Genomic DNA, 208,544 nt, shown 5'->3' with positions numbered 1-208,544 from the left:
GTTAATAACACGGGAGAAAGGATGGATATTTGTTCAGTCAACAGAGCTCTTACCTGTGATTCTGCCTGGAGAGCCATCCGTGGTCGTGACCTTGGAGGCTCTGTGGCATACATAAGAATAATTACTGCATCATGAGTCATAATCATGGAAATTTCAGTGACCTTTGGGTTTAGAGGAGTTCCTGTCGTGGCGCAGCAGAAACGAATCACAAGGTTGCAGGTTTGATCCCTGGCCTCGCTCAGTGGGTTAAGGATCCAGCATTGCCCTGAGCTGTGGTGTAGGTCAAAGATCCACAGGCTGGGATCCTGTGTGGCTGTGGCTGTGGCTGTGGTGTAGGCCAGCATCTGTAGCTCTGATTTGACCCCTAGCCTGGGAACCTCCATATATTGTGGGTGTGCCCCTAAAAAGCAAAAATAAGATAAAATAAATAAAATAAAATAAAAGGGGTTTAGATTAATAAATCATGGCATGTCTATAGGATGAAATGCTATACCGCCATTAGAATTGATGCTGAGAACATCTTTTGGCATAAACGGGTACTCATGATGTATTACTAGGGGGGACAGCATGTGTAGTATGGTCCCAATTTTATGTATCAGGAAAAAGAGTATCTTATCCCCCTATTGTCCTATTAAAAGGAAAGGCCCATGAACTTCTGAAAACCTTACTAGGTTGGGATACGTCCATTTGGGAGGCCAAGCTGGGGTGAGCCAAGTTGCTCCATATAACATGGGACTGAAAATCAGGTTTCCTGAGCCCAGAGATGGCAGGGGAATAAGCAGGGAAACAGCCATACACCCGGGACTATGGACCACCTTGCCGCAAATCTTCATCAGAATGATTTAACTCCCAAAACACTTGCTGTGAGATTTCTTATTTAGGAAAGGGGGAGAAAAAAGTGAACTTTATCCAGTTCTGCCAGGAAAGAGGAAGGACATAAAAAGGACCACTAAGCGGCCACAGGAGTCAGAGGCATGTGGGCAGGAGTGCCAGGAGTTGGCAAGCAGAGTTCATGAGCAGGTTTGGGGCTTTCCCTACCACGAATTGCTGGAATCCTAGTACCTTTACAGAGTGAGGACACCCACGCTGACATTTGTAAACAGAAAGATAACAGCACAGACACACATGTTTATGTTTACAGAGCCCACGGTTGCAGCCAGCCAGGCCTGAACTTCCCGGCAGAGCTTCTCAAGAAATCAGGGCGCTGCCCAGGCCTTTTGTCAGCTTTAAACAGATGAGGTGAGTTATGTTGGAGTCATAGGGCCAGGCTCTCAGTAGGTGACAATGACTGTTGTTTCTTGCTCCTTAATATGGGACCTGGTTCCTCACTAACGGTGAATCAATATATTGGGAGTTGGTAGGTGTTTGTAGCTAATTCTGTGTCCCCAGACTCCCGCTTTAAAGAATAAAGTCAGGAGGTCCTGCTATGGCTCAGTGATAACAAATCCGACTAACATCCATGAAGGCAGGGGCTCAATCCCTGGCCTCATTCAGTGGGTTAAGGATCCGGCGTTGGGGTGAGCTGTGGTGTAGATGGCAGACATGGCCCGGATCTGGCGTTGCTGTGGCTCTGGTGTAGGCCAGAAGCTGCAGCTCCGATTTGAACCCTAAGCCTGGGAACTTCCATATATTGCCAATGCAGCCCTAAAAAGACAAAAAGAAAAAGAAAAAAAAAAAAACTGGGCCCCACACCCCAGTTTCTTAGACCATCTTACAGATTCTCTTTTATCTGAGAATCCTACAAAGACCCCTGCCCCCTGCAGTTTCCAAGACTGGCCTTGCAAATCACAGAGAAGGGAGCTAAGCTCACTTTACTTTATTTATTTATTTATTCATTTATTTTATTCATTCATTTTATTTATTTATTTAGCTTTTTAGGGCCGCACCCGTAGCGTATGGAGGTTCCCGGGCTAGGGGTCGAATTGGAGCTACAGCTGCTGGCCTACTCCACAGGTATAGCCACACAGGATCCCAGCCACATCTGCAAACTACACCACAGCTCACAGCAACGCCGGATCCTCAACCCACTGAGCAAGGCCAGGGATTGGACCCACCACCTCATGGTTCCTAGTTGGATTCATTTCCACTGCACTACAGCAAGAACTCCCTAAGCTCACTTTAAAGTGCAGTTATGTTTGAAAAGAGATTCAAATGCACACACTGCACACCAGAGTCATCCCAGGAATCATTCAGGAGAAAAAGGGGAGAGTGACACGGAAATCTGTCATGATGGTGTTTCCATGGAGCAGAGCATTAAGGACCTCTCGGTCAGATGAGAGGTTTAACTTTTCATGACCTGATGTTCTGTTGATGAAGGAGGAGCCGATGTCATCCTTAGAGCACAGGTGATACCCACACTCCTGAATTTGACCACTGGGTGGGTGGCAGTCCACTCAGCTGAGATGGGTGAGACATGAAGGAGCAGGTAGGGATTTGAGGTTGAAGAAGAGAAGACAAGTTTGGCGTGTCTGCGGGAGCTGACAGGGACATGGTCTAAAGCAGCTTTGCTGACACGCAGGCAGCATTTGGCCTGAGCCATTCGTTCCCAACTGAGAGGGCAGCCAGTGGCCCCAGAACGCCTCTCTCAGTGGCTAACCCTTACCGAGGGCACATCAGAGACACCCTGACTCCTGCCACCCCAGCTCCACTTTCCACATGAGAGATTGGCTCCTTTGGATTCCTTGCCTGCGTTATTTTATTTTACTTTATTGTTTTATTTTATTTTGCCACACCCATGGCATGCGGAAGTTCATGGGCCAGGGATCCAACCTGCATCCTCATGGATCCTAGCCGGGTGTTCCTGCTGAGCCACAACGGGACCTCCTTTTTAAAATTTTTTTGTCATTTAATGAGTTAAAATCTTTGACATATGCATATGTAATCTTTAGATGAGAGATGCTGGTTTTGTGCTGGTTTTGGTTTTGGTTCTTTTGAAAAACGATCGCTAACAAAGGGCACAGGAAAGACCACTGCCTGTCAGGAATGGGAAGACTTGCCTTGGTCCCTGCAGCACAATCCCCACCCCCACCCCAGCCCTATCCTTACCACCCCCAACAGGAGGTGTCCAGCCTGGTCTACATGTCTCCAGGGACTGGGTTGAGAGTCCCTCCCAGAGGCCACTCCAATTCTTTGCATAGAGGACCACAGCTGTGCTGATTTTTAAAAATAGGACAAAACAAAAACAGATCCAGAACTGAAAAAGCCCCACAATCTTCCCTCCCATCCACAGCTAACAGAGAATGACTGCTTGGGCCCAAAGAATCACCTACAAACAAGGCCTGCATCCCTGGGCTCCCTGCAAAGGCACGGGGAGACTGATATGGCTGGGCCGTGAGGGCAGGAGAAGGGACAGCATGGCCCAGAAGGTGCTACCACCAGTCAGAGCAGAGGTGACACCACTGGGCTCATGTTGCCTTAGAACAGACCTGCAACTGAGGCCATGTTTCCTAGCATCCTCCTGACTTTGGGACCTAAGTAAATGGGGCCTAAATAAAGCCCACATTGTTCTAGACACAAAGATTTTCTCCTGAGGGCCCAGGTTAGCACAGTGGAACCCCATGAATGTTCTACACGTGCGCGTGCGCGCGCACACACACACACACACACACACACACACCCTGGCTCCACTCCTGCTGAGGCTGTCCTGCCTTAGCAGTGGACATCCTCATTTGTCAGAGATGGACGGCCTCCTGGCTTTGGCTTCAGGTCTGCTCCAGGCCCCTCCCTTGGACTCAGGCCCTCACTCTGAGGCCTCGGGCCTGAGCCTCTGTTCTCTTTACCAGCAGTGGGACCAGGTGGGGTCCAACCCCTCCCAGGACCACTCTAGCCTCCCCCTACCCACAACCATCCAAACATCATTATTGTTTTCAGGGCACGCCATGTCCTACAAGGCCTGGTTCCAGGCCCTTTCTTCTTCCCAGTCCAAGCTCCTCTAATCCCATTCTCCCCACAGATCATCCGTCTTGGAGCCCTGGAAGGCAGGCAGTGGCCCTCTGCCAGCCGCCCTCACGGTCTCTGCAGATAGACTGGCCCCCTTGGCAGGTGGGAGCCACTCTGCTTCCGCTGGGGGCTCCAGGAGCAACTTCTCCGGCTGCGCTGGTTTCTAGCAGGATCCACACTCCAGGCATGAGACAGCCCCTCTTCCTCCGCCACCAACCCCCACCCCCGCCACAACTCAGAGAGGAAACAGACCTTGAACTCCAAATACCTGCTGAAGCTCCCCACAGGCCTCAAAACCTTGTTCCTAAAAGGACAAGGAAGTGGGTCTTTTTATTTCAGCCTGGCTGGCAGCTTGAGCTGTTTTCATGCAACCCAGGCAGCTCAGCCTGGTGGGGACTGGTAGCTATGGATAAAATCTCAGTGACTGTATAAACAGTCATTTGGCGGGGGGTGGGATGTGAGGTTGCCTACCAAGTAATCTAGACCTCTGTTAAAATGCTTTACCTACCTCATCTCACTTAATCCTTGAAAAAAATCCCATGTTGGTAGTGTTTTTTATCCTGATTTTACAAAAGACTTAAAGAGGTTAAGCAACTCACCGAAGGCCACAAAGCTAGTGAGTAGTCGGTAGGTGGGCAGTCGATACCACCTTTCAAGTTTACCAAGCGCTCTCATCCACATGAACTCAACTACTCCCAGAAAATTTGTGAAATAAAATTGTGGAGTTCCCGTCATGGCTCAGTGGTTAACAAATCCAACTAGGAACCATGAGGTTGCAGGTTTGATCCCTGGCCTCGCTCAGTCAGTTAAGGATCTGGCGTTGCTGTGAGCTGTGGTGTAGGTCACAGATGCAGCTGAGATCTGGCATTGCTGTGGGGAAGAGGCCAGGCAGGCAGATCCCAACCCAGTGTGCCTTCTCCAAGAGGGCCATCAACCCAGCAACCGGACAGTGAGCCACCTGGACCGAAGGTTCCATCACAGGTCTGCCTCCCCGGCTCTGCAGCTCCCTCCCTGGCAACCTTGGGGCAGCCCTGAATCTTTAGTGCATGTTCTTATCTGTACACAAGAATGCCATCCAAACCACTCCTCCATCGCTGGAGGCAAAGGCAGGCTGCGGGGCCACCTTGCTCAGCCTCCCTGTGGAAGCTGTGCTGTTGTGGGCCACAGGCTACTGAAGGAGCTGTCACCCACCTCCTTCCACAGCAGCACCCCTCTTGGCCCAGAACCAGCCTGCACATCCCAGGTACTCAGGCCACCCTCACCATACACCAGCCCCAGGCACACCCAGCCACTCTTACAATGTCAGCCTACCTCCCCGGGAAGTGTTTAAAAGTCTTTTGGAGTTCCCGTCGTGGAGCAGTGGTTAACGAATCTGACTAAGAACCATGAGGTTGCAGGTTCGATCCCTGCCCTTGCTCAGTGGGTTAAGGATCCGGCGTTGCCATGAGCTGTAGTGTAGGTCACAGATGCAGCTTGGATCCTGTGTTGTGGCTGCAGTGTAGGCCAGCATCTGTAGCTCCAATTAGACCCCTAGCCTGGGAACCTCCATGTGCCGCAGGTGCGGCCCTAAAAAGGCCAAAAAAAAAAAAAAAAGACAAAATCTTCTAGAAATTCCAATAACAAAATATTGGGGTTCTCATAAGCCGCCGTCAAGCAAACACACCCCATAACTAAAACGTCCATCCACAGAAGTATCGCAGGGATTGGTAGCCTTCCCAGGGTTCACCCCCTTAATCAGGACCCTGGTTCCACATGGTTTCAGTGGGATGGACAAGCACAGGGGCCTGAGGACGTCCCCTCAATGGCTTTGCCACCCACGCCATCCTCATCAGAGTGAGGCTCAAGGTGGTCCATTGTGGGGTCTCACCTCCCTCTGCTTCATGTGATGGGGACGCTGTGACAGAAGAGCAGACAGGGGAAACCAGATCCTGCTGGCACCACTAAAATCACTCAATCAAGCCCTGAAACTCACCCCACCTCGGGACTTTCCAGGTTCAGGAGACAAAATCCTCCCCTCATTGTTTAGGCCAGTTTGAAATGGGTTTTCTGTTACCTGTGACTAAATATAATCCCCATTCTAGAGCAAGCTCTATTCGCTCCTGGCAGTCCTGCTGTGGACTGTGAAAATAAACTAGGGATGGGTTTGCGCCCACGGAGAAGTATTTCTGCGATACGGTGAGTAGAACTAATTGTAGAATATTATGTAAAACACAAGTGTTTTGTGTGCAAAAGATATCTCAATGTGCACGTACATTTCCGGGTGGGTACTTAATAGCGGGTGTCTCTGGGGAAAAGGATACGCGCATTTTACTATACACACTATGCTTGGATCGCTTTTACTTATACATTTAAAAAAGAGATTAGTTTAAAAGTCGTTTGAGGTGATAAAACTACAGTCCGAGGTGCTAATTTAGTTTGGCAGTTATTAAACCATGCTTTGGAAGCCCCTGCTGAAGCAGAAGATGCAGAGCACAGGAAGAAAGCAGAGCGATGAAATGATTCCCTCAGAATCTTTTAAGGCTTACAACTTCCTCCTTCTCCAAAAGCTGGACTCTCTAAAATGGGTAGGGTTCACCAGAACAGTATCCACTTACTAACTTCCTCCCCCAGAGTTATACCACGGTCAATGTTCTATAGTGCCAGGGTCAAGTTTCCCCCAGGCACCCTGGAGCCCCCAAAAGCATTTTGATCATGTGAGGAGGAAAAGACAGGTCTTGCTGAGTTTACAAGGAACTAAAAAGGCCCTAAAGGTGCGTAATTCTCCAGATTTTTGGAGAGTGCCCAGATGAAGAAGGAAGCTTCAGGAGGCACTGTCTGCCCTGGAAGGCTGGCAGCATTCTCTTGGATGACAGACAAGCATGTGGAAGCACCTCTACCAAGATCCATCAATGGGGACAGTGTGGGGGCAGACATCCTACAGACCATGGCCAGGCACCTCACATGACTTAGAGCTAGAAAGGCCCACCTGTGAAGGTTATGCAGCCACCGTACTCACCTGGTACAGCGCAGGGTGTTGGACCACGCAGTGACAGAGCTGAGCTCCTGACACCTGGGCAAGATGCCCTGGGTGCTGGGACCACTGCAATAGCTCCCTGGCCTTTCTTGGTTGCCTCAGCAGCCACCTCCAAGGTTGCTGGCCAAGAGGCAACCAGGTAGTCTCTGCTGAGACTGAGTCTCTCCTTCCTCTGCTGGCTTCTGACGCAGCCTCCTTTTTTGGGGAGCTCTCCCCCTCCCCAGGGTCCCTAAGATTGCAGTGGCTCACACTCACACACATGCCCATTACTGCCCCAGTGGCAGCCCCTGCATAGTATCCCCTGGAGGGAAGGCTGTGTCCAATTCCTCACCGCTCAGCAGAGAAAATCCTCCAAAGGCTTGCTGGTGGGTGGCAGCTCTGGCCACGCAGGGAAATGAACTTGCCACCCAGAGCCAGGGCCTCCGGTGCAGGGTAGGGCTAAGCATGGGGATGATGTCTTGTTCTCCCAAAGCCCCCCCACTCCTCAAACCAAACCAGGAACCCAAATCCGGGTATAGAAGCACAGATCCATACCCTCTGGTTTTCTCCAGATGCGTGTCAACCTGCCAAGGCCCAGTAACTGGATAATCTTTAGGAAACTGATATTTCTCAGCCTTGCTCTGGGTGCTGGTTTTGCTCAGCAGGAGTCAAGAGATTCAGAAATAAGGCTGGCAGGAACCAAACCACCTCATTTAATTGCCAAGTGCAGGTTCTGGGGCGAGGTTCCCAGTGTTTCAACCCAGCTCCTCTAAATCCTCAACCAGTAACTCACCTTTCTCTGAGTCTCTTGTTTGGGAATGAAAATGCCTTCCTCAGAGCTGTTCTGGTGACTGAATCAGTTTTTAACTGGTGAGTACTCCAAGTTCCTGGAACATACTTCCTATGTTCCAGGAAGTTCTGGATCCATTCATTTTTATTTTTATTCATGTGGGGAAGCCCAGCACAGTCTTACGCATCAGCACAGATGGCTTCCCTGCCCTGGGGGCACGGGAGCCCCTGGAGCCAGGCGAGCGCAGGCAGGTGCAGCTGGAGGTGGGATGAGGATGGGCAGGAGAGGGTCAGAGCCCTGGGAGCTGAGGCCCAGAATAGACGACTTTGAGGACAAGGTGGTCAGCAGCTGCAGAGGCAAGAGAGGCCCTGAGGCTAGTGACTGAAGCAAGCGACTTTCAGTCAAGTGAGAATAACAGGTAGTGGCGGGAGGGGGACAGTGAGCCCAGACTAGCAGCTGCCTGGAAAGGAAGGCAGGAAGGCAAGAGGGCCAAGGCGAGTTTTCTGGGAGGGGGATAAGGAGGGAGGGGGTGAGAAGGAGAGCAGGTGGGGAAAATAACATTGCAGCAAAGTCCTGGGCCAGGGGGGCGGGAGGAAGGTCACAGAAGGATAAGGAAAGACCTTGAAACTTTATTTATGTATGTATGTATTCCTTTTTAGGGCTGCATGTGCCCGGGCTAGGGATCAAATAGGAGCTGCGGCTGCCAGCCTACACCACAGTCACAGCAACACCAAATCTGAGCCGTGTCTGCGAACTACACCACAGCTCATGGCAATGCCAGATCCTTAACCCACTGAGGGATTAAGGCCAGGGACTGAACCTACATTCTCATGGATACTAGTCAGGTTCACCACCTGCTGAGCCACAACAGGAACTCCTGACCCTGAAACTGTAAAGAAAGGGTATGTGGGGGGGCCAGGAGCAGAGGTACAGAGGCATGGGCTGGCCTCTATCTCAGTCTAAGAGGTCAGGGAGTGGCTGGGGACTCAGGGGAGGCCGAGTGGGCTACACGGTGGCTGTACGCAGAGCCCAGTTCCCTGGGCATCCTTACCCTGCCTTTCTTTTTTATCTTCATCCAGCTCAGTCTGATGGCTGAAAGTGGTCAGAAAGCTTTGTAATCTTACTGAAAAACAAATCCAATTCTGAAAGAGTCAGAGGTAGACTTCATCCTGAACTGGGCTATGACCTGTGAAGACACTTGCATAGGGTCCAACCACCAGGTCCACTTGAATCGATGGGACAGCAAGAGCTATGCAAGAGCTGTTGGTGCCCACACATTGGCAGTGGAGGCCTGGGCCCCCTGACTCCCCCAAGGCAGGCTGGGTCAGATCTGTACCTAGCGAGGTGGACACTGCCACTGACCCCCCTCCACAGGTAGGCCAACAGGTACAGGACACGTGGCTCGTGTAACAGCTGGTCCTAGATTCCAACCCAGTGTCCCCAAGCTCTTCTGCCTGGATCTTACTGCCTGGGCTGATACAGTTATATCCTAAAATAATGTTTCCTTCAGGCCAATGGAGTCAAAGTTCTAGCTCGTGCTTCCAGCTGGGCATAACTAAGCCATACGCTAGCTTGTTCCAGTTGTACCCTCCATACAAAGCATCATTGAAAGTGGCATACAGAACCTAAAAAAAAAAAAAAAAAACACTCGAAATTTATTTCAGATTGTGCCAACCACTGTCCTGCCTAGTCACACTTGATCCTGCTGGTTCCCTCGCCAGCTGAGTTTACCACGGAGATGCTTAATGCCCTCTTGACGTGACCCAAAACAAAACCAATCAGAACAACAGCATTAATATAAAGATATATTCCCACAAAAGAGTTTGGCAGTCAAAGAAAAGCATCACACTTCCTAAAAAACAAGCATTCTTCTTCCCTTAGTCTACAAAGAAAATTGTAAAAAACAAAACAAAGCCAACATCATCAACAAACACCCACCAGTATACACCACACTAGCATGTACACTTCGGCAAGGAAGTAAAGGGAGCACTCCATCCCCGAACGACGAGGACAGGACTGGTACAGGACCCAGAGAAGCATTAAGAGTGTAGCCCCGCCAAAGATGCACAAATGTCCCAGCTACCCCCAGGGGGCTTATTCAGTACACGAGACAGACTTCATTTCCAAGAGCAAGCCCCCAATAGCCCTGACTGGAAGGGTGGACACGGTGACCAAGATACCCCATCAGAGGGTGGAGGGTCACCACAAAAATCAGCAACAAAATGTCCGAGCCTCTGCACAGCTGCAGGCTGGGGTCTATGGCTCGGCCCAGCGGCCTTGGCCCGAGGGAGAGGCGAATGCCAAGCTGGCCAGCCGGCCCTTAGCACATGGCCTGGAGAGGAGCCCTGGCCAAAGGTTTCCGGCTGGCCGTCTCTGGGGGGGCTCCCTGGCTCTGCAGTGGGGAGGGCCAGGGTTCAAGTTCCGGGTAACAGTTTCAGTAGCACCAAGACCAGAAGACAGTGAGGCCAAGTGAGGGGGGCGTGGGGGTTATGTGGGCTGGGGGTGCGCAGATGTGCAGCTGGGTGACTAGGCATGAAAAGGAGAAGCTGGTGGGGTTGATTCATGAAACACTCAAGGGAACTGAAAGGGGTGATTTCAGTCCCAGACACCATGTAAGGCTGTTGAGAGAAGAATGCCAGAGGAAATGAAGACGTGGTATGGGAACATTCTTACTCTATAAATAAACTATTTACACACTTTAGGAAAAGAAGAGCTGACTCTCAGAGGAGAGCCGTGCCCACTGCCCCCTCCTGCCATCAGGGCATAATGCTATTGAGGCTGGAGGCAGTTCCTGACCCTGGGGGCTGGGAGGGTGGTGGACAAGGCACTCCTGCGGCACCAGCCCACGCACTGGCTCAGGCTTATTTCACTTGGACATGGCTGAGGATCCTGCCAACACTCCGACTTGTGCAGACACTGCGGGCCCCGCTGGTACTCAGAGGTCCACATAAGGTGCAGCTGGCTTCCAGGCCAGCACCAATGACACATGAGTGGTGAGGAGGCCAGGATGCAACCACCAGAGCCATCTGTCCCTCAGGTCACCTCCCCCACTGAAAGACATGTCCTCTGACTCCAGGCAGACCCCTGCGGGGGTCTTGGCCACAAATCTGTGCAGGTGTGAGGGGGTCCCTTGGTCTTCAGCGCCAGCAAGCAGAAAACAGAGAGGTCACATCAAGTGGGTGCTGAAGATGGGGTGCTGGGTGCGTCTGTTTCCCTCTGGACATAAAGTTGATGGCAGTGAAGGGCTGCGGCCTCCACGCGTGGCTCAGCTCTGCTCGTCCACCTCTGGCTCCTCAGAAGTGGTGACCTGCCTTCACCGCTTCAATGTCAGAGATCAGGGTTCTTGCCAGGAAGATGCCAAATATCTGAAAACAAAGCCGCAGAGGCAGCTGCTGTCAGCATCAGGGCCCAAAGGGCAAGGTGGAGCCTGGAAAGCCCACCGCCCCCCGCCCCCCCATGCCTGCCCACAGGGGCAGAGGATGCAGAGAGCAGCAACCGGGCACACGGCAAAATGAGACCAACCCACAGTTAAAACAAATGACCCCCTGCAGCTACCAGGCTGGGTCCCTAGAGCCTAGAAGGTGCAGTCAGCAGGCACCACAGACGCAAAGTGGACATTCGGCCTGGCCTCCAACGCGACCATGTATGTCACACACCACAGGCCCAGACATGCTTCATACCCAAGGTGAAACCAAAAATGACAGGGTCACCCTGACTGGTTCGGATTCCCAAAATAACAAATTCTGAATGTTTCCTGTAAACCTGGATTCCGTAATAAAAACAAGATTCCCCAATCTGGGCTATGCTGATGTCTGAAGCTTACATCCCTGACCTCGGTGACCGAGATAATCATGTGGGAAAACTGATGTTTTTCTACCCGGAGCAGACTCCTGTGAACTTGGTGACCTTAGGAATTTTCCTCCCCACCCCTAAATTCTTGTTGTGGTGGGTATTTGATGAGCCACTCCTTCTGTCTCTCAGCCTTCCTTTGAGATCAAACAGCTGCGTTTGCTGAGTGAAGGAGGAAAAAGTGTGTGAACAGCTGGTGACCCCAGGCCCACCTTGGTCACCCCTTCAATGGGGGGGGGGGAGGAGTCAGAGCCAAGCATTTGCTAAATGGTGGGTTTTCTGCAAGCAGCAGCCTCAGCTGCCCCTGAGGCTGCTGGCTTCTCCTCCACGCCTTGGGCACACTGAAAAAGCTCCTGGTTTCTCTGATTCACTAAATTCTTTTTTTTTTTTTTTTTTTTGGTCACACCCACAGCATGCAGAAGTTCCCAGGCCAGGGATCAAGCCTGCGGCACAGCAGTGACGACACCAGATCCTTAACCTGCGAAGCCACCAGGGAACTCCTCTGATTCACTGAATTCTTGACTTTCTCCTACCAGTTCTTCTCCCTGCAGACACTAGGCTACTCACTCTGGGGCCTCCCACACCCTCAGCCGCCAGCATCTTTCCACACATGAAATCTGTCTCAAGGGAACAGGTAAAGCCACAAGGGGAGAGGAAGCCACAAAGGGCAGTGGGAACAAACCTGCAGCAGTGAGATGGCGATGAAGACACCGGCCACAATGTAGATGTTCCGGGGGAGCCAGCCCTCCAGCGCCTGGATGCAGCCTTTTGTGAAGATGGACTCGTCCCATTTGCTCTTCAGCTGCAGAAAAAGAGGACAGTGGCTTGAGTCCCCAACAGAAGGGCTGAACCCACCCTGGTTCCCCAGGGCTCCCCCCAGGGACAGGGTAAATCTCCAGGGCAATGAGGGACCTGAGAGGCAGGGGGCAAGGGTAGACAGACACAGGGAACTCTTCAGGAGAAACACTTCTACTGCAGTTCCCATCGTGGCTCAGTGAAAACAAATCTGACTAGGATCCATGAGGATGCAGGTTCGATCCCCGGCTTTGCTCAGTGGCTTAAGGATCTGGTGTTGCCGTGAGCTGTGGTGTAGGTCACAGACGCAGCTTGGATCCTGAGTTGCTGTGGCTGTGGTGTAGGCCAGCAGCTGCAGCTCCGATCAGACCCCTAGCCTGGGAACCTCCATGTGCTGCCAGTGCGGCCCTAAAAAGACAGGAAAAAAAATAAAGAAACACATCTATTGTCTCTGTCTCTGTTCCTCCCTGGGCAGTTTGCTTTTTTTTTTTTTTTTTTTTAATTGTCTTTTTAGGGCTGCACCCTTGGCATATAGAATTCTCAGGCTAGGAGTCAAATCAAGCTGTAGCCGTGGGCCTACACCACAGCCACAGCAACATCAGATCCGAGCCACATCTATGACCTACATCACAGCTCACAGCAACACCAGATCCTTAACCCACTGAGGGAGGCCAGGGATTGAACCTCATGAATACTAGTTAGGTTCATTACCTCTGAGCCACAGCGGGAACTCCCAGTTTGCATTTTATAACCTGCCTAACTAAAGGATTCCTGGCTATGACCTTTAACCCATCTGTTAGGCCCACCACAGATTTCAAGGTCAACATGTTCAACATACATCCACAGTCCACATCTGGAAAGGGGAGGGGGCTGGGAGGCTTGGAGAAAGAAGGTGTGCCTTAAAGGGAGAAACTGGGAGAAGAGGGTTCAAAGTCTTCTGAGCCAGAAGGCAGGGGCAGTGGCTTCTCAGAGTGCGTCCCTGCAGCCCAGGTGAGCCAGGCTCCGGAGCCAGAGCCAGCAGGATCAGTCACAGGCCAACAGGCTCTTTCCAATGCCGACCCCCAGTGGAGGCTCCGTAAGCACACAGCAATGTGGCCACAGCACCCATGGCGCACCCTCCCCCTCCACCCTGGCCAATGGCAATCAGCCCCACCTATGAAACATGGATGGAACACTCTTCATTAGGGACCGAACTGTGTCCCCCTAAAATTCTTTTAAGCTGAAATCCTAACCCCCAGTCCCTCAGAATGTAACTTGGGGACAGAGTGTTTAAAGAGGTAAATAAATTAAAATGATGTCACTGGGGGGAGCCCTAACCCAATATGACTGGTGTCCTCATGAGAAGAAGAGATTAGGACACCAACAGACACAGAGGGAAACCTGCAGGACTCAGGCAGGAGAAGGCACCCTTTACAAGCCAAGGAGAGAGGCCCTCAGGAGGGACCAACCCTGCAGACACCTTGCTTTCAGACTTCCAGCCTCCAGAACTGGGAGAAAATAAATCTGTTATTTCAACCACACAGTCTGGGTACCTTGTTATGACAGCCTTAGCAACTAACACAAGTGGCAATACAGTTCCTGACTGGAGAAGCCAATGCTGACTCAGGCCCTTCCCTGGGAAGGTAAGGTCTCTGCAGAGGGAGCTGAGGTTTTCCAAACTGGAGGGTCACATCCTTAGTGTCTTTTGCCAACAGGAAGGGGGTCTGCAGATTCCCCGAGATCTCTCCTACAGAACAGCTGTCATTCGCACCACCAGAGGCCACCAGAGCAAGACTGGGTAGGGACTCGCCTCTTTTCACATCCAAGAGCACACTCCTTGTGGCCTAAAGAAGCCCTTAGAGTGCTGAGCCGCGCTCCTGCCCTGAGCCCTTCTCCCTCCCTGTCGTCACCACTGCCTCCATAGGCAGCTTGACCAAGTCTGTAGCTCCTGTAGCTCCGTCCTGAACCCCTAAATAACAGACACCTCCTGGGACCCCAAAGGAGCCTCTTAAACATCATCTTTGTTCCCCCAAATTTCTAACCTCTTTCCACTAACATAACGACTGCTAGATTTTGTCATTGTGGTTCACAGGGATTGAAATCACACCCATCACTGTTCCCATGAGTGTTGCCACCAGCTCAGGAAGGGCATGTGTGTGGCCATGTGCTCCCAGCTTAGACGGCACCTCTGAGCTTAGTGTCCCCTAGCCTCCCCACTCCAAGTGGCACTTGGGCTACATCAGGAAGCTGGACCTTATGGAATAAGCCTGAAGAATTCAAAGTCAATAGGGCACTCACCTGAGTCCTGACATCATAGCCACACTGTGTGTTCACAACTTTTTGCTGTAAGAAAAGCAGAAAAGATTAGTCATTTTTGTGTTCTTGAGAAGCTGGGTGGTAAAAGGCTTTAAAGAAGTCACAACCAAACACCAGCAAACACCCGTACCAATTCCATTACAGCCCATGCCCTTTCATTATGCTGCCAACTAACCTGTCATACTAGGATAGGGGTTGGCAAACTTTTTATAGGCTAGAGAGTCAGTATTTCAAACTTACTGTGTAACTACTTTTCAATTCTGCTATTGTGGCATGAATGCAGCCACTGACAATATGCACAGGAATGGGCACAGGTGCGTTTCAATAACGCTTTATTTATGGACACTGAAAGCTGAATTTCGTATGATTTTCACATGTCACAAAATACGATCCTTTTTTTATTTTCAACCACTTAAAAATGACTGAAACCATTCTTGGCTCGCAGGTCATCCAAAAACAGATGGCAGGCCAGATTTGGTTCAGGGGTCACAATCTCCTAATCCCTGTGCTAGAAAGGAAAAGCTACACTTCCTAAAGATCTCACAGTCACAGTGGCGATGTCCGATGCTGGCCGTGCAAACTCCAGAGACACAAGCCTCTCCCAGGCTGCGGAACCTGCCCACGTCATGGAGATGACACTACGCCTACCCAGAGCCCCCTGGCCCAGCACCAGGCTGTGTGACAGCACTGACAGCCTAAAGGGCTCCCTTCTTCTCAGGCTTGGTTCAGGCAATATTTAGTGCTCCTTCAAGGGCATCTAAGAGCTTAAGAACCCAAGGCTGCATTCTGTGGATTGGGGATGAAAACAAGTGAGGAAGAAAGAACAGAAAAGAATTCTGGGAGTTCCCACTGTGGAGCAATCAATGGCAGCGTCTTGGGAGTGCTAGGAGGTAGGTTCCATCCCAGCCCAGCCCAGCGCAGTGGGTTAAGGATCCAGCATTGGCGCAGCTGCAGCTTAGGTTGCAACTTTGTCTTGGATCTGATCCCTGGCCTGGGAACTCCATTTGCCACAGAGCAGCCAAAAAGTTGAAAAAATAAAAAACTCTGCACCACCCCCAGGAGTGATATACCCACTGCCCTGGGCTTCTGAGGACTGGGCATGTTCAGAAAAAGGAAACCGGGGCTCATTACATTCACAGCATCTTGTCCAGGCCCCCTGAGTGACAGCCCCTCACAGGAGGGGTAATACTGTTTTCTCCTGCTTCCTAGAGCCAGGGTGGGCCATGCAAACACCTTCCTGGAATGCTTACATATAGGATACCAGAGTTTCAGGAGCCCTGGGGCGAGTCGATGGGAGCCAGGCACTTGTTCCACCTACAAAAGAGAAGCAGCTAGATCCCTCAGGGAGGCAAGAACCCTTGTGCTCAGGCATCAACTCACCGCGGGGTCTGGCACACAGCAGGAGAAGGGCACCCCACACTTCTCGCGGCTGTAGCTGGCACCACTGCAGTTGAAATAGACGTTGAGGTCCCAGTCTTCAGGGCCATATGCCCCGCAGCACTGGTTCTGCAAATCACAAAGCAAGAAATGGGGTTCTAAGGGGGGCTGTGGTCGCCCGATATAGGGTGTGAGCTTCAGGGACACGGGGTTAAGTGCATCTCCATTGAGAAATCGAGGCCTACCTCACAGACCTCCCAGCACAGAGACATGAGCAAGGTGACCCAGGTGACCCTTTAGGAAGGAAATTGCATCCAGGCCCTGTCTGGGCCCAACACATGGGGCTGGCTCAACAGCGCCCCCTGGCCTCAGCTCCACTCCCTCCTGACCCTGGAACTTTCCCTTCGTCCCCAACTGCCCAGCACCCAGCCCAGAGTGGGCTTCTCACTCTTCTGAGGTGGTCCTTCTACTGCCCTCCAAGAGAACACCTCCCTGTGGGCAGTGCACCCTCTTCCCCAGGAAAGGTCCAAGCTGGCCCCAGGCACCTTTTGTGCCTCTTTACAGAGAACAGCAGCTGACCGTCTACTCTCAAGGAAAGCATCATGAATGGGGTGAATGGGAACGCAAAGCTCTGCCACTGACCCCTGACCCCTGACCCCGGGCCTCCATCCTTCCTCCCCACCCGCAAGGTCTGATGAAGCAGCAAATAAAACACTCATTTGTCTAAAATATCGTAAAACCAAACATAGTGAAAGCATCACCGTGACGTCAATGGTGTCCCAATCCAAGAGCAGATATTTTTGCACTTGTCCTTATAGCTGACACAGTTACAGTTAGAATCACAAGCCCACAACCAGGATTTCTGCATCGCTCTTCATTTCTAAGGTAAATCCCATCTCCCCTGCCCACCTCACCCACCCCCACGGTCCCCAGGGGCTCTAAGGACCACCTAATATTTCACCATGAGGAAGCTCCACCACTCACCCAATACCTCTGGGGAAAGGCATTTTCAAAAGGAAGGGAAGGCAAGGGGGAAAACTACAATGTCTTTAAGGCCAGTACAGGAAGGAAACACCCTGGTATCCCTGACATCAGCAAGATCAAGGCCAAGTGGAAATGAAAAGAGAACTGCAGCTTTGAACGAGGTACATTGAGGGAAGGACATCAGAAGAGGGTGGGATGGTGGCCTTTCACAGGTCATACAGGTCATTGCTAATAACACATGATCTCTGGTCACATAACGGGTTTTGCTAGACCTACCATATATAAATAAAGGTAAACAAGTCTTGGTTAACATGGACAATGGATGATAGGTTTTTGCCTTTTGTTTCTGTGTTGTCTTTTTAAGGCCACACCCATGGCATATGGAAGTTCCCGGGCTCGGGGTCGAATCAGAGCTGTAGCTACCGTCCTATGTCACAGCCACAGCAACACCAGATCAGAGCTGCATCTGCAACCTACACTGCAGCTCAAGGCAACACTGGATCCTTTAACCCATTGAGCAAGGCCAGGGATCAAACGCACATCCTAATGGATACTAGTCAGGTTCTTAACCTACTGAGCCACAATGGGAACTCCCATATTATTTTTAATGCTCTCTAATTTATTTCCTTTTCAGAATCAAGGGGCTCCATATAAAAAGTTCCTGCAAAAGCTATGTTTTCTGACAGATCAAACAACAGCCTCGTTTGTATAGGTCGGCACAGTAGGGAGTGAGTTCCTCCTGGCAGGGGAACAAGGGGGACGGCTGCAGTCCCAGCTTCCAGGTGAAGCCACACACGAGGGGGATGGAGACCAGATGGAAAAAAAAGGCCCCAGGCTGGGAATGCTTAGACAAACACCGGGAACATATTCCAGGGAGGTTGTGTTCCTCTCCATCTGAAGAAGCTGCCTCCAGGCAGCTCTGCCCTCTCAAAGAGGAAGGGGAAAAGGTCTCAGGGAGGAAGGGGACAGGAGACAGGAATAGCCTCAGACAGGGAGGGAGTCACCGGCCCAGGGGACTGCAGCTGCCCGCATGGGGCTGGAGAGATCCGGGCCCTGCGGGGGGAGGGTGGCTGTGGGCTCAGGAGGGCGGCCAGCCTCCCCAAAGCAAACAAGGTAGGGTACCCTGACAGCAGGCCTGGCACCTCCCATGGCCCCCCAGCAGAGCCGAGGAGGGAGAGCCTGTGTTAGCCATCCGGCCCCCGAGCTGTACACACAGACTGCAGCCCAGAGAGCTGAGCACTATCAGGGAGAAGCCAGGCGGTGCTTACAGCTTTCTGAAGGGAGTCGATGAGATTCTGCAGGTCTATGTCATCCCGGTAGGATCGGATGTTGCTCTCGAAGAATTCCCGGAACCGGTCCCTTACCCAGTCCTGGAAGAGGAAGGCCAGCACGGCCACAGCCAGCTCCAGAAAGAAGATGAGCACAATGGCACTGCAGAACTGCAGGGGGACAAGCACAGGAGCCAAGGTCACCACACCTCCAACCTCCCAGCCAGATGGGCACTCTCCTCTGACCCAGGACCACCGCCTGCCACAAAGGGCCCGAGAGACCCATGCGAGGGTCCAGGGAATCCCACGTTATTAGCTGTCCAGAGTTAGGGTGCTATGGACAGCTCCACTCCATGTCATTTATAAAATAGAGATGGGGGAGTTCCCGTCGTGGCGCAGTGGTTAACGAATCCGACTAGGAACCAAGAGGTTGCGGGTTTGGTCCCTGCCCTTGTTCGGTGGGTTAACGATCCGGCGTTGCCGTGAGCTGTGGTGTAGGTTGCAGACGCAGCACGGATCCCAAGTTGCTGTGGCTCTGGCGGAGGCTGGTGGCTACAGCTCCGATTCGACCCCTAGCCTGGGAACCTCCACATGCCGTGGGAGCGGCCCAAAGAAATAGCAAAAAGACAAAAAAATAAATAAATAAAATAAAATAAAATGGAGATGGTCCTCCCCACCCATGTCACTGCAGTGCTGGCAGAAAGTAAGAGGAGTTGAAGTATTAAGAAGGCTCCAAGACAATGTCGGCCACCTCCTATGAAGGAGGCTGCCGTACTCCAACAAGGAAACCCCATCATGGGAACAAATGCTATCCCACCCCACAGGGCCATCGGTTCTTTGAGGGCAGAGACTGTGCCCGAGCCACACTCTCTGACCAATCTCCTGGCGCACCCAGCCCAGCTGCTAGCAATCTCACCTGTCACCTCCACTTTAGGGAAAAGGAAACTGGGGCTCACTCAGGTAGGTAGCTGACTTAAGGTCACACAGCCCAGGCAGGACATCTGAGATCCCTGGCAGGGCTCTTTACAACTCTGGAGTTGTTGATATTATCAGTACCTACTCCATATATGCAGATAGGATAGTCAACTGCAGAGAAAACTCTGCAGAAGAAACACAGCTGGAATTCTGTAAAGGCCACTGCAGCTACAGGTCCCCTCCTGCCGAGGAGGGGTTCCAGCTTGTAGAGTTTTGTTATCACAGGCATCATCCCTGGCCACACAGCACATTGGGCAGCTGCCACAACCAGCAACATCCCAAAGTAAGACATGTGTGCACGTGCACACACACGCCCCCCCCCACCACTGCCACACACGAGGGGCTCTGCAACGTAATCGCCATTCTCGTAGTAGCAAGATAACCAAACATAATAACTTTAAGAGAAAAAAAAACCCACGAGTTTTGCTTTTTAAATTAAGCCCAAAAAAGAGAAAGCTTGATCTAATAAATCCAACAAATAATATATTGCAAAACACGATTATGCGTTTTTTCCCCACCAGGTGCTGTTTAATTTTAACTGAATGCATTTCAAAATGAATGTGTATCTAAATATAAAACTATTCAAAGTTCTGCCAGGAAATTAAGGATTCTGCACTGCATACCCAACAGATTCCCTGGAGCCTAGAGGAGGGAAAAGATTTCCTAACATTCCGGACAATGTCCTTTGATCTTAGCCAGGAAGGGCAAAGGTGAGTAGCAAACAAACAACTCCTTTAGAATGTCTGTGGGTAGATAAAAGGCAAGGGAGTGGGAGGGGAGCAGGCCCGGCAAGCAGTCAACTCCACCTACTAGGAGCTGAAAACCAGAGGGCCCAGCTTCTCTCAGGAAGCAGCTAGTTCATCTTATCTTTTCCTGAGATCTTACCTTTTGGTGGGCAGCAGGGTACAAAGGGTGGCCCACCACTGCCAGATCCTGGGGGAGGCTCATCAGAGCTGCTACCCCCTCTAGGTAAGGGCTAAGCCTGCCCAGCAGAGCCTACCCCCCACCTCCGGACCTCCTCCCACCCCCACACCTGGGGCCACTCACAAAGTTGAGCAGGCAGATGTTCTCCCGCAGGGCCCCCACGCAGCCAGCAAAGCCCAGTGTGAACATCACCACGCCCACCATCAGGACCAGCACCACAGGGTCAATCCCATGCATCCGGGTCACTTTGGTGAGGTCGGACAGCACCCCCTGAAAAAGGCAGAAAAAGCGGGGTTATATAAGCCTCGAAGAGAGTCAAGGGTGTGGGTAGGGAAAGCAGTTGTGTGGGGAACTAAATGAGGACAGGGACCTGCCTTCCAAGGCTCAATCTTCTCAGTAAAAGCCAGGTCAGAGCATGGCCCCACTGCCCGGCAGAACTTTGCCCACCTCAGCACCCCCTGCTGCCCTCCCACTCCTGGTCTCCATCTACGCTGTGAGTTCCTCCCAGACAGAACCCATACTTCTTTTGTAGCCTGCAGGGTACCTACGCCAGGCCTGGGATGGGAGGGGGCCCTGTGGCCTGTGGTCAAGACACCCCAGGGCCCTGGCCTCTGGCAGCTGACTTAGCATCCAATTCATGGAGAACCCCACTATCCTGAGATGAAAAACAACTTCATTATGAACACAGTTGTGAAATATGCATCCACCAAGGACAGATGAAGGTAGCACTGTCCATTACCTTTTTGTGATAATGGAGATTTTGTATATCTGCACTATTCCAAATGGTAGCCACTGGTCACATGTGCTACTGGGCCCTCGAAATATGGCCTAGTGGAACCAAAGAACCAAATTTTAATTTGTTTTTCATTTAAACTATTTATATATAATTAGTCACGTCTGGCTAATGGCAACCAAATGGCTCAGATAGAGAAGTTCTAGGATTCAAAAGAGGAAGGAGAAAAGAGCAGCCAAACCAGGCACCCAGCTGGAATTAGGCAGCCAGAATAGCCAAGCATGGGGCTAGCTCAGGATAGTCAGGCTCAGCAGCAACTGAGCTGCTGTTCCGAGGTGATCACACGGTGGCGCAGTAAGTCATGGTTTGCATCAACTTCACAGTCACTGGGGCAAAGTGAAATAGCTCAGCATGCTCTTAAAGGGGCCCAAGCTCAAAGGTGGACCTTATCCAGTTCTGAAGACCATGGCAAGAAAGCCCACAGACCTAAGCACTCCTGCCTCCTTCTCCTGGAAGCAAAAAGAGGTTCAAGAGGAGGCTTTAGCTCCCACTGTTTCCTGCCTGGCCTCGCCACCTCCCCAGCACCCACACACCCACAGAGCAGAAGGGGGCTCTACAGCTCCACCCTGCCCACATCTGATCTAGTCCCCTCCTTGGAGTTCCAACTGCCCCTTGCCCTTCTGGACAGTAAGAGAACCCGATCTCCCTTCCTCTTCTCTCTTCTACAGGGTGGGCAAAGAGCTCACAGGTGCTTTAGCTTTAGACCTGTCCCTACCCCACAGGGCACCCAGGGGCACATGCCTGATTTGGGAGTCCTTTCTGTGAGAACAAAAGATTCAGGTATCAACACAACTGTGCTCAGGGACCTGCTGGCTCCCAGAGGCACAGACAGGGTCCATTCCAGAAGGTAGCCCCAGGCCTGCCCTGGATACAGCTGCAAACAAGCCCCAGGGTGACTTGGAGCTTCTGGGAACAGGAGAGGGCACTCCACACCCACAGGGTTCAAAATCCCAACCAGCCTAGCTTTGGCTTCTAGCAATGACCCAACCACAGGGAAGCAGAGCCAGCCACAAGACCCCAGTAACTTCCAAAAGAAAGCTCTGTATAAAGATTAATGAGTGTAAATCATTATCTCGCACAAGAGATGCTTTGTCAGGGAGGAGTATGGAGGGAGGGACAGTTAAAGCTGAAGGAGCCTGGTTTGGACGGCTTGATGCTCAGGGTCCTGGTGACAGTCACACCTACCTTTTCGCTCCATGCCCATAGTCCAACTCCGAGGAAGACAACTCCAGCCAACTGAGCAGGGGCAGGGGGAAATGTGAGAGAAAGAGAGAGAGAAATAAAGTTAGGTGGGAAACCAGCTCCACAAAAGGGTCCTCACTGCTAGGAGGGGGAGGTTTCTGGCTCATGTCTCTGCTGCTTGGAGCAAGAGCAGGGCAGCCCAATGGCCCCTGCACATGGCAGGGACTCTACACCTGAACAAAGGGATGGTGAGGCTCTTCAGATAACCCACACCTACCTTCCCTGACAAACTCCTTCAACCCCAGTGGGCCCCACGCTCCAGAGAACAGAGACAAAGACCTTGGAGCAGTCTGTCTTGGAGAGACAGAGACATCAGAACAATACGTTTCTTCCCCTTTCTGCAAGGCCCCCACGCCCTTTTTTCTTTTTTTTTTTTTTTCTTTTGTCGTTATGTCTTTTTTAGGACTGAACCCACAGCATATGGAGGTTCCCAGGCTAGGGGTCTAATCGGAGCTGTAGCCACCAGCCTATGCCACAGCCACAGCAACATGGGATCTGAGCCGCGTCTGCAACCTACACCACAGCTCACGGCAACGCCAGATCTTTAACCCACAGAGCGAGGCCAGGGATCGAACTAGAGTCCTCATGTATGCTAGTCAGCTTTGTTAACCACTGAGCCATGACAGGAACTCCCCCACTACTTATTTTGATGCACTACCTGGTGTGCAAGAAGACATGGCCCCTTGTGACGATGGTGGCCCCAGGTGCCTTCATGGGCTCCCAGGGCAGGTGAGGCTCTGAGAGGGCAGGGTGCCCCTGAGGCCTCCAGCCCTGAAGACAGACTCCAAGCACAGACAAGCAACTGCCCAGGCCATTTTGTAGGAGTGGCCCTTACACTCCGCCAGGTGTACGGCTGTGCTTGAAGAAACACTCCATTATGTCACTGAATTAATTAAAGGAGGCCTGCCCTGAGCCACGTGTTCACCCCAGAATAGTAGTGTCTCCCAAACCCTGACCTCCCACCCACAGGAATCCACAGCAGCTAAGCTGCCTCCCATGCACCATGACAAAAAGGGCCCCCCAGATCCACCTCACAGGTTCTTATACCAGAGAGGATTTTTCCAGAGAAAGCATACACCTTGTGGTCTCTGCCAATTAAGCAGCCCTCTATTTTTGTGCTTAACTTCTTTTTAACTGCTGGCATTTCGCTACCATGTATCAGTACCTCAAGATAAACAACAGGGCTGGGTGCCTCTGTGACGGCAGCTCTCCCAGTGTCTTCTCCAGCATCAGGTCACCCCTGCCTACTGTAGTCACTGTGAGCCCCAGGAGGCTGGCAGGAGAGGAAAGCCCTTCAGAGAAAGCCCCAGGCGTTTCCACCTTCCTCTGGATCAAAGGCCGCTCTCAGAAAATGTACACATGGTCCAATATTTTGGAGGGAATTTCAGAGGCTTCACAGAATCTTTACCACTGGTTCCCCCGGCAGTCTGTGGACCCTGCGTGAAAAAAGCCTTGCCAAGACCTGATCCCCCAACCCCCTTGACAAAGCAGAACATGGGCTGGGGGGCAAGACCGAACCTCTGAAGCCGAGTCCCACAGAACCACGTTCCCCATCCAGTTGATGATTAATCTTTCTACCTAGCTTGATCCCTGTTCCCTTCAAGACTGAGGAATATCAAAGAAAGCGGGGTGGGGGGGAGCTGAAGCCAAGCAGGACCCTGTGGGACCTTCCGGGGTGAAATCGAGCAGGACCCTGTGGGGCTCCTGGGCACCAGCCTTTCTGGGTCCTACGTTTCTTACTTTTAGAGAATAAACTTTAGCCTGCAAGACCTTCCCAGCATTCCAAAAGGCAGGTTCAAACAGTTGCTAATCAGGGAAGGGGGTGGGACTCAGAGACAAAGGAGGAACAGTCAAGAAACAATAGCACAGCCTTTGGGCAAGGGCCTGGTTCCTCTTCAAGGAATATATATGTACATAACACTATCTTTGAGTTCTCCTGCAGAACTAAGGAACCCAACAAATGAAAACCAAGAATGAAAGCTTATATCTTACCCTGATCCTTATCTGTGGTCCTACTTTCTACTCCTAAACTATAAAACCACTTCCTAATCTCTTCCAGGGGAGGGCATGGTCTTTAGGGCACTAGCCTCCGTTCCCTGGTAAAGCAGTAAAGCTATATTTTTCTCCTTTGCCCCAAACTCTGTCTCCACGTTTCTAGTCGGTACTGGTGGACAGAGGACGAGTTTCAGCAACACAGGTACAAGCCCCCTGGCACCTGCTGCTGCTTCTTGCTGCCCCCCACCTCCCCATCCCCAACCCCAGTTCCAAAGAGCAGACTCAAGCAGTTAATGATTAGAACTGAATCTAAGGACTCCTGGTGCCTCCAGAAGGGATATAGATAACAATCTGGTGCTATCTTTGAGCTGTTCTGAGAAACTAAGACCCCACCTAGTGCAGGATGGTGATGAGGTGCTGACCACAAGAAGTATGTAGGCCCCAGACTGGTTGGAACCAGAAGATGGATGATTCAGATTCCCGAAACATCATCCTATTACCTCACCACTAACCAATCAGAACAAAGTCCACGAGCTGATAGGATACCATGCAACCCTCACCCCTAGCATTGTCTTTAAAAACCCTTGCCTGAAAACCAAGGAGTTTGGGTCTTTTGAGAATGAGCTGCTTGCTCTCCTTCTCAGGGGCCATGCAATAAACCCTGTACTTTCCTTCACCACAACCTGGTAGATTGGCTTTGCTGCAAGTTGGGCAAGCGGACCAAGTTTGGTTCAGTCATCATAACAACCACTGAGGGAGAAGGCTCCGGTCCCCCAAGTCTCTGTTTAGTTCATTCATTTTACTCACTCATTCATCTGATGGACACTGAGTAAGTACCAGGCACCAACTTAAAAGCACTGGAGACAGCACTGTGCCAGGCAGCCAGGGATCCCTCTGCTGCTAGAACTCAGGCTCTATGGAGCCTGCCCTCCCCTAAGTCCTCTAGGTGAGCATATAGCTCACACGGCTGACTCACAAATCCCCACCTCCGTCATAGCTGCTCGCCAGTCAAACACTTCAATGCCTCCTTGACTTGCACCTAATCCAGCTAACAACATGCAATCTGCTGCACATGGCCCTGATGGGGCCGTGTCCTCCCAACGTGCAAACAGCTCCTCCCCAACTCTTCCCCTTCTCACCAAACGGCACCACCGACCATCTATTCACTTGTTTAAGACGGAAAACCTAGCTTGACTGCTCTTTCCTTCCGATGCCCCATTCAATCTACCAGGACCCTCTGTTAGTCCATCCTTCAAAATATATCATGTACACTCTCTGTTCCTACCTGTCTATGCTTCACCCCTGCACAGGCTTTCCCACCGTCTCCTCACAGGCCCCCAAGCAACAGAACAATCCTTTAAAGATATAGAGCAGATCACTCCTCTCCTCAAAATTCTCCAATGACTTCCTTCTATACTTCAAATAAAAATCATAAAAATTGAAGTCCTGGCCATGGCCCACATCTCCAATGCCATCTCCTACCTGGCTCCTCGGCCCCAATCCTACTGTCCACGCTGCCCTGGCACTGCTACCATCTTGTGAACTCAGCAAACCCATCCCCAGAGCCCTGCCATGATTCCCTCAGTCTAGAATGTTCTTCCTCCATATTCCTTCCTGGCTTCCTCCCTCATTTCACTCACATCTTTTCAAATTTCACTCCCTTTGCCATCCTCTGCAGACTGCTCCCCATCCATCACTCCTGACCACCCTCCCTGCTTCATCATCTTTCTGGCACTTATCCTTAGACCACATGAGCTGTTTGTCTGTCTACTGTGTCTCCTCCCCCACCTAAGCCCTCTGAGGGGAGAGATGTTTTCTGTCTGGTTCGGGGTTGTAGCCCAAGAACTTGGAGGAGGACTTGGCTGTAGCAAATATAGAGCAGGTACGAGTGAGTGAGTGAGTGAGTGAGTGAGTGAGTCACCAGGGCTCCAAGACCAGGGTGGACCTTGCCTGCGGTCCTTCCCACTCTCCTCCCAGGCCTACCGCAATCCAAGTGCATTCAGAGCCAATGAGGGCCAAGCAAAAGTCTAGCCTGGCCCAGGTCCATGGTCGAGCTCCATACAGGGACAGTGGGATCACAGGGCCTGCAGGCTGTCCATCCCTATTCCCCATCCAGGGTCCCCAACAAGCACTCCAGCCCCTGCCTAACCACTTTCCATGACAGCCCACCCACCACCTGGTGCCACGTGGGACAGTGAGGGATCTGCCCCTCGCTGAACATAGTCAGCTTGAGATAACCGCTCCCCACTACTGCTGCCCAGTTCTCCTCTCACCAGAACGGGGCTCTAAGAATAAGAGCTTGTGTTTTTTTCCATTCTGTTTTAAAGGAAGAACTAAAGTTAACTTGTACCAGAAAGACAGGAACTAGTTGGGGGGGGGGTGTCACATGCCAAATCACAGGTTCAATGAACACTGGCCCAGGGCAGGAACTTCAGGGACCAACAGTTGTTTCAAAGAGGAGGAGACAGAGGGAGGACCAGACAGGGGAAGTGACCTGTCTGGGAGCTCACACAACAGCCCCTTGAATGAGCCAGGATGTTGGCCAGCTTTGCCTGGCTCCCCATAGAACTCCCTTTCCTGAACCTCCCTGGGACAGATGGTCTGTGGAGATGGGCTGTCCTCCTGCCTGCCAATCATCTGGGAGTGTCAGTTCAGGTGGCGTCCAGCCTCAGAGCAACATCTTTTGTCTCTCTTCTATGACCTAATTAAAGTCCCTCCCAAAGAGGGAGTTTCCGCTGTGTCACTATGGGATTGGCGGCATCTCTGCAGCGCCAGGACGCAAGTTCGATCCCTGGCCCGGCAGAGTGGGATCAGGTGTTGTTGCAGCTATGGTATAGGTCGCAAATGTGCTGGGATCTGCTCCCTGGCCCAGGAACTCCATACGCCACAGGGTGGCCAACAAAAGAAAAAGAAAAACTAAAACAAAAAGTCCCTCCCAGAGAATGGAGCCCAACTCCTGCCAAACCCAAAGGGAGGCCAGCCTTGGACTATTAGGTACGTACACTGCAGTGGTCATCATAGCAAATAGTACCACTCTTTCTTGGGTGCCAGGTACTGCATTAAACCCAACACACCTAAAGAGGCCCTCCACAACCCTTAACACTAGTAGTTTCCCCCATTTTTTCAATGGGAAACGATCAGGTGCAGAACAATCTAGTTATCTGCCCAAAGTCACATAGCTAGCTGGTGACAGAGTTAAGCAAAACTGTGGGTCTATGACTGTCCCACAGCGCAGCCACCCAAGCCAGAAAGAGCGAGCACCAGCCTGATCCTGCACCTCAAGAGACGGTCGCAGCACCTGGGGGCACAGAGGTCTGCAGAAGGGGCTCCTGGGCTGTGCCAACAACCCACACAGTCAGGTGGGGAGGTTCCCTCTACGCCTGATCAGGGCAGGTGGCCATGAAAGTGAGTTTGCTTCAGGGATCACTGTGAAGATTCAATAATGACCTTTCCACCTCAAGCAAAGGTCCCTGTTAAAGGTGAGCGGTGTCTTCAAGACGCTCTGGGCTGATCCAGCCCTGTCTTATTCAGGAAGCCATATGGAGTCCACTCATTGCATGGACAAGCCTTTACCTGGCAGGTTCCAGTCACAACACAAGTGTAGATACCTGGCCAGGCCCTGCTGGACTGGAGGAGGATTCCAGTGCCAAGTGGGTCAAAAGCAGCCTCTGAGAAGAACCCACAATCTAACAGCCTTGGCTCCTTGTAAGATTTCATTGCAGTGTGTGTAAAAAAGCACTTAGGCAATTCTTGCAGGCCCCAGAGACCTTTAATCTAGAGGGCCTGCAAACCACCAGCAGCAACAAAACGCTTTCAGGCCCTGCCCTGTGGGTGCCTGGTTCCTGCAGACTCCCGTGGCTGAGCAGGCGGACATTCACAGAGCCCCTGCCTCTGGGCCACTTAAGGGAGCCTCAGAAAAAAGAAAAAAAAAAAAAAAGGAAGGAAATCCAAGATTGAGCCACTGAAACCTGAGGGAGTTCAGGGCAGCACTGAACAAAGAGCATGGGTCAGCCAGTCCTGGTTCAGGCTCCACCCTGCAACTTCCTGGTGACAGGACTTGTTGAAAGTCCAGAAATTTCTCTGAGCCTGCTTACCTCTGCAAAATGAGGGGTGACACTTCTTGGATCGTAGGAGGGCTGTAAGGATTCAGAGAAGTATCACAAGTGATATGCTTACCCTAGGGCACTGAGGAGGCAGAGCAGAGGCCAGGAGGGGACCTCAAGAAGCCGTCGGCACTTGCTGGACTGAAGATATGCTGTGCCCCACCGCCCAATGACCCCCAGCACCTGTCTTTGTCCTGAGACAAGGTCCTCTTTTCCAGAGGCATCCGTTGTATTGGGCTTCCAGAGACAAGAGTAAAGCAGAGTTTAGGGAAATAGGTGTCTCCTGGAGGCCTTTCAAGTGAGGTAGGGAAAGGGTGACAGAAAGACAACAGGGCAAGGGGTGGAAGAAGCTAGAACAGTCTCAGCTCTGTTCCTAACTTACCCTGTGGCTTTGAGCAAACCATCCCTCTCTTGGATTTCAGTTTACCAACTTGCAAAATTGAGCAGTTGGAGACCAATGACCTCCAAGGGCCCCTGCTTCTTCCACTGTGCATCATAAATCACGCCACATGGAAACCCAGTGGTCATGGCTCTCTCTCCAGAACAGGAAAGCCTGACTCCAGGCCTGGTGAGTCTGGGGAACACCAGAGGTGCACACAGACACTTGAAAGGACACCAGAGGGCACAGACCCTAGATCCCACCTGGCCCTGAGAGACAGTGCGCTGACGGGGAGTCCCAGGGCATCTGTAGGGATCAGGAGGCCTTGCCCCTCCAGACTGTGTCCACTCTGAACCCTAAAGAGAGCATCGAAGCAATGCCCTTTTCAAAACAGTCCCACATTTTTTTCTTTTTTAGGGTTGCCCTGTGGCATGTGTAAGTTCCAGGCTAAGAGTAGAATCCAAGCGACAGATGCTGGCCTACTCACAGCCACAGCAATGCTGAATCCCAGCTGCATCTGCGACCTACACCACAGCTCACAGCAATGCCAGATCCTTAACCCACTGAGCGAGGCCAGGGAACCCACATCCTCATGGATACTAATTGGGTTCTTAATCCGCTGAGCCACAACGGGAACACCCACAAAAGAGTCCCACATTTTAAAAAGCCTAAAACGAGCCTCTTCTCAGCGGGAGTTTGTAAGGTCTGGTAGCCGGAAGGGATGCTGGAGTCCAACTTCTTCCTCCCAGAGGAAAAGAGGCCCAGGGCAGGATGGTGCCTTGCTCAGGGTCATACAGCTATCACACACCAGCTTTTCCTCCTGGCGGAAGGGTGGTTCTGAGAACCAGAAGCACACGGGCCCTTCCCCCACAGCCAGTGAACCCAAGCAAGACCCCCACCCCCCTCCCACCACGAGGAGGGGCAAGGCCTACCCACAGGGCTCTGGGGCAGCTTCCACAGGCAGCTCTGTGTTCCCAGATAACAGCGGGCCCACACCCACCAGGCCCTGCCCAGGAATTTAAGTCAGGCCTAAAAAAAAAAAAAAAAGGATGGAGGAGGGGCAGGCAGCACCCCAGGCAATGGAAAGAAGGAACCCCTACCCCAGTCCCTGCCATCGCCGCACAGTAGTGATTAACAGTGGGCAGAAAATAAGATACTAAGCCAGGGGTCGACAGTTCTGTAAGCCAGATAGTATTTTTTCAGTTTTGAGTGCCTGAAGGTCTCTGTTTCAAAGACTCAACTCTGCTGTTACAGCAGGAAAGCAGCCACAGATAATATGTAAATGCGTAGGGCTATGTTCCAATAAAGCTGTATGTGCAGAAACAGGCAGAAAGCCAGGTTTGGCCTGTGAGCCATAGTCTGCCAAGTCCCACACTAAACTATCACACTAAAACCATCTGGACATAGACAGGATTTCCTTTAGCTTGTCCAACGTGAACCCCAGGACAACCCTATAATTCAGGTCTCCAACCCTAGTAATGTTTTTATATTATTTCTACAGGTCTTAATAGCTTAAAACCACAAATAACTCAAATGACACATTCCCACAATGGAATGCCCCACAACAATGAGAATGAACAATCCACAGCTACAAACCACAGTATGAATAAACCTCCCATGTATGAATAAACTTCACACATAATATTTAACAAAAAGATGTCAGTCTCAAAGACTTAATACTGTGAAGGAAGTGTTGGTGGATTGAGTATCATGTCCCTCCAAAATTCATATGCTTAAATCCTAATCCCCAGTGTGATGGCATTTGGAGGTGGGGCCTTTAAGAGGTAATAAGCAGGAAGTCATGAAGGTGCAGCGGACATGATTAGCATCCTTATAAAAAAAGTCTCTGCCATGCCAGAACACAGCAAAAAGGCAGCCATGTGCAAGCCAGGAAGAGACTTCATCAGAACCTGGCTGTGCTGGCACCCCTCCAACTTCCAGAAATGGGAGAAAATGCATTTCTGTTGTTTATGCCAAATAGCCTATGGTATCTCGTTATGGCAGCCCAAGCTGACCAGGATAGGCAGAAAAATTATATCCAGCATCCAGTCCAAAGTTACTAGATAGGCAAGAAAGAAAGCAAAAACATGATCTCTAACAAGGAAAAATAATCAGTAAATAGAAAAAGGCGCAGGGGTGTTCCTGTCGTGGCTCAGTGGAAATGAATCTGACTGGTATCCCTGAGGACATAGGTTCAATCCCTGACCTTGCTCAGTGGGTTAAGGATTGGGTGTGAGCTGTGGTGTAGGCCAGTGGCTACAGCTCCAATTCAATCTCTAGCCTGGGAATCTCCATATGCCATGGGTATGGCCCTAAAAAAGACAAAAAAAAAAGGGGGGGGGGGAGAAAGAAAAAGACACAGGAATGACAAGAGAAAGAGAAGATATAATTAGCAAAGACTTTAAAACAGATATTGTAAATATGCTCAAGGATTTAAAGGAAAATATAAACATAATGAGGAGAGAAATAGAAAAAAGTTCTAATTGAAATTATTAGAAATAGAAAATACAACTTTAAAAATGAAGAATTCACTAGACAGGTTTAACCACCAATTAGACACTATGGAAGAAAAGATGAGTGAACTTGAAAAAAAAGTAATAGGAACTATGTAAACTAAATGATAGAGGGGGGTAAAAAAATTTAAAAATAACTGAATAGAGAGAGCCTCAGTAACCTATGGAACATCAAGTAGTCAGCAGGTAGGGGGAGGGTATATATTTGAAAAAAATGATTGAATTATTCACAAATTTGATGAAAACTACAAACCCACAAATCCAAAAAGCACAATGAACTTCAAAGGGAATAAATACAAAGAAAACACAGCCACAAGTATCATAATAGAATTGCTGAAACCCAGTAATAAAGAGAAACTCCAGAATTAAGCCGGAGAAGGAAAGAAAAGATACATTACATAAAGAGTATGAATATATAAGACATTTAACCAAATGAAATGAAAATATACCAGAAATGTGTGGGATGCTGAAAACATAGAGCATCAAATACAGGCAGACCTTGGAGATACCTGGGTTTGGTTCCAGAACACTGCAATAAATCAAGTCACACTAATTTGGGGGGTTCCTAGTGCATATAAAGACTATACTTACACTATACTATACTAGACTATAGTGAGGTCCTAAAAAGACAAAAAAAAATTTTTTTTAATTTTTGAATAAAGGTTGGGGGGCGGGGGAGGAACAAAAACAAGATGGGGAACAGAGCACTCCCCCACAGGAAACAAATCACCCCAGCAGACTGGGCCATGCTGACTGTTCACTGGCCAAGTAAGCAGAGTTATACATTCCACCAGTCCTTAGACCTGACACCACCCTGTGGGTGTATAATCATCTTATGTCCTAGGCAATAATCACAATGCACCTACTGCCCGTCCTCACCAATCCCTCCTGGTGGTCCCATCCTCAAAGGTGCCTGAGCCCCTGTGGTGCAGGTGAGGAGTCGGCACCACAGGCAATTTCTAGTTCTAGTGGAGTCTCTGATTAAGTAATCCTTCCCCTGCCTTGGCAAGTGGAATGTGGACACATATACACACCTATGTGCCAAAAGATAAAACAGAGTATTTCCTATGAATTGGGGCAGTACTTCTGGAGAATGTGATTACAAAAACGTCAGGCCAAGGATTTCCCGTCGTGACTCAGCCGTTAACCAGCTAGACTAGCATCCATGAGGACGCAGGTTTGATCTTTGGCCTCACTGAGCAGGTTAAGGATCTGGTGTTGCTGTGAGCTGTGGTGTAGGTTGCAGATGAGGCTCGGATCCCATGTTGCTGTTGCTGTGGCTGTGGCGTAGGCCGGTGGCTACAGCTCTGATTCGACCCCTAGCCTAGGAACCTCCATATGCCATGGGTGTGGCCCTATAAAGGGAAAAAAAAAAAGGAAAAAACGTCAGGCCAGTCCAAAGAATGGACATTGCCTTCTGACCCATTTAATCTCACTCCTTGGAAATCTATCCCAGCAAATAATTTCTCTCCCTCCCCCAAAGCAAAGTATCTGTATTACAACATCTATTTACTGTACCCTTATCTAAGAAGTAGAAAAATTGGAAACAATCTAAATGTCCAATACGGGAATTTCCAACACTACAATCGGGAAGACTATGTGGCAACCTGGAATGTTCTACACTAGGTGATCTGATATGAAAACAGAGACTTCAAGATGACAAGGATACATGCTCTCACAAAGATGCAAAACCTGTGTGACTGTGGACAGGAGAAGGAGGGAGGGAACGCAGTAATGCTGGGGTGCCCCATGCAGTCTTCTAGAACTTCCACACAATTACAAAAGTTTACTAAATAAAATTGGAAGAGAAAAACGTACTGCTTCTCTGCAGTGAAAGCAAAACTACATGACACACGTTATTAAAATACCAGACTTTTCCTTTTTGATCACACTAATTACCAAGAGAAGGAAAGGAAGCAGAGAAACCATCTGCATTCAGACTTAGGGATCAGGCCTTGGGGTCTAATATCACACAGGCAAAGTTCAGCTCAAATAAGGGCAATGCTCGAGTGTTAGAAGGATCCAGGGTCAACAGCCCACTGTAGGGCCACCAGTAAAGATGGTGAAAATGGGGGCAAGAGCAGAGAGCTGACCATTAGGTCCTTGACCCATCAGACTGGCTTTGCCTCTCTTAGAAGAGTGATCACATGTCCCCCCTGGTAGGGGACAGTCCTGGGGCACATCTGTTATCCCAGCAAAATTCTTATACCCTCTCTTTCATTCTGAAAAGTTTCTCTACTTGGACCATAAATTACATGCTCACCCTACGCATGGGAGGCATCTGTTATTCTGAAGGAAGGGGTCGCATGCCATGCTGGGCACAGAGCACAAATGTCTGTTTTTCAGCCAGAAACAGGCTGAACATTAGGCTCAGCAGCGAATCTCTGTGTTTTACAAGCAGGGAAGCTGTGGCTCAGCCCTGTCTGAGTCACTGAGAAGGCCCATGGCAGGGGGCCGTCTGCAAAACAGGCTGATCACTGTGCCTACGAGCCAACTCGGTTCCTCACTTTTAATCCTTCCCTGAAATAGATCCAGGCAAGGGCTTTATAGGAACCTTTGCAGATTAAACTCAGTGTTGTGGTGGGAAGCAACTCTGAAGCTGCAGGCATCACAGGAATCCCTCCCTGGAGAAGATTCACCCAGCAAACCAGAGAGGCTCAGATTCTCTGTGGAACCAGGTGAGGTGAGAATGAACAAAGACAAAGGCTCTACACCTCTCCCAGCCTCCCTTCCCCTACAAGTCAAAGTGAGAGTTTTTAAAAATGTTAATCCTGGAGTTCCCGTCGTGGCGCAGTGGTTAACGAATCCGACTAGGAACCATGAGGTTGCGGGTTCGATCCTTGCCCTTGCTCAGTGGGTTAACGATCCGGCGTTGCTGTGAGCTGTGGTGTAGGTCGCAGATGCGGCTCGGATCCCGCGTTGCTGTGGCTCTGGCGTAGGCCGGTGGCTACAGCTCCGATTCGACCCCTAGCCTGGGAACCTCCATATGCCATAGGAGCGGCCCGAGAAATAGCAAAAAGATAAAAATAAAAAAAAAAGAAAAGAAAAAAAATGTTAATCCTGGTAAAGTACACATAATATAAAACTTACCATCTTAACCACTTTTAAGCATATTGCTCAGTGGCGTTAGGCACAGCCACAGTATTGTGAAAGCATCACCACCATCCACAGAACTCTTTCCATCTTGCAAAACTGACACTCTGTCCCCATTAAACTGTAGCTTCCCACTTTCCCCTCCCCCAATCCCTGGTACTTACCATTCTGCCTTCTATCTCTGAACCTTACTGTAGGTGCTTCATTTAAATGGAATCATACAGTATTTGTCCTTCTGTGTTTGGCTGATTACACTCAGCATAACATCCTCAAGGTTCACCAATGTTGTAATATTTGCAGGAATTTCCCTAAATCTTTTTTTTCTTAAATTTAGGGCCGCAACTGTGGCATATGTAAGTTCCCAGGCTAGGGGTCGAATCAGAGCTGCAGCTGGTGATCTACACCACAGCCATAGCAAAGCCAGATTTCAGCCACATCTGTGACCCACACTGCCCCTCACGGAAATGCCGGGTCCTTTAAACCCACTGAGTGAGGCTGGGGATCAAACCTGCAACCTGATGGATGGATATTAGTTGGGCTCCTAAGCACTGAGCCACAGTGGGAACTCCCAATTTCCCTTATTTTAAAGGCTGAATAATATTCCATTGCATGCGGAGATCACACTTTGTTTATCCCTTCATGCTTTGGTACCCAGCAGGGTTGCTCCCACCCCTTGGCTATTGTGAATAATGCTGCTATGAACAGGGTATGCAAATATTAATATGCCTGCAAGATCCTATCTTCAATTCTTCTAGTTATGTGCCCAGAAACAGAATTACTGCATCTTATGGAAGTTCTATTTTTTTTACTTTTTGAGGAACCACCATACTTCTCCCCATAGCAGCTGCACCATTTTACATTCTCACCAACAATGCACAAGGATTTCAATTTCCCCACATCCCCACCCACATTTGTTATTTTTTGGTTTTTAATAATACTCATTCTAATGGGTGAGAAGTGGTATCCCATTGAGGTTTTGATTTGCATTTCCCTGACTCAAAGTGAGATTTTTGCCCCAGAAACAGGTCTTAACACAACCAAGGAATGATTATATAATTCTAAAAAAAAAAAAAAGAAAAAAGATAACAAGTGCTAATTTCCTCAAAATGCACGTTGGCAGCATTTCCCTGCAATCTCTGTGATAAGAACCCCATGAAGCCCAGCCCCACACTCTCAGGAAAATACACAGTTCAGAACAGACACAAACATCACAGGCATCCATGATTCTCATCCCAAGCAAATATTAAAGGTCCCTTGGAAAAAAATCTCAGCCCTGAAGTCAGAAGGATACAGCTTAAAAAAAAAAAAAAAAAAAAGAGTGCTACAGGTATTCTCTATAAAGAATGTTAATGTGAAAATAAGTCTGGATGAGAAAAACTGCTAAATAAAACCTCCACTTGTTCCAACACCTAGAATTGGCCAGAGTCAACAGTTTGCTTCTGTGTATTCAAACCTGCCTGCAGGGGTCTACAGATATATCTATAAATAGATATATCTATCTATAACATAGATATAACATTATGTCTATGTCTTAATACTTCTGTTCCACTGCTCACTGTTAATGTATCAAAACCAAACAAATACAGGGAGTTCCCATGGTGGCTCAGCGGTAACAAATCCGACTAGTATCCCTGGCCCTGCTCAGTGGGTTAAGGATCCAGTGTTGCGTGAGCTGTGGTATAGGTCACAGAAGTAGCTCAGATCCCGCGTTGCTGTGGCTGTGGCGTAGGCCGGCGGCCATAGCTCCGATTCGACCCCTAGCCTGGGAACTTCCATATGCTGTGGGTACAGCCCTAAAAAGACAAAAAAAAAGTAAAAAATAAAGCCAAACAAATATTAAAAACTATCTGTGCAAAATAATCTATCTGTGCTTTGCTTCAAAATAATCCAAGGTCAGGGGAGATGCAAATTAAATAAGATGGGCTGAGTTGGTAATTTTTGAAGCTAGGTGATGGGTACATGGGGGGGGGGGTGAGGGGTTCATTATATTATTCTATTTTTATATTTTCTCTATTTGAAAAAGAAAACCTGGAGTTCCCATTGTGGCTCAGTGGATTAAGAACCCGACTAGTATTCATGAGGATGTGGATTTAATCCCTGGCCTTTCTCAGTGGGTTAAAGGATCTGGTGTTGCAGCAAGCTGCAGCATAGGTGGCAGATGAGGCTCGGATCCTTCATTGCTGTGGCTGTGGTGTAGGCCAGCGCCTGTGGCTCTGATTTGGCTCCTAGCCCAGGAACTTCCACATGCTGCCACTCGGCCCTAAAAAAGACCAAAGATAAAGAAAGAAAGAAAAAGAAAAAAGAAAACTTCTCTGAGGAGATAAGGTCTTGGCATATCATTGCATACATTTTCAGCAACCTTACGAGGCAGGGAGCAAGCAGATGAGAGCAGTGTTTCGCACAGCAAACACGGAGGCTTATCAAGGTGGCTCAGCTCTGGCGAGAGTCCAGACTAGCACCCAGATGGCCCCCACTGCACCATGCACCTCCCTGAGGGCTCTGTGTCCCAAGTCTTGGGCCTCACTCCACATTCCCAGCTCATGTGCACATGAAGACAGCAAATCACTGCCAAGAACCCAGCAGGGAGGGGCAGGGCAGCACCCCTCCATCCCCGCCCGGCTACCCCATTTTCCCAACCAAGCTCTCATGCCTCGTTTTCCTGATTGTTCCTTTTTGTCCCTTCCTGTTCCGCCCCAGTACACACTAACTGAAAAATGATTAACTCTCGGCTACACACATTGTCAATTCTGCAAAACTCTGGTAATACTGCAGCCCCCTTCCATCATCACCAAGCAGACTTGCTACAATTCTGGATTCATGTACTCTGCTATTTGAATTTGCTGCTGCAAACATATTATATCGGGCAAGTTAGTAAAGTTTCCTGAGAGCAAAGAATCTGTGCTGAAGAGGCTCTAAAGAAATGGAGATTACCAGGACCCTCAGCTACAGGAGCAGCAGGAGTTTCTCACTTCAGCTGCAAAAATCAGGAGAGTGAGAGGTTAGGGTACAAGGCTGAGCAAGCACAGCTGGCCAGCTGTTGAGGAGTAGGACAGCTGGGTGGACAAGTGTGTAAAGTGCAAAACTGCCTGCCTACGCCAGGTGGCCCTCAACTGTGTAGCTACCTGGGAATGGGGACTCTGGGTGGGGCCACAGGGCTCTTCCCCAGGCAGGGAGCCATGCAGGCCTGGGAAGCCACACATCTCAGATTTGGGGCAGCCAAAGTCCTTCCATTAGGATGAGCCCACAGGAACCATCTCAAATGTCCAGCACTGCCCTACTTAAGGGGCAGTGATGAGGTTGCTGGTGGGCACCGGAAAAATCCTGGGGTTAAAGTCAAGCCACTGAATCACACCCTCTTTCTCCAGAACAGAACTCCTGCCCCCGCCCCCCAAACCTGAGACATATCATCAGGAGGAGATGCTAGAAAAACAAGAGTGAAAAGCTAAGAAGTCTTGGTAAGTCTGTCACTCTGTCAAGAGTTCCAGTTCAAATAGGAAATACCAAAATTCACAGTAGAGGTAAACGTGGCATCATGACCACTCATCCAGTCCCTCCTCCTCCATCTGCCCCCATCCAGACACCGGCTGAGGTCCCATACACAAGAAACGATGCTTGTATTAAATGAAGGTTTTAAAAGCCTCCATGCACAGTCATGTCGCCTTGCCCTCCTGCACAGAATCAATGTCTGCCTCTCCCTGGACCAATCCCGCTGACATGCTCTGATATCTCCCTTAACCCCTTGACCAATCTCCAGCCAGCACCCAGTTTCACTGCTCTTCTATAAGGCAAGAGTCCTTGAAAAAACTGTCACAAGTCACTTCCCCACATCCTATTGGCTCCAGCCAATTCCAGGTGGGTCTCCAGCAGCTCTGGTCATGACAACCTCCACTTGTCAAAGCCGATGCCAACTTTCTGTCTTCATCCCATTTCGCATACACACCAGAGGCAGAGCTGACTGCTCCTCTCTATGTGAAGGGCTTGCTCAACAAAAAATCTCCTGGTCTTCCTTTTACCTTCCTTCAGGCCACCCTTTGGAGTGGGCTGTCCTCCTCAACCCCACCTCTAGCATGCCCACCTTAATATTCAGACCCCTTCTCTCTCAAGACACTCCCCTTTGATAATCTCGCCTGGTCTATCCCTTCCTCTGATGGTGGCCCCTTTCATCTTCAGGATGGCCACTGGTACAAGAAACAGACATTTCCGTGTGGCTGGCTAAGAGACCATTCAATCCCTTCTGCCCCAAATCCCATCTCAGAACCACCATCCATCCCTTCACTCTGCAAATACATTCTAAAGTCAGATCACAGCCACCCACTGGTGGCTCAGTGGGTTAAGGTTCTGGCGCTGTTTCTGCTGTGGCTCTGGTGGCTGCTGTGGAGCAGGTTCAATCCCTGGCCAGGGAACTTGTGCATGCCATGGATGTGGCAAAAAAACAAAAACAAAAACAAAAACACCTCGCAAAGCTAAAATCAGATCACACCATCCAATTTATAACCATCAAGAGTTACTAAAAGAAGCAGAAAGTAATGCCAGCACTTACCGAACCAGTGTACAGTCCTACACAACAGGGCTTCTTTGTGCCTGTATCCTCACTTATGTCCCCTCTGCTCAGTAGTCATTCAGCTTCAGCCACATAGCCTTCCTTTTGTCTCTTACACATGCCAAGCTCATTCCTGCCTCAGGACCTTTGCACATGCTGCTCTCCAGACCTGGAGCTTTCTTCCCAAGGCCCCGCTGGCTGTGTCTTCACCAGTACCCAGGTCTCAGCCCACTAGCCACCTCCTTGGAATGTGCTTCCCTGATCACCCTGGCAGCTTCTCCCTCCCCACTTTGAGGGTCAGGAGGCTAATAGCCCTTCTGGGTGAACACCAGCACCGTAGGCAGGGTTTTACCCTTACCTCCCAGAGTCCAGGACAGGCCTGGCCTACAATCCAGTGCACCCAAAGGACCCAGCTGCTGATGTCTCACTGGGGCATTCCTGGGGTGTGGGTGAAGGGAGACAGACATGCACCTGGTCCAGAGCCCCAAGCCTTCCTGAACACCCAAGGCTGGGGTGGGCCCTTTAATCTGGTCTTCAATCACCTTGGCCCTCCCTAATACAGGACTTAACATCTATTTTACAATTTAACAAAGTTTATTTTTTTGTTTGGTCATGCCTGGGGCATGTGAAAGCTCTGACACCAGGGATCGAACTTGCACCACAGCTGTAACCAGAGTCACAGCAGGGACAGTGTGAGATCCTTAACCCACTGAGCCACCAAAGAACTCCTAAACATCTGTTTTATAATTTACTTGTTACTGGTTCCATGAGGGCAGGACCCTGACCACCAACTCCTCTGGAACCTCACAGGGGCTTGGTAAATCAAAAGTATGTGAAGAACTGTCATTTACTAAACAAAGAACTGAGCCCGGGAACATGACCGCTCTCATTCACTCACCCAGAAGACGATGTTGTAGCTGAAAAGGAGGTACTTGTACCAGCAGCTGACCTCGGCGTTAGAGTATCTATAATAGTGCATCTTCTGAGAAGCAGGATCTGTGGAGAGAGGGAGGGGATGAGACAGCAGGTTCAGTTTCAAAACACTCCCCAAAACCTACACTCTAAGAATAAAGAGCAAAGGCAAGATACATACATAAGCTCCAAAAGTCCCCAAATTGTCTCCTATGTTCTTTTCCCAGTCCAGACAGAGATTTACTATCAATGCCAACTACAGGTTAGACAAAAATCAGGTGAAGTCAGGAGTTCCCACTACGGCGCAACAGGATCGGAAGCATCTTGAGAGCACCGGGATGAAAGTTCTATCCCGGGCCTAGTACAGTGGGTTAAGGATCTGGCGTTGCCACAGCTGCAGCTCAGATCGGATCCCTGGCCTGGGAACTCCATGTGCTGTGGCGTAGCCAAAAAAGAAAAGAAAAATAAAATCAGGTGAAGTCAACTATAAACAACCAAGAGTGAAAAGGAGAAATTTTAAAAGAATGCAGAAAAGTCTTAAATATTAGGGCTTCAGCTGAGAACCTTCCCAAACATTTATTTCATTACTTCTCTATTAGGGACTGATTTCCCCACTTCATGATGGAGGAAACCAGGGTTCAGAAAGGTCGTGTGTCTCGCCCAAGGACAAGACAAAAACAACAGCGCCCAGGATCTGAACCAAGGAGGGGAAGGGTCCCAAAAGTTCACATTTTTTTCCAGGCATCACTACCTGGGGCAGAGCAGCCAGGAGCTGAGGGAACCAAACGAAGAAAAGAGAGCTTGACCACTGAGAGCCGAGTTTGAGAAGAAGGGATCAAAAGGCAGGTCTGTATATGATCTCACGCTCACCAGTCAGGAAGAGCCATATTTGTTCATCTAACATTTTCCGAGACAACTTCCCAAGCTCAGCCCTCAAGAGGTAAGGAAGGCAGAACACCCTGGCCAGGGGCAGAGAGATCCGTGAACCCATAGCAGCCAGTCTTCAGCTCACTCTCCTTCCCTGGCCTAACCTCCTACCCACCAGGACCACGTTGCTTTCACCCCCTGGGGCTGCACTAAAGCTTAATTATAGAACATTGAACTGCACAGGGTGAAGGGTAGGGCTGCTCTTTGTTATCTGTGTCCATCCCCCAAAGCCCACAAAAAAGGAGGGGAATGAAGTCTGAGGGCCTGGCCCACCCTTACCACGTTCCTTTTAGAACCCCAAAGGTAATTCAGGGGGACCCTAACTCCTCCTCCACCCCCTGCTGCCAAACAGTGCCTGAATGATGGGGAAGGAGGGGAGGTGCCTCAAACTGACTCTGGGGGTGGCGAATGCTCACCCCAGCCCCCTATTTACCCGCCTCTCCCCAGGGTGAGGAGAAGAACAAGAAGTAACCCAGGGCCTAAGGCTAAAACAAACAAGGCTCCTCTAGCTGTGGGGAGACAACCCAGCCACAACTGCCAGTAAGAGACCAGCTTCCACGCCTTGCTGGGGAGCAGCCACTGCAAAATCCCTTCCTGTGGGGTGGCCTGGCCACTGGTCTGCAATGTTCTGAGAAAGTGCTGCCAAGCAGGCACAGGAAAACCACATCCCCCTAGAAATGGGTGCTCTGAGTGCTCCAGCATCCTTCCCACAGAACAGAACCAACAGGCAGAGCCTGGACACCACCATCCGCTGGTCTCCCTCCCTCCAAGAGGGAGTGAAGAGTAGTTAAGGTCCTGCTGGGGGTGCCCGGCTTGCCTGGCCTCAAACCAGCAGCCTCCATCCCACCAGCACAACAGCACTTCCAAGAGACTCCCCTCTAGGAGCGTGTGTAAACACACTCCCAGGTAACACGGGTCAATACGGGATACAAGGATGCACAGGACGCCTGGGCCCCCAGGGTGGCTGCAGGGAGAGGAACAGGAGCTCTCAGGCAGAGACTTCTTCCTTCAGCAACAGGCCCTAACCCTAAACAAGCATCTGCCTCTTGGGGCCTCAGCATTCGCAACTAAAATGGGGCCTTAGTGACAACCCACAACAGGGAATGACCAAAAAGAAACACTTGAATCATCCATGTGTGTGGCACACTCAGATATGTCCCCTGACACCCCTGCCACACACACCCAGAGCACGCACATGGCACTGCACCATTTTTGCTGGACCCAAACAAGCTTATGAGGTGTTGGGGTGGGATGTCTCAATGATACTTATTTCCCCATACCAACCTAAAGAAGAGGAAACTGGTGAAGGGAAACAATTCAGTCTTTCTTCACCCACTCGTTTATTCCTCCATGTAGGAACAGAAGGCACTTAACTAACTCAGGTGGGGAAAGAGACTCCACCCCACACTTCACATAAGAAGCAGGGAAGAAAGGCTGCCTCTCACTCCTGACCTGCTCGCTTGATTCTGGGACCATGGTGGAAAAGCAGGTCCTAAACCTCAACATCGCCAGAAGATCCAGGTCTCCGCTAGGCAAGTCCCAGAATTTAAATGGAAGGAAGTAATGGTTAGACCTGTTTGGAACCCAGGCTAAGCCACATCCTCCCACACAGGGCCTTGGGTTGGGGGAGGCGGGGTGGATGAAGCCAGTGCTGAGCATCTGAAGTCTGGCTCGGCAGCGTCAGAACCTCAGTGAGGGAGAAGACTGATGAGTGCTCCCAGCCACCAACCAGAGGTGTTACCCGCATTTACAAAGAACCCCAGATGAAGATGGGTGGTGCTGAAACTAGAACCAGATATGATCCAAAGGTCAGCCAAAATGACTCCAGGGTGACTGTGGTCCCTGACTTCTCATCTTATTTGCTAACCCAAGTCATGTCAGAGGAAGGCGGAACTTAGCTCTCTACCAACTAATGAAGTCAATTAACACCAAGACCATTTGTCCTAAAAACATATACAAACTAAGAACTTTGTTTCCTAACAGATGGATAAACTTTGCACAGATACTAATGGCCACCATACCTGAGAAGAATCTCCAAAAGCTATTTTTTTTTGTTTTTTGCATACAAAACAACTATCAAAAAAAAAAAATTTTTTTTTGGCCGCCCCTTCAGCATATGGAAGTTCGAAGGATCGAATCAAAGCTGCAGCTGAGACCTGAGCCACAGGCTGAAACCTATGCCACGGCTGCAGCAATGCCAGCTCCTTAACCCACTATGCCAGGCTGAAGACGGAACCTGTACCTCAGCAGTGCCCGGAGCCACCCTAGAGACAATGCCAGATCCTTGACCCACTGTACCACAGTAGGAACGCCTATCAAAAAATTAAATTCCAAATCCTCAACTGTCTCAACTCCCAAACATATTAAAATAGAATAAAACATACATGACAAAAAGGAGGCATGTGTTTGTCAAACTTCTCAATGCAAGGGGGAAAGTCAGACTCATTTAAGTGTTGAGATAGCTGGTAAGCAATCTGAGACGAACTGAATAATACACTGAAGCCAATCTAAATATTAAAGGCTACATGTACACACACACACACACACAAACAGGGTATTTGAGGCCTACATCAATCTTCCTTTCTTTTGAGCAAACAGGAAAAGACAATCCAGAGTACAAAAACATAAATAAAACAAAAAGTTTTAAAATTCTCATATTTAAAAATAACATTAGGGAGTTCCCACGTGGCACAGCAGGTTTAGGATCTGGCATTGTCATTGCAATGGCTCAGGTCACTGTTGTGGCACAGGTTCGATCCCTGGCATGGAAACTTCCACATGCCGCAGGGACAGCCAAAAAAGGGGAACTAAAATTAAGAAAGGAAACACAAATGATAAGCTACCTGCAACTGCAGTGATTATGGAAAAGGGTAAATACTATATACAACATATAACAATTCATACTTAATAAAACAAAAGACAGGAGTTCCCCTTGTGGCTTGGCAGTTAACAAACCCGACTAATATCCATGAGGATGCGGGTTCAATCCTGGGCCTCGCTCAGAGGGTTAAGGATCTGGCGTTGCCATGAGCTGTAGTGTAGGTTACAGACGCGGCTCGGATCCCACATTACCGTGGCTGTGGGGTAGGTCAGCAGCTGTAGCGCTGATTCAACCCCTAGCCTGGGAACTTCCATATGCCACAAGTCCAGCCCTAAAAAAGCAAAAAATAAAAATAAAAAAATAAAACAAAAGACTATAGTTTTAGAGTTTTAAGCAAATGGACAAAGGATATGGGTATTATACTGAAATAGAAGAACAATATAATTGATAGAAAAGTAATCAAAGTGACTGGAAATAAAACTTGAAAACAATCCACAAGTAGTAGTTTTTTTATTTTTTAATCCAACAAAATCACCATCGCTATTGCTGGCAAGAGAGTAGTAAGCTGTTAGTACCCTTTGGTAAACAATAGACATTCAAAAAAAAAAAAATCAGATCCCCCAAACAAACGAACTCATGACTCAGAATTTGCTCCAGAAAGAAACCAAGAGAAGAAAAAGAACATGCATTAAGTATGAAATCTAAACATCCTGGCTTGTAATTATGAAACAGCTTGCAAGCATGTGATTAAAGGTCAAAATGGAAGATAAAAGCATGAAAATGGTTATGTGGGGTAGTAGACTTATAAGCGATTTTCTAAAAATGGTTCCATTGTCCCCCGTACCATTACCACATTTGTACTAAAAATGTAAACTGAGGCCACTGCTGATGGAGAATGCTGGCCCCCACTGTAATGACATTTGCAGACACTGTAAACAGGGCTTGTCTGCCTTGGGATTATATTAGCCTGTAAGATGGCTTCCTCCTCCCTCTCCAGCTTTTTTAAGTTAAAAAAAAGTATCACAGGAGTTCCCGTTGTGGCTCAGTGGTAATGAACCTAACTAGTATCTTGAGGACGGGGGTTTGATCCCTGGTCCTGCTCAGTGGGTTAAGGATCCGGTGTTGTCTTGGTATAGGTCGCAGACCTGGCTCGGATCCCCCTGGCTTTGGCTGTGGTGTAGGCTGGCAGCTCTAGCTCTGATTTGACCCCTAGCCTGGGAACTTCCATATGCCGCAGATGCGTTCTCCCCCACTCCCCCCCCGCCCGAAAAAAGGTAGTACATGTTCAACTGTAAAATACCTGGACGATTCAGACCTGTGCAAAGGGAACCAGCAATGAGAAACCATTAACAACGGCTTTCAAATTTTTTACTGTGGCCCACAGCAAGAAGCATTTAACAAATCAGTCCAGTGCACACAAACGCACAGGCACATCTGAATTTCATGTAACAATACTTCACCTTATCACATGCCATGCGATCTAGATTTGCTGTTGTCTTTTTTTCTCTAAATTATCCCTGTGTATAATCTAAGAATCAATGACTATCAAAGCTGTATTGAGAAAAACAGCAGATCCTAGGCCCTAAAGCCAGACTGTTCCCTTTCAAGGGGCACTCTCAACTTCTAGCTGCTCTTGATGTTTACACCCAAATATCTCTGAGAAATTTCTTTATCTTTTTTATTTCTTCTTTTTTTTTTTTTGGTCTTTTTGTCATTTCTAGGGCTGCTCCTGAGGCATATGGAGGTTCCCAGGCTAGGGGTCCAATTGGAGCTATAGCCATTGGCCCACACCACAGCCACAGCAACTCAGAATCCGAGCCATGTCGGCGACCTACACCACAGCTCACAGCAATGCCCGATCCTCAACCCACTGAGCAAGGCCAGGGGTTGAACCCGCAACCTCATGGTTCCTAGTTGGATTCGTTAACCACTGAGCCAAAACGGGAACTCCAATCTTTATCTGTTTTTGGAGCCACACCCACAGCATATGGAGGTTCCCAGGCTAGAGGTCCAATCGGAGCTACAGCTGCCGGCATACACCACAGCCACACCAACATCAGATCTGAGCTGCATCTGTGACCTACACCATAGCTCATGGCAACACCAGATCCTTAACCCACTGAGCGAGGCCAGGGATGGAACCTGCTACCTCATGGTTCCTAGTTGGATTTGTTTCCAATGTGCCACGATGGGAACTCCACTGAGAAATTTCTTTACATAATATGCTTATATTACTACTCCCTGGTTCTGCAGTGTTAGGTGTTACCTCTTCACTTCCTGACCTGGAAGGCAAGGACATAATTCTTTTTAGTCCTGCACAAACCACCTCTCCCCCCAAACTACCCCCTCACACTCCTTTTCCCCTATCTCCGTCCCCAGGTAAAACTGAGGCATTGGCTGGAGTAATTTTCAGGGCTTACATTAAGGACCACGTGAGCTATCAGAGTGAGGCGCGTATTACTTTTCTTTTCCTATACAGCTTTTTGTTCTCTGGAGTTGATAATTCTTTTCCTGTTTAATTTTCTACAAATTTATTAATATTCAACCTCAAATTCAATACCAGTTTTCCAAATCTCCTCTCAATAAGTTCTTTCAACGTCAGACATTCTATTTCTAGTTCTTCTTCCAGAAGAAACCTCTCCTGGAACCTTCTGAACTGCTTTCATCTGGACTGGTGCCCAGAAGTCCCTTCGCCTGGTTTGGAATATAGCCTACGAGAAAGCCAGTCTTTGTTCACCTTTGTGGAGAATATCTTCAGGGCAAAAGGAAAGTTTTTCAGATCCTGTACGTCTGAAAATATCTTTATTTTACCTTCATCCTCAAATAAAAGTCTGGCTGAGTATAGAATTCTACTATACTCCCATTGTGTGAGTTTCCATTGTGGCTCAGTGGAAGTGAACCTGACTAGTATCCATGAGGATGCAGGTTCAATCCCGGGCCTCGATCAATGGGTTAAAGATCCAGTGTTGCCATGAGCTGTGGTGTAGGTCACAGAGGCAGCTCGGATCTGGCGTTGCTGTGGCTGTGGCCTAGGCCAATTCGACCTCCAGCCTGGGAACTTCCATATGCCACAGATGCGGCCATAAAAAGCAAAAAAAAAAAAAAAAAAAAGAATTCTAGGTTAGGATTCAATCCCACCACGTATGATGAAGGCGTTGCTCTACCATCTTCCAGATTCCAGGGTACTGAGCATAAAGAAGGCTGAAACCACTCAGACTCCTGATCTTTGTATTTCACTTGTTTCTTTCTCTCCGTAAACTTGTAGGATGACCCCCTTCTCCCCAGCACACTGAGTGACCTTTCAGGGTACTGGTCTATCTTGGCTCAACATTTTGATGAGTCAGTCCATCAAATACAGAAACCTATCTTCTTCTAGGAAATGATTTTCTTGATGATTTTCCCACCCTCATTTTTCTGTTCTTTCTGCAACTCCTACTAATGGATAACCTTGGTTGATTCTTTAAATTTCTTACATCTTCTGCTCCATTATCCACCTCTTCATCTCTCTTATAACTTTAAAGACGCCTATAACTTTAGCGTTCCAATTATTCTAATATTCTAGTAATTCTGATATTTTTGCTCTGCCCTTACTCTTTTTAATTTTTTTTTTTTTTGGTCTTTTTAGAGCCACACCCACAGCATATGGGAGTTTCCAGGCTAGGGGCTGAATCAGAGCTGCAGCTGTGAGCCTACGCCACAGCCACAGAAACACCAGATCCTTAACCCACTGAGCGAGACCGGGAACCAAATCTGCATCTTCTTGGATACTAGTTAGGTTCTTAACCTGCTGAGCCACAACAGGAACTCCCTCTTTTAAACTTTCAATGTTTTGTTTTCTAAATGTTCTTTTTGTACAGAATCCTATTCAGATTTCATAGATATAATATTCTTATTTCTGAGAAAAAGGTTTAATATTCTCTCTAAATAGAGTATTTCTTTCAGAGTTCCCGTTGTGGCTCAGTGGAAACACATCTGACTAGTATCCATGAGGATGCAGATTTGATCCCTGGCCATGCCCAGTAGGATAAGGATTTGGTATTGCCGTGAGCTGTAGTGTAGGTCACATATGCAGCTAGGATCCTGAGTTGCTATGGCTGTGGTGTAGGCCAGCAGCTGCAACTCCAATTTGACTCCTAGCCTGGGAACCGTCATATGCCGTGGGTGCGGCCCTCAAAAGACAAATAATAATAATAACAAAGTAGAGTATTTCTTTCAAGCTGCCTTTCTCCCCATTTGTTTCGCTTTCTTCCATGTTAGGCACTGTCTTCAGATACTAGCAATCCTTGGTGATCCTCATGACTAAGAGTAAATGCCTAAAGACTGACTGGGAGCACTGAGTCCTTGGGCAGGTGACTTTCAGTGTGGGGTGATCTGGCTGGGCCATCTGCTAGGAAATTCCCGTTGTCAGCATCTTGAGTTCTTTCCTCTTAGACCATTCAGGTTCCCCGGTGAGGTATCTTTTAATCGCCTGCCTGGAAGGTAAAGTGTTTGGTTTGTCTAGAAGCCAAGTGGGATAGAAGGCTGGGGGATGAAGATGGTCTTCATAGGAACCTCCAAGAATACCTGGAGTCTCCCAGGCCCTTGGTTTTTCCTTCAGCAGTAGGAATCTCCATCGTCCAGCTAAAGAGGAAAGGCAGTCACCAAGCACCACAAAGGAAAAGGCTCTAACGACATCAACTGCTTTCAAGCAATTTTTATGGAAGTTTCTGGACCAGGGTTGACTCTGAGCCACAATACCAGATCCTTAACCCTCTGTGCCACAGTGGGAGCTCCCTCAAACAATTCTGATATTTGGCTATCTCTGGTGCTTCTCCCTCCCAACACTCCCCTCAAATAATAATATGGAATGACACCAACTCCTACATTTTAAACTAGGTCACTCACCCATCTATTCTTGGTATGCAAATCTTTTCTTGCTATTGTTCCTTTCCTATTCTCCCTGTCCTCACAGGTTGATTCCTTTTTAAAATTCCCTTTATCTGAACTTCTGTGGGGTTTTAGGATAAAGTAAAACTAGGTGTGTCCACTCAATTCGCCATTTTTACAGATCTCTAGGAAGACTTTAAAATTTTTTTAGTTGCTACTTTTTATTGAGCAAAGTGAAAAAAATACAAAGTATATTTTATAACCACAAAAAAGAAAGGACAAATGAGATTTTGCAGATGTAATTGAGATGACTAATCAATTTACCTCAAAAAAGGGAAGCTATCTGAGTGGGTCCAATGTTAATTACATGAGCCCTTAAAAGCAGAACTTTCTCCCAGGTGAAGGCAGAAGTAGTCAGAGATGCCAAGCATGAGAAGGATATAATGCACTGTTGCTGGATCTGAGATAGAGGACCAAATGCAAAGACCAGAGAGGGCTCCAGGAGTTAAGGGTGGCCCTGGCTGACAGTTAGTAAGGAAACAGAACCTCAGTCCTCCAACAGCAAGGAAGTGGACTCTGCCCCAGAACCTCCAGAAAGGAAAGCAGCCCTGCCAACCCCTTGATTTGGGCCTCGTGAAATCCCTAAGCAAAGAACCCAGTTGAATTATGCTGTATCTGGACAACATCATCCACCCATATCCTGAGCTCGAACCCAGGTTATCCTGCTGGCTCATCTCCCTCTCGTTCTCCAGACTCAACTATTCACTGAGACTCAACCTTTCTGCCTGGGCTTTGAGGCCCCCAGTATTGGTACCTGACCACAGGCCCATCCCAGAGAAGGGCAATCATATTTCCAATGGAGTTGGGGCCCTGCTATTCCTCCAACTGGCACACCTTAGGCCCTGGACTTTCCAGGTAACCAGAGCCCACTGGGTACTGGCCAAAGGAACAGGTAGGCCCAAGGGGGAAGAAGTATAGGAGGGGACAGGTGACTATCAAGGGAAAAGGGTTCCAGTATGAGAGATGATCGCAAAGGCAGGCTAGAGCTGCCTCACTGCCCACAGGAATCTCACACAGAGGAAGGATGTTGTGCCTCAGCCCCAGGGCACTGCCACCCTGAGAGCAGGAGGAGGAGCTCAGGTCCCTGGGTTCCCCACCCAGGTGGGACTCACCCTGAGAGTCAGAAGAGTCCAAGTCCCACTCTAACTCATACACCTTAGGACCACCCCCCATGCTCAGGGTCTGCCAGAAGTGGCAAAATTGGATGTGGTGGCAGCAGCCACTCAGGAGAATCCAGAAGTTTGGCTTTTCACTAAGGGAAAATACTACAGAGCCACCCAGGGGTGAGGGTGGGCCACCGCCCCTTATTACAGGGTCACAAGCACGGGCCCAGCCACACAGGTAAGGGAAGGGAGGTTCCCAGAGTTCAGAGACCCTCAGGCCTTTGATGTGGGACCTGGGATGGCCTCCACATGGAGGCCCAGGAGAGCCTAGATGCCAGCACTGAGCCCCACCAGGCTTTCCACCGGGCCTGGGATTCTAAGTGCTTGGCTTCCTGTATGAAACTCTGTTCTTCGCAAACACAGCATTATGAGCTTCCACCACCAAAACCCACAACCCCAAACCTGCTGAGTTTGAGGAGCACCAAGGGGCCTCTTGCTAATCCTGCAAGGAGACATTTGTCTATCTTGGGGCTGTTATCAGGCAAGAAGCCAAGGGAGGGAAGGATGTGGGTCAGAGGCGGGAAGCAGGGAGGCGAGGACTCAGTGGGACAAATGCTGGCCAGAAATGGAGGTCACCTAATCCAGTGATTTTCAAACTTACTATTTTTATTACTTTTTAAGCTACAGGAGCCTTTGTTCAAAGAGACTCTGACCCAGAAACCCAGCATGGAGATGGGCAGAACAGGTCACATGTCTCTCAGGTGGTGGAGGGGAAGGGGGGGGGGGTCCATGAGAGGCACATTTGAAAATGACAGGCTTAAGCTGGCTGATCCCAAATTCCACAGAATAAGAGAATCACTCAAGGCGTTTTTCCCAAACTGCACACAGAGACTCATTCAAAAGAACTGTGGCAGACCTGAAATACACATTTTTAAGGGCTTTCCTTCACAGCAGTCAGTTCAAAGCCACTCCCCCTCTCTCCCCCCACCACCTTCAGGCCAAATCTGGAAAAATTTGAGCATCAAAATAAATAATACAAACACATTTTAACTCACTGAATAAAGAATCCATGAATCCAGTCCATTCTAATATATATATATATATATATATATATATATATATATATATATGGCTACATAAACAGATGGGGGAGAAGGGAAAGTTCTTTACAGAAGAATGATAAATGTAGAATTAATGGAATTAATTCATCAACAACCATGACAGAAATAACTGATTCTGTCAAGAATCATCAGAGGGTTCTTAGTCTGCTCTAGTTGTTAGAACAAAATACCAGACTGGAAAAATACCAGAGACTGTGCAGCTTATAAAGAAAAGAAAAGAAATTGATTGCTCACAGTTCTAGAGTCTGGGAAGCCCAAGATCAAGGCACCACGTACCACATGGTCGAGAGAGGGCATCATCCTGGTTCAAAGCTGGCACCTTTTTGCTATGTCTTCACATGGTAGAAGCAGTAAGGGAGCTCTGGGGAGTCTCTGGTAAAGGCACTAATCCTATTCTTGAGGGCTGCACCTCCATGACCTACGCACCCCCCATCTCCTAACATCAGCAAATCAGGCACTAGGATTTCAATATATGAATGGGGAGGGGAGAACCAAAAATATTCAGACTAAAACAGATTCTAAAACTAGTTGAAAGTTTGATGAGAAAGAGCATGTTTACATAGTCTCAAAGCATCTTCCCATAGGACTTTTATTCATTACAAAGAACATAGCAGTACCACAGCAGTGGAGAAACCCAGCAGACACCACCTTAAAACCAAGTGATCACCATGGTCATTACCACTTACGAGTCAAGTCAAGATCCATTCTTCCTAAGGGACACCTTAGGACTGAGGTGTCCACTGAGGACATCTCCTTCTGTGGGATTCCACGTGTCACCTGAATTTTACCATGATAAAGATCAAAAAACAAACAAACAAGAGTTCTCTTGCGTCTCTGCAGGTTAAGGATCCAGAGTTGGTATCACAGCAGCAGCGTGGGTCACTGCTGTGGCATGAGTTGGATCCCTCCCTGGTGCAGGAACTTGAAACTGTCATGAATGCGACCAAAAAAAAAAAAAAAAAAAAGGAAGAAAGAAAGAAAAGCCAAAAACAAACAAAACAAATTAAGGGAGATTCCACAAAATAACTCGCTTCAAGCCAAAATGTAGAATTTGTGGCCATTTTCCTTTTAAAAAAAAAAGGAAAAGAAAACATTTGGGCAACAAATAAACCTAGAGATCTTGAACACGATTCATTAGGCAGCCCATTCGGCACCAGGGTGGTGCCTGTCCAGCCAGGTGAGGCAGAGCCTAGTCACCCACAGCTACACCCCCAACTTCTCAAAAGGCTGGGAGAAGGAGGCCAGGCTCCATCCCAGCTTCCCAGCTGCCTTCCCTCTGTGGCTGAACACTAAGCCACCTGCTCCCATGAAGATGAGAAGCCATGGTGCAGATAACAACAGGCCTGTTTCTGAAAACCTAAGTGCACAGGAAATGTCTACACCCAAAAGCCCAGTGCACACAAGATGGGGAAATCTTGGGCCAGTTTACAGCGACATTGCCAATGTGGACAAGAACCCACAAGGCCTACATGCTGGGCCCTCTGTCCACTCTCAAGGTTCCCATGAAGGGCCTGAGGCAAGGCCACCGCATAACTAGAGTCAAGTGCACAGCAATCATCAGAGCACTAACTCACCCTGAGAGTCCCTGAGGGGAAAGGCTTTCGTTGTGGGAAACAAACACCTCACGACTTGTTTCTACTTGTCCCAGCACCTGCTGCGTGGGAGGCACCCAGAATGGGGCTGTGGAAACCATGAACTTGAGTGAGACCCGTGCCTGACACTGGGGCGTCAGGTCAGGCTTCCTTCTGCTAAAGGCAGCCAGGCAGGTACGGGAAGTCAGGATGGGGCCCAGGAAGGCAGGAAGGAAGGAGGAGGCGGGAGGCTGGAGAGAAAACATTCCGCTGAGCAGCGGGTTTAACCTCTACAACCCAACATGGTAGCAACAGTCTCAACAGTGTGTCCCCAGCTCTGATCGGGGCACCATGGTTGGCACCAAGATACCACCAGTGTGGCTGCCCTTGCTAGGCTGACACAGTTGCAGTAGGGGCTGCTCCTAACAGCCACAGATGTCCTGAGGGACGACTGCATCTGCTCTTGAGGGAGAAATAAATACTGCTCCAATAACTGAGTCCTGGGCAGCCCTTACGGGCTCCAGGCTGGTGTGAGGATGTGACCCACGTGTCTAATGTAGGGAGGAAATGTTCCTTTTGCAGGGGTTGCCCAACTCCCAGCCTGCTCTTCCCCTAATACAAAGCAACTGTATAGAACTTAGAAGTATACACATTTACTCCTTTTCCTCCATTTCTCCATGCCTGAAAGTCATAAAATAAAGACCGTGACTCGAAAATCTTTGTATCCAAAATTACACAGCTTACTACACTCTACTAGGTTTTAAGACAACCCACTTCACTTCAAGGAAAGTGTTGGGAAGCACTCCCTAATCCTTCCCAGGGCGGGCAGGGCTCTCCAGGCCAGGGCAGAGCCTGGCTCCTGGCCTCCTCTAGCCGACTGCCCCCCGCCCCCCCCCCCCCCCCCGGCAGGGGTGGGGTGGGAAGGGCTCACACAGAAAGAAGAAAACAACTCCCCCGAAAAGCTAATAGAAAAGTGAAGCCTGCTGGAGAAAAACAAATAAAACAAAGTCCACTGAAAATGGAAAGAGACAAAGAATAAAGGTGGGGGGGAGGGAGAAGTAGATTTTTTAAAAATGCAAATCAACAGTGGGACTCTGCTGAAAAAAAAGCTGAGAAGCATCTGCAAAAAGACAGATTAGCAGCTTAGTCCCTAAAACAGCCCCAGAAGGCCAGAGACACCCCCCAACCCTGGGGGCCCCAAACTCATCTCCCCCCCAAGCCCCCTCCACCCCCACCAGAAAGCAGGGGGAGGGCAGGTGATCCTATCAAAATCAGCAGAGTCATCTCAAACATTCTTCAACTAAAAAAATTAGAAAAAATAAATTTACAGTCCCTTTTCTGGACTATTTATTTGAACTTCACATACACTAAAGCATCTTTATATAGAATGCTTTGTGTTTCTACAAAAAAACAGACAACATTTACAACCTGATTCTGATTCTGTCACCCAACTGGGACAGACGGACAGGGCGGTATGAGTGGCACCAGATGGCCGGGGGAGGCTGGGCGCCCCTTTTCACAAAGGAGGGCTCCAATTACTCCCTTGCTCGGTGCCCCAAGGTTGACCTCACCAGCAGGCTTGGGGGAGGCGCCCGCAGCTGCTTCCATAGTCCCCAGACCCACCTCCCAGATACCCCCAGCGCCCAGGGCTACCTGGGCGAACTGACCACCCGAGAAGTAGCCAGAGCCACCAGATCCCTTTAAAGTCAGCAAGTTTAAGGAGGGCAAGAGGACGAAGAGGGCAAAACCACAACACAGACTGAAGAAGGTGGAGAGCTGGGGGGCAGGGCCGGGAGGGGAGACATTGCAGCCAGAGGTTTTCAAACTTGAAAGTGCATGCAAATCACCTGGGAACCTTGTTAAATGCAGATTCTGCTTCAGCCACAGTGAGGTTATGTCTGCATCAGTACAAGCTCCAGGTGTTGCCATCACTGCCCAGCAGCAGACCTGCCACCAGTACTCTGAACAGTGAGGGTCTAAGAGGCCCAAGAAAAAAGTGAGGGAAAGGACCTTTCAGATAGGTCACGGGGAAAGCCCATCCATCTTAATTGTGTGTCCACTGACAGGGACGCAAGCAGCTTTCCTGGAGGAATGTTTTGATTGTGGAGTTTGCTCAATATTTTACTGGATCCCACTGACCAGTAAACACCTGGATCCTTACAGGTTGTTTTTATTCCCATTTCACAGCTGTGGAAGCTACTCCAACCAAGTGTTTATCGAAGCTGGGCTCCTTGCTCCTTGGGCATCTTCCAAGACCACAGGCCTCCTGTGACGCAGGGTAGAAACACACAGCCCAGAGCTGTGACACAGAGGCAGATCCAGGCCCAGCAAGACAATGGGAGGAAAGCCCAGGGGCACAGGAGGCAGATAAAGGACCAGAAATCCATTTTGCCTCTGGGAATTTTTTTTTTTTTTTGTCTTTTTGCCATTTCTTGGGCCACTCCCAAGGCAAATGGAGGTTCCCAGGCTAGAGGTCCAATCAGAGCTATAGCCGGGGGCCTACACCAGAGCCACAGCAACGTGGGATCCGAGCCGCGTCTGCAACCTACACCACAGCTCACGGCAGCACCGGATTCTTAACCCACTGAGCAAGGCCAGGGATGGAACCCGCAACCTCATGGCTCCTAGTTGGATTCATTAACCACTGAGCCACGATGGGAACTTCTGCCTCTGGGAATTTTTAATAAAATATAAAGACAAAACGTAAACCCCAGCCCCTCCCAGGAGGAGCAAAGTACAGGAGGGTATCTCCAGGGTATCCTGTCAAAGGGTTTTGTGTTTTAGAGCCTGGCCTCACTTTGATGGGAGGTAAAATAAAAAGATTTATCCCCCCCACCCTACTCCACCCCACCCCTGCCCCCAGGTTTACCAGAGAGGGAATGTGGCATTTCTAAGAAAAGGTTAATGCCATTGTCTGAGGCAGGACTATTTATCAGTGGGCTCCTGGTGCCACACTCAGCTCCCCAGGAGTGGTGGTGGTGTTTTGGGGCTGGGGGGGTGGGGTTCCTCTGACAATTACAGACCCTAACACCACCACCAACCCTTGCAGAACCTAAGGAAGAAATACCTTGGGAGGTTATAGCTGGGAACTATATCTAGTCACTGATGATGGAGCATGATAGAGGATAATGTGAGAAAAAGAATGTATATATGTACGTGTGACTGGGTCACTGCTGTACAGTAGAAAATTGACAGCACACTGTAAACCAACTATAACGGAAAAAATAAAAATCATTAAAAAAAAAAAGAAAGAAAGAAATACCTTGGGAAGAGATGCCCTCCATTAACCCTGTCTGATGACATTTCCTCCGAAAAAGTATCCTGAATTGGCAACGGGCTCGGTATAGTGACCAAGCATTTTGGACTTGGATTCATAGAACTCAGAGTTCCCTCAAGCATCCAAAGTTCCTCTGAGCAACCCTTTCATTTTCCAAAGACCTACACCCATGAAAATGAATCGTCAAGGTCACCTGGAGGGCCAGTGGCACAGCTAGGACCCAAGCCCAGCCTTCTACTTGCCTGAGCTCCTCCAGAGCACCGTGCTGCCCCAATCATGACCTTTCCTACCCTCATCTGGGCCCAACTACCCTAAAAGCTGCATCTGTGTTTCAACGCACATAACAGCGAACTTAGCTCCTTTTGCTGAGTCTTGTACAACACTTGCTAAAATAAGGGAACTCCAAGAGGCAACCTTGTCCAGGGCTGAGACACGCTTCCGAATTTGAAAGGGTTGGCTGCTAAAGGTCAAGGCTGATCTCAAGATGGATGGGTTCTGAAAGGATAAAATAAAATGCTAAACACAAACAAAAAAGTAGTGAGAGCTCCTGAGTTCTCATAACAAACAACCTTATTTCAGAGGCAGGGGGACTATCATGTCATAGACTCCAGCTACAGTTTAAAAAGCTAGAGATGTATGAGTTGGGGTGGACACATTTCTAGGAAGAGATGCCAGAGAGTAACCCTCAGCTCCGCCTGTGACCTCACACAGGGTGAAATCAGACCCCCAGGAGGAAGCTCATTTTGCTCAACAAAACCTGGGGAAGAGGAGAAACCTTCAGATACAAAGAGGCAGGAGGTGGCTCCCTTCAGTTGGAGAGAAATTCCCACAACCATACAGAGACAAAAAAACAACCTGTTTTCTCAACTACCCCTGCCACTAAATGCTAAGAGCTCTTCCTCCTCGGGAGAAGGACCAGGATGTGACGATGACACTTTGTACTTGGGAGTGGATTTTTCTGCCAAAGAGGCTGATGCTCCCCAAAGGGATCCATGAACTCACCACCCCCACCCCATCCCCCGCCCGGGCATACACTCCCTCAGTGGCACAAATAGCGAGCCCTATCTCACTGTACAAGTCAGCATCACTGTGATCCAAAAAGATAGGAAGATCCTCTTTAAACAAAAAGAAATCTCAGCGCCACCAGGGAGCTGGGGGTACAGCTGGGGGAAGTGCTGGGTCCAGCCAGCAGTCTGCGTGCCATCAGCTCAGCAGGGAAGATTCATGTCATGAGGGCTTCCGCCAGTGCTGTGAGCCCACTGCCTGCTGCCTGCTGCCTGCCCAGCCTGCCGCCGCCTGCCTGAGCTTCAAGAGCCCGGAGATGGCAGAACAAAGAAAAATGGCTGTGGCTCAGGCAGTGGGGGAGGCTGCAGGCCGGCCTGCCAGCAAGCAGGCTTTTCTGCAGCTGAGGGCTCCAGTGAGGCACGGGGGGGGGGGGGGGGGGGGGGGGGCCACAAGGCTGGGCTCTCAGGTACAAAGGGAAGTGGGAGCCTGCTAGAATGAAAACCACCCAGGCACATGCCTGGTCCCCACCCAAGGGCACAGCTGGCCCTGGAGAGATCAGCTCAGGGCAGAAGCCAGAGGCAATGGGCAGGTGGCTGATAAGGCAGCAAATGGGCACTCCTGCTTCTTGCCCAGCTGCTCAGAGCTCTTACCCAGGGAGGGTTCCAGGCACAGCACAAGAACTTGCGGGGGGGGGGGGGGATCCTGACAGAAGTACCCACAAAGGGCAGGGTCTCTCCAGATTTCCAGGGATGGGGAGCACTGGTAGAGGGCAAGGTCAGGGATAGGCAGCTTACTCAACATCAGAGAACTCGAGGAGAAGAGCTCTAGAGTGGCTAAGCTCTGTCCACCAAAGGACTTCTATTAAGCATAATAGGCTCTCACTGCCAGCAACAATAGCAGCACTGGCCACCCCCTCCCCTTTTCCCTTCCCCCCCAAATAATCCACAATGGGAGGCAGCAGGAAACCAGGGCAGAGCCTGTGAATAGCTCCACTGTCAGTCTGCAGGCCCCACCTCCTCTGCCCCACAGGTCAGTCCAAGCTGCCACCCGGTCACAATAGAAACTTCTGTGCCTCAAAGCTCCAAGCCTCAACAGCAGGGCTGTGGCCATGGGAAGCTCTGGACTTCTCACAGGGGCAGCGTGTAAGGGCAATGGTGGGAGAGACAGGGCAGAGACACAGGTCTCAAACTCACCAGGTCAGGGTCATGCCAGGTACCTTTCTGTTTGGGGGACTATCTGCCAGCCAGCCTTAAAATCTCCCTGCTTCTTACCCTGCTGTGCCCAGGCATGGGGGGGGGGGGTTGTGCAGAGCCACATAGGGGAAGATTACAGTCATCTCAGGGGCACATGGACCACAAGGATGGGGAAACAGAGCACTCCCAGGAGGATCCCAGTAGATGGCTCCAATGTAAGCCCTCTCACATAACCTCCCTCGCTCCCTCCCCAAAGCCACCCCAGGAAGAGAACCTCATCTGCCCTCACCCTCTGCTTCTCCTCTGCAAGGAAACTGCCTGCTCAAATCAGAAAAACCCATCTATTATTTACATCAGGTGCCTTCTACACAAGCTTTTAAAATCACAAGGTGGCAGTCAGGCCCAGAGCAGCCTGAAGCAGCACCAAGCCAGGCAGGGCTGCTAGGCGGGCAGGAGATGGGGGATCCCGGAGTTGTGGAAGGTCCAGTGAGGCCTGGACAGGAGGACCGACCCTCACACCAACCCCCAAATCCCCACGAGAACCTGTTCTTCTAAAAGTTGATTCCCAGCTCCTTGCTTATTTCTCAGCCAAGACTCAGCCTCACACCCAGCCCAAGTCCTATAAACGCCTTGGGCTGCTCAAACCCATGTATGAGAAGCCTTGCTCCCCACCTTCCCAGACCCTGTCTGGCTCTGGTTGCCTCTTCACACTCTTATATCACACTTTTGGGTGCACAGGCTACATGGCCCACAAGGCACAGCCAAGGGCTGCAAACACCAGGTGCTCTAAAAACAGGCTGACCTGAGCTGAAACAGAATGCAGTGGGAACCAGCACCACAGTCCCTCCAGCTTTAGGCTCCAAATGCAGAAACACAAGATCCCTCCAAAAGAAAACCTGAAAGGAATTCCCTGGTGGCTCAGTGGGTTAAGGGTCCGGCATTGTCATTGCTGTGGCATGGGTTCTATCCCTGGCCCCGAAACGTCCTCATGCCGTGGCTGTGGCAATAATAATAATGATAACCTTGGAAATTTCATTCTCCCACCGTGTGTGTTTTCCGGTGGAGTACCTCATGCCTGGATCCCCTGTCTAGCCATCTCTATGACAGATGTACAAACAAGGTGTTCCTGCAGCTTAGCTTGTAGGAACCAAACACAGAAAGCAACCTCCACGCCCACCCATGGGGGTGCCGACAAAATAAACCATGGTTGACCACACAGAGGAATAACATGCCACTGTTTTTAAAAAGAATGGCCTAAACTGTGTGTGCTGAAATGGAACAATCCCAAGATAAACTTTGGGGTAAAAACCAGTTAAGTGCAGAACAGTGTAAGTGGTGTTCAGCACCAGGATAAACAAGAGGAGGCCAGAGACGCTTCACTAGGCACCCGACAGCTGGTGATGGTGACAGAGCCTCAGGGGAGCAGAACTGAAAGGTCAGGAATGGAAATATGATTTTCACTCTATATCTTTATGGCTTTTTCATTATTTATTTTTTAATGAAAAAAAAAAGCTAAAACTTGATATTTAAAATTCCTAAAATTTGTGGCACAAAAAATTTGGCCTGTAGCTCTCTGCAGGCAGTTTCTGGTATCTCCCTAGAATAAGGAGAAGGGGGGAAGAGGGGGGAAAGGAATGCCAGCCTCCTCTGTAAGGACAGACTCACCAACTCAGAGGGCTCCCTGCTCACAACTCCTCCCCAAGTCCCCAAATAGGAAGCTTTCCTAGGAAGACCAAGAGCAGATTCTGATCAAGGCAGAGGGGAAATCCAAAGTTATTCCACAGGGAGGTCCACTCCGTCCCAGGTTTTGTGGTGGGCGGGGCGAGGGAGGAGGTCGCTGAGCTGCAGGCATCCCAGGCCTTAGCAGGGATCCTTCCCAGGGCCAGTCATCAGTGAGACTCAGGGTCCTAGTGTTATAAGCCCATCCCAATTTTAGCAGCTGAAGAAAGCTATTTCAACAGATTTCTAGGCCTGGCCCAACTCCAAGGACAGGCTAAAAACAGTTTCTTCAAAATCCCAGCTCTAAACTCCAATCCCTTAACCATTAAGCGCCCTGTACCTTTCAGGAAATGCAAGCTGCAGAATGGAGCTGTGAGGAGGGTTTGTACATTTATTCCTTCCTACAGGGATACACACACATGTTGTTCAAAAGCCTACTCTAACTCACACATAGAGAAATACTCTGCACTCTGAAGCGCTGATGTATTTCCTCCAAGTGATTTACCCCCTAAGGAACAATAAACCATCACAGTCTCTCTCAGGCTTCTGGGAGGTATGACACATGCCTATTAGAACCAGCACTGGGCAGAACCACTTGGGGGGCAGGAAGGGGTTCCGGAATGGAGTGCTCTCTACCTAGCAGAGCTTCCCCCCTGCCACCCCCCAACAAAAATCTCCTAATGAACTCAAGTTCACAGACTGCCCAGGCCACAGAGAAAGGCGGCTGAAAAGAGAAAAGGTGTAAATCTGGCTCCCCTATGCTCTAAGAGGCTTTTTTTTTTTTTTTTTTGCTTTTTAGGGCCACACTTGCGGCAAATGGAAGTTCCCAGACTAGAGGCCGAATCGGAGCTGCAGCTGCCGGCCTACATCACCAACCACAGCAACGACAGATCAGAGCCACGTCTGCAACCTATACCTCAGTTCATGGCAACACTGGATCCTTAATCCACTGAGTGAGGTCAGGGATTGAACCTGTGTCCTCATAGATACGAGTCAGGTGTGTAACGCTCTGAGCCACAATGGGAACTCCATCCAAAAGAATTTCTGATGAGTGCTCAACGTTCAACAAGTAGCCCCAAATTAACGAGCATAAATGAGACTTCATAACAAGTAGAATCACTCAGGCACAGGGAGCCCTCACACCTCAGCTGCTAGGCATAAGTTCCTGGCCCCTCAGTGGGCCCTCAGCAGCTCTGGCCCAGAATCCTACAACCCTCCATCAGACCAAGGCAGGCCTCTCTCTGACCACATTTCTGCAGCGCCCCCATTCCCAAAAAGGCACTGATCCTCAGCACACCGAATTCTGCAGCACCCCAGCTGGCACCTGCCCCCGCCCCCACACTCCACCCCTGCCACAATCTGTCTTCCCAGAGAGAGAGCTTCAGGACTCCCCTAGCCCAGAGGGGCCCTGCCCTGCCCACCCCACCCCTGTACCTGGCACACAGGCTCCTCACTCTTCCCGCTCCCTGGGGAAGGAATACCTCACTGCCACCACCCCAGCTCTTTGGTTGACAAGCCCCTGGTCTGTGTTTATATCATTAGTTGTATTTCACAGGAAGCAGCCAGGACAACAGGAGACAATGACAGTGGAGGAAGGGTGGAGGTACAGAATCACTGTTCCCCTGTAGGGGTGGAAGCCAGTCTTCAGGAAGTGGAGAAGGCCCCCACTGGACCGGACCGGAGGCAACCAGCAGGTTTTCCTCACATAGCCTTTTTTTTTTTTTTTTTTTTTCCCCTCCACAACAGTGGGTGGGCCTAGTTCCTAAAAAGATGGCTGTTGAGACAGGAGCACTCCTAAGAGTAGCAGACACACCCAAAAGAGTGATCTGTGCAGGGTGTGACCAAGAGGAGAAGAGGGGCAGAGAAAACCAGGAGGATGGGAAGGCCTCAGACAGGAAAAAAGAAAGAAGAAAGTAGGAGTGGCTCCATTAAGGAGGCCTCTGGAGCCACAGTCCCAGGCTGGGGGGGGGGGGGGCGGGGGGATGTTTTCACTGCACCTCCCATGGCCCAGCTCAGGCAGAGTAGACAGTCCAGTCCCCACGCCTGTGGGAGAGGGAGAGATCCATAAAGTTGTCAGACTGGTTTGCCCAGGAAGAGGAGAGCAGGAAACACAAGGCACAGAGGCCGAGGAAAGAGGGTTAAGCAGGGAGTCCAGAGTCAAATGGCCATGGTCTGGCTCCCCAAAGATCTGGCAATGGGAGCCAGCACTGGGGCTTGGAGGTAACCGAGACCCTGGGTCCAGGCTGTTTCCTGGGTGCAGAGAGTGGTCCAGCGGCCAAGAGTGAGGGAGCCAGGGGCCAAGGAGCCAGTAGATGTGGATAAGAAAAGGACTAGGGTTTCTGGAAACAAGGGAGTGATGCCCACAAGGAGGGGCACCACTCCTGAGGGATGAGGGCGAGTGGGGATGAGCTCAGGCCAGTGGAAGAACCGTGGGGAAGACTGAACATACCAGCCTCATACCCTGACAAAGACGCCCTTTTCAACCAAACTAGTCAGGCTTCTCTGAGCCCTCTGCTCGCTCAAGCCCAAATCTGGGCTTCCACCTCCGTCCTTGCAGAGTCCAGTTTTAGCAAGAATCCAGCTAAGGCAGTTTAGCCAGGATCCCCCACCCTCCACAGCGGATCGATCACCTTCCATGTCTGACTGAATTCCTCACCCTCCTAGTGCAGCATCCCCCAAGATATCCCATCACTCTAGCTTGCCTTCAGCAAGAATTTTTTAGGTCAGTTAGTAAAAAATTACCCTACCCTCTTATAAATTTTCCATCCATCCACCTCCCTCCCACCCCCCGCCCCCCGCCCCCAGGCTATAAATTCCCACTTTTCCTTGTAGTATTTGGGGTTGAGCCCAATCTCTCTTCCCTACTGCAAAACCCTACTGTGCAGTCCTTACACCTATCACAACAGTCCTGAATACTGTCCTGCCTACTGTCTTCACAAGGGTCAGAATTTTTTAATTTTTTTTTTTTTTTTTGCTTTTTAGGGCCGTACCCACAGCATATGTAAGTTCCCAGGCCAGAGGTCAATCAGAGCTACAGCCACCAGCCCACAGCACAGCCACAGCAACTCTGGATGTGAGCCAAGTCTGCAACCTACACCACAGCTCATGGCAATGCCGGATCCTTAACCCACTGAGCAAGGCCAGGGATCAAACCCCACATCTTCATAGTTACTAGTCCGGTTTGTTAACCATTGAGCTATGACAGGAACTCCCTCAAAGCCTCTTTTTTCTTAATGCTCTCTGGGCCCGGCAGAGAAGATGGGCACATGCAGGTAGACAGGGAAAACCCAGAGAAGGGGCTCATCAAACCTCTCCTTGGGGTCGCCCTCTGCCCATTCCCATGTCCCGATCTGTCCCCAAACCTTACCCAGGCACAAATGCCAGGCCTCAACTCTCCCAAATTCTAGGCAACACAGAGTCAGAGGCAGCACCAGGAGTGCACCTCTGACCCAGGATCCCCCTGTGACCCAGGATCCCGAGGCCCTGCCATGGCTCTCAGCCACGCAGCACAAGCTGATAGAGCCCAAGAAGGGAGAAGCCTGTCCCTCTAGTTCAAGGACACCAGGGCTCCTGGATCTTCTCCCCAGCTTCTGGGCGAGGGAGCCAGAACAGACCTCCAGAAGGAAGCCTGCTGGGTCAGCTTTAGATTACCAGGCCTGCAGCCTCCTAAAAGAAAACCACAGCCCAGCCCAGCCCCACCCAACCCCAACAGGCCCAAGAATGGAGGAAGTGGGGTTCCCAGAAACCTGCGGCTGGTGAGCACTTCACTGAGAGGCGTCAGCGTGATGGCAGCAGTTCCAAACCAGAGTATCAGCCTAACTCAGGGGCTGCTTCTCAAACTTGAAGTGTGCACTATGCTTCACAGTAACACACAGGACAGGAAGGGCAGATTCTTCTCACTTTACAGATGAGAAAAATAAGTCCAGGAAGGGAAGAAAAAAAAAAAAATCAAATACTTGTCCAGGGCACTCATCTACAAAGTAGATGCAACTCGAAAGCTGGCCTCCCCACCTTCCACTCTACATGCTGGACAACATTATTCATCATTACATTTAATAGGCAGGGGCACTCAATACTTCCCACCAGGCAGGCCCCGTGCTGTTCCAACACAGCCACTTGCCCTGTCTGAACAACAACAAAATGCTGTCTGTTAAGGAAGAAAACAGATGTTGAGACATTATGAATACCCCCACTGCTGCAATGAAGATGAACCAGGAATGCTGGCATTCACCTAGACCAAAGATTCTCAAAACACTAAACTACAGTCCCCTGGGGACTCTGATGAATGGCCAAGAGCTGGACCACTTCTGTAGACCCCCCCCCCATCCCCTCTCCCTCTATTCCAGGTGGGAAAACAGAAGCCCTGAGAAAGGAGGAAACATGCCGAAGGACAGCAAGAGTTAACCACGAGTGGAAGACCTGAAGTCTCACCACCTCCACCAGTGTTTCCTGGCCCTCCTGGAAGTCACCAAGGACCAAGCAGGTGACAAAGCACAGAAGCAACAAGGTCCATAGTGTATAGCCAGCTCTTTGACACCCTGCAAGGGTGGCCCGACTGGAAAAATGCAATTAACAGAGGGGTTCTACCCAATTCGCAGGCCAGCGAACCATCCCAGCCCCATGCTCAAGCCTGTTTTCCATGTGACTCCCATCCTTTAGTAACCGCACACCTGATGTTTACACACCTCTAGCTTTACAAGCTCAGCCCCAGAGTCTCGTAAGGGGAACGACACGGCCTATAGGGGTGCCTCCAAGAAAGGAGGCTGCTCCCACCACCACGTGGGGAAGTCCAAGAAGTCCAAGGGCTGATGTGTGGGGGCAGAGAGGGCAAACAGGAGCCTGCTTCCTTCTCATGGGCATTAATACCCCTCTTTCAAGGCCCCTGGGGGCCCAGTAGCAGGAAACAAGAGATCATCGACCCAGTTCACAGCCCCTAACACCACGGTAGGAGCTAAACAAATACTTAATAAGAAGCCCTAGCCTGGGATTCACCACTAGTCCTTGGGCACACAAACAGATGAATGAATAAATGAATGAGCAAGAGGAACTCAAATAACTTGTCCAGGGCCAGAGGAGCAAGCGGCTTCTGCAGACCACGTAGACCATGCATTTTTGCTCACCATACCTCTTGCCCTTCAAATGTGGCACCCCGATTCATCTTTAACCTAAATGGCATTTCTTTGACTAATTCATGATGAATGTTCCTGACGACAAAGAAACATACAACACTTGGTTGGACCCAGACCTTGGGAAGAAGTCACAGAGAAGGCACAGTGGTGGGCAGGTGGCAGGCATTCACCAAATGTTTCCAGTCCTTTTTCGCTCCCCAGCCTGCAGGGAAGTGTGGCCATGCGACTGCTTCAGCCGTTGAAAGGCCACTTCTGGGTGGAAGCTTTAAGAGCCAGGGTGAGATTCATCATGCTCTCTGTCCCTCTGCCCAAGTGACCAGGAATGTTCCAGTTACTCATCATGGATCCCACAATAAGAACAATATAAAGCAGATACGCAATGGATGTGGTGTGAGCAAGAAGCAGTCCTTTGTTGCTTTAAGCCTCTCAGATTTGAGGATTGTTATCACAGCAAACCCTGATCTATCTAGGCAGATACAATGATCTATCTAGGCAATGATTCACTCTCCAATCTCCTACACATGGCAGCACTGATCTTCCCATTCCTTGGCCTTAGCGAGACAAAAGCTATATTGCAAGTCAACCAGCAGGGCTTCAGAGGCACCTGCTATGTGCCCAAACAGATAAGACGCTTTCAGAAGCAGAAAATGTAAGGGCACCTGCCCTGAAGGATTTACTAGTTCCTCTGGGCCAGGCCTGTTCAGAGTATTAACCAACTTGAATCATTTCTGAGAGGAAAGCATATCTAATTAGGAAAACTGGTTCTCATTCAGACCTTAAGCAAGTTACTCTGTGACCTCTGCAGGCCACCGTTTCATAGTCTGTAAAATGGGACCTTAACATCATCTACCATACTGTGTGGTTCTGAGGATTAAATGAGTGAATACAAGCAAAGCCTCTTGGAGAGTACTGGGTGTAAGTCTTGACAAATAGTTAAGTCTCAATAAACCCACTCTTACTGCACATTTAAACCTTCCATGTAATTGCAGTAAGCTTGTCCCTTATAAACTCCTCTAGATTTTAAACCCAGCACTTTCCCAAGACTGGCACAATGGCACTTTGTAGGCACTGCCAAACTGTATTGTACTTCAGTGGAAGTTAAGTAACAAGTCAAATCTCTGAGCACATGGTAACCTAGAGTAAGGCCTCAGGAAATGCTTCTACAACCCAGAGCTTCCAGAACTCCCTGTTCCCTGGCCTCCATGGGAAATTCACTACTACCAGGACCTGCAGGGTGAGGTTCCCTCCCCTCCCACACAGGGCATGAGCTTTGTCCTCCTATTCCCAAACACAGGAAGGGAGGCGCCCTCACCTGTTCTCAGAGATCTGCTCACTGCCCAGCTGGTAAAGGGGGTTAGTTCCCCGGGTAGCCAAGCCTTCTGCAGCCCTTTCCTCTTCATGCCCTTTCTTCCTGGAGGCAGCCACAAACCTCCAGACACACCATGAGCTTCAACTCCTGTTTGCCTGAATAATGTTGCTAAGCTGAGGTCAAGCTTGTATTAATAAACACTACAGAGCACTGCTACATGTCCATCCTGGGATCTAAGACCACAAAGACCTGACAGCCAATCAGGGAGCCATGAGTCTGGAACAGTGCTTGCAACAGCATCTGGAAGCCCCCAGACTCTCAGCCATGCTTTGTTGAACGAACTGAAGACCATGTTTGGTGGTCCAAGCAGTGGATTTGAGAGATGTACGGATGGAGAGATCAAGAAATTTTCCAACAGAAGAGGGGTGCAACAAAGGATAGCGCAATAAGAGGGGAGGGGAAATCGCCTGGTAGCCTGGGCTTCCAAGGCCTGTCTCCCAGATATTATGGATCCTCGTGATGGGATAAAGCTTGGGGACAGCTGAGAGGAGCCAGAAGGGCATATGGGGCCATTATGGAGGAATATGGGCTTCATTCTGAGGGTGCCAGGGCCTAGGAGGATCCCTGGAAAACAAGGGTGCTTGGGCCTTCCACAGGGCTAGCTGAATGTAGAGGGGATGTAGGGGTGCTGGGGTGCTCTGCCCGCCTAGGCCCCAGGATTCCTTTCAAAAACAGGGAAGGGTAACCCAGGCACTCCGCAGGCACTAACTTCCCCTACCTGGAGGTCAAGGGGAAGGGGAAAGTCTACTTTTGAAGATTTGGCAAGCTCCACCCACTCCTATCAGCCCAAGGACAACCCACATCTCTGAAAGGAGGAGGACTCCTACAGAGCAAACCCCAGAGAGCACACCTGCAGAGTCGCCAACCCAATGCCCTATACTCATGGCCCAGAAAGACTTTGTCACCCTAGACAACAGTACGGGGGACAGTCATCAAGCTGGTCACACGGCCGAACTCATCACCGGTCTGCAGCCAGTCGCCAGGCCAGCACCGATCCAACCACTTCCCGGCGACTCCCCACAGCACTGACTGCTTCCTAGCCGGAGACCAACTTCGTGTCTCCCAGATGTGTCCCACTCCAAGTCCCTAAACACACACACACAAACACAAACCCAACCCACCTGCACCACCATCACTCCCCGACAAGAAGCAGCGGCCCGGGACGAGCCAACTCTGGAGCCACAGACCCAACTCGACTGAAGCTCTAGTTACGTCAGGAGACGGGCTTTGCTCCCAAGCACAATCCCAAACGACCAACACGGAGAAGGTGAATCACCACCTACTCAATCTCTGGCCGCCCTGAATCTGTGCAGGGTAGAGTGAGACACACCACCGGGGTGGGCGACTTGGAGCACACTCAAGGCGGGGCGGGGGAGGGGACCTCCCTCCCCGGTCCGCGCCACCCTCTCTACCCCGGCTCGAGCTCCGGGCGGCCGAGGGTCCGTGCCGGAGCCAAAAGGAGTGCTCGTCCCAGGGCTCGAAGCTGGGGAGAGGGGCAGAACCCTTAACGGCGGCGGTCCGGCCCCTCCCTCCCGGGTCGCTTCTACCCCCGCCCAGCCCCAGAGCGCACCCGACTGGGGAGGCGGACAGAGCAAAGGCGAAGGAACCTCGAGCGCCAGCCGAGTCTCCTGCTGCTGCTTTCACTCTGCCGGGCGTCGGAGTTCGGCTCAACGGGGTCCGGGCCAAGGCCTCCAGCCCCTCGCGGGCAATCTGGGCAGACAAAGCCAGCGCCGCCCGCCGGGCCGCCCCGGGGAAGGGGCGAGGAATCCGGAGGGAACGAGCCCGGACCTGGCGATCAATCCTAGTCCCCAGAGGGCGCTCGGGGGTGTCGGCCTCAGACAATGGGGGGGCAAGGCCCGATGCTCCAGCAGGGGCTCGGCGTTGTACTTACCCAGGCGCAGCGGCAGCGTCGGCAGCGGCAGCGGCGGCGCGGCCGGGCTCGGCCAAGGAAGTTATAGCAAGTTAGGCGGCGCGGGGCGGGAGGGCGAGACTCAGGCCATCCGAGCGCGGGGGCGGGGCGCAGAGGGGCGTGGCCGGGGGCGCGGCGCCCGGCGGCGTCCCAGAAAGGGGCGCCACTTCCCTGCGCCGCCGGCGCGGCCCCGCCCTTCGCCGCCCCGCCCCCGCCGATCGTCCCGCCCCCCGCCCCGCCCGGCCTTCCAGCCCCCCGCCTCAGCAGAGCCTACGGGCCTAGTCCCCGACCCGCCCCTTTGTCCCGCTTTGGGCGGGGCCGGAGGCGGGGGCAGCCCGGCTCCGCGCTAACCCAGTGGGTACGCCGCGCGGGCAGAGCGCTTACACTCACCCAATGTTGGGGGCTGAGGTGATAGGCGGAGGCGCGCGGAGGCCACACCAGCCTTGTCTCTGACCCTGGCGGAACTCCAGCCTGGGAGAAGCTCGAATTGTGGGGGCCGAAGGGAAGCACACCTTGAGGCTACGGGGTTGACTGGGTAGAGAGGTGAGCTCAGGGTTAGAAAAATGGCTGAACTGAAAATACTGGAAGCGCTCCTGCCGGGCCTCAGAGACTGGCGGTGGGGGTAGGCTTTAAGACAAAGGTAGTAAATTAACATTTATTTTTGTGCAAACCTGGCCGTAAAGACTGGCTCCTTGTAGTCTTTATGCTAAAAATACCACGCTTTCTTCGGACAGCCGGCCTAGGTTTATCCCTCACCTTCTTAAGGAGATGGCTGAGAGAATTCTTGAGAGGGAAGCGTGGAGGACTGCAGGTACAGCCTGTGGTGGAGGTATTCACACTGCTGGCTGGGCTCTGGGGTCTCAACCCAACTATCTAAAAAATGAGGCCCAGGCACACCACGCTGATCCTTAAACACATTCAGGTGGATGTGATTTGTTCTGCTGAACAGCAAGAAGCTCTGGTCTGTTAAAACTGGGCCAAGAGACTAGTTGCACCACATTGTAGTAAAAGCAACCAAAAGGTTAAGTCCAATGTAAGGAGGAGATCGTGAAAAGCAACTGTTCAGTCCATTCCCAGTTTTGGGTTGGTTTTGGTTGTTTGTTTTAAATTAAGGGGGATGCAGCCTGCCTGTGACACCCCAGGCAGCTCAGAGACCTTGGGGAACCTACCCACCCATTTGTCCTTGAGCAGAAAGAGAATGTTTGATTGAATGCCTGATCTGTGCCAGGCCCTCTTTTGATGCTGGGGATACAGCAGTAAACAAGACAACTAAGGCCTCTTGCTCTATAAAGCAGATTTTTGGTGGAGAAGACAAGTACTTGCAAGTTAAAGTAAATGCTGGGACAAAAACAAGGGACTGGAATAGAGAACAAGAGTTACTTTAGGTGACGACAGCAGGGAGAGTGTCTTTTGAGGAGGTGATGTTGAAAATGAAGTCAAAAGAATGAGGAGATATCCTTGGGAAGAGCCAGGCAGAGACATTCCAAGTCAAGAACAGTTTGTGCCTAGGCCTTGAGAAAGGTAAGCTGTGCATATGTCAAGGAGCTGAAAGAAAACCAGTGTGTCCAGAGTTGCAAGCCTGGGAAATAGGACCAGGATGAAGTGGGGAGATGGGCAGGGGCCAGGCCATGCAAGACTGTATCTAGGAATAGAGACTTTTTTTTAATGGCCACACCTACGGCTTATGGAAGTTCCTGGGCCAGGGATTGAATCCCAGCTACAGCTGCGACCTACGCAGCAGCTGTGGCACTGCTGAATTCTCAACCCTCTGCCCTCTGCCTCTGCATCAAACCGGTGCCTCCCACAGTGACCCAAGCCACTGCAATCAGATTCCTTTTTTTTGGTCTTTTTATGGCCACACATGCAGCATATGGAGATTCCCTGACTGGGGTCGAATGGGAGCTGTAGCTGCCAGCCTACACCACAGTCACAGCAATGCCAGATCTGAGCCACGTCTGCAACCTACACTACAGCTCACAGCAATGCCAGATCCTTAACCCACTGAGCGAGGTCAGAATCAAATCTTCGTCCTCATGGATACTAGTCAGATTCGTTTCCGCTGAGCCAGGACAACAGGAACTCCCTGCAGTCAGATTCTTAACCCACTGTGCCACAGCGGGAACTCCTAGGAATGGAGACCTTTTAATTAAACCATTGAATGGTTTTATGCAGAGGACTAACGTGTTCTGATTTTCTGCTGTGTAAAGCATAAATTGGGTGGGTGGCAGGCAAAAATAACAGCAAGGGGACAATTAGACTGCTGTGGCAGCCCCAGCTAAAGCTAATGGTAGCTTGGACGGGTGGCCAATGAATGGTGGCCACACTAAAATGAGTGGTTGAGAGATGCTATTTTGAACATGGACACTGAGAGGATAGATGTGGGGGGAGGGAATGGAAAAACCAAAGATAATTTTCACGTTTCTGGCTAGAGTTAGAGGGTGAACAGTGCCTCATATACTGGATGGAGTAGCCTGGAGGAGAGAGACTACAGCCCCAGGAGGCACATCAAGAATTCTGTTTTAGTCATGTTGTGTTTGAGATGCCCATAAGAAATCCAACTTGATTGTCCAGTCACAAGAAGCTCACCCAGGCTGAAGGTAGGGATTTGGGAAGCATCATTTTAAAGATGGTAAACGCCTTGGGATCTGAAGGGTAGGAGATAGATGCAGAATAGGAAAGGGTTCAAAGAGGGACCTAGAGGAGTCAGAGGAGCCAAGCAGAGAAGAAGACTGAAAAAGAGAAGCTGATTGCCATGAGCTGTGGTGTGTAGGTCACAGACGTGGCTCAGGTCTGGCATTGCTGTGGTTGTACCGTAGGCTGGGGGCTACAGCTCCAATTTGACCCCTAGCCTGGGATCCTCCATATGCCACAGGTGTGGCCCTAAAAAGTCAAAGTAAAAAAGAAAAAGAGAAGCTGAGGAGGCGAAGAAAGAACCTTGTGAGCGTTATATCTCAGAGACTGAGAAAGCAGTGTTTCCAGATCACTTACGAGGAAAGGGAAGATCCTTTGACTCTGACAACATGAAGGTCATTGGCACACATAATAAAGGCAGTGATCCTGGAGTAGTGGGGTGGGAGCCAGACCACAATAGAACTGTCGTATTTAGACAACTTGTCCAACAAGGAACAGAACTGGGAGGAGTCTAGAGAGCGTTGTGGACTCATAGGCTTTGGCAGAGATGGCTGATGACCCTAATAGCCATTCTCCCCCATTTCCTTTATCATAGAATTTCCAGGTCTAGCTGGCCACATGGCTTCCCTGAATAAAAGCAAGTTTCTAGGACTCCCTCTTTTCTCAACATGGTCACATGACTCAGCTCCAGCCAGCAGGAGGTAAGTACAATTCGGGAGAACTAGCCTTAAAGGGAGGTGCTTTGCTCAACCATGGGTCTCTCCTGTTCCTTACAATGTGTGACTGTGTAGCTAGAGCTCAAACAATTGTATTCAACTTTGAAATATAAGCCATGTGTTGAAGATGTTAGGGCAACAAGTTGGAATAAATTTGGGTTCCTGATGTTTACATAGCCACCACACCTGCTATGGACCACCCACCTCTTGAAATTTCCATCTTGTTTAACCCTCTGTTTTCCAGTGACACACCTAATTTTAACTTTTGTTAGGATACAGAGGGTTTTGTTAACATACCAAGGTTAACTAGAGCAGGTTTGCAGAATGACAGGAGTGATGCAGGAGAGATGGCAGAAGCGATGATTCTGAAGGTGAAAGGAGATGGGCCTCCGCAGGAAGGAGAGGACACCTCTGGTAGAGGGATGGCTCCACCATTATTAAGAAGGGAGTGTGGGAGTTCCCGTCTTGGCGCAGTGGTTAACGAATCCGACTAGGAACCATGTGGTTGCGGGTTCGGTCCCTGCCCTTGCTCAGTGGGTTAACGATCCGGCGTTGCCGTGAGCTGTGGTGTAGGTTGCAGACGCGGCTTGGATCCCGTGTTGCTGTGGCTCTGGCGTAGGCTGGTGGCTACAGCTCCGATTCAACCCCTAGCCTGGGAACCTTCATATGCCACGGGAGCGGCCCAAGAAATAGTAACAACAACAAAAAAAAAAAAAAAAAAAAGAAGGGAGTGTGGAGTTCCCTTCATGGCTCAGTGGTTAATGAATCCGACTAAGAACCATGAGGTTGCGGGTTCAACCCCTGGCCTCCCTCAGTGGGTCGAGGATCCAGTGTTGCCTTGAGCTGTGGTGTAGGTCACAGACACGGCTTGGATCTAGCATTGCTGTGGCTCTGGCGTAGCCCAAAGGCTACAGCTCTGATTAGACCTCTGGCCTGGGAACCTCCATATGCCGAGGGAGTGGCCCTAGAAAAGCCAAAAAGCCAAAAAAAAAAAAAAAGTAGTGTGCAGTAGGTCCCTTGTGGTGCAGCAAGTTCAGGATCTGATGTTGTCACTGCAGTGGTTTGAGTCGCCACTGTGGCTTGGGTTCAGTCCTGGCCCAGGAACTTTCACGTGCCATAGGCAAGAGGGAAAAAAAAGAAAGAAAAAAGGTGTGAAGGCTGAGAACACGTTTCCAGTGAAGGTTAGGGACAGAAAGACGATCATCCGCATCCACACCTGATGATTTCTGCTTAATACTGCATATGAAGGAGGTCGTGAGCTTAAACAAGGAGAAGAGGGTAAAGCCAATATTGTGGACTGTGGTGCTGGAGGTTCCTCCTGTCTGAGTGGCTGCAGGGAGACAGCTGCTTTCTGAGCAGTTGGCCACACTGCTGCAGGGTGTGAAGAGGGTGAGGGAAATGCCCACAAAGCCTGCCCTCCACCCCTTCCCCACCAGGCCTCCCTAAATAGCTACTTATGACACTGCCATTCCCAGCTGCCCTCTGAGACCACCAAGCTTTACCTGACCCATTTTTACAGTCATATGGGCTGGCTTCTGAGAGCATAAGGGATAATCAAAGCATAGCAGGCCCATTTTCTCTTCCTTTCTTACAAAGTAAAAAAAAAAAAGTTCCCATCGTGGCTCGGGGTAGCAAACCCAACTAGCATCCATGAGGATGTGGGTTTGATCCCTGACTCTGCTCAGTGGGTTAAGGATCTGGTGCTGAGGTGAGCTGTGGTGTAGGTCACAGATGTGGCTTGGATCTCACATTGCTGTGGCTTCGGTGTAGGCTGGTAGCTACAGCTCCAATTTGACCTCTAGCCTGGGAACCTCCATATGAGGTGGGTGCAGCCCTAAAAAGACAAAAATAACATAAAATAAAATGAAAAGAATTGCACTGGTGATCAGTTTGAAATGTATAGAAATAACAAATCACTATGTTGTGCATTAGAAACTGACATAGTGTTGTAGGCCAATTATATACTTCAAAAACAACAAACTCATGGAAAAAGAGATCAGATTTGTTGTTGTCAGAAGTAGGGGGTGGAGAGGGAGAACGGATGAAAGGGATCAGAAGGTATAGGAGTTCCCATCGTGACCTAGCAGGAATGAAGCTAGCATCCATGGGGACTCAGGTTCAATCCCTGGCCTCGCTCAGTGGGTTGATGATCTGGCGTTGCCATGAGCTGTAGTGTAGGTTGCAAACACGGCTTTGATCCCACATTGCTGTGGCTGTGGTATAGGCCAGCAGCTACAGCTCTGGTTCGACCCTAGCCTGGGAACCTCCATATTCTGTAGGTGCAGCCCTAAAAAGACAAAAAAATAATAATAATAATAAATAAATAAAGAAGGTACAAACTTCCAGGTATAAGATAAAGAAGCATGCAGTATATAATTTACAGCATGATTAAGTAACCCTGCTGTATGTTATGTGTGAAAGTTGTTCAGAATAGATCCTAAGAGTTCTCATCACAAGGAAAAAAAATTTTTCTTCTATTTTTACATCTATATGAGTTGACAGATGTTCACTAAACTTATTGTGGTAATTATTTCATGATTATGTAAGTCAAATCATTATGCTGTATACCTTTAACTTATGTAGTGTTGTATGTTAGTTACATCTTAGTAAAACTGTAAGAAAAGTACAACATAGCCTAAAAAACAAAATAAATTAAAGAGTTGAGATATGGACAGTCCCAATTCATAAAAGGGCTGTATTGTAAACAGTGCCTTAGTTTCTGGACTGGTCCCTGGGACCATAGTTACCAAGAAAATAACTATAGCACAGATTACAAGCCTGAGGTATAGATTATGAGAACAAAAAACAGTAGAAGACAGCCTAAAAGAGAGAAGATGAGAGTTTCTTCTCCTTCCTGGACCTGGAGTTGGCTGTAAATAAAATTTTAAATGAAGGAGTTTGGCCTTTACAGTCCTCAACTTCCTCCCTACTTCTCTGTCCCAGTCTGGTCCTGTCCCAGTGCTGCTCTGCCTCACCCGGGACTTCACACTGTAGTGCCTCTCTCCCTCTTTGTGTACAAGCCAGGGGGTGGGGGATGTGGGGAAGCAGCTTGAATAGAAGAGGGACTTGGTATCCACGCTTTCCTATTTCTCAGCCTCTTTTTTTTTTAATAAGTTTTATTTTTTATTTTTATTTTTGTCTTTTTAAGGTCGCACCCGTGGCATATGGGGGTTCCCAGGCTCAAGGTTCAGTCGGAGCTGCAGCTGTTGGCCCACACCGCAGTTCACAGCAATGCCGGATCCTCAACCCACTGAGCAAGGTCAGGGATCAAACCCACAACCTCATGGTTCCTAGTTGGATTCGTTTCCACTGCACCATGATGGGAACTCCTCTCATCCTCTTAATATAAATAATATGCCTGACATCTCTGAGCCTTAGTTTTCTTATCTGTAAAGTCAAGATAAAAGTAAAACTTACCTCGCAGGCTTATAGTAAGAATCAAATGACATAACATTTGTAAAACATCCTATAAACTGGAAGGAATTCTTTTTTTCTGGAATCGATGGCTTATTAGGGCCAGATGACCAAGGATCTTCATGTTAGTTCAGAATGTTTTGGTTAGAAGTGAAAAAACCCCACTCAGGGGAGTTCCCATTGTGGCCTAGCAGAAATGAATCTGACTAGTATCCATGAGGATGCAGGTTTGATCCCTGGCCTTTCTCATTGGGTTAAGGATCCGGTGTGCTGTGTGCTGTGGTAGGCCAGCAGCTGCAGCTCTGATTCGACCCCTAGCCTGGGAACCTCCATATGCCATGGGTGTGGCCCTAAAAAGACCAAAAAAAAAGAAAAGAAAACCCCACTCACACTAGCTTAGGCCAAAGAAGGGAAGATTACTGGAAGGACACTCAGGTCACTCAGAATCAAGAAAAAAAAAAAAAGGGACTTGAGGGAGTTCTCTTTGTGGTTCAGTGGGTTAAGAACCCAACTAGTGTCCATGAGGATGCAGGTTCGATTCCTGGTCTCGCTCCGTGAGTTGGGGATCCAGAATTGCCATGAGCTATAGTGTAAGTCACAGACATGGCTCCGATCCCATGTTGCTGTGGCTCTGGCATGGGCCAGCAGCTGCAGCTCCAATTCAACCTCTAGCCCAGGAACTTCCATATACCGCAAGTGTGGCCATAAGAAGAAGAAAAAAAAAAAAAAGACTTGAAACCAGATTGACTCTAGACACTAGGGACTGATCCTGCAGGCTCCCCAGACCAGGAGCCCCTCCCTCTGTCTCCTAGTGTTCAGAGTTTGCCCCGTGTTGGAGATGTGGCTCTGAATAACTACACTCTAGGTTGGTTTGAATAAATCCCAATAATTGGCTATCTCTGGACATGTGCCTACTCATGGATCAATCACTGTGGCAAAGGAGAAAGGATTCCCTGACTAGACCAGGTCTATCCCTGTGGGCAGTAGGGCAACACCTTTCCCAAGGCAGAGATGGTGTGTGCAGGACCAGCATAATTCAGAAGAATCTTACAGTATATACCTAATCCTCCTTAGGCCCTAAACAGACACTGAAAGATTTTAGGCAGAATAGTAACATTGTTACTTTTGTGCTTTTAGAAGATCCCTAAGGCTTCAGTAGGAAGAGAAGATTGGAGGGAGCAAGATTAAAGAATAGTTATGAAGGGAGTTCCCTGGTGGCTCAGTGGGTTAAGGATCCAGCATTGTCACTGCTGTGGGTCAGGTCACTGCTATGGCGTGGGTTTGATCCCTGACCCAGGAACTTCCTCATGCTGTGGGCATAGCCAAAAAAAAAAAAAAAAAAGAATAGTTGGGAAAGAAAGTACTTCAGGAAGATGGTGATGAGGAAATGACAAGAGGTGAACAGAGTGAAAATATATTTAGTAGGTAGAATTGAAGAGTGACTAATAGGATGCTGACTAATAGGATTCTGGTTTCATAGACAGTGATACTGTTCACTGAGACCAGGAATCCAAGTGACTCTGTGTGGTGTGTTTGGTGAGGGGTGACAACTTAGACCTCTTCCATTTGAGGTGTCTCTGTGGACAAAGAAGAGAGGTCCAGTTTGCAGTTTGAAGTTCAGGAGAGACATCTAAGCAGAAGCTATAAATTTGGCGGTTGTATTCATCAGAGCTTGGGTTTGGCTCCTATCACATCAATCCAACCAGATTGCTTTAACTAAAGGGATTTATTACTATACTTACTGAAAACTCTGACATAAGGCAGTCTGAAGGTAAGCAGAGCAAGACTTGTCAGCAGTTCCACAGTCACTCAGGTCCCAGGTCCACTCTGTTGGTCTGCTTTGGCTCTCCTTACTGGAAAGCTTGCATCCTCGGAGTCAGCTTATGATCATACAATGGCTGCTTCAGCTCCAGCTTCCTCTCTGCATTCCAGACAGGCAGAAGAAAGAGCAAAAAGGATGAAGGAGCAGCACCTGTGTTAGGAAAGCAACACTGCCCCCAGAAATCCTCTCAGACTGCTGCTTATGCCTCATTGGTCAGGTCTGGGCACATGGCAAACATTAGTTCCAATGGAGGCTGGGAAATGTAATTTTTAAAAATTAGGTCCCTGTAAATCCCATTGTAGCTCAGTGGTGATGAACACAGCTAATACCCATGAGAGTGTGGGTTCATCCCTGACCTTGATCAATGGCTTAAGGATCCAGCATTGCGGTGAGCTGTGCCATAGGTCACAGATGTGGCTTGAATCCCATGTTGCTGGCTGTGGTGTAGGCTGGCAGCTGCAGCTCCAATTCAGCCCCTAGCCTGGGAACTTCCATATGCCACTGGTGCAGCTCTAAAAAGCTCCCCCCCTCCAAAAAAAATCCACACATTTCCAGGGGTTTCTTTCTCCTATTTGCATCTGCAGCCTCAGCCACGAAGCCTCTATCCTCAGATGGTGTCCCCTACCAGGCAGTAAAGATTTGTGGCAGGAGTTCAATGTGAGCACAGGACACAATGGAGCATACTTTGATGATGGCAGCTGAGACTGTTAAAAGATGATGGTGACAAGGCATCCTGTCTCACCTTAGTGGTCCATAAATAAATAAATAAAAACAAAATTAGGTCCCCGAGCCTGTTCAAAAGAAAGGAGAATGTGGTTTTTGTTTTTGTTTTTGTCTTTTTTGTCTTTTTAGGGCTGCATCTGAGGCATATGGAGATTCCCAGGCTGGGGGTCTAATCGGAGCTACAGCTGCTGGCCTACACCTTAGCCATAGCAACTCGAGATCCAAGCCATGTCTGCAACCTACACCACAGTTCATGGCAACGATGGAACCTTAACCCACTAAGCAAGGCCAGTGATCAAACCCACAACCTCATGGTTCCTAATCAGATTTGTTTCTGCTGCGCCACAATGGGAACTCCTGAGAATGATTACTGAGAGAACTTCACATGTGTGATAATTAAAACCATGGGAGTAGAGGAAATTACCCTGGGACTAGGAGTTGAGAAAGGAAAACGAATGAAGCAGAATCCTGATGATGAACGTGGTGGTGACCAGGAAGAGAAGAAGGAGAGGGATTAAGGAGACTGAGAAAGAGCAGCCAGCGAGGTAGCAGCAAAGCCAGAAGGTGGTGTGATGAAAGTCAAGGGAAATGAATATATCAAGAAGGAAGGCATGGTCCCCATATTCCAATGCTTCAGGGAGGGCAGCAAGACGTGGCCACGTGTCAAGGCTGAGGTATGGCCATTGGAGTTGGCAGCTTCAGGGAGCTGGTTCTGTGGAATACTTGAGTTAAAAGCTGTTAACAATGGGCTGAAATAAATAAGCATCAGAGTGAAGTTGTTAGCTGGAAGATGATGTGGGTAAGAGGTTGATTTGTTTGTTTTTAAGGAGACTTGAATATCTTTAAATGATGGAGGTAAGAAGCAGTAGACAGGAAAGGCTGAAGAGAAAGAGATGATACCTCCTTGAGAAGGTGGGAAGGGTTGGGGTTCCAAATAAGAGGTTGGCCAAAAACTGGGGACAGAGGAGCCTCCATGGAGACAGAGAAGGGGGAGTTGAGTGAGATGCAGATGTTGAGGGTTTAGTGAGGGTTCCTAAGTGAAGGCTTCCTTCCTTTTTTTTTGTTTTTTTGTTTGTTTGTTTTGAAATAGGAATGGTCACCTGTTGAAGGAAAGTGGGTGATTTCTGGGATCCAAGGATTTGAAAGGAACTTAGTAGAAAATGAGGAGTTCCTGTTATAGCGCAGCAGAAACAAATCCGACTAGGAACCATGAGGTTTCGGGTTCAATCCCTGACCTTGCTCAGTGGGTTAAGGATCCGGCATTGTTGTGAGCTGTGGTGTAGGTCACAGACGAGGCTCAGATCTGGCGTTGCTGTAGCTGTGGTATAGGCTGATGGCAACAGCTCCGATGAGACCCCTAGTGTGGGAACCTCCATATGCCGCAGGTGTGGCCCTAAAAAGACAAAAAGAAAATGAGAGAAGCTTCTGGGGTTAGGGTTAGGGTTAGGGTTAGGGCAGGCAGGAGGGTCTGAAGAAGGATTGAGAGCCCAGCTGAGGATGGTGAACCAGAGTCAGAGTGACAGCTCAGGTGGCAGCCTTCATCCATCCTCAGCAGCTGGGTGAGCCCAGGTACAGAGAGCACAGAGAGTAGGATTGATCAAAGTTTGGGAGTTGGAAGTTCCCATCATGGCTCAGCAGGTTACCAACCCAACTAGTATCCAGGAGGCTGTGGGTTCGATCCCTGGCCTCACTCAGTGGGTTAAGGCTCTGGCATTGCTGTGGCTATGGCTTAGGCTGGCAGCTGCAGCTCCGATTGACCCCTAGCCTGGGAACTTCCATATGCTGCAAGTGCAACCCTAAAAAACAGACAGACAAGAAAAAGTTTTGCTGGAAAGCGTGATAGAAAAACAGGAGTGCAGAGGGTTGAAGAATATTGGAAAGAAAGCACTGAGGTGTTATATCATGAGTCTTGAGTGGTAAAGAAGAGAATCGACAGCTGGAAGGGCCAGTAGATGGGGAGAAAGGAGAAGATGGTGGGGCTGGAGGGCCCTCATTGACCACAGAGACAGGAATGGTTGCACCAGGCTGCAGTCAGACAGAGGGATGTATCCACAGGAGTGAGTGTTCAAGATGGAATGAAGGAGTCCATGGCTCTTGGAGTGAGGAAGTCAGGGCCAAGAGGCCAGTGTGAGGATGGGTCACCCCATGAAGGTATGGCAGGAGCTGGGTGACTCAGGTGCTAATGTCTTTGGTAGACCTTTCACTCCAAGCTGTTTCGAATTGCTATATCCTTTCTTGAAAAGATCAGGGAGGCCTAGAGGAAGTGAATAGAAAAGAAATTAACTTCTTGCTCCGTCACCCAATGCCTGCCCTATTTGTCCCAGAATAGTCTACTGTAAAGAATCCAAGGAGTTCCCATTGTGGCTCAGCGGTAACAAACCCGATTAGGATCCATGAGGATACAGGTTCAACCCCTGGCCTCACTCAGTAGATTAAGCTTCCATTGTTGCTGCTAGCTGTGGTGTAGGTCGCAGATGTGGCTTGGATCTGGCGTTGTTGTGGCTGTGGTGTAGGCGGACAGCTGCAGCTCTGATTCAGCCCCTAGCTTGGGAACTTCCATATGCCACCGGTGCAGCCCTAAAAAGCCCACACCCCACCCCCTAAAAATCCACACATTTCCAAGGGCTTCTTTCTGCTATTTTCATCTGCAGCCTCAGCCATGAAGCCTCTATCCTCAGATGGTGTCCCCTACCAGGCTGTAAAGATTTGTGGCAGGAACCCACATGTGAGCACAAGACACAATGGAGCATACTTTGATGATGGCAGCTGAGACTGTTAATAGGTGATGGTGACAAGGAGTCCTATCTCACCTTAGTGGTCCAACCCATAAACTGAGAGTGGGGGAGAGAGCACAGTTAATTTAGTAGATAACCTCCCAAAGCCATTCCAGCCCTGTGAGTCAGCTCTGCTGTAATTCCTCCAAATGAGAGAAAATAGTTTTGCCAAAGAAGGAAGGCCTAGATGTGACGTCAGAGAGAAGGAGCAGATCAGAGGTGTTAAGAGCAAGGGCAGACTGCCTGGGCTCATTCCCAGCTCTGCCCCTGGAAGCTATGTCCACTATGGGATCTATGGACTATGGAGCAAATGTGAAAATGTAGTCTGAAAACATGAAAAATTGTTTCTTCTGAAGCAGTTCTCATGTGAACTACCTTTCACAAAGCTATGCATTTGTAAAACAAATGTGGGAAGTGGGCTCAGACAGAGTCACTCACCCAAGAAGTGGTAGAACCAGAACTGTCGACTGGTTCTAACAGGCATAACAGATCTTTATGCCTCAGCCTTCCACCAAGACTGGAGAGTCATGAACACAAGTATTTGGGGGTCCACTAAGTCTCTGGGACCTCGTACACAGGCCCTGCCAAGAGGAACCCTGATAGGACCCCCCAGGAAGGAGAGAAAGAGGCACTCACCCACCCACCTGAAGCAGACCAGAGAACAGGTGGATGCTGCAAGCATCACAGGTGCTTCTGCCTGTCCTCTCACAGCTCTGGGGACTTTTAGCTGGTCTCATGGGAGAACCTGGCTGTCCCTGGGGAGCCATCTGCATCAGCTGCTGCCTCATGCACACACTGCCATCTAGGGGCGGCCGGCTGAACTGAGAGCCACTGCTGTGTGTGTTGGGGCAGTGGAGGGCCTTCAGTCCTGGTCTGATGCTATGGGACTTTCCTTCCTTCCTGGAGCACTCATTCTCCTGGCTCCCCTCTACAGTTACCCACTCAGGCAGGATCATGTATTGTGGCGGCAGGACCACGCACCTACCCCTTTGTATATCCTGATCTCCCCTCTCTGTAAATGTTACTGCTCCCCACCCCACCCCCGCCCCGCCCCCCATCTCCTCTCAGACTCTCAGCCACTCCTGTGTCTTTAGATTTCTTCCTCGCACTGGCTACCCTTCATGTTTATCACCAGACTTGCTCTCTCTCCTGAACCACAGCCCCATTCTAGAATGAAAATCTGATGTCATCACCCTCTTCCCCCAGACCAGGAGAAGTTCATTTCAGTGAAAATTCTGCAGAGGCTGACTAGACCTGTTCTCTGTAATCACATCTGAACAGATCGCTGTAACCATGTCTCTGGCCACAGGCCTCCTTCACACTCGGTGACCCAGCCTGTCATCTCTACTATAGTGGTGACTGCACAGACTGCCCTTCAGGACCAGGCATTGGAATCTGATAGCTCAGGAGGGAACTGCTGCCTGGCAGAAGGAAGCAGACTCACCAGAGTTCTTGGGCCTAAAGCTCACCAAATCTCCCTTTCGTCATTTCTGGATAGTTGCTGAGTGATCCCAGCCCCAGCCTCCCCTTTGGGTCCATGGAGGCCTTCCTTGGAATGTCCTCACGTTTCAGTTTCTCCCCACATCCAGTCTGCTTCCTTCCCTCACTTCCCACACACAAATCACTGGACCAGCTTTTATTTCCTATGCACTTGGCCTCAGCACATGCCATTATCTCAGCTTAGAACATCTTTTGCTCATTCCTTTTGCCTCTGTGAGAATATATAGGGGTGTGGAAACCACACAGCCTGGACCCTCAGCCAGACTCTTTAGGAGAATGGGCCTGGGTGTCCACATGTCACCAGTTCCCAGAGCATCACTCACACTCTGGCACTGGTGTCTCACTTTGTTTCTGCTGCTCAGCTGCTTATGGCCAGCTGGTTCCCAGCTTCTCCTTGGGGCCCTTCCCTGGCTTCTAACCACTGCCTCCTCTGTGAGTCCTCAGCCCTTGCCTCCTTACTCTCTCAGAGAGGCACATTCAGGTGCCTCAAGAATGAGATGCTCATGGCTTTGGTCATCTGTCACCATCCACATCCCTTCTTGGGTAGAACTTTTGTGTCTGCCTTGTAGGAGCCTGGCCAGCCCATGAGGTCCTCAGAGTCCAGGACCCACCTCTGGTCCACTCACTCTGCCCAGGATAGAGAGTTTGGGGTACAGAGCTCTGGTGAGGCCTCCAACAGAAGGTATTGCATTGCCAGCTATCTAAGATCCCCAGGAGAGGGCAGTGATGCATGGCAAATGGGTGCATAATGTCTATGAGGGCTGCTGACTACAGATAATAAACAAATTTAGATCTATGCATTAGCATTTGTAACCAGTTTTAGTATGAATATGCAGATCCGGTCCTGCAATGATTGTATTTTTATTTGTTGATTTTTAAAGGTGTTTGAAACATTTATGAGACTGAATCAATAAAATTGGGAAGTTTGTAATTGATCATATTTAGCATTTAAATGTTCAGGGAAATCTACTTTGTTAAAATTTTAAAAGCTCAAGTTGTTAACCTAATCCTTGTGCAGAGCCTCCTTGCCTGTCTGCTTGCATCTTTCATAAGCATCCTATCTTAAGCTATTTCTTGCCTATCAAAAAAAAAGAAAAGATGGTTAATTGTAGGAGTTGTATATGAAAATTTAGAGAAAGGATGTTTCAGTTTTCCTACATGGCACTGAGACAAGGTGTGGAGCCCTCTATATTTCTCTGTGTGCACAGAGCTCCTTGGGCATTAAAGAGTAGCTGTGGGGAGCCAAGGGGGTGCTGGGAGCCAGCCCAGCGAGCAGGACCTTTCCTAGGCACCGGGGGTGGGAGAGTGTCTGTCCTGTGCTCAGCCATGTGGCACAGCTGGGGCCAGTGAGGGGAAATGACCCTGTGCACCAGAGTGAGGGGTTCACTGCTGGTGGCCCCCCAGCACTCACCCCACCCAGGCCTAAAGTTGCCCCAAGGTTCTAAGTCACAAAAGCTGGGGAAGAAATGAGAGCCAGACATAAGGGCAGTCCAGGCCTCTTCCTGGCAAATGCTTCAGAGGCTACCTGCTTGAAAGGGCAATAAGCAGAGCCCACCCCAGGAGCTGACTGTGTCTCCAGGCCCAGCTCCCCAGCCCCTCCTGGGCAGAAGGTGCCTACCTCCTCCTCCTTCTGAGTATGAGTGGTGCTGGGGTCAGGGCCTGACAGCAGAATGGGCCTTCTAGTGTCCTAAACAACTGCATCCATTGGCCAGAAGAGCAGCTCTCCCAGGTGCTTATCTGAATTTGCATTCTTTCCCAGGCCTCTGCCCATGCGGGCCCATGGGGCTTCCCCAGCTCCTCAAGCCGTATTGATTTAATACAGTTGAATGTGGCCCAAGTTTCATGCCATATCCATCACCCTCAATAAGGGGGTGAGGGTGAGGGCACAAAAAATCTTTTGCTCAGTGAACCAGATATGGAGGTTTTCTAAGGGACATGGGATAATGCTATTCTTTTTTTTTACTTTGTTAAAAATATTTAATTAGTTATTAGATTCACATGAACAAATCAGAAATTTCAAAGTGCATTAAAAGGGACATTTTCACCCCAGCTCTGTCCCCTGCCACCAGTACACTTGTTCCTAGAGGCAAATACTGTTACATTTTTCATGTATGTTCCTATCAATATGTTATGGCAGACACAGCTAGTTGAACCCTCATATCCATTCTGGTTTTGTTTTTTGGTTTTTTTTTGGATAAAGTCACCAAAGTTTAGCAGGGTAAAAACTATCCATGATAAAGACTACATTTACCAGCCACCCTTGCAGTTAAGTACATACCTCATTTTATTGAGCTTTAATGTGGGTATTTTTGTTTGTTTTTTGTTTGTTTGTTTTTTACAAATTGAAGGTTTGTGGCAACCCTTCATTGAGCAAGTCTATAGGTGCCATTTTTCCAATAGCACTTGCTCACTTTATGTCTCTGTGTCACATTTTGGTAATTATTTCAATATTTTAAAACTTTTTCCTTATTATTTTTGTTATGGTGCTCTGTGGTAAGTTGTCTTTGATGCAAGTATTACAAAAAGATGATGACTTGTGGAAGGCTCAGATGATGGATAGCATTTTTTAGCAATAAAGTATTCTTTAATTAAGGTATGTTCATTATTTTCTTGGACATAATGCTATTGCACACTTAACAGGCTATAGTATAGTGTAAACATAACTTTCATATGCACTGGGAAATCAAAAAATTCACATGACTTGCTTTATTGCTGTATTTATTTTTATCTCAGTAATCTGAAATCAAACCTGCAGTATTTCTGAGATGTGCCCCTACAGTCCTAAGTCCTGGCCAATGGGAGGCGAGCAGAAGTGACATGTTCTTCTTCCACATCATACCTTAAGGAAATGAAGTATGTTTAGCATTTGACAAAATTCAACATTCTTTCATGATAAAAACTCTCAATAAATTAAGTATAGGAGGACTCAACGTAATAAAGACCATATATGACAAGCTCACAGCTATCATACTCAATTGTGTAAAGTTAAAAGTCCTGGTCATAGCAATTAGGCAAGATAAAGAAGTAAAAGTCAGAAAGGAAGAAATAAAATTATCTCTGTTTGCAGATGACATGATATAGAGAAACCCTGAAAACCACCAAAAAAGCTACTAGAACTAATAAACGAATTCAGTAAAGTTGCAGATTATAAAATCAATATATAGAAAGCAATTGCATTTTTATACACTAACAACAAACTATCTGAAAGAGAAATAAAGTAATTCAAGCTTTCTAACTTAATATACATCTAAACTAATAGACATCTATAGAACTCTCCATCCAACAACTGCAGAATGTATTCTTCTCAAGTGCCTATGAAACACTCTTCACCTTACCTTGGTCAGAATGGCCATCATCAAGAAGTCTACAAACAATAAGTGCTGGAGAGGACGTGGAGAAAAAGGAACCCTAGTACACTGTTGGTGGGATTGTAAATTGGTACAACCACTATGGAAAACAGTATGGAGATTCCTTAGAAAACTCAAAATAGAACTACCATTTGATCCAGCAATCCCACTCCTGGGCATCTATCCAGAGAAAACCATGACCTGAAAAGACACATGTACTCCAATGTTCATTGCAGCACAATTCACAATAGCCAAGACATGGAAACAACCTAAATGTCCATTGACAGAGGAGTGGATCGAGAAGATGTGGTACATATACCCAATGGAACATTACTCAGCCATTAAAAGGAAAGAAATACTGGCATTTTTAGCAACATGGATGGACCTAGAAATTATTATGCTAAGTGAAGTCAGTCATACAGTGAGACACCAAAATCGAATGCTATCAGTTACATGTGGAATCTAAAAAAAGGATGCAATGAACTTCTTAGCAGAACAGATACTGACTCACAGACTTTGGAAAACTTACAGTTTTCAAGAGACAGGTTGGGGGTGGTGGTGGAGGGATGCACTGAGGGTTTGGGATGGAAATTCTATAAAATTTGGTTGTAATGATTGTTGTACACCTATAAATGTAATAAAATTCATTAATCAAAAAAAGTGCCTTGGAGTTCCCGTTGTGGCGAAGTGGTTAACGGATCCAACTAGGAACCATGAGGTTGCGGGTTCAATCCCTGGCCTTGCTCGGTGGGTTAAGGATCTGGCATTGCCATGAACTGTGGTGTAGGTCGCAGACATGGCTCAGATTCCACGTTGCTGTGGCCGTGGTGTAGGCCGGTGGCTACAGCTCTGTCTGTGAGTCAGTACCTGTTCCTAGCCTGGGAACCTCCATATGCCACGGGAGCAGCCCAAGAAATGGCAACAAAGACAAAAAAAAAAAAAAAAAAACAAGTGCCTATGAAACATTCTTCAGTATAGACTATGTGTTAGGCAATCAGAAAAGTCTGAAAAAAAATTAAAAGGATTGAAATCATACAAAAAATATGTTCTAGAAGGATCAAGATGGCAGAGGAGTAAGACGTCATGCTGACCTTCTCCCAGCACATCAAAAAAATACATCTACATGTAGAACTATTTGCATAGAACATTTACTGAACACTGGCAGAAGAACTTAAACCTCCAAAAAGGGCAAAAAACCCTCTGCATAACTGGATAGGATAAAAGAAAAAAAAAATGTTCTCTGCCCACAGTGGAATGAAATTAGAAATCATTAACAGAATGAAATTTGAGGAATTCATAATTATGTGACTATTAAACAACATACTCTTAAATAATGAAGAGGTCAAGGAAGAAATCTCAAGGGACATTAGGAAATAATCTGAGATGAATGAAAACAAAAATACAGCATACCAAAATTTATGCAACCAAAACAGCGCTTACATGGAAAATTATAACTGTAAATATCTATCTTAAAAAAGAAAGATCTCAAATCAATAACTTAAACTTACACCTCAAGATACTAGACAAAAAAAAAAAAAAAGAAAAAAAGAAAGAGGAGTTCCCGTCGTGGCGCAGTGGTTAACGAATCCGACTAGGAACCATGAGGTTGCGGGTTCGGTCCCTGCCCTTGCTCAGTGGGTTAACGATCCAGCGTTGCTGTGAGCTGTGGTGTAGGTTGCAGACGCGGCTCGGATCCCGCGTTGCTGTGGCTCTGGTGTAGGCCAGTGGCTACAGCTCCGATTCGACCCCTAGCCTGGGAACCTCCATATGCCGCGGGAGCGGCCCAAGAAATGGCAAAAAAAAAAAAAAAAAAAAAGATACTAGAAAAAGAAGAGCAAACTTAACCCAACTCAAACAGAAGGAAATAAATAATAAATATTACTCCCTAAATAAATGAAATAGAGTGTAGAAAAAAATATAGGAAAGAAATCAACAAAATCAAAAGTTGATTCTTTGAAGAGATCAAAATTGAAAAATCTTTAGCTGAACTAGTAAAAAAAAAAACTCAAGTTAGTAAAATCATGAATAAAAAGGGCCATTATAATGAACTTTTTGGAAATAAAGATTATAATGAAATAGAGAAAGGAATCCCATTTACATTAGCATAGAAAAAAACAATAATATATTTAGGAATAAATTTAACCAAGGAGGTGAAAGACCTGTGTACTAATAAAGTATAAGACATTGATGAAAGAGACTGAAGAAGACACAAGTAATAAAAAACAGGAGGAGAAGGAGGAAGGGGGAAGAGGAGGATAAGAAGACGACACAGGTGGGAGTTCCCATCCGGTGGAAACAAATCCAACTAGGAACCACGAGGTTATGTGTTCGATCCCTGGCCTTGCTCAGCAGGTTAAGGATCTAGCATTGCTGTGGTGTAGGCTGGCAGTTGTAGCTCTAATTAGACACCTAGCCTGGTAAACTCCATATACTGCAGGTTCAGCCCTAAAAAGCGAAAGAAAAAAAGACAACACAGATAAATGGAAAGATATTTCATGTTCTTGGATTGGAAGAATTAATATTGTGAAAATGTCCATTCTGCCCAAAGGATTCTACAGATTCAGTGCAATCGCTATCAAATTTTCCATGGCATTTTTCATGGATATAGGAAAAGCTATCCTATATCCGTGTATGGAAGCACAAAGACACCAAAAAAGCCAAAGCAATTCTAAGAAAGAAAAACAAATCTGGAGGCATCACACTTCATTATCACACACTATGTTGCAAAGCTATACTAATCAAAATAGTGTGGTTCTGGCATAAAAACGGGCACATACACCAATGGAATAGAATAGGGAACAGATGACATGATCATCTACATCGTTTTTATTATATTTTTTAGGGCTGCACCCAGGGCATATTGAAGTTCCCAGGCTAGAGGTCAAATTGGAGCTGCACCTGCCACCCTACACCACAGCCACAGCCACAGCAGATCAGAGCCACATCTGTGACCTACACTGCAGCTCATGGCAATGCTGGATCCTTAACCCATTGAATGAGGCCAGGGATCGAACCTGCCTCCTCATGGATACTAGTCTGATTTGTTTCCACTGCACCATAACAGGAACTCCATAAATAGATACTCTTTATCAAGTTGAAGAAGTTCCCCTCTCTTCCTGCTTACTGAGGGTTTTTATTATGAGTATGTTTTGTATTTTGTCACATGACTTTTTCTGCATCTATTGACATGATCATGTGACTTTGTCTTTTGTCTTTTTAGGGCCACACCCACCTCATATGGAAGTTCCCAGGCGAGGGGTCAAATTGGAGCTGTAGCTACCAGCCTGCACTGCAGCCACAGCAATGTGAGATCCAAGCCACATCTGTGACCTACACCACAGCTCACCTCAGCACCAGATCCTTAACCCACTGAGCAGAGTCAGGGATCAAACCCACATCCTCATGGATACTAGTTGGGTTTGCTACCCCGAGCCACGATGGGAACTTTTTTTTTTTTTTTTTTACTTTGTAAGAAAGGAAGAGAAAATGGGCCTGCTATGCTTTGATTATCCCTTATGCTCTCAGAAGCCAGCCCATATGACTGTAAAAATGGGTCAGGTAAAGCTTGGTGGTCTCAGAGGGCAGCTGGGAATGGCAGTGTCATAAGTAGCTATTTAGGGAGGCCTGGTGGGGAAGGGGTGGAGGGCAGGCTTTGTGGGCATTTCCCTCACCCTCTTCACACCCTGCAGCAGTGTGGCCAACTGCTCAGAAAGCAGCTGTCTCCCTGCAGCCACTCAGACAGGAGGAACCTCCAGCACCACAGTCCACAATATTGGCTTTACCCTCTTCTCCTTGTTTAAGCTCACGACCTCCTTCATATGCAGTATTAAGCAGAAATCATCAGGTGTGGATGCGGATGATCGTCTTTCTGTCCCTAACCTTCACTGGAAACGTGTTCTCAGCCTTCACACCTTTTTTTCTTTCTTTCTTTTTTTTTTCCCCCTTGCCTATGGCACGTGAAAGTTCCTGGGCCAGGACTGAACCCAAGCCACAGTGGCGACTCAAACCACTGCAGTGACAACATCAAATCCTGAACTTGGAGTTCCCATCGTGGCGCAGTGGTTAACGAATCCAACTAGGAACCATGAGGTTGTGGGTTCGGTCCCTGCCCTTGCTTAGTGGGTTAACGATCTGGCGTTGCCGTGAGCTGTGGTTAGGTTGCAGACGCGGCTCGGATCCCGAGTTGCTGTGGCTCTGGCGTAGGCCGGTGGCTACAGCTCCGATTCAACCCCTAGCTGGGAACCTCCATATGCCGCGGGAGCAGCCCAAGAAATAGCAAAAAGACAAAAAAAAAAAAAATCCTGAACTTGCTTCACCACAAGGGAACTTGCACACTACCCTTCTTCTTTTTTGTTTTTTTTTTGTCTTTTTGGCTTTTCTAGGGCCACTTCCACAGCATATGGAAGTTCCCAGGCTAGGTGTCTAAATGGAGCTGTAGCCTTTGGCCTATGCCAGAGCCACAGCAATACAGGATCCGTGTGTCTGTGACCTACACCACAGCTAACGGCAACGCCAGATCCTTAACCCCTGAGCGAGGCCAGGGGTTGAACCCGCAACCTCATGGTTCCGAGTTGGATTCATTTCTGCTGGGCCACGACGGGAGCTCCTGATCATGTGACTCTTTTCATTAGCCTGTTGATGGCCTGTGATGGATTACATGAATTGATTTTTCAATGTTGAACCAGGCTTATATCCTGGGTAAATCCCACTTTTTATATACTGTTGAATTTAATTTGCTAATATTTTGTTGAGGATTTTTGCATTTTTTGCATCTATCTTCTTGGGAGATAGTTTTCTTGTAACGTCTTTATCTGGTTTTGGTATTTGGGTAGTGCTAGTCTCATGGAATGAGTTAGGAAATATTCATTCTGCTTCTATATTATGAAAGAAATTGTAGAAAATTTGTATATTTTCTTCCTTAAATGTTTGGTAGAGTTCACCAATGAACCCATCTGGGCCTAGTGCTTTCTGTTTTGGAAGGTTATTAATTATTGATTCAATTTCTCTAATAAAAATAGGCCTCTTCAAGTTGTCTGTTTCTCCTGTGAGTTTTGGCAGATTATGTCTTTTGTGGAGATGGACCGTTTCATCTAGGTTATCAAATTTGTGGGTATAGAGTTGTTCACAGTATTTCCTTATTATTCTTTTAATATCCATGGGATTTATAGTGATATCCCCTCTTTCATTCCTTTTTTGTTTTTTTGTCCCCTGAGATTTTATTACTCAATGAATTTATTACATTTATAGTTGTACAGTGATCGTCACAATCCAATTTTATAGGATTTCCATCCCACACCCCCAACGCATCCCTCCATCCTCCAAACTGTCTCCTTTAGAAACTGTAAGTTTTTTCAAAGTCTTTGAGTCAGTATCTGTTCTGCAAAGAAGTTCATTGTGTCCTTTTTTCGGATGCCACATGTCAGCAATACCCTCTTTCACTTCTGATGTTAGTGATTTGTGTCCTCTTTTTTTCTTAGCTTGGCTAGAGGCTTACTGATTTTATTGATCTTTTCAAAAGATCAACTTTTGGTTTAGTTCATTTTCTCTATTGAGTTCCTGTTTTCAGTTTCCTTGATTTCTGTTCTAATTTTTCTTTCTTTTCTTCTGCTTACTTTAGATTTAATTTGCTCTTTTTCTAGTTTCCTAAGGTAGAAGCTTAATTATTAATTTTAGATCTTCTTGCAGTTCCTGTCATGGTGCAGTGGTTAACGAATCTGAGTAGGAACCATGAGGTTGTGGGTTCGGTCCCTGCCCTTGCTCAGTGGGTTAACGATCTGGCGTTGCTGTGAGCTGTGGTGTAGGTCACAGACTCGGCTCAGATCCCGTATTGCTGTGGCTCTGGCGTAGGCCGGTGGCTACAGCTCCGATGAGACCCCTAGCCTGGGAACTTCCATATGCCACAGGAGTGGCCCTAGAAAAGGCAAAAAGACAAAAAAAAAATAATATTTTAGATCTTTTCTAATATATGTATTCAGCACTATACATTTTCCTCTGCTTTCCAGGCATCCCACGCTTTTTTTTTTTTTTTTTGGTCTTTTTAGGTCTGCACCTGCGGCATATGGAGGTTCCCAGGCTAGGGATCGAATAAGAGCTGTAGCTGTCAGCCTATGCTAGAACCACAGCAACTAGGGATCTGAGCCATGTCTGTGACCACCCCAGATCATGGTAACTCCAGATCCTTAACTCACTGAGGGAGGCCAGGGATTGAATCCATGTCCTCACGGATCCTAGTCACGTCACTGAGCCATAACGTGAACTCCAAGGCATCCCACAAATTTTGATAAATTATAATCTCATTTTCACTTAATTAAAACTATTTTAGAAGCAGCACTGAGTAGTTATGCTGTGAGCCACACAGAAAGTCCATACTATTTTAAATTTCTCTTGAGATTTCTTCTTTGTGCATCATTTAAAAGTGATGTGTGTGTGTGTGTTTAAGGCTGCACCTGTGGCATATGGAAGTTCTCAGGCTAGGGGTCAAATCAGAGCTGTAGCTGTTGTCACAACCACAGCACCACTGGATCCAAGCCACATCTGTGACCTATGCTGAAACTCATGGCAATGCCAGATCCTTAATCCACTGAGCAAGGCCAGGAACCCACATCCTCACAGAGATAACATTGGGTTCTTAACCCCCTAAGCCATAATGAGAACTCCTAGAAGTGTTGTTTAATCTCTAAGTATTTGGGGATTTCTAGCTATTATTGTGTTATTAATTTCTAGTTTAACTCCATGATAACGTGAGAGCAGATGTTGCATGATTTCTATTCTTTTAAATGTGTGAAGTTATACTTTATGGCCCAGAGTGTGGTCTCTCTTGGTGAGTATTCCATATGAGCTTGAGAAAGTTATTCTGCTGTTGCTGGACAAAGCAATCTATAGATGTCCATTATATACTGTTGACTGATGATTGATGTTGCATTCAGCTATGTCCTTGTTTGGTTTTCTGCCTGCTAGATTTATCCTTTTTTTTTTTTTTTTTCAGGGCCGCAACTGCAGCATATGGAAGTTCCCAGGCTAGGAGTTGAATTGGAGCCACAGCTGCTGGCCTACACTACCTACACAACACATGGCAACACCAGATCATTAACCCACTGAGCAAGGCCAGGGATCAAACTCACATCCTTATGGATACTAATCAGATTTGTTACCACTAAGCCCCAGTGGGAACTCCAGATCTATCCATTTTCAGTTTATGGGTGTTTAAGTCTCCAATTATAATAGTGGATTCAGCTATTTCTCCTTGAAGTTCTGTTGGTGTTTGTCTCATGGTTTGTTTTTTGTTGTTGTTGTTGTTTTGGTTTTTTTTTCCCCTTTTTAAGGAAGTTCCCAGGGTAGGGGTCAAATTGGAGCTGCAGCTGCCGACCTACACTACAGACGCAGCCATGCCAGGTCCACGCCATGTCTGTGACCTACACCACAGCTCATGGCAATGCTGGATCCTTAACCCACTGAGGCCAGGGATGGAACCCATGTCCTCATGGATGCTAGCTGGGTTCATTACCACTGAGCCACAACTGGAATTCCAGTCCCATGTATTTTGATGCTCTGTTGTTAGGTACCCATATGTTAGGATTGTTTTGTCTTCTTGGAGAATTGACCCCTTTATCATTATGTAATACCCTTCTTTATCCCTGATAACTTTGCTTGCTCTGTCTGAAATTAATATGGATACTTCTGCTTTCTTTGGATTAATGTTGGCATCGTATATATTTCTCCATCCCCCCCCCTTTTTTTTTGCTTTTTAGGCCCCACCTGAAGTATGTGAGGCTCCCAGGCTAGGGGTCTAATCGAAGCTACAGCTGCCAGCCTATACCACAGCCACAGCAACGCCAGATCCGAACCACATCTGCAACCTACAACACAGCTCATGGCGACACTGGATCCTTAACCCAGTGAGCAAGGCCAGGATGAATCCCGCAACCTCATGGTTCCTAGTCGATTCATTTCTGCTGCACCATGAAGGGAACTTCTCCTTCCGCTTATTTTTAATATATATGTGTCTCTATATTTAAAGTGGATTTCTTTTAGATAGCATACAGTTGGGTTTTGTTTTTCATCTATAATGACAATCTTCTGTCTTTTACATGTGTGTTTCAACATTTGACATTTAAAGTGATTATTGATATGGTTGTATTAATTTCTATTTGTTGCCTGTTTAATGTTGTTCCTATTTTTGTCTTCCACTTTTTTTCTGTCTTTGGTAGTTTTAACAGAGCATTTTTTATTATTCCGTTTTCTCTCATTTCTTAGTTTATCAGTTATCCTTCTTTGTTTTCTTCTTTTGCCCTAGAGTTTGCAGTATACATTTGCAGCTAATCCAAGTCCACTTTCAAATAATGCTATACCACTTTATGGGCAGTAATGAGTACCTTATAATAAAATAATTAGAGGGAGTTCCCTTGTGTCACAGCAGGTTAAGGATTTGGCATTGTCACCGCAGCACTCAGGTCACCGCTATGGCACGGGTTTGATCCCTGGCCTGGGAACTTCCACATGCCATGGATGTAGCCAATAAAATAAACCAGAAATTAGAATTTTCCCTTCCACACATTGTATCACCACTGTCATGCATTTCACTTATACATAAGCATATATATAAGCATACATTTAATATATTGTTACTGTTATTATTTTGAACAAACTTATCTGTTAGATTAATTAAGAATAAGAAAAACAAAAGTTTTTCTTTTACTTTCACTATTCTTTCTCCAGAGCTCTTCCTTTCTTTACATAAAATTTTCTAGCCTACATCATTTTCCTTGTCTCTGGAGAACTTCTTTTAACATTGGCTGCAAAGCAGATATACTGGCAATGAATCACTCAATTTGTATTTGATAAAATCCTTATTTGTCTTTTTTTAAGGGTTATTTTCTGAATTTTTAATTTTTTAATTATTTTTTTGGATGATTGATTTTATTTTTTATTTTTTTACTACTCAATGAATTTATTACATTTGTAGTTGTGCAATGATCATCACAATCCAGTTTTATAGGATTTCCATTCCACAACCCAAGCACATCCCTCCTCCCTCCAAACTGTCTCCTTTGGAGACCATAAGTTTTTCAAAGTCTGTAAGTCAGTATCTGTTCTGCAAAGAAGTTCATTCTGTCCTTTTTTAAAATTCCACATGTCAGTGAAAGCATTCAATGTTGATGTCTCATTGTATGGCTGACTTCACTTAGCATAATAATTTCTAGGTCCACCCATGTTGCTAAAAATGCTGGTATTTCATTCCTTTTAATGGCTGAGTAATATTCCATTAGGTATATGTACCACGTCTTCTTGATCCACTCCTCTGTCAATGGACATTTAGGTTGTTTCCATGTCTTGGCTAGTGAAAATAGTGCTGCAAGGAACATTGGAGTACATGTGTCTTTTTGAGCCATGGTTTTCTCTGGATAGATGCCCAGGAGTGGGATTGCTAGATCAAATGGTAGTTCTATTTTGAGTTTTCTGAGGAATCTCCATACTGCTTTCCACAGTGGTTGCACCAATTTACAATCCCACTAACAGTGTACTAGGGTTCCTTTTTCTCCACGTCCTCTCCAGCACTTATTGTTTGTAGACTTTTTGATGATGGCCATTCTGGCTGGTGTAAGGTGGTACCTCATCATGGTTTTGATTTGCATTTCTCTAATAATGAGTGATGTTGAACATCTTTTCATGTGTTTTTTTGGCCATCTGTATGTCTTCTTTGGAGAACTGTCTGTTTAGATCTTCTGCCCATCTTTTGATTAGGTTGTTTGTTTTTTTGGTATGGAGCTGCAGAAGGTGTTCATAAATTTTGGAGATGAATCCCTTGTCAGTGGATTCATTTGTAAAGATTTTCTCCCATTCTGTGGGTTGTCTTTTCATTTTGTTTAGGGTTTCCTTTGCTGTGCAGAAACTTTGAAGTTTGATTAGGTCCCATTTGTTTATTTCTGTTTTTACTGTCATTATTCTAAGAGGCAGATCTGAGAAGATGTTGCTGTTGTTTATGTCAGAGAGTGTTTGGCCTATGTTTTCCTCTAAGAGTTTTATAGTATCTGGTCTTATATCTAGGTCTTGTATCCATTTTGAGTTTATTTTTGTGTATGGTGTTAGGGACTGTTCTGGTTTCATTCTTTTACATGTGGCTGTTCAGTTTTCCCAGCACCACTTACTGAACAGGCTGTCTTTTATGCATTGTATATTCTTCCCTCCTTTGTCATAGATGAGTTTGCTGTAGGTGCGTAGGTTTAATTTCAGGCTTTCTATCCTTTTCTACTGATCTATACTTCTGTCTTTGTGCCAGTACCATATGGTTTTGATGATTGTTGCTTTGTAGTATAGTCTGAAATCCAGGAGCCTGATTCCTCCAGCTCCATTTTTCTTTTTCAGGATGTCTCTAGCTATATTTTATTATTTTTATTTTATTTTATTTTTTTATCTTTTGTATTTTTAAGGCCATACCAGTGTCATATGGAGGTTCCCAGGCTAGAGGTCCAATCGGAGCTACAGCCGCCTGCCTACACCACAGCTACAGCAACTCGGGATCCAAGCCGAGTCTGCAGCCTACACCACAGCTCACTGCAATGCCAGATCCTTAACCCACTGATTGAAGCCAGGGATCAAACCTGCAACCTCATGGTTGCTAGTTGGATTCGTTTCTGCTGTGCCACAACAGGAACTCCCTCCCCTTCATTTTTGAAAGATAATTTTGCAAGATACAGAATTCAATATTGGTGGGTTTATTTTCCCCCAGCACTTTATTTTTTTATTATTTTTTTTTAGGGCTGCACTCATGGCATATGGAAGTTCCCAGGCCAGGGGTCGAATTGGAGCTGTAGCCGCCAGCCTGTGTCACAGACACAACAATGCCAGATCTGAGACATGTCTGCAACCAACACTACAGCTCACCGAAACACCGGGTCTTTAACCCACTGAGCGAGGCCAGAGATCAAACCCACATCCTCCTGGGTAGTAGTCAGGTTCATTACTGCTGAGCCACAACGGGCACCCCCCCTGGAGTTTTTGACTCACAGACTTGCCTGCACAGAGCCTCCAACATTTCATCAATTACAGTTAGACATTTCTATCCCAGGATTGGTACCACAGAGGTTTCTACACATGGATTTCTGCTTCAGTAAGTTGTAATTCTCTGTATTAGCCTATCGGGCTCTCCAATTTTGGGGTCAGCAGTTTTCCCTGTTACCTCATTTCTTTTACAGATCTAGGAAGAGTGTTGATTTTCTAGTTTGTTCAGTTTTTTACTTGTCGTTAGGATAGAGTAGTAACTTACAATCCAGTAACCTTTTATTGATGTGTAGGAACTGGTATTTGGAAAACCAGCCCTTTGTGTTTTGAATTGCAAATGTTTTTTTCCCAGTTGTTTGTTGGCCTTTTGACTTTTCCTATGGTTGTTTTTGCCATCCAAGCTCTATTATTTATTGAGGGCCAGGCTCTGTGCCAGATGCTGAGGAAACCAGGATGGACCAAGACCAATATTTTTCTGCTTTCCTGGGACGTCCAATTCATTGATCCAAGGAGGGTAGGTTCAGTAACACCGGCATAGATATCTGGGCTGTAGGTTTGGTCCTGATGAATGAATTATAAAGGGACTATTCTGTCAAATCTACATAGACAGTATAGATGTAGAAACAGGCCTAGAGAAGGAAGAGACCAGCTCAAGGTTTCATGGCAAACTGGTGTCCCACTTCTGGAGGCTCAGTTCAGAGTTCTTTTCTTTTCCATCAAAAAGAGACTCATGACCAGTTTGGGGTCCTCTAACATCATCTTCCCAGAATTCTGTTTCCCCCATAAAGAAAGTGGTAGGATCAAGATTTTAAGTGATTCAGTCTGTCCTGGGGGAGCATTTGGAGAGGGAATGGAACCAGCATGTCTTGCTGGATGAAGAGAGTAGTTCGAGGCATCATCTGCTGAATGGAAGCTCTGTAAGAAGCTGCCCTCTGGACCAAACCAGTAAGGCATTTCCTGGGACCTGGCCTCTACCACTAGCCACCCCTTGACCACTCCCATTTGAATTATGGCTGGACCAGTTCTGAGCAAGTACTTCCACAGCAAGAAACTTCCCTCATCAATTCTTTGGTTACTTTGAAGTAAGGATAAGTACTTATTTCTTTTTTTTTTACTTTTTAGGTTTTAAAGTGAATTTATTTCTGGAGTTCCCATCATGGCGCAGTGGTTAACGAATCTGACTAGGAACCATGAGGTTTCGGGTTTGATCCCTGTCCTTGCTCAGTGGCTTAACGATCTGGTGTTGCCTTGAGCTGTAGTGTAGGTCACAGACTCGGCTCGGATCCCGCGTTGCTGTGGCTCTGGCGTAGGTCAGTGGCTGCAGCTCTGATTGAACCCCTAGCCTGGGAACCTCCATATGCCGTGGGAGCAGCCCCAGAAAAGGCAAAAAGACAAAAAAATAAAAAAATAATAAAGTGAATTGATTTCTTAGGATCATCCAAAGATTTATTTTTTTAAATTTTTCTTTCTTTTTTTTAATTTATTTTTATTTTTATTTTTTTTAGGGCTGCACCTGAGGCATATGGAAGTTCCCAGGCTAGGAGTCGAATTGGAGCTACAGCTGCTAGCCTATACCATAGCCACAGCAATGCCAGATCCAAGCTGTATCTGTGACCTACAAAACAGCTCATGGCAATGTAGGGCCCACTGAGCAGGGCCAGGAATCAAATCTGTGTCCTCATGGATACTAGTCAGGTTCATACCACTGAGCCGCACCGAGAACTTCAGATTTTTTTTATTTTTAAAGGCTCATTATGAACTTAAGGATTTAAACATATCTTATGTGTTTTAATCTATTTTAACTAAAGATGCTCAAATTGTCCCCTCTTTAGCAAGAAAGAACCTCTTCAAGATTGATCTTGAGTCCTTTCTTTCTACAAGCCTTCAGTGGTCTTTGGGAGCTTGCTTGATAACTCTGATATGACAGGATATTCCAGGCTTATCCTATACATTGTCTGCCCTAAGCTTGCAATCAGCCATTTCTCTGAGGTGTTCCTTGGACATTGGAAGACCACAGTCTGGGCTCATCTGCCTCTTGGGAGAGTTTCTTCCTATTTCCTGGCTGAACAACATGGAAATTAGGGCAAAGGTGTCTCTCGCCTAACTCCAAAACAGAAACTCTATTCAAGGCTTAAATATAAAAAGGGAAAATTCCTTTTACTCATCTAAGATGTCACAGTTGTTTCTCAGTTTAAGGCAGTTGTTTTCCACCTTACCTACATACTAGAATCCCCTAGGAAGCTTTAACAAGGTACTGTCTTCATCCTGGACACATGCCCAGAGATTCTGGTTTAACTGGACTAGTATCTGGCCTGGCAATAGGATTTTTGAAAGTGTGAAGCTACCAGATGGTGTTCAACCCTAGCTAGACATTGTTTATCATTCTATATGTGTTTTTACACTTTGCTACATATGTATGGAGCTTTAAACCATATTGGTGTGCCAGTCTTAAAAATTTATGTAAATTGTATCCTATTGAATATACCATTCGGAGGCTCATTTTTACCTAGAATTGTTTTGATGCATCTCAGTTGATATTTACACCTCTGTTTCACCATTGTAACTACTGTAACACATTAAAACCTTACATCTACTCTCTCTCTCTTACTGCAAAACTTATGTGTGATTAGTTGTTCAGATCAAAAAGCTTGGGGTCATCCTTGATTCCTCTTTCTTTTATGTTCCAAATCCAGTAATTCAGGAAATCCCCTTAGCTCTGTCTTCAAAAATATCAGACAACTTCCCACCACCTCCACCACTACCACCCAGTTCCAGCCATCATTATCTTTTGCCTAGATTATTGCAATAGCATCCTAAGTGGTCTCCCTGGTTAATCTTCTGTAATTGGTTGTCTTGAAGTAGTCAGAATAGTGTAAATCAGATAGTTCCTCTTCTCACAACTCCCCAATCGATTCCCATCTCTCTCAGTAAAATTCAAAATTTTACCTTGGCCTGCCAGAACTACGTGGTGTGCGTCTCAACCATCTCACCACCTTCTACACTGTTACTGAGTCCAAGTTGTACTGCTTGCTGCACAATAGGCCAATGAATCGAAAGACAAAGTGTTGGGGCAAGGAATAGCAACTTTATTTGGGAAACAAGCAGACCAAGAGGATCATAGACTAGTGCCCCAAAGAACCATCATACCTGCATTAGAATTCAGGATTGTTTTATACTAAAAGGGGAGGGGGGTGGCAGCTTGTTGTAAACTTCTTGGTGCAGGAACCCTTTGTTCCTGCAGCTGTCCACATTGTTCTGGTCTCCATATTTCTATAAACTTCCAACAATACAATTGCTATTTTCTGTTCTGCAACTTTTGAAGGTCAAAGCCTGGAGAATGGGCTACATGTGTATTTCGGGCTATAAGCAGTATTCTTTTGCAAAGATGCAGGGCAGGCATGACTTAGCACAAGCAACAGAGGACAAGAGTTAGAGCTAAATAGCTCCAATAAAGAGTCAGGTTTGTTCTGTTACCATCTCATCTACCCCTGCCCCCTCACTCATGCTGTTATAGCCACACTTGCTCTCTTTTTGTTCCTTGAACAAAACAATCCCATCCTCAACTCTGGGCCTTTGGACTTGCTGTTTTCCTCTGCCTGGAGTGTTATTCCTCGAATATTTGTAAGACCTACTTCCTTATTTCTTTCAGGTGTCTGCCCAAATGTCATTTTATGAAAGAGGCTCTCCTGTATGGCCAACCTATCTACAGAAGTATACACATCCCAGCACTCCTGCACTCTTACTGAATTATGGGAAGAACCGACTCCTACCCTTAACTAGTTTTGTTGCCAGACTGTTGCCCCAGAATCATACCCCTACTCCTGCCTCAAATGGAAATCAACTGCCCTTATCCAAGTTTCAAGTTCAACCACAAATGAGGAAGCTGCAAAGAGAAAAACAAAACCGGTTAGAACCAGCGAGGCCCAAGATGGCAGAAAACTTGACTTCCAATAGACCTTAACCCTATTACGCTCACTGTAATATATTAGCATGCTAAATGACACACCTGCCAGCACCATGACAGTTGACAGTTGCCATGATAATAGCCAACCGAGCCCACGCAAGGACTGAAAAGGAGTGTTGCCTCAGTTCCAGTTCCAAACCACACTCCTGTTCTTGGATAAGTCATGAATATTCCTCCTTCCCTTTACTCAGTTCCCTCCCTTTTACCTCGACCCTCCCAGATAGTTATGGTGTCTCCACTTGAATCAGGTTAAGAAGTTGATTTGCAAACTAAGTCCTGCTTCCACATTCTGAAAGCATGTGATGCTTAGTGAATGAACATGACCAGTAAGGTAAGGGTCCTGCTCAGCCATTGGTCAGCATTGCAGTGTGCCCTTTCCCTCAAGCAAGCGACTGTTAGTGAAGATGGTTTTTTGAAACACTAGTGTGCCTACTTTTTTTTTTGCTTTTGTAGGGCCACAGCCTCGGCACGTGGAAGTTCCCAGGCTAGGGGTCGAATCGGAGCTACAGCTGCCTTCCTACACCACAGCCACAGCAATGCCAGATCCAAGCCACGTCTGCAACCTACAGAACAGCTCATGGCAACACCAGATCCTTAACCCACTGAGCGAGGCCAGGGATCAAACCCACAAACTCATGGTTCCTAGTTGGATTCGTTTCTGCTGTGCCATGACAGGAACTCCAAGTGTGCCTACTTCTTGATCTGCTAGCTTTACAAAGTCGTTATTCCTTGCCCCAACAATTTGACTTGAATTTATTGGCCTGTTGTGTGGTAAGTAGTATGAGCTTGGGCTTGTTATCGATTCTTTGGCCATTAAATGAAGCTTATGCTGTACCAGTCTCAGCATCAGTGCCTTTACTGGCTATGTGAATCCAGGTGGAAAAGGTCACCATGGATACCCGGGAAGAAACATGTCTTTGAGAGTACCCCTGCCCCGCAAATCCAGAGATCCCTCCACTGTCATCTTTTATGGTAATTGCTTTAAAAAGAAACCAACCAACCTCCAAACAAGGCATTCTCCTTTAAACCTAGAAAGGATGATAATCGTTATACAACTACATTATTAGGAAGATGTGATAAATTCATTGAATAATAAAAAAAATTAAAAAAATAAAAAACAAACAAAATAAATAAATCAATAAATAAACCTAGAAAGGATTTGAGGGATTAAACCTAGAACAAGACAACTTTTCCTTCAGCTTCCCTCCTAAACATAAACTCACAAATACACACCTGCCTACTTGCCCTATGGAACATTAGCAGCCAAGAATGGAGGGAAGGTACCCAGGGCTAAGGAGAAGTATTCAGTCAGGACCTTCTGATTTCATCTACCCTCTACACTCACAACCCCCTGCAGACTCTTCTCCACAACTCACCTTCCCTACCCCCCACCCCCACCCGGCTCCACCCCGCCTCGAAGTAGTGTGCCTGGCTCTGGGAAAAGAGATAAAGTAGCCTGAGGCACTCCTCCCCCACCCCCAGTAAAATTGTTTTATTTAATATTAAAATAGTCATCCGTGTGCAAAGGGTACTGCTTTTGAGAAATCAGTGTGTCGGGAAGAGAACATAGCATCAAGTAAACAAAACAGACCAGACTCCCTGCTGTTCTTCCATGCCTACTATTTACTTCTCTCTGGCTACCTCTTGGTTCAGAGGCTTGATCCTATCTGAAATAATCTCTACCCTGTCCTCCTATCCAAATCTTCTCCACTTTGAAGGTTCACTTCCAGCCCAGGCTCCCCCTCCATCCATGTCCATAGCATCCCTGACACTTGCCATCCGAAGATGACTTTTCAAAACTCATCAGAAATTACCAGGGGCAGCCTGGTTCTGGGTAAATTCTCTCTCTCTTTTTTTTTTTTTTTTGGCCCTGCCCACAACATGTGGAAGTTCCCAGGCCAGGGATCAAACCCACACCATAGCAGTGACCCAAGCACTGCAGTGATAACAACAGATAGTTAGCTCAGGGCACCACAAGAGAACTCCTTTTAAGTTCTCTTAAGGTCTTCTAGATGTGACACTAAATTCTTTTAAGATGGTTTTCCACCTTGGTTGCATATCAGAATCACCCAGGAGCTTTAAGAAATATTGTTGCCGGTATTCCATTCCTGAGATTCTGATTTAATGGGCCTGGGTGTATGGATGGGGCATTGCAATTTTTTTAAACCTCTTCAGGTGATTCTACTGTGTATCCAGTTAAAGAACCATCAGCTTTCCTGCAAGGACTCCCTTGTATTCTCTCTGTAGTTTGAATTTACTATGGATTATCAAATAAAGAAAAGGGAACTGCTGATATTTGTCGAAGACTGCTGACATCCACAGATATTAACATGTTTGACCTGTAGGGTCCTTTAGATTCTTGCTTCTCAAAATGTGATCCATGGATCAGTAGAACATTGACATCACCAGGAGCCGGTTAGAAGTGCAGAAACTCAAGCCCTACTCCAATCTCAAGAACTGTAAAACTTAAATACAAATGATTTTGTCCAGCCCCCACACTGGGAGACTTGAATGAACACTAGCGTAGTTCTTAGCACTCAAGGCTGTTTCCAGGGAAGACTCAGCCTCCTGAGTCCTCGCCTGGGAAAACTCAAGGCTGCCAAAAGAATTTACCCTTTATTCCAGCCAAACACTTGACCATGGGCCTCTGACCTCCTCCATTTTCTTAAACTTCCTTTTTCTTAGAGCATTTACTTAAAAAACAAACAAAGCCCAAACACCAAAACTTATCATTTTAAATCATTTCTCTGTTTCTTTGAAATGTATATGTATCTCCTGCAACCCAGGAGTATCTTTTCTCAAGGACCTGGGAGCATCCCTTTGAAATGTCCTCAGCAAGGCAAATAGGGCTCCATCTCCCAGTCTCTGTGGGAGGGTAGAAGTTTGACTTGATGAATGAGCCAGTTAGCAGAGACAGCCTAATCACAGTGATCAATTCCCCCACCTGCTTTTTATAATTTTCCACTTCTTTGACTCTGCTCAGGTCCCTGCCTGTCCCCCTCCTACTCCTTCATTTTCCTTTTAAGATACCAGTCACCTTAGTACAGAGTCCAGCTAAGCTCAGTTCTATATTGAGGCCTCTCCCTTGATACAGAAGTTACTGAATAAAATTTGTCTATACTGCCTTTAACTAGTGTTTAGCTTTTCTTTAACCATCTCTGTTTTAATGAGATCCTTAGGTGATCTGCAAGTATATGAAAGTTGGAGAAGCACTGTTTCATAATATTTATCATTTTCTCAGTGACTTCTAATACGCAGCTCTGAATAGTAGACAGGAATTATTATGCCCATTTTACCAGTGAGAGATGAGGGTCAGAGGTTTGCTTAAAGTCACACAGTTAAACTAGAACTTGAACCCACCTCATGACTCATTCCTGTGCTCTTTGCGCATTGCCATGCTAACTGCGGAGAGAAGACACAATGCAGGAGGACCCAGGAGTAAAACAGCTAGTGATGAAGATCACAACAAGGTTCCTCTCCCTGCATCCTTTGCTGCAGTGTCCTTGCAGGCTCTGTGCTTCTTTGGAGAAGACTTGTGTTTTCGTGTTTAGTGTCTTTGGCACCAATGATTTAATAAATTCAGACATCATTATGGTAAATATTTTTTATTGTTACTCTTAACAGAAAAACTTGTATATGTGGGCAATTTCTGATACATAATTTTGTTAAAGCCAGAGATGATCATTTCTTCTAGAAAAAAAACAAATCTCCAAGATTAGAATGGAAGGCAATGAAAAATAAAAGATTTCACTTCATAATTTACCTTTATCAAGCCATCCAAAGCACATCAATTCTTTTATATGATTACTTTAACATTATATAATAAATCATTCATTGAAAACACAAGCCAAAAATCTTATATCCTTAATCTTCAAGTCAATTATCAACTTTTATTAGATTTTTAAAGACAGGGAAATAAAAATAATCTCAAATAAAAGCACTCAAACACCACATATGTTTGTCATCAGGTATAGCCATCAACTTAAGCCTCAGATTTTCCAGGTTTTACTTGAAATAATCCTCACTAGTTTCTTAAGATTTTTAACAGTCTTGTTTGGGGGCTATTTTGTTTTATTAGGCCTAAACAGAACAATATTAAGATATGTTAATGGTCTATATGGAGAGTATGGCATAAGTGGGTTTCTAACTTATGGAAACCTTAGGGACAGGAGTGGAAACAACACATCCTGTGAACACAGGTGAGATCACTAGTTATCCCTGAGCTGGGTAGTTGCACACGATCATTTTTTCTCTGAGGCTGAAGTCTGTGGTTTGATCTTCCTGACAGCTTCCAGAACAGAAACTGGATTTACTTTGTCTCCAAATTCTTTTTCTCGGTGCTCAAGAAGAATGCCCTAAAAGAAAACAAGAGGGAACATCAGTCCTCACTCTCAGTCATTCATCCATGAGGAGACACTGAGTGCCAGCTGTCCATCAAGTCCTGTGCTTGGGCAGCAGGGTACAGAGATCAGGCCCAGCTCTGCCCTTGAGGAGTTCTGTCTTCTGGGGAAAGCCGATCAGGGGAGGCTCCCTCACAATATTTGGATGGTACAAGCAGCACTCTGGAAGCAGAAGTCAGGAGTGATTAATATAACAGGGTGGTCAGGAGAGGCTTCCCAGATGATAAAGCAAGGGCAGTGAGTTATCAGCATGTCTACAGAATGAGGGTACACAGAAAAGCCTGGAAGTATGGAAATGGAGCTCAGAGATCAGACCCCGTCAGCTACTGAATGACCACCTGAAAAGGGAGACCCTCTATTTACTTGGGTTTTCCTATGAAACTGGAGGTCACTCACTTCTGATACTGTGAGGTGAAATGCTTGAAGACGAAGTACAGCCCAAAGGACCTTAAAGTGGTAGAAAGATAAAATAATGTGCTCGAGATCAGCATCATGGAATCTGTGTTAGTTCTTTGAAATGTGACATCTGGGAAGTCAAAAAAATATGTTCACTTTACCATTATAAAGACCTCAAAAAACCCCCAAAAGTCCCACCACACTGTGGAAGCAAATTGGAAACTATTTACTTGCTTAGTAAAGCAGTTGGCAAACATTAAAAACACTGAGGAAGAACATATGATGATTTGGGGAAATGTTCAGAATATACTGTTAAGTAAAAAAAGAACATCTAGTTTAGTAACTTACCATTTTCTAAAAAAAAAAACAAAAGGCGGAGTTCCCGTCGTGGCGCAGTGGTTAACGAATCCGACTAGGAACCATGAGGTTGCGGGTTCGGTCCCCGCCCTTGCTCAGTGGGTTAACGATCCAGCGTTGCCGTGAGCTGTGGTGTAGGTTGCAGACGCGGCTCGGATCCCGCATTGCTGTGGGTCTGGTGTAGGCCAGTGGCTACAGCTCCGATTGGACCCCTAGCCTGGGAACCTCCATATGCCGAGGGAGCGGCCCAAGAGATAGCAAAAAAAAAAAAAAGACAAAAAAAAACAAACAAAAAAACAAAAACAAAAGGCCTCTCAACCCAGCTTTGTTCTAACAGGCTATCACTGGCAGCTGGCCTTATAGAATGGCTCTACCCATCTTCTCCATTTTCAAATTTCCTATGCTGAACACACTATTTCTTTAAAGTAAGTGTACTCTAAAGATTATTATTACAAAGGAAATCCCTACTGAGTGGCACCTGGCACAGTGGGATTGCAAAAACTCTGCTCTCAAGAAACACACAGGTAAGTCCCGAAGCTGGGCCAGCCTGGTCAATCTCCCACCTGGAAGGAAGATGGCAGGAGCTCCAGGGAGCACCAACAAAGTCAAACAACACACCTAGCAACACCAGGAGCGAGCCAGCCAGGCTTGGGCAACCCTTGAGCACCAGATGAGTCACCGCCAGATGAGAGGAGGCTGGCAGGTGAGCCAAGCCCTGCCCTAGGGGCTGAAGGAAGGTGGAGACAGCATAGGGGAAGGTATGCAGGGGCCTGGAGTGGCAAGAGGCTGAGGGAACCTGAGGAAGTGGCCCGTCCAAGTGCAAGGACACCTGGAAGGGGTCTCTGGGAACCACCTCTGAAAAGGGCCTGTGGGTAAGAGAAGGGCAGGCTCTCTGGAGCAGGACAGATCTGAGTTCCTGAGTTTCATTTCCTTGGTACCACTTACTAGCTGAGTATATTTGGCTGAGATATTTCATATCTCTACGCCACTTCCTTACTTGTAGATGGGAATAAAAATACCTCCCATCCCAGAGTGGTTGTAGAGAAGACATGTGATGATGTACGTGTGTGTGTGTGTGTGTGTAAAAGCCCCTGGCATAAACCAGGCACTCCCTGGCAGACATTATCACTTAGACATTTTGATGTATTTACCAGAAAGGTAGCAAATAGGTTTATGATATATCAGAATGATTCATGCTAGACGCTAATATAGACAAGCAACAGCAGATACCAAGGCTTAAAAGAAAGAGATTTGGGGGTTACCATGTGGCTCAGCAGAAACGAAGCCAACTAGTATCCATGAGGACTCAGGTTCAATCCCTGGCCCTGCTCAGTGGGTTAGGATCCGGTGTTGCTGTGGCTGTGTAGGCCGGCAGCTACAGCTCTGATTTGACCCCAAGCCTGGGAACTTCCATATGCTGTGGGCGTGGCCCTAAAAAGACAAAAAAAAAATAATAATAATAAAAACAATTTTTTAAAAAGGAAGAGATTTGGAATAAGGCTTAAAATTGAAGGCTTTTTATTCCCACTAGCTTTGGTCCTTTGCAGCTGGAAAATGCATGCAGTCATCAGTATCAGTAGTGAGCTCCACCATGCAGACCTACCCTGTTTTTATGGGTGAGGCCAAGTGTTAATGTCATGCCCAAGGTTGGCAGAGACAGGCCTAGAAGTCTGACCCCAAGCCTCTGGATCCTCCTGCCAGGTCCTCGAGCCTGCAGCCGTTGTACCCCATCTTCACTCTGTGCCGACCAGGCCTCTGCTGGTGATGCCCTGAGTCTGACATGGAGCACCACCCACCCGCCTCCTGGGCCCACGGAGACCTCATCTCTCCACACCCGCCTAGGCCCCCTTGCAGACCCTGGATCCCCACAGCTAGGACCCCAAACTGCCTATTTGTAGAGAAGTCTGCTACCTCTCCAGAGGCAGCCCTGCCACCAGGATCCCTCAGGGAAAGACCGCCTCCCACCACAGCTCCCTGCTACCCCTCAATGAGGCCTTCCCAATCCTTCTTTTCTCTTCACTTTTCTTTGCCTTGTTATCCTTGATGACAGGGAACACTGTAAGGATGACAGGGAACACTGCAAGGAAGTAAACTCTTGACAGAATAAAGACTACGGTTTTGTTCGAGCATAGGAAAAGAACTTGACATCAAAAAACCTGGGTCCCGGCCTCCATAAGTGCCACTGAGGAGCTATCTTCCTTGGTGTAGCCACTTGCCCCTCACAGTTGACTTACGTGCAAGACTCTCAGACCTGCCAGATACTCACGTCAAGACATTACTGTGACGAGGAAGGGGACACATGAGTGGGGTGCTGAGAGAGTAGGCATGTGCTAAGTGATCATTTCCTTCCCTTCCCCTTCCTCATGCTCTCTGGCTTTCTGGAAGGAAGGCTGAGAGACTCCAAATAGGGAAAGTCATCCTCCCACCCCACACACATTGGGGTCTTATGCTTATAGACCCCCCAAGAGAACACTAGAAATTTACCTGCTTTCCTGGTCCCACCACAAAAACTCCCCCAAGGACGAAGCCTTCGCCTTCCAGGTTTCCAGAAAAGCCTCCACTCCGGGCCCGGAAGAAGTTGTACCAGACACCCAGACGGACAAACCCCATAAACATCATCTTCCGCCTTTGGGGACCATAGAACTTTTTCTGTAGGAGTGAGGAAAACAGATCCCATGTAAGTAGCCTGAATGCCTGCCTTTGCTGGGGGGTAAAGTTCCCAACAGGGCATTTGTTTTCTAATGGTTCCCATCCTCCTCCACCCAACACCCACAGTTCCCACCCAGGAGCTCTCTCAACTGCCTGAGCTAAACAGAACCCTGCAGCTTGCAACTCTGACTCTATCTCTTGCTACAGACTTACAGGCTTCTTGGGCCAGACAGTGATAATAGTCCTACATTCTGCAGAGGTGAGTAGAGGGGAAAGAAATTTGGCTGCAATAAATTAAGGGGCAGGGGCTTATGCTGGGTGCCCACCTACAGGGCAGGGGAACCTGATGGAGCTTTAGCTATTTCCAAGGCTTGCATTCCCATGTCACTAGTCAGGAAGGGCTCAAGTGCTAACTGAAGGATAGCTTTTAAGTGTTCGCTCATGCTCTGCTCAAAGTGCTGGGGGCAGATGAGAAGAAGGCCAGCTCCAGGTCCGATCCAAACACACTCTGGGGGTCACAGAATCCTCCAGCTTGCATGCAATCCCCAGCGGTCTGTGTCCGACAGGCTCAGAGCACATGTACCTCTTCATCCAGGAAGATTTCTCCTTTGAAATAAGGCTGGAAGTCCTTCACTTCATTCTTCACCTGCTCCTTGACCACTGCATAGAGGGGGACACCCAGCTCATCCAACCTGGGCTTCAGGGAAGACAGGTCCGCAGCCTCCTGCAGACGACAGGGAAGGTCAGGGCAAACCAGCAATCTTTTTCCTACTGGCAGAATGAGGACGGCTCCAAATGCGGAAGAACAAAGGCAACAAAATGCGAGGAACAATTAAGGCTTGTGTAGCCCAGGAGAAGACCATCCCAGCTGGTGGACACCAAGCCTCAGGGTAGGGTGTCAGGCCCCCTCCTCAGCCCAGGCTTCTTGTCCTACCCATGGAGGGAAGGAGAGGCTAGGCTCCTGTTATGGCTGTCCTAACTATGGCCTGGGTAGCATCCAATAACTAAGAGCTTGCACTCAAGTCAGCCTCCACTCCTAGCCTCTACGCCTCTGTCCTAATTTCATAGCCCCTCCCCTGCATTAGAGCAAACTAGCACAAGGGCTTATCAGACAACTCCATGCAGGCCTTGTCAAGAGCTTCCTCCCATTGCAATAAACTTCCTTCTTTCTCCAGCTCAAATTCTACCTTCTAGAAATAGATCCCTGTTCTAAAAAGCTCTCCCTGGGGTTCCCATGTGGTGCAGTGGCCTAAGGATTCAGCATTGTCACTGCAGTGGCTTGGGGTTGCTTCAGTGGTGCAGGTTCAGATCCCTGGCCCAGGAATTTTTAGATGCTGTGGGCACAGCGCCCCCCCTCCCCGCCGCCCCCCCCCCCCAAAGTTGTCCTGGAGTGAAGGCCTGATTCTGAGTCTCTGTGTGTATCCAATTTCTCCTGCTGGATGACTTTTTTTGTACTAAGCCAATGGGTTCCTCTAAGTTGAGCATGGTCCTTTAAGTTCCCAAATGTGTCTCAGTTAGAACCTGCCTTCCTCCATTTCCTATATCCCTCAGTATCAGTGCCTAGCGCAGGGCTGGAGATGCAGAAGGCTCTAGGTTCCAGGTGGAAAGATGTTAAGGTGAAGGTGAACAATGGGGAGACGCAGCCATGCTGGTGAGTACAGACATCCCTGACTCTCAGGAATGCATGCTAGATGAGGAAATGAAACCGCACATTTGAGTTCCAAAGTTAAGAACAAATTCCTTCTTCACATTTGGTGTCAGAGTTAAAGAAATGGCAGAAACACAATTAAAAGCAGCTCACTCACCACCATTGCTATAAAATGGTAACTGCATTTAATTTTTCATTTATTTTCTAGAACAATATCGACAAAAGGATAGCTAGTAAAGCAGCATTCATTACAATGCATCTGTCAAGACATTTCAGCAAGTAGCAAACCTTGTCTGAGGGCAGAGAGGACTAAAGGTCTGATATGATCAAAAACCACCTGTATGTGAGAGGAAAGGTTTTATTTGCTTTCCACGGACTTTTTGCTGTAGGTGTGTAAAGTGGAAACTGAGTCACATCTCCTCCCTAAAAATAACTGCCTGCCATCCAACTATCATCTTAGAAATATAAGTTTCCATAACATGCTCTGCCAGGGTACAGACTAGAGCCCAGGAAAACAGGTTGTAATTAGAGCAGTTGCTCCTGGAACATTTGGCTTTAACTGTTTGAGAAATCAAGTCACAACAGGCTTCCATGTGGGTATTTGGAGGCATCACAGACTGGACTCAAAAGCCCTGAGCTGAAACGTCACCTCCTGTGGTGGGCAGAATAATACCCTCTAAGGATGGATGTCCGCATCCTAATTCTGAGAACCTCTGAATATGTCTTATTACACAGGAAGGGGGAATTAAGGCAGTAGATGAAATTTAGGTTGCTAATCAGTTGATCTTAAAGGAGATTATCCTGTATTACCTGTATGGTTCCAATGCAGAATCACAAGGGTCCTTAAATGTGGGGGTGGAAAGCAGAAGAGTCGGTGACATAGTGACACAATGTGAGAAAGACTTGGCCAGCTACTGCTGGCTTTAAAAATGGAAGAAGGGGCCATGAGCCAAAGAATGCAGATGGCCTCTAGAAGCTGGAAAAGACACAGAAATCATTTATCTCTTGGAGCCTCCAGAAGGATTACAGCCCTGCTGGTAACTTGACTTTAGCTCAGTGAGACCCATTTGAGAATTCTGACCTTTAGAACTGTAAGAAAATACGGAGTTCCCTTTGTGGCTCAGCAGTTAACTAGGATCCATGAGGATGCAGGTTAGATCCCTGGCCTCGCTCAGTGGGTTAAGGATTCAGCATTGCCGTGAGCTATGGTGTAGGTCGCAGATGCAGCTCAGATCCCGCACTGCTGTGGTGTGGTATAGGCTGGCAGCTGTAGCTCTGATTTGACCCTTAGCCTTGAAGCTTCTATATGTCGTGGGCGAGGCACTTAAAGAAAGAAAGAAAGAAAGAAAGAAAGAAAGAAAGAAAGAAAGAAAGAAAGAAAGAAAGAAAGAAAGAAACTGTAAGAAAATTAATTTGTTATGTAAAGCCACATGTGATCAAGTGTTATAGCAGCAATAGGAACCAAATACAGCCCCCACAGCAGTGTAACCCTGTTACCACCCCTGTGCCTCAGTTTCCTCCTCTGTAAAATGAGAATAACAACAACAAGCTGTATTTTCCAGGGATATGGTGGGGAACCAACAAGATAACGGGAAGTACCCTAAATGTGTGGTACAATAGGGATCATGTGATGTAAGTAGATTCTTGGCCACTTGCTGGGATCCCTTTCTCTGAACAGACCCTTAAATGCCACTCACCTCTCGACAGAGGAAACAGCCTGGCCTCCGCACAGCCATAATCACAGCTCCAGTCTTTTCCCAGAGGGCCTTTGCTTTGAAAGTCTTTGGCTCTGAGGAGAAGAAGAAGGAATTCGGCATCTTTTCCACCCCGCCCAACTCTAACCTCTAAGCACCTCATAAATAGCACCAGGCCTAAATGAGGACCTGGAAAGGTATTTCAGATGTGGGAAAAAGCAAATAGGAAACAGGGCCTGAGGAAAATGAATATAGTATAAGGATCCTACTGTGGGAAGGAACCCAAAGGCCCCTCCCCCATAAATATCTAGCTGGGCCCTTGACCATCCCCCTGGAACATTTCTGGAAAAACAGCATATTCCTTTGCTGGTATCAGTGGACCATGTAGCAATCCTTTAGGGCAGATACATGGCCAAAACTTGAATGAGATCTTGTACTTTGGTCAAGCAAACCCTAACTCTTAAAAAAGTTATTCAAAGAAATTAGGTCAACAGAAATTAAAAGCAAGAGAAGTTTACCTAAATATGTTAACTGCAATCTTATCCACAGGGGGTAGAAGAGGCCCAACAAGGAAGTGCTCTGGGGCAGTAGAGTAGATTGGCTCAGGCTCCATGGTCAGACTGAGTCTGCATCCAGATGTGACCCTGAGCAGGCTCTGTCTCCTGCCTGAATCTCAGTTTCCCCATTTGCAAATGCAGATGCCTAGCAGCTCCACTTCAGGCCACAGGGAGTGTTATAAGAGGGATATAAAAGTGCTCATTGTAGTGGCTGGTAATACAGTCAGTGAGGGCTTGGTAAGTATGAACCCATTATTATTTTAGCATTTCTCAGAGGAATCCAGGTCCCTGTGGGACATTATGTAGAAACAGAAGGTGGGAGGAGGTTGTAATCAACTGAGATTGGGAAAGTCCAGGTTGAACCTAGGTAAACAGGGCTCCCTCTCCCTGCAGGGCTTCTTAGCCCCTTACTAAGGTGACCTACATCATAAATCTGCAGTCACAGTTCCCGAGACTTCCCCGACAGGCTCCCTCACTTACTGAAAAGAAGCAATGGCCTCCTTTTGAGGTGCCAACCTGGAGACCAAGCAGTCACTGAGTCCCAACTTGCACCAAATTCTCATTCCAGCTGCGCCCATGCTGTCAACATGACTGAAACCCCCTGAGCTGCAGAGTCAAGGCTGAGAGCAGAGCGAGGCAGAGACACCACCACAAGCATCTATGAGGCTCTCAGCTGTCCAGCAGGGACCCCAGGTGGGCTCACGAAGAGGGGGTAGACAGGGAGGTCCACTCTAAAAGTGTGGCCCTGTGCCTCCCCGGATGGTGCAGCTGTTCTACAGGTGAGGCTGATCATGCCTGTACCAGTAACAATGCAGACACCTGACTTCCGTAAGCAAAACACAGTATTTCTCAAACTTATTTAACTTGAGAGCTCCTTTTTGTGAAGATCCGGGAGCATGGAAATCTTCAGAACACACTCTAGAAGCCTTGGCTAAGTAAACAGTACTACAATATTACTAAACATTATAAAACAACTGTCATTACATTTAGAGAGGCAACATGAGAAAATGAAAAATGCTTTTAATAAGGAAAAGCTGAAATGTAAAAGATCATGTACACCAAGATCACAACTACATATTATGGGCATACCTGGAAAAGAATGTGCAGAAATAAACATGATGACTGTGTTAGGGTAATGGAATTATCAGTCATTTTAAAAGTGTTCTTTTATTACATTTTCCCTATTGTTATGTTGCCCTTTCAATTAAAAAAAAAAAAAAAAAGAACTACTTCGGAAAGGAAAAAAAAAAAAAAAGTAAGCCTGCATCCCAGTGCCTTGGAAAAGTACTGACCCTGGCGGGGTCACTGCTTACCCTTCTCCAGTGTTTTCAGGTCTATATCCTCCAGATAATCCAGCGTTGCTCTCTGGGGCTTGGGCAGAAATATGTCGGTGTTGGCCAGAAGCAGTGCCAAGGCAGCAGCCCCTATAGCTCCCGCACCAATGGACCACATTCCCATGGTGACAAAACTTGGATCCTGGAGGAAAGACATTTCTGGGGATTGAGAGGAAGAAGACGTTACAGCTCCCACAGGATAGTTGGAATCTGATCTCCCAGGCAAGGCTCCGGCTGGGCAGCCACCCAGGAGGCCAGAGGCAAAGGGAGGGGGAACAGCAGCGTCAGAAATGGGACTGGACAAGGGCTGCTAACTACGCACCTGCTGATAAGGGAGCCTGGGGATACAACAGACATGTGGAGGTCCCTGCCCCAGGGAGCTCACTAGCAGGACAGGAGCCACAACAGAAATGACAGCTGCTCCCTCTGTCATGCCCAAGGCTCCCAGCTGTGTGGTACTCCTCCAGGCTGGTCCCCTGGCGCCAGACTATCTCATTTCTCTCCTTGTCAATGCCTGCTCTTCCTTCACAGTCCAGGAGGCTCAGCTCCCATCTCCCTGGGGAGGGGGCGGCTTTCTCTGTGTGATTATATTATTTAGAGCACTAATCACCCTGATCTGTTATCCCATTCTTCTCCCTCTCTGCGAATCCCTCAGACACAGAGACCCAATCCTATTCATCCATCCCCCAGACGATGCCCAGCAGGGCCTCATTCAAGGTAGGCAAGCAATGATAATGTGAGAAAAAAGAATGTATATATGTACGTGTGACTGGGTCATCTTGCTGTACAGTAGAAGATTGATGGAATACTGTAAACCAGCTATAATGGAAAAAAATAAAAATCATTAATTGAAAAAAAAAAAAAAGGTAGGGGAGTTTCCATCATGGCGCAGCAGAAATGAATCTGACTAGGAACCATGAAGTTGCAGGTTTGATCCCAGGTCTCGCACAGTGGGTTAAGGATCCAGCATTGCCCTGAGCTGTGGTATAGGTTGCAGACGTGGCTTGGATCTGGTGTTGCTGTCGCTCTGGCGTAGGCTGGCAGCAACAGCTCCAATTAGGCCACTAGCCTGGGAACCTCCATATGCCGTGAATGCAGCCCTAAAAAAACAAAAAGACAAAAAAAAAAAAGGTAGGCAGGCAATCTTAGTACATTTATCCTAATTAAGAATACCTTTACTTTTACTCGTTAAGCAAATAACACAGGCTCATGGTGAAAACAAAAAACAAAAAAGCAATACACAGAGTTTCCTAGTGGCTCAATGAGTTAAGCATCTGGTGTTGTCACTGCTGTGGCTCTGGTTACTACTGTGGTGTGGGTCTGATCCTTGGCCCATGACCTTCAGCATGCCATGGGCACAACCAAAAAACAAAAAACAAAAAACAAAAAAAAAGGCAATACATAAAACCATAGTTGACAAGAAAGCAAGTATCCTCTAAACATCTACCTCCTACTAAATTATGAGTTTAATAGAGATGGCCACGATTCATCTGACATTTTCCTCCTGTATATAGAACTAAGCTGATATCTGTTGAATGCAGAAGAGTAGCAACTGAGGGGGTGGGTGTCCTGCAGGAAAGAGCATGGTGCTGGGCTGCAGATGTCTGGTCGGACAGAGGGCCCTGCAGATGAAATGGAGGTCCAGGCAGGCCCTGGGAAAATCCAGCCTCATTCCCACCTCATGTTCAGGGGCCACTAAGGCTTCCTCTAGTGTGACGCTTTGTACTTCTGGGAGAAAGCTCCTGGAAGCAGCCCACTTCTGTAACAGCAGCAGATACGCCATCCAGCCTTCTTTTCCCGACAACCACTAAGAATACCTCTTTTCATTTGGGTCTCTCGCCATTCTAGGATCTGACTTATGCTGGAGCCGTCCTCCCTAAGTACCAGCATGATTCTATGTGCTAATACCCCAGGTGTACTGACCTGGACCTGGGGCCTGTGTGTGAGACCCACCTAACCTCATCCCATCTAACCAAAGACTTAACTCTCCCCTGTGGACTTGCCTCAGGAAAGGATTCTACAAAGGATTAAGCAAAGGCCTGGAAATCTGCATGTCACTGCCCAGGGAGGGGGCTGTGAGGGATCCATTGCCATGATGTGGGGGTGGGAGTCACTTAGTGGTGATGACTTTAGGAAGAACAGGGCAGGCAGGCCTAGGGTTCAAGCCAGCCTGGGAAGTTCAGACTCGAGTTCAGAAATAAAAGGGAACTTCCAGGAGTTCCCGTAGTGGCTCAGGGGTTAGCGAATCTGACTAGGAACCATGAGATTTCAGGTTCGATCCCTAACCTCGATCAGTGGGTTAAGGATCCGGCATTGCCGTGAGCTGTGGTATAGGTCGCAGACACAGCTAAGAGCATGTGTTGCTGTGGCTCTGGAGTAGGCTGGTGGCTACAGCTCCAATTAGACCCCTAGCCTGGGAACTTCCACATGCTGTGGGTGCAGCCCTAGAAAAGACAAAAAGACAAAAAGACAAAAAAAAAAAGGGAACTTCCAGGCAGTGGAATGTGTGGTGGGAATGGCCAAATGAAAACAGCTTTTAAGAAAGAGGATTTTGGCATCTGTACACCAGGGAAGAGGAAAAAGAAGGGAGGCTGGTGTGTGTGTTGGGGGAGGGGACAAGCTGGGAGAGAAGAGTTTCTTACAACCTCACTATTCAAAATGTGCTTTCAGGAGCCAGTCTGGTGGAGAACTGCAGAATTTCCAGGCTTACCTCAGAACTGAGGAATCATAACCGGCACTTTCATCAGATCCGGCAGGCAATTCACAGGCACATTAATGTTGGTGACGCATTGTCTTGGAACAAAGAATTCAGGTTTTGTGCTTGGTTGGCCATAAGCCATAGAACAATGTACAACCACGAGGGCAGGCTGGCCTTGGAGAGCTGAGGGCCACTTCTGTCCCCTTAGCTCACTGTGGGAGGGCAGCCGCCCTGACTGAGTCAAAAATCAGGACGTACTTATCTCCATGCCTCTCCACAGAATGTCCTACCTCCTTTGCTGTGTTCTTCTGGAGGTCTTGCAGAATGCTCTGCCTACCTCCATGCGCACCCCCAAGAGGGGTTTATTCACCCCCACCTGTGTCCAAATTGCACCCACGATCCTTCTGATGTGTTCAATACACTGATTTGGACCTGTTTTCCAGTTTTCTGGCACAGGGCCTATTTGTGGCTCACAGTGGGCTCTCCATGAATGTGTGCTGAAATGAATTTGATAGGACCAAGTGGGAAAAATGACAATATATGGAGGACTGAAGCACTCGGGTCAAGCAGGTAAGAACATTCCTCAGGCCAGCTTCCAATTCTTTTACGTGGCAAAGTTACACATTACTGGATTATAATTCACAGAACAATCAGGAGGAAAACCGCAGCTCTCACCTCCCTGCTGTAAACAGGAGATTCCCCAGAGCCTGGAACAATTTCTGTACCTTTATGCACTTCCAAAACCTCCCTGGACTCCTGATGTGTGTATGATTCAGGCCCACATGGCGCAGCCTCTGATCACAGATTCAATAACATTTCGCATCAGTTTGCAAAGGTCAGCTTATATCTACCCTCCAAAAGGACTTGCTTCTATTCCTGGGACACATCCATTTCAGGACATCAGGACCCTTCCAGTCAGTGCCACATCCTTTTTTCTTTTTTCTATTTTCTTTTTTTTAAATGGCTACACCCTCAACCTATGGAAGTTCCTGGGCCAGGGGCTGAATCTGAGCCACAGCTATGACCTATGCCTCAGCTGTGGCAATGCCAGATCCTTTATCACATTGCACAAGGCCAGGGATCAAATCCGCAGGCTAGGGATCGAACCCGAGCCACTGCAGTCAGGTTCTTAACCCCCTGTGCCACAGCGGGAACTCCTCCACATCCTTCTAACACAAATACATGAGTACTATTCTTGGAGGCATACAGGCTCCATCTCCCTGCTGCCCATCAACAGACATCGAGTCTGTCTGCTCCTGAGTACAAGAGAATCAGATTCAACTAGATTCAACATTTACTTCCAAACATTTACTCAGCACCAACCTGTTCAATAAACAGCAATCTGGGAGGATATTCAACTAAATGAGAAACAATCCTCAGGCAGATACAGACCCAGTACACAGACAAGAGAAATTCAAGTGGAAAGGTGAGGCAATTCCTTGGGCAAGGTATGAACATGGGGCTATTGCGTGCAGAGGTGACAACCAATTACATCTGTTCTGAGCAGCCCTAGAAGCACCCACAAGGAAGTGGCTTTGGAGCAGAAAGTGGCTGGAAGAGCTAGGCCAGGCCTGGAATCAGTAAGCCTGGGAAACAGTGGGCTGTCAAGGGATGAGTGGGGTGTGTATGGATGTCTCAAAGGCCCCTGATTCTACCTCAAGTTCATAAGCAGGAGCACAGAGTGGGTTTCAAAACCCCAAGGGGTGGGGGTCCCATCGTGGCTCAGCGGAAACGAAACTGAGTAGTACCCATGATGATGAAGGTTCGATCCCTGGCCTCACTCAGTGGGTTAAGGATCTGGTGTTGCCATGAGCTGTGGTGTAGATCGCAGACTCGGCTCGGATCTGGCATTGCTATGGCATAGGCTGGCAGCTAGAGTTCTGATTCAACCTCTAGCCTGGGACCCTCCATATGTCACAGGTGAGGACTTAAAAGACCAAAAAAAACCAACCAAACAACCAAAAAAAAAAACAAAAAACCCAGGAGCAACTCACCCCCCACCCCCAGCTGTGATCTGGAAAGTGTGAGTACAGACTCACCCTTTAGGGAGTTGGCCCTCGTCCTCAGGCCCAGGAGCACTAAGACGTTCGAGTGTTATTAGCACCAGAGGTGAGAAGCAAGTCCCTCCATGAACATATGCTTCCAGCAGGCCTCTAGCAGCTGTCTCTCCTGCCAGTGAAAAGCAGTGAAAACTGACTTCTGGAAATACCTAGAGAGTGTGCTGAGCTACAAAGCAATTCCCACCCTGGCATGTCTTGGAGCATGTACCATGCAATGCCCCGCATAGTGAGAGCTGGCTCTGAATCCTGAGTCACAGCTATTTCCACCCACAGAAAAGGGCTGGAGGTAGCAGTAAGCTTAATATGTACCTGAAACAACGCATTTTCACCTGGGCCTCTAAGGCTACTGACTGGAGAGATAGAGAGGCCAGTAAACCAGCGTTTACTAAGTGCCACCCGAAATGCCTAGTTGCACTTCATTCACTCAACAGTCTCATGAGGCAGTTATTATCCTGTTACACAGCTGACAATACTGAACTTCAGAGGAGTTCAGGACCTGAGTCAATGTCACAGAACCAGCAAGTAGCATTACTGTAACCTGGACCCTGACCACTAGGACCTCAAAGCCTATAGTCTTTCTACTACATGGGCCTCCCCACCCATTCACTGGTGGGTTTCTGGAGGTCAAAGGGCATGATCCCTTTCGACTTAAAGAGAATTTTCTTAGGGTGGCACCTGCAGCTTATGAAGTTCCCAGGCTAGGGATGAAACTGGAGCTGCAGCAGCCAGCCTACATACACCACAGCCACAGCAGTGCAGGATCCGAGCCACGTCTGCAACTTACATCTCGGCAGCGCAAGATCCTTAACCCACTGAGAGAGGTCAGGGATTAAACCTGCATCCTCATGGATACCAGTCACATTCTTAACCTGCTGAGCCACGACGGGAACCCTCAGATCACTCATTTTTTTAGTCATCACATAGTCATACCCTGTTCACTCTAAAGGAAATTTACCATGTGACAGATGTCCCTTCTCTTTCCTCCCCTCTCTGTCCCCCCTCTGTTAAGGAAAGGGTCAGTTTCTCTGAAAGATTAGAGCAAGGCTGTTTACAGAGGAGCCAGCCCCAACCTGAAACCCACAGAATTCAGTTCCCCACTGTGGGCCTTATCTGATCCCGCCTCTCCCACAGAAGAAGGTGGAGTGTGGTAAGACCACAAACAAACAACAGCTGGGGCAGCTCAGAGTTGCAGTGTTAGTCTGGATGTGGGGGAAGGAGACACAGCTGGGCTCCCTACGACCAGCTTGCTTGATTCCCTCCCCCAGCATCATTTTCCTCAATTTTTTAGGGTGTTGGGCAAGGTGAATGGCAGAGCTTCTAAAGCACCCCAGTGACATCGTGGGATTCTACCAAAAACAGCTCACTTTGGAGCCTGCACATTCTCAGTTTCTCATCATAACTCTACCCCCGCCTCCCCCATTTTAATTTTCAGAATGTTCCTTCCCAGCTGCCCAGAGCGTCACAAGGCACCTCCCCTCCCCCACACAAGGTCCCTTATCCAATTTCAGGCAGTTCAAACCTGAGAACCAGGCACTCACCATCCGCTGCTGCATGCACACCCTGGCCTTGGCCAACAAGGAGGCTAACCCACTGGGAGCAGGCGGGGAGCAGGCAGCAGGGGAGGGCGGGGCTCTGGAGTCCCGCCTATGGCCCAAGCTCGCTCACTCCATAGGCAGGACCAGGCCACCCAGAAACCCTGGGGCTCCTTCAACTGCCAATAGTCAATCTCCAGAAAACATCAATATGGATAGCTGCCAAGACCCCCTAGCCCTTCAAAAAGCTGAGCAAATGTTGAGTCATTTGCAGTCATGCAGATTATAACATTTATCAAGTGCCAACAGACTCCCTCTCTGCTTTCCAGTGCGGACTAATGAAGCGAAGCCCTTGATGCAGCTCTTCATACAGCCCATGGGTCACAGTACCTGAAATCAAAGGAAGATGTCCCTTTCTCCATGGCAGCTTTTGTAGCAGAAGAACAAACCCAACTCCATATTGGATCTATTCCTTCAGCTCTAACCCTTGTGCTCTGTTGCCTATGCTTAGTCATGCTGGTGCTGCACCTTTATAAAAGAATGTTGCCTATAGCTTGAAATACACATGATAACTCATTCTCAAGGCTCTAACCTTTAAAAAGTTGCAGAACAGAAAATAACAATTGTCTTGTTGGAGGTTTATAGGAACACTGTGACCAGACCTAGATGGACAGCTGCAAGAACAAAGGATTCCAGCACCAAGAAGTCTGCAACAACCAACCAACTTCCTCCCCTTTAAGAAGCCTGAATTCTAACTCAGATAAGATGGTTCTTTGGGACACTAGTCTACCATATTCTAGGTCTGCTGGCTTTCCAAATAAAGCCACCATTCCTTGCCCCAACAACTCATCTCTCAACTTATTGATCTGTTGTATGGTGAGTAAGAACAAGCTTGGACTCAGTAACAGTTGTGCTGCCTGCTGCTTGCCCCTTCTTCTACCCCATACTGCTGATGCTTCTTACCTGCCATCTATTCTTTACCTCCCTCTGCCCGCCCTTCTTTTTCTGCCACTTCAAGTCTCCTCTCAACTACCCCAATCCCCTAGGTGACTTCACCTACAGCCAGTGCTTTGCCCACCACTTTGGTATTGACTTCCAGGTCCTAACCGCCACTCTGGACTCAAAGCTTCCGTTTGGGGGCTCTACAGTTTATCTCTGCTGCATCATGACCAAAGTTGACCTCCACTAAAGTCAGTTTCTCTTCCGGAGTTCTTTTTCCCTAGCTCAGTGAGTAACACAAGCATCAAGCAAACTGCTCAAGCCAGAAACTGAAAGTCGTACCCCACTCTTCCTTCTCCCTCCTGGCCCAAAGTCAGGAAGTTCTGCTCATCCTATGAAAAGGGTTTGCTACCCATCCTCTTTTCAGTCTCACTGTCGCCCCTATTACTTTGTACCTGGCCTGTCTCAGTAACCACAGAACTGAGCTTGGCTGGCTCCAGCCAGGACCTCTCCTGCTTATTCTCCATGCTGTAGCCACAGCGACAGTCACACACCCCAACCCGATGACATCTTGCTCCTGATTTCAGACCCTAACTAGCAATGAATTCCTCAGCACACTGCCAGGACCCTTCATAGCTCAGCTTCAGGCTGTCATTCTTGTCATAGCCCCTGCCACTTCAGCACCCTCTCAGACTACTCAGTGTACAAGGATTATAACACGTCTTTTCAGGCCTCTGCACATGTTGTTTCCTTTACCCAGAATTCCTTCCCCGCCCATGCCAACTAGAGAAGCTGCAGCACATATAGCACTTTCTCTGCAGAGCCTTTCATGAAAGCCCCAACAACTAACTGCTCCCTCACCTTTGGTTAGATAGCATGCATGTATGTGCAAGCACACACATACCTTTGCACACGGCACAAGCAAATAGACTTAATGTATTTAGTTAATGTATCTGCCTATATAAGATGGTGGAGAAATCTGAGGGCAAAGGCTGTTGTCTTATTCCCGCAAATTCAACATTTAACACAAAGCTGGCAACTAGCAGGCATTAAATATCTTAATGAAATGATCTGAATTTTACACTTTAAACTCCACAGAGTTGGAATTGATCTGTATGTAGCTGGTTTGACCTTAAAGAAAACGCTCAAGGAGTTCCTGTTGTGGCGCAGCGGAAACGAATCCAACTAGGAACCATAAGGTTGCGGGTTTGATCCCTGGCCTCGCTCAGTGGGTTAAGAATCTGGCATTGCTGTGGCTGTATTATAGGCCAGCGTCTACAGCTCCAATTGAACCCCTAGCCTGGGAACCTCCATATGCCACAGGTGTGGCCCTAAAAAAAGAAAGAAAACGCTCAAGCCTGGGGCTTAGGTGACCTGGGGTTGGGTCCTAGTTCCACTGCTCATTGGCAGGGTGATCTGACACAAGCTGTAAAGACACTGGGTCCAGTCTCCTTATCTGTAAAGAGGAAAGAACTAAGAAAATCTATGAGGTTGTCTCAGTTCTGACAGCCAAAGACTTTGAAGTATCACACAATTATAACTCCAGGGCTCTGATATCCAAAAAGCCAAGGGGACACCTGCACTACTGCTCTCCTGCTGGGTATGTCTAATCTCATTCTCTGCTCCTCCAGGCCTCATTCTGCCTGTTCAAGGAGCTGCCTCTGGGGAGGAACTGATAGAGTCATAATAAAACGAAGTATCAGCACTGGGTGGGTTAATTCATGCCTGAAACAAGTAGAGACAGCATCATATTCTAATCATTAAGGGTACATCTGCCCAGTCAAGCCCCACCCTAGGAATACTCCCTGCTCAGAATGAGCTGGCCTGAGGCAGAGACAAGGTATAAGGAAGAAAGCGATGCTGAGGGAGACAAAAAAAACTAGGAGTGTACATGGGCTTCCTTGCCTCAAGCCCTCAGTGAAGGAGGATGCTTTATCCTCTTTGCTCTCTCCTCTGTTCCTTCAGAGTTCAAGTTCAGCCCTTCCTTCACTGAGTAAAAGAAGACCCTAAGGCCCAAAGATGGAACCAACCAGTCGAAGGTCACTTGGGGAGAGGACTGGTTAGTGGCTGTGCTGTAAGTCAGGTCTCCCAGCTCCCAGTCCATGGCTGTTTATCTTGCACTGCACACTCCTGCAGAGGCTGGAACAATGCGGGGGTCAGGGCTCAGGGAGGAGGCCCACAGGTCCTCAAGTCTGCCCACTGTCCTAAAAAAGGCTAAAAGCAAAACTGCTCCTGAACAGGACCTGGAAATCTGGTGGCTGGAGGGAGCATTAAGTTTCCTAAAGCCAGTGCTTTGCAAGCAGTTTATAATTCAAAGCCAAATGTTTTCTCAAGGGTCACATTGCCCATTCTTGGCTGAGAAGCCATTCTGTATCTCTCCTCCCCACAGTAACCAGGTCCTGTCAATTCTGGATGATAAAGAGGCAGCCTTGAAAAAGGAAATGTAGCAGCCTGGTGACATGGGTGCTCTGGGCCTCATGAGCAGTAGGGAGTGTGCTCTCAGCCACCGTTGTCATCAAGTGCTATGGAACTAGCCAGTTGCACGGAGCTCTCACCTACCTGCTTCAGTCTCCAATTTCCTGCTCTGCTCCTGGGTGACTAGGAGCACCTAGGAACTCCTGGGTGCTTAGATCTTAGATGTTAGATTCATAAAGTTTTGATCAGATGCTGAAAGGAGAACAAGAGGATATAACCAGCTGCTGGGAAACTTTGAGACATTGCCAAATGTGAGGAATGTGAGGGCCAGGAGAGGTCCTTTCTCTGATCAGTTTACCTGAGGCTACAGACCCCTCCCCAAATACTTGGCCATTCTGCCCCTTGTTTGCATAGCCTCTTGTCTGGCCTCAGAATATCTGCTCTACCAAGTTATATGAGTGTGGATGGGAAGGCAAAGGCAATATCACAAAAGACACTGGGCTTCAGGACAAAAATCCTGGGCTCTCACTCTTTGATTCTGAGAGGTCACCTCATCCCTCTGAACCTCAGTGTCTTCTTAAAAATAAGGGCATTTTAGGAGTTCCCTGGTGGCTCAGTAAGTTACGGGATCTGGCATTGTTACTGCTGTGGCATGGGTCTGATCCCTGACCTGGGAACTTTCACATGCCATGGGTGCAGCCAAAATAATAATAATAATAATAATAATAATAATAATAATAATAATGGCACTTTGAAGGGCTTTCAGAAAGAATACACTAGAAGAACAATGTGGAACACAATAAAGCACTACAATCGTAAGGCAGCAATGTATCCTTCTCTTCTTTGCAGGGCTCAGATTCACTCATTCTCTTATGACAGCAGGACATCTGAAGCAAAACAGAAACGAAACACTGAATAACTTCTCCAACTGTGTCACTGCAGGCCCACCTCCTGGCTGGAAGTCCTGGGTCTGGAGGGAACCCTGGTTTCTCTCAGGCTCCTCTGGCCTAACTGCCCACCCCACAAGGCATACTCCATGCTGCCCTTCAGCAGCCCGCCAGCACCAAGAAAGGCAAAGGGCCCTGCCCAGTTGTAATCCCCCTGTGCCAGAGGTCACTGAGCTCAGGGGTGAAGCTGGTTCCCTCACAGTGCCTTCAAGACAACTCTTGCCACATACACCTCAGCAGAGGGAGATTTGGAGTCTCTCTGCTCAAAATTTCACAAAAAGGCAAGTACTCAGCTGGCAGGAGAGCTGCCTTATTTCTGGGATACTGACAGAGCTTGGGGCATCGAGCGCCAGAATTCCAGTCCTCACCAAACTTTCCAAGCACCATTAAAATGACAGAAGCATATAAGACAAAATAAGAAATGTCTTCTTACCCCTCAGGAACCATGCAAAAAACCTCAACTAAATGTCATGCCCTTATAAAAAAAGGGCAATATGAAAGGGCTACACCAAAATTAACTCAAACCTAATGCAAATTCCTACAAGCTGTTAAGAATCTGAACAGTGTTTCTGCATTAGTAAAACAGGAATGCTTCCCAAATTACAAAACATAATCTTCTACAGAGTTATAGGGATCAAAGGATTAAATGTATAGGTGGTGCTTAGTAAGCTACCTTACAAAGAATGAGATAATGTGAGGTATAATTCTTGCTCACTTCTAGATTAGTCAATGATTGCCCCTAAAATGTTGTTTGTACATGAAATGATGGGTTTCTGATGACTGGGTATGTTCCAAGGAGTCTAGGTTTCTGGATCCCAATTCTCATTCTCCAGAACAGGACTGAAGCAAGAATATCAGAGATTATACAGGCTGGCTCGTGGATAATGCTTTCCCAAATAAATCTGAAGTAAGTATTTTCTGTTTTTAGTCATCTGCCAAGCACAAAGAAAAAAAAAAAAAAACTAGATTGAGAGCTAGTTTAGTTGGGCTAGAAAAGCCTGGTGTGGTAAGGAAAAGAGACCCAAAGTCAGCTGGGACTGAAACCCAGCCCGGCTTCTGCCCCTCCCCACAACCCCTGCCAGCCTGGTCCTTAACCATCTTCTTCAGCTCTGATCCCCGCAACAACCTTGAGGAGAGACTGTCCAGACCAATCACCGATGCCTTGTTCGACTTTTCATTCCCAGACTTCAGCACAATGTTTTACAGTTGGGCTCTTTTCAAAATTGTCAGGGGTTTGAACCTTTGGGGGAAAGAGGCAAAACAGGTGCCTCTGAGACTATTAAAAAAGCAAGAAATCGCGGCCCCATAAAATACAGGACCCTATGCAAGCACAGGGCCCAGGATGACCTAGCTCTCGGTCTCCACCTGCACATCGCCGGCTGTACAGTTGGCCACCCCTAGGCAGCCCCCCAGGCCCATCCCAGGTTCGGCCCCGCAAGACGGACGCGCCAGGGCAGAGTCCCTTTCTCGGTTCTTTGACCAAACTACCCAGACGGGTCCTTGCCATCAGCCTCTCTCAAAGCCCGGGGCCGCTGGGGGTTGGGAAGAGGGGGGGTTCTTGGCTAGACGATCAGTGCCAGTTTCCGGCTCTCGGTCTTCTGACCGCAAACACGGGGTTTTCCCAAGGAGCGCAGAGCGCTGGGGAGAGAGGGACGTCAACCACAGAGGCAAGTAGGGTCCGGGATCGGGCCCTGCAGGTGCGCCTCCCGAAAGGCGGACCTAACCTGCCAGGAGTCCAGCCCACCCACGCGCGCCCATCAATCTCGGTTGCCCCGCCCTGCCTCAGTTTCCCCACCTGCCTTCGCGGACGTCACGTGCCTCGCAGAGTCCTGAGCGCCGTACGTACCGCTCGCGTTTCCGTCCCTCCCGTCCTCCTCACGCAGGACGCCGTGGGGGCTGGCGGACCAAACCTTCCCCAGGCCCAGGGGTCCCAGGGGTGGCCCCCGCGCCTGCGCAGGATCGCGCCTGCACCGCCCCGCGCGCCTCCCTCACGTGATCAGCCCCGCCCCTCAGTGGCTCCGTGCCAGCCCCACTGTGGAGCTGTCGCAGGCTGCCAACGCGCGTCGGACACTCTGCAGCACTGGGCTCTTTCTCAAAGCTCTAGCTCCGTTCAGTCCTTCGGGAGTGGTGACCCTAGACTCCTATCACTAGGAGCGCCTTCTGGAGCAAAAGGAGGCTCTACTTGGATCTGGAAGTCCTGTAGCTGAGGACAATCCCCTTTTAGTCCTCAGCGAGTTTTTGAGCAGTTATTTTTGGACAGCTTGTTCTGTATTTTGGCATGGGGAGGGGGAGTCTTTAGGACCGACGCATTCCGGTGAGTGTCCCTTAAATCTTTAGGAACAAATTCAGAATTTTGCCAGCATCTGACCGCATCCCGCAACCTCTTTCACCCGCAAAATGCTGGCTATTTGGCAGAGGATGGTGAGTGGCGGCTGGACCACTGGCTCCTGGAATGTTGCCTGATTTCACAGATTGAGAAGTCAAGGTCTAGTTTGACCCACATTGTTCATCTACATATTTACTCGTGGTATGTTGAGTGTCCACACTGTTTTGTAAACGCAGGCGGTTGAAAGAACACCTTTTCGGAGACAGGAGGAACTGATTCACAGTATCGCTGGTTCAACTGATCAGTCACAGGTAGTGTACAATGAAATAGCAAAGTTAGGCTGAGACACCCACTGATCAGAGGTGGCTCTCTGCCTGCAGTTGGCTCCCCTGAGTTCACCTGGCAACTGCCTACTGGTGTAAAAAGTCCAAAAGCTTTCTTGATTCACCCTTCTGACCTCCCATGCAGATTCCCGATTGCTTGTAAATTTATGGGTCAATAGAATCCATTCAAGAGATCACTACTTGGAGTTCCGTTGTGACTTGTGACGCAGCTGGTTAAGGATCCCATGTCACAGTGGCTGGGATCCCTGCTGTGGTGAGGGTTCAGTCCCTGGCCTGGGAATTCCCACATGCCACAGGCTCCACCAAAAACAAAACAAAAAAACCCCAAAGAGATTCATCAGTCCCTAACCAGATTCTAAGTTCCTTTGCTTCATCTCTGGGACCCTGGTGCAGAAACTCTGCCTATGCCCACAAGTGCTAAATAGAAATTCAGAGACAAGAATTTTGGGTGAAGGAGAAAAAAATTGCTTTATTGCTTTGCCAGGCAAAGGAGGCCACAGCAGGCTAATACCCTAAAGAATGTGACCTCCTTTGGGAGTGAATAGGAAGGGGTCTTAAAGTTTGGGAGTGGAAAATAGGGCCACAGATAAGGATCAGAGGAGATGCAAGCTTGTATTCTTCAAAGCTGGTGTTTAGTGGCCCTGGAACTGATTCTGGTAGTCCTCCTCCTTTTTGAACTATAGAATGCTTCATCAAGTAGTTAACATCTTTCATTTGTTGGGGGTTTTAGTTCTGCAGAAGAACTCAAAGATAGTGTTATGCATATTCTTTGCCAGGACCCTGCCCTAAGGCTGCACTGTTGTTTCTGGACTGGTCTTTGAATCCTCTCCCTTCCCTGACTAGTAACTGTTTGAACTGAGGCCTGTTCTTGCCTGGGAGCCCGATAGAGTCCTGCTTTTTTTTTTTTTGGTCTTTTTACGGCTGCACTCATGGCATATGGAAGTTCCCAGGCCAGGGGTCAAATTGGAGCCGCAGCAGCTGGCCTACACTACAGCCACAGCAACGCCAGATCCTTAACACACAGAGTGAAGCCAGGGATCGAACCTGCCTCCTCACGGATACTAGTTGGGTTTGTAACCCACTCAGCCAAAACAGGAACTCCGGGGTCCTGCTTATTTTCAACCCCAGAGCCTGTTCCAAGGCCAGCTCGGAGGTGTACTTGGGAAATGTTGTGAAAGAGAGGGTGTTTCTAGATTGGAGGTGAGAGCAATCATGCAGCCTTCTGGCAGGCCTGAAAACATTTGGCAGAATTTGATACAGTGTTGGTGTAGTCACAAGAGGACAGTTTACCACCAGAGGGCCTTTATCTGTCCTGCTTAATACCTTACCCTGTGAAGGGGGAGGGGGAGAGAGCTTATTCTGACTGTCCTGAAATAGGATATTTGGTCAACAGGGAGAAAGGTTGCAGGAAAGGCCACTTAGAATGGAACAGGAAGCCATTTCCCTTGGGTATGGGTCCCCAGAGACTGAATATTAATGACAGAACCATTCAGGGGTCATGAGTAGCAGAATCCTGGGGTGGGAGGCTCCCTGAAGTTTCCACTGTGGTGTAATTACCAAATGCAAAAAGCCATGATTATATTTATACTTTTGTAGCATTCCAAAGCTCTGGACTTCAAAAGCCAGGCTAGATCTGATAGCTAATTAACACACTCCTCACAGTCTCAATTTGAGAAGGCACAGGCTGAAGAATAAGTTACAGGCAAGTAGGCACAGGAAAACTTGCAAAACTCAAGGATTAGAAACAAAAATAAACCCACCAGTCTGCCAAGTTTTAAAGAGAAAAGTATTTTTGATGTTGTAAATCCAGAGAATAACTTAGATTTTGAATTTAAGGGGGTAGAAATTAAGGTTAACTAGGAGCTCTGTAACAATTTAGATAATTTAGCTATGTTACCCTCTCGAGGTCTGTCCCTCACAAATCCTCTGGGGCAGGCAGAAAACATTGTGAACGGGAGGCAGACTTGCTTAAAGACTTCCATTCTTTCAGTGGCGCAGCCACCTCTAGATTCAGCTAGCTTTGTCTGCAGTCATTACTGATCCAGGCCAGCAGCATAACGTGAATTTTTAAGCCAATGGTCTTGCAGTGTGTCTAGGCTCAGTAGGAACAGTTCTGGAAGCAGCTAACATCAACAAGAAAATAAAAAAATGGGTGCTTGACTTCACTGTCTCATTTCAGTGGATAAATAAAAGTCAAATCAAGATCTGGAAACAGGAGTTCCCATCGTGGCTCAATGGTTAACGAATCCTACTAGGAACCATGAGATTGTTGGTTCAATCCCTGGCCTCACTCAGTGGGTTAAGGATCCGGAATTGCTCTGAGCTGTGGTGTAGGTCGCAGATGCGGCTTGGATCCCACGTTGCTGTGGCTGTGGTGTAGGCTGGTGGCTACAGCTCTGATTAGACCCCTAGCCTGGGAACCTCCATATGCCTCGGGTGAGGGCCTAGAAAAGACAAAAAAGACAAAAAAACCCCAAAAAACTGGAAACATGTACGAACCACAAAATCATGTGCATAGATCAGCTCCAAATATCTTTCTACTTGCCAGTATCCCTGCATTCCACTCTTTCTCATTTTTCAAAATATGTAAAGATTCTCTTGGAGTTCCTGTTGTGGTACAACAGAACTGAATCTGATTAGCATCCATGAGGACGAAGGTTCAATTCCTGGCCTCGCTCAGTGGGTTAAGGATCTGGCATTGCTGTGAGCTGTGGTATAGGCCGGCAGCTACAGCTCCAATTTGACCTCTAGCCTGGGAACCTCCATATGCCGTGGGTGCAGCCCTAAAAAGCAAAAAAAAAAAAAAAAAAAGTATGTAAAGTTCCTCTACTTCCACAGTGTGCCTCACAGCAAAGCCTTTCTGGAGCCTTCCATACTGAAACTGACAGCATTATTGGCCTGAACCTCACCAGAACCCAGATTGGGACTTGAACTCACGTGCCGGGACTTGAACCCAGCCAAAACCCAGACAGGGATTTAAACCCACAGTTTTAAATTAGAGTCACTCACCCAGTGTCTGGACTTAGTGAGGTTCATGTTCTTTATGCCTCCGCACAGAAGGAATTCAGCGAGAGACAAAAGTGATAGGCAAGAAAAAGATTTATTAAGATAGGACACTTGTGAGAGATGCAAGCATTAGGCAAGGGGGGGCCCCCGAGGATTAGGTGAGCTACAGTTTTATCATCCAAGGGGAGTGGGGGTGGGAAAAGACTGCCTCTTCCTCTTTCTTGGAGTAGTAATTCCTCCTTGCTATCTGGTATTCAAGTCAGCTGAAGGGTGGTCCTTAAACTCCTGCCTTGGTCTGAATCTGAATGCAGGCCTCACCCCATTCCCAACCCAACAACCTGAGGCAAATCCACTAGTCAAGCAAGCCAGCCTTGTTCTGATGGCTTTCTTTTCTTTTCTTTTCTTTTTTTTTGTCTTTGTTGTTGTTGTTGTTGTTGTTGTTGCTATTTCTTGGGCCGCTCCCGCGGCATATGGAGGTTCCCAGGATAGGGGCTGAATCGGAGCTGTAGCCACCGGCCTACGCCAGAGCCACAGCAACGCAGGATTCGAGCCGCATCTGCAACCTACACCACAGCTCACAGCAACGCCGGATCGTTAACCCACTGAGCAAGGGCAGGGACCGAACCCGCAACCTCATGGTTCCTAGTCGGATTCGTTAACCACTGCGCCACGACGGGAACTCCTGATGGCTTTCTTGAGCTATTATTAATTTACAGTGATCTCCCAAAGTTCCCTAGGTTTCCCTCTCTATTTGTGGTCCCTTATTGGTACTTCTACAACTACCTGTGCATACTCCATCCCTACCTGTGTCTACTCCATCCTTATCAATACTGCAACCAGTGGTTCACCAGGTGGATCAATGACTGACACAGGGCTGCATGGTGGGATCAGTCTGTCCCCAGGTTGGAGCAACAGGGCTTCCTTGAGTGTCCTCGCTTATTATCTTTTGCTCTATCCATTGAGATTAAGTGAATACTTAGGAAACTTGAGTTTGCAAGTAACAGAAACCCAACTCAAACTTGCCTTGAGGTGATCCTCTGGTTCAGTAAAATCATCAGCTATCCAGATTCTTTTGTTTCTTTGCTCTATTAAGCCATGTGTTGGTTTATGTTAAGGCTGGTTTCTCTTGTGGTCTTAGAGTAGCTTCCAAGATCCAGCATGGGGAGGGGCTGAGTAGACTAAGGAGTGAACAAAGTCCAGGGCCTCATTCTGATTGGCCACTGTGGCCAGGGTATTGCTGTGCTCTGATTGGTCTAAATCTGGGTCAGTGCCCATCACATACATCATTGTGTGTACCTTTAAACGGGAAAATAGAAGTGAAATAACGTATTAAGGTATTCCTAAAATGTCCTCACATCCAAAGTCCAACTCTTCTCCATCAATTTGGGACTCAATATTATCCTTGGGCTATGAGAAACACTGGTGATACAGGATTTCTTAAAGAATGCTCTACTATTGTCTTCACAAAATCAGCAGGAAGTTTTGATAAATAGATGTTTTATGGAGTTCCCATCGTGGTGCAGTGAAAACGAATCTGACTAGGAAGCATGAGGTTGCAGGTTCAATCTCTGGCCTCACTCAGTGGGTTAAGGTTCCAGCGTTGCCCTGAGCTGTGGTGTAGGTCAAAGATGTGGCTCGGATCCCGTGTTGCTGCACCTGTGATGTAGGCAGGCAGCTGTAGCTCCGATTAGACCCCTAGCGTGGGAACCTCTGTATGCTGCGGGTGCAGCCCAAAAAAAAAAATCGAAAAAGATAAATAGATGTTTTACATCTTAATGGTAGTCCTGAAAAACATATGAATTAATGACACCAACTTCTCATTGCTTTGGAATTTCTTATTATCTATTTCCAGATATTTGGGAAATTTTCCATTGCATTACATTTCTTTTGCATGAATTTTGTAGCGAAACATAATAGACTTCATATGTGCATGGAGGTGGGGGCTGGGGGGAAAGCTTTATTTCCTGGTTTTATAAACCTCTTGATTGTATTTTGCAAGAAAACAGAAAAATGAAGTCATTCCTTAGATAACAAAATTCCCTTTACTAACGTAAATTTATTTTCCACTTGCTATTTCCATGAATTTCTGCATTCAAAATAACTTTTTCATTTTAGTGCCAAATCATAATGTTATCTCTTAGAAGATTTTTATACAGCCGTTAGACTCAACTCATGGAATATAAACAATGTGCACTTGTAACTGAATGCATCTTAATTTATACAGGATCCAAGTTTTACAAGGAAACATAAATGTCCGAGAGTAGTTGTGAAAGTTACGTGAGAACAAATGAGGCAATATTTGCCTTACCAAATTTCAAAATACAACACAAAGTAATTGTAATTCTTTTTTTTTTTGGGGGGGGAGGGCACGCCCGGGAAGCATATGGAGTTTTCCAGGGTGGGGTCAAATCAGAGCTATAGCTGCTGGCCTACATCACAGCCACAGGGCACAGGGCATGTCTGGGCACATCTTCCCATGGCCAATTTTTAATCTTCTTCCTTTCCCTGCCATGAAATAAAACCAAGAGCATAATGGCATTCAGTGAGTTCTGCAAGTTCCTCTAGTGAATCATCAAACCTGTTGTGGTCTTGGAATTCCCATTGTGGCTCAGCGTTAACAAACCCAACTAGTATGCATGAGGATGCAGATTTGATCCCTGGCCTCGCTCAGTGGGTTAAGGATCTGGCATTGCCATGAGCTGCGGTGTAGGTTGCAGATGTGGCTCGGATCTGGTGTGGCTGTTGCTGTGGCATGGGCTGGCAGCTGCAGCTCCAACTTGACCCCTAGCCTGGGAACTTTCATATGCTGTGGGTGTGACCCTAAAAAGACAAAAACCAAAAACACTAGTGTGGTCTTGGGGATCCTAAACTTGAAGTTGGTATCAGAGGTCTTGCCCCCTCACTGTCCTTGGTAGGTTTGGGGGCATCTGGGTTATGCTAGCATAATAAAACAAGTTAAGAACTTTTTTGCTGATTCAGTTCATTAAATTATATTTTTCTGAAACATTATTGATTTCAACTAAGTTTTAGCTGTATTTATTTAAAACTGCTCCCTAATTATTTTCTAAAAACTTCTTCTTGTAAAATTATATTCCATTCCTCAGTCCTATTATCACTTTCCCTCTCACCCATTTTTGCTTCAGTTAAAAAAATACTTTGTTGGAGTTCCTTAGTGACCTAGTGGTTAAGGACTCAATGTTGTCACTACTCTGGCTCAGATTACTGCTGTGGCTCAGATTTGATCCCTAGCCCAGGGACTTGTGCATGCCGAGGGCATGGCCCCCCCCCAAAAAAATGTTTTGTCAGCTTTAGTAAAGTACAGTTTTTCATTAAATTATAGTTGAGGTAAAATTCACCAATTTTAACTTGAATTTAGAGTTGGGACACACATAACAACAGTCATCTCCCACCACCACCATCATATGGAATATTTCTGTTATGCCCAATTGTTCTCTTATGGCCCTCTGTGGTCAACTCCTTCCCCAGACCCCCAGCCTCAGAAGATCAGTGATTTGGTTTCTACCACTATAGTTTTGCTTTTTGTGGAATCTCATGTGAATGGAATCATGCAATATATAGTATTTTGTGTCTGACTTCTTTCACTTAGAATAATGCTTTTGAGGTTCATCCATGCTGCTGTGTACATCATTACATCTTTTCTTCTTGTTGCCAAGAAGTATTCCATTGTATAGATATACCAAATTTTGTTTATCCATTCATCACTCGATGGATATATTTGGGTTGTTTCTAGCTTTTTTGACAGTTATGAATAAAGCTGCCAGGAACATTTGTATACAAATGTCTATTTGGACATATGTTATCACTTTTCTTGGGTCAATGTCTAGGGGTGGTCATAGAGTCAGTGTATGTTTAACTTTATAAAATACTTTCTTAAAGTGTTTTCCAAAGGATCTGTGTGATTTTCATTCCCACCAGCAATGTATAAGAGTTCCAACTGCTCCACATCCTCACCAATATTTTGTATTGTCCTGTCATCCCCTGTGGTTTCCTCTGCTGACAGCACATATGCCATTAGACCCTTGAAGCTACTCTCAATGCTTCAGGACTTATGCTCCAGTTTCTACAAAGATCCTGCAGCAATCCAGGGACAGAGAGGGCTCAGGCTCTCCATCACGTCGGGTGACCCTAATCCCATCTCTTCCGTTAATCTTAGAAATCTCAACATCCCCATGGTTACGACTTCTCCAGCCTCTCCTTCCCCACAAGTACTGGCTTGCTTCTTCTTCCCAAGAGATGCTCCAATGTAACTCTGCTCAGCTGGCTGGAAACAGAAAATATGTACTCCTCACTCTCTGTTCCCAAGAGCTAAATTCTCCTAATTCCCTGTTCTTGATGAACAGCAAGGAACACCTAACATCAGTTGTGTCTCTACCCCTACCTGTATCCCAGTTCTGGTCCTATCTCTGTCTACATCTGGCTAAGTGTGGGTCTGTATCAACACACGTTAATACTGTGTGTGCCTAAAACAAGGCCGAGAAGGAAAGCGTGCAAATTGATAACATCAATTCCATTTGGGAAGGAAGAAGTGCTGGGGTAAAAGATGAGAGGAAGATTTTCTTTTCTTTTCTATTTTCTTTTCTTTTCTTTTGTCTTTTTAGGGCCACCCCCGAGGCATATAGAGGTTCCCAGACTAGGGGTCGAATCAGAGCTGTAGCCACCAGCCTACACCAGAGCCACAGCAATGCGGGATCCGAGCCACGTCTGCAACCTACACCACAGCTCATGGCAACGCTGGATCCTTAACCCACTGTTCGAGGCCAGGGATCAAATCCACAACCTCATGATTACTAGTCGGATTCATTAACCACTGAGCCAGGACGGGAACTCTGTAGATTTACTTTTCAATGTGTAGATTCATGTTGGTATTTGTTGTTGTTTGGCCACCTCATGGTATGTGGCGTTCTCAGGCCAGGGATCAGACCTGAGCCACAGTTGGATCCTACACTGCAGCTGTGGCAACACTGGATCCTTATTAAACCTGGGAGGGGGGGAAATGCACTGAGGGTTTGAGATGGAAATGCTGTAAAATTTGGTTGTGATGATTGTTGTACACCTATAAATGTAGTAAAATTCATTAAATAATTAAAAAAAACCCCACATCCCAGGCTCCAGAGATGCTGCTGATCCCTTTGCACCACAATGGGATTTCCTCATGTTGGTATTTTAAAAATAATATTACAAAGAAAAGAGTTACGAAACTAAATTTTCCTTATACTCCAAGCTTTGGCAGCCCCCTGCTCTCGGAGTTCTCCATAGTTCTTCCCATCTCTACCTACCTCTCAATGAGTTATTATTTTAAAAAATCATCTATACTTTCTGGAGGCTAGAGAGTCACTTAGAGCTCTCAGACAGGGAGAAGTCTGTCTGGCAGACAGGCTGCTTCATACTCATTAGAGGCTCTCCCAGGAGACTCGGTTTCATTCTAAAAATATTTAGGAGAAAGAGCATCCTGAAGAGAGTCTCAGTTTGCCTAACATTGTCTTAATTTTTGTCTCTTTTCCTAGTGTCCCGTTCAGTAGTCTGTGTCCCAGATAGAAGAGCCATGGCTGGGATGATAAAAAGCATCGTCTCCCTAACCACAAGTAACCTGCTTTGGACAGTAGCAGGCTGCCACCAGCCAGTCCTTCTGAGAGAAGACTAAAGTTTCCTCCTCGCTTGCGGTCATCTTGCCTTCAGTTGATTCTCAAAGTGTCTATGGCTTCACCTCATTGGCATGCTGCCAGGACAACCAGGGAGTGGATTGGATCGAGTGGGTGCTGTTTCTGCATCCCAGGAATATTGGTGAGCTTCAGGTTGGTGGTTGGGGTGGCCAGGGCTACTGAAGGAAAGAGCCACGAGGTGAGTGTTCTTCACCCTCTCCTCAGCTTCACTGGGAAACATCCCCTCAAAGCTGGCAAGGTTTCCTCCTTGGTGACTGAGCACCTCCTCCCTCCAAATTGCCATGGAAAGGCTGCCTGTTCCACCCATGAAGCAGTGCCTTTTCCATCCCTGGTCATGGGCATGCGTGAAAGCTGTGGCTTCTCTCTAGTCAGACACAGTGGGCAGCCAGGGAGACCAGGGATGGGATTGGATCGCCCTGGGCTCCTGGTAGGGGGACCAAGGCCCTGTTCTGGAGTTCTCACACTTGGTTCAGAGGTCTTCCCCAAGTCTCAGCCCCTGGGGCCCTGTTATTCAGCCATCCTGCCATTCTTACACATTTCTGAACATTGATACCTTTGCATACATGCTGTTCCACCAGCCTGGACTGCCCTTCCTTATGCTTTTCTGCCTCCTTCAGCACTCAGATCAAATATCATCTGTGGGATGCTCTTCCTCTCACTCTGCCTGAGTTAGTTCGGCTCTTCTGGGCTCCCAGGGTTTGTTCCCACTTCTGCTCCTACACTGCCTACTTCTCTCTACCTCCCCCACTGGCCTAGGACCTCAAGGGTAGAGACTGCTCATCATAGCCATACACCCAGACCAAAGCTGGGTGGGTTCAATACCAGGCCCAGGAACTTCTGCATGCCACTGACGTGGCCAAGGAGAATAGCATCCTAAAACAGGCATTCTGGTTATGGAAATGAACCCAGAGAGGAAAGTTTCAATGGATCAGCCAGGTTTCACTAGTTTCCTCTAAAGAGGATTCTATGATTAGTGATTTAAGTTATTTTTGTACCCCGACCAGCAGGCATTTTTGTACCCCAACCAGCAGGCACACCTATACTGAATCATTAATCATCTAACAAATACCCACTGCCCCACTGAGTCATTGTGCTGAAGGCAGAGGTTCAATATTTAGGAACATGCCTGCCAGCCTGATCCTTGGCCAAACCTTTCAACCATGCTGCTCAGGAGAGAAAAAGCAAATCTTTCTTTCAAAGGAAACTGTATGGATCCCAAATGTTTTCCCCTGGGGTTATAGTATACATGACTGAATTTGAAGAATGTTTTTCCGCACATCTGGCATGTAATGTCCTGTATTTTCCAACAAGTCAATGCACAGCTTATCCAGCAAATGATTTATATTTGTAGATACCAGTTACCTCTGTTGAAAGGGTTTCCTGGATAACGTTGTGACTGAAGTGCGTAATGACGCCAGGACTTTCTCTGCAAGGCCCCAGTTTAGGGCTGGTCCAGCTCCTTCTGGTGGTGTGGCTTTAGGACTTTGTTGAGTGCCAAAATTGTAGCTTTGAGTGTCCAAACTTCCCAAATTAATGTCACCCTATAGCACCTAAAGGGTTAATTTTAATTAATTCACTCTTCAAGAGGCTCCATGTTTATTTGTTTGTCTAAAGAAAGCAGTAATAAAGCATGCAACTGAACTGATTACATCTTAAACCTGAGCGTCAAGCTTGAAAAGATATTCACACGCCCATGTTCCTAGCAGCAATACTGACAAGAGCCAAGAGGCAGAAACAACCAAACACCCGTCAGTTGGTGATTGGATAAACAAATATGAATATATACATATATATATATGGAGTATTATTATATATAGAATGGAGTATTATTCAGCTTTATAAAGGCAGGAAATCCTGTCACATGCTACAACATGGATGAAGCTTGGACATTATACTAAGTGAAATAAGCCAGCCACAAAAAGACAAACATTGTATGATTCTACTTATATGGAATATCTAAAGCTGTCAAACTCAAAAAAAGAGCAAGTAGACTAGTGGTTACCAAACAGAAGGGGGAATGGATATGAAAATTAAAAAAAAAACACTTTTAATTATAGTTGATTAACAATGTTGTGCCAATTTCTGTTGTACAGCAAAGTGACCCAGTCATAAACATACATATATATATGTATGTATGTTTATATGTAACATATATGTGTACACACACACACACACACACACGCACACACACAGAGTCCCTTTCTTACATTATCCTCCTTCATGGTTTGTTCCCAAGAGACTGGATATAGTTCCCTGTGCTATACAGTAGGACCTCATTGCTTATCTATTCCAAATGTAATAGTTTTTATCTACTAGCCCCAAAGTCCCAGTCTATCCCACTCCCTCCTCCCACCCCCTTGGCAACCGAAGTCTGTTTTCCATGTCTTTGAGTCTGTTTCTGGTTTGTAGATAGGTTCATTTGTGGACTTGGGAGTTCTTGTTCAATGGAGTTTTAGTTTTGCAAGAGGAAAAATTTTCAGAGATCTGTTGCACAATTATGTAAATATACTTAGCTCTACTGAACCATATACTTGAAAATGGTTAAGACTGGAGTTCCGGTTGTGGTGCGGCGGAAATGAATCTGACTAGGAACCATGAAGTTGCGGGTTCGGTCCCTGCCCTTGCTCAGTGGGTTAAGGATCCAGTGTTGCTGTGAGCTGTGGTGTAGGTCGCAGACGCAGCCGGATCCCGCGTTGCTGTGGCCAAGGCCAGGGCTGCCGCTCCGATTAGACCCCTAGCCTGGGAACCTCCATATGCCACGGGTGCGGCCCTAAAAATCCAAAAAAAAAAGAAGGAAAGAAAGAAAGAAAATGGTTCAGATGGTCAATTTTATGTTATGCATTTTTTAAAACCACAAATAAGCAACAACAACAAAATAAAACCCTGAAATTTCTTCAGGATCACCTGGTTTTTTTTTTTATCTTTTATCTTTTTAGGGCCACATCTGCGGCATGTGGATCATTATCCATATTCAAGGTGACCTGACTCACACCTGGGTGCTTTACATGCTTCAGCAGCCTGCCTCTCCAGCACTTCTGATAAGTTTTCCCTCCTCCTTCATCATGGAAAAGAGGAGTCCAAGGCTCCCCTTAGTGATCCCAAGCAAAGCCAGGGTGGTGGGGGATGCCCTGAGAGACACCAAATTCTCATCAGTTCCACTCTCTTCTCCTTAGTAGCCTCTTGGGTAGTTCATTTTTACTGGCCATAAATATGTACAACCATGAAACATGTCAAGTGGTCCTTGGGTTCTAAAGATGACAGAAGCCCAGACTGTTGCCAAAGAATGGCAGAGTGGAGTTCCCACTGTGGCACAAAGGGATCAGCAGCATCTTTGCAGCTCCAGGACATAGTTTTGATCCCCAGCCAGGCCCAGTGGCTTAGAAGGATCTGGCATTGCCACAGCTGTGGCGTAGGTCACAACTGTGTCTCCAGTCTGATACCTGAACTCCATATACTGCAGGGCAGCCAAAAAAGAAAAGGGAAAAAAAAAGAATGGCAGAGCAAGCACACCCAGAGCCCAGGAAGACTTCCTGTGCCCGGAGTCTGGAATCACACTCCCAGTAGATGCCACTTTATCTCAAATCAGAGTTTTTCTGCTCCCCAAGATGGACTGTTTGTTGGCTTGGGTTTTCATTTAACTTTCTGCTCAAGCCTAAGGAGACTCAACTGCAACCTTAGATGCCTCCAAAAATTTTTAGTCTAGAGCTCGAGCTGCCCTGAGTGCCATACTCTTTGCTCTGTATTCAAGGCCCTCTATGACCCAACCCTAAGGTACTTTTCCAATCATATGTCATTGGAAGCTAACATTGCATAGTGACTTAAGTTTGGACTTAGGGTCAGGGTTGCATTCCAGTTTAACAGGCTTTATCTCTGTAGCCTAGGATAATCACTTATCTCACTGTGTGTTTCTAAAAGAAAAACAGAGATAACAGTGTCTAGTGTGTGAGAATTTGATGAGATAATGCATGCCAGACCTTAGCCTAGAACCTAGTACAATGTAAGCACTCTTTGAAGCACTTGGAAAGTGGAGTTGCTGTCAGTAGTACAGGTGCCCTCTGCTCCAGCAGAATAGGATCAGTTATCAGGTGTACTCAAGGTCTGTGCATTCCAGCCCATCTCTGTCTTACTTTGCTCTTCTCCCTTTCTGGAGCATCTTCCCCAAATCCCACCAATGCCCAGATCAAAGCCACCTCAGTCTTGAAGGCTTCATTGACCCTCCCAGCAGGAAAGTATAGGTGCTAGAGGTTGATTTGTGCAGGTTTTTGCTATAATGTAGCTGTAAATACACAGCGTTACAGATGGGGCTTGGCGACTGTGTCCTCAGGGGTGGAATGCAGGAGGCTCCAGGACCTGAGGTGGGTGCGTAGTCTTTCTCTGGCACTTTGGCAAGTTCTCTGAGCAGATCTCAGAGTTGCTCTCGTCGTAAAAACTCTGTGAGTCCTCAAGGAGGTACCTCTGTGATCCAGTTTGTCAGCTACAGCAAGCCTTGGAGAAGAAGCTTTCTTGAAGATAGCGCATGGGCACTCCTGGCTGGCTGTGTTCCCATTTACCCAGTAAAAGCAATCCTGGGTGGTGGGGTTGGCTCCCTCTGCACCATCTTGGTTTCATGGGCCCAACCTTTGCCCTTCTGCCCCCTACTTGTGTTTAGATCCAAAGGTCTAAGCTAGTTCTCCTTCCCTACATTCACAGCAACTTCTCCTGCCTTAGCTTCTCTTAGGACTTGGGGTCCCTCTCTTGGGACATGATTCCAGTCAGTCTTGTGTGACTATTATTTTGTGTATAATTTCTTCCTCTATTGGATTAGAAGCTCCTTTAAGGCAAGGATTATGTTGGCTTGATTTCCTTACCATGTGCAGAGCCAAGCACAACACTTGGCTCATCCTCAGTACCTAGTGGTTTTGTGTTAACTTAATTGTTATAAGTGAAGTTATAAGTTATAAGTGAAGATCATAATTACCAATTACCATGTGTTCACGATCTGTCTGGCCCAGCGCTAAGAGCTTTACATCTGTTATCTCAGGTAATCCTCATGTTAGTTTTGTAAAGAAAGCTTTTCTGTCCTCTACTTAAAGATGAGAACTGGAGGCTTAGAGGCAATAATTGTCTTGGCCAAGGTCATAGAACAAGGAAAAGGTAGAGCTGGGCCTTTTTTTTTTTTTTTTTTGTCTTTTTAGGGCTGCACCCCCGGCATATGGAAATTCCCAGGCTAGGAGTCATATTGGAGCTGCAGCTGTCGGCCTACACTACAGCCACAGCAATGCCAGATCTGAGCTGCATCTGTGACCTACACCACAGCTCAAGGCAATGCCGGGTCCTTACCCACCAAGCGAGGCCAGGGATCAAACCCTCGTCCTTGTATATATTAGATTCATTTCCACTGAGCCACCATGGGGAACTCTGAGCTGCGACTTTAATTTATCTCCATGTGACTGGATAGATGCATGGATGGCCAAGGGAAACAAACATACAGACACATCATTGTGTTTGCAAAATTTTTACCTCATACCAGAAGCCAGTCACAAAAGCCTGAGGACAGCTGGCTCCCCTCCAGACAACCTGGCCCAGCATCTTGATGTGGACTGCCTTTTGGGGGGCTGCTGTCAGTTCAGACTCAGGCTGGGGCTGCCAAATTTATAAGATTCTGAAGTCTACCAGGTGATCTGCCTCATGGCTTCTTGTCCTTCCCCTAGCTTCATCTTCATAGTTGGCTCAGCTTACTCTGTAAGCTCCAGGAGGGCAGGGACTTTGTCTCTCCTAGGACAGTGCCTGCACCTGGCAGGCACTCAATAAATGACCGTTATTATTTCCAGGTTGCTCCTTAGTGTGCTTCTTAGCATAATTAACGAGAAATATGGAGGCTAAAGCAGAGGTATTTTACACAAAATTAAGTGTTAAATAAATCTCCATGAAAAAAATACAAAAAGGAAATGTTTCTGCAAGCCATGGAAAGATCTGTCTGACTAGGCTTGGCTCTTTGTATAAGCTGACACCTCGTCCTGATCAGGATCCCCGCTGAAAATTCTGAAATTAATAACCAGCCACTTTGGATGGATGCTTGTGAAGTGCTGGTGACACCACGTGGCTGTGAAAGGAAACACAGCCTGGGGCTTTGTCAGAAAAATTATGAAGTGGTGGGGAACTGGAGGAAACCCACAACAGTAACACAACTGAAGGTTTAGAATTACGTGGTTCCAGCATAAAACAACAACAAACAACAACATCACTGTTAGCAACAATGATAAAAGCAGCATCAGCGGCTGATGTTATTGAGGATTTCCTGTGTTCCAGGCACACTCCTCTAGATGCTTTCTTTATGTGAATCAACTCATTTAAGCATCACAGAGTGTAGTAGAAGTTGGAGGTAGATGTTCCTGGGTGGAATCCCTATGGACTGACTTGTTGAGAATGAGACCCCTGAAGGACTATGCCTCGTGGGAAAGAGTTGAAGCATTTAGCTAATGATGGTTATATTAGCAATCATTATACTAGCCATGAGCCATGGATAATGGTAATTTAAAGGTCATAATAATAATAATAATATGAAGGGCAGCCTTATGATAAGAGAGCAGTTTCAGTGTGTTCTCCTTTCATTTCAGTGGATTGATAGTTTATTTAGGATTATGTTCAGAGAGAGAGGTAACTGGGCTAAATGAGCAATGTGGCAATGTCTCGCATCTCCCTCGGCAAGCCTGACTTTCCCACCAGATTGCAGGTGGAAAAGCTGAAATCAAGAGTGTAAAAACCTGCCGAGCCTCTGACAAGAATGGACAGGTTCAAGAGAACAAGGAGAAAAGAAAACCCCAAAGAGTAGGACAATTAATACATTCCCTCTGCCCAGCAGAGAAATTTGACCCCAGGACTAGCAGGCACCCAACAATCTCAATAACCAGAGAGGTCGGTTTTCCTCCCAGAGGGAGGACTGGTGGAACGAGTAACCAGAAGAGTTCACTCCTTTACTGTCCTATCTGAAGGCTGGTTTAGAAGGATTCCCCTGTAAGTCAAAGACTGGGAATTAAGCATCCCATCCATCGGTCCCAGCGAAAGCTCAAGTTTAAATGTGCATTTCACTGGCATTCCCATTGTGGTGCAGTGGAAATGAATCCGACTAGTATCCATGAGGATGCAGGTTTGATCCCTCGCCTGGCTCAGTGGGTTAAGGATCCAGTGTTGCCATGAGCTGTGGTGTAGGTTGCAGACATGGCTTGGATCCTGTGTTGCGGTGGCTATGGTGTAGGCCGCTGTAGCTCTGATTTGACCCCTAGCCTGGGAACTTCCATATGCCACAGGTACGGCCCTAAAAAAACAAAAAAATTGTACACTTCATACTTAAAAAAATTGAACTTCTTAGATTCATAGTGATAAATTTGGGAGTTCCCTGGTGGCCTAGTGGTTAAGGATTCAGCGTTGTTATTGCTGTGGCTTGGGTTTGCTCCCTGGCCTGGAAATTTCTGCATGCTGAGGATGTGGCCAAAAACAAAAACATAGTGATAAATTTTACTTTAGAAATAACTTTTATTCCCCTAATGGAGAAAATAATTTTATATCTTTTTAATTTTATAAAAGATTCATGATAATTATAAAGAAGCTTAAGTGATATAGAAAGGTATAACAGAATACAAACTCAGCAGTATTCTTATCACTCAAATGGCAATCATTCTATATACTTCTCTATGCATAGACACACACACACACACACACACACACACACACACACACACGCATGCATGCATGCACTCTAAGAGAATACATTTGCTGTGCCAACACATATCTTTCAACATTATTGCATTTAATGACTGTGTAATAGTTATAGTGGAATGTTTCCATGATGAATTCCAGTAATGCTTTTTGTTCCCATCTATCATCTATCTATCTATCTATCTATCTATCTATGAACTATATGAGAAACTAAATACTGAATCAAAGTACTCTTTTTGTAATCAGTTCTCAAAATTGTTGTCCATTTATGTTTGTGTGTTTTTGCTGTTGTTCTGTGAAGTTGTTTGGGAAACATTCAAATTTTAAGAAAAGATTATATGCTAAGCATATTGGAACATGGGATAGAATAACACAAGATTCTGGAGTTGGTTTGGCCACTTATGTAAAACAAAACCTTCCAATAGAAAGGTGGGCAGCAAACCCCACAGCAAGTATAATACTCAATGGAGAAAAGCTGAAAGCCTTCCTGCTAAAATCTGGAACAAGACAAGGATGCCCACTCTCACTACTTCTATTCAACATGGTGTTGGAAGCCCTAGCCACAGCAGTCAGGCAAACAAAAGAAATAAAAGTTATCCAAATTGGAAGAGAAGAGGTAAAACTGTCACTGTATGCAGATGACATGATACTATATACAGAAAACCCTAAGGACTCCACACAAAAACTACTCAAACTGATCAAAGAATTCAGCAAAGTAGCAGGATACAAAATTAACATTCAGAAATCGGTGACATTTCTGTATACTAACAATGATATATTAGAAAAGGAATAAAAAAATACAATATCTTTTAAAATCACATCCCCAAAAATTAAATACCTGGGAATAAACCTGACCAAGGAGGTGAAAGACCTGTATGCTGAAAACTATAAAATCTTAATCAAGGAAATTAAAGATGATTCAAAGAAATGGAAAGATATTCCATTTTCCTGAGTTGGAAAAATTCATATTGTAAAAATGGCCATACTACCCCAAGCAATCTACAGATTCAGTGCCCTCCCTATCAGTTTACCTATGACATTTTCCACAGAACTAGAACAATCCAAAAATTTAATATGGAACCATAACAGACCCAGAATTGCCAAAGCAATTCTGAGGAACAAAAACCAAGCAGGAGGCATAATGCACCCAATCTTTAGGCAATATTGCAAAGCCATAGTAATTAAGACAGTGTGGTACTGGTACCAAAACAGACATATAGACCATTGGAACAGAATAGAGAACCCAGAAATAAAATGGGAAAAAGACAGTCTTTTCAGCAAGTGGTGCTGGGAAAACTGGACAGCCACGTGTAAATCAATGAAACTGGAACACACCCTCACACCATGCACAAAAATAAACTCAAAATAGCTTAAAGACTTAAACATAAGACAAGACATTGTAAAACTCCTAGAAGAGAACATATGCAAAACATTCTCTGACATCAATCATACAAATGTTTTCTTAGGTCAGTCTCCCAAGGCAACTGAAATAAAAGCAAAAATAAACCAATGGGATCTAATCAAACTGACGAGGTTTTGCAAAGCAAAGGAAACCATTAAAAAAAAACAACCAAAAAGACAACTTATGGAATGGAAGAAAATAGTTTTAAATGATGCAACTGGCAAGGGCTTAATCTCTAAAATATACAAACAACTTATACAACTCAACAGCAAAAAAACCAACAACCCAATTGAAAAATGGACAAAAGATCTTGAATAGACATTTCTCCAAAGAAGATATACAGATGGCCCCCAAGCACATTAAAAAAAATGCTCAATATCACTTATTAGAGAAACACAAATCAAAACTCCTATGAGCAACCACCTCACACCAGTCAGAATGGCTATCATTAACAAGTTCACAAATAAGAAATGCTGGAGAGAATGTGAAGAAAAGGGAACCCTCCTACACTGTTAGTGGGAATATAAATTCGTGCAACCACTATGGAAAACAGTATGGAGGTACCTCAGAAAACTAAATATAGAACTACCATATGACCCAGCAACCCCACTCTTGGGAATATATCCAGACAAAACTTTCCTTGAAAAAAATACATGTACCTGTATGTTCGTTGCAGCACTATCCACAATAGCCAAGACAAGGAAACAACCTAAATGTCCATCAACAGATGCATGGATGAAGAAGATGTGGCATATATACACAATGGAATACTACTCAGCCATTAAAAAACCCAAAATAATACAATTTGCAGCAACATGGATGGAACTAGAGACTCTCATAATAAGTGAAGCAAGTCAGAAATAGACAAATACCATATGATATCACTTATATCTGGAATCTAATATACAGCACAAATGAACCTTTCCACAGAAAAGAAAGTCATGGACTTGGAGAACAGACGTTTGGTTGCCAAGGGGGGTGGGGAGTGGGATGGACTGGGAATCTAGGGTTAACGGATCCAAATTATTGCATTTGGAATGGTTAACCAATGAGATCCTGCTGTATAGCACTGGGAACTATATCTAGTCACTCGTGGTGTAGCATGCTGGAGGATAATGTGAGAAAAAGAATGTATATATGTATGCGTGACTGGGTCACTTTTTTGTACAGTAGAAAATTGACAGAACACTATAAACCAACTATAATGGAAAAAATAAAAATCGTTAAAAAAAAAGAAAGAAAAGTGGGTAGGAGGGCTTGAAAAGATTCAGAAACTTGAAGCGCCTTCCCTGCCTGCCTGCCCTTGTCTCTCCGACACTGCCCCCTGGTGGTGGTGGTGGTGGACTGTCAAGGTTGGGCACACAAACTCCAGTCCACGTGACTTCCCTCATTTTACCCCTTCCTTTGGGTACTTAAAGGATACTACTTAGGAGGAAGAAGTATTAAAAGAGAGAGAAGCTTTCTTTTTAGTTGTGTAGATTCTGAGTCTAATAACATAGTTTGGAATGAGAAAAAAATCGACTCTTCACAACATCCCTTTGAACCCCTCTTCTCCCCGTCCCCCCACATATACTCACACATACATACCAAAATCATGTGATCATTTAGCTCTACTACATTCTCCCTATGGGTAGGCATTCTGATTGCTTAGGGGTCTTCATTTTTATAAGCTTATTTTGATGAACAACTCTGTATGTACGTCTTTATACAGCTTGATAAATTAAAAAGCTCTTTCTCATGTCTTCCTTTTTGGGAGCAGAAGGGCTGCATCAGAAGCTGGAAGAGTTCTTTCCAAAGGCACTTCTTCCAGGATGGGGGCAACAATGACCTGCTTTCATGACTGGGTGAAAACGGTGGCACAAAGTGTCAAGAAGTCCCCTTCTTCCAGAACACCCCACAGCTTAGAGCTCTGCCTGTGGGAATGTGGTGCTGCTTTAGGCTTTTGAGGGGGAGCAGTGCTGTAGCAGCAGCCATGGAGGTGAGAGAGAGAAGCAATGGTCTGGCAGTAGAAACCTCCAAACCACTCCTCAGAGAGCAGAGGCCTGGGGAGAAAATTCAAAGTTATACTTACGTATATAATAACCATTTTTCACAAAGGTATTTGACTCAGATTGGTGGATATCAGGAGCAATTCAATTTTGATGAACAGCCTCCAGGGTACTTGTCTCTTGTGATGAAACTGAGACTGTGTGGCAGGGACAATCTATGGAGTCATGTATGAGCTCGCATGGCAGATCCACTAGAGGGGACAAAAATAATCTAGGGAAGAATCAGAACTAATAGGTGAAATAAGACCACTAAAATAAAATATGTATAATCTCCCTAAATGTAGTGTTTTTCAGAGGCCGGTGTTAAGCTGGGGAAACATGGCCAATTGCTACTGCTTATTGATCCCTTGTATGTACTGCTTCATAGAGACCCCAAGATAACTTTGCATAGTAAAGCTTGTTGGTATCCTAACTTTAGGGGAGGCAGGCATGTGGGGCACAGAGTAGTTGAGTAACTTGGCCTGGCCATACAACTAGGAAGCCCTTGGATTACCGGGATTTTTTTTTTAAATAGAGAAAAATACTGGAGAATTTATAATTCAAGGGAAGTGGAAATACATGCCCAGAATATTTTTTTTTCAGAATATATTTTTATATCAGTGTACAACCTTATTCACAAAAGCCAAGAAATGAAAGTAACATAAATATCCATGAAAAGAAGATTAAATAAAACATAATATATACACGCATTCATACAATGAAATACTAATCAGTAATAAAAATAACTATTGACTCATGTAACAACATAAACAAATTCCAAAAATATTAGGTAATGGAAAATCAGTCAGACAAAAATAGCTCAAATCGTATTATTCCCATATATCAAATCAAAATATAGGCAACCTAATCCATCTTGATAGCATTTTAAAATTTATTTTTATTTTTTATTACTCAAATGAATTTATCACATCTATAGATGTATAATGATCATAACAATCTAATTTCACAGGATTTCCATCCCATAACCCAAGCACATCCCCCCACCCCACAAACTGTCTCCTCCAGAGACCATAAGTTTTTCAATGTCTGTGAGTCACTATCTGTTCTGCAAAGAAGTTCAGTCTCCTTTTTTCAGATTCCACATGTCAGTGAAACCATTTGATATTGGTGTCTCATTGTATGACTGACTTCACTTAGCATGATAATTTCTAGGTCCATCCATGTTGCAAAAAATGCTAGTATTTCATTCTTTTTAATGGCTGAGTAATATTCCATTGTGTATGTGTACCACATCTTGATCCACTCCTCTGTCAATGGACATTTAGGTTGTTTCCATGTTTTGGCTATAGCAAATAGTGCTGCAATGAACATTGGAGTACATGTGTCTTTGCGAGTCATGGTTTTCTCTGGGTAGATGCCCAGGAGTGGGATTGTTGGATCAAACGGTAGTTCTCTTTTTAGTTTTCTGAGGAATCTCCATACTGCTTTCCACAGTGGGTGCACCAATTTACAATCCCACCAACAGTGTACTAGGGTTCCTTTTTCTGCACAGCCTCTCCAGCACTTATTGTTTGTAGACTGTTTGATGATGGCCATTCTGGCTGGTGTGAGGTGGTACCTCATCGTGGTTTCGATTTGCATTTCTCTAATAATGAGTGATGTTGAACATCTTTTCATGTGTTTCTTGGCCATCCATATGTCTCCTTTGGAGAACTGTCTGTTTAGATCTTTGGCCCATTTTTTGATAGGCTTGTTTTTTTGTTTTGTTTTGTTTTGTTTTTGGTATGGAGCTATAGAAGTTGTTCATAAATTTTGGAGGTTAATCCCTTGTCAGTGGATTCACTTACAAAGATTTTCTCCCATTCTGTCGGTTGTCTTTTCATTTTGTTTAGGGTTTCCTTTGCTGTGCAGACACTTTTAAATTTGATTAGGTCCCATTTGTTTATTGTTGTTTTTACTGTCATTACTCTAAGAGGTGGATCTGAGAAGATGTTGCCGTCGTTTATGTCAGAGAGTGTTTGGCCTATGTTTTCCTCTAAGAGTTTTACGGTGTCTGGTCTTATATCTAGGTCTTGAATCCATTTTGAGCTTATTTTTGTGTATGGTGTTAGAGAGTATTCTAATTTCATTCTTTTACATGTGGCTATTCAGTTTTCCCAGCACCACTTACTGAACAGGCTGTCTTTTCTCCATTGTATAGTCTTGCCTCCTTTGTCATAGATGAGTTGGCAGTAGGTGTGTGGGTTGAATGCTGGGCTCTCTATCCTGTTCCACTGATCTATATTTCTGTCTTTGTGCCAGTACCATATGGTTTTGATGACCGTTGCTTTGTAGTATAGTCTGAAGTCCGGGAGCCTGATTCCTCCAGCTCCATTTTTCTTTTTCAGGATGTCTTTGGCTATTCTGGGTCTTTTGTGCTTCCAAACAAACTTTAAAATATTTCGTTCGAGTTCTGTGAAAAATGTCCTTGGTAGTTTGATAGGGATTGCATTGAATCTGTAGATTGCCTTAGGTAGTATAGTCATTTTGATAATATTAACTCTTCCAATCCACGAGCATGGTATATCTTTCCATCTATTTGTGTCATCTTTGATTTTTTTCATCAGTGGCTTATAGTTTTCAGAGTACAGGTCTTTTGTCTCTTTAGGTAGGTTTACTCCTAGGTATTTTATTCTTTTGGATGCAATGGTAAATGGGATTGCTTCCCTAATTTCTCTTTCTGCTCTTTCGTTGTTAGTGTATAGAAATGCTGTCGATTTCTGTGTATTGATTTTGTATCCTGTGACTTTGCCAAATTTGTGGATGAGCTCTAACAGTTTCCTGGTAGAGTCTTTAGGATTCTCTAGGTATAGTGTCATGTCATCTGCAAATAGGGATAGTTTGACTTCTTCCTTTCCAATTTGGATTCCTTTTATTTCCTTTACTTCTCTAATTGCTGTGGCTAGGACTCCCAAAACCATGTTGAAGAGTAGTGGCAAGAGCGGACATCCTTGTCTTGTTCCTGATCTCAGTGGGAATTCTTTCAGCTTTTCACCATTGAGAATGATGTTGGCTGTGGGTTTGTCATATATGGCCTTTATCATGTTGAGGTAGGTTCCCGTTATGCCCACTTTCTGAAGGGTTTTTATCAGAATTGGGTGTTGGATTTTGTCAAAGACATTTCATGCATCTATTGAGAGGATCATGTGGTTTTTATTCTTCAGTTTGTTAATGTGGTGTATCACACCGATGGATTTGTGGATATTGAAGAATCCTTGCATCCCTGGGATAAATCCCACTTGATCATGACGTACAATCCTTCTAATGTATTGTTGGATGAGGTTTGCTAGTATTTTGCTGAGGATTTCTGCATCGATGTTCATCAGTGAAATTGGCCTGTAGTTTTCTTTTTTTGTGGTATCTTTGTCTGGTTTTGGTATCAGGGTGATGGTGGCTTCATATTATGAGTTTGGGAGTGTCCCTTCCTCTGCAATTTTTTGGAATAGTTTCAGAAGATAGGTGTTAGCTCTTCTCTGAATGTTTGATAGAATTTACCCGTGAAGCCATCTGGTCCTGGACTTTTGTTTGTTGGAAGTTTTTTAATCACAGTTTCAATTTTAGTTCTTGTGATTGGTCCATTCATCTTTTCTATTTCATGTTGGTTTAGTCTTGGAAGATTGTACTTTTCTAAGAATTTGTCCATTCCTTCTGGGTTTTCCATTTTATTGTATAGTTGCATATAGTAGTCTCTTATGATCCTTTGTATTCTGTGATGTCCGTTGTTACTTCTCCTTTTTCATTTCTAATTTGATTGATTTGAGTCCTCTCTCTTTTTTTCTTTCTTTTTCTTTTTTTTTTTTTTTGTCTTTTGTTGTTGTTGTTGCTATTTCTTGGGCTGCTCCCGCGGCATATGGAGTTTCCCAGGCTAGGGGTTGAATCGGAGCTGTAGCCACCGGCCTACGCCAGAGCCACAGCAACGCGGGATCCGAGCCGCGTCTGCAACCTACACCACAGCTCACGGCAACGCCGGATCGTTAACCCGCTGAGCAAGTGCAGGGACCGAACCTGCAACCTCATGGTTCCTAGTCGGATTCGTTAACCACTGCGCCACGACGGGAACTCCTCTCTTTTTTTCTTGATGAGTCTGGCTAAGAGTTTATCAATTTTGTTGATCTTTTCAAAGAACCAGCTTTACATTTCACTGATCTGTTCTGTGGTTTTCTTCGTTTCTATTTCATTGATTTCTGCTCTGATCTTTATGATTTCTTTCCTTCTACTAACTTTAGGTCTTGTCTGTTCTTCTCTCTTGAGCTGCTTAAGATGTAAAGTTAGGTTGTTTATTTGAGCTTTTTCTTGTTTCCTGAGGTGGACTTGTATTACTATAAACTTTCCTCTTAGAATGGCTTTTGCTGCATCCCATAGGTTTTGGAGTGTCATATCTTTGTTGTCATTTGCTTTTAGGTATTTTTTAATTTCCTCTTTGATTTCTTCAGGGATCCATTGGTTGTTTAGTATCATGTTGTTTAGTCTCCACGTGTTTGTGTTTTTTGCAGTTTTTTCTTGTTGTCGATTTTTAGTCATATAGTGCTGTGGTTGGAAAATATGCTTGATATGATTCAATTTTCTTAAAGTTACTGAGGCTTGATGTGTAGCCCAGGATCCATGTGCACTTGAGAAGAATGTGTATTCAGCTGCTTTTGGATGGAATGTCCTATAAATATCTATTAAGTCCATCTGGTCTAATGCTTCATTCAGGGCTTGTTTCCTTATTGATTTTCTGTCTGGTTGATCTGTGCATTACTGTAAGTGGAGTGTTAACATCCCCCACTATTATTGTGTTATTGTCAATTTGTCCTTTTAAGGTTGTTAGCAGTTGCCTTATATATTGTGGTGAACCTATGTTGGGTGTGTAGATATTTAAAATTGTTATATCTTCTTCTTGGATTGATCCTTTGATCATTATGTAAAGTACTTCTTTGTCTCTTCAAATATTCTTCATTTTAAGGTCTATTTTGTCTGATATGAGTATTGCTACTCCAGCTTTCTTTTGATCCCCATTTGGATGGAATATTTTCTTCCATCCCCTCACTTTCAATTTGTATGTGTCCCTAGAAGTGAAGTGGGCCTCTTGAAGACAGCATATATATGGGTGTTATTTTTGTATCCATTTAGCCAGTCTATGTCTTTTGGTTGGGTCATTTAGTCCATTAACATTTAAGGTAATCATTGATATGTATGTTCTTATTGCCATTTTACTAATTGCTTTGGATTTGTTTTTGTTGCTCTTTTTTCTTTCCTTCTTCTCTTGTTCTTTTCTGCCTAGAGAAGTTCCTTTAGTATTTGTTGTAAGGCTGATTTGGTGTTGCTTAATTCTCTCAGCTTTTGCTTATCTGTGAAGGCTTTGATTTCTCCTTCAAATCTGAATGAGAGCCTTGCTGAGTAGAGGAATCTTGGTTGGAGGTTTTTTCCTTTCATCAAGTTAAGTATGCCATGCCACTCCCTTCTGACCTGCAGTGTTTCAGCTGAAAAATCTGCTGATAACCTTATTGGGGTTCCCTTGTATGTTATTTGTTTCTTTTCCCTAGCTCCTTTCGAGATTTTCTCTTTGTCTTTAATTTTGGTCAGTTTGATTAATATGTGTCTCAGGGTGTTCCTCCTTGGGTTTATTTTATATGGTACTCATCGTGCTTCCTGCATTCGAGTGAGTGATTCCTTCCCCATGTGAGGGAAGTTTTTGGCTATTATCTCTTGGAATATTTTTTCTGTCTCCTTCTCTCTCTCCTCTCCTTCTGGCACCCCTATAATACAGATGTTGGAGCACTTCACGTTGTCCCAGAGTTCTCTGAGACTCTCTTCATTTCTTTTCAATCTTTATTCTCTTTTCTGTTCCACATCCATAATTTCCACTAATCTGTCCTCCACCTCTCTTATTCGTTCTTCTGCCTCCTGTATTCTGCTGTTAGCTACTTCTAGTGAATTTTTTATTTCAGTTATTGTATTTTGCATCTCTTCTTGTTTAAGTGTTATATCTTGTATCTCTTTGGTCAGTGTTTCCTGTAAGTTATCCATCTTTGCCTCCAGTTTATTTCCAATGTCTTGCATCTTCTTCAGCATCAACAGTCTAAAGTCTTTTTTCTGGAGGCTGAGAATCTTCTCATCACTTAACTGATTTTCTGGGGTTTTTCCTTTCTCCCTCATCTAAGTTATAGTTCTCTTTTCATTTTTATAGGTTTTTGGTGTGGTGACCTTTTTACAGAGAGTAGAGTTGTAGCTTCTCTTACTTCTGGTGTCTGCCCCCCTGTGGCTGAAGTTGTTATGGGGGCTTGCTGTAGGCTTCCTGATGTGAGGGGCTGATGCCTGCCCCCTGGCTGGAACCAATTCTAATCCCTCTGGTGGGTGGGGCTTAGTCTCTGGATGGGATTAGAGGCAGCTGTGTGTCTGAGGGGTCTTTAGATAGTCTGTTTACTGAGGAGCGGGGCTGTGATCCCACCTGGATTGTTGTTTGCCCTGGGGCTTCTCAGTACTGACTGATGGGTAGGGCCAGATATTTCCCAAATGGCCATTTCCAGATACAGGCACAGCTGCTGAGTATTCCTGAGAACTTTGCTTTCATTGTCCTTCCCTCACAACAAGTCACATTCACCCCTGTTTTCCCAGGATGTCCTCTAAGAACTGCAGTCAGGTTTGACCCAGATTCCTATGGAGACTTTGCTTTGCCCTGGGACCCAGTGCACATGAAAGTCTGTGTGCACCTTTTAAGAATAGGGTCTCCATTTCCCCCAGTCCTGTGGAGCTCCTGCACACAAGCCCCACTGGCCTTCAATGCCAGATGCTCCAGAGGCTCTTTCTCCCAGTGCCAGATCCCCACACTGAGAGTTTGATGTGAGGCTCAGAACTCTCACTCCTGTAAGTGAGTCTCTGTGAACCAGTTAGTTTCCAGTCTGTGCAGCTTCCCACCCCGGAGGTATGGGGTTGTTTATACCATGAAATTGCCTCTCCTACCTCTTGATGTGTCCTCCTCTTTTTCTTCTGCAGTAGGATGTCTTTTTTAAGGTTTCTGGTCCATTTGGGTGAAGATTGCTCAGCCTTTAGTTGTGAATTTTGTTGTTTTTAGGAGAGAAATTATGCTCCAGTCCTTCTGTTCTGCCATCTTAATCCCATCTCTGGATTACCTGTATTTGACCTAGGTCTGTGGAGGCCAAACTTCTTGCTCTTAATCTTTAGGTTATGCTGTTTGCTTTCCAATTAAGTAACAATTCCCTTGAGGTGAAAATCAAGTAGAAATTGACCAATTTGTCATCAATTCTTTATTTTTGTTTTGTCTTCATTATTCATTGAACAAGGGAGGTACACTCCTCTCATTTATCCGTTAGATACCCATATAGTCATTTGCTTTTTCTTTTGGAGTTTCAGAAGTATTTGATGCATCTTTAGATCTGATATTTTGTTGTATTTTGGTTGATAATCTCTTGAGAAATAACTTCTTAGATAGTTTCTTCATCATTTTTCATGTCTAAGGAATATCACTGAACCATAGTGCAAAAGTTATAGTTACCTATATTATAACCCCTTTTCAAGGAGGTGTTTGATTCAGATTGGTGGATATCAGGAGCAATTCAGTTTTGATGAACAGCCTCCAGGGTACTTGTCTCTTGTGATGAAACTGAGACCAGGTTTTTTATCTCTTCTTAATGGTGTCTGTTCATTGGCTTTACCTCTAATATCTGCCTCTCCCTGGTTGCAATTTGGTAAATATTACCTCTCAGCTGCTATCTCATCTCTAGAGGAAGAAATGCTTTGGGAACTTGACCACTTTTTCAAGGAAGGTCTTTGGGAATCATTCCTTGGGTAACTTCATCCTGACTGATCTCATTCTTTGATGCTGTGACCTTCATTTCTATTCGCTGAGATATATCATCTCATCTTTGTTAGTCTTAGTCTGGAGCTATCTCTCCTGAAAACTTCTGAAGAGATTCTTTTGTTCCTTTTTTCTTCTTCTTTTTTTTTTCTAATGGCCACCTCTGCAGCATATGGAAGTTCCCAGGCTAGGGGTCGAATTGGAGCTGCCACTGCTGGCCTACGTCACAGTCACAGCAACGCCAGATCAGAGCCACATCTGTAACCTATACCATAGCTTACAGCAATGCTGGATCCTTAACCCACTGATTGGGGCCAGGAATTGAACCCACATCCTCATGGATACTAGCCAGGTTCTTAACCTGCTGAGACACAAGGGGAATTCTTTTGGAAGTGCTAAAAATAAGCAAATTAAACTTGCAGTGGTGAAAATTTTAATGCCTTCCTGGCTCTCTAGAAGTGGGTTATAGAGTACAGAAAGAAGACCTGATAAATCTTTAGCCAGGGCGACACTGCCTAGAGGGCTTGCACTACAAGATGTCTTGTGTGGGAATACTTGACTGGCATTTGTATTACCTTGGCTCTGTTTTTCCTGAAAAGACTTAATTGAGACAATGGAGTTTATCTTAAGAGAGGTCCGTTCTTTCTTTCTTTCTTTCTTTCTTTCTTTCTTTCTTTCTTTCTTTCTTTCTTTCTTTCTTTCTTTCTTTCTTTCTTTCTTCTTAATAGGGCCACACCCGTGGCATATCGAAGTTCCCAGGTGAGGGGTTGAATTGGAGCTACAGCTGCTGGCCTACACCACAGCTACAGCAACACAGGATCCTAGCTTCATCTTCAACCTACATCACGTGGCAACACCGGATCCTTAACCCACTGAGTGAGGCCATGCATCGAACCCTCATCCTCATGGATCCTAGTTGGGTTTGTTAACTGTTGAGCCATGAAGGGAACTCCTAAGAGAAGTCACTTCTGTGGGAGAGAGTGTGCAGAGCACTTTTTTCTGATGGGCTCCAAGCATATGGTATCGTGAATTCAGTGTCAGCTCTGCTTTGCTCCAAACCACTCCCAAGAGCTAAGACATTTTGTCTTGGCTACCACTTTCTAAAGATTTTTTTCATTTGGATAGTGTTTGCCAGGGAACTTCACTGCATTGGATCCTCTCCATAGATTTTTCTGGAAGCATTTGCTGGGAAGAATTTCCTGGCTCAAAATATGCACTACTTGTTCCTCTTCTAAAGAATTGTGTGTAAGATTTTTATCTGGACTAATCGTATGCTTGAACTTTTTATCTCCAGATGGCATTGTTGGACTAGAGTTACATACTGATGTTTTTGATGAGAAACTTGTTCTTTATTTAAAGTTCTTTATTTGGCTCATAACTTTACTGATGACAATGATAATTATTTTGATATTTTGTGTTGAAGGGATCTGGTAATGAAAACTCTGTGCCTCAAGGCATGTTCTGCAGAACCTCTTCAGTGAACCTGGCCACTTCTGAAGAGTAAGCCTAACAACCTCTGCCCTGGGGCTTGCCCCTATAAAATGGTTCAATTTCTCCAGATTTCAAGATTTTCTTAGTTTTATTATCTCTCATGGAGTCAACCAGTCACTCTTCAGATTCTGCCTCTTTTGAGGGTTTTGTTCTAAACATCTTGTTCTTTGGGCATTATCTTTCTATATGAACTTTAAACATCTTCTATTCTGGCCAATCCTATTGACGGAAACTTCTCTTCCTTTTTTTAGGGCCATATGTACAGCATATGGAAGTTCTCAGGCTTAGGGTCAAATTAGAGCTGTAGTTGCTGGCCTACGCCACAGCCATAGCAATTCGGGATCTTAGCAGTGTCTGTGACCTACACCACAGCAACGCTGGATCCTTAACCCACTGAGCGAGGCCAGGGATTGAACCCACATCCTCATGGTCCTAGTCGGAGTTGTTAACTGCTGAGCCATGAAGGAAACTCCCTGGAAACTTCTCTTTCTGAGGCCATTTTCTTGGTAACTATATTCTAAATGTATCACTGGAAGTGCTTCTTTCAGAGCAAAATTCTTGGGGAATTTCTCTCTAGATTTCTGTCAATTTGACTCAAAAGCTTTTTTTCTTCTTATTTTTTTCTTTTTTTTTTTTGTCTTTTAGGGCTCCCCCCCCCCTCCCCGAAGGCATATGTGTCACATGGAGGTTCCCAGACTAGGAGTCTAATTGTAGCCACAGCAGCCCACCTACATCACAGCTCATGGCCGGATCCTTAACCCAGTGAGCAAGGTCAAGGATCGAGGCCGCAACCTCATGGTTCCTAGTCAGATTCATTTCCGCTGCGCCATGACAGGAACTCCATATTATCTATAATGTATAAATGTATGTATATGTATGCATATAAAGCATTGCTTTTTAAAATTTATTATAGTTGATTTACAATGTTCTGTTTCTGCTGTACAGCAAAGTGACCCAGTTAAGCATCACTTTTTTTCCCCTTTATTGGCTGCACCCATGGCATATGTAAGTTTCTGGCCCAGGGATCAAACTGAGCTGCATCTGCAACCTATGCCACAACTACAGCAACACCAGATCCTTAACCCACAGCGCTGGACTGGGGATCAAACTGGCAACGCCACAGAGACAAGCCAGATAATTAATCCACTGTGCCACAGTGAGAACTCCAAACATTGCTTTTTAGAGAGCCATTTCTTAATATCCTTATCCAAAGATCTCAGGCCTCTTCGGCTAATTATTTTGTGGCTGATTTTATTTATAGAATCTTTTAATTCAGCAACTGATTTTTGAGGAGTCTCATAAACACGGGTTTTATGCATTGATTGCAACAGTGATGAGTATTGAGGAATTTTTCCCCTGTGAACTTTTCTAATGAAATTGCTTTCTATTGGCCATTATTCATGAGGGTTTTCCTTGGTGAGGCTCATCTGCAGAATTTATCTCCCCTAGTGATAATTCTTGCAAAGTCTCTCCTCAGCTAATTGCGTCCATGTACTTCGTTTTTCAGACAAATGACCTGGAGATAATTTATTCTGGTCCATTATGGTCTCGGAATATGTCCCCAGTGGTGATTTTTTTGGGGCAGTAAGGAATAACTGCAGTCTAGCTGAAAATATACGCGTGTTTCATCATTAGGGGCAATGATTCCTGATCAGTTTCTCCCTCCTTGACAATATGTATGCGGACTTTTTTGGTGCTTCTTGTGGAGCAGTTTTTGCCCAAACAAAGTGTTGTCTGAGAACTGTATTTCTCCTGATAATTTTGAATTTCCATTTCACTTTGTCTAAACTTATCTACAAGTGTGATATTTTTAGACAATACCCCTGGCTGCAGAGACAACACTGGATTTTTGTTTTGTTTTGTTTGTTTTTTAGGGCTGCTCCTCCGGCATATAGAAGTTCCTGGGCTAGGGGTCGAATCAGAGCTGCGATTGCCAGCCTGCACCACAGCCACAGCAAAACACAGGATCCAAGCCGCATCTGTGACCTACACCACAGTTCATGGCAAGGCTGGATTCTTAACCCACTGAATGAAACCAGGGATCGAACCTGCAACCTCATGGTTCCTAGTTGGGTTCGTTTCCACTGTGCCACAACGGGAAAACCACAACACTGGATTCTTAACTCGCTGTGGCACATTGAGAACTCCTAACATGATTTTGAAATATCCTACTTGGGGTTGTAAATGCTTAGAGTGTCAGTTAATTTTGTCTGATAATCAAGACAATAAAATATGCATATGCTCTCAATAACATGAAAGTTCTTTGAAGATTTCATTTCATCTGAGAGGTAAGAAAAAGACTGCAGTTGACTTGGAGCAAAATATTCATGGACAGAGGAATTAAATTTCTTTTATTAGAAAGGCTTAAGCAGCACTACCTGGCAGTCAAGTATGTGGGCTCTTGAGAGACCCAAGTGCCACCTCCTGGCTGTATGACCTTGGATCACCAGCCATCAACTCCTGAACCTTAGTTGTTTCCTCTATAACATGGGGGCAAGTACTGAATCATCTTGTGCAGTGTTGTGAGACTTTTTCTTTTTCTTTTTTGCTTTTTAGGGCCACACCCACGGCATATGGAGATTCCCAGGCTAGGGGACTAATTGGAGCTACAGCTGCTGGCCACAGCCACAGCCATAGCAACGCCAGATCCTTAACCCACTGAGCAAGACCACGGATCAAACCCACAACCTCATGGTTCCTAGTCAGATTTGTTTCCGCTGCACCTTGACAGGAACTCCAGTGTTTTGAGGATTAAAGGAGATAACAGAGTTCCCATCATGGCTCAGTGGAAACGAATCTAACTAGCATCCATGATGACCCAAGTTTGATCCCTGGCCTCCATCAGTGGTTTAAGGATTGGGCGTTGCTGTGAGCTGTGGTGTAGGCCAGTGGCTACAGCTCTGATTCGTCCCCTGGCCTGGGAACCTCCATATTCTGCAAGTGTGGCCCAAAAAAGACCAAAAAAAAAAAAAAAAGATTTAAAGGAGATAATGCACTTAAGCACCTAGCATAGAGCTTGGCTCATATACAACATCCAGAGTAAGACAGTTATTATTGATAGTGAAGATAATGCTTGTAAGTTACATCCCTTTCTTTCTTGAAACATAAGTGGAGGAATGAACTTGCTGTATTCCCTTTTGAAGGGTATGGAAGGTCTACTGAGCACATACCCTCTGGGAGAAGATGTGCTCCATCCTGGACCCTGTCTCTTTGGGAGAGGTCCTGATTTCTTTCTTTCTTTCTTTATTTTGTCTTTTTGCCATTTCTTGGGCCACTCTCGTGACATATGGAGGTTCCCAGGCGAGGTGTCTAATCGGAGCTATAGCCACCGGCCTATGCCAGAGCCATAGCAACGAGAGATCCAAGCCACGTCTGCAACCTACACCACAGCTCATGGCAACGCCAGATCCTTAACCCACTGAGCAAGGCCAGGGATCGAACCCATAACCTCGTGGTTCCTAGTCGGATTCGTTAACCACTGCGCCACGACGGGAACTCCGAGTTCCTGATTTAAAGTCACTTCAAAAGCAGGCATCATTTGGGAGTGAACTCACGTAGCCCCTTAACTTCCCCCTAAACAAATAAAAGCTGTAGCTGTTTTAGACCTCTCCTTCCAACTCACTGTGGATTCCGCTTCTCCAGGCTATCTCAGGTCCTTCCCTCCCCCAGCACCCTGAGCCTCTCTGGCTATTCCTAATGCTTATGCGTTAGAGAGCCTTTAGTCTCGTGCCTGTGCCTTTGCACGTGCCCTTCTCCTGGTCTGAAAGGTTCTTTGTGGTGTTGTCCACCTGCCTTTGTTTGTGCTGTCATCTCTCCCATTTTAGGACTCCTACTGTGGTCACTGAACATCTCCCATGTCCTGAGCACTGAATCCCTTACTGCTCCTGTCCATCACGGCTGCCCTTGATTGCTCCACAGGACGGGTGAATCGCACTGCCAACCATGAGAACTCGTGGGGAGAGGAGAAGAAGGTGGTCTTTCTTCAGTTGCTCATCAGTTGCCCAGTAGAAGCAAAGCCAGCCTGGTCAGAGGTGAGACACATCCTGATCTTAGAGAGGTGATAAAGACTGTAACCTGAGTAAAGGCATTCAGTTCTTGTTAGAAAGAATGTGTCCATCAGAGGGAGCAGCCCAAGCACTGGCAGCGACCTCCAAGCACTGCCCTGGGTTGGAGGGGAGAGGCACATGGTCATTTCACTTTGCCATCTTCAATCCTTGGGCAAGGCTAGCTCTTGGTAAAGCCTGTGAGAGTCTGTTAACCAGTCAGGAATTGGTTTGTCCTGAACCTTAGTGTAGAGCCATCTCAGGTGGAAGAGTGTTGAGGCTCCTGAGCCAAGTGCCCTTAACCCTTTATTTCCAAGGCTGCTCTTCTGAGCAAGGTGCTTATGAGTGAGTTCAAGCCCTCCTTTTGGAACCAAATTGTTGGGATTTGAACACTGGCTTTCCCCCCTTCTAATCACATGGCTCAGGCAGGCTACCTAATGCCTCAGTTTCTTACAGGTTAAAAGGGGATAATAATAGCATGGGAGTTCCCATCTGGCACAGTGGTTAACGAATCTGACTAGGTTGCAGGTTCAGTCTCTGCCCTTGCTCAGTGGGTTAAGGATCCGGCATTGCTGTGAGCTGTGGTGTAGGTCGAAGATGAGGCTCAGATTCCATGTTACTGTGGCTCTGGTGTAGGCTGGCGGCTACAGCTCCATTTAGACCCCCTAGCCTGGGAACCTCCATATGCCGCAGGAGCAGCCCCAGAAAAAGGCAAAAAGACAAATAATAATAATAATAATAATAATAATAATAGCATGTACTTGTAAACATGTCTGATAAGGGTTCAGTATCCAGAATATACTTAAAGAACTTGACTATTTTTCACGTATAAGGTTGGAAGAAAATAAAATAACTAGCTCAGTGTGGCAAGAGTGTAAAGAAATGACCATTTTCATATGGGAGTGCAAATTAGTTTAAACTTTCCAGATAACAAATTGGCCAAATTAATTGCAATTAAAAACAAAAATTTCTTGGAGTTCCTGTCATGGTGCAGCAGAAACAAATCTGACTAGTATCCATGAGGATTTGAGTTCAATCCATGGCCTCGCTCAGTGGGTCAGGGGTCCGGTGTTGCCTTGAGCTGTGGTGTAGGTCACAGACACTGCTCAGATCCTGCATTGCTGTGGCTGTGGCATAGGCTAGAAGCTGTAGCTCCGATTTGACACCTAGCCTGGGAACTTTCATATGCTGCGGGAGTGGCCCTAAAAAGCAAAATAAATAAATAAATAAAATTTTCTTTTAAAAATAAATAATAAATAAATAAAGGTTAATATACATTATGGGTATAATTGAGGATTTTGAAAACAGACTGTACATAGATAAAAATTTTATCAACTTTAAAAATTTTAATTTTGAGATGATTATAGATTTACATGCAGTTGTATGAAACAGAGAGATACCATGTACAAATGGTAACATCTTGCAAAACAATAGTACTACTATGATATTGATATTGGTACAGCCCACCAATCTGGCTTAGCTTTCCCATTTACTTGTACTTATTTGTATACATGTGTGTTAAATTCTAAGCAGTTTCTTTCAGATATGTAGCTTTGTATATCCACCACCACAATCAAAACATGAAACAGTTCTATCACAGGCCTTCTTTTGTTGCCCTTTTATAACCACAGTCATCTCTTGCTTCCCCAGCCCCTGTCCTTAACCCTCCACAATCACTAATCTAGTCTGCATCTCCATGATTTTGTCATTTCAAGAATATTATGTAAGTGGAGTAATATATCATGTAAAAACACTTAGCATCATTTCTTTCAGATTCATCCAAGTTGTTCATGTATCAATAGTTCATTCCTTTTTATCGCTGAATGATATTCCATGATATGAATGTACCACAGTTTAACTATTCACCGACTGAAGAATACTTGTGTTATTTCTAGTTTTTGCCTGTTATGTATAAGGCTTTTATAAACATTTGCATAAAGTTTGTGTGTGAGAATAAGTTTTAATTTTTCTGGGATATGTGCCCAAGAGTACAATTGCTGGGTTGCATGGCAATTAATTGTATGCTTAGTTTCATAAGAAACTGCTAAACCCTTTTCCAGAGTAATTGTGCTATTTTATATTCTTACCAGCAAATATGAGTGATTTGGTTTCTCCTCATCCTCACCAGCATTTGGTATTGTCATTATCTTTTTTTTTTTTTTGCTTTTTTTCCTTTTTTTTTTTTTGCTTTTTAGGGCTGCACCTGCAGCATATGGAAGCTCCCAGGCTAGGGGTCAAATTGGAGCTGCAGTTGCTGGCCTACACCACAATCACCACAACTCGAGATCCTTAGCCCTGTTTTTTTAAGGTCACACCCATGGCATATGAATCAAACCCATGCCACAGCAGTGACAACACCAGATCTTTAACACGCTGAGTCACCAGGTAACTTCACATCATTGCAGTTTTGATGTTCTTTTTTTTTTTTTTTTTTTTGCCATTTCTAGGGCCGCTCCCGCAGCATATGGAGGTTCCCAGGCTAGGGGGTCTAATCGGAGCTGTAGCTGCTGGCCTATGCCAGAGCCACATCGACGTGGGATCCGAACCGTGTCTGCGACCTACACCACAGCTCACGGCAATGCCGGATCCTTAACCCACTGAGCAAGGCCAGGGATCGAACCTGAAACCTCATGGTTCCTCGTCAGATTCGTTAACCACTGAGCCACAACGGGAACTCCTTGATTTTCATTTTTATATATGTATTGAGTAGAGGCCATGAATGCTACTAACATCTTGCAATACATAAGACAGCTCACTATAACAAAGAATATTCAAAATGTCAGTAGTGCCAAGGTTGAGAGACTCTGCTGTAGTATTTGACTACTCTAGATGTGGTCTTTGGATTTGGCAGCTTGGACATGATGGAGAAAACTTGTAAATACAGAATCTCAGATCCCACCCGAATCTAGTAAATCAGAACTGGCAACATTTAATAACCTGCCCAGGTGTCTGCATGCACATTAAAGCTTAAGTGCTGCTCTTACATTTATTTATTTTAATTTTAATTTTATTTTATTTTTTGCCATTTCTTGGGCTGATCCCGCGGCACATGGAGGTTCCCAGGCTAGGGGTCTAATCGGAGCTGAGGCCGCCGGCCTACACCAGAGCCACAGCAACTCGGAATCCAAGCTGCATCTGTGAGCTACACCACAGCTCACAGCAACACCAGATCCTTAACCCACTGAGCAAGACCAGGGATCTAACCCGAAACCTCATGGTTCCTAGTCGGATTCGCTAACCACTAAGCCACGACAGGAACTCCTATTTATTTATTTTTATTGTCAGTATGAACGTATGGTTTTCCATAGGCTCCAAGAGTTCTGATTACTTATAAGCACCAGTTTCTAAGAGCCCATTTCCATCCCAAACCTGGGCTAGCCATCCACACCCATGAGACAAAGAGAGGATACCACAGTAGCCATGAACTCCAAAGTTCTGAGCATTTTCCTTAAGCTTGGCACACATGTGCTCCCGCATGTGGCAGCGTGGTATGAGCTTTGGGGCAGGCCAGTGGGAGATCTCACCTACCTTTTAGAGGGTAGTAGTGTGACCTTTGATACACTTGAGCTGATCATCCTAAGACCTGACCTTATGGTTGGAGAAGACAAGGTCTCATCACAGATATTCCATGTGAGCAGCAGCTATGGCTGGAGCAGGGTTGGCTTCATGAGTGTGTAACCTGTTCAGTCATACAGGACCCGAATTTGGAAAGGTTGCATGCTTGGTTTAATGCTCTGCTGTTACTATCTTGAAGCACACAATTTTGATCAAGGCAACCTGCATTTTCATCTTACACTGGGCCTTGCATATTATACAGCCAATCCTGGGCCAGAGGAAGAGTTCAGGGGTCTGGAATTGCAACCTAACCCTTTTGCCAACCCAAACTGGCTGGTTTGGTCTTTTTATATGTCTGCTATAAGTTGCCAGCCCTTACATAAGTTCATTCATTCACTTATTCAGCAAATATTTACTGGCCATTTCTTTATGCTGGGCACTCTTTTAGGTGCTGGGGATACCAAAGTAAAAACAGACAAATCCCTCCCTATTGAGGGAGACTGACAGGGAGGAGGGCATGAAATGTTGTCGGTGGCAGTATAAATGGGATGTATGCATAGATAGGATATCTAAAAAAGCTTCAGTGAAAAGGCAACTTTCGAGTGAAGACCTAAGGGAAGAGAGTGTCAACTTTAATAATAGAATAGCCAGTATTTTACCAGCAACAGTGAATTTAGAAGGGAACAGCAGAGGAATTGCAATTCAGACCATAGGCAAATCCACAGAAGGAGGAACGGGAATTTACTTTTATATCAGAAAGGGGGCAGTTGGGAGGGGGATTCTGATAACCAAAGAGCCAGCTGGAGGAAACAGGAAGTCTAAAGTATGGAGGCTTCTCATTGGTTGTGCTGCTACAGCCTCTTACTGGTTGGGCTGCTACTGGGTCGAGAGGTTTTATTCTTCTTGCTGGCTAGTAAAGTAGAGGCACCTTCCAGTCGGAGATGTAGGCAAATGTCTCTTCCTGTTTGGAGTAATTGATGATGCATGGAGGAGAGTGAGAGCTCCCCCTATATGCCTATATCCCAAGTCTAACTTTAGCTGAGGTTTCTTTAATTCCATAAGAGAATCTGCAGAAATTGAGGTGTGTGGGAGATGGGAGATTTCCAAATGGAGAGAAGAGAAACAAAAGTTCTGAGATTGAACCATGCTGGCATGTTTGAAGAACAAGAGGTTGATGGGGGCTGGCATGGAGAGAATAATATGAAGAGTAAAAAGATGATGGAGAATGAGAAGAGTCTGGTAGGTCATAGTAGGGGCCTGAAATGTTTCTGTGAAGGAGATGGGAAGTCACTTTTTGACATGATCTGGCTTAATGTTTTACCAAGATCATCCTGATGTTAATGTTGAGGCTAGACTAGAGAAGGTCAAGGGCAGAAGAAGGGCGAATCAGTTAACACACTATTGTAATAATCTAGGCAAAAGATGATTGTGGCTGGTGCATCCAAATGGTTGAATTCAGTTCTTATTTTAAATGCAAAGCCAACAGAGCAGATTTAGGGCTAACACAAAAAAGTAAACTCAAGGATGGCACCAAGAGTTTTGAGCTGAGCAAATTTAAAAATGGTAGAAACTGGTTCAGGGAGGACATCAGGGGTTCCATTTACATTACAGTGACCCTTGAACAACATGGGTTTGAAGTGCACAGGTCCACTTACGGACAGATACTTTTCAGTAGTAACTACTACAGTATTACATGGCCAGCAGTTAGTTGAACCTGAGAGTATGGAGGGCCAACTATAAGTTACATGTAGATTACCCTGTGTTGTTCAAGGGTCAACCATAATTAGGTTTGAGATGTCTGTTGGTCATCCAAGTAGAGATATCAAAGAGGCCATCAAGTTCAAGGAAATCTTGATTACAGATATAAATCTCCAGTCATCAAAATACAGATGATATTTGAATGAATACAGATAGAAAATAATTGAAAAAATTTTACTGTTATTGGACCTGTTTTAAAAATAAGGACATGTGTAAATCTCCCTAGGGGTCTGATTGCAAAATTCAGTTAAGATATGAACACATAAGATAGATACGTTTTCACTGTCTAGTCTGCAGAAAAATGATAAAGCAAGAAGAAAAAATCTTGGAGTTTCATGGTGACCTAGTGATTAAGGACTCAGCACTGTCACTGCTGAGGCTTGGGTTAACTGCTGTGGCTCAGGTTTGACCCTGGCCCAAGAACTTCTGCATGCTACGGGACAGCAAAAAAAAAAAAAAAACAAAAAAGTCTCATTAGTTTGGTTACTTATTTTATATCCTTATTGTGAGTTTCATATCTTCACATGATTAAAGGGTTTTCATGACTAATAGGACAGGACTTGGGCTGCAGAGTCCTTGCAGACAGCATCTCAAATCTCTCTCTCTCTTTTTTTTTTTTGGCTTTTTAGGGCCGCACTTGCAGCATATGGAGGTTCCCAGGATAGCGATCTAATCAGAGCTACAGCTGCTGGCCTATACCACAGCCACAGCAACGCCAGATCTGAGCCATACCTGCGACCTACAACACAGCTCACGGCAACCCCGGATCCTTAACCCACTGAGCGAGGCCAGGGATCAAACCTGTGTCCTCATGGATTCTAGTCAGGTTTGTTTCCACTGAGGCATGATGGAAACTCCTCACATCTTGTTTTAATTCAAGTAGTTATCATCTTCGAGTAAGAGCTCTTCTAGTTGGCCATTTTCTCAGCTTGCAGCTTTGACAGAAGCATCATTAGAATGATCCACCTTCTACAGCCTAGGGAGGGGATTTGGAGCCAGGATACATTTCGGGAGCAACTTCATGCTGAAAAGCCTGGTAATTTATTTTTTGTGGAGTTTCAATATTCTGGCCAATCTGGACAGATGGTTCTGAAGAAGGAATCTGTTGAGGCATTCTTGGCATCATATTGGAAGTGCCTGGTAGACATTCCTGCTTTAAGGCTTCCTTCTCAAGGGGTTTTGTGTTCTCCTGCATGAATATGGTTTTCTTTGTGGAGCTTGCTACAGATATCTGCGGCTAAATATAAAACAAAAGAGCAAAAAAGTCATTAGCAGAGACCAAAAATACTCAGCATGGCAAAAATTCAACATGCCTTTTTCATGCCCAAGACTGAACAAACTTGAAAAAGACCTGATCTAGCAAAGCATAAAACAAATCTGGTAGGATCAAGATAATTCACCAATGATTTAACTGCCTCATGGAACAAAATTTAACACCTTTTACAGGAAAACTACACTATCTAGATGCCTTATAAAGTATCATCTACAATGTTCAGGTAATAATTACTAGACATGTAAAGAAGTAGGAAAATGTGAACCATAATCTAGAGAAAAAGTATTTAATACAAGAGACCCCAAAATGACAAAGATGATGAGATTGGCATACAAGAACTTAGAACTGATTACAAATATTTTTAAAAATTTATTTATTTATTTATTTGTCTTTTTAGGGCCATACCCTTGGCATATGGAGGTTCCTAGGCTAGGGGTCTTATCGGAGCTGTAGCTGCCAGCCTATGCTATAGCCACAGCAACACCAGATCTGAGATGCATCTGTGACTTACACCACAGCTCAAAGCAACACCGGATCGAACCTGCAACCTCATGGTTCCTAGTCAGATTCATTTCTGCTGCACCACAACGGGAACTCAAATATTTTTTAAAATTTAAAGGAGAAAAATGGTCATCATTAGTGAAAAGATAGAGTATATCAGCAGAGAAGATAGAAATTATAGAAAGGAAGAAGACAGAAATTCTAGAATTGAAAAACAAGATAGCCTAAATGAAGAAAAAATTTACTGACTCCCTAAATAGGATATTGGACATTGCAGGAGAAAGAATCAGTAAACTTGAAGACATATTCATAAAAATTATCCAAACTGAAGCATGGAGGAATAAAGATTGGAAAAAAATGAATATAGTCTCAGTGACCTATGGGACAATATCAAGAATTCATGTAGGAGTTTCTGTCATGGCTCAGGGGAAACGAATCTGACTAGTATCCATGAGGACTCAGGTTCAATCCCTGGCCTCTCTCAGCAGATTAAGCATCTGGTGGGATCTGGCATTGCTGTGGCTGTGGTGTCGGCCAGTGGCTACAGCTCTGATTCAACCCCTAGTCTGGGAATTTCCACGTGCCTCAAGTGAGGCCCTAAAAAGATTTAAAAAAAAAAAAAAAAAAAAGAATCCTGAGTTCCTGCTATGGCACAGCAGAAGCAAATCAAATGAGTAACTATGAGGTTTTGATTTCTATTCCTGGCCCCAGTCAGTGGATTAAGGACCTGGCGTTGCTGTGAGCTGTGGTTAGGTAGCAGTGGAGGCTCAGATTCCAAGTCGTTGTGGCTGTGGTGTAGGCTGGCAGCTATAGCTCTGATTTGACCTCTAGCCTGAGAACCTCCATATGCCAAAGGTCTGGCCCTAGGGGGAAAAAAAAAAGGAATCCATGTAATTGCAGTCCCTGCTGAGGGAGGAAACCTTGGAGCATGAGCTCTGTTGGACACCTCTACCCCCATCTTTGCCCATTGTCACTCAACAGTGGACTCTGTGGAGCAATGCAATGAGGGCTGTAAAGTACTTGCTCACATGCTAAGACACTTCTAACTCCAAAGTGCCATGAATTTGTGCAGCAACTCTATGTATTGTTTCCATAAAACACATGTGTGGCTCAGATCTTTATAAATAAAGGGACTGTGTTTTCAGACTTAGAAGCAGAATAATGGTTTATTTACTCAAAGCTGCCTCTGCTTAATGAAGAGAAACCAATACAAGGGCAACTTTTGCCAACATTCTTTTAGGTCTGACTCAAATGCTACCTCCTCTGTGACTCTCTTCTTGATTCCCATAATTGGATATGATCTCTACCACACATAGTGCTCTCTCTGTTTCTACTCCTCTATTGACACAACCACTGGACCAGCAGTATTCAGTCTGAAGTACTCAAAGACTTTCTAAGGTATATGCAAGCATTGCCAGTTTTAGGATATTAAGGAAAATCTTGCAAAAATTTTCAGTATAGGCATAAAAGCCCATCAGCTAAATCAGCGGGCCTGCTGAAATCTTATGCAGCCCATCCTGGGCCTATGTTGGATAAGTTTTACAGCTCTAGTGATGAAATCTAAAGATGACAGTAGCAAGGAATAGTTTGCAGTTCACTTTGAGCCAACAAGAAACCAGAATTTAGAATCTCGTCTTTTTTTTTTATTACTTAACGAATTTTATTACATTTATAGTTATACAGTGATCATCACAACCCAATTTTATAGCATTTCCATCCCAAACCTCCATTGCATCCCCCACCTTCCAACCTGTCTCCTTTGGAAAACATAAGTTTTTCAAAGTCTGTGAGTCAGTATCTATTTGATGTACCTCCATCTCTCTGCGCTTTATCTAGCTCTTTCAGTTTATACTAGGAGAGTAACTTGCACTTGGATGACATGGCTTTCCCTTGCTAGGTAAGCAGTAAGCTTTGTTTTAGATCACCGTTGGGTTCTCTTTATTTCCTTCTAACAAAAGGAATCAATTTCCATAACCAGATCATTTGCACATGAACAGTTTCCTAAAACTGAGAACTTGCACACAGTCCAGGCATCATAGTGGCTCTCATTTCCCATCTTCCTTTACAGTTGCCTTTGTCTCTTGCTTGGCAAAAGAACAGCAAACCTTTAACTCATCCACATCTTGCTAAGGAACATTGCTACAGGGTAAACAACCTCCTGAGTGCAATGCAAAGGGATAAATCAAAATATTGATGGGAGCAAAGTTTTCTTTAATAAAGGCATCATAAAACCAGGGCAGAGTTTGGGAGTCTTTCCCTGCCTTATATATTTCTGTTTCTATTAACAGTGAAATGTGTTGTTAGAAAAGGATCAGAGTGGGCAGCAAAGTAAGGACAACTTTTGCTTAACGATCTCACCTCTTTCATCTCTTAACAACCGTTCAAAGAATGAGTTGTTCCTGAGGGAGAATTTCTTTAACTACTATTTTCAAACTGTGGTAGGAAACTGTCTTTCTTTTGATTTCTTTCTAAAGCATCCAGACTTAAAAAATAAATCTATTAATTATGAGGAAAGCTGAGCATATTGCTATAAATGTACATAAGCTCAATAGTCTCATGTCTTCATCAAAGTTGGCTTTGGAAACTACCAAAAGCTAGTGAATTGTACAAGACCACATTAAAGATTTTATGTTATTTTTAATTTTTTTTCTTTTTAGGGCTGCACCTATGGCATATAGAAGTTCCCAGGCTAGTGGCTGAACTGGAGCTGCAGCTACTGGCCTACACCACAGCCACAGCAACATCAAGCCACATCTGTGATCTATGCCAAAGCTTGCAGCAACTCTGGATCCTTAACCCACTGAATGAGGCCAGGGATTGAAAGTGCATCCTTGTGGATACTTGTTGGATTCTTAACCCTCTGAGCTACAATGAGAACTCCTACATTAAAGATTTTAATGCAGAGGATAGACTGATAGTTAAATAGATGTCAGATATCAAGCTCAAGAAGTCAATTTGCTTTCCACATGTCACGTACTTTGTAGAAAGCACAAAATGACACAAGGTATTTTTCAGAAGACTGTGGCAAAAATTGTAGGAGATAAAAGCTATGCTTGTTGGACTAATGAATATATGGTTGTTTCCAAGTAATCTAAGTTAATAATTCATGACCACTATGAGAGCATCACAGAGGAGACATCTGTGGCTTGATACATAAATAAATAAACAGCATATACTAAATACTTAAGTAAATAGTATATAATAAATAAAATATCTAAAAAACATACTGGAAACCATATTTGGTTTCTGAAAAATATTGAGTAATTTTTGAAAAGGGCTCAAAGGATCTTGTATGGAATGTTCCAGGTGACACACTAGATTATTTTAAAATCTGATTTTTTTAAACCAGTAACGTCTAAGGTAGCCCCTGAAATCTAAACATGGAATTGCCTTTAAGCATTTTCTTAGTTCATTGATAGGGATTTTATTGACATGGACTGTCAATAAGATTGATTTATATACAAGCATATGAATATGGAGGGAAGAGTAGGATCACAGGAGGCTCAGTGCACTTTGCTGAGCTGACTTAGGGATTTCCTGGTACCCACCACAGGGTGTGTGCGTGCCCAGTGCCAAGTTCCTCCTCCCTACCTGGGGACACTTTTCACACTCCTGTTGAATCTCACACTCTTCTCGCTTCAGCATTTCTGTTATTTTGGCTTCTTTGAGGCTAGTATCATATTCTTCCTGCAGCTGGACCTTCTCCTGCCTGCCCTGTGGTGATAGAACAGAGTGGAATCAGGTGAGCCGGGGAAGCATGCACCATTCCTGGGACAGACCATAGGCCCCAGGCCCTTCAGGCCTCCTGAGTTTGCTCCTGGAACTAACTAGCTTCAATCTCCAGGATCGCCAGACCACCAGCTCCACCACTCCTCTGAGATGGAGTCTCTCGTCAGCCCCCAGACTCCCTAGACTTTAGGGATATCTGGACCTAAGCTATCCTTATAAGTGGAATTAAACCAAGAAACTCCCCAGGTCAGCTCCAGACTCCTGCCTTGCATTTCAGATTACTCTGGGAAAGCTGAAAAGCCCACCCCAACCTGATTCAGTGTACACATACCTTTTCTTTGGCTTTTGCCGTTTTCCTGTAATGATAAAGCCAGTGAGCCAGGTACTCTATGGGGTCACTGGGCTGAACCTTTGCTACCTCTGCCAGCGCCTGGACCAGGCAATTTCCAAAGCACTTCTTCAGGTATTCGGTTTCCATCTCGGTGGGCTCGGGAAACATCAAAACAGAGTCACACTGTTCTACAAATCTAATTGGACTTAAGAAAAATAGACACATTCCAATCAGTGCAGATTCATTTCAGGATAAATAAGAGATGTTTCTGGATCCCACCCTTCCCCAAATAACCAATAAATAATAGGTACCTGCCAATAGATCTTACCTTCAAATGAACTTTTTTCTAAATCTCTCCAGCTGTCCTAGTTGGAAAGTAGGTCCTGGGGGTCATCAGGCCTGAGAAGAGTTTGGCAGATTGGTGTTGAAGAGTGACAAAGGCCTCTACCTACCCACGCATTTCTACTCTTGATTAGGGAGGAAATAACTGAGCAAGGAGGAGGTCCCGAGAGGGGCTATGAGCACCCACCAAGATGCACTATTGTGAGGTCGGAATTTACAATCATCTATGACACAGATAAGACAGGCTTATATATTTCACAACCACCACTGAGAAGCCCTGAGGAGGAGAGGGAGGGAAAATGCTCAGCACTTTAGCTACTGCTGGTCAGGGGCTCTGCCAGCACTTAACACAATATTCCATTCCCTATGGCTTAAGCAAGAAACGAGGTTGAGTTGAGCCCCTGGATTTACTCAACCAGATGTTGAGAACTGGAGGGAATGAAGCCTGAGTTAGACCATAAGTATGGAGTGGAGATGGAGTGTAGGAGTAGGAATGCAGACTCTGGGATCAGATAGACTAAGTTCCAGTCCTGGGTCTGCTGTTTATTAGCTGTGTGATCTTCAGCAAGTTACCCAGTCTCTCTGAGTCTGTTTCCTGATCTGTGGAACAGAATGATAAAACTATGTATCTCATAATTGTGAGGATTAAAAGAGATAATAAGTACATGTGAAATACATAGCCTGGTGTATAAAAATGTTTAATAAAAATTAGCTGTTACAGGAGTTCCTGCTGTGGCACAGTAGGTTGAATCTGACTGCAGTAGCTTGGGTTGCTGTGGAAGTGTGGGTTCAATCTCCAGCCTGGCACTGTGGGTTAAAGGATCTGGCATTGTCACAGCTGTGGCATAGGTTACAGCTGTGGCTTGGATTCAGTCCTTGTCCTGGGAACTTCCATATGCCATGGGTGTGGCCATAAAAAAAATGAGCTGTTACAATGGATGATTTGAGAGATGAAATGGCCAAGTACTCAGCTTATTCCTAATCATCTCCATTTTCCTGAAGCTTACATATTTTAACTCCAAAAGAACGGAGTTAAAATAGACACATTCCAATCTGCAGAAACAAATCTGACTAGTATCAGGAGTTTAGGGTTAACAGATGCAGACTATTGCTTCTGGAATGCACAAGCAATGAGATCCTGCTGTGTACCACTGGGAACTATATCTAGTCACTTATGGTGGAGCATGATCATGTGAGAAAAAAGAATGTATACATGTATGTATAATCAGGTCACCATGCTGTAAAGTAGAAAAAAAAATAATGTATTGGGAAAATAATTTTTTTTTGTCTTTTTGCCTTTTCTAGGGCCGCTCCTGTGGCATATGGAGGTTCCCACGCTAGGGGTCTAATCGGACCTGTAGCCACCAGCCTTTGCCAGAGCCACAGCAACACAGGATCCGAGCTGCATCTGCGACCTATACCACAGCTCATGGCAACGCCGGATCCTTAACTCACAGAGCAAGGCCAGGGATCAAACCTGCAACCTCATGGCTCCTAGTCGGATTCATTAACCACTGCGCCACGACGGGAACTCTGGTAATTCTTTCTTAAAGTAGAATGCCAATAAGTAATTGTGAAAAGAACAATGGAGTTAAATCATTTTGTAACCATCATGTGTAACTGAAGCAGTCATCAATGAGCGCTAAAATTCAGTGAATACTTGACAAGGAATAGGATATTTATATAGTCTCAAAGTTTCCCCCCACAAATTATGGATTAATTCCAAAAGGAAATAGAGAAACTTAACAGTGTGAAGCCTGGCCTACACAACCTTAACCAAGTGATCAAAGTAAATATCACTAATAAAGGGGACAAAATAACATCACGCATCTCCTGATGTGATGCATTTCTTAGTGGGACATAATACATTTCTGTGGATTCTGGCTGCAAACACAAGACTAGAATTTGACTGAGGGAACATCAGGCAAAGCTAAATTGAGAGACAGACTGCAAGTGGCCTGTGCTCTTAAAAATATCAAGATCATAAAAGACAAAAAAAAAAAAAAAGATGAGTCTAAACAGCCTTTAGATCAAAGGAGGCTAAACAGTCATAACGACTATTTGCAGCACATGATCCAAGGTTGGGTCTGGACAGGAAATTGGAATTCTGTAAAGCACATTGTTGGGAAATCTGAATGTGGATTGTAGATTACATAATAGAACTGAATCAGAGTTAAAATTCCTGGTTTTGGTAATTAAAATATGAGTAAGAAAATGTCATTGTTCTTACGAAATACACAGTGTGGTAGGGCTGAATAATAGCTCTCAAAGTTGTCATGTCCTCATACCTGGAACCCATGAAATATGTTACTTTGGAGTTCTCTTGTGGCACAGCAGGTTAAGGATCCAGCATTGTTTATCCCTGGCCTCAGTTTGATCCCTGGCCCAGGAACTTCCTCATGCTACAGATGTGGCCAGAAAAAGAGAAATATGTTACCTTATATGGCAAAGGGACTTTGCAGATGTGATTAAATTAAGGAGTTGGGGGGGGGGATTATACTGGATTATACAGGTAGGCACAGTGTAATCACAAGGGTATTTATTTATTTATCTATGCCATACCCACAGCATATGAAAGTTCCTAGGCTAGGGATCAAATCTGAGCCACAGCTACAGCAATGTTGGATCCTTAAGCTGCTGCACTGGGCCAGGATCGAACCTACTGCTGCCACAGCAACAACGCTGGATCCTTAACCTGCTGTGCCACAGTGGGAACTCCCACAAGGGTCTTTATAAGAGGGATAGAGTAAGGTCACACCAGTAGAAGGAGATGTGACAATGGAAGGGTAGCGTCTAGAAGGTGGAAAAGAAAGGAAATGTATTCTCCTCTAAAGCCTCCAGAAGGAACCAGCCCCGCTGACACTTTGGTTTTAGACTTCTAAGACTCATTTTGGATTTTGGACTTCAAAAACTGTTAAGATAATCAATGTGTGTTTAAAGTCATTAATGTAGGGGTAGTGGTGGAAGGTGGGGATGGGTGGTGGCTTTTTCTGCCAATCTGTGGCCCACCTAACCAATGCACTTAAATAAACTATCTTCTACACCCCTTCTACTCAAGTGTGGTCTAGGATCAGCAGCATTGCATCATTGCATCACCTGAGGATTGCTGAAATGCAGATTCTCAGGTCCCAGCTCAGACCTTATGGATGGAGAGTCTGTTTTTTTGTTTTGTTTTGTTTTTTGTTTTTTTCTTTTTGCCTTTTCTTGGGCCACTCCCGTGGCATGTGGAGCTTCCCAGGCTAGAGGTCTAATTGGAGCTGTAGCTGCTGGCCTACGCCAGAGCCAGAGCAATGTGGGATCCAAGCCGCATCTGCAACCTACACCACAGCTCACGGCAACACCGGATCCTTAACCCACTGAGCAAGGCCAGGGATCGAACCCACAACCTCATGGTTCCTAGTTGGATTCGTTAACCACTGCGCCATGACGGGAACTCCGAGAGTCTGTATTTTAACAAAATCCCCAGGTAAGGCACAGTTACAGATCTACCTTGCCTTCATCACAGTAGGATTGGCCTTCCCAGAGGGCAGAATCACCATCTCTGCTTTCCCAGGAAGCCTCTTCACTGCCTGGTCCTCTGGTGGCTGCCACACTGAGGCAACCCTTTCTGGAGAAAGCATCTGCTCTAAACTGAACATTTTCAACAATGGTCTCAACAAAATACGTTGGCCTGACTTGATGGGAAGACAGTAGAGCCAGAGAAATAGAGCCACAGTGTGAGGCCAGGAGAGAGAGGGGCTAAAGGGATGTGTTTTACAGCCCACTCCCCACCAACTCAGGCCATGCTCACCAGTGAGAAGGGGGCTATTTTTCTGAGTTTTCCAGAGCTCCTCTGAGGTCTACTTGTACTGATCCTCCTTGCTCATGGCCTTGCATTCAGGTGGGGAGACATGTATAGAGATTGTCTTTGTTCACACTGTATTCCTAGTGCTGGGCTCACAGTAAGTGCTCAGCAAATATTTCTTGACTTAATCAGTCAGGACTTCGATGCTTGTGGCCCAGGCAAGAGCTCACGCTTCCTCCCATCTGTTAGTGCCCATGCTAACATCTATGACTCAACCAACATTTACTGAGGCACCTCCTGCCCAGTACTGCCCCACATAAATTAGAACATGAGAAATGCTAGCCTGTGCACAAAGGACTAAACCAAGGAAGACTGCAAATTGTTGGGCTTGGTGGAGGATGGAAGGCTTTCTGGAGGTAGGGAGCACATCACAGTGAAAAGAATGCCAACTAAAGAACATTGCTAGCCAGCTGATTCTACAAGGATTGCTTAGCCATTACAGTTGTTAACTGAGTCATTAACACAACCTAAAAGGAGTTCAGGATGGAGATCAGGACTGAAGCAATCTGTTCTCTGGAGAAAATGATAGAACAGGCCTTCAGATAGTTAGAAATTTTCAGGAAAAAATTTTATAAGCCCAGTTTCTTGCATCTTCCCATACTTAGGAAAGCACTGAAATCATTAAGTCATCTGTGCCTGGTGACTAGAATAACCTTTCACCTAGATATGTGTTTGACTGCAGGTACCCCTTCTCCAAAATCACACATATGCTGACCACCCCCCTACTTCTTCCATGCAGGAGCAGTTCCTTAGAGCTGTCACAGCGGCCATCTCCAGGGCTAAAGTCCTCAGTTTAGTCCCCAAATGAAACAACTCACAACTCTCAGATGTGCAATTTTTTTCAGTGGACAGGAACCAAACAGAGGTCACCAGCAAGTGCAAAGGTGCTAAGCGGGGAAAATACCAGGCTATAGGTAGCTATAACTTCCTCTGCTCTAAAGCCGTTAGCCCCCCACCCCATCGCCTGCAGCCTTTGAGGCTTCTCTCCCGCAGGCCAGCCCTCTCCCTTTTCTCTCTCCCTGTGTGCGCAAGCCTGCCAGCTCCGCTCGATTCCCCCTTTTGGCTGTCCTCTTCTCACTGCCTCTGGGTTGTACGTCTCTGCTCACCTAACCTGGTGCTCCCTTCCCTCCATCGGTAATCTCGCAAACCTAGCGCGCCCCCTCCTCTCAATAGCGCATCCTACCCCGCCCCTCTTTGCTCCTCTCCTATGGCCTCTACTCTCCTCTCCTCTCTGCGGCCTCCTCCCCGCCCTACTGCCGCTCACCGCCCGACACGCTTCCTCTCTACTGCAAATTCTCCGCTCCTCGCCCAGCGCTCTCTGCGGCGCTCCCCTTTCTCTCAGCACGAGGCAGTCTCCTGCGCCTGGGCCTCGCGCTGGTTGCCTAGCGACAGGACGCGACTAGAGGGTAGGTAGGCGCCTGCGTCCCGCGCTGGCTTAGAGGACGCATGCGCAGTTGTGGAAGTACTGTTTCAGGTGCTGGGCTGAATCCTGCGAACCAAGGCAGTTTTTGCAGTTGGACCTTGTGAGCGCTGCGGTGGCAGTAGACGTCCATGCTCCCCGAGCTTCGGGAATGTTAGTTCAGCGCCGGCCTCCTCCTTCTCCTCGGTGGTGAGCGGCGCTATGCCTTTTGGAGGGATACGGAAGGCGGGCACCCTGCCGGGGACCTGGGATAGAAAAGCAACCGAAGCGCTCGGAATCCAGGGTTGCCAGATAAAATTCGGGGTACGCATTTAAATTTGATTTCAGAGAAATAAGGAATAGCTTTTTAGCACAATATAGGATAATGCAAAATCATTCCTTATTTATCTGAAATTTAACTGGACATCCTGTATTTTTGTTTGCAAAAAAAGCAACCCTACCCGATCCCTTCCTCACCCCACTCAGCTGGCCACCTTTCTCCCAAGCAGGAGCGAAGAACCTCTTTCTGTTTCTTGTGACAACTTATGCAGGCTTGCGGCAGCTCTTTCTGTGGGAAGATGCTTTCTTCTGTTGAGCCAGGATGGCTGTTGGTGTGTATAAAAAATAGCATTACTTATAACAGGCTTTTCAGATGGGTACTGTCGCTAATTCAGGAACAAGAAATAAGCCAAACGAGGTAACGAGTTCCACCTGGGTTCCGCTGATAATGCGATGCAGGCTGCGTAGATGTGAGACTAACCCTTTACTGGAGGTTTCTCCTTAGGAACCACGGGCCCATTCCCATGTGTTATCTTTCAGGAGCAGCGGCAGGAATCGGCTCCCTTTTTAACTGTTATTCCATTCCAAATGATATTAAGCTGTCAATGTAGTTATTTTTGTCTTTGAAGAAGTGCAGTGAAGATACTGTGTTCCATACTCAGCTGTAATAAGACATCAATACTAGCTTGATAGGGAATTAGGTTCGTTTGTGCCAGTTTTTAGTTTGTTTTATGACTGTATATATGTATTAGCGTTCCTTTCTCCACTGTTGTTGCTAATATAAAGGCGGCATGTAAACTGCAATTTATGCATCTTGCTTTTTTTTCACTTCACACTTTGTCCTAGGGATCACTCCTAATTTGGGGGATCTTCCTCTTTCTCTTTTTTTCTGCGCAAAAATCCATTGTGTTGCTGTATCTCATCAGTCCTTTATTGAGGAACATTTGGATGGAGGTCGAAATTTGGCTATTCTTAGTAATGGTGCAGACTAACCGGTGGATATATTCATATTTTTGTAAGATAAGATCCCAGAAGTGAGACAAAAGGTAAATTCATATGTAATTTTCTACACATTTCCAAATTCTACTCCATGGGATTATACCATTTTGTACTCTGCCACCACATTATGAGACAGAGCACTATTGGAGTATATGGATGAAACTCAGAAGGTCATTGTTTCTGAGGTTTTGTGCAGAATGTTAGGTACATTTATTCCGGAACAGGTCAAGACACACTGGCATTCTGTCTTCTATAATTGCTCATGCCTGACATATAATAAGTTCTCTTTCTCTCTCTCTCTCTATATATATATATAAGAATATATATATATATATATTTTTTTTTTTGTCTTTTTGCCTTTTCTAGGGCTGCTCCCCATGGCATATGGAGGTTCCCAGGCTAGGGGTTGAGTCGTAGCTTTTGCTGCTGGCCTACGCCACAGCAATGAGGGATCCGAGTCGAGTCTGTGACCTACACCAAGCTCATGGCAACACCGGATCCTTAGCCCACTGAGTAAGGCCAGGGATTGAACCCACAACTTCATGGTTCCTAGTTGGATTCATTAACCACTGTGCCACGATGGGAACTCCTACATATTCTTTTTTGTTATAGTTGATTTACAATGTTCTGTCAGTTTCTGCTGTATCAATATATATTTTTTGAATAATGAATACATTTCATCAGATTCTCAGAGGAGTCTGGATTCATTAATGGTAATTTGCAAGGTGATCAGTTTCTTCAAAGCACCTGAGATAGAGTGGTTACTGCATTTCTGTCTTCCTTCCCCCTCTTTCTTCTTCTTCTTTTTTTTTTTGTCTTTTTGCCATTTCTTGGGCCACTCCCTCGGCATATGGAGGTTCCCAGCCTAGGGGTCTAATCAGAGCTATAGCTGCCGGCTTACGCCAGAGCCACAGCAACTCGGGATCCGAGCTGCATCTGCAACCTACACCACAGCTCACGGCAACGCCGAATCCTTAACCCATTGAGCAAGGCCAGGGAGCGAACCCGCAACCTCATGGTTCCTAGTCGGATTCATTAACCTCTGAGCCACGATGGGAACTCCTCTTTTTTTCTTTCTTTCTCTTTCTTTCTCTCCCCTCTTTCTTTCCTTCTCTCTTTTTCTTTCTCTCTCTCCTTCTCTCCTTCCTTCCTTTCTTTCTTTCCTTCTTTCTTTCATCTCTCTGATCTAAGATCGTTCCTGTCCATATTCATAACTGAATAGACTGGGACATTACTGGGAGAGTGGAGAAACTCATTCACTTGCCGCCGTGGAGAGCCAGCCCTGTTGGTGCTGTCATTAAAACACACTCCTAGAGGAGCTAATCCTTTAGTGGGGGGACAGACATGTCCATGCACAGATAATGCTCAGGCAGTATGATAAGGGTCATGTGAGCTGTTGGAGGAAGGACGGCTGTCTTTGTGTTGCCTGGAGACGGTGGTATCAGCCACAGCAGGGGGGGAATGACAGATGATTGATGCCTTGCAGGTGAGGAGATAGTCTCCAAACTGAGAGTGAGGGGTCATCATGTGCACATGTGATGGAGATGGAATTGCACAAGGTGTGAGCAACAGAATGACAGGATGTTCTGTATGGTTAGATCCCAGAGTATGTTGGAAGCAGAAGAGATTTCTGGAGGTGAGCTTGGAAAGAAAAGTGAAGCCAGAGCATGAAGAGCTTCATGTGCTATTCTTTGAAGGTTTAATTTTTTCTTATTCTTTGGCCTTAGGATATGTGGACTTTTTAAAACTTTAAGGTGGACTATTGTGATATTTTCTAGAAACATCTCTCAGGGCTTGGGAGGAGCATCTTAGTAAATCATTTAGGGTAACGACTCTGGAATCAAGAGTTGGGTGTGATCCCTGTGCATCATGTGCCACCTGGGCTGTTCACTTATTCTCTTTGTATCTGAATGCGAGGATTAAGTGAGCCATCACTTGCCATATAGCCATTTCATGGTCAATAATGACAGTATCCCTTTTCTGACTCTTGGAATCAAGGATCCTTCAGGATTTTGAAACTATTTTAGTTGTAGCAACTACTGTGGAACATTTTTGGAAAACGCTAGAAGTTCCCCAGAGCCAGCTTGCTTGCGCCATCCCTAATGGCAGGTGCCCATGACTGGTGACAGGATATGCTGCTTGGTTGGCCTTACTTGTCTCTACTTTGATTGTGCCTTCATCAAAAATCTCCTGCACTAATGCAAAATGTTTGTCCTTTAGAAGTTTTTACTTAGCAGTTATAAATGGAGACGGAGTATCTTCAAAAGAATCTTGGGACATGTCTAACTCAAGGGCTTGCAGAAGTGGCAAGGATGCGGCCAGTGGATCCAATAGAATATTTGGCATTGTGGATTTACAAATATAAAGAAAATGTGACCAGGGAGCAACTGGTAAGTATGGATCTTTTTTCCTAAAATTAGAAGAGTAAAATAATTGGTCCAGCTTCTTCATTTTTTATTAAAGCTTGATATTATCATTTCTTTCTGTTATAAAAATAGTATGTTTATTACATGAACTTGGACCACCTGAAAAAGTGAAAGTAGAAAGATGAAAACAAAATACCTCTATTTAGGAGTTCCCGTCGTGGTGCAGCGGAAATGAATCCGACTAGGAACCACGAGGTTGTGGGTTTGATCCCTTGCCTCGCTCAGTGGGTTAAGGATCCAGTGTTGCCGTGAGTGTGGCGTAGGTTGCAGACACGGCTCAAATCTGGTGTTGCTGTGGCTCTGGTGTAGGCCGGCAGCTATAGCTCAGATTAGACCCCTAGCCTGGGAATCTCCATATGCTGCAGGTGCTGCCCTAAAAAAAGACAAAAGACAAAAGAAAAAAATACTTCTATTTAGATTTTTAAGTATTTTTAGATATTCTAGTTTTTTTTCTACACATTCATCAGAAAAAAATACTTCTATTTAGATTTTTAAGTATTTTTAGATATTCTAGTTTTTTTTCTACACATTCATCTTAAGATTTTTTAAACATAATTTGATCATATTCAATTCATAATTTTAATTTTGTGCTCTTTGTTCAAATAAAACACACATTTTCCAAAATTATTATACAGTTTCCAAATGGACAGACTATAATTTGTTTAATCCTTTCCCTGCTGTTGGAGATTAACATGCTTTTAAGAATGTTTTCAAAAATTGTTTTACCTGCAATTAGTCACATGATGTTGTTTTTAAAACAATGCTAGAGACAAGAGGAAATGGCCCAGTTGGAGCATGAAAGACAAATAGCTCTGATGGAGCAGGAAATGATGGAGAGACTTAAAGCAGAAGAGCTCCTATTTCAGCAGGTGAGACAAAAGAGTTCAGTGGTGACTGGAATTGGTGGTGTCAGCCTCTGTGTGGTGCAACCCGAGTGTTGAAAAACTCCTCATCTCTGGTTGCTTAGATGTGGCTTTCATGTATCTTTATCCTTATGTCTCTCTGTGTTTCTTTGCTGGAGAAGCAGATGCAGTGGGGTAGGAGGAAAACCCAGAGAGTGAGCTGTCACAGAAGCCAACGGGACAATGTCTCATTGAGACCCAAGTAGTCAACCATGTCTATGGCTGGTCCAGTGAGATCAGAACCTGCCAAGTGCTCATTAAGTCCACGGGTGACCTTGGCAGGAGCAGTGTGTGGGGGCTGGGGTTAAGCAGGGGAGATAGAAATGGTGGGTGTAGATAATGTTTTCAAGATTCTCAGAGAAGGAATTCTGTTTGTTTGTTTGTTAAGTTCTCCCCCCCCCCCAAGGAACAGAGTGGGAGGGGGAGTGGTTGAGGTAAAGAAATAAAGTGGATTATTCCTAAAGTTAGCTTTACATGGAGATCAGAAAAAGTTGGATCTGAAACATAGGTTAGGCAGGTGGAAGACCCTTCTTTGATTCAGGGAAAGAGAAGATGTAGGTACGTGTGGTGTGTAGGTTTTATGGCACAATTTTTTTTTTTCTTTTTATGGCCATACCTGTGGCATAGGGAAGATCCCAGGCTAGCTGTCAAATCAGAGCTGCAGCTACTGGCCTACACCACAGCCACAGCAACACTGGATCCTTAACCCACTGAGTGAGGTCAGGGATCAAACCCACATCCTCACAGAGACTGTGTCAGGTTCTAAACCTGCTGGGCCGCAATGGGAACTCTTTGTGGCACAAAAACTTTTCTGTTTGTTGTTTTGTCTTTTAGGGCCACACCTGTGGCATAGGGAAGTTCCCATGCTAAGGATCGAATCAGAGCTACAGCTGCTGGCTTATACCATAGCCACAGCAACACCAGATCCGAGCTGCATCTGCAACCTACACCACAGCTCACGGCAATGCCGGATCCTTAACCCACTGAGCAAGGGCAGGGACCGAACCCGCAACCTCATGGTTCCTAGTCAGATTTGTTAACCACTGTGCCACGACGGGAACTCCTGGACTAATTTAATTTATGGAGAGCTTCTAAACCAAGTTCAAGCCTCCTGTTTATTCCTATTGTACACTACCTAATTCTACAGTCTCAACTCCAGTTTGTATGTTATAGAAAGATAAAGAAGCCTATTATTTGGCTGTGTGGGTAAAAAAGAAAATGTAAACATGGAAAATAGCTTCTTTGTCTTACTTCCCATCCTTGATACTGGAATAGGATAATTCAGGCACCTTAGGTGGATTTGGCTGTCAAAGAAAGCCTTTGCTGCTGCTTTTTTAGTCACTGGGCTTATTTTTGTGGGGAAATTGCATAGCATTGAGTTGGATGTCAAACAACCACCCAGGTAGTCAAGTATCTGCTGCAGTCACCCCAGCTTTTTTTTTTGTCTTTTTAGGGCTGCACCTGTGGCATATGGAGGCTCCCAGGCTAGGGGTCAAATCAGAGCTGCAGTTGTCAGCCTATACCACAGCCACAGCAACTCAGGATCCAAGCCACGTCTGTGGCCTACACCACAGCTCACAGCAACACTGGATCCTTAACCCACTGAGCGAGGCCAGGGATCAAACCCGCAACCTCAAGGTTACAAGTCGGATTTGTTTCTGCTGCATCATGATAGGAACTCCGTCACCCCAGCTTTAAATGAGGATCTGCCCGGCCTCTTCCAGCTCCTGGACCTGGTATTTGTCCCCTGTCTATCAGAAGAAGGAGACCCTCTCAGCAGTTCTCCTTCCCCAAGACAGATCACAGATGTGGAGATACTTAACTCTCTTTGACTCATCTTCTTTTTCACTTAGATAAAATTTGGTGATACTAGAAACCAAACACTTCTCTAGCTGTATCAGTATGGAGCCATCCCCTGTGCATCAAACCCTAAGCCTTGTATTGAATATGGAAGATATAGTGATATCCTACAGAAGATGTGATGGCCAGTTAGAGGAGTGGATTGGTGGGCAGAGATAGATGAGAGGAGGAGAAGGGACATGCAGAGAGATGGACCAACAGAGAAGAGCTTAAGACAGAGAGAGAGACTGAGATGAAGAGGAATAGAGAGGCCTCTCCATGTCCCCAGAGTTAAATGAGCTGGAGGGTCAGGACTCTGGTCACCCGCCTGTCTGTTTCAAGAGCAGTGGTAGTCAGTACCGCTGACTTGAAATTCATTGAAATTTTAGGCACTCTCCCACAAGCCTGGGTCCTTTGTGAATGTGGAAATATTTTTATTGTTGTTTTCTAGTTAAGAGCTTGTTTTGGAAGAAAAGCTTTTTAAATTTATTTGAATGTCTTTCTAAAATGGTTTTACTCATGTATGAAGAAAAGCAATTGGGTTTTGAACATTTCCCTTAAAATGTTAAGAAACTGGTGATGTTGATCAGTGTGGTTGGTATGTAACAACTGGACTTTGGGTTATTGTTGAGAGATTAGAGTTATTACACTTTCTCTACCAATGTCTGAAAGTCGATTGAATGGTAGTGTTGCTACATTTCGACTACCTAGTCCATCACTTTTATCTTAGTAGGAATGATACAGAAATATGAAGAAATTTCCTTTAACAGCCCTTTGTGAATAATGTTAATCACTGTTTATTATGTTTTTATTTGCAAAAGTGTATTATTTTTAAAATGAATTTAAAATAGTTTTAAAATGCTCTGAATGGAATGAGCTTGTATAAACTTGTTTATGGGGTGGCACTAGGTTAATGGTGAGAAATTGCTGAGGGGTTGGCAGACTCTTTCTGTTAGATATTTTACGGTTTGCAGGTTAAGAGGCAAAATTGAGGATGTTATGTAGATATTATGGGATATTATGTAGGTATATTATGTAGATATAGCAAGAGAGAAAACAATTTTCTACAAATGTTTTATTGATGAAATAAAAATTTTAAAAATAATAATCAAATGCAAATTTTTTTGTAATGTAGGCTTACTACTGAGAAGAATTACATTCCCTGCCCTTTTTTTTGTTTGTTTTGTTTTGTTTTAATGGCCACACCTATGGCATATGGAAGTTCCCGGGCCAGAGACTGAATCTGAGCCACAGCTGTGACCTGTGCTGCAGCTGCAGCAACACTGGATCCTTTAACCGACTGTGCCATGCCACAGGGAACTGAACCCATTCTTCTGCTGTGACCCAAGCAAGCCCCTGCATTCAGATTTTTTTTTTTTTTTTTTTTTGCTGCTGCTTCTTTTTAGGGCCACACCTGTGGCACATGGAAGTTCCTGGGTTAGTGGTTGAATCAGAGCTGCAGCTGCTGGCCTACGCAACAGTCACAGCAATGTCAGATCCGAGACACGTGTGTGACCTACACTAAAGCTCGTGGCAAAGCCAGATCCTTAACCCACTGAGCAAGGCCAGAGATTAAAACACGCATCCTCATGGATACTATTTGGGTTCTTAACCTGCTGGGCCATGACTGGAACTCTTGCAGTCAGATTCTTAACCCACTGTTCCACAGTGGGAACATCTACATTCCCTTTTTAAAGATAGCTTTTTTTTTCTTTTTTGTCTTTTGTCTTTTTGAGGGCCACACCCGCAGCATATGGAGGTTCCCAGGATAGGGGTCTAATCAGAGCTGTAGCTGCTGGCCTATGCCACATCTACACAAACACTAGATCCTTAACTCACTGAGCAAGGCCAGGGATTGAACCTGCAACCTCATGGTTCCTAGTCAGATTCGTTTCCTCTGCGCCACAATAGGAACTCCTAAAGATAGCATTTTACTTAGTTGGAGTTAAAAAATAATGTTCTCTATTACCAAAATTAATTGACAATGTTTATCTGTTTTTTTTCTTTGTTTTGTTTTTTGTTTTGTCTTTTGTCTTTTTAGGGCTGTACCTACAGCACATGGAGGTTCCTTAGGCTGGGGGTTGAATCAGACCTGAGCTGTAACTGCTGGCCACAGGCACAGCAATGCCAGATCTGAGCCGTGTCTGCAACCTACACCACAGGTCATGGCAATGCCGGATGCTTAACCCACTGAGCAAGGCCAGGGATCAAACCTGCAACCTCATGGTTCCTAGTTGGATTCATTTCTGCTGTGCCACGATGGGAACTCCGACAATGTTTATCTGTTAATGCTGATCTGTAGTGAGATTTTATGTGTTTCATCTTTGAAAATATCTTTTTACACAAATAGGTTCTTGCCAAATATTGATATCTGCCCATGTGCACAAAATTTTGAGTGTATTAATCTCTCAGAAGGCACTTGTAGAATTCTGCTAGGTTTTTCTCTTGATATTTGTCCTTATCATGTCATTATCTTGTGGATTCTTCCAGTTGAGGGTTGGTAAAATCTTCTCAGTCGCACAGTTAAATGGATTTTGAAATGTGGAAATTTCCTTTGCACTTATATCAAGACCTAAAAACACTCTAGAACTACAGTTTGAGCTTAGAAAATCTGCCACAGATTTGTGCGGGAATGGAAATCTAGTTTCTTGATAGCAGTAGAAGTGTATGAGGCAGCTTGACATTGTGATTCAAACAAATTAGTTGTTATTGAAATGACTTTCCTGCAGCATTAAGTTTTACATATAAATGCTGTTTTGCCTTATGCTTTTCAGTCAAATTGATTAAAAATCTTTTTTTTTTTTATTTTCCCACTGTACAGCAAGGGGGTCAGGTTATCCTTACATGTATACATTACAATTACATTTTTTCCCCCACCCTTTGTTCTGTTGCAACATGAGTATCTAGACAAAGTTCTCAATGCTATTCAGCAGGATCTCCTTGTAAATCTGTTCTAAGTTGTGTCTGATAAGCCCAAGCTCCTGATCCCTCCCACTCCCTCCCCCTCCCATCAGGCAGCCACAAGTCTTTTCTCCAAGTCCATGATTTTCTTTTCTGAGGAGATGTTCATTTGTGCTGGATATTAGATTCCAGTTATGAGTGATATCATATGGTATTTGTCTTTGTCTTTCTGGCTCATTTCACTCAGTATGAGATTCTCTAGTTCCATCCATGTTGCTGCAAATGGCATTATATCATTCTTTTTTATGGCTGAGTAGTATTCCATTGTGTATATATACCACCTCTTCCGAATCCAATCATCTGTCGATGGACATTTGGGTTGTTTCCATGTCCTGGCTATTGTGAATAGTGCTGCAATGAACATGCGGGTGCACGTGTCTCTTTTAAGTAGAGTTTTGTCCGGATAGATGCCCAAGAGTGGGATTGCGGGGTCATATGGAAGTTCTATGTATAGATTTCTAAGGTATCTCCAAACTGTTCTCCATAGTGGCTGTACCAGTTGACATTCCCACCAACAGTGCAGGAGGGTTCCCTTTTCTCCACAGCCCCTCCAGCACTTGTTATTTGTGGATTAATTAATGATGGCCATTCTGACTGGTGTGAGGTGATATCTCATGGTAGTTTTGATTTGCATTTCTCTTATAATCAGCAATGTTGAGCATTTTTTCATGTGTTTGTTGGCCATCTGTATATCTTCTTTGAAGAACAGTCTATTCAGGTCTTTTGCCCATTTTTCCATTGATTGATTGGTTTTTTTGCTGTTGGGTTGTATAAGTTGTTTATATATTCTAGAGATTAAGCCCTTGTCGGTTGCATCATTTGAAACTATTTTCTCCCATTCTGTAAGTTGTCTTTTTGTTTTCTTGTGGGTTTCCTTTGCTGTGCAAAAGCTTTTCAGTTTGATGAGGTCCCATGGGTTTATTTTTGCTCTAATTTCTATTGCTTTGGGAGACTGACCTGAGAAAATATTCATGATGTTGATGTCAGAGAGTGTTTTGCCTATGTTTTCTTCTAGGAGTTTGATGGTGTCCTGTCGTATATTGAAGTCTTTCAGCCATTTGGAGTTTATTTTTGTGCATGGTGTGAGGGTGTGTTCTAGTTTCATTGCTTTGCATGCAGCTGTCCAGGTTTCCCAGCAGTGCTTGCTGAATAGACTTTCTTTTTCTCATTTGATGTTCTTGCCTCCCTTGTCAAAGATTAATTGACCATAGGTGTCAGGGTTTATTAGTGGGCTCTCTCTTCTGTTCCATTGGTCTGTCTGTCTGTTTTGATACCAGTACCACACTGTTTTGATGACTGTGGCTTTGCAGTATTTCTTGAAGTCTGGGAGAGTTATGCCTCCTGCTTGGTTTTTGTTTCTCAGGATTGCTTTGGTGATTCTGGGTCTTTTGCTGTTCCATATAAATGTTTGGATTGTTTGTTCTAGTTCTGTGAAAAATGTCCTGGGTCATTTGATAGGGATTGCATCAAATCTGTAGATTGCTTTGGGTAGTATGGCCATTTTAAAATACTGATTTTCCCAATCCATGAACATGGAATATCTTTCCATTTCTTTACATCTTCTTTGATTTCTTTGATTAAAGTTTTATAGTTCTCGGCATATAGGTCCTTTCCCTCCTTGGTCAGGTGTATTCCGAGGTATTTGATTTTGTGAGGTGCAATTTTAAAAGGTATCATATTTTTGTATTCCTTTTCTAATGTTTCCTTGCTGGTATACAGAAATGCAACTGACTTCTGAATGTTAATCTTATAGCCTGCTACTTTGCTGAATTTATGAATCAGTTCAAGTAGTTTTGGGGTTGAGTCCTTAGGGTTTTCTATGTATAGTATCATGTCATCTGCATACAGTGACAGTTTGATCTCTTCTCTTCGTATATGGATGCCTTTTATTTCTTTTGTTTGTCTAATTGCTGTGGCTAGGACTTCCAAAACTATGTTGAAGAGCAGTGGTGAGAGTGGGCATCCCTGTCTTGTTCCAGATTTGAGTGAGAAGGCTTTCAGTTTTTCCCCATTGAGGATTATATTTGCTGTGGGTTTATCATAAATGGCTTTGATTATGTTCAGGAATGTTCCCTCTATACCCACTTTGGCAAGGGTCTTGATCAGGAATGGATGTTGGACTTTGTCAAGTGCTTTTTCTGCGTCTATTGAGATGATCATATGATTTTTGACTTTTTTTTTTATTAATGTGGTGTATGATGCTGATTGATTTGCGTATGTTGAACCATCCTTGTGAACCTGGGATGAACCCAACCTGGTCATGGTGTATAATTTTTTTGGTATGTTGTTGGATTCGGTTGGCTAAGATTTTGTTGAGAATTTTTGCATCTATATTCATCAATGATATTGGGCGATAGTTTTCTTTTTTGGTGGTATCTCTGCCTGGTTTTGGAATGAGGGTGATGGTGGCATCATAGAATGTCTTTGGGAGTATTCCTTCTTCTTCAACCTTTTGAAAGAGTTTCAGGAGGATGGGTACCAATTCCTCTTTATATGTTTGATAGAATTCTCCTGTGAAGCCATCTGGTCCTGGACTTTTATTTGTAGGGAGTGATTTTATGACCTCTTCAATTTCATTTCTAGTGATCGGTCTGTTCAGTTGGTCTGTTTCTACTTGATTCAGTTTTGGCAGGCTGTACAATTCTAGAAAATTGTCCATTTCTTCCAGATTGTCAAACTTGTTGCCGTATAGTTGTTCATAGTATTCTCTTATGGTGTTTTGTATTTCTGCTGTATCCGTTGTGATTTCTCCTTTTTCATTTCTAATTTTGGTTATTTGGGTTCTTTCTCTCCTCTTTTTAGTGAGTCTGGCCAGGGGTTTGTCAATTTTGTTTACCTTTTCAAAGAACCAGCTCTTGGTTTTATTAATTTTCTCTATTGTTTTTTGAGTCTCTATTTTATTGATTTCTTCTTTGATCTTTATAATTTCCTTCCTTCTACTGACTTTAGGACTTTTTTGTTCTTCTTTTTCTAATTCATTTAGGTGGAGGGTTAAGTTGTCAATTTGGGATCTTTCTTCTTTTTTGAGAAAGGCCTGTATTGCTATAAATTTCCCTCTGAGCACTGCTTTCGCAGCCTCCCATAGATTTTGAGCGGTTGTGTCTTCATTATCATTTGTTTCAAGGTAGTTTTTAATTTCCTTCTTGATTTCCTCATTGACCCATTGGTTTTTTAGTAGCATGTTGTTTAGTCTCCATGCAGTAGGTTTTTTCTCTTTCCTTTTCCCATGGTTGGTTTCTAATTTCATGGCATTGTGGTCAGAGAAGATACTTGAGATAATTTCTATGCTCCTAAATTTGTTGAGATTCGCTTTGTGTCCCAATATGTGGTCGATTCTTGAGAATGTTCCATGAGCATTTGAGAAGAATGTGTATTCTGCTTTTTTTGGATGTAGTGTCCTGAAGATATCAATGAAGTCTAACTTTTCTATTGTTTCCTTTAGGATCTCTGTTGCTTTATTGGTTTTCTGTCTAGAGGATCTGTTCAATGATGTGAGGGGGGTATTAAGGTCTCCTACTATGATTGTAGTCCCATCAATATCTCCCTCTATGTCTGTTAATATTTGTTGTATGTATCTGGGTGCTCCTGTATTTGGGGCATATATGTTGACAATAGTAACATCCTCTCCTTGGATGGATCCCTTAATCATTAAGTAGTGTCCTTCTTTGTCTTTCTTTATGTCTTTTGTTTTAAAGTCTATTTTGTCTGATATGAGTGTTGCGACTCCTGCTTTTCTGTCATGTCTATTGGTGTGAAATATTTTTTCCCACCCCTTCACTTTCAATCTATATGTATCTTTTGTCCTAAGGTAAGTTTCTTGCAGGCAGCATATTGAAGGTTTTTGCCTTTTTATCCACTCAGCCACTCTGTGTCTTTTGATTGGGGCATTCAGTCCATTGACATTTAAGGTGATGATCGATAGATGATTATTTATTGCCATTTGAACCTTGTGTTCCAGTTGATTCTATGGTTCTTCATTCTTCCTTTTTTTTTTTTTTTTTGGTTGGATGGTCTCCTGTTATTATCTGCTTGAGTGTATTTTTTTTTTTTCATTTTTTGCAAATGCAGTATTTGGTTTTGGCTTGTGGTTGCCCTGTTTTTTAAGTATGCTAACCCCTTTCCATAATTGTGTGTTTTAGCCTGATGGTCCTGTAGGTTCAAACACTTCATTACTATATTAAAATTAAGAAGAGAAACATACAAACAAACCAAAAGGGTTATTTACTTCCTAACATCCCTTGCCCACATTTTATGGTTTTGATGACTCTTTTTTATTTTTTTCTTTTTAATTTTATTTTGTTTGAGGCCTGTTCATGATTAAATCTGTATGCTGGCTTATTTGAGTGACTGCTCTCTGATTGTGGTTTCCTCAGTCCTAGTTCTTCCTCTTCTTCTTTTTTTTTTCTTTTCTTTTTTCTTCCCTTTCCTTCCTTTCTTTTTGGTTTAGAGAAGCCCTTTCAATATTTCCTTTAACCTGGGTTTTGTGTTGCTGTATTCTTTAAGTTTTTGTTTGTTGGAAAAAATTTTCATTTCCCCTTCTATTTTAAATGATATTCTTGCTGGATAGAGTATTCTAGGTTGCATATTTTTTCCTTTGAGCACTTTAAATATCTCTTGCCATTCCCACCTGGCCTGTAGTGTTTCTGTAGAGAAATCAGCTGATATTCTTATGGGGGTTCCCTTGTAGGTAACATCTGTTTTTCTCTTGCTGCCTTTAGGATCCTCTCTTTATCACTAACTTTTGCCATTTTTATTATGATGTGTCTTGGTGTGGGTCTGTTTGGGTTCAGTTTGTTTGGGGCCCTCTGTGCTTCTTGTATCTTGAACCCAGTATCCTTTAGATTTGGGAAGTTTCCATCGATAATTTCTTCAAATATATTTTCCATCCCCTTATCTTTTTCTACTCCTTCTGGAATTCCTATTATGCGTAGATTGGCCCACTTTATATTATCCCATAGGTCTCTTATATTGCTTTCCAGTTTTTTGATTCGGTTTTCTGTCTGTTGACCGGATTGAGTGATTTCCATTATTCTATCTTCCATATCACTGATTCGTTCTTCTGCATTATTCATTCTGGTTTTTACTGCCCTTAGTTCCGTTTGCATCTCTGCAAATGAATGTTCTAGTTTTTCTTGGCTCCTCCTTATATTTTCTAGTTCCTTTCTGAGGGTGTCTGCATTACTGTTCATATCTTCTCTTAATTCCTTCAGTATTTTCACTATTTCTCTTTTGAACTCCAGGTCTGTCAGACTGCAGAGATCTGTTTCATTGCTGACTGTTTTAGGTGAGTTCTCCTGTTGGTTTGACTGGGGGTGGTTTCTCAGCTTCTTCATCTTGCTTGTTGTTTTCTTTCTCCTGAGGGAGTTGTACTCTCCGTTATCGGGCAGTGTTTGCCTTGTCACTGCCATGGAATATTTCCTGAGGGCTGGCGTTGTTGGTCAATCTTTTTTGAGGCAGTGTGGCTTTTCTGGAGTGTTGATGGGGCTAGCAGTGTTTCTTTGAAGCAAAGGAGGACTTCCTGAGGGCAGACAGGACTGGGAGGTCCACACCACGATGGTAGCAGATTTCACTTGGTCATGCAGAGCTTGCTCTGGTGTTTTTAGGCTGTGGGGTTCTTGCAGGGGGTTGGCGGTGTTGGGCAGCTGTTCCTCAGGAATGCAGCACCCCCTGGGGGCTGGAGCAGCTATCTGGGTCACTGAGAACCTAAGAGGCTCTTCCCCAGGGCAGCCCAACTCAGAAGGACGGCCTGCGAATGTAGGCGGATCTTCTCACAGTCTGGCCAAGCTTGTTGCAGCTTTTCTGGGCTGCAGGGGGTCCTCCAGGGGGCTGGTGGTGCTGAGCAGCTATTCCGCGGGAGTGGGGCACCCCCTGGGGGCTTGGGCGGGTAGCAGGGCCGTTGGAAACCCAAGAGGCTCCTCCCCGGGGCAGCCTGACTCAGAAAAACCGTCCGAGAATTAGGCAGATCTATTCACGGCCTGGCTAGGCTTATTCTAGCTTTTCTGGGCTGCAGGCCTTTTCTCGGGGGCTGGTGGTGTTTGGTGCTGCTCTGTGGAAGTGTAGCCCCTCCAAAGGGCAAGCAGCCCTGTGCAGGGACAGCCCCTGCGGTGGTAGGCTTCAGGCAATTGTTGAGGCCAGCCCTCCTGGATGGCACGCAGCCCCAGGTCCGGTGAGGGCGTAGGGGGTGGTAGGGGTGTGGGGAGGGGATGCACTGGGAAGCACAGCTTTCAGCTAGCTAGCGGGCCTGTAAGCTTGCTGTGGCGTGGGGGGTATTCTATGGGACCCACCCCTTTTTCTCTCCCTTCCCCAGCATGGGCGCAGATCAGGCTCTTCTCCCAGGTTCCCTCTGATGCGGCTTTCCACTTCCCCACCCCTAGAGTATTGCTCCCTTTCTCTGCGACAGCTTTGTTTTCTAGTTCCCAGGAAGTCTCTGCCCCGTCAAATGGTTTCTAGACCTCCCAAGCAGTTTCCCCTCTGCCCCGCCCCCCCCAGCCCGTTCTCGTGGACTAACCTCTGGAGCCGAGGTCTCAGTGCCCAGCCCCCATCCAGGCGTCCCCCGTCCCTTTCCCGGGGACTAACCCCTGGTGCGGAGGTCTCGGTGCCCAGCCCCCACCCAGGCGTCTCAATTTTTGGTGACTGTGCCCGTAGTTCAGATGGTCCGTTCAGTTCTTGATTGGCTTTTCCGTACTCCAACTTACTGCAACACTCTTCTCTGCATCTGGAGATTCCTCCGGTTCGTTTGATCTTTCCCCCGTGTAGGTGACTTTCCAGGGTGCAGGATCCCTTTCTCCTCCGCAGTTCCCTTTTGGGAGCGCCCATCCCGCTCGGATTCACCTTCTCTCACTCTCCTCTTTTCTCCCGTTCTGCCCAGTAATGTCAAGAACTTCTTGCCATTATTGGAGTTTAGGTTCCTCTGCCAGCGATTGGTTGCTGTTCTGCGCGAGTCTTTTATTCTGTAGATGTGCTTTTTTTGTTGTGTTTGTGGGAGAGGGCGAGCGTGTCCCCCTACTCCTCCGCCATCTTGTCCTCCTGGGAAGCTGATTAAAAATCTTTAAGTCTGCAGCAAAAGCTAGTTTCCAAATCTATTTAATGTTTGATAATTGTGTTTGAAGATGGTTCTTAAAGTCAGTTTTAGCCTTAGCTCAAAAATTCGCAATAAAACATTACCACTGTTAAGCCATGGACCTGTTGGTTTGTAGGGCAAGTCAAGATATATTCAGCTTCTGCATCTGACAAAAAATTACGGAACCAATGATGTTTAAGATCATAAAGGTAAATGAAAGTCACTGTTGACACTGTTACAAACCAAATTTGGCTCTGCTCACCGAAGGTGTGTTGAAGGCAAATCTGTTGACACTGGGTTGTGGTGAAGAAAAGTGCAGTATTTATCGTAAGGTGCCAAGCAAGGGCATGGGAGACAAGGCTCAGATTCACTCCACGTTGGTCGTTGAGTTAGGGGTTTTCTTAAAGGGGAAGAGCAGAGGGGCTAGAATTAATCATCTTGTGACATTTCTGTGACATATCTTTTCCTTTTTTAATTGAGATATAGTTGATTTGTAATATTGTGTTAGTTTCAGGTGTACAACAAGGTAATTTGGTTGTATATATACACACACATTTATATTCTTTTTTTCAATTCTGTTCCATTATAGTTTATTACAAGATAGTAAACATAGTTCCCTGTGCCATATAGTAGGACCTGGCTTATCTATTTTATGTATAGTACTGTGTATCTGTTAATCTCAAGGTCCTAATTTATTCCCTTCACCCCTTTCCTCTTTGGTAATCATAAGTTTGTTTTCTGCATCTGTGAGTCTGTTTCTCTTTTGTAAATAAGTTCATTTGTACTATTTTTTAGATCCCACATATAAGTGATATTATGTAATATCTCATCTTTCTCTGTTCGTCTTCACTTAGTATGGTAATCTCTAGGTCCATCCGTGTTGCTGCAACATTTCTGTGACATTTCTTGATCATTGACTTTTCAGTCAGCAATTATTTTTCAGTCACTTCAAACTCAACATCAGCTCCTTTGGGATTCAGGATGTTTCTGGTTTACCATTCTCTGGCCAGGTGGTCCATGTCTTCGGAGTCTGTTAGCTCATCTCCTCCTGGAGAAAAACCTGAGTTCTACATTAATGATATCTATAATAGCAATTTTAGTACATGAACAATGTTATTGACAATAGCAATTTTAATCATATGACTAGTTGATTAGTGTTCCGTTAGCACAGGATTGAGGTCAGAGGGGACAAGAAAGGGAATAAAGTTTTGGATAGGGAGATGAATCATAAACCCAGTAAGGATACTCGACTTTAGAGGGACTTGGTTTCAACATTGCTGGCTCAGAAACACGTGATAGAGTCAAATATTTTCATCTAAGTAGCTGCTCTTGAATCATATAATGAGGAGTTCCTGTTATGGCTCAGCAGAAACGAATATGACTAGTATCCATGAGGACACAGGCTCGATCCCCGGCCTTGCTCAGTGGGTTAAGGATCTGGAGTTGCCATGAGCTGTGGTGTAGGTTGCAGACATGGCTTGGATCCCTAGTTGCTGTGGCTGTGATGTAGGCCAGAAGCTACAGCTCCAATTTGATCCCTAGCCTGGGAACTTCCATATGCTGTGGATGGGTCCTAAAAAGACAAAAAAAAAAAAAAAAAAAAGAACCATACAATGAAAACTCATAGGCTCCAAACACCGTTTTCACAAACTTTGTAAATTTGTCCAATTATGCTTTTTTTCTGTTCCACACATACTTTTTTTTTTTTTTTAGGGCTGAACTTGAAGTGTGTGGAAGTTCCCAGGCTAAGGGTCGAATCAGAGCTACAGCTGCCAGCCTGTGCCACAGCCACAGCAACACCAACACCAAATCCAGGTTGCACCTGTGACCTACACCACAGCTCACGGCAATGCCGGATCCTTAACCCGCTGAGCGAGGCCAGGGATCAAACCCGTGTCCTAATGGACAGTAGTCAGATTCGTTTCTGCTGCACCAAAGTGGAACTCCTGTTCCACACATAATTTTATCACCACTGGTTGTAACATATCTTAGCAGATTTCACATCTGGTTGTAGTGAATTAAGGTTCTTCTCAATGTCTTTGAAAATATTCTGCCTGTATTACTGCCCCATGAAGACTGTTCATAGTGGTTGATTTTTTTTCAGTTACTTCAAACTTAGCATTGATTCCTTTGATAAATAGCAGCAACTGATCAGTGTTGGGAACATTTTTCTGCTCATCAATAGCCAGGGAAAACCACTCAAAACCATTTGCCTTGTCATTAATTGACTATTGATGCTGCTCCCTGTGTCATTGATACTTTGAGCAACTGTTTTCACCAAGAGGCTAAAAATCTTAAGTTTTTTAGACTCTGAATTCAAATTTGTTTTAATTACATCACCATTGACTAATGTATTTCTTTGCTTGGCTAACAGATGAGCCACTTGAAAATTTTAACTTTCATTGCAGCCTCCTTGTCATTTTTAATTTTTGTGAAGACATTCTGCTCTGATGAAATAATCCTGTTTTAAACTCTCTAATATTTCTGACCTTTGCATTCATGTTAGTTGAGAATATTGTGATGAGTGTTCTGGTAATGTTGATATTTACTGTATTCTTTTAGTACAGTGTTGTTGCATAAGAAACACCATTCTTTGCCAGTTAATTTGATAGTAAACCACATGCCACTATGTGTAAAAAGGCAAACATTCAAAATCCACTTTTTTCTTGTTTTGGTATGATGGCACTGATTTTTTTTGACAATGTCTCAGTGTAGTGATATGGTGCTGTGATTTATGAGGGTGTAACTGTGACTCGTAGTGTGCTGAGCAGTAGTGCAAGGCAATGAGAGCACCACCTGTGGTATCTGTTGCAAATACTCAGCTGTGCTGTTGTGGGGCAAAAGCAGTCACAGACAGTAAATGAGTGGATGAGTATGGCAGTGTTTCAGTAGAGCTTTATTTAAAACTTGACATTTGAATTTCATATATTTTTCATATGTAATGAAACATCATTATTCTGATATTTTCCAACCATTTAAAAAGGTATAAAAACCATTTTTCAGAGTTCCCTGGTGGCTCAGTGGGTTAAGAATCCAGTGTTGTCACTGCTGTGGTGGAGATTTTATTCGTGGCCCGGAAACTTTTGCATGCCACAGCCAAAAAAAAAAAAAAAAAAATTTGCTTGCAGGCTGTACAAAAACAGGAGTTAGGTCAGGATTGACCAAAGGAATTTACTCTGCTGACCTCTGTTTTTGCATGGCTAGGATATATGTTAAGTTGGGACCAGATTTGTTGTTGATTATCTCCGGTTTCAAATAATATACCTAAAATCTTTTTATCTGCTATTTCACAACCAAGGTTTGGCTATTTGAAGATCCATCCTTAAAGACATTTTTATCTGAAAAAAATGATTATACTCTTCTTTGTAGCTTCAAGAACAGAGAAAATGACTTGATTTTGTACCAATACTGCTTTTCTAAAATTAGCAATTAAGGAGGCTTACATTTTAATTTTATACTTTAGGAAATATTTGTAAAAAGCTAACATGTTAGGTGACTGTGACCATTTATTTTTGCAAGTTCTGCAATTTAGGTGAGTGTAAACTTTATTATCATGGGACATTTCACTGTAGTAGAGTAAATTCCTTGCAATTGGTATGACTCTAATGTGACTTATTTATTTCTGAATATTCAGCAACAGCTGGCATTCCAGCTGGAGTTGGAAATGCAAGAAAAAGAGAGACAGAGAATAGAAGAACTGCAGAGAGCTCAAGAACAATTTGAGAGGGTAATTTGAAGTTTTATAAAAATCTGTTTTATTTTAAAGCCTCTTAGACTTTGCAGACTGTTTCTTCCAGTTGTTATAGCATGGTCTAAGACCTGCCACACATTATTTATGTGACTTAAGTTCTATAGCCTTTTTCAGTCTCAGTTTACCTTTTTGAAAAGTAGGGATAAAAGTATAATATTATTTCTAGCATCTCACTGGGTTATTGTAAGGATCAAACAAAATTGTGTATGTGAGACTCCTTTGTGAGCATTGATACTGTCAACATTGTAGTCAAGAGATAGTTATTTCTAATTATGGTAGCTAATGCTGAAGGTTAAGTTCTTTGTAGTAGTGGGAGTATTCTGATCTCTGAGATAATAGTACATCTCTTTTCTTGATGTTAGATGGATTATCAACAGTGATTTACATTTAAAAGTCTGTTTTTATATGGATTTTCCATGGCTTTCTTTAAATAAACTATTCATTAACGTGCATCAAAAAAAAGTCCATCCCGGAGTTCCTGTCGTCATGGCGCAGTGGTTAACGAATCCGACTAGGAACCATGAGGTTGCGGGTTCGGTCCCTGCCCTTGCTCAGTGGGTTAACGATCCAGCGTTGCCGTGAGCTGTGGTGTAGGTTGCAGACGCGGCTCGGATCCCGCGTTGCTGTGGCTCTGGCGTAGGCCGGTGGCTACAGCTCCCATTCAACCCCTAGCCTGGGAACCTCCATATGCCTCGGGAGTGGCCCAAGAAATAGCAACAACAACAACAACAACAACAAAAAAGACAAAAAGAAAAAAAAAAAAAGTCCATCCCCTTTGATTGTGTTTGTCTTATGTCAAGCCTTCAGTTTGGCCAATGTTTCCATATATGCAAAAAATATGTCATACAGACCAGATTTTTGTATGACTGAGTTGTATTTTTCAACTGGAAATTTCATATTGTACACTTATAGCTAGTATCTGTTACTCAAATGTTACTCCTCTGTTGATTCCATATTTAAAACTTAAAACAGAAGCAGGTTTTATAGAATATATTTATTAATGACCTAAATGAGCGCATATTATTAAAAGAAATTTTTAAAAGTTGGAAGGATAAATTAAATTTTTTTAAAAAATGGGCTTTAATTAATTAATTAGCTCTCAGGATAACTCAGTTTAGTCTTTTCTTCCCAATGTATTATACTCATCATTCTATAATAAAAGATCAATCTATTGAGAATTGTTCTTTAGAAAATAAAATAAGTCAGTCCTGTTATAGCCCAAGTGTGAGCAAACTACTTTTGTGAGTCAAAAAGATGAGATTTTTAAAAGGATAAATCCAAATCTCTATACATAACTTTTAAGAAATAGAGATGCTGGTGTTATGTTAGTCTGAAGGTGGTAGGACACATGGATATCCATGCATGCACACACCCATATACATGCAAGCCCCCTTTCTCTTCACTTAAGATCCAGTGATCTCAAATGAAAGAAGAAAAACCAGCATATATCATGAAGACAGTGATCAAAATAAGAGAAATGGAAGTTTTTGTTTGTTTGTTTTGTCTTTTTTCCTTTTCTAGGGCTGCTTCCCACAGCATGTGGAGGTTCCCAGGCTAGGGGTTGAATCCGGGCTGTAGCTACCAGCCTACACCACAGCTCACGGCGACGCCAGATTCTTAACCCACTGAGCAAGGCCAGGGATCGAACCCGCAACCTCATGGTTCCTAGTCGGATTCAGTAACCACTTCGCCACGACGGAAGTCCTGGAAGTATTTTTTATTGAGCTGCCCAGATAGCTGTATCTGAGTGCGAGAAAGCCTATGATTTATGGAAGGGATTAGCCCCAGAGGGCCCCATTCATGTTACTCACTATCTGCAGGCACTGTCAGACTGTGTGACCAGAGCCACAGGAACTTTAATAATCCATATTCCTACTGGCTTCTCGCCCCCTCTCCTCTCTCCTGCCATGTAATGCTGCCTGATCTCTTGCTCAGAGACAAATTCATCCATGTCTTTTTGTCCTGGCCTTTGTGTGGCTTCAGAGATAATAAATTATCATTTGCAAATGGAAATTTATTGGAAGGATCCTGGGTTGAAGAAAAGGTTTTACAACTAAACTGTGAAGGGCTCTGATACAACCAGGTCTTCCAGACCTTTGGGAGCAAGAGAATCAATGCCACCAGGGTTCTCGTGTCTGCTGTTCTCTCTCCTTGTGGCCTGGTTTGGTGCTCAGGGGTGAGGATATGGCCCTGAATGGTTCTTGAGTCTCATAATGTTGAGGCTCCTACCATCTGAAAGGTATGGATTCCTTTGTTTTGGGTTTTAGAAAAGAATCTTGGGGAAGAATCCCAACTGGCTTAGTTTGTGTCCAGTATCCATCCCTTAGCTGGGGAGCAGGGTCCTGCAAGAACACGGACTTCCCACTACAGCCACACAGTTGTAGGATAAGACGTGCCCAGGAGAAGGGAATGATCTTGAGAAAGTAGGTTTGACTTGGTTAATGGATGCTGTATTTTCACATGAAAGAGATATCCCATGTGCTTAGAATATTAGAGAGAACTTACACATTGAATAGTGACTAGGGCCAGATTAATTCCTTCACAAATACTTGCTTCTCTCTTACTGTGTGTAAAATTCTACTTAACTGTAAGTTCTTTCAAAAATCTCTTACTCTTAAGAGTTTATTAAAGTTTTTGTTTTGTCACTTTTCACACTTGCTAGTAATTTGGCTTCACGTTTAATGTTTCAGCCCATTTCATTTTTTAAAATGTTCTATTTAATTATAAATAAAACATGGTAATCATCTATTAACAGTGTTAAATGAGACTGTATTTGAAGTTTTTGGTGTATTCAGATCACTGCTCTAAGAGTGAAAACATTTTTGCTGTTAAATTGATCATAATGTAATAAAAATATTTGAAAATTAAATATGGAATCAAAAACACTATATTATATTGAAAGTATTTTTCTTCATTTTTGTATATTATAGGAATTGAGAATGAACATGGAAAATATAGCTAAGGGTGAAGATACCTTACATGGAGAGGTGAGAAGAAAGTTACTCTGTGATATGGGAAATGAATAAATATCCTGGAACGTAAAACTTAATTTTGATGCATTAATAGCTAAATTTTTAATGAGATTATCAAAACTGATAGTCCATATGTATTATAGTAATAACAAGTCACAAATATGATGTACTTTATCTATTTATTTGTCTTTTTAGGGCTGCACCTGTGGTTTATGGAAGTTCCCAGGCTACAGGTTGAATCACAGCTCTAGCTGCTGGCCTATGCCACAGCCACAGCAATGCCAGATCTGAGCCGAGTTTTCGACTTACACCACAGCTTACAGCAATGCCAGATCCTTAACCCAGTGAGTGAGGCCCAGGATTGAATCTCCATCCTCATGGATACTAGTCAGATTCGTTTCCTCTGAGCCACAATGGGAACTCCAATATGATGTGCTTTAAAGTAAAATCTTGAAGTGGGTAAAACTGGGACATTCAGTTTGTTTTTATAATTTTAAAAACCATAATATTATGATATCATTGACCACATGATTACTTGCAATGATATGTTTTAAATTTCTGAGTGGTTTTTGTTTTTGTTTGTTTGTTTGTTTGTTTCTTTTTAGGGCCGCACTTTTGGCATATGGAAATTCCCAGGCTCTGGGTGGAATCAGAGCTGCAGCTGCCTGCCTACACCACAGCCCAGTAATGTGGGATCCAAGTAGCATCTGTGGCCTACACCACAGTTCACGGCAATGCCGGATCCTTAACCCACTTAGCGAGGCCAAAGATTGAACCCAAATCCTCCTGGATACTAGTCGGGTTCATTTTCACTGAGCTACGACAGGAACTCCATGAATTTCTGGGTCTACTTTTTAAACACATTTTAGCATTTATTCTTAAGAATTCTCGTCATTAACAGGTATTAGTGTTCATTCTATTAATTGACAGTGTTGAATTTTGATGGTATAATTCAGAAATGTCTCATCAAAACTGAAAGGAAATTAATGTATTAATCTCAAAGTCATTTGAAAGTGAAAATGAACTCTCTGATTGTAGGACAGAGCTGACTCAGGCAAAACACTGGCTGAAATCAGTGATCGTTATGGGGCACCTAACTTGAGCAGAGTGGAAGAACTTGATGAACCAATGCTATCTGATGTAAGTATCCTTAGGAAATTGTTCTGTGAAAAGCAGAATTTTTTTTTTTTTTTTAACTTTAGGAAGGCCTAGTGCATATGAGGCTGGGGTTGGATGGCAGATGGGCCTTTTGCTTCGTAGAAGGAAAACCAGTTTTCTGGGTGCCAGCATATCCCTAATTGGCCTTCTGCCCTTTTGTACAGCGTGTTACTGGCTCTGAGTGTACAGGCAGGCACATGTCTGGCTCCACACAAATGTGTGGGCCCTGAGTGGGAAGCAGCTGGGAGTTGGTGTTAAGGTAGCAGTGTGCCCTCCTATGCAGAGTGTGATATGTATGTTTAGAGTGAGGCTTTGAAAATTTCAAAATCTCTTCAGAATAGGTATTTAAAAGCATGTGGTGAAATACATAACCTTTAAATTAAAATTTGGGGGCCAACACTGACCCAAACCATGGAGCCAAATAAATATCTTAATGAGAGTGCATGCTTTTATAGTATATAAGCACATCTGCTATTTAATAAACATGTAATGTTTGCTATTGTGCCACACATGGTGCTTGATGCTGTTATGAGTAAAACAGGTCATTTTTGACCTTGTCTAGGGGAGAGACAATTGGATAAGCAATTAATAGTCATTATTAGGAGTTTCCTTGTGCTGCAGTGGGTTAAGGATCTAGTGATGTCATTGCAGCCGCTTGGGTTGCTGCTGTGACACATGTTTGATTCCACCCAGGAACTGCTACATGCCGGTGGCACAGCCAAAAAAAAAAAAAAAAGAGTGACCAGGTAATTTATTGCCCAAACCAGTATGCTTTGAGAGCAAAGGGCAGAGCTGTTGGTAATTGAGCCAAGTCAGCTGGATGTAAACCAGGACTGGCCTGACAGAGGGATTCATTGAGTCACCTTCATCAGTGAGCACTGACAAGTTGGGACAGCTGCCTGGTTGAAGACTCTTGGTCAGGAAAGGCTTCCTGAAGGAAGTCCACTTGTCCCTTGGTGGGAGGCTTAAAGCACAGAGTGTGAAGACCCAGCTCAGGGAGAATAGAGAGAGTAGGAGGCAGAGAGAGATCGGAGCTGAGGCAGTGGGGAAGGCAGGGGCCAGACCAGGAGAGGAAGGTGCGCTCAGAAGTTTATATTTTATCCTGGGGACAATGGAGGCTAACGTGATCAAAGCTGCATTTGAGGAAGGCCATCTGGCCACAGGATGTGGAAAAGATTGAAATGATAGATTTGCAGAGACCCACTAGGAGGTTCTTGTAATCTGGAGATAGATGGCATTGATGGCCTGGAGTAGTAAAGGGTGTTTTCAAGAGCTGTTCAGAAAGTGGAGCTGGAAGGATTTGGTGCCAATCAGTCTGTGGTTACATTCTTATTAAATGGCTGCCATGTTTCAGTACTGTGCAGGGAGCTAGACAATGCCAGTGAACAAAACAAATTGAGTTCCTGCTCTTTGGGGTCCATGGGCTAGCCCAAAAGGTGCTCTGAGGGGACAGAGCAGGGAAATCAGCCTGGATGAGTCTCCTCCAGGAAGTGTCACTTAAGGAACTAGCCTGAGATAAGCCCTGCAGATGGAACGGGCAAGATACTTTCAAAGAACTGGAATAGTCTATTATGGCTGAGTTGCATGGAGCCAGTAGAATGGTGTGATTTGAAGCTGGAGATGTGAGTAGAGATCACACTGATCACACTGAGCTCCGTGAGTCGTGTTAGGGATTTGGGACTTGAGTTCCATGGGAGTCATCGAAAAATGTATGTAAGGATTAGATATGTGTTTTTAGAAAGTGGAGAGAGGATTTGAATGGGTAGGCGTGGAAGCAGGAGACCACCTAGGAGGTTATTAGAGGCAGCCACATGCAAGGTGATCAGGGCTAGGACCAAGGTGCAGACAGCAGAGATAGGGACAGCTGAGTGGATTTGATATTGGTCGAGAGGATAAAGGAGAGAAAGAAATCAAAGATGAAGCCCAGATTTCTCCCTTGGACAGCCTGGAAGCTTCACCATTTTTTTGAGCTTTCTCATTGGTTGAATTGAGGAACATATGAAGAGAAAGTTGGTTTTGTGAAAATGATGGCTTAAGTTGTGGACATGTTGAGTTTCAGGTCACTCTGAGGTATGCAGGTAAAAATGGCCAAAGACCAGTTGAAGTACAATATGGATCTGAAGGACAGAAGGGAGGTCCAGCAGGAGATAGGAGTTCAGCGGTCATTGGCATATAGGCTTAGTACAGCTGGGAGTGTGAGTAAAGTACCTAGGAGTGCATGCAGATGTGAAGGAGGGGGCTCAGGGTGAAACCCTGAGAAATTTCAACATTTAAGGGGTGGGTATGGGACCCCTATAAGAAGGATATAGATAACAGTAAGAGAAAATAGCAAGAGAAGTAGAAGAAAGGATGGGTTAATAAATACACTGAGAACACAATTACATTATTGTTATACTGAATTTGCATCTTACTTGAAATAATCTGAAACTATCAAAAAACTTGATTTACATTGTCACATAGAAATTACCTAAGCTCTAATTTTCTGTGACTTGTATATTTTCACAGTTCTAATTGTATTAAAGCATATTTACTTTTTATTTTGTTTTTAGGTTGCATTAAACATTGATCAAGATTTGTAGAATCAACCAACCTAAGAACAATAAATTTTTCTTGTTTCAAATTTCAAAGTGTGAGGTCCCCAAACGTATTCCACCCCCAAACTTGAATTCTACTTTTTTCCCCTCTGAAGACAGCTTTGTCAGTGGGCTTCAAGGGTGGTCTTAAAATATTGTTTTGGATTTCTCAATGTCACTAGTTACTGTATGATTCCATTGAGAGGTTGGGAGAGAGCAACCAAAAGGGGCAGTGGGAGACAAGCTGAAAAGAATGTGAGTATCTGTGTGAGAACAGATTGCCTAAGATAGAAGTTACTGTTCTGTGAGAAGTGAAAGAGGCTGCCACTATGTAGTGCTCAGGAATATTCAACATGCTTTAGATATGGTGTTTCCTCCTATGAGAACACTTCAAAGATTTCCCCAGTTTGCTGGGAAGCGATGCTCTAGAGTACCACTTAATCCATGCTTATTGATGGGACTGTGATGGGAAGGGATGGAACGTACCTGGGTACAGAGAAGCAGCATTTCTTCTTGAACAATCATTGGGCAAAGTTGCTGTGTTGAAAGGAAGATCTCACTGGATACAGGCCCTGCAGTGTGTTCTCTTCAGTAGATACTGGATGGTCTGCAGACCCTGACTGTACTCTTGGCCTCTTGGAAGTTTCAGGGCTAGCCTTAAACTTTAAGTAGAACTTTACTTCCTTTGTAAAATTCTTCCAAATCTACGTCTATGTTATGAGTCCTTTCTGTTCCTTAGGACAGAATGGTATAGGCATGGAAGCGTAAATGCCAGAAAGAGGCTTCTTTAAAAAAACAGTTCTGGTTTTAGCTATAACATACATTTCCTGGGACAGTGAGAACAGAACAGCCTAGGTGCTTAAATAGGAAAAGAAACAGGGAAAAACTATTGATTTCATAGAAAAGAAATATTATCTTAGGAGTTCCTGTTGTGACTCAGTGGGTTACAAAACCAACTAGTATCCATGAGGATGCAGGCTTGATCCCTGGCCTCGCTCAGTGGGTTAAGGATCTGGCATTGCCCTGAGCTGTGGTGTAGGTCACAGATGCTGCTAAGATCCTGCATTTCTGTAGCTGTGGCTGTGGCTGGCAGCTGCAGCTCTGATTCAGCCCCTAGCCTGGGAACTTCCATGTGCTGTAGGTGCAGTCCTTAAAAAAAAAAAAGGCAAAAAAAGAGAGAAATATTATCTCATCATATCTTTTCTGTATATTTTTTGAGGAAAAAGTCCCAGGTGCCCTGAAGAGATGACTTTTGTGTCTGTCAGGCTACCAGGCACTGTCTGCCCTGCACAGATGCCCTGAGTTCACTCCACCCAGGCAAGAGTGTCTCAGGCATCAAGACAGTGTCCTTCAAGGCCTTGACCTCAGCCTCAGTGGCACCATCATGGAGGGATAGGTGTGGAAGGGCAGGCTCAGAGGGCATCTTGGGCTCTGCGCAGCCCATGGCACTCTCCAAATGGTGCATGCAGTCTGGTGCAAGGATTTGACAGCAAGTGTCTCCTGAGTGTTAGGCAGCACTCAGGAGAGTTCACAGGGTAAAGCATTATGGATCTGGGGTAGTCCTGTTTAAAGAGCTCCCAGCTGTAGCTGGGCATGAGAAGGAGGAGGTGGAAGAGGGTAAGAAAGGTCGATGACACAGATCCAACCTCTGGGGAGGGAGCAGAGCCTTCGTGAAGATTTAGCTGGTGATCAGGATGCCAGACAAATGGGCTGGTGTAAGGGAAGAGGCTCCTATTCCCACAAGGAGATGGCTCACAGGTAGAGCAGATGCCTGGGCCCATTGGGACTGGGGCACAGCCATCGTCTTCAGACAGACAGCTGTGCTGAGTCTGGATCTAGGCTTTAGTGTTTCTTGCCAATGGCAAGACTTATTTTAGACCCACCCAAAGGATGGGGAGGAGATGGCTCCTTTTCTGGCAGACTTTCTATTGCCAGATGACATCCTGTTCTTGGTTGAAGTATTCTAGATTTTCCTACTGATCTGGTCTTGTGGAAGGCAAGGATAACAGAAGAGGAGGAGGAAATGGATGAAAGGATGTGGAGAGATAAACAGGATGTACACATAAGTAGTTGAACTACATTTTCTCACTGAAAATGATGAGTTAAAACAAACCATTAAAATACGAGTGCACTGGAGTTCCCATCATGGCTCAGTGGTTAATGAATCTGACTAAGAACCATGAGGTTGCGGGTTCGATCCCTGGCCTTGTGCAGTGGGTTAAGAATCCAGCCTTGAGTTGTGGTGAGTTGAGTTGTGGTGAGTTGTGGTGTAGGTCGCAGATGCAGCTCAGATCCTGTGTTGCTGTGGCTCTGGCAGAGGCTGATAGCAACAGCTCCGATTAGACCCCTAGCCTGGGAACCTCCATATGCCATGGGTGCGGCCCTAGAAAAGACAAAAAGACAAAAAATAAAATAAAGTAGAATAGAATAGAATAGAACAGAACAGAATAGAATAGAATAGAATAAAATAAAAGTGTATTAAATAGACATTGCAATTTTTTTTGAATGAAAGATTCTTTAAATTCTATAGTGCTTTACAATTTTCAAGTTTCACACATATGAAGAGAAAATATTGAAAGCAGCTAAGGAAAAGAAACAAATAACATACAAGGGAACCCCAATAAGGTTATCAGCAGATTTTTCAGCAGAAACTCTGCAGGCCAAAAGGGAGTGGTATGATATACTTAACGTGATGAAAGGAAAAAACCTCCAACCAAGATTACTCTACCCAGCAAGGCTCTCATTCAGATTTGAAGGAGAAGTCAAAAGCCTGAGAGATAAGCAAAAGCTAAGAGAATTCAGCACCACTAAACCAGCTTTATGACAAATACTAAAGGAACTTCTTTAGACAGAAAAGAAAAAGGCCGCAACCAGAAGCAAAAATATCACAAATGACAAGGCTCACCAGTAAAGATTTATATACAGTAAAGATACTAAATCATCCACATGCAATTATGCCACCAAAATCAGAAATTGTAAGAAGAGGAGGGTACAACTGCAGGACACTGGAATGCACTTGCAGTTAAAGAGAACAACAATTGAAGTCATATAGACTTTTTTTTTTTTGTCTTTTTAGGGCTGCACTTGCAGCATATGGAGGTTCCCAGGCTAGGGGTCTAATCAGAACTGCCACTGCTGGCCTACACCAGAGCCACAGCAACATGGGATCCAAGCCGCATCTGTGACCTACACAACAGCTCATGGCAACGCCGGATCCTTAACACACTGAGTGAAGCCAGGGATCAAACCCACAACCTCATGGTTCCTAGTAGGATTTGTTTCCACTGCGCCACAATGGGAACTCCTGTACAGACTCTTAGATCAAAACTTCAAGGTAACTGCAAACCAAAATCTACAATGGATACAAAAAACAAATAAGAAAAATGAACTCAAATACAACACTAAAGATAGTCATCAAACTGCAAGAGAAGAGAACAAAAGAAGGGAAGAAAAAAGAGCAACAAAAATCCAAAACAATTAATAAAATGGCAATAAGAACATACGTATCAATGATTACTTTAAAAGTTAATGGACTAAACTCCCCAACCAAAAGCATAGACTGGCTAAATGGATACAAAAACAAGACACATATATATGCTGTCTTCAAGAGACCACTTCACATCTAGGGACACATACAAATTGAAAGTGAGAGGATAGAGGAAAATATTCCATGCAAATGGGGATCGAAAGAAAGCTGGAGTAGCAATACTCATATCAGACAAAATAGACCTTAAAATGAAGAATATTTGAAGAGACAAGGAAGGAAACTACCTAATGATCAAAGGATCAATCCAAGAAGAAGATATAACAATTTTAAATATCTACGCACCCAATATAGGTTCACCACAATATGTAAGGCAACTGCTAATGACCTTAAAAGGAGAAATCAACAATAACACAATCATAGTGGGGGACATTTACACTCCACTTACAGCAATGGACAGATCATCCAGACAGAAAATCAATAAGGAAACACAGGCCCTGAATGAAGCATTAGACCAGTTGGACCTAATAGATATTTATAGAACATTCTATCCAAAAGCAACTGAACATTCTCTAAGATTGATCACAACCTGGGCTACACATCAAACCTCAGTAACTTTAAGAACATTGAAATCATATCAAGCATCTTTTCCTACCACAATGCTGTACAACTGGAACTCAACAAGAAAAAAACTGCAAAAAACACAAACACATGGAGACTAAACAACATGCTACTAAACAACCAATGGATCCCTGAAGAAATCAAAGAGGAAATTAAAAAATACCTAGAAGCAAATGACAACAAAGATATGACACTCCAAAACCTATGGGATGCAGCAAAAGCCATTCTAAGAGGAAAGTTTATAGCAATACAAGTCCACCTCAGGAAACAAGAAAAAGCTCAAATAAATAACCTAACTTTACATCTTAAGTAGCTCAAGAGAGAAGAACAGACAAGACCTAAAGTTAGTAGAAGGAAAGAAATCATAAAGATCAGAGCAGAAATCAATGAAATAGAAACGAAGAAAACCATAGAACAGATCAGTGAAATGTAAAGCTGGTTCTTTGAAAAGATCAACAAAATTGATAAACTTTTAGCCAGACTTATCAAGAAAAAAGAGAGAGGACTCAAATCAATCAAATTAGAAATGAAAAAGGAGAAGTAACAACGGACATCACAGAATACAAAGGATCATAAGAGACTACTATATGCAACTATACAATAAAATGGAAAACCCAGAAGGAATGGACAAATTCTTAGAAAAGTACAATCTTCCAAGACTAAACCAACATGAAATAGAAAAGATGAATGGACCAATCACAAGAACTAAAATTGAAACTGTGATTAAAAAACTTCCAACAAACAAAAGTCCAGGACCAGATGGCTTCACGGGTAAATTCTATCAAACATTCAGAGAAGAGCTAACACCTATCTTCTGAAACTATTCCAAAAAATTGCAGAGGAAGGGACACTCCCAAACTCATAATATGAAGCCACCATCACCCTGATACCAAAACCAGACAAAGATACCACAAAAAAAGAAAACTACAGGCCAATTTCACTGATGAACATCGATGCAGAAATCCTCAGCAAAATACTAGCAAACCTCATCCAACAATACATTAGAAGGATTGTACGTCATGATCAAGTGGGATTTATCCCAGGGATGCAAGGATTCTTCAATATCCACAAATCCATCGGTGTGATACACCACATTAACAAACTGAAGAATAAAAACCACATGATCCTCTCAATAGATGCATGAAATGTCTTTGACAAAATCCAACACCCATTTCTGATAAAAACCCTTCAGAAAGTGGGCATAACGGGAACCTACCTCAACATGATAAAGGCCATATATGACAAACCCACAGCCAACATCATTCTCAATGGTGAAAAGCTGAAAGAATTCCCACTGAGATCAGGAACAAGACAAGGATGTCCGCTCTTGCCACTACTCTTCAACATGGTTTTGGGAGTCCTAGCCACAGCAATTAGAGAAGTAAAGGAAATAAAAGGAATCCAAATTGGAAAGGAAGAAGTCAAACTATCCCTATTTGCAGATGACATGACACTATACCTAGAGAATCCTAAAGACTCTACCAGAAAACTGTTAGAGCTCATCCACGAATTTGGCAAAGTCACAGGATACAAAATCAATACACAGAAATCGACAGCATTTCTATACACTAACAACGAAAGAGCATAAAAAGAAATTAGGAAGCAATCCCATTTACCATTGCATCCAAAAG

At 45.5% G+C, this 208,544-nt stretch overlaps 4 protein-coding genes and 1 long non-coding RNA gene across 26 annotated transcripts; 2 read left to right on the top strand and 3 right to left on the bottom strand.

Annotated features, from left to right (window-relative positions):
* Window positions 1-9,513: 9,513 nt before the first annotated feature.
* Window positions 9,514-67,940, bottom strand: TSPAN14 (tetraspanin 14). 3 transcript variants are annotated; one of them, XM_047759871.1, is made up of 10 exons: window positions 67,811-67,917; window positions 63,168-63,320; window positions 39,745-39,842; window positions 22,167-22,217; window positions 20,312-20,458; window positions 18,290-18,460; window positions 16,041-16,166; window positions 14,643-14,687; window positions 12,253-12,372; window positions 9,514-11,086 (listed from the first exon to the last, which is right to left on the bottom strand). In XM_047759871.1, exons 3-10 carry the CDS (start codon window positions 39,823-39,825, stop codon window positions 11,015-11,017), a joined length of 813 nt encoding a protein of 270 aa, XP_047615827.1. In that variant the 5' UTR covers window positions 39,826-39,842; window positions 63,168-63,320; window positions 67,811-67,917; the 3' UTR covers window positions 9,514-11,014. The 3 variants fall into 3 exon arrangements, with proteins under 3 accessions (XP_047615827.1, XP_047615826.1, XP_047615828.1); XM_047759870.1 differs by lacking the exon at window positions 63,168-63,320 and having other exon boundaries at window positions 67,811-67,940; XM_047759872.1 differs by lacking the exons at window positions 63,168-63,320; window positions 67,811-67,917 and adding an exon at window positions 67,490-67,689.
* Window positions 67,941-68,150: 210 nt separating this feature from the next.
* On the top strand, window positions 68,151-100,160 carry LOC125115987 (uncharacterized). 2 transcript variants are annotated; one of them, XR_007132222.1, is made up of 3 exons: window positions 68,151-68,371; window positions 71,055-71,160; window positions 99,403-100,160. It is a non-coding gene; the product is annotated as an uncharacterized LOC125115987 (long non-coding RNA). The 2 variants fall into 2 exon arrangements; XR_007132221.1 differs by having other exon boundaries at window positions 68,151-69,349.
* A 3,146-nt stretch (window positions 100,161-103,306) lies between these two features.
* PRXL2A (peroxiredoxin like 2A) lies at window positions 103,307-125,331 on the bottom strand. 18 transcript variants are annotated; one of them, XM_047760450.1, is made up of 8 exons: window positions 125,190-125,311; window positions 124,470-124,583; window positions 117,490-117,619; window positions 112,732-112,911; window positions 110,865-110,956; window positions 108,103-108,243; window positions 107,355-107,519; window positions 103,307-104,072 (listed from the first exon to the last, which is right to left on the bottom strand). In XM_047760450.1, exons 4-8 carry the CDS (start codon window positions 112,907-112,909, stop codon window positions 103,959-103,961), a joined length of 690 nt encoding a protein of 229 aa, XP_047616406.1. In that variant the 5' UTR covers window positions 112,910-112,911; window positions 117,490-117,619; window positions 124,470-124,583; window positions 125,190-125,311; the 3' UTR covers window positions 103,307-103,958. The 18 variants fall into 18 exon arrangements, with proteins under 18 accessions (XP_047616406.1, XP_047616400.1, XP_047616412.1 ...); XM_047760444.1 differs by having other exon boundaries at window positions 125,139-125,309; XM_047760456.1 differs by lacking the exon at window positions 124,470-124,583 and adding an exon at window positions 115,463-115,545 and having other exon boundaries at window positions 112,732-112,894; window positions 125,139-125,309.
* Window positions 125,332-165,076: 39,745 nt separating this feature from the next.
* DYDC2 (DPY30 domain containing 2) lies at window positions 165,077-175,879 on the bottom strand. Its single transcript, XM_047761035.1, has 5 exons — window positions 175,754-175,879; window positions 170,632-170,702; window positions 170,304-170,508; window positions 169,835-169,957; window positions 165,077-165,706 (listed from the first exon to the last, which is right to left on the bottom strand). The coding sequence occupies exons 3-5, from the start codon at window positions 170,469-170,471 to the stop codon at window positions 165,446-165,448; spliced, it is 552 nt and encodes a 183-aa protein (XP_047616991.1). The 5' UTR covers window positions 170,472-170,508; window positions 170,632-170,702; window positions 175,754-175,879; the 3' UTR covers window positions 165,077-165,445.
* Window positions 175,880-175,960: 81 nt separating this feature from the next.
* On the top strand, window positions 175,961-202,890 carry DYDC1 (DPY30 domain containing 1). 2 transcript variants are annotated; one of them, XM_047761292.1, is made up of 7 exons: window positions 175,961-176,098; window positions 179,387-179,556; window positions 180,360-180,461; window positions 195,989-196,081; window positions 199,036-199,092; window positions 200,116-200,217; window positions 202,785-202,890. In XM_047761292.1, the coding sequence occupies exons 2-7, from the start codon at window positions 179,410-179,412 to the stop codon at window positions 202,812-202,814; spliced, it is 531 nt and encodes a 176-aa protein (XP_047617248.1). In that variant the 5' UTR covers window positions 175,961-176,098; window positions 179,387-179,409; the 3' UTR covers window positions 202,815-202,890. The 2 variants fall into 2 exon arrangements, with proteins under 2 accessions (XP_047617248.1, XP_047617249.1); XM_047761293.1 differs by lacking the exon at window positions 195,989-196,081.
* The last annotated feature ends 5,654 nt before the right edge of the window (window positions 202,891-208,544 follow it).

The sequence above is a fragment of the Phacochoerus africanus genome, chromosome 15 (genome assembly GCF_016906955.1).
Source record: "Phacochoerus africanus isolate WHEZ1 chromosome 15, ROS_Pafr_v1, whole genome shotgun sequence".
In the NCBI taxonomy this organism is placed as follows: domain Eukaryota; kingdom Metazoa; phylum Chordata; class Mammalia; order Artiodactyla; family Suidae; genus Phacochoerus; species Phacochoerus africanus.
This window is presented reverse-complemented; position numbering and strand designations above follow the sequence as displayed.

Excerpts from the sequence above, each read along its gene's own strand:
- DYDC2 (XM_047761035.1), bottom strand. The coding sequence starts at position 170,471 with ATGTTTCCCGAGCCCACCGAGATGGAAACCGAATACCTGAAGAAGTGC. Across the intron at positions 169,958-170,303 it reads CGGCAAAAGCCAAAGAAAAG|GGCAGGCAGGAGAAGGTCCA; the intron begins GTATGTGTACAC and ends CTATCACCACAG. Across the intron at positions 165,707-169,834 it reads AGTGTGAAAAGTGTCCCCAG|CCGCAGATATCTGTAGCAAG; the intron begins GTAGGGAGGAGG and ends TTTTATATTTAG.
- PRXL2A (XM_047760451.1), bottom strand. The coding sequence starts at position 112,909 with ATGTCTTTCCTCCAGGATCCAAGTTTTGTCACCATGGGAATGTGGTCC. Across the intron at positions 110,957-112,731 it reads CCTGAAAACACTGGAGAAGG|AGCCAAAGACTTTCAAAGCA; the intron begins GTAAGCAGTGAC and ends TCTTCTCCTCAG. Across the intron at positions 107,520-108,102 it reads AAATCTTCCTGGATGAAGAG|AAAAAGTTCTATGGTCCCCA; the intron begins GTACATGTGCTC and ends TCACTCCTACAG.
- DYDC1 (XM_047761292.1), top strand. The coding sequence starts at position 179,410 with ATGGAGACGGAGTATCTTCAAAAGAATCTTGGGACATGTCTAACTCAA. Across the intron at positions 179,557-180,359 it reads ATGTGACCAGGGAGCAACTG|AGACAAGAGGAAATGGCCCA; the intron begins GTAAGTATGGAT and ends AAACAATGCTAG. Across the intron at positions 180,462-195,988 it reads AAGAGCTCCTATTTCAGCAG|CAACAGCTGGCATTCCAGCT; the intron begins GTGAGACAAAAG and ends CTGAATATTCAG.
- TSPAN14 (XM_047759870.1), bottom strand. The coding sequence starts at position 39,825 with ATGCACTATTATAGATACTCTAACGCCGAGGTCAGCTGCTGGTACAAG. Across the intron at positions 22,218-39,744 it reads GCTACAACATCGTCTTCTGG|TTGGCTGGAGTTGTCTTCCT; the intron begins GTGAGTGAATGA and ends GCCCCTGCTCAG. Across the intron at positions 14,688-16,040 it reads GCTGTGTGCCAGACCCCGCG|CAAAAAGTTGTGAACACACA; the intron begins GTGAGTTGATGC and ends CTTTTCTTACAG.